Source organism: Pipra filicauda, unplaced genomic scaffold, assembly GCF_003945595.2.
Source record: "Pipra filicauda isolate LSUMZ 115617 unplaced genomic scaffold, ASM394559v2 scaffold128_size5466820_pilon, whole genome shotgun sequence".
Taxonomy (NCBI): domain Eukaryota; kingdom Metazoa; phylum Chordata; class Aves; order Passeriformes; family Pipridae; genus Pipra; species Pipra filicauda.
Window position 1 is genome coordinate 4,708,811 of NW_024103751.1, and position 288,358 is coordinate 4,997,168.

General features: G+C 36.8%; 3 protein-coding genes and 2 long non-coding RNA genes across 9 annotated transcripts; 2 read left to right on the top strand and 3 right to left on the bottom strand.

Moving 5' to 3' along the window:
- Positions 1-273: 273 nt before the first annotated feature.
- Positions 274-22,924, bottom strand: FHL5 (four and a half LIM domains 5). 2 transcript variants are annotated; one of them, XM_027724739.2, is made up of 6 exons: positions 22,140-22,924; positions 10,536-10,717; positions 8,140-8,314; positions 5,594-5,763; positions 3,338-3,524; positions 274-2,121 (listed from the first exon to the last, which is right to left on the bottom strand). In XM_027724739.2, the coding sequence occupies exons 2-6, from the start codon at positions 10,692-10,694 to the stop codon at positions 1,970-1,972; spliced, it is 843 nt and encodes a 280-aa protein (XP_027580540.2). In that variant the 5' UTR covers positions 10,695-10,717; positions 22,140-22,924; the 3' UTR covers positions 274-1,969. The 2 variants fall into 2 exon arrangements, with proteins under 2 accessions (XP_027580540.2, XP_027580541.2); XM_027724740.2 differs by lacking the exon at positions 22,140-22,924 and having other exon boundaries at positions 10,536-11,430.
- Positions 22,925-25,647: 2,723 nt separating this feature from the next.
- UFL1 (UFM1 specific ligase 1) lies at positions 25,648-48,238 on the bottom strand. The gene is made up of 19 exons (XM_027724738.2): positions 48,131-48,238; positions 47,256-47,401; positions 46,348-46,376; positions 45,489-45,586; positions 44,541-44,655; positions 43,398-43,528; positions 42,675-42,733; positions 39,214-39,360; positions 37,886-38,061; positions 36,982-37,161; positions 36,507-36,627; positions 34,191-34,313; positions 32,273-32,393; positions 31,207-31,370; positions 30,047-30,177; positions 29,825-29,905; positions 29,002-29,087; positions 28,387-28,567; positions 25,648-27,690 (listed from the first exon to the last, which is right to left on the bottom strand). The coding sequence occupies exons 1-19, from the start codon at positions 48,205-48,207 to the stop codon at positions 27,478-27,480; spliced, it is 2,379 nt and encodes a 792-aa protein (XP_027580539.1). The 5' UTR covers positions 48,208-48,238; the 3' UTR covers positions 25,648-27,477.
- A 43-nt stretch (positions 48,239-48,281) lies between these two features.
- LOC120325194 lies at positions 48,282-56,892 on the top strand. The gene is made up of 2 exons (XR_005567074.1): positions 48,282-48,514; positions 55,258-56,892. It is a non-coding gene; the product is annotated as an uncharacterized LOC120325194 (long non-coding RNA).
- Positions 56,893-62,908: 6,016 nt separating this feature from the next.
- Positions 62,909-71,062, top strand: LOC120325195. The gene is made up of 2 exons (XR_005567076.1): positions 62,909-63,139; positions 70,895-71,062. It is a non-coding gene; the product is annotated as an uncharacterized LOC120325195 (long non-coding RNA).
- A 49,715-nt stretch (positions 71,063-120,777) lies between these two features.
- Positions 120,778-225,753, bottom strand: FUT9 (fucosyltransferase 9). Of its 4 annotated transcripts, none has more exons than XM_027724747.2 (2): positions 225,559-225,753; positions 120,778-129,790 (listed from the first exon to the last, which is right to left on the bottom strand). In XM_027724747.2, the coding sequence occupies exon 2, from the start codon at positions 129,780-129,782 to the stop codon at positions 128,703-128,705; it is 1,080 nt and encodes a 359-aa protein (XP_027580548.1). In that variant the 5' UTR covers positions 129,783-129,790; positions 225,559-225,753; the 3' UTR covers positions 120,778-128,702. The 4 variants fall into 4 exon arrangements, with proteins under 4 accessions (XP_027580548.1, XP_027580546.1, XP_027580547.2 ...); XM_027724745.2 differs by lacking the exon at positions 225,559-225,753 and adding an exon at positions 224,736-224,866; XM_027724746.2 differs by lacking the exon at positions 225,559-225,753 and adding an exon at positions 153,908-153,928.
- Positions 225,754-288,358: the final 62,605 nt, after the last annotated feature.

Below are 288,358 nucleotides of genomic sequence, written 5' to 3' on the forward strand. Positions count from 1 at the left end.
TATATGTATATGTATATGTATATGTATATGTATATGTATATGTATATGTATATGTATATGTATATGTATATATCTGTCTATATACATAATGCAATAAAACATATTTCTATTTATGGGAGTCTAAGCCTTACCAAGAACTTGTATTAGCCATGTGAGATTAGTAAATAGAAAAGAAAGCAGCTGGGATAAAATGAAAAGGCATAAACTCATCAAAATCTAGAATGCAATAAAAACCATGGAAGAGGAAACTGAAAACCAAAAATGAACACCACGTAAAACAAAAGATAATATTTTATTGACTGGAAAACAGATTGCTATGTACTTGTTGGTCAGTCATTATTTGTACTGATCTTATGCCACTGCAGTTCAGCCTTGACTTAGCTATGCACACATATTCTTTTTTTTAAAGTATTTTTTTTCAGTCTCCTATCTAAAGTAATGGCTGTCTTCACTATGAATAAAGGTCACTCAAGTCAGCCAAAAAATTCTATGCACTTAAGGTCAGAATCTAAAGAAGAGTGACTTAAAGACATTCTAGATGAAGACTCAAACAGTGCTGAACAGTGCAGAACCTAGTATTCTTAACATCACTGCTCCATTCACAATGGCCCAGTACATGGACCAGGCCACTGTAACATACAGTATGGAAAAAGGAAGAAATATGTTTGTAACACAGCTCTAGATGACCTTTAATAACAGACAATTGAGTGCTGAAGCTTAGCAAGCAGATAGAACCTTCTCGAAGCCAGCTGCCTAGAAACCAGGACCTTGTACTGCAAGCAAGAACTGCCTAGCTTGCAATGACAACATTACTAATTCTTGACACACTATTGGCAACTACATGTGGCACATGGTAACATGAATTGAGTATTGGTTCTGGAGAGCTTATAGCCTGTTGTCCACAAGCAGGCATTTACAAGAAAAAAGATGGACTATGAATCAAAGACCTAGCAGAATTGAAATGGTAAGGCCATTAACAGGGCTTTGATTGCTGTCAAAGAAGCTTTGAAGAGACAAGGTTAAAGGGACAAATGTGAGTGTGCTCTTGTGTCAGCTAATTAAAATATACACTTTATGCATGTATTTGAAGGTCTAGTGAAGACAATGGAGAAAGAGTCCTAAGGTACATTAGGTATATTAGCTATATACCTTAGTCCTATATCCTAAGGTATATTAGAAAATGTACATTAGCACTATTCAATCTTGGGCAATCCTCACCTCTTTTTTTCAAAATATGAGTTTATTTATGTTCTAGAGCAACTATGTCTGAAAAATTAAGCACAGTTACCCAATTTTGGGAAAGGACCTGTGTTGTAGTGTTTTGAATGCCTGAAGACTATGTTTTTGAGGAGCAATCGCAATCCCAGTAAGAGGAGGAAGGTGACCTTTTTTCCCCTTTATCTAGCCCTGGAAGGAGCATCTCTGACTCAGTGGCCCTCTCTGTGGAAGCATCTCCTCCTCACAGTTTCTGCCTGCTTTGTCAGCATCTTTTTGGCCTAAAGTGTGGACGAATATAATATTTATGAGTTGTTCTCATCGATTTTATGATCCAATAGAAAAATGTATGTGCCTAGCTCTCCATGCCCAAGTCTGCATCCGTAAAACAATGTTAATGCCTCATCAATATTCATATACCATACAGACTTTTCACAATCCTCCTTGGTTTCATGGGAGATGAAAGGTAAATTTTTAAGCTTCTAACAGCAGAGTGCAGTGTGTTACAAGGAAAACATAATGTAGTTAGATTTAAAATATATGTGAATCTTTTCTGCATAATTTTCTTAACCAGTATGGGGCTGTTTAAATTTTTTTATAAGCAGTTATAGATATGATAGAATTAAACTGCTGAGGGAAAGTTACTTGAATGACTAAATAACTGTTACAACTTTTATGTGATTTTCTTACAGCAGAGTAATGAACTGTGTTGTTACAGAGTGAGAATAATGCAGCTGTACAGCTTTCCACAGAACTACGAAGCAGAGGCACATTCATGGCAAAGGATGTCATCCTGCCGAGTGAGGAATTCCCTGCTCACCAGTGAGACAGAGCATTTTGCACAGTTAAAGCATTCCCCGTGCCACTGACGCTCTTCAAATGAGATATATTTGGCACTTCCGAGAGCTGAAATAGATTATGAAAAAGATATGAATCCAGTATTTCTGAACGTGGTTCAGAAATGTAACAGATTGCTTTCTGATGTGTGATCAGGTTGTCATGCATACAGTGAACAAACAAATGAACAAAAATCCATAGTCTGAAATATTCTTTGTTGACTGAATTGAAAAAAACCCCATAACTTTAAAATTAAATACAGTGAGAAGTATTGTAAGTAAAACCACAAGTCACTCGCTTGCTTGCATATTCCATTATGAGCTCTGAACACAATGGTTTTATCAGAATGTTCGCTCAGATTTGCTGATCTTCCCAACAAATTCTCATGAAAATTATTTGCAATATGCTTATACATATAGTTTCTATACAACATTTAATGAAATTTATAATTTTCACCTAAGTTTCTTCAAGATGGAGTCTTTTGGAAATTACCAGATCACAGAATTCCTAACACAAGTATCTGAAATAAAATCTCGAGGTTTGTGGGGATTTGAATGTTTTTGATTTGTTAGTTGTTGTTGTTTTGTGTTTGTTTGGATTTTTTTTGTAAAATCATGCACATTTGATTGGGTAATCATCATTTTCTTTGTCCACTGACATATGCAGCATGCATCTGTTAAAATCAGGCAGTATTTTTTTCAACAGTTTAGTCCACACATAATAGAATTACAATGCAGAACACCAGCAAATGCTCTCAGAAAACTTCAGTTGTCATAGACTAGTGACATATATGTCTAATTATAAATCATCTAAGTACAAAAGGATGCATGTGATAGAGTTTTGTTGCATTTGGCAAGCTTTCTAATTTGACAGGTGTGCCTTACCAGCAGGCAATTAATCTGTGTTCAGCTTGATCACATTTGCATTTAAAAACAAAACTGAAGAAATTACAGACATGAGGGACTTGTGCGTACTGTCCTGGGAAGAGCAAAAAAAACCCTTTTCTTATATTTTTAAGGAGGAATTTTAGTGCAGAATCAAATCAAATGATGGAGGAACTCCTTTCGGCACATAAAACGACTCCTCGGCAGTTAGGGAACATGTGTAATCAGCATGTCCTAGCAAGATATATTACATGTAATATAGAGTGTGTCTCTCTAGTGGTGAACTCCTTCAGTCTTTCATTGTGATGAGACTATTTTTTAATGGTGTTTTCTAAAGTAAAGCTTTTGGAAGAGACTGATGATTCATCACTGTCTAGTCCCCTTTAAAAGATGAGACTCACCTGTAACAGGTTTCTTGCAAGCAGCACACTTCTTAGCATACAATTTGCTGAAACAGTCCACACAGTATGGGTACTCATCTTTGGAAATAAACCTTTGTCCATACAGCTGGGTTTTACACCCAGCACAAACAAAACATTCTTTATGCCAAGGCTGGTCATGGCAGGTCACGCCTCCAGAAGTTATTACCTAATGTATTGACAAAGAAGGACAGAGCAATGAAACAAAGGTGTGAATCAGGAAGGATTGTCCCATCCTTCATAAGTAATTACACTTGTTTTCTCTCTTCCCATATGCACAAGAGGTGAGACTGTGGTCACATCAACTGTTTTTCATCTGTATTTTCAATTTGACTAACTGCAGTTGAGCTCAATGAGCTAGTGGTTTGTTTTTCAATTTTCTATCACAATATAGCCTCCAAATTTGTAATAATCAGGTTGTCTTCTAATGAAATTTTTCTGTTTTATTGTAGACAAAGGTTTAAAATCAGGGATGCTCTCAGAAGAGAAATTCTCAGTGATGGTCAGTGGGTGAGAGAACTGATGCTGAGATAACGGTTAGTCTCCAATTGGAACTGGTATTTTGCTGTCTCACAATTGAAACAGTATTTTAAATAGGAAGAAAGACAGTAAAGAAGTCTAAGCAAAACAGAGATTTACACTGTTAGAAGAAGAAAAAATGGTGTTTAGCAGTGTCATCAACTTTCATTCCCAGCCACTCACTCACAGCTCTGCACTGGTTATTTCTGAAGAGGAAAATTTCCAGTTTTTTATGGCTCCCATATGTGTGGTAAAGAGCTGATTTCACAGAAGTTGTGAGAGACTGTACAGAAAAAATTCTATAAAGATGAGTTGTAAGGTAGTGTTTCTACTGTCAAATCACATGCATGACAGCGAATGAATAAATGAATGAATGAATGAATGAATGAATGAATGAATGAATACAGTTGGAACAGGAGGAGAAAAAGTTGGAGAAACTTAAGCAGAAATAGCGCTGGGGAATAGAGTTTCAGGGAAATAAAGAATAATACTGCATCGTGTCAAACAATAAAAAGACTTAAATAGTTCCTGATCCCTTTAACATTCCAGTTTTGGGCTATTCCAAAGTCACGTTTGCCTTTCCATTAAAATCTAAAAATCACTGGCACAAAATTCACGGTTTCAGTTTGGCAATTTAATCACTTTGGGCTCAATTCTCATTTATGGGAACTGATGCAAGTTTAAGAAGTACAATTGTTTCAGCTATTATACAGGGGGACACTTTGCATTCCTAGAATTTTTAAGAAGCAAATCTTGATTATTTCACATTGGTGCTGCTAACCTCAATGCCTCTAATAAACATCAAGCATAATTACTATAATTGCCATGTGATCATTTAATACAAATTAAAGGCTAGATGTAGAGACATGAAAATATATAAAAGTACTTTCAAAAGTTTAACTACTGAAGAAAAAAAAACAAGTTTACAGGTAAACATTAAATAACTGCATAAATTATAAGTTATTTGATGAAGTGAAAAAAAAAATTTGTTTTGCTTCCAGAGTGATAGAGGTACTAAAGAATGAGTTAAATTCTGCCATAAAAAACAGCTTAAAACAGTTCCCTAGAAAACAGTATCACATTAGAATAGTATGATGAATAGTATGATACTCTGAGTTTTTTTCATCAAGTAGAGACAATTTTAAAATGTGAGAAATCACATTGTACTTGGGGGAAAAAAGAAAAACTCATTTGAAATCAAGCTTTCTGGTACCCACAGGGAAAGTGTCATGTATTGAAGCAGTGGGACTCTTGACTAGCGTTATAACAATTGAATGTTACTTGAGCTGATAATTGCCTGATACATTTCAAGGAAAAAAAAGACAAGACTGTGGATGCCTTGCTCGGCTTAGGTGACTTGTACATGTGAATATATGCATAAAAATGATGGAAAGAGAGGCAAGTTTGCCAAGGCAAAATCAGACATTATCAGGAAAGAAGGCTTTTACATAACTTTCTGTTTAACCTTTGCTAAAAATCACAATCAGTAACAAAAGAAGCCCAAAGCATTTGTTTTGGTCAATAAGTGTATTTCAAAGATAATCAGTCGTAGATTAATATTAACCAGAGTGGACAGCTGACACTGCTGCAGTTGGCTTTCAGTGCCCAATGTCAAAAGCAAGACTCTGCTCTTATTCTTAGTTCACCAGATGTTTTATATGACCCAACCCTTTCCACCATGTCTCATTAGGACAGGTTTTACATTACATGTTCAATTACCTTTTTGCAAGAGTAACAATGGTGAGCAAATTGCTTCTCAAAGCAGGGCACGCAGTAATTCTCATTGTCTTTGGTGATTAATGGTTTTGTTCCCAACGGTTGCTGACAATACCGGCAAACAAAACAGGATTCATGCCAGGAGCTCCCCTTAAATTCCATTTTACGGGAACCTGAAAAAACCCAAAGTGAACAATCCCCCCCGATACAGCCTTGTAGTATAAGTTTTAAATGTTGAGAATACTCTTGTTTTCAACCTTCGATCTTAGTAGCAGGTCACCCAAGAAAGCACTTATCTTAAATTTAATAGAGCTTCTAAGAATGTACTTGAAATTTCAAGAACATATTCAGATCCATACAATCACCTGGCAAAAGATGTGCTACAATGCCTAAGCTGTGATTTCGAGTCTGTCCTTATATTAATCTTTTGAGGTTTTTTCTTTGTGATTATGCTTCAGTTACTCAGATTTTCTCTCAAGCCAGCCAACTCAGTGATAATGTTCAGATTCACAGCACTTTTATAAATTAGAAATTAATTTCTGGGATGCTTACTACATCTATTATTGTCTTGTCTTTTGTCTTCCTTAACTATGGCTCCTTCAATTATAAATGCATTATTTATCTTAATCAGCTTAAACTGGCCAGTTTTTAAAAGTAAATATTTTTTCTGTGATGCAGTGCATTACACTGCCTCTTCTTATAGCTCATATTTTCATCCTAGATCAACAGTTTTTTTATCATGTTTAACTAGATGCTTTTGATACAGCTCAAGGACAGAAAGTAGTTCAGTTAAATACCTGTCAGAGGAGTTTCAGAGATTTTATCTCTGTGTACAGGTGTCCTGTACACCTTGAGGTAGAAGCATAAGTCTAAGATACGCACAGACAACTGAGAACGAATTTTCCAGTGAATCTCCATCATACCTTCCCTGTAGGTAGCATTAGATTGCTAAGACAGGTGCAAGGTAATTTACCATCTTTTCCACATGAAGAAGAGAATTGCCAGTATAACAGATTAATCCCACATTACCTGTTTCCTGGACTGTGGGGCTAGTGGAGAAACTACTGGTTGTATTCAAACAGAAAAGGTTTGCAGCTTCATCCCAGTGATTCCAGTGATCAGAAGGCTAACTTTACTGTCTTTGCCTACTAGGTCTTTTCAACTCAGAGCTAGTGAGCTGATGAGAAGGAAGTTAATGACACAGAGACGGGCTGGTGTTCCCATGCCCCTTCAGTTCTCTGTTTGCACTGTTACCTTCAGGCGCTTGCTGCAAGGATTTGTACTCCTAGACTCTGGGGTAATACCTGAGACATGAATATACACCAGAAGACAATTACGCAAACCTGAGTAAATTCTGGTACTATTCTCATCACATCTAGTAAGGTGTGCCTATTTGACTACATTTTTGTAAACTATATACCATTTATACAGTATATAGTCTTTAAACTGAACACAACTATATTGCTACAACATTTATTTCCTCTAATACAGCTTTTACCTGTCATGAAGAGGAAATAAACTGTAAAATTACAAATCAGCGTTCAGGTTGAACATGACATCAATAACCTAGTATTTATACTAAGACAATAATTCTGCACAGCCTGGACCTTATTGTTTGGTATTAGATCTGCTGAAAGAGAAAATTCCTGTGTCACTGCCAAATTTACTGATATCCTTCACCAAAAATTCCCAAGCCAGTAGTCATGAGGCCATAGCAGATAATTTGCAGCTGGTATTTAGAGTTATATGCAGGATCTGTAAAATGTTTTAACCATTGAGGGTAGTTATCTGTTCTGAAAGTTGAGTACTTGCTTGCCTAAGCAAGCAGCTTCATTTTTCCACATTCAGTGCTATGGCTTCTCCTAGATGCCTCTGAAGAGGTGTCTTTTGGGCAATCTCTCTGCTGTATGAGCTTTACTGGTGTGGTAGCAATGAAAGGCCTAGAGGATGTCCTGAACAAACGTGATCACAAACTGAGAGGCAGTTTAGTGGAAAGTGTAGAATTTTCAAGTTTGCTGATGGCAGGAAGTAAACTTACTGTAAACACAAATGTATTCTTTTTAGCAAAAATGCTGATAATGATTTGAAGGCAGATTGTCATGTTTTGACAGTTTAAACAAAAATATTTCTGAATGAAAGGAATGGTATAAAGAACATAAGCTCAAGGTCTGGTTAATGTGATAGACAAACATGCAGATGTCCTGTCTCATCAGTCACTCCTGCTCACAATAGCTCAGTTTATCTACCTACTCTCACAGAGGGATATGCTTCCTAAGAACTACAACAGAATCAAGGACATAAGATGAACTCGTTTTACCCAGTCTTGAACTCTTGATTTTTTTTATAAGGATTCATAAGATCTGTCAGTGCTAGATCAGAGGTATCTGCCTGCCCTCTCCTCACTACCACGAGCGTACTACACAGAAAGGAGGAGTAGTCATCTCAAAGCTGTACTGAAAATCAAGGACATTGTAGCCTGCTTTTCCAAGAAAGCGCTCAAAATTAAAAATGCAGCTCTATTTTTCACAGAAGGGTCCCTGTTGTCTTACCAGGCATAATAGTCTTCTGGCAGTGGAAACACTTCGATGAATACTCATCAGAGTAGCATTCTGTACACAGCAAGACCTCGTCCTTGGCAGCAAACGGTTTCTCCACCAGTGAGCGACTGCACTTGGCACACTTGAAGCACCTCTCATGCCAGTGGCGGCCTTTGTAAGCCAGATCCTTGGAGAAAGTAAGTTCATGTTAATGAAAACATTTCTTCACAGTGTTTTTATCCTTCAGCTCCTCACAGAATTAAAATAAAAAACGGAGAGCACTGCAGTGGTGACTTGACAAGATGATAGGTGAATCCAGCCAGGGGTGTGCTCAGGAATGATGTAAGTACTCAATGTCACGCTGTTTTGTAGATCTCTTGCAGAGGCCATTAGGAGCTGCTCTAGCAGATACAATGGTCCTTCCTTCCTTATGTAACATCAGAGAGACATTTTTATGGGAAGAATCATTTTATATTTTACAGTTGGCCTTCAAGGGGAAACAAGTTATAAACATTTTTAATATGCACAGACCACCTGACAAGAAGTCCATTCTCTATAGAATTTGAAATGAACCTCATGTATTTTCAATGTTACTTCTTTTTTCTTCCAGCTGACACTGCATAACACTAAAAGAAAGATCACATTATTGCAGAAAACAAATAATTAAAATCTCATTGAGAACAAAGTGATTATTAGGAAGATTTAAAAAAATCACTGCTTTTGTTTACACCTGATATAAATCCTCCTGAAAACTGAGCAGAAAAATGTTTGTTTAAGGCTCAGCAGGCTTAGGAAATGAAAGAGCTAACAATGTATGTATGAGACCTTGACTAAGAATTCAAAAAAAGACCAAACAGCATATATAATTTTTCCAAGGTTAAAAAAACAAGGCAAAACCAAACCTCAGCCCTCCTCCCCCAAACATAAACCAGCCTCTTCCAGATCTCCTTTATAAGTAAGAAGCACAAAAGGGCACAAATCCAATGTCATTGTTATCCTTTGTCAAGTCCCCACCTTTTAAAGTGCTCAAAATGAAAGAAATACCATGCTTCATTTCAGGAGGTGCTGAGCACTTAACATTTTAATTTGTTTTAGTTAGCACTCTGAACCTTGCTGGAAGAAGGCTGTCAGCCTAGACCAGCCTGAGGCAAAGACTGAGTAGGAAGGAGGGGAAGAAAGCCAAGCTCTAACACCTTGGCAGAGGTGGGACATTAGCTGTAGATTTCTGGGGGCCATTTTTCTAGATTACTCTAACCTGTTGCACTCCTTTCTTGTCACCCCTGCTTTTTTCTCAGATTTTTTTCCTTCCACTCAGTCCAAATACACAACTTCTTGCGTATGATCTTTGATAATAGTAATCCTGTCATTAATATTCAATTTTAAAAGTGAAATTATTGAGTTGAAAGCGTATGTTTTCCAGGTGAACCTGACTGGTGCTACGTGTTCAGTTTTGCTGTTGCAAGAATGCTGATGAGAGTTTGAGGAGTGTCTTAATCCAAGCCAGCATTTTCCTTGCATGATTCCTGTACTCAGACAACGTGCTTTGAAGTGCTTTGGCTGGGGAAACCTTCCAAGAGACTTATTTTAGTAACTTTCACCGTTTATTTCAAAAGAATGGAGGCAAAGTGAGCATGGAGGGAAGGTGAACACTGCACACTGAAACTGGCAAGGCAAAGGCTTTTTGCTAGGTTTCATCTGAACTTAAAATTTAAAGTCAAGTGTATGTGCTTTAAATTGAAATATGGGGTACTGGAAACCCTGTCAAAGACCACAGAGGAATTTGTATTATTAATTAATATTGTAAGGAAAAGGAGAGTTGAAAGGAAAGCCAAGGTCAGAAACATTACCACTAACATGCCATCTGTGAGATGAGCAAAGTAAGCATGGAATTAAGCAAAAATTAAAAAATACTTCATTTCCAAAACCACATGGAATGATATGTAAATTATAAACATGTTGTCTTTTCAGTTTGGCACCTGCATGTCAAAATCTACAGTAAAAGTAATTTATTCAATATACAAAATATTTTTTCAATGGACATTTCTCAGAAATTCCAAAGTTTCATTCAACCTGATACACTGAATTACATCAGCACCGTATCATCTCTCCGGTACTGTGCAGCTTCTGCAGCCAGTGTGTGACTGGAGGTGAAGTCTAGTTGTGGTCCACACACACAGCCTTGCCGTATGCTTGAGATATATATATGGCAGATTTCCTAATCTTTGGTCCCAGAGCTTTCCTATTCTGGGAAAATAGCACTGCTCCTGTGTGTGGATGTACAGCTGCCGTGCTTAGGTCTCCTCAGCAACACAGGGATATGCAGAGTATTGGATATAGAATCTGCCATTAAAGGAATTGGATTTGTGCGTAATTTAACAAAGAAGAGGAATCAAAAGCTAGATGTTTACCTTGGAATTGCACTCAATAGGTTGCTTGCACTCTTCACAGGGGTTGGCATACAGGCTGTCATAACATGCAACACAATAAGCGTTTTCATCTCTCAATGCATATTTCCTTCCACGAAGAGACTGCAGGCAGTAATGACAGTCTGTGTGACTGCTGCTCATTCTGTTGGGGTTCTCCACGTGATCTGGAAAGATGGGCAAATCATGTAATTCAGTGGATGGCCATTTGCTTGGTCAAATAATAAGTAATGCTGCATTACCTGTGAAAGTTAGACAGGCATTTTTTGATCATTTGCAGTACCCTAGATTTCTTAATGCTGGGTCATTCTGTAATAAAATGGTAGCCTTTAACAATGTATTGTATTGTATTACCAACATGATGGGGAACAAGAGGACTGCTTCAGCTTATTCTAATCGTGCTAACACTATTTCAGGTCAGACACCTGTAAATGAAGCCAAGTTCACATTCTCTGTGTACAGCTACTGGTATTATGAGCATTATAAATTGGATTTTAAGACATGGTTTATCCAGAAATCAGATAATGGACATAGAAGCAATGATCCAAAAATGAAACCAACTGTGGAGTTATAAAAAGGCCAAAGAGAAGGGGCAAGAACTTTATGGTGTTTTCCTGACTTTCTCTTGATATTCCTGTCTTTTGTTCATTCCTTCTTTTTCAAAATATCCCCACATCTACCTAACTGAACAGAAGGAAGACGAGGGACTCCAGGATATATGACTGTCTTTTGCATTATCCCAACTGTGCTGTTAATATTTGGTGGCAATGTAAGGTCACACAAATACCCATGGACAGCAAAGAGTAAAATATAAAGAGAAATAAACTAAATCATAAGTCAAACAAAATCATAACTCAGAGAAAATTTCCCTTGTTGTTATTGGAAAAGATTGTTTTTTTCTTACATATTTCTTTATTGCTGGGTTCCATGTTGGCAGTACCAAAATAATGTGAGTTAGTTTATATTTCTGTGCCAAACAAGTGCAGGAAATACCACAAATCTATTGAGAGCCAGTTGTACAAATTTCCCATCCTTCAGTTTTTCAGGCTAAAGAGGCTTGGATAAGTATCCAAACCTCAGCTGCTTATAGATCTGCAATGCTGAATGTTTTAAGGATTGTGGAGATGAAGACTTATTTCAGTCTTCTTGTTGCTGATTGGATCATCAGCACTTTGCTAAAATTGGGTCTTGATTCCTGGAAATGAAGGAAGAAGAAACCAGAAAGTTCACAGTGAAGCAAACCCAAAAACATCTGCTGGACTCGTTGGATTGCACTCTTTGTTAAAATCACTGGATGTAGCTGGTTGCAGGCAGCACCAGCAGCCACAAATTTTAGAGGAGTTAAAAACAATTGGGGAAGATCTCCTGAAGTATTTACATATCAGTGACTTTGGGCAGATGAAATTTTTGCACTTTGAATAACAGTGCTAAATTGTTTATTTTAACCAGATGCAAAGCCTAAGAGTAAGGAAGAGAAGCATGTGGAGGACAAGATTTGAGGGAGTGCTTAGCTATGACAGAGCTTACCTCTAGTCCACTTAAGAGTTATGCCCTCCTACTTTTTACACACTCACTGCCTGGCTTATACCCACAGTTGAATTTTAAAAAGGCATTTTATGGGTTTCTGTTTCATAAGACCTAAATTGAAATGGTTGTTCAAACTGTGAGAAAAGAACAACTACTGCAGGTCTCCACCAGCACCAATGCATAAGGTCAGGCATTGACTGACCTATTCCGGGAGCTGTAGTGGTAAAATGGTGGAAAGGGGCAGGGAGGGAGGCTATTATACTTGTTTCAGACCAAAAGTAATGACTTGATTGTTTGGCATAAGCTATGGAAAACTTGTTGCTCCTGTAAATTGAAAATTTTTAACATTGAATTGATTTACTGTATTTCTTATTGCCCTTAATATTTTTGCCAACCAAGATAGGGTATAGTAAGGAAATAATCTGTAACTCAGATTAGTGGGAAACATGCTTGTTTAAAAATATTTCAGATGTGTTTTATGTGATATCCTTGGAATAATAGTATAATAGTGTTTGAATCTGGACTTCCATTTCCTGAAGATCAAATTTGAGTGTGAAACAAATGAACCCATTTATATGAGAAAATTACTTCCATTGGCTTGTACATTTACACAACATGACATATAAAAACCAGACAGAGCTCAGTGCATCTAGTGCACAATTACAGTCATCATCAAAATCAAGGTTAAGATTTTTTTTATATCAGGGAAGGAGTATAAATTGGTGTCTAAGGAGACAATCAAGGAATGTTTGGGGTTAACTGTGCTCCATATTCAAGGTCATATGACAAGCTTGAAACTAGGTTTCAGAGGAATTTTCATTCCTTTTTCTGTGGAAATTAGAGTTACCAACTGCCTCAGAGGATAACCCTGAGTACACCTTCCTGATCTCCTCCTGAATCAGTACTGCAGCTTCCTAACAGAGTTTCAAATCAGCCTAAAAGTTGCAAAAGCAAAATCCTAGCAGGGTGGAGATAAAGAATTTATGTCACTTATAGTGCCTTTTGTTGCACAAAGCTTACCGACAAATCACTTATCTGCAGAAACATCTCTGTTTTTTCATTCTAATGAATGTCAATCATGTTTTAAAGTTATCAAAGAGTCTGCATACAAAATAATTTTCTTTAAAAAGTGATTCTCTTGATTATTACTTTGCCCCCATCCCTCACTTCCACCCCACCCCCCTCCAGGAATTCAATCTGTTCCAGTAAGCCCAGGTTGTATGCACAAAAAAGACCCAGTACTGTAATACCTCAGGAACTTCTGAATTTGTAATATAATTACCCTCCTAAAACCCTATATGGATATGGGAGCAAGGTGCTATTACTTCTGTTATACAGATGACAGTGGTTGCTTGAGAATTTTAAAAAAGTACCCCCAAGACCAGAGGCAAAGCCTGAGGGTGTCCTTGGGTAAAATGTCCTCCAGTAAAATGTTTGAGTTGCCCAAGGCTTCGCTTCAGAAAAAGTCTTCAAAGTTTGATCATGATGATATAAGATCATGTTTGGGAATGAAGCAGTGATGGTATGAAAAAGAAGGAAGATTTTTGCATATCTTTTAGCAAAGGTCTAGATAGCCTTTGAGAAGTGCTTTTACCATTAGTTAATGCAATAAAAAAAGCGAATCTCATCTCTCCCAGCACCACTTAGCCTTGCTCCAATAAACAAGTAATGGTACGAGCACCACGTAGTTGAGTAGAATGTTTTTCTTGTGCTTTGATCCTAATCTCTAGAGAAATATGTTTACTTTAAGTTTGCTGGAAGCTAGACTCTGTGTTTTGAAGGTCAGTTAAGAAATCTCTGGAGATCTGATGCTATTCACTCTCATGGAATGAAATGCTGACTCCAGCATTCCAGCTGCTAACTCGTGTCCTAGGCACAAGGAAAGATTGCCGTGTCTTCATTCCTTGGGAAAAGATGATTTTGTTATTTAAATTGGAACAAAGCTAAATACTGTTGATTTTTATGTACCTAGTAGGCATGGATACATGATATCATTTGTAGTGTTAGAATATTCCAAGGAGGCGCAGAGGGATGTTGTCAAGGACATGAGGATATTGTAACTGGGGTCCCTGGGGTCAAATTCAGAGAATGCAGCAGTCTCATGGTACGAATGATAAAACAGATGAAAATAAAACAACAGAGCTGGCTAGTCAGCCTGCTGTTATAGCAGATTAATATAGACTTTAGCTACAACAAATAGAACAGGGGCTTTCTGTAGAGTCAAATTATTTCCGATAAAATGTAGAGCACTAGAAGACTTCCAGTGAAGAAAGCCATAAGAAAATGGCTGTGAAGTTGTGACTCCTGATAAATGTAGAGTCATCAAGAAAAGAATGCTTGTTTTATCACTGGAGCTAAAAAGCACAGCCACAATATTAATATATCTCAATAATTTATCTTCATGTTTTCTAGAAATACATGTTGATCCCCCTTATGTTATATAAGTATAAAAAGCCCAGAAACATTAATACTACTTAGATGGGACTTAATATATACATCTGCTTGCAGATATATACATACAGGTAAAATATTACATCTTTTACTTCATGACAATTCTAATGGATTATTTCCCAAACTAAATATACCTGTCATTGAACTTCACCATCTTTTTCTTTAAGAACATATAATAATTGGAATAAGGCTCCTTATTAGAGAGGCAGAAAGAAAGAAAAATGATGGCAACATAAATCCTTGGAACAAGACTGAAGGATATAAAAAACCCAATTTGATCTATTATGAGGAGGACACTCCTGTGAGCCACCCGAGGTACTTGCTCATTTTCAGGTAAGTACAGGTTTTTACCTTCTAACATGATTTTGATTATTTGCATGAACTTGCTAACTTCATTTTCACACCTTTTTTTTTTTTTTGTGAGAACTGCTGAACAATTTGTCACATACATTTGCAGACATTAAGGATACTATAATTTATATGTTTCTAAAATTGGCTAGAGAAGCAATAGGAACTAGGGGCATATATTACAAATCAAGACAATTATCTACAGGAAAGCAGAGACACAGATGCTAACTTTGAATAAGCTGTTTTATCTCTGTGGCACGGCATAGGTTCTGGAAGCTTCTGAGTGAGTGCAGAGCTCTCACTGATGACATTCTCCTTGAAGCAGCCAAGATGGATGCCAACCAGGATGCTGCTGTAACAATCTGACTATATTGCTTCAAGGTTCACAAGTGAGACCATTTTGGTTGGCTGTCTAGGGAAAGCAGGTAATTTAGAGGTTGATCTGGTAATTTGTACTGAATTGTACTCTGTTTACACACCCCATGACTACAAGCAAAAAGGACAAGAGTTGTGGCTTAGCTAGGGGATCGAGCATCTCAGGAATTCCATAATTTTCTCCTTAATTGGTATTGCCTTCTGCTTTGTTTACACCATGCAAACTCAAATGTTGGTGTAGTCATCTAAATAATTTCTTTTACTTTTTTCTGATATAATTCTTACCCACATTTTTTGCAGGTTTTCACATAGTGTGGTAAAGCCAGTTTTCTCCTGTGCTCATTATGGAACTCATTCCTTTCTGACTGCTGTCAGATTTATGGAATAAAATGAAGTGATGAAATACTTCAGCTGTGCATTGGTGTACCTTGTAATGTAAAATCCTGTCAGTATTCTCAGTCATACTTCCCATATTAAACCATAAAACAGGCTTAAGGATTGCATCTGGTGCAAAAGGGCCATGTGATAAAGTCTATCCAAACTAACTGATGAGTTAGATACTTAGAAGATATTTAGACAGCTTAACATTGATTAGCTTCAACTGCCTGAGTTCCAAAAGCAAAGCAACCATAAGCCCAAGATGTGGATGAGAGGTCATTAGTGAATCCCAGGTACAATATTATAAGAGACAATTTAAAATAATGTTGTCAGTGATGTACCCAGGGGCTGACACTGGGACCAATACTGTTCAACATCTTCCTTAATGACTTGGAGATGGGACAGAGTCATGCCACAGAGTCAGGCCACAGCAAATTGGCAGATGACACCAAACTGGGAGGAGTGGCTGATATACTATATGGCTATGCTGTCTTCCAGAGGGACCTTGCCAGGCCAGAGAAGTGGGGTGAGAGGAGTCTCACCTTGCAAGGGGAGACGCAAGATGATTCTGTAATGGACCACTGAGATGTGTATCACTGCTGAATGACAAAAGAGAGAGGATGAAAGAAACCCCTCAGTATTCCCTTATGGGTGTTTGAGCAGGAGTCAGGTCATTCCCAAAACAACAAAACAGATTTTGTGGATGCCTTATTGTGAGTCCCTATCAAAGCTAGATGTGCACATAGTCTAAACACATGAGAAATGCTATTGCTGTCAGCTGAAACAATTACATGCTTGAAGCTGAATGCATGCTGAATGCATATGCGCTGCCTATATCCTTGGAGAACAGCTTTTAAAAGGTATACTTAGAGATGAGTCCCCAAAAGCTGTGTCCTTTTAGATGGAAAGGAGTTACCAGCTTGTTTGTGGTATCTGGTTCACCACAGGAAAGATTTTATTATTTTTATTGTCGCAGGGTCATGCATGTCAAAACTCCTTTTCCTCACTAATCATTTTAAATTTTAAGCTGGTATTAATTGTTACAGACCAGTTTACAGAAGAGATGCAAAGGTCTGGATGCCTTCAGTAATCTTGGCTCTGTCAGAAAGAAATGTAGGCAGTACTCTGCTCTTCTGCCCTATACAGAGGAGTAAAAGAGAGCTTGGGATATGGACATCTACACTAAACATAGTCCTCACCAGGACTCAGCAGGGAAACTAGATCTAAAAATTATTTTGTGCTGACAAAAACTGTATGAAGGAAAATATCTATCACCATACATATATATATATATAAATATATATGTATAATTTTTTTTTCAGTTCAGCAGTCAAAGCCATCCTAAGGAAGATGCAAGAAACTCTACAAGAGATGGCTAGGCAACAACCTGCTCATGAGGAAAGTTTCCTAATCCCTTTTAGAGGATTAAATTCATGCTCTGAAACTTGAAACATTTGTAAGCTTACAAAACTAATATAAATAAAAAGTTATTGCACCTGGGTATTTTTGGAGAAAAACAGAGTTTTGCACTAAGCTTAATCTAAATACTCTATTATTCTTAAATTTTTGCTGAATTTAAATAGAATATATTTATGAAACAACCCCCCCCCACACACACACACTTCATGGAAAATGACAGTTTTTTTCAGAAATGTAGGACTCAGAAAAGTGAAACTTGATTTAACACTATTGATCTAAAATGGATTTTAAATTCTCAACAGAATAATTTCTAGTAAAATTTTAAATTTCATTTTTTATATAAATTTAAAAATTTTATTTGAAGAAGTAGTTTTGAAGCTAATTGTGTTTAATTCTAGGAACAGACATGTTGATTTCATTTTGAGAGAAGAAATTTGGTAACAAAAGGACATTTGTGCTGGGTTACTCTTTCTTAATTAAAATGGTGGGAATGTAGAGAATAACATATTGTACTTATGTGGAAATATTAATGCATTTCCCTTCTATCAATGTACAAGTACTACAAGAGAAAAAGAAACATTAAGTATTTGGAGATGAACTAGTTAAGATGTGACAATAATAAATACAACTGACTATGCAGTACAACTTTTTCTAGCTGGGTTATTTAAAACCCTGTGACCCAGTTAGAACTGCTTGAAGAAATAAAATGAGCAAAAAGAAAAAGATCATCATCAGCAGCAATGTTAGCAACAAGCTAAAATTGGAAAGAATTTTCATTACCCTATTTAAAAAAAAAATACCTGCTTCCTCCCAGCCCAAACATAAATCCCCCAAGTGATAATAAAGCATCTGCTGCAGTGGCACAGGCTTTTCCTTTTCTCTCACAACTGTGCTATACCAACCTGACCTGGATTTTTTGAGAAAAGAAATAAACCTAGCCACAGCATTCTTTTAATAAAAATATGACACCTTATCAAAATGAACCGAAGGTAGTTTTCTGATCTCAGTCCTGTTAAAAGATTGTGGTAAGTGAGGTGGTATTACAGCTTAGGAAATGCAAAGGCTACTATTAATAGTATTGGCATGTAAGATCCCTACTTCAATTATTGTTGTATTTTGATTTGTAGGCCAAATGAATGGCCAATTTTGCTGCTTACAGTGCTCCATCAGGCTTGGCTGCTACCTTCTTATCAAGCTTTGCACTGAAAACCGATGATATGGTTCTGCAGACAAGCCCTGGGCTGCTTACTACACCAACAGAAATCATAGTTTGTGAAGCCACTGTTGCACACGGTTTTGCTTTTGGCACTATGATTTTCAGAGTGGATTTATTTCTACGATTATAAATACACACAAACTAAAAGTTGGTTCCAATGTAGGATTGTCCTTTTCTGATTGAAGGAAAATTAAGACTAAAGTTTGTCTGAACACCTAAGACAGTCAACATTTGATTCAGACAAATAAAAATCATCACTAAAATCTTAGAATGCTGGAGGGAATTTGATAAGAATGAAGAAATTCCTTTCTAACACTTAGGAACATTTTAAGAACAAGTTATTTAACTCAAGGAACAACAAGACCATTGAAATCAGTAAAGTCTATTCAAGTGATGATGTGAAGAATGTAGCAACCACGTCAAATGGAATTGACTGGTTTCAGGACAGGATGATGCTCAGAGACCATAACTCTGACCTGCTGTGGGAAAAATGCTGGTCTGAGGAGGAGGAGAGTGGAATACAGCAGCAGAAATTGTATTAAGGAACAAATATAATCCAAGACCTTTTTGCTAATTTCTGTAAAAACTGGTAAATGTGTTCAGTAATAAGTCTAAGCAAGTGATTAAACAAATTAAGAATTCTGCTACTGTATTTTAAAAAATCCAACTAACCCAAACAGTTTTGAACTTTTAATTTGAAATGTTTCTCAGTGTTCCTCTGTTTTCAAGCACCAAACTAAACAAAGATTGACAATCAGAAGATCAGCATGAAACAGTTTTTTCTCTATACTTTTTTTTAATGCAAACCAGACCCACAGAATTATAGTTATGCCAAAATTTTGCATGTTTTAATACAAAAATGAATCATGATATGGCTGAATTTGAAACTTGAAGAGCTCACTTGAGAAAGACTGAGCTCCTGATAAGTACATTTACAGCCTAATACTGTTCTGGGCTTCTGATAAATAGAATTATAACCTAATCCTCTGAAGTATTTTACAGGCTTCCTTTCAAAGGTTTCAGAATGTTTTTCTACCAACAATAAAGCAATCTTAAAACACACTTGTCTACAGAAAAGGTTAATAAATTGACTTCCTCATGGTCAGAGAGCAAACCTGTAGAGTGGGAACAAAAGAAGCCAGTCAGTTCACCTCTGCCACCAGATGGGTCTGCTCATCAGGCTGTATCCATGGCATTGGCCCGGGGTGGTTAAAAGCACTGTACAAAGGTGGTCAACTTCTGGTGCCAGAGGTAGAAAGAACTTCAAAAATTAGCTGAGACAATAAAATGTTCCAGTTGTGAACTTTGCAAGTGTCCTTAATGACTCTGAGGTTGTGATTAATATTCTTACACAAAATGTTCTGTCAAGAACTACACTACGCTCTGGCACTTGCTCATTCTTGTTATCCATTCTGCTACCTATGTACAAAGACATTTTACAGGAAGATGAATATTTTTCTGAGCAATAAAGCCTCTAGGTGTGAGGCCAGCAAGTTAGGGTAGTGTGTTCAGATCCATTATCCACAGTATCTTGAGATGTGCAAGAACTTATCAGTCCTTATATATGGATTTAGAACAAATTCAAACTCAAAGGCAACCATGGCTGAGAAGAAAACTAACATACTAGTATGGATGAAGTAGAATCAAAGAAAACTCTTAGTCAAAGAAGGGGAAACAAGAAGGGACAACAGCTGATGTATGCTGCACAGCATCAGAGAATGCGGATATTCACAAAAACTAACCTAAACCTTCCTGAGGCTAATGAGCAAGGCATGTTTTGTACTTAAAGGATTTCTCTCCGGGGTGATTTCTAGCAGAAATTAAGTTTAGCCATCATTATGAAGGCAACTGATGCAACTTAGTTAGCCTTTGCAACAGTCTTGTCCTTCACTGTATCTCTGCTACAGAATTTTATGCCATGGGGTTTTATTAACGCGGGTTTTTTTGAGTAATGTTTACATATTTCCACAAAACTCTCCTTATTTCATCCCACTGAAATTTTACAGGAAAAAACAAGTATGAAAAAAAATGTTCTCATAAGAGCTGTGTGTGTGCCTTGTTCCCAGAAGAATGAACTCAGCTGCAGGAGCCCAAGTGGAGCATCAGCAGCATTTTGCCATACCAACTTTCAAAATTAGGGCTTTAGAAATTTTAATAGAACAGTTTAACTGGAAATAATTAATTTTATGAGTGCCTTAGAATTAGGCAATAAGATATCATTTTACCCTAAACTGGCAGGGAAGTGTGCAGTAAAACTCAGCTTGGTTTTCCTCCCCAGGTGATCTAAAAGCCTTTACAGTACCTAGATCTTGAGTTGACAGGAGGGTTGTTCGTTCAAACAGGTTCAGAATTTCACCTTCTTATTTTGGGCTTGACATTTGGAAGCATGTTGGTTAAGACTTTTACATTTCTTTCTATCTGTCCATGGTGAGGTAATACTAAAAGTTTTAAACTATTCTTTTGAGAAATAAAACTCAGGTATGGAAAATAAAGGAAGAAAGCTGGGATTGTTGGTATAGAGCCCACAGAACACATTTTAGCAAGTCAACAAAAAATACACGTTTTGTAAATTATGATTGCCTGTAAATAACCTCGATACACCATAGGTCTCAGCTGATCAGAAGCTTTTTCAAGCAGCTCTTGATTTCATTATCCTCTAATCCTACAAGCTGGTTAGTAAGTCTTCGAAAGTTTCTACCAATTAAACACCTTTGAATCAAAGTGACTTTCCTAATAGTGTAATGAAATTACATGGGAAGACCATCAGTAAACTGTTATAATGTTAATATATTAAATCCACTACAGTCTGTTCAGTTGCTCAAGAAATGCCAACTTGTTACATGAATAAGAAGAAAAATATGAACACAAATAAAACAAAGGCATCTGAAACTTGCTTTCTAAATGTAAGAGATTTTGTGCCCAGCTCCAATCATCCTGTTTTTGAAAACAAGGATGGTTAAAGAAATATATTTTTAAGTATTTTTATTACTGAAGTGAAAATTACATTTGATAGTTTTCTCCAAGTTTAATTTTAAATCTCGTTATCAAAAAGACTGCCATTATGTAGCAGTACAGTTAATATTCATAGACTGTAATTTAAGGACTATTGCCACTGTTACCCATAATTTTTTAATTCTCTAATAGAGACACATATTTCTAGCACCATTGCAGTAAACAGTGATATATCCTTTCAATATTACTCTTTCCCTTCAAATTCCAAACATAATTTTGATCATAAAAATATGATAGCTGAAAGCTAAAGTATCTTATGGGGGGAGGACTGGGAGATGATACTTCTTGTTTCCAGCAATATTTTGACTTGTAAAAAAATCAGTTTGGAAACTGGTTTTACTTCCAAAGAAAAAAACCACAAAAAACAAGAACAATCCACATTTGGTGTTAATATTAGTTACGCTAGAAAGAAGTGACTTAACTTGATAGATATTATCTAGAAATTTTTCTTGCAAAAGCAAATAGCTATGAAAGCTTGAAAGGAGATAAAAATGGGGTTTAAAATGTCACAGGAGACAGCATACGCATTTTTTGGTTGACTTGTTCTTCGGAGTAAACAAAATTCATCCTCATCCCATTACAAAGGAAACCTCAAATAATCTTTCTGTAAATTAGTGAGTGAGCCAATTAATACAACGTAAAGAATTGCATCCAAAGGAAAGGCATGGTATTTCTTTTGGTACACACACACAAAAATATATTGTTATATGTGTAGGATTCTACATCTAATTTAATTAGCAGTTTTGTGTGTGAGAAAAAAGTTCCTGCTTACTTGCTCAAAATATTAAATTAGGTACCTTGTATACTACCACGTTTAAAGATTATCAGATAAAGTAATAACAGAAAAGAGTCTCAATACTCACGTTTTGTTTTAAGCTGCTTCTCTTGGTAACTTGTGCAGCAAAATAAAGGAAGAAATAATTACACGCCTTCACAGAAACAAGCATTCATCAAGTCCAAAAGAAACAGAACACTTTGCCAGAGCTATTTGAGGGTCCCATCAGAATTTGGCTGGATGGGGGAAGGCTGAGGGTCAGTTTGTTTCCCTTAGACCTCATGACATGCAAATAGCTGGCTGCTTTGCCACTGAATCAAATCATTCTTTGACATACTGTGTTTACAAATTGCAAATACATATACCATGTAGGAGGTTCTTAAAGGAGCATATTTCTGAGAGTTGTCAAAAGGAAAAATGCATTTCTGTTAAAATACCTAAGGAATCAAAACCCCCAGCCCCCAAACTATTCAGTGAAAAGAAAAAAAGAAGGAACATTATTCATCCCCAAATACACTTTGCTTCATGCATAATGAATCCAAAAAGTCTCACGTGGGTTCGTAAATCAGAAAAGTCCCAATTACTAAAGTCTGACTGTTGTGTACAGGAAATGGGGGGCAAGTAGAAGCCTCCTTTAGTTTCAGAGAAGACATTCAGGGACACAGCAGAACTTCTCTGAGACTACTAAAGTAGTTTCTGGGCTGGATCAATTTGCTGAGGTGAGATACCACCAGAGTGGCAGCAATGGCCTCCTCTAGGCTCGCTCTCAGTTCTGGCCTTTGAATTGCAGTCACCTCCTTTACTTTGTGCTCGGACACAGCAGGGGCCAGCTAACTTTCACAGACCGGCTCCCACATGCACAGAGCACACAGAGGTCCTTACACTTGGCATAACACTCCATGCAGACCTTTAATCAAACACAGCCGAAAATAAGGATACATGTGCCCATTTAAAAATGCCAGCTGAAGTTAAGCAGAGCAAAAAAAGGATGGTTGCTTGTGGTATGAACCACGACTGACCTCCAGGCAGATTTTTCCACAACCAAGAGCCAATAGATCTGAATCACTTAGTCTATAACGTCAAGTGGGTGGGAGCTGCTTTATATCACAGATAGACAAAAGAAGGAAATGTTTAAATGTTGAAATATGTATTACGTTATCTGAGTACTTCAGTAAAATTGCCAAATCTGGACATGTTCTGGAGGTTATCTGTGTCTAGGTAGTGTCTTGCAGTTAAGACTGATCCTCTGAATATTTTTGCCAAGAATTGATGATCTCTGCTTGTGTATGACTGTCTTATTAAACCTCTGCAGACACTTATTTTATCATTACTTAAACTAGATTGAACTCTTTTCTCCTATTTTTATATGTGCTATAAGCTTTATTTATACCAAGCATCTTTTATTTCAAGCCTGTGATTTTTGCAGATTGATGACAGGACAAGTTAGGTGTGAATTTGAGTCCAGAATGAGAATCATGAATAGTTTTCTCTTGCCTTTGCTTCCAGAAAGAGAAAACTGAAAGTACAATTCTTAACCAAGTACCTTTTCTAGTTCATAAAGCAGATCAAGACAAAAGTATTATCCCAGACAGATCTCTTGAAAGAGCTAATGACACTTGTAACACAATATATTCTTTCCATAAAGGATGAGAACTTCAGACACCTCCTCCAGCACATCACTTTCCTCATGCTTCAAAGACTACCCTCAAATTTGGCTAACAGTAGACAGAGATAATAACTGCATTAATAGAAGACAGGCCCAGAGAATCATTTAAAACAGGATCAGAGTTTTTGCCAACGGTGCAAATTAAGCACGACTGAGGAAGCCAACAAAAGTCTGCTGTTTCTTCAGAGTATCAGTTAGATGTTTCCCGCAGCTCTCGCATCTCTTCCGGAACTTCCTGAAATAGAAAGCAGCTTATTTTGTCTGCTTCCTGACACGACCCATCTTGACCCTCTTCATGTTAAGGATTTGGGAAATTCACCAAACAAATGATGGTTCTCTTTAAACTACTGAAGTTACTCTTCCCAATTTAGAATATTAACTATTTAAAAAGAAAAATGCAAATAGATGGCATCCCTTAACAACTCCTAAAGAAAATAATAAAAAGGTAATGAACTTGTTTTCCTGAGAAAATATCTTTGGCATTTACCGAATATGTTCTGTTATTTGGGCTAGTAGAGAATGGACTCTGGTCTCAAAGTACCTATAAAGTACAATTGTTTTCCAAAAAGTTTGAGTGCTTTTTGAGCCACCAAATCCATGCTACACAAAGGAAAAATCATTACATGCCTCATTGTTATATTCCTCCCCAAGCGTCCACTTTGGGCCTCTGCTGGAGATACAATACTGGGTTACACTGACTTTCAATATGACCCCCTACAGTCACTCTAGTGTCATCTGCAGGAGTACTAGACTTCCTATTAAATGAGAAAACCCAAATCTACCCAGTTTTGTAGAAATTTCCATTTTCTTGGCCTACTGTTACTTAATAGAAAAAAAAAGTTCAAGGAGCAACCACTTCTTGAGTAGCCTTATGACCCTACACAGAGAACAGAACTACTGCAGTTTTATCTGAACAAGCTGCAAGATGGGTTCGTGCAGACAGCAAAACTCAGTGACATTATTTAGAAACTTGTGCCAAGTTTTTTTTAGGAAGCTGTGAAACAAGGGAGTTGGAGAGAAGGCTGAAAGTTCTAACAGAGCAACAATTTGCTTATTTCCAGCAGACCTGCAAGTAATCAACTATAAAAGCCCCATTTTGCCACTTAAAAAGAACGGAAGGCGAGCCTGTTGCTGAGAAAGGTGTTACTCTACCTATGGCTAATGCACCCATTCCAATCTGCTGAGAGTAGCAGCATACAAGGCTGTGAGATGAATGTTTGTAAGAAGTTGTGTATAAACACACACGTGCATCTTATGCACATTGGTTTATGAGTCTAAAAATATAATGGAGATGTTTAAATACCATAGGTGAAGGGCATGAGAGGCTGACACTAAATACTTGAAACCAAAGAAGTGTTAATTTGTATACTTTGTAGTGCCTTTCATTTCCCAGATATTCCAAAGGGCAGTTTTGTTTTGTGAATTGCACCTCTGATTAATATGACAATATTACTCTTCCTCCTGCATACATTTCTCCTACAGAGAAAAAAACCCCATGAATTAGCAAAATATTCAGGACTTTGTGAACATTCCTTTTCTTTCTCTTTCAAAATAGTTTTATATCATAAACTAAAGACTGAATTTCCAAATTTAAGAGACAACAAAAATACCTGTGAAAGTTTTCCAACCTATGTCTCCTTGAATTCTGTTAGCAGCCAGAAGAAATTCTCTAAATTTTAGTGCTTCCCTTGTATCTACTTCAAAGAATATATTTTTTTTTCTTAATTCTTATAACCTTGGCTACAATATAGCAAGTCAAACATGATAGAGTAAATTCTGTAGTAAGTTCATTATTATTCCACCATAAAAATATCAAACAAAAACAGAGGGACACTCAGAATGGGGTGTTAAATCAATTGGTGCATATTACCAATTGCTGTCTGAAAGCCGCAAGTTGCAAGATGATCAACCATTGCTGAAGTCAACAGAATGCTCTTTAAATACTTCATCATTTAATGTTATTAAAATAATTTCATATTTGGATACAGAATTTCATATGGCATATTATTTAAAAAATAGTTCAATGAAATATAAAATTGTTTACATTCATTATAGGAACTTAATAATTATTCTGGCTAAAGACCAAGAAGTCAAACCTATTCCCTGTATGCAAACTATTTCTTAAACAAAGTTAAACAACCTGAATATTTTTCATCTTATACTCCTCCTTGTCTTTTACTGCCAGCTAAGATAACCCCCAGCCAAAGAAAGAGGAAAAACTACCTTTACTTCTGCCTTACAACCTGTTTTGCCTTGCAGTTGGTTAAAGATCAACATTGACATGAACACTGTTAAACATTAACACCTTTTAAATATGTATAAAATTCTATTGTTTACCTTACCAAATAACCTTAACCTTGGTTACTCTGTTACTGAGCTTTCGCACTTGGCCTCTTCAATTGCCATTTGTTGCAATTTCAGGCTTGGGTACATTAATGATTAAGCTCACAGAACACATGAATTGTTGGAAAACAGAAATACTTGAACAGAGTAGGGCTTGCACAGAATTTGCTCTCAGCATCAACTTTGGCAAGAATGGGTGAATGACATTTTTAGTGAAAAGAACTCTTTCTTATTACTCAAGCTTGATTTTATGCAACTCCCTGTAATTACACACATGAAATCAACGGGCATTGCTGAAGTCATACAACTTAAGTATTTCCCATTTGAAAATTATCTTCTCTTACAAATAAGGTAGAAGTATATTTGCCATAGAAGAATTATGTCATTAATAGTGGCAGAACTCTATTTTACACATTTTTGCACTTCCTGAAGATATAAAGTACTGCTAATGTAAAATTAAGGCTGGTAAAAAACTTGAGGGAAACACTGTAGCCAATATTTCAGTCTGTGAAGTTTACGTAGAAAGATCATAAACTAAATTCTTTTCAAGAAATTTGGGATAAACAGAACAAGTTCTCTCAGGAGCTGGAAAATGCAAACAAATGCTTCTAACTGCTATGGGAACTGGATAAGCACTCAACAAGCCTTCCAAATGAACATCTAGCATGTACAGTATGGCAGGTGTAACAGTATTTATCTGCTCCCAAAATACCAATGCAAAATCACCTCCTCTGTCTGAATCACAAGTTTTAAATGAACATCTATTTTGGACATTAGTAGAATACATTAATAGCATAAGTGTGCTGATTTTCCTAAGTTTTCAGTACATTCAGAAACTCACATTAGTACTGGGTCACTTTCTTTTAAGTTTAGCAATAAACACTTGCACACAAGTGTTTTTACTGTTGCAGTCCAGTGAACAGAAGCCGAAAACACCCACTAATGTATGAGAGTAAAGGTGGCCTTCATTGGTATAGTATTAGGTATCAGTATATGTTTAAAAACTAGTGTTTGAAATTAAGATAGACAGGCCTTATCTCACTATAAATCCAAATCAGAGAAGTGAAACTATTAGCCTGTGTGTGTGTATGGAACAAAATACACTGTTATTTGAAGAATAAACATCTCTTGAGGCCTCATGTGAAGATACCAATTAGAACCCACTAATTTAATATCCAGTGTGTCCACAACTGTGCTCTGCCACATCTACATTCAATGTGTGTTAAATGTACACTGTAGTAGTGTATAATAAAACTGTTTGCCACCATCACCCAGCAACTGTGTTCCCTGGCTGTGATTTGCAATTGTTAGAAGCCAAATTTTAAAGTCTGTGAAGCATTTTTTGTTGTTCTTTTCTACAGAATAAAGAAAATAAAATCTGACTATATCATGGAAGTAGATGCACTGAATAATAATTTTATTCCTCTGTTACAGAAAATTTTCTAGGTCTCAGAACAACATCCTTGATAGAGGTAGTGATTTCCTGGAGCTCTTTTCGAATGGTATCTGCTCCTTCCTCCTCTTCCCTGTTATCTGTTGTGTCACTCTCTCCATGTTCAGTTTTCTTAGTCTGACTGATCAATTGTTTCACCACTAATCCCTGGTATTTGACTAACAGAGAATGTTGATCCTGAGGGCAAAAGAAGAGAACAAAACAAAAGGATGTCAATGTTACAGAGCAGGTAGACAGGCCTATAATTAAAGATTAAATTTTTAAAAAAGCATTTCCCCATTCTTGCCCAAAGAGGGTTAGTGATACATATTTTCATCAAGGTATTTGACAACCTAAATTCTGACAGATATTCAAAGAGGTAGAAAAATGAAAGTGCGTCCATGCTGCAAAAACAGGACATTTAACAACTGAAACAGGAAAGCAATGCAGTTAGTAAACATCACCAGTTTTGGCAGCACAAAATATAGAATTTCAGTATTTTTGCTTTGGAAGAAGTGTATCTTTCTTTAAAACTGAATTAGAAAATTTTAAAAAGGAACTATGCTATAGCTGAGAAAAAAGAAAGTGTAAAAATGTTCAGTTATAAGAACTGTAACTTCCCCCAATACAGAGCTGCCTCTGTGAGTAACAGCAAAGTACTAATAACAGATTCATTTTTAATTTTATTAAAAAAGTATTGATGATCCATGAAAGGAAAGGTTTGAAATACAGTACAGGTCAGAGGGATTGGACATTCTGTACATAAAGTAATGATCAGATATGAAATGCAATGGTGCCAGGTTTATGCAGCAGAAATAAATAGTGTCAGGCACAACTTTTATGTTCCGTCATAGATAAAGGGTAATTTCCCCTTAAAAAGCTAGAAAAGAATACCTCTGGGATCTTGCCACTTAGGAAATTAATGATCTGTGGTACTGATCTTCCTGGTGCATGAAGCATACAGTGAGTTGAAAACTGAAATAACAGTACTGATGTCAGGTGCAGAACAAGAGCTGGATCTTCTGTGACTTTCAGCTGTTCAATCAAAGCTTGCCTATGTTGAAACAGGACTTGCCTAAGGAACAAGAATGCATTAAACAAAAATATGATTCTATGATTCTATCATATAGTAGTTGATCATAGACTCTAAGCCATATCTAACATCAATTATTTTAATTTTCTCCTCTGACCGACCATTTATTTATGTGAAATTCCAGAATAATAATAATCAAAAAAAAGCTAGCACTGGTGTAGCTCAGATTTTTAAAGACCCCTAGAGAATTTATACACTACGTTGTAGCAAGCAGCAAGTCAAGAAAACTAGCTAAATGTGAATGCTCCCCTCCTCCGTTTTCCATGGATTTAGGACTGCTTGACTTCGTATTTTTCCATTAAACAGTTTGGAAAGAAGGACTGCCTCTTTTATACATTCTGTGTGGCTGCTACCAAACTATCTAGCATTTGTGTAGAATATAGCTACATTTCATAGAATAAATAAAAATAAGGTACCTTTCCTTCTTTTTGTCTCCTTTTTTCACCATAATACCACAAATATCCACTGCAGAATCAAGGTATGAAAGAAAATCTTCTACACTCTATTAAAAAAATGATATAAATATTTAATCTCTGCCAGTAGATTATAAAAAAGTTTAGGCACTGTTCAGAATTAATCACACGAAGAGATGACTGTGAATACACTTGAAATAAACTACAGAAAAAAAGAGAAAGTAACAAGTAGAAATTAACTTAATTTAGTAGAAATTAACTTTGTTCACTTTACAATAGTTCACACACTTAAATACTAACCCAAACTGTAATTCATTAGTCTTAAAAATGGATACATGTTCTAGAATTATTTACACATATATTTTTTCTTAAGAAACATACTGTCATCTGTATAAAAGAATTAATAAATAACTCTCCTTTGTACCTACACTGCCATAATCTGAATGTTCGTTTTCTTAAAAAATATCCATTATTTTACAAGTTTAAAAAAAACATGGGAGAACAATCAGGAACTTTGGGAACAAAATACAAGAAATATCAACCACTTAACACAGGAGATTCTCTCCCAGTTCTTACTTTTCTCAGCTGCTCATAAAAGATGGCACATATAGGATTCCATCTGGCAGCAAAGAGCAAGGTGACCATCAGTATTAAAACGTAAGATCACCTTTTCACTTCTGAAAATTCAACACACTCTCACCGCCTTACACAAATTCAAAAGATTATTTTGCCTTTATTCTTCACAGCAGCAGGGCTTGTGTACTACACTATGTATGTCAGCTATTTGTTAGAACTGTATCAGCATAACAGAAAATCTGAACTTTACCTTGCCATTCAGAGAAGTATGCAGTTTAGTTAAAGGACCCTTGGTGTCTTCTGGCAGTTTACCTAAAATCTTGGTCCTGCCCTGTATGGGACCAGAATGGAAATAATCTGTAATATTAACTATAATTTTAGGTGTAGGCATATCTAAACAGAAGCAATTAAATACCAAATGAACATCACTGATCTACTTGAGACTGTTAAAATGCAACTGTTTTCTGGGTACCTCACTTGTGATTGTAGAGTAGTTTTCTGTTGTCATCATTGAATCAGATGCTAAGAAGTTGAAAATAAGATTTGTAATGTCTGTACACACAGTCTTCAACAAGTGTTTGGCAAGGTTAGTCTGAGTCTCATCTGTTAAAAGAAATAAGTGATTAAATTCACTTAGTATAGTTATCTGATTCCTACCACATTATCACAGCACTTCCTAAAACATGGAATCAACCATGAGCAGTATAAGAAAGCTATCTGGATACATGAAGCTAACATCCCTCATTTGCTGGTTCTAAAGGAACAATCTTCAGTAAAAAACGTGAGCTTTCAGGTCTGTAAGAACATTGTAATGCATTGTTAGTATTTCAAAGGTGTATCTGTATAAGCAGTAAACTAGTCCTTCTATAATCCTCCTAAACCAGTAATGAACAACCACTGTTATCCATCAAGTAATAAGTATGTAAAGGAAAATTCTGCAGGATAAGCAGTCAACAAAAGAGCAGACTTTAAGACTGAAATAGTAGAATTTAAAAAAAAAAGGCTATAGAATACATGTCCAAGAACAAAGGTTCATGAGAAATAATTCCATGTATTCCAAAGCATAGGAATATCAGGGGTTTTTTGCTAGTGTTTCCTTTTCTTAGAAGTTTTCCACTAGGAAAATTCTAGAAGAAAGCTGAATACAGTAGAGAATCTTGGAAATGTCTACAATATTTTCCTAATGCTAACTTTTCTGTCATTTGAATCTACAACTTTTTGACAGACTATCTTCAAGGAGCAGCTACTTCCAGTATCAAACTAAGAGGTTTAAACAGCAGCTTTTCAGAATCAAGTAGTATTCAATTCTTTCAACAGTGGCACAGGTGACAGAATAAAGTGAGCTTACTAAATTTTTTTTTCCCTAGACAATAAAAACTTGGAAGGAATGCAAACACTTGGGAAGGAAGGACAAGAACACATAATTATCTTGACATAATATATAAAAGAATATGGATATGAAATAAAGAGAATGTATTACAATAAGTGTGCAAAGGGATGCACTTCAGCATAAGGGGAGTGTTTGGCAGAGTAAACACATCTCAAGTTCTTTCTTTTTAGATTTTCCTTTTTAAACTGTTGCTCCTCTTTGACCTTGAATGTAGATTCTGAAATAATTTTAACAATTTTTACCTGTGAAATGCTTTGTTCCTTTTTCAAATAACCGAATGTTGTTGTACAAGTTTGAGAATTCCTCCTGCAAGTCCTTCATAGTCTGTTTTCTGTTAGCTCCAGAGGAAGATGTTGAAGACGTAAAAACAGAACGCACAACTTCCTGATAAGTTTTTGTTAAAGGTCTTAGAACGGGAAAGAAAAAAACATTAAGCAAAAAGTAAAACTGTAGGTTTTCCCAAATATATCAGCAATAGAGAAAACTATTTCATTACATAGTAAAAAGGAATGAGATATGAATGTCACACATGAGATAAATAAAAAGCAAATAATAGAAATCAGGAAAAAACACCGGGAAATTAAAATGTACTTTTGCAATTGCAAATGTACTACTCTTACAGTATGCATGGTATGTAAATGCTTGCCATGGTTTTAACTTATAAAAACTCCTAAACAAAAACAAGGTGAAAGATAGAAGGATTTCCAGAAGCAACACTATTCACAAACTTTCAGGGGTCTGTGGACAGATTTCAGGTCCTTCTAAAGATGCAGTTACTATTACTATTGCACTCCAAGTTTATTCAAGCTTGGCTGTTACAGTCTTACTATGTGCCTTTTGCTCTAAACACGCATATTCACATCTCTTGTATGAAACATCTTTTAAAAAATGCATGGATTATCTTTGCATAGATCAGTTTGATGACGTAGGTACTACCCAGTTCACACGGGTAGCAGTGAAGTCACAGAAGGCAGGAAACATGGACATATACCAAAGGCTGTACAGAAGATGAGACTAGTGAAATCCCAACATGTGTAAGGGGGTGGAAACACACTCATGGAGCTGAAAATAAGCTTGCTGACAAAGCATACAGAACCATATACTGCTAAGCAGAAGCATTATTTCTCATTATTGTGTCAGCACAGCTTTCTAACACCTAAGGAGTACGTAATATGAAGCTGTATAGAAAAAGAATATTATGATTCACTTCTATCAACAAATCACTTTTTTCTAAGCAAGAAAACAGACTGAAGATTCATCTGAAGTGAATTAAGAATTTTGTAACTCCAGATGAATTACAGAAATTACCTTCTTAGATGTTCAGCAATTTCTGTAATAAGCTCTTCAGGGCAATCCTGCAGGCGGGTCTTTAAGACATCCTCAATTTCCTCTTGAGACATGAAAGGGAACTCTGGCTGCTTATTCCTACCTGTAGTTGCCATGAACAACATTCAATGAGAAAACATTCCATTTAGTATTGCTGCAACTACTCTGGCATGAGACATTGAAAATCCAAACATCCACAGAAGAAATGCATTATCAACAGTGGAAAAAAAGGGATGACTATACATGACAGTTATATTTTACACATCTGAAAAACTAACAAAATTTCTCTTTCCACTACTTAAAAGCTTCTGAAGTAGTGTACAAGGACAGGTATTTTTGACAAGACATTTCAGACTGCTCGGCCCACCTGTAAGTTTAGAAACCATAATCTCTCCAAGACCAGGCAGATTTTAAAGTGCCAAAACTGAATAGAGTGTTCCTATTTGAAGGATTTCACAAGCTTTTTGTTTTTTTTAAACTCCATTTAGTAAGGTACACAATCCTGTAACACAGTATCCTAAACTTGAGGTTACAGTATAAAATTTCAGATGTGACAAAACAATAATATTAAACCAGAAGAGATGGTCAAGTAATAAAATCCACTTACATGCTGCTTGTAAATGCATACAAATTAGTGCAGCTGTGTTTTGATTTTGCACAAAACATGAAGTTTGCCTGCATGCTGCAGAATTTAGTTTTTACATATAAGAATGAGATAAGGGTGATGACATAGAACCATAAAAGGACAGGCATTCCATGTTCAAGTTGTGGCTTAAAACAGGTTTATTCTGCACATTAAGTAACTGCATGTATGGAGATCAATGATGTTCCTAGTTGTGCCACAGTAGCAATAAGCATACAAAGTTATATAAACAAGTGAAAAAGGAGCTTAAGTCAGGTTTTTAAAGGGTCTTATTTACATTTGAATGGTTTCATCTGAGCTTATCTTGAGATTGTGATTTAATCTATATATTACTATACAATTACAAGAAGCAACAGTGGTAACACATGGAAGGCTACACCAAAAAAAAAGTGATTTAACATTGTTTTACTCAGTAATTGAGAAGTCCTGAAAAATAACTTCATTTATATATGAATTACAGCAATCAGTGAGAGCAATATCAAACAAAATTAATATGCTGTACTTCATAACTTCAAATATGTTTAAAAGTATTTTTCAGTCAGTATTGAAAGTCTAGGTACTATATATAAAATAGAAGCATACATTTCTAGTGCTCCATTGAATAAAAGAAAGAACACCACTGTTTCATTTGCAACCACCGTTTGCTCTAACAATGCTGGCTTTTACTTCTTAGGAAGCCATCCATGCTCCTTCTCCTAACTGAGAAGGCAGAGAAATGGGTGCCAATAGGGAGTGATTCAAATTCCTTTAAAAAGTCAGCAGTTATAAAGATAGCTAGCTCAGATGTAAAAGTCTCAGCTAAACAATATGAATATTTTTTAAAATATTAAAACTTAGTTTTGACTTTATATTTTATCCCTATGGAGGAAGACTGTTTGATTGCTATGATTTGTTAATTTAAGCCATTCATTTACCATACACAGCTGTTACAAAATCAAGTATAACTTTCAAGTATAATCTAAGGCATTTCCTACATTAAATAAATAAATAAATATAAAATGGTCTAATTTACTTTACTTAAATTTCTTTTTTAAAGACTAAGCTATACTTTTCAGTGAACATGGTATGCCCATTTCATTTAAATAGCAACATCATATATCCACTGATACAATTCTAACTAAATGGTATTCTCATCTTCTTTGACATTTTACCTGACCTTACCTACACAGTAGGAGAAGAACAGACACGAGGAAAAGCAAGTGATAAAAATGCGTTGAATAGACATGAATAGATAGTACCTAAAATAAAACTACAAACCTGTGACAGTCCCCTGTGACTCTTCATCGCTGTCAGCATCCTTTCTTCCTTTCTTCTTGGTTTTCTTAATCTTGATCTCTCTGGCATTGCCACCGCCTCCTGCTCTCACGCTTCCACTGCCCTCTGGTGGGGAATTACTTGCTTAGTACACAGAAAAGTGGTAGTGCTTAAAACTTTTACAATAGTATCATAACTATCTGTGTTATTTGTTAATGCTGAATAAAAAGTCACAACCTGATTCTCAACACAAACTAGAACACATATTCCAGAATATCAGGACCATTAGTTTCATCCTTAAGAAAACAAAGTAACTGAGTTGAAGTTTTGTTTAAGCCAATGTCATTAATAAACACAAATACTAATCATATCAAATGCACATATGATTAAAAAGAAAAAAAAGAGCAATATCTTTCCTCCAGCTGAAAACAGATGAAATACCAGTGTCCATAATACAATGGGAGATTTTCTGGTGGCTGAAAATAGCACCTTAGTAAGCCCTTAGTATCTTTATCCAGTGATGCTGAATAACTGAGCTTTTCAAAAATATTTCAGATAATGTAACTTTGTTAATTTTCAGAGGAAGAATGCTACATGAATAGCAGTTATCCAAAATATTCCTGGAAGCACACATTCAATTAACTAGAGCACTCAATCTTTTTTGACTTTTCCTAGATGACTATAAAGCAGTAGTGAGATGTTCCAGTTCTGCCACATGTAACGAATTACTTTGTTCGGAGGTCCTGTAATCAATGTATTCAACTGCAGACAGAATTTCAATTTGTTATACAGTCCCTCTCCACAAAGTAAGATGTTCTGCTATTTGTTCCCTTTTTCATAGCTTGTTATTTTTTCACTTGACAGAAATTTAAACTCCAGAATAACTGTTCTATACATGTCCTATGCCTTAAGAAAGTAGGTATTTTTTCCACTTAAATATATGGTCCAAGATTCCAAGTAACTGTATTATGTAACAGTACTATTATTTAAGAAAAGACAAGATGCTACTACTTATAAAGCTAACTGCATCTGTTACATGCTATACATGGATTTTTAAGCATCACTTTGCAGGAACAACAAAAAAAATAATTAGTGCTTTTCACAAGCTTATTTGAAACATAATTGCATTACAGTCATTAATTACATTAATTACATTAATTACATTACATAAACTGTTATGTTAGGTTTTTTTAGGTAATACACCTAACAGTCCATAAAAAAAAATTCAGGGTAGTGCTTGCTGATGGTGCAGCATATGTTACCTGTGGATATGAATTTATCTAGTCACCTAGTACAGGCTCAGTAGAGTCTCACTCCTCAGAGTGCTGAAAACTGAAGCCATTCTGTTATGACAGATAATTAAGTTTCAAGCTTCTCTGCCTAAGCTATGGCCCAGAAAAATCTATCGTTTGTTAAGATAGAATATACTGTTTTACTTTGCAGATGAGTATATTCAATTAAGTTAAATGCATCAGTGCTCTAATTCTCTTACTTGCAGCAGCACATAACACTCTGCATGTGAGTTCAATATAGATTGCTCAACTGTGTTGTAGCAACACAAGAGCCACATACAGTTTTTGGCACTGAAAGTACAGTCTCCAATCTGAATAACATTTCAAAAACCAGAAAGATTTCAATGGGTTAAACCCACACATTTTTTCTTCTTAGATTAAAATCCATCCAAACAGCCACCACACAAATGGAGTAAAGTTTGGGATTAATTTAATCCAGGATATACCTCAAAGTAAACTGCCTTAATCCCCAAGTAACTGTTACATGAGCAAAGAACAGAAAATTCTCTGGTATGGGTTTCTCAGAAAAGATGTCAAATATTCTCCAAAAAACCACCAAGAAACTTATTCTCAATTTATACAAAGCTATTTTAGAATTAATATCTCAAGACTGGTAAGAAATATTTTAATTTTCCTGGATTCCTGAAAAGTGGAGACTAAAAGTGTATCTGCACTGTGTAATAAAAAATGGTATAGGTCCCTGAACTAATACTGGTTTTGCTCAGATTTATGTGACCATACTGTATACAATGGATTCCTTGCTTTTAAAACCAGCTGTCTTGTGTTGGACTCACTCAAGAGACCTTTATGGTAGTTCCTCTGCACTTCTAAATCGGAAATTAGTTCTCATAGACATAGCTCAGATATATCTACATCCACAGTATAATGATAAGTGGTTGGGTTATTTCTCAAATATCTTCAGCAATGGACTGGAGAGTACAAAATGCACAAACTTTATATTTAAGTATTTCCAAGGAAAAACAAGCCTTTTTTTTTTTGGCTTTAGCTAATATTGATGGTTTTTTACCTGTTGCTTTCTTTCTTCTTTCATCCTTTTTGTCTTTTCTATTAGCATATGAATTCTCTAAACCGGAAGCCTGTTTTAAATCTTCTTCAGTGATTAAATTAACAGGGTTGTTTTTCATTTCCTAAAGTGAAGAACATGCATTTAATAGCAAAAAGATACACACAGGACCAAAAGATACATAAGGAAACATTTTCCTGTTTGACCATTTTCAAGTACACTAACCAAAGACCATGTCTTGCAACTGTAACACATGAAGAGATATTTATTCTCTTCAAAATTTGGCATCTGATCATACTGTGTGTGTTTCCTGAGTGCACCTGAATATACATTAAATTACACTGATTACATATACATACATTTTCTTCATTTATTTTCATAAGAGATGTAAAGAAATGATAACAGCAAATAGCAAGTTACATAAGTTATCCTCCAACATTAAACGTGCACTGTATCCTGACCACTAAAAAAACTGTACCTTTTCAGCTTTCTGTTGCATCATATCAGAAAAGAGGTCAGCACAGCTGCTTAGAAATTTCTCACTGACTGCAATGGTGTCACTGAAGACTAAACCTGAAGAGTTTTTGTTTAAAGATCTCATCACTTGCTGAAGCAAAATCCCAGCATCTTCTACTGACAATGAACTGGGCAGAAGAGTCTAGGGTAAAGAAAATCAAAATACAATAACCTCACATGTGGATAAACAGAATCCGGAGACGTGCCATTTGAAATCTGTTATCTATTTAGAAAACACTGCCCTTTTAAAATTAAACTAGTAATTTAAGAGTACACACTATTTGAAATCTTCTAACATCCTAAATAAGCATTGCCCTAAAAATATGTGTTACCTGTGCAAATGCATGGCAACTTCTTGAAAATAAAGCTCAACAGATACAGAGCAATGCCAAACACAAAACAACAGTGAGACTTAAAAATGACAGGGTAGTGCTGTAAGACCTAAAATTTGGGTTTAGTGAGGACAAAATGACTAAGATCCCTTTGCTTACTGAAAGTTTTGTAAGAGTTCAGCTTAGACTTTTTTAAAAAAAAAGTCCAACAGAAATATATTGCTCTCTAGCAGAATACTTTAGCACTAATTTTTAAATAAAGTTAGTCTTACATATTTACTAACTGAATATTAGTATGTCCTTGACGCCTTAAAATCTATATAATACAGGTTTTACGGCTACACCTTTCCCCGTTTTTTTCAGATCAAATCAAAGGCAAATAATGCCTTTTTACTTGTCATTTTAAACTGAATTTTCCTCTTTGACAACATGGAATTTCATTACACATATGTGCAGTTTCAATAAGATATCATTTGACACAAAAATAAAACAAAAGAAATAAATCCAACAACAGTAACTGAAAGGATTGCTTACTGCTATGTCTATCCAGTTTCCAGAGCTGATGGCTTCCTCTACAGAGGCTTCAACTTGATCCACAATTTCTTGACCAACACAAGCTGCTCTCAGAAATAAGAGCTGTGTTGACTTGTATCTTTTTTTAATGTAGCTTGCTGGGTCGGGGATACCAAGTCTGTACAATGCATCAAATTCTATAAAATAGTTAGATGTCTGTTACAATTAAGTTCCTTCATATACATACAAGATCTTAGGGGATGATTTTATTCTCAAAGCAAGAAATGAAGAATTACATATAGTTTTATACAAGTAAATGCAGCCTTAAACTAATGCTGACCTAAAACTTAGTTCAATACAAAATACACCTGAACACTGTTAATAGAAATATGAAGATTAAATCACGGACATGACTTCGGGCTGAGTTCAGGAACAAAATGTTTTTTTCCCAGATTCTTATTCGATTAAGTATATATCTTAATTATATTTTAATTATGTAATTAAATATTTCCGAAGTATTCTAATATCACATGAAAAATATTTACAATATATACAATGCCTAAGTGTTTTGTTTTCAAAAGTTACTCCAATATACTCACAGAATCATACAATGCTTCACAAGCAAAGCATTTCAACTATTTGGCAGTTTATACTTAAGATGTTCAGAAAACATTTAAAGACTTTGACAGATACTCTATCAGTCAAACAACATTACAGAAACACTTACTACTACCACTGTAAATTATGGCGAATCTTTTCAATCTGCAAGACTAACTGTTACTTAGGAACAGGCCCTTTGGGACATTCCTCTATTTATTCAGGTCCACATTTTCCCATACACATAGGTGTTTTAAAATATCATCATCCAGCATCACTCAGCTTTAAATTACACAGAATTGTCTGGATTTAAATCAGGACACTACTGCTACTCACTCCAGTTCCACAGATATTATTTTGGAAAAAAAAAAAATTCTTCCTGTGCACTGCAAATTCAGACTATTAACAGTCAAAGTTTGGTTGTAATCTGGACACCTGCCACGATCATCTGAAAAGTCTACAATGAGCAGTCTAAGAAATGTTTTTGAAGCAGTAGTAAAAGTAGCATTTGTAGCTCTGTCTGTGAGATACATATTGTTTAGCAATATGGTTCAATCTGCTGAAATAGTTGTCATAAAGTAACACACATCATTATAAACAAGATGGTCTTTTAACAAAGGAGTATCAACTACTGTACTGATTTTTATTTATTCTTGTGAGGCTTCACTCTAGGCACTAGCTATGTTAGGGTAAGATCAATTACCTAAACTAGTTTTAGAAAGATATTTTATATCTTTATATAGATTAATTACCTAAGTAACCATTCTGCTTGAAAAAAGAATCCACCCAGTTGCTCTGCGTTCTGGCATAGATATCTGGAACAAACACAGCCTTATCCTGTCTCCCACCAACCACGGTGCCTTTTAGACGACCAGTGTTAACAAGTTCTTCTAGTAAAGCTACAAGAAGAAAATAAATTAAGCGACAGTACCCATGTCAACATATCCATTAATCAAAAGATAGCAATTATTTTCCCTAGTTTGCTTTTTCTTTCTTCCCACCAATTAGTTGTTTGTGCTTGTTCTAGTGAAACGTTTCCAAGCTCTATAAATTATTTTTAACACTTATGAGAATGTCTTCTTAAGAGCTCTGGAAATCATACATTTCAAAACAGTGAGCCACAATGGCAGGATCAAAACATTTTTTATGTGTAGGCAGTTCAAGCTTTTAATTTAGAAAATGCAGATATAAGAGAATCTTTCTCTGGCCAGACAGTAAAATATATGAGCATTTTATTAAAAATGTTCTCTTTGAATTTATTGCTTGCATGTTAACCAAGATGGAAAAAAGGAGATCTAAACACACTAAAATGACATGAAAAGTCATGAAAAACTGCTACCTAAACTGTGTAACAGTTACCAATAATAACCTCTTGAGAATGAACAAATACTGCTGGACAAAAAGCATACTGGTAACTGGCAGTACCAAAGTACTAAGCATTTCTTGATGCTGAATAAGATTTTTTTCAATCCTTCAAAGGTGTATAGGAATATCTGATTTGCTTCCTATGTTCTGCTTTTGCCTTTTCGTAATACAATAGATACATTTAAAAAAATCAGTGACATCAACTGCTAAGCTCTGCTAATTTCCAGAGCTTTATTGGATGGGGTTTTTTTATCCTCACTTTGAGTTAATTTCTATTTCATTAACAGACAGGTTTTACTCTGGAACAAAACACTAAACAGTATCACATGGTATGGCTTCTTCCTCATTAAATACAAGCAGCAGTCAACATTACAACATGCTTACTACGGCATACAGAGGTTTAGCAGGAAAATTTACCGGAAAACATGGTTCCAGAAGAAATACTGCATATTAAATCATGATAATTTTGGTCAAATATGCCTATAGTGTAGATGAGCCTCTATAAGCTAGCAGCTATTGAACACAACTTCCACTAGCACAGCTGAACAGTACTTACACTGAAAAAATACAGAAGAAAGAGAAACCAATTTAAGCAAGATATAGTTTTATGTAATCTAAGACAAGAGCTAGAAATCATGTTCTGCCACGGTTCAGTTACACTGTATAAAATGGAGTTTATAAGACCAATTCTGGAAATAAAATTAGATTTTTATACTTCCTAATATTTTAGTTACACTTAGAAAATAGAGTCAATGTGCCTATTCCACTTAAGCGACTGTCAGACAACACAGTTCTGTCGTTCTCTTGGTCCTCTGTTTCCAATTCAACTTCTTCTTACTCGAAGTTTTTTAGGAAAAAAAATTAGACTTTAAGGGATTTTCAACCAATTTTGTGGAGCAGCAGTAATAAACTAGAGTCTTTAGAGAAAGAAGACATCAGAAGAAAAGAAGTCGTCAATTAATTTCTGTATTATATGAAGTGCCAGTTCTAAAACTCCAAGGCAGAGGAGGTGCTCTCAGAGTTTTCACAGACCCTGCTACAATTATGCCTGGACACTATTTTGTTTTAAACCAACAGGACCTCTGCAGAACTACCATAATTTCACACTTATTTTTAAGGGTGACCAAGTAGTTTGCTGTGTTCTATTAGGTCTCTGTCAAAGTCTGGTAAAGACAGTAAGTATCCCTACATGTCTGTCCCACATCAGTAACATAATATTCAGAAATTAAACACATCTGTGATTTCATTATGCTTTTTAACCTAAAGATTTTCTCATTTCTGGAACAATTTTCTATCATAACTTCATGCCAGCTTAAGATGAATAGCAGCACAGCTATGCCACAGAACCAAAGAATAATGTTTATCCTGTCTAAACCCAAGTGCTGATTAAATAATTAGCTCTTTGTAAGTTATACAAACATTACATTGAGCTTACATTTTTATTCTGGAAGAGACAGAAAACTGACAAAGACCACTTTAAAAGACATTGTAAATAGTGAGAAACATAAAAGGTGAAAAGTAACATTACAAGGTATTTTTCAGGTTTTCAGCATTCGTGAAATTGAAATGATATCTCAGCAAATGGACACAATAAACTCACATGTACTCTGGCACTGAGTAAAAAGATAAAAAGCTCTTTGAAACTTATGAAACTGCAGAAGTAATGAAAGACAGTAAGAAAAACTAAAGAAAAACAAACTCGATAAATAAAAACCCCAGGAAAATACTAGAAATACATACGGTGATGATTACTGGTGACAAGAAAACACTAGAGCTTCAATTCACATTAACACTGTCCACGAGCAAAGCACAATGACGTACTTGAAGGACTTGTTTGAAATAGACTGCAACAAAATACTGAAATTTGCTGGGTATCGAAATATTACTATACTGTAATTTAACAGATTTTCCTTTTGATCTATGAATACCTGGATGGTACATTAAAGAAGAAGTGGAAATTTTAAATTGATTATGTGAAAGTAGAGTGTTTATATGGTTTTATTTAAGTGCTAAGATTTTATTTTTTATTGAATAAGTTTGTTGCAAAGAACAAGAAGGTAAGCAGAGACATACCACACTGGAGCTAAAGTGAGCAATACCCTGAAGGCAAAAAGACCCAGTGAAACAAAAGAGAAGTATTAACTTTCCCGAAGAGACAGAAAACCATTAAAGGATTTTAAAGACCAGCAGCACCTGGTCAGCCAGTCATACAAGACTAACAAGGCTTGAAGGAGCATTTTGGAGAGACAGGAGTGGGTACACAGAGAAAAACTGCAACACCAGAAGTGACAAACAATTAAGTAGTGCCTAAAGATTTCAGCAGTTGGATAGAGAATCTTTATGCATTTCTATTTAGAAAAGGAACTGCAGAAAACAAAACCAAACAGTTTAAGGATATGCTTTATCTCTCAGCACATAAAGTCATTTAACTAAGAGTATAACAAAAGCACTGCCTCCGTTATCACAAAGAAAAGTTAGTAAATAAAATCCTGAGCAGTTAATGCTATTTGAGTGCATAAAATCTGTCCCCTTTAGTGTGCTTCACTGATAAAACTGCCAGTAGCTAAGGGCAAATAACGAAACAGATGACTAAATAAGTACTGTAATTCTTGCATCATTCTGCCCCCAGAGGCATTTCATCAACATATGCTTTCACTGCTTTAGACACAGAGAACATCCCTTCAGTTATGGATAGCACAAAAGGTTTAATACTTTCTACAGTCAAGAGAAACACATTGTTCTTTATCCAGAATTAAGGCTATATACTAAAATGTTTCTTTGAAAGCACACTTACAGTAATGAAGAATTAATTACCTAACACACACAAAATATTCTGAATGAAACTCACAGTAAAGTAAATGTTCTTGAAATCCATACCGAGTGATCAAGTTACTTACAGGTGTAGGCCTTGGAAAAAAAAAAAAAACAACAAAACAATATAAGTTAATGACGTGAAATTGATGTGGAGAATCCATAAGTAAGAAAGGTTACTCCAGATGGACAAAACTACATAGTGTCTTAGCCTCAGGGTGCTACACTGATGTTTGAAATAGTCTACAAGGTTTTAATTTTGAATTACTGTGAAGTTATATCTTACAAAGCTACTATAATTATTGTAAGGAAACTTTTGCTCTCCCAAGTTTTTCTCTTCCTACAAATTGCCACAGAAGCTTATTGCTTTAATAAGAAAAACTTATATATAATCACATGTAGTGATCACATCAATATGTAACTGACTAGGAAGTCATAATGATAATTAAGAGTGATAATGAGGACAGATATTCTACAAGCAAATAAAAGAACTATGGATTAACATTTTCTTCGGCCAAAAACCCAAAGTATGTTATATATTGTATATTGTTATACTTCCCTTGTTCTCATTTCAAAAGGAGGTCCCTGTTTCTAACAAGTGAGTCTAACGTAACTGAATATTTCACTCAGGAACTGAACTTAAGGGAATCTATACATAGGTCTTTATATTTTCTTTTCTTTTTCAATCACAACTGGATTTGGTCCATAAAGACCTATGGTAAAAATATTTTAACACGTGGTTGCAGGCATTGTAATTTACCGAGTAATCGCAGTGAAGAGACCACGGATGCGTGCTCGATGGCGGGACACAAAGGCTTCTGTAAAAATCACCCCACGGTTTTCCTGGTCTAGTTGCCCATGAATAATTCTGCCCAAACGCCTGGATAATGCCTGTAAATAGACGAATTTAGCTTCTCTTAGAATGTCCTCTTCTATCAGATATACTTGTATCTAATGACGACAGAAAACTCTGCAGAAGAAATAAGTGTGGTTTGGAGATGCACAATGAAAACTAAGATTTAATCCTTGTCTTAGTTTTGTACGAACCAGTGACTGATGAATTCACTGGCCACTTTTTCAAAAATTCAAGATAAAAATTAACAACAATAAACACGAAAAGGTGCAAACAGTTTATAAATGTGCATCCCTGCAAAGTGAACTAAAGCCAGGAGATACTACCCAAGAAACAAAGAGAAATCACGTAAAAATTTCTGTATGTTAGAAATCTTTTTGTAGAAACTGATCATGCGGCAAATATTAGAGGAAATCTGTTCACATATTGACAGTCAATATGGTTGGCTGTGGTACCTAATATGACTGCTCACTTGACACGTCACGGGATTATCCTTTGAATAAAGCATCTTCCAAATAAAATTCAACCTTGACTGAAAGTCAACAAAACAGAATTCTCCCTACCCTTTTAAACACTCTGCACTCACTAACTAAATGTAAATAGTACTTCGGGTTCTAGTTTGAATGCCTGGCTTCAGTTCCTAAAAATTAATATTTATTTTATCTTTTTTGAATAAACTGAAAGGACTCTACCATCGCATTTCTGCTTCCTGGGTAGCTAATTAGACTGGTGAAATTACCCCTACATCTTAAGTGTTTCCAAAAAATTTTCAGATCTTATGCTAATATAAGGTGTTCCTAACACTACTAATCCTAATCTGTTCCTAACAGTCACAAAGATTCAGAAGAAATTTTGCCAGTAGTGAAAAAGCAAACATCAACCCCAACCTGTGAACAGCTGTTAAACTGCAACCTTTACGTACCTGATACTTTTCTGCTTAAAATGACAAGCAGTTCATCACAATTAAAGCAAGCAATGGATAATGCAAAGATAACAAAAGAAGATGAACACAATCAATTCAGCATTTGCTAGGTTGGTGGCTTGCATCACCTGTATCAGGAAGTCTCCTGGAAGGTCGTATGCCTTACAAAGTTCTGATATTGTCACCTGGCCAGTTTCCTGAAGTTTATCATTTATTTCTTCCGCTAATTGGTCCAGGTAACTCCTTATTTAAAAACAAGAAAAAAAAACAAACACAACACATTAAGTGTGAAATTCAAGATCAGCCTCGAGGTGACATGCTGAATTAGTTATTGACCTCTTCTAATATACCTCTTTCTGCTGCACGTTTACAAAAATAAACTGAAAGATATTTGAAATCAATAATGGAGAACAATGTAAGTGAAAAGGTGTGGTTTCTTAAAAAGCCTGCTAACCAGGTATTAAGATGGGTCATTTATCTGCTTGTATGAAAATGTCAAAAAACAGAACGAGGAAAACATGTCAATGAAACTTAGAAAAAGGCTAGTGAGCAAGACAGGTCTTATTTCAAGAGAGCCAGGAACTTCATATTCTTGGATATGAATAGATCCTGCAGCTTGATAAATAATAAGAACCATCCATAAGAGTACTATTTCAGTGGTTGTTAGTGTGCTGAAAGCCATGCAATATTTAGCTCAAATATCTTAGGCTAAGAGGTGGGAAAAAATGAGAAGGTTTGTCAACAGCTGAGGTATTTAGCACAGCCATAGAGCAAATGAGGTGTGGCTGCTGTACACAGACATCACACTGGGTAAGAAATGAACTCTCCTAAGTGCAGGACACTGGACACAGACATTCCGTAAGGCCCTTGCTCCATGGATTCACTGGATGCTTTGCTGAGATAGGCCTCACTTGCTGTTTGGAAAAGTAGCATTGATCACCACCAAGCAGCCCCAGCACCAGCCAAGAAAAATTTATTTCACTTCAGAAGCAACAAAGGCTGGACGTTATTTTTAGTCTGTGTTTTAAAAAACAAAAAAGATGTGAATTAGACACACTGCTCCTGAAAGTACTCACTCATTTATAAGCTGTCCCAATACAAGCTGAATAGTTTTTTCAGATTTAACGATGTCATTAGCTCTGTTTTCAATGTGTAGAAGGTCCACATTTATTACCTAAAAAAAAACCCCAAACCAACAACAAAACCTCTTATCAGAACTTTAAATTGAAAATAATTCTCAAACATTGAGATATTACTTACACACTTCTATGTCTTGAGGAAAGGTGCTTTTATTTTTTTCTACTATTGCATACATACAGACTTAATCTGTGTTTTGAAATAAAGCAGCAGTGCTTTAGGGGAAAAAACCTCTCTTTTCAACTGTTTCTTTTAACCCTATAAGGTTAAAAGAAACCTATATAATAAACAAATACCAGAAAGCAAAGTCAGAAAATAGTAAATTGTCTTTCAGAGAGGTTTTCTGATTCCAAGTAATTTTGCTTAAACTAGAAGGGAAAATTAGTCACAGAGGAAGACTACTGAGGACACAAGAGGATTAATGAAGAGGGAAGATCCAAAGAGGCATGCAAAGTTAATTATGCATGCTCCTGCAGCTTTCAATTTAAATGGGAAACCTATTTCTTTTCTGTTTGCCCTCCACAGTTTACAAAGAAAAGAATTCATAAAGAAAATCTGTGTATTTCAGTGGTGATTTCAGAAGTCCTAGATTAGCATTAAGCAGAGAGGAGCTTTCAATAAAGCAATAAACGGATGGATTAAGTAATCTGCAGAACTCTGACATGAGCTACCAGTTCTTCATAAAGTTTGTTCTACTTTAAAAAAATAACTTAGCTGGAGTATAACTAATGAATGTCACATTTACAATATACATGGTGAAGAAAAGAAACAAGCACATAGTTTTATTAGTAGAGTTACCTGTTGTAAGTCGACAATGTTAACTCGACCTTTAAGAAAAGTACAAATACACTTTTAGTACATAAAATATATTTGAACAAAATTTAGAATACTGCATAGTCCACTGTGCACACAATATTTTACTTTTTTTTGTAGGTCAATGAAACTAGTCCATGAGTACCAAAACAGAGACTGTCGAAACTTTCTACCTTTGCATGATGCTGCTAACAAAAGACCAGCAATTTTGAATTCAATCCAAGCTATCACACTGATATAATACAAAATGGCATAACACAAACTGAGGCATTCCTGTGGTAATAGTAACAAAATGACTAATCTGTATAAACATAGTAAGAATTTAGTTTTCCAAAAACATGATGCATGAAATTCACCCTTAATTATAAGTTAAAGTACAATACACTGCCTATTCATTAAAACCACTGACGAAAAGCAGCCTGAAGAGTATTTGCTTTCTTATATATTTAAGTCAGATCTTACAAAGCAGATGGCTCTTCACACTGGTAAAATAAAAGATCTGTTAATGACAAGTTATAAATATCATGATTACTATGGCATGATGGAGAATGATTTTGAAATTCCAAATCAAGGCCAAACATCTGGGCCAGATACTTAAACCATATTAAAAATACCAAATTTCCTTCGAAAGGGTTCTTAGACAACGTTACCTCAGAAATTCTGCGTGGGTGAAACTAAACCAAGTAACATATCTTGATATGCTTACCTAGAAGCTTGACACAGATCTGAAGTGAAAATAAAGTAACAGTAGGTGAAATAATGCGTAGGTAAAGCAAATGGAAGCGAGCTGACTTTTCCTGAAAGATTAAGGCTACTGAAAACTTTCAAGCTCTTTCTGTAGTCTTCAAAATTAACTTCCAAATCCAAAGGAAGAAACCAAATGCCACACTTACCACCACAAACATGAAGCTCATCCCGGATCTCCTTACTAATCTGTGCTGGAGTGACATACTCCTTGCCATCAAGTGTGTGCACTACTTCCAACTGCTTCTCTGCAATCAGTTTAGTGACAATTTCTATACAGTTCCGTTCTGACAATCTATCAACAGCACAAAGAATAAGCAGTTATTCTAAGTAAGTACTTGCTAAAATTATCTTTAAATTGATGTTCCCAAAATACTAAGTACAGGAAGTACAATGAAGATTACTCGCTGTTCTGTGTGAATATACTTTTTCAGACAAAACCCCTACTGCCTGAATCCGTTTTATCACGCAGCAAATCATCCATATGGCTTCACTTACTCAGGTCATCTCTCCAGAACAACTTTTAGTCTCCTCCTGAACAGCTGTCAGCCCCGCCAGCTGACAGAATGCACCTGCTGGTGAATTTTGGAATGGTTGTGCTTAAACAATTCGTGTCTTTCATCCTTCTGTCCGTTTCTATTTTATCTTGCGCGTTCGGGATTTATTTTTCTTTCTCTTTAATAAGAACAAGTTCTGGGCAACAAGTCGACTGGTCAGCCAGACACAAAGAAGAAACAAAGCACTGGAGATGCGCTCATGTCGAGCAGCTTGAACATACCCAGTCGCTTTCCTGGGCCCGCACGTACCTTGTGGGGTCCCAGTTGCCCCTCGGGGCTCACAAGCACCAGCACAAGGGGAACTACGGAGGAGCCGTGCCCGGCTGAGTCCCCCAGGTGTGTCCGGGCCGGGGGCCGTGCGGGCGGCGCGGGAAAGGAGCGCGGCCGGCGCGGGGAGGGGGCGGCGGCAGACTGGCCGCAGCGACGGGCGGCGGGCTCGGCGGCGGTGCCGGCGCCGCCCTGCTCACCTGTGGGCCACCTCGGCGAACTGCGCCCGCTGGAAATCGGCCGCCAGCCGCCGGATCTCCTCCCAGGCGGCCGCCATCGCGCCGCGCCGGACACGTCAGCCCCGGCCGGGCGGGCGGCGGGCACCGGGCGGGCACTGACCTCCGCCCGCAGCGCCGCCTGGCGGGCCGGAGCCGCCCGCGCGCCTCCTCACGGCCGCCGTATCGAACACAAACAAATAAACAAACAGCAAAACACGGAAAAAGGGGGAAAAAAAGTGGTTTCTCCACGCGAGCCTAACTCCAGGAGCTGGAGCTTAGCGGAGGTGGCCACGGGAGCAGACATACGGTGTTGTCAGCAGCGCCGGCCTGAGAGCGGCCTGTCCGGCGGGGCGGGGAGTGCTTAAGGTGGGCCTGAGATGTGAGCCGGGCTTTCAGCGTGTTTGTGGAAATGCGAGCTGCCTTTGGAGCCGCCGTTGCGGGAAACCGAAATGAAATTTAAAGTGCAAGTGAGTTATGAGGTCACTAGTGTCTCCATTTAGCAACACCGCTGTTACACAGCGAGGAGCAAACCAAATCTCTATATACGTGAGACCAGAGCTGCACCGAGTTAAAGGCCTTTTCGGCTGTTCCATGAAGTTGGCTTGTCTGTGGCGATGACTGAGGGCACTGCTCAGGGAGTGCTCCCGCCCCAGGGCAAGGAGAGGCAGTCTCAGCCATCAGTGCACGGCACTGTCCCCGCGGGACAGCAGTAGGAGACTGCGAGCTGCCCAACACCGGGAAAGGCGTCCATGCTGCTCAGGCTATGCCATTGTTCTTCCATATTTCTTGCGTAACCACTATTTTCACTGACACCGAGCATCACGCTGTGACTCTGCCTGCCAAAAGTCACGGGAAAATCTTGCTGGCACAGTTGGTGTCATGCTGGGTGCAGTTTAAATAGTGCGAACAAATATTTTGCAAGGTACTGGCATAGTAAGTTGTAACAGCATGTTTATGGAGGGATAAGTCCGTGGCTTCAGTTTTACTGGTCATTTTCTCTGAAATGAGAAACTAGACGCAGGATTCATTTCGCTTAGACATCTGAGGTTCGCTGTTGAGGTCTGGCCTTGGAGCCTTCATAGGCAGCAAGACACGCTCCTCAAATTGTTGTGAAGCTCTTCCTAAAACATACATCTAAACCGAGTTCGCTCATTACTCACAGGAGGGAGGTGCCTGTCTTCCTCCACAGCCAAAGAAGACAGCGAGGAAAATTGCTTAGCCATATCCTCGATTTAGACATATTTCTGTGGAATGAATAGTGTATTGGAAGGATAGGGAAAAATGTGATAGCAATTGTGGGGGCTATTTTTATGAAAATTATATAGAAACAGGCTACCATAGGGACCATCAAGAAAAAGAACTGAGAACTTAAAACTGGATTCCTCCTACCTAGCCTTGAATGTATCTGAAGTGCTTTAATTATGCGTATAGTCCGCAGGCTACGGAGATTCCCTTTCAGCTAAAGTCTGAATCTGTCTTTGGACTGGCCAAATTGGGCATTGTAGTTAAGATCCAAAAGTGAAATATAATGGTGGACCTTCGCTTCTGTGTATGACTTGAGTTCAAGCCACAGTTGCCAGATATTCATATAAATACAGAAGAGTTGTAAGCATATAGATATTTCCAGATTGCGGGCTCTGTTTTGAGTCTTCAGTAAAAGAAATTTTATAAGGACCCTTTTCTTTGGAGATGTATGTACACATGCACAACATGTGCATTAATATTTTCTATACCTAATTGCTATTGAAGTAACAATTCAGATTTATTTTTTTTCTGCAGAAATCAATTTTCGTTAGACAGCTAATAGATTAAGTTAAATCTTCTTTTAAAAAGATAGTAGCTGATTCGTTTTACTAAACATGCACAAACCTCTTGCAGTTAACTGAGCACTAATGTTATTTGCATCTGTTTTATGCAATGGGGATGATGCTGAAAAATAAAGTTGATATCATTTAATTTACTGCAGTACTCCTGAGTTCACTGATTTCAGATCCACCACAGTAACAGAAATGCTTTTGTTTCATTGTTGCAGGTATATAAAAAAGGTGTGAAGCTTTTTGTAGCTTTAATGATAGTGAAAGTTTAAATAAACCTTTTCATAATTATTATAATATGGATTTATGGCTATATTTCATTGACACAAAGCAAAGCAAATAAGCCTTTCTTATGAAGGCCATGCACAGAATTGCATCGATTCGCTCTGGGAATATTAATTACCCTGTCTTTACTGGGGACAATAAAAGCAAATGATGAGGTTATTAATCCTGTCAAAATGAATCAATGCTGTCTGCATGACATAAAGTACATTATGAAATTTTGTATTCTAATATTAATGTAATAATATAATAGTTATAGTATGTGCATTTTTTTGACCACATCAAGTATTTTTAGCAGTTCATAGAAAATTCATAGAAAGAATGAGTAAGGCAAAATAGAGAACAAAGTTCCTAAGAGGTGTGGTTTATCAGAAAACTTTTCGTTTGGCATAAAAAGTGAATTAGAGGAATTCTGATATGCATAGTATATTTTCCATTCACTCAGAAAGAGCAGTGCCACACCTTTTTAATCTGTGAATTGAATCTAGCTGATATTTAGAGGGCAGTTGGACTGTGTGCAGACTATATGTTTTTGATATAGGGAATTTATTAACATAAAGGCAGGAAATAGTGGTGTAACCACTGTTATGATGAAAAAGTAGAAATGATGCAGGTGGAAATGAGTAAATAATTGTGTAATAGGATGTCTGAAAATAGTTTGTAAACTAAATGAAATGGCGTATAAATTACATTTTTTAAATGGTTCTTTCATTCCATATTTGTCATATTATCTTCATAACTTGCTGGTCACCTTTTCCTACCAAACACATGAGTTTGTGAATTTAAAAGGTTTAGCTGTCAGGTTTTGCTCATTAATGTGCTTACTTTGATTTTAGCAATCAAAAAGGTTCCCTCACATCTCATTTGCTTTTTATTGTGCTGATATTCAAAATTTAAGTAACAATTTTGATTTGGTGATTCAGAAGGATTACTCTGATGAAGGAACAGGTGTTTAATAACCCCTTCCTTTATCAGAGAAAACTGGCAGGATAAAGCCCAAGCTTTTTTTAAATGATAACTGATTATTGGACTTACATTGGAAGGATTTTCACCCTGGCTGTGTGTGCCATGGGCAGCTTTGGCTTTTTTTTCATTTTCACTGTCCCTTTTTAATGCACAGTTATAAATAACAGAATGGTTCGCTTTTCACTGTACTCTTTTCTTTGTTCCTGTCATGTTGCATGGTGGCTGTGCTAGTGGGAGGGTGCTTAGCTCAACCTTACACAGCCTTTTCTGCATAATTGGTTCAGTTAGGAAACAGCATACTTTCAATTAGTTAGTGTGATTACCTACCTAACTGTAGATAGGAGAGATTTAGTATTCATTTGGTTCTTTCTTGGCAGTGAATATTCATATCAATAATAAAGTCTTCTCTGAGCCAAATATTTATAGACACAGGGTATGAAACAACACGTGTATATGGAAGGTCTCACAAATGAGTACTAAATGCATCAGCAGCTGCCTTGTTTGTATGCTTTATGCATCTGGTTCAGACAGGTATTCATAAAATTATATTCAGTATCAGGTTTTTTACTGTTTTAAGTAACTCTTTTCTTTTTTGTTAATACATTTTTAGTGGTAATGAATTTTTCTAAGCTTTAAAGTATTAAGTTTAGTTTATATTCTTTCTTGGCAAAGATAGCTTAAAAGACTAAATGTAGTGAAATGTTTAAATGAGCGAATCCCTGCATTGTTTTTGAACCAAATCCCCTTTAATCTTTTCTGAGGTTAAATGTAGTATACAGAATTTAAAGTGACCATTTGTTTGACCTGATCTTAGAACATAATTCAGGGGAAGAGGCATGTATTCCTGCAGGTTTCAGTCATATGACCAGTGAAAAATCAGATGTTTGTATCTGTATTTGTAGAACAAATTGAAAAGAACAAAAGCCACTGTAAATACCCATATTTTGTCATTCCACTGAATATTTTGATTAATGCTAAATAAAAGACCAATTTGTCAGTAAGAGCATAGCATGTCATGCTGAGACACTGCAAGCATTAAGTATATCTTACTCTGATATACTGAGCTGTCATGGAACAGAGCATTGAAGTAGTATATAAAATTTTTATTTGTAGTGAGCCAGAAGTCCTTGTAAAATATTGCAAACAATATAAAATATATGCTGTTGCATAAATAAACAAGCATTTATGTGATCAAATGCAACAGAGAAACTTTTAAGGTCAAAATCCAATGCCAAGCAAAGACTTCAGTAGCAATTAAGATCAGAGGAAGAAAATAAAAGCCCATAAAGATAGAAAGGAAGTACAGATTTATTTTGAATATAATTTCAAAATGCAGTATTGACAAATATGCAAATAAAAAGAACACCAGATATTTTCATCCCCAGAAAACTTCACAGTAGTATATTTTCATAGTTTGATGTGATCTTTATTAGGCCTATGTTGTAGTTGAGCTGTCATTGATCCCATCCTGAAATAGGGAACTGAGATTCTGCATGTTCTTGACAGGCACTGAAACATCAGCAGAAGTGCCAGCTCAGGGCACAGTGTAAATTCAGGTACTAAAGGTGCTGAAAGTCTATTGCCATAAAATGGAAGAGTACTTCATATAAATACAGCATTCTGTATTTCACATAGGAGGGGGAATTTTAATGGAAATGAAGGAACCAGGTTTCAAGCCTGCCTGCCTGTCTCTCTGTCACCTCTTCACCCCTGAAATTGCCCCTTTGATCCCTGTGGTTTCCATCACTTTAAAGGGGAAGAGGCTTTTGGCTGTAGTTTCTCTCCCATCCTCCTTGGGCTGCTTTCAGCCCTGAATGAGAATAGAAACTTTGGATCACTGGTTTGCCTTCTCTCACATCGCTTCACAGGTGACCACATGTTCCTTATTTCAAAATACAAATAGTAATTGGGTTGTTCTCTCATCCATCTGCAAAGCTGTTTTGGAGTCAGTCTATCTAGATTATTTCATCTGATTTACAGACTGACTTAATTTATGAGCATTAGTGTTTGTGTCGCCGTAACACTTTAGTTGAATTAGTCTACTACAGAATCAGTGTGACCTAAAAATATGTAATATTTGTGAAAAGTGTTAGTATGACGCAAGGATGCTTCAGATAAGATATTTCTGGTAAAGATGGGAGTGTTGATGCTGCAGAAAATGGTTAATGAAAGACAATGGTTATCAGAATCATGCACAATTCTAACTGTCCAAGCTTAAAAAAAAAAAAAAAAAGGAAAAAAATCCTGTAAGACCTGTAGGTACATGTTATGAGGACAAGGGAATGGAGGGTCTGTTTTACAAAAAGGATCTGTCTTTGCTTTTAAAAGTCTGAAATATGATTGAGCCTTTAATCAGGAATTAAAAATATGACATATAAAAAAAAGCTATAATTAAGTTGGAGACAAATTTGGCAAAAAAAATCCCAGACAACCAGAATGGCGAGGTTCTGTAACTACCTCGAGATGTGAATGATGAGGCAAACAACTGAACTGGTTTTCAACTGGAATTTTCTAGGGGAAATGAGACTCAGTTGTCTAAACTATCCAGGGTCAGGATCACCACAGGAGATGTGTCCTGCGTGGTAACCTGCCAAGTCGCAGTAGCCCAAATGTTTCTGCTTGTGTTCTTGCATACTATTTGCTAATCCATTTCCTGACTGCTTTTACCAAAATCTGTTTACATGTGTAAGTTAAACAACCAATTGTACACTTTGGCTTTTCTTTTGTGAACTGAACAATAAAATTATTTGAAAAAGTGAATTTTAACATCTTTCTAGAAAACTAATTAAACAGACTCAAATAAAAGTATTTTCGGAGAAAGACTTCAAAGAGTGAATTTTGTATTATTTTTTTGTTTGTTTCAACTTAGAGCAGCATCAAGCCTCTGAAATTATAGGCATCCTCAAGCAGAACAACTGTTCTATTTTAGCTCAACATATTAACATATGAAACTTGCTTTCTAGGTGTCTCTGAACAGATATTCCCAATGAAAATGGCTATATAGATAACAGAGTTCAGAAAATAGATGTTTTATGCAACCTTCATCCTATCTGACTTAAAATCTGAGTAGTTGTCTAAGTTTAAACACTGAGTTTTATAGTCAGCGAAGTGACTCAAGTGTCAGCAGAGAGTGATTCATTTTGTCTAAAACACCAGGTTTAGGATGAGATGAATTATCTTCTGAAGGTGCTCATTTGTTCTCTTCATGCATATAGGGCTTAAGGACTACTCGTTTTGAAGTAGTCAACTAACTTCCAGCTCACTGGAGTTGGTGATATTAATCTTCCCTTTTGTAATTGGAATGTGGACTTCTGCAGATGTGCTAACAGGCTCTTGAGCTTTTCATCAAACCTGCAATGACACTGAACACTCAGATTTAGCTTACAGATGGTAGATGTTTCTGCTGGTCTTTTGGTATTCCCTCCAAAGCAGTATCACAGGAAATGGTTCAAGTTTGTCCATTACTCAGCCATGAGACTCCACAATAAAACTGCTTAGAACAGCTTAAATGCATTTTGGAGAAGGAAGATATGTATTGAGTTTGATTATTCAGCACTCATGGAGACTGTCACCCCAGGTGAAATTGGGAAGTGTCTATTTAATTTGTAACCAATATCTCCCTGTGATTTTACTTGAGTTTGCTGTGAGGTCAGCATGGGCAGAAGGAGCACGTGGCGGTAATGGTGTTAATGCGCTAAGTGAGCTGTGGCCATGAGGCCCTTGTGGTCGTGTTTCATTTTACAAGAACGAACCTGCTGGCGGAAGGTCTTGCACAAGAGTGGGAGATGATTGTGCCTGGCTCCTGTTTGCTTTTTAACTGGCATTTCAGGAGTGCAGTGACTGGAGTGCTGCAAACAAGAGCCACAAACAGAGGCTTGGCAGTTAACTTCCGTGGCAATCAAGTGAGCAATAGTTGTCCCTAATGTTCAGCAAAACCTGAGCTTAGCTCCAGAATTATGAGTTTTTGCTTTCTATCTATATTTTTTAATTTGTTTTTTTATTGAAGAAATATGTTTTGAGTTCTTTATTTGCCTTTTTGTTTTAAAGCCTTTTTGGTTCACTCCTTATGTTTACTCAGAAACCATGAAATTGGAGTTATGGAGGTTGATATTATTCCAAGAATAAAAAATGAAATGCATGGAATTAAGGTCTAAGTAATATGCCAGATTTCATGGAATTCATGGTTCTGGACTGTAAAAATAAAAACAGCAGAGGAACTCCAGACTGCTTTTTAAAGACTGCTTTTTGAAGACATTTTCCACCGTCTCAGTGGCAGCTGTTGTCACAGGATTGTTAAGATTGGAAGAAACCTCTTGAGGTCATCTGGTTTGGCCATTCTTAGAATAAAAAGATTTTTTTCTTCTCTTTGGATGGAATCCCTTGTATTACAGTTTATCCTAAGAGTGGGCACCACTGAGAACAGCCTGACTCCCTTTTCTTCATTCCCTCCCTTCAGATATTTATATACACTGATTAGATCCTCCTGAAGGAGGCTGTGACCCCATGGGAAGCCCAAGGTGGAGCAGGCTCCTGTCAGGACCTGTGGACCCATGAAAAGAAGAGCCCACGCTGGAGCAGGTTTGCTGGCAGGACTTGTGACCCCTTGGAGGACCCACACCGTAGCAGTCTGTTCCTGAAGGACTGCATCCCATGGGAAGGACCCACACTAGAGCAGTTTGTGAAGAACTGTAGCCTGTGGGAAGGACTTACATTGGAGAAGTTCACAGAGTTCATGTCTCTCATGGGAGGGGCCCTACACTGGAGCAGGGGAAGAGTGTGAAGAATCCTTCCTGGAGGAGGAAGGAGCAGCGGAGACAACATGTGATGAACCGACCACAGCCCCCATTTCCCCTGCCCCTGAGCCACTGACAGGGAGGAAGTAGAGAATTTGAGACTAAAGTTAAGTTCAGAAAGAAGGGACGGGGGGGGAAAGTGTTTTAAGATTTGTTTTTATTTCTCATTATCCTACTCTGATTTGATTGGTAATAAATGAAACTAATTGCCTCAAGTCACATCTGGTTTTCCCATGATGGTAACTGCTGAGTGATCTCTCCCTGTCCTTATCTTGACCCCTGAGCCTTTTGTTATATTTTCTCTCCCCTGTCCAGCTGCATAAGGGAGTGATAGAGTGGCTCAGTGGGCACCTGGTATCCAGCCAAGGTCAACCCACCATTATGTGGAGGTAAAAATCATGTTGTGGGAGAAGTCTTAGGGAATGGAGTTTTAAAAAATGGAGAAAAAAAATGAAGTGGAGTTCACAGAATCCTAATTGTATAGTCAAAATTTGATATTTCAATTCAAGTGCCATATAATAAACTCAGATCTGTTTGCTGCAGATTTCAAATCTCAGAAATCAGCTATGACTTCTTTAAACCTTTCTTCCTCTCCTTGCAACAAATTTTATTTAATGAAATCAGGAATCTAGACTTTTTAAAGCCAGGCATTCTAGTTCCATGTAGTAAAAAACCTTATGAAATGAAGTATGAAATACCTAATGAAGGAAAATATGTGTGCCAATGAATTAAATATGCTTGTATAAAACTCTGATTATTCTGCAATGGGCTATGAGGTGTGTATGTTACATGACAAGAATGCAGCTTTCAGGTTTCTGAGGCAATAATCTTTTAAAAGATTGGAAAGCAGAATGCACAGAAATAAAAGTCACGTTTTGTAACTATTGAACTGATAGCATCATGGATGGTTTATAAATAAGTTCCATTACTTTACTCCTGGATTTTGCACAGAAGAATGGTGTAAAATAAATGCCAATGAATTAGAGTAGCTGCAGCATGACACTGATAGTACAGCTTTTCATTCCAAGACATTTCAGAAACTCACAGATCTGTTTTATAGAAAATAAATTCACAATAGTGAAGACTGATTGAAAGTAGTGGAAAATGAACACCATTTTTAAATTTATAAGTTAATTCTTAAATCAAAGGAGTTATCCACTTAAACACATTTGCTTTGCTGCTTGAAGTAGCATCTGGAAATTGGAGCCAAAGCTTGGATTCTCCCATTCTGTAATCTAAATTGCATTGTTTATTTAAATAAAATAAAAGATCCCAGAGTGAACCTATTCCCTTTCAGGATTTTTTTTGCTGTTTTAATTTTTCTTGTGTTCTCCGTAGCTAATCAGCTGCCTGAGAAGAGTAACTTCAGAGGTGACTAGTATGACCACCAAATCAAATGGACTGACATTGTATAAGAGGAATAGAAAGGGAAATCTGAGACCACATGTGTTGGGCAAAATTTTGTATTACTATGATGGAAAGATTTACAACTCCAGAAAACAGATCATTTAAAATGCAAGATCTGTAACAGAAGTTCCTTTGGATCAAAAGTCAGAATTTGTAATTTCTGAAATGGTGTATTTTGTCCATGCTTCCCAGCGGGACTGAATTGTTATGGATCATGCAGCGTACAGTTACACAAGATGTACAAGAGATGCTCTGCATGCAAGTGCTGTTTGTTCCCTGTTTGTACTGCATTGTCAGCAGTAGTAAAGCTGTGAGTGTTGAAGAGGCACAGCTGGCCTAGAGCAGAAAGTTGGTCACTCTTTTTTATATATTTCAGTTCTTGACAGAGTGCTTCTTGGGAATATTACACTTATCATCTCAGTTTCCCTTATGGCAAGCCCAGAAGGCACTAACATTGTTCTCCTGTTCGTCAGTCCTCTGCTGAATAAAGAATCAAAGCAAGCATGAATATAAGAAAAGAATAACTGTGCTAAGATATTGTAATCTTTGCAAGTAGCTGGCATGTGAGGTAAAGAACAATTAAAATGCTTTAATAGGGACATGTTAAGAAAACAGTCCTTTATGTAGCTAGTTTAAATATGAACACGTGGGCCCACATTAAGCACAGTATTACAGGTGTAGACTTACTGAGAGGCTAATGGCTTTGTAAACCCAGACTAGGATTTGCCTCTGCCTTTCTAGCCACTTAGGCAGTTAAACCCTTTCCTTGGGGGTAGGGTGGAGGAGTGTAGGTCCGTGAAATGTCCTCACTACATAAGGTATTAATTGTCTCTCTGAAGAAAGCACAGCAATGTTTTCTTTTGTATGCCTATAATCCTGCTGAGATTGCCTTCCAATACCTTGAAAAATGCTCTCTGCCTCACTCTATTAACTGAAAGTCAGATGTCTTTCAGCTTCATTGAGTCAAGGGTAAGTTGCAAAGGCTAACTGCTGAAAAAACCCAGCTGTGCATCCAGGAAACACACCACAGTGGCTATTGGTTTAGTAGATTTCAACTGAAATATGAAAAATATGATAACATCAATAGCTTTTAACCACACATGGAATTAGAGATCAAAACTGTTACCTAGAGCAGCACTAAAAAATGATGTGCTGAAATAAATATGGGTCGTCTGAGTTTCTAAAGAACTGCCACATGGAATACAGTAGTACTGGCATTGCTCGGTGGAAGCAAATGAGTTTCTGAGAACACAGTCCTGATACTCCTTTCTCTGATCCTGTGAGATGTAGGGAAATGAATATTTCCTCCAGGATGCAGTCTTAGAAATACTTTCTGTTTTCTCAAAAAAACATTGTAAAAAACCAAACCCACAAAGACCTTCCAAACCCCTCACCTAACACTTGAATGTATTCCATTTTAAAGCATTAAAACTTGTCTGTGTTGTGAAAAGACTTTACCACTGCTCATGACTGCTGACATTTAATTCTCCCAGGCAGCTACCTTCTGGATTTTACATTTTAATCCTATCACTGTCTGAATCATATCAAACTTCTCTGTTTCTTAGTTTTAACTCTGGAGAAAAGGACTGAATATGGAGCATCTATTATAAACAGTATTGCAATTTAAATTAAAAACTTAATAAATACCCTCTGAAGGAAATATTTTCAGTGATATTGTCTGGTCTAATAATTTTATATTTAACTAAATCTTGTTTTGCTTATTACCTGTGACAATTGTGCCTAATGTACCTTTAACATCATGTGTTTTGTGATCCTGAAAAATGGCACAGAGGTGGGTGCTTTTCAGAAACATACCTATATCTTTAAAATTTATTTCCTGTACAAACTGATTTTCAGGATAAATTTACCTCAGGTCATTCCAACCCATCAGCTCTTTGTCCTCTCATTCTCTCATTTGCTGATGTAATCAGAGATGTCTCTGGGATATAGTCAGCTCCTTCCTGCTACAGTTAATGTCAGTTCCTCATGTGAGTCCGCTGTGAGGCTTTGGAATTGTTACCTGTGTTTCTCACTTTCTCTTGTCCTTTCCTCAGTCGGTTTTTCATTTCTCTATCTATACTGTAAACTCCAACTTTTTTTTTTTACTAATATTTTTCTGTACTTTTAAAAGAATTAAATGTGCACTCAGTCTAGGGCTCCATCAAATAAGGATTAGCAAGAGACCAGGTGATCAGTGCAGGATAAGAATCTCCGTATTTTTGTGCTGTTCTTGTAGAAAAGGGGTTTGATCTTAGCAGTCTACTCAATGACATGGGTTGGTAATAACTATTGGAAACACTGGTGCAAAGCGGCACCTAACTCTTACGCTAAAGGATAGAAATAAAATAGTGAGGAACTGTAACTAGTGAATAGAAATATGTGAATGGAATGAATGGGCAGAATTTGTGAGATTTCCTTTTGAATTCATCTGGTCTGGAAGACTGTTTGCTTTCCCTAGCAGAAGAGAAAGTTGACCTAAATATTATGGCAGATGCAACAAAATTTCCAATCCTTGCCCCGTTTGGCAAAATTTTAAGTAGTGCATTGCCTGTGAGTCATTTCCGTACTGTTTGGCCAGTGCATTGGTGATGTGTGCAGATGGAGTTTTCCAATACAGTGCAAACTTATGCAGAATGGCTTTGTAGATTGGAATAGAATCTGAGCATGTGCATTGACTGACCATAACATTAACAGGTCAGATGTCTATATAATAGTAGACATCACAAACCACCACAATGGTAGATGAGGAGAAAAGGTAACTCTACCCAGATATGTGCATCAATCATTGTCCACTCTAACTTCTTTTTATTCAGTTTGCCTCCTCTCCATTCTTAGGTGTACCTGTTATTTAGAATGAAGAGCCATGTCCTTTAAATTTCCTTGTGGGCATTTATACACTTTGTAAGGATGCACATTATACAGCTAGCTGATCACCAAGAGACAGTGAGGAGAAGAGTGCTTCAGGTAAGTGGCATAACCAAGCAGACATATCTGTTGTGCTTCAGGGTATATATAGCCCTCAAAGTGGGATGTGACTGTCTGAAATGGGAGTGGCAATATTGTTTTTGTCAGGAATATAAGTGTGTATATATATATACATTCTTATATAGCCCACATGATTTATTACATTTAGTACTCTTAAGGAGCTATTTTTCAAGAGATTAGGAGGAATTGAGAAAGATGAAAGGAAAGCTGCTCTCTCTGACATCCCATTTTCAGCCAGTTCTGGCAAGGAAGGAAAGTATGAGGTGATTTGTTGGCAGTTTATTAACATAAAGAGCTATCTTCCCTGTCCCATTCCTTGCAATCCCTGGGAGATATCGTATGGGACTGAATGGACTTTCTGAGAACATACCTGTAAAACGTGTTAGAACCTTACTCTCTTGAGTGTCACAAATGATTATTATTAATTTCAGTAATGGTTTTTTATAACACCCCTAGAAGGAAACAGGTAGAATAAGCTGATTTATCTTGTTCTCACCTTTGTGAGAACACCTCTTACCTTTGCTCTCACTTCTCATTCAGGATTCTTATTTTCTCACAAGAGGAATTAGGGCACTTAAAATAATATTTCTAACCAAAGAACCAGCATCCTGCTCAGAATCAGTTTCATACCTATTTCCATCACTGTTTGGAGTTCCTGCTCTCTGAGGACACAAAACTACTCAAGACCAGGGCACAGATCCAAGTAAGGTCCAGCACAATTAACACTCTTTCTAGCATGATTTTGGCCCATGTCAGGTGACAGCTTTTCAGACTTCCCGGACATAGTCTGGAGAGCAGTATAGCCAGGGAGCATTTCCATTTTGAAGGAGGTAATCCTGTTTGGTGGAAAGAAAATTTAGCAGCACGGCTTCAAGTTGCACTTTGGCACGTCTCTGTGACAGTAGTCTCTGCTGCAGGCAGCAGAGGTATGAGTCCATTCATTAGAAGGGAACAGATTGCAGCCTGTGCAGTAAATAATCCCTTTAGTTTTACACAAAGGGGCCAAATCAGTCTTTAGTGCTCAGAGAATCCTCCTGTGCATGGTTCTGCAATATGACTCTTTCAGATGCAGTTTGACAAAGTAGGTGCAAGTGAGGCTTATTAACCTATTGAGCAGGAGGTACTGGGAGTTGGCTTTTTCAGCTGCCACCATCTGTGAGGATGGTGGGGCTCACTGATCAGACACTGAGCAGACACTTGTCTTCTCAAGCCTGTTCTCCACCATGTAGCATAGACACAAAACAAGGTAAGGGAGTGGTGGTTAGTTCAGTCAAGCAGTACCCCAACCAACAACATGGAAATAATTGGCTTAACCCTTCTGGATCAATGAAATATAGTAAGGATCTGTTTGCTGTCATTCACTAGCAAGCAAAAGAGTTGCAGATCAGCCTGTTACTGGGACCACAACCATCTTTAGAGCTCAGTGGAACTAGAAACCATTGATTTGACAACAGGCCAACAAAGAGAAAGGAAAGGGCAATAAGATGAACTTGAAAGAAAACAGCACTTGAGTGTGAAGAAGCAGTAACTATGCAGTGGAGGGGAGAAAGAAGTGAGAGACTTTTCTATCATACTCTTATTTCTTGCCCCAATTCCGCTTGTTAAAGTATGTATGAAAAAGTATGATCTTCTAATGGTTGTTGCTTACTCCTAATTGAAATCTATAATCCCTTTACAAATGCATCTGGACACATTTAATCAAACCATATCTTGTTGAGTAAATTGAGACTTAGATTCATAGCTCATTTCTAAACAAATTACATGCAGTGTGAGAGTCCAGGCACCGAATTAGGCATCTTGTAGCAAATACTGCCAGGTCCTTCAGGTTAGCTGAGAAACTAGGTTGCTGCTGTTTGCAATTTCTAAAGCATAGCAGGATAGCTCATTTTCCAGGCTGCCTTGGATTTCCAGTTAGGCTGCCTCATGGGGATATTTTGTCTTCTGCAATATTCTACTGATGGAGAGAGAGAAGCTTAAATATGCTTCCTTTAAGACTTTATTTGAGAACTGGCAGTCTTTTTCAACAAAATTGAAGGCAAGGCTGCTCAACTAGAATATCTTTTATTCTGCTGATCATTGTTTTTCAGACATGGAAATTGAAATGGAAATAAATATATTTTTAAGTATTCTGATAAATGTACAGAATAGCAGCTCCAATTTGCTTTCTCATGCTAAGTTCCCCTGTTCTACCTTTCAGTATAAGATCTGATTTTGACCAGAACAGAAGGAAGACACTTACAAAATTCAAGTTTAAGATTGCCTTCTGCCTGCTTGTCTGCTCTTTCACTTCTTCATGTCACATACTCCCCTGAATACCAATACCTCCACCTCCAGACAAATACAATATTTTTGCTTGAAAGTTACTCTATTATTCTTGTGTTTACAATGTCATAATGTTAGACTCTAGGTGGCAGCATCTGGGAGTGAATATTAGATGTTTTACTGAGCTGCTGATTTCAAACATGTCTCACTCAGTAACCATTGTAGATTAGTCTTCCTTAAAGCATTTACTTTTTCTCTTCCTGATCTTTATTTTCATCCTATAAAACCTAGTAATATACTTAACATGCAAGTGCTGAAAGAATTCATATCAGCATGTTAACAGAGTCTTCATGATAGTTCCGTTCTTTGTTGTATCTTGAGGCACAGATGGAGAGCAGCACAGATTGCTGAGCCATTCCAGTCTGAAGGAGGATGGATAAAGCTTGGGTAGAAAATATGCAATTTTGCTGCTGTTATAAAAGGTAAGGTGCATCTCTATGCCTTGATTCTTCATCAGCTGCCTATGCTGTAGCAGTTGATGCCTTATCAGGGTTATAAAAGCCCAGGCTGGGGGCATATCTATTCAACTATTTTTCACAGCAAAAACTATTACTCAAGGGATTTCTGGATGTTTTAAGTGCCTGTTTAAGTGTACAGGAAGTGAAGGAGGGTTAGAGAATGTCCGTGGACTGTTTCTTGCACAATGTAAGTCACAGTCATATCCTGACATCAGATTGGGCAAATGACTATTGATCTCCTCTAAGAAAGAACCTTAGGGAATATGTAAAAGGTTAGGATTATTGGCTGCTCCACAGTAGAGAACAATATGGGAACAACAATGCACAGAGGGACAGAATTCATTCCAACAGAAACATAGACCTGAGAAAATTAGGGAGGATGATTATGATTGCAGTCTAGTGATGATTTGAGATACACAAAGCAACAAGCAAAACCAAGCTAGGTATAGAGCTGAGCACAAACACATCTACAGCATAATTCAGGCAAGGAGCTCAACTGCAGCTCCTGGACATGGGTGGAGGTCAAAGCAATTAAAACCTACTGATGCACTGAGGACCATGACATTTAATTGTCTAATTCAGGCTGTTATACCACTAAAACTTTAATTCAAATAAAAATACATTCTTAGCTTCATTTATATGTTATGTTCCCTTTTGCCCATAACAGGAGTTTGAGTGTAACAACGTCTCAATCCAGCTCTAAGTATAACCCTGTTGCCATAGGGCAAGTACATGGACAAGCCTGTGCCCTGATGTAGTATGAACATGACCACTCACTACCTGGGTAAATCTCTTTTGGGCTGTTTCCAGTGATATTTCTTTAGAGCATTTGTACAGATACTGCCTTAGGCCTGGACAATTAGATCCCGGACTGCAATGAACACAGTCCCAAAATAGTTTTCTTGTAATGATCTGGTGTTACAATGTTACACAGCACTACTGTCACTGAGGTGGAAAAAAGAAAAAGAGAAACAATTGAAAAGATAGGACATCAGTCCAAACCCATATCTGCACGTGTACATACGCACATAGAGCCACATAAATTAAAACAGAGGATGAAACTTACTTGCTACGTGTTCCAGAGAGAAGGGAGTGAGCTTAATATGTGAGCAAAATCAGTTAACCTTTGTTTACCCTCAGCTAAGACTCCTGCTCACCTGTCTCCACATCTATGTAAATAGAAAGTTTCTCTCTGTAACCTATAAAAGATGAAATATAGCAGCTGCTGCAATTAATATTTATCCTTAAAAGTGTCATTTGTCTCCGAAGATATCTACACTTCTCATTAATACCAACAGGTAAGGACTTGAAAATGGAGCAGATACTTTTTTCCAGCTGCTAACATGTGTTTAGACTTTCCATTGTGATACTCCTGCCTCTGTGATTAGCTCATGGCTGGGCAGGCATAGATTTACAGACTAGAATACTCAGAATTCCTGTGCAGGTAGAACAACAAAATATACCACATACCTGCTTTTGACTCAGTATTATGCTCTAAGTGACAAACAAACAACCTGAAGAACTTTTCAATATCATCTAGCTGAAAACTATCACATTTTCTTGTTCTTTAATATTTTCATTGTAATAATTAGTGATATGCCCAGTGATATTGTGCAGTTTTATAGGATTTATTTTTTACACAGAGCACAGTGCATATACATTATGCTGTCCTTTGAATAAAATCATTACTGAATATGAGATTTAAATAATAATAAAAATAGGTTAAATGGAAAAGTTAAAACCAGTCATTTAGTATACAAGATCTTATAATTTACTCAGAATATGGCTTTAAAAGTCTAAAGATGATAATGCAGAATGTGAAAGAGGATTTCAAAGTAATGTTTGATGCAGAATGCAAAACAGTGGTCTGAATTCTGACTTGATAAATGGATGCTATGCTCAGAAAAGCAGAAGCAACATAGGTATAAACTGGGTCAGCTTCATAGAAAGTAGTCCAAAGGAGCAAACTAAATATGAGCTGTCAGTGCAATACTATTAGTACTATTCCCATAACCATTGCTGCCATAACCATCCTTATTTATGTCAGAGCCTTTCAGAGAGGCTCCCTATTTTACTTATATTGGTTTGCTCATACCTAGACAAGAAAGTGAGGTAGGTTTTAATCAAGTCCCAGTATGAATGCACTACCCTGTTTGGTTATATTTAGAGTTGGATCTCTCTTGCTCTTAATGAGCTAAACTGAAAAACAGAATCTGAGCTCCCTCAAGTTATGAAAATTAGATTCTGTTTCTTACTGCAGAGAGCCTAAGGCATAAGCATCTCCCTGAGAAAAGAGGGGTTTATTACAAAACTCTCCTAAACAGGCATGTTCAGACTAGCGCTGTTCAGTCATCCACGTTTTGTTTATGGAAGATTGTCCAAACAGTCAGAAGCAACAAAAGAGTCATATTTATGTTCTCTCAAATATAATCCATGTCATGTGTCTATATTTACAGGTCTAAAACTGTTGTTTTGATGCTTTTGCTGCAGCACGCAGCAAACATAAACACAGATACTGTGGTGATGAGCATAAATGAAATTATACAATTAAATAATTATATAGAATAAATAATTATATAGAATTTATTTATTTCCTTGAAAGTCACTGTAAACACATTCTAACCACTACTGATGGTTCTAAGGCTTTTCAGTTGTTATAGAAAACACTGGAGCAGACTTGTGTGTAAGCATGCATATAATGCAACAGAGACTCCATAAAGTAATGTCACACAAAACAAGAACATGTAGGTTTTTCAATGTCAAAATAATGTTAACAAGATTATGGCATTTGCTGCTGTATAATGGGGAAAAAGAAGGCCATTCCTTTACAAGGCACCTTGTTATGGCTAGCGTAAGGACTCCTTACTAATGGTACCATGCAAAGCACATGAATCCACTATTACTCTGCCAGTTACTTAAGGCTAGTAAAAGTGGAAACATCTTACATGTTCAAACAAATTACTGTATTTCTTTCAACACAAACTCTAATGCAAGGTGACCCTCAGAAAAAAAGCTTGCCAGCCCAGTCATGACAAAAATTTCCTTGTAGGAGAATTTCAGCTTCTTTTGGCAGTCCATTACCAGCCCCCTGAAAGGCCAGTTCTGAAATTTCTTTCGTGCAGCTCTAGCCTTAGGCAACAACTGCAGTTTGACCAAGGACAGGGCTAGTACTCCAACCAAAAGGAATCAATATTCCTAAGAAACTAATTTTCACATAAGTCTTTACTAACTGTAAAAGATGTCTTCAAAGTATCATTTTATTATTTCTCTGTCTCACAACTGTAACAAAAGCCGTAACACCAAATCCTACACCTCAGTTAAGTGTCACAAAAGACCAGATAGACTTTGTCCATACTGAAAACTGTCCAAAAGAATATTTTTTTTGGAACTCACAGTTCCCTTTTGGCAGTCCCTTTCCAGACTTAGTCTTCCTGAAGTTCTGGACTAATTCTTTTCCTCAACAACCTAATATTTACTGAGTACCCTAAGACTAGCCTGGACCATAGGAGAGGAAACCCTCACCATTCAGACAAACGCTTAGACAAATATGATGCAATTCTCCAGTTGTAGCATCAGCTCTTACTTAACAGTAGAAGGTACATTGCGCTACGACTGCATCTCATACACGCACATGAGATGCACGTACATGCACACTACAACTACATCTCTGATTTCTCTTTGTCTCTAAACCTCCTCTGCCTCCTCTGACGCTAACCTAAATGCTTGGCTGATACATAAACCAAAAACAGTACTCCATGCAAAGATTCAGTGTTCTTCCAAGGAGAATATTAGAGTCTGCCCATGGGTTTCTTTGTCAGCAGCTGTCCAGATGGAATCAAACTCAGTTGTGGATTTTCAGTCAAAAATAACTTTAACCCAAAGCCTGAAATGAACCTTAGAAAAAAAATGCCAGTGAAGATGAAAAATTCCTAAGGAAACAATTATTTTTGCACCACTTACTTCCTTTTTCAACTCTAATGATTGAGAGAAAAAGCCTAGAGCTACAGCTTGAGTGGTGCAGAAGAAGGGCTGTCTTAAAAAAAAATCACCCCGTAGGCCTGATTTTCCCCTGAAGTAAATCCTTTTCTGGGTAAAATGAAGAAGGGAAGTCCCTAAACTTGTATTATGTTTGGGATTATACTTAGGAATAAAATTGCAGTTAGTAAAAAGAGAAACTGTAGGATAGCTGTGTTTAGGACACTGAAAAATCCTCTAAGAAAATGAACTTCTGATACTTGAATTTTCTTCTCAAGAATGTGGAGCCTCTGGTAGGAGCAGGAACCAGGGCGAGGGCAGTCTGCTTATCACTTGGTATTCCTAGGGATCATGAAAAAATAACCACAGAAATCCTGTTGAAGGGGAGCTTCAAAGGGACTGCCACAAGAAAGATATAGGCTGCAGACAGAATTGTCCCCTGGAAAACTTTTTCATCTGGGCTGTGACATTGGTTCTTGGGGTGCAGCTTAGCCAAGACAAAGTTGGTCAAGATCAAACGTTTGGAAAGGGAGAAAACCACAGAGTGCAGCTGTGCCCAAGGAAGGGGAAGGCTGTAAAAAGGATTGTCCTATGGGAATCTGTTCACCTGGACTCTGGCTCAATGGGTTGCAACAGAATCCAGGCAAGACCTAACCTTATGGTTGTGGTTACAAAAAAGAGAAAGCCTTGTGCTGTGGTTGGAGTGATGCAGCAGGGATGCCAAAGGGAGGTGTGGACCAGCAAAAATGTTGTTCCAGAGCATTCCAACATACGGGTTCCAACCATATGGGTTGTCTTTGAAAAAGCCTCAGCTGGTGCTAGGATTAGGGGTGGGGAGGAGACAAACCTTAAAAATAAACCATCCAAATGAAGATGAATCCTATGCCAAGACCGATGCCATGACCCAGGTGAACAAATTCTCTAAAGAGAATGTTTTGTGCAGCATACATCCCTCATTGGCAGTGTCTCTGTAGACCCACTGTAAGTGCAGCCGAAGGCTTGGTTTCTTTTCTGGCTTGAACCTTAACCCTACCTTAGGTTTTGGCACCACCTCCACATCGAGTTCTAAGGGGATAATTCCTTCTGAAACCTACACCTTTTCAGGAAGCCCCTTTGTAACCCCACCCCAGTTCCAGCTGTAGGTTTTCTCTCTTTCCTGACCCTAACCCTCTTCCTTGGCTGAGGCCTTCTCCTTTGCTGAATCTTAGCTCAATGCCCAATGCCACAGCAGGAATGAGCAAGCCTTGAGGGAACAATTCTTTTGACAGCCTCGTTTTGTCAGCCTCTTTGCAGCCTCTGTAGGCTTTGTCTCTTTCCCAGCCAATACTCTAACTCTTAATATGGTTCCTGGCCTTAGCTGAGCCTTTGTTCAAGACTCAGTGCCCTGGCCCAGAAGAAAAAGTTCTCAGGGGACAATTCTTTTTACAGCTTTGCCCTCACTTTTTCGGTCTGTTTGCACCCCCAGTCCAACAGGAGCTCTAGGTTTTCTCTTTCCCCTAACACTAAGGGAATTGTAATCCAAATCCTAACCTAGAAACATGTTGTGCTTTATATCCCTATTCCCAGACAAGACCAAGCTGACAAAATTTTCAGGGAATTTACTAATTCTTTTACCACCCACCCCTCCCCTCCACCCTCTTTGTTTTAGCTTTCCCTTTATAGCCCTGTTTCAGTTACCAGAGCTCTAGCTTTTCTCTTTTTCTTAGATCTAAACCCTAACCATTGACCCTGATGTGCTATCAGCCTTCTCACAAGTTAAAACCTTACCATGTTCTGACCTTTTTGCCACTGTTTCCACTCCCATTTGACTATTTCCATATGAGAATTGCTGCATCATCTAATCCTTCTTGGTTTGTTGGAACTCTTCCAGAGCCTTCAAGGCTGTATCTCTGGGGTTTCCCTTTTTCTCATTCCTTATTCTTATGGACAAAGACACTGTCACACTTCATGGGTGCTAATATTTGAGGACCATTCCATCCATCCAGTCTCAGCTCTTACTTTCAATTATAGGATCTTTTTCTTGACCAGGAAACTTTGAGTTTTGTTTTTGTCTCAACTCTGACCATAACTCAGAATAGAGGAAGTTTATAGGCAAGGAAATTCAGCCCTTGCCCAGATAGAATTTTCTCAGTACAGAGATCTTTCTGCAGATCACACTTTTCTTTGTCAGCCCCTTTCCGTCACCTTCCACCTAGAACTCTGTATTTTGTTTTTCTTTTTTTTTATGTGGACCAAGTTGTTAATCTACCCTACCAGCTAGCCACTGTGTGTGCTCTGTCCCAGTGTGCAGTGTCTTTAAGTGTGAATTTTACATGTGTTCATAATTTCTTTTTCCAGCTCTGTCGCAGACCATCCTACAGTATTATCTTTAGGTGTTTTTTCTTACTTTGAAGCTGTTACTTCCATTTTAAATGTTGCTTCTGTTATACTATGACAGCATTGTGTGTCATTAAAAAACTTGACTGATAAAGGAACATTTGAGGGAGAACAGTGGGTTTCTGCCTAGGTTTGGCATGTTTGCCCTTAAGGCAAAACTGCCTTTGAATTCCACAATGGGCTTCACCTTATAAAAAAGACAATCATACCTGTGTGAGTTTTGGGAATCCTCACCAACTCCAGCCAGGAGGTCCTTAAACCAGTCAGTTGTGAGGCCAACATGCTGCAGTACTCAGTTATAAGGACCATCTTTAAGTGATGCTGCTTTTTAAAGAATATTAACACTACTTGCTGCCTTTATATATGGATAGAGCAATGCACAAAATATTTTTCCTTACAATAAGGAAACAGTTCTTGCTAGTTTTGTTATCTGTTTATGAGTAGTTTTCTATTGCTAAATTATTGGTTAATACCACTTTTCATTTAACTCTCAGCAAGTTACATGCATATCCATAGAAAAGTCCAGACCTGTAGGGCTGTCACTACAGAATCAAATTAAGTATCCAGAATTTGAATCTATGATATTTTCAATTTGACTTAAGAGGATGAGTTTTCAATGGAGTAAATAAGCACTCAAATATTTTTTTCCCTTCTGAATTCCATAGAAATAATGACAAACAAATCAGTTTTCTCTGTTTAGGAACCTCGTTGATAGTGTTTGAATTTAATTTTTATTCTTTAGCTGCATAATGAACTAGACTATCGTATTTTATTTAAATGGCTTGACTATTTTCAAGCTTACGAGAGAGAATTATGGGTTGGGCTGTGGCTGTTGGCCGTGTTAGATGATATATTTGAAGAAACTTTCCTTTTAATCACTAGATACAGATGGTGGCAGGAATAAAATTCTGTTAAGAGTTTACTGAAGGAAGAGTCCTGTTTTATCTATGTTTACTTTTGCTCAAAATTCTTAAAAGAATATAGCTAATTAAAATAAAGAATTTTTCACCTTTCCCTGCCCCCTTCCCTGTCTCTTCCCTATCTCTTCAGGTTCCTTCAAAATACAATCTTCCTGACTGAAAGTGCCGTAGTTTGCTGCCACAGTCATAAGGAAGTCAGCATTTCAGCAACTGTGAGGTGACTTAGTAATTAGTTGTCATTTCACCCATGCCTAAGCTTGCATAACTTGTTCATATGCCTGCATATTTTCACACGTTATTCCTCCCAGGTGGTGTAAGCTTCCTGGCAGAGGTGATTGTTTTGAGCAAGCAGGTGTTTTTTTCTGAATTATGTAGGTCCTTGCAAGGGCTATACACTGTGCAGTTTCTCAACTATGATGAGGCAGAATTGATTTTTCCTTATTGACAGGTACAGGAAAATATGGAAAACTAGAAGAAAGTTAGCTCAAGGAATACAAGAGAAGCCTGGATTTTTGGCATTGGAAACTGGGAACGTTGTGTATCTTTCTGCTATATTACATCTTGAAACCTTCTTATCTAAGGATTCTCAAGTGAAAATAAAATATAACATAAAACACATACATCTATGTCCTTTATTGTCTCAAAGGTTATTTATAAGCTGAACTGAGCACTTGAGAAACAAGTAGGACAATCTGAAGCTTTCATCGAGAGAATATTTGCTGTGATACTTTTAATATTAGTTGTGATTTCATTGGAAAATAGATATAACTCAAAGAAAACTTGCTGTGTATTGAATCATTGCTCAGGGAAGCAAACTACAACTGTATGTTGTTTCCCGTTATAAAATGTTTCAAGATTTTAATGAAAGTTCCATATCATCATGGCACATTCATTCACTTGATATCAAAGATTTACACTATGAATTTTATGCAGTACCTGGAGATGAAAACTTAGGCTGTTTTTGATTAGCAGCTGTTTCACTCAGGAAAGCTTGATTCTTTATTTTAACTTATTAGAGAGTATTAGTGAAATGCTTTTTACACACATTACTATTGTAATTTTAAGTAAAGTGGCAAAAGTGGAATTAGCCTTCTCTATATTTGATTTTGATCCTCAACTTTTTGCAAAGATCAGTGCAACTTTATACATTTCAATTACTTATATTCTGTCACTTCTGGTAATGCAAAATTATTAGTTATCAAAATTGGTGTAAATTCTTAATTTCTATCAAAATATGGAGAATTGTCACTGCACTGTGTTCATATAGCAATATATACATGCTATTAATTTTTCATGACGTGAAATATTAATTAGATCATATTTGTAGAATTACAGTCCATATAAATGATGACTCCAATTCTTAAGTGATTTCAGATAATAGATTATTCAGAATATTCTGAGTTGGAAGGGAACCATTAGAATCATCAAAGTCTAATTCCTGTCCCTGCCACAGAATCATCCTCAGGCATCACACCATGAGCCTGAGAGTATCATCCAAATGCTTCTTGAACTCTATCAGGCTTGGTGTTGTGACCAATTCCCTGGGGAGCCTGTTCCAGTGCCCAATCACCTTCTGGGTGAAAAACCTTTTTCTAATATCCAGCCTAAACTCCCCTGACACAACTTCATGCCATTCCCTTGTGTCCTCTCACTGGTCACCACCAAGAAGAGATAAGTGCCTGTCCCTCCTTTTCCCCTCATGAGGAAGTTGTAACTGCAATGAGGTCTCCCCTCAGTCTCCTCTTCTCCAGGCTGAACAGACCAAGTGTTTCCTAATGGTGTTAAGTTCTGCACATAAGTCTCCTAGGTTGTTACCTCTCCTCAAATATGAAAGAATGGCCACTGCTGTCCTGTCAACCCCAACAATGGGTCTTTACAGTTTTCTGTTTCCGCAGGAACATACCTTATTAAATCTGTAATTTAATTTCAAATGCTCTTGCTTTTCTATGAACTCCTTCAAATTCATAGGGATCTCTTTTAGTGATCCTGGGAGATGAGCATGTGCTATCAAAATCCCATGCCTTCTTCTTCCATAATGTGCTGCATTTGTGAATACAAACCTGAATTTTACAAATCAGTTTTGCAGCCATATCACGTTGCCAGCCTCTGTCTCATTCACTTTTAGATTTCACCCTTGGGACTTCTCTATCATTAATCTTACCTAGACCTCTCCACCAGACTGAGTATTTCTGTATCTGTTTTTAATTGGATTCTCCCAGGTGTATTAGGATGATTTTCTTTTCTTTTTGGAAGAAGCAGCTCATTTTGCTGCTTTTGCACAGATTTCTAGTCTTTCCAGGTCTCTTTGTGTCATCTCATTTAACTCATTGCTTTTCACAGCTTCATTAAAGAGTGTTTTCAAATTACTGTTCTGTTCACTCTAGCTACCCAGTCATCCCCAGAGAGCTAACTGGAACCAGCACTAACTGATCTCCAAAGCCAGTCAGTAGGCTGTTACCTTTCACTCCTATTTGGGATTTGTTAACCACATGTAAATCACTTTTACTACCCCATTTGGATGATTCCTCAAAGCAATTTTTTCCCCATATTATTTCTCATTTCCAAGTATAAATGAAGTCATTCCATACCTGTCTGCTGAAATTAGCAGCATGCCTCTTAGTCCGTCTTCCAACATGGGCTGTGGGTGGTATAGAGCACATTTCAGTTCCATCACTGAGAATTTTACATGTGCCTTGGCCTCCGTTCCTTGTTTGCAACTAGGTATTGGAAAAACAGTAAGATGAATACAGTAATGGAAACCTAAAATGAAAGTTAGCAATCATAAATTTATTATCTTCATTATCATTCTATGACTGCAAGGGATGATGAAATTGCTGAATTTTGCAGTAGAAAAATGTCTTCTGTGTCCAAAATATCCATTATATATTTCTAGTTATTCCTGGATGATTAAACTACAAATGGGGAGGAAATAATCTGATTTGCATAATAATCTGAATGAGTGATTGTTTATTTTTGCATATCTGTGAATGGTAATATTTATTTATTTATTATTAAAAATAATTTTTTCCTGACATTTAAGTGAAACAAAGCTTAAATTCCAAGTGACTTTTGTGCTCTACTGCTGTAACACTTGCAATATAAAGAACTTATTAAAAGACAGAAAAATGTGGAAGATTTGTTTGATTGAATAATTCAAATCTTTTTTCTGATTAATATTAATTGCTCATGAAATTTTAAATGGCTACATAGAAAGGGGTGAATAAAATCAAGTGAGATTTGAACTAATAAAAGGCATCTGTCCTGTAAAGTAAAATTTTATTTAATCTGTTAGTGAACTAGCCTTTTAATGATTGTATTCTGCAGTTTTGGAGTTACTAATTTTGTCCAAAAGCCATATAGGCTGTTTTTCATCTGTAAGTGCTTCAAATTTGAAACACGTCACTTGGATCTAGCATTCTCTAGTTTAATTCCTGCACTGGAATGAAAAGCCACAAAATGTCTCATTTTGCTATATTATAATGTGAACATTATATCAGATGCTATAAACAATTATTTTTTTTTTTTGTTTCCTTATCATCTTCAAAGTCATGGTTTAGGTTCTGATCTGCTGCAAGGTTGTGTGATGCCTTGTTGTAAAGCAATAGTGATTATAGTGAAAATGGGTTGCAATTACATTGAACTAGACTGTCCATACTCATTTTTGGTTATTATCTGCATGTGGAGTGTTTTCATTATGTGCATGCTGGAAATACCCTGAATCGAATAAGCATCTTCTGCTGTTTAATTTGTGCCTATGTATGTGTATATTTATAGAATGGCAGAATAGCACGTGGTCAAACGTGAAATTCACCTCACAGAAACAATGTACTGTCAGAAACATCAGTTTCTACAAAACCTTTTAATTGCCAAGAAACCATCAAAACATTCATAGCAACCACTGTCAGGATGGCTGACCAAGTGAAAAAGTCTGCTATGAGCTCTGTTACTATGGATATATATAAAAGACATGCAGGAGTTCCTAGTTAAGCTTCATTTCTTATTAATTCCAGACCTTAGGTATGTTGCTTATAGCCAAACAGGTCTTTGATTGCTGCACCAGCCTCATTCAGCAGCTGCACAAAGCCAATAAAAGGACACTGAAAATGAGTAGCTGATAATTCCCAAGGAGAGAGGAATTCTCAATTAGGATGTGTTATGGAAATATGAAAGGGAATAGGAAGATAATCAAGGGTGTGTAATAGACAGAAGCAGAGTGAGACCTTGGATGAAGTAAAAGATGGGTAGCTATATGGTGTTGCTGTAGGATTGAGACGTGTCCCCCTTAAACACGGTACAAGTGTACTCTTCTCACCTGTATGGTACCATAGCTGAGAATACTCCTCCAGTTCATACCTTGTGTGAAGGAGCAAACTAGTCTGCTTTCGATGAGAGGTGGCTTATGAACGGTTAAGAATCTGTCTTTTGGGGACTGAATTTCCTAAAATTCCTCCTATAACCTGCTGCCTGCTGCAAATAACCTTACATAGGTCTCTCAACTCTGTAAGATATGGAGTGCCTCACAATTTTTACCAGGTATGTCAGGCTTTTCTTTTTTTTTATGAGGTTACTGGAAAATAGTGGATATATTAATGATTTATATTTTCTCATCTCTGAGTTGAATGTGTGAAATACTAATGCATTAGCTATACTTATGGATGCTATAAAGAAGATTAATTAACTTGTAATGACCACTGATGAGCTGTTTTTCCTTAATGCTTCATTTTTTATAAGAAGATTTAAGTACCTAGCACTTTTTATTCCATGGAGAAAACACAAGGACTTTACTCCCTTCTTCTGTTATTTAATATGGGCATGAAAGAAGGCTGATGGCATCTCGTGCTGCAATAGACTGAGTATTGCCAGCAGGTCAAGGGAGGTGATCCTTCTGCTCTGCTCAGCACTGGTGAGGCTACATCTGTAGTACTGTGTCCAGTTCTGGGCTTCCCCCACAAGAAAAGAGAAATGGGCATACTGGAGAGTCTCCTGATGGGCTACAAAGATGATTATGGGACTATATAGGACCTCTCCTATGAGGAAAGCCTGAGAGAGTGGGGACTGTTTAGTCTGGAGAAGGAATGCTCAAGGGGATCCTGTCAATGTACAGAACTATCTGATGGGAGGGTGCAAAGAGGATAGAGTCAGGCTGTTATCAGTCGTGCCCAGTGAAGGACCAAAAGCAATGGGCGCAATCTGAAACACAGGATGCTCCCTCTGAACATCAGCAAACACTTTTTGCCACTGTGAGGATGACCAAATGCTGGCAAAGGTTGCCCAGAAAGACTGTGGAGTTTCCATTATAGAGATGGATGCACAGAACCCATCTGAACATGATATTGGGCAACCAGCTTTAGGTGGCCCTACTTGAACAGGGGGTTTTGACAAGTTGACCTCTGGAGGTCCCTTCTAACCTCAGCTACTCTGTGATCTTGTGGTTAAGCTAGAGTGGTATTGGCGAGGATGGGATTTTGGGAGAGTTACAACAGACTTCTACCGAGAGATGATAAACAAATGCTGAAATTCCTCTAATGGGACATGGTATATGACTTTTGCACCTCTGAAAAAGAAATCCACAAATACTTCAAAAATGAAAAGTTTGGTGTGGCAAGAAATAAGGGATTTCCAGTATATGTAAAAAGTCTTACAGATCCTACTAATTTAATGACTATTATCACAAGTATTCATTTATCCTGTGTCTTCTCATTAATTTAAACTCTTCCGGTTACTTACTTCTGTTTCACCAACCAAGGAATGAAAAGTGAAAAATCCCAACAACAGGTTACTGGATTTATATAAAAATTAGAATTGATCAACCACTGTGTACAGCCGATAGAAGTGGCACTCTCCTATGAAGACTTGCCTCTTGATTCTCTTCCTTAGCAAATCCTGCCCAGAACATCATAGTCAGTAGCCAGACTAAACCAGTTCATATCAGAATAGCTTTATCATTGTTCGTGTGCTGAAAGCTTTAAGAAGCTAAAAGGATGCCCAAGTATAGAGGTAGCTCACAATAAGGAAGAACAGAATGGCCAAAACAAAGGACCTGCTGGCTGGAGTCCTGTTCCTGCTATCCAGTAGCATATGACACTACAGGAGAGACCCAACTCCTTGCTAATCTGCCCTGAGAAACTTGAAAAGGCATAGAATTTGATAAAGGTTACTAAGACACATAGAGCTGACTCAAACTGAAGGGTGCTACCTATTGTATTTAAGTACATAGATCTTTCAATTCAGACAGAAGAAAGATACTTCTGGAGACTTCAGGTTTTTAAGGGTAAAGATGCAGGTTCTGACAACCTGAATTCCATTTCAGGCTCATTTTGTGGCTTCCTATTAGCCACTCATCTCTGAGGACCTACCAGTGGGAAACAGAAAATGCTGTGCAGGAGAATTGTAGTGTAATGTACACCACCAGTATCTGTGCTCATGTAAAAGTCCTAATGCTTCAGAAGTCCTAAAAAGACATAAACCCCAAAGTCAAAAAAGGAGAAAATCAGTCATGGAAGAGGTACATGATAGCATCACATTAACTCAGAATAAATACATACCATACTTACTAGAGGATCATTTCTCTTGGAGAGAAAATGTCAGACAGAAAGTTTATTCTGCAGGGAGAAAAGGAAGATAGAAACATCTTTAGCAATCTGTGTTTGTGATTTGTGGTTTGATGGAGGTAAAACCCAATGTTTACAAGGAAAGACACATGATGTGACAATTCTATGATAAAAAAATGGACTAAAGAGAAACTGAACAAACAATACATTTTGATTTTTTTTAAAAACCTAAATCTCAGGCTCTATTTCTGTCATCAGGGCTAATAATTTTGCTGGTCCTTGCTGAACAAAGGATCATTGTTCACTTATGGAACAAAAAATATCATTGACCAAACCTAAAGAGAGCAGAGATAGAAAGGAGATTTTTTTGCCTTTGCCTCTGCACTCTCCATCTTCAAACAGGGAAGTGTGTATAGCTGGAAAAGAAGCCTAATATTTTTTAACTTCCCAACATGAAAGCGTTACAGGACTTCCAGGCACTAGTTTGGAAACAGGACCTCAGAGAAGGACCATCAGTGGCTTATCCCAACTGAGGAGCTGATGTGCTGCATTGCCGTTTTCAAAGTTTGGTGAACAACTTAGAGACATGTACTGCTGTCTCACAGCTGTACACCCAAATAGACAGCAGCAACTTGAGAAAGGGCACTGTTGTGATGAAACTGCAATTTGCACATGTGATTGCTTGTTGCATTCAATGAAACATCACTTGCCAGTTGGAGTTCCATGTTCCTCCTAACTGTGAGTAACATTTTATGACCTCAAATTAGATCCTAGCTTTGGAAAAAACAACACCATTCCTGGTCAATTCTTAGTATTTTACCTTCTTTCACTTCCCTGTGGTACTACTGTAGTTTTATACTACTAATCATTTGTGATTACTGTTTATTTTTTTCAGGTATCTGAAATACACTGATACACTGTTTTGTCAGCTTGAGATAAGAACTGGAGAAAGTATTAAAGAGGCTTTGCACTTATTTATAATGCCCTGCAGTACTTCTCAATTCTTAGTTAATACTTTAAGTAGTAATGGTTCGAAGTGTTCATAGTTTCAAAAAGTCATGTGAGTTTCAAACACTCATATAGTAGTTAATCACCTTACATATAACAACCTCACAAGTATATGGTGTAATCATAAATCATTATATTCTTATGTTTTCTGCTATTTTTGCTGTTTAGGGTTGTTTTCTGAATCAGTCTTTGTCCCAAGTACAGACATAGCAAGAGAAATTGTAGATCCACTAAATGATATTGAGAGACTGTTTTGTGGTAGACCTTTACACCATAAATTTTTTTTTTTTTTTTTTTTTTGAGATTGACACTTCCAAATGAGCTCGTGGCATTTCTAGAGAGGTTCCATGAATTTTTTTTCATATCAACTGCTATTCAGCTGGTACTAAAGAAAGCAAGTCATGTACTGATAATGTGAAGGGGATTACAAAATTATTGGTCCATAAGGAGAACCAAAGATACTGAAAATTGACAACACTACTGCTTGCTTGTTTACCCTCTAGTAAACTTTGCAATAATTACAAATTCTGGAAAAGTGTTAGAGAAAGAAACCGTCAGCTTGCAGAAGCAAGCTGTTGAAAGGGGGACTGAGAAGCCAACATGTGCTGGCTACAGTTGCAGAATATATCTAAGTCTTAATAAAGAGGCAATGGGCCATCAGAAAAAAAGATCTTCTTATGTATTACTTAACATGTCATGCAAGAATGTGGCAATATTCAGTTGTGTAATATTCATGCTTAGGAAGAGACTGTGATAAACAATTGAACATTACAGTCCTGAGGAAGAAAAAAATCATGCAGCTTCAGCTGAACCATAGATTTAAATATCTATGCATAAAAGCAATCGATGCAAGAGTTGTGTGTGTATACAGAGCTCCCTGTGATAAAGATTTTTAAAAATTGAGATAATACCTTTTATAGGTTTTGATGAGAGAAAAAAATAATATAAGTAAATGGAACATCATTTTTAGAAATGGTGCCTGAACACAGGAGAGAGCAATTTGATGAGTTCTGAGACAAAAACTGTGGATCAAAAAATGTTCAAAAAACATGCATGATTAAGAACTTTACTAGTCCTATATGATTTCAGAGAAATAAATCCCTAATCAAAGGCTGAATCTCTTGTGGAGCTTGTGAATCCAGCTTACTAGGGAGATTTATGAGAGGAGAACCTTTATCTCTGTAAAGATATCTCCAATTGAATGTCAATGTGAGCACTAAAGTAAAACAGCATCAGTTTGGAACAAGAGTATTAAGCTAAAGGAAGGCAAGAAATAAGACAAAGATAGAATAACAGAGAAAATAACCCTCATAGGCTAGCATGCTGGAAAGACCATCAAAAAATTCAGGAAGAAAAAGCACACAGAAGAGGGAGGGAAACAAATCCAAATAAAATCCCAAGTTTCAGGTAGCCTAAGGATAAGAAATTCTCTATGTATCCTAAATGAAAATATGGAGCTATATATTGCACAGAAGCACATGTCTAGCAAATCTATATGTTCTCAGAGCACAGACTTTGCTGCCAGCAATTCCACTGACAGTTTGCTGATCAGTTAGATTCTTGCTGGATAGTTCATAAAGCTCAGCAGAGGTGGTAATGTTAGCTTAGAAAAATGTGATGGAATGGTGTTGATACTTTTAAAGCATTGCTCTCTAGACAAATAGACATATTGATAAGAATCTCATATAATAATTTAAAAAAATTACTAAACTTTGGAAAACCTTCTTACACAATTTTCCTTACTACAGAAATTTTTTTCAAAAATTTGGTTGTCAACTACCTTAAGCTTTTATTTTAGACATAAAAATAAAACTAATTAACAATAAAATATTTTCTGTTCATTATGATTTCTATGGAAAAAGTACTTGAGATCCTACAACACGTGTTAATACAGCCTATGGAGTTCTGCTCTTCTGTGGTAATATTTTCTACAGTTGATGATGACTACTATTTAGAGTCAAGTCTCCTCAACTGAAGACTCATAATGTATTTATCTTTTCACTCCTAGCAAAGAAGTGCTCTTAAAGCGTCTGGTTAAATTCCCTGTATAGTTAAGGCAGTGGAGCAGATGGTCTATAGATCTCTCTGAAGAGAGATCTTCATGATCATAGCTTAGGCATGAAGGTAAGCTGGACAATAACTTCTGAAGGCCTTCAGAAACACCCACTCCTTTCCATTCAGTGATTATTATGCTCAAGCACTTAAACAGCATCACTAGGCACCTAAAACTGAGGTTCAAATGACAGGCTTGAATTTGCTTGACTAGACTGCAGGCTAGTTCTCTCATTTAATGAAAATAGATAGATAAATGTAGGAAAAGTAGTTTTCATGTGTAATACCTGAAGCAAAATCACCTCTGGAAGCTCATCCAGTGAAGCCACTGGACAATCCCTATGGAAAATAGATTGACTTTCCAGTTGGATCTATAATTTCTTTTTTCACACAAAAAGTCTATGATGTAGGTTAAAAGTTCATGGGAAGCCAGGCTTCCTCACTGCTGGAGCCTGTGAAAGTACAGGCTTGTTTGTCACAAGGTTGATCCATAGAGTAGTTGACACTAACAATTGAGTATGGCAGAATTACACATATCAGTAATGGGAAAGTGCCTATTCTGTGGAGCAGCTTGAGGTGCTACGTTTGTCACTAGAACTAACTGATGAAACACATTATACGCTTGAAATGTCTGATATAATTCAAAAAGCTAAAACTCTGTATTTTACAAACTAATACATTTAATTTTGCTGGAAATGTTGAAGGCTAATAACTTCTTCCAAGGCTACGGGATTGCAATCTGAGATCATGAACACAGAAGTAATGTTATCTAACTTTGAAAATTGTTGGACTGAAACATTATTTCTCTTGAAGGCATCAAATCTTCACTTAGAGACAGTGAAGGAAGACGAATTTACCTTTTCCCCCGTGTTTAGATTGTTACAAATGTAAGACTTTTTCCAGTTTGAATGCGACTTTTCTGTTAGATTTGAGACACCTTTAGTAATCATTGTTATTCAGTAACACACATACAGCCTGAACCAGTCATCCTCCGTCTGAACAGGGGCTGCATCCACCCTCTACTGCAGTAGTTGACTCAGACAGTGGGAATCCTAAGCCCTGTTCACGGCTTCTATGTCCACGAAACAGTCTCCTATATATATGGCGCTTCACACATATTTTAGTGCAATGTATCCTGCCTGAATGGAGTCAGTTTACTGAGCAATTTACCAAGTGTGATGGTGTTTCATCATCATTATTTAGCATTCCACTTATTTTTGTATCTATTGATATGATTTTATCAGCGGGAGTTTTATGTTATTTCCATACCACTGAAAAAGATACTGATTAGTGTCAGCTATATTGTCAGATTACACAGAATTTCCATAGAAAGTAGACATTGGCTGGTATATTTAAAGGTCTTTTGCACTGGATTATGTTGATATATTGGAATTAATAATCCTTCATAGATTGTGCTGGTTTTGATGAGAATTTTGCAGAGAGGTTTCTCAGATTCAGGAATGTGTAATGAAAACTAAAAATAACAGAATTCCTTTCCAGAATATTGAGAAACACACCTCTTAGGAATTTGGACAGTCTAAGTTCAGATTTCTCTCTCCTTTTTTTTAATTCATTTTATGAATTGGATTTCAACCCAAATTATCCATATCCCAAATGAAATCTCTTATCACACCGTAGTAATTCTTAAAAGGGTCTTGATACCTGCTTTTTATTTTATATATAGAGCTAAATAATCACTGAGTGAGAGGAACAATGTCCTCTCTGGTGCGAAGCTTTAATTTTGTAACAGTTTTTACCACAAAATGCTGATGCTTTTGCATTGCATTGCATATGTTAGAGATAGGAAAACCTTCTCTACTCTGTTTCTGAAGAAGCAATAGGCGATGATATCTACTGACTCTTGGAGGTTTATCAGTTGAATGATTAGTTAATTGCTCATACAGATGGCTAATTTTTAAATTGGAATGTTATATACCAATAGTTAATTATTAAATTATACTTCTGCAGTTATCTTTATCAATCCAACCTGTAATTTCAACCAAAAGGGAATCTTATTTGTTTGACAAGACCTATTTTCATTCTAGCCACACCAAGTGACATTAATTGTAGTCTTATAATTTAATTCTCTCTTATCTGCATCTTGTTCCAACCTTTTCAAAACAGCAAAGGCAAGGGGCGTGATTAAGAAATGATGAATTACTTTATTACATCAAATGGGAAACATGATGCAATAGAGGGTGAAATTGCTTATAAAAGAATGCAGTGTAATGAAAGAGACATGACTCATTCACGATCTCAACTACATTTTCAAACACAAACGAAAAAATAAAACCAAAAAACCCATCACAAGCAAGAAAAATATCCTGTTCATTTTTGGGAAAGAAATTTGGTGTTCAAAAAGCAACAGTACAGGACATGTAACAAAGAGCATAAAAAGACCTCTCATCTCCAGTTTTCATATTGAACTGATTAGAAGATTATCTTTCTTTGCCTTTTTTGTTAAGTGGAGATAAAGCATAAAGCAATACCTCAGTGACCCTTGGTTCTCAACATGCCCTCAATTTTATTATGCTGTGATATGTAATTATTTTTTGCTGATATATTTCTGTAGAGCTCACATAAATGGGTTGCTCAGATGAATTAGCTGCTTTAAATCAGTTAGTAATTTAGCCTGAAATAGATTGTTCCAGTTACAGAGTTATCAAACATCAGAATACTCCAGCCACGTTGCCTGACATCCTGCCATCTGACTTTTTTAAATAGTCCAGCTATTAATGCTCATCCTGCCTTTCTGAAGCAGTGCCTTGTGTAAAGTCTCTACACAATCAAAGAGAAAAAGTTTGTAGTTTTTTATAACTATCTCACATTTTCCTGCAATAGTCTAAAATCATCAACTTGCATCACACCAAGAGATGGACAGGAAAATTTTGTTTTGTTTCTTTTAGCTAAAGGAGACCAACTTCTACACAACATAAATTTTCTACAAAACCACAGGTTTATGTTGATGATTTTAAAAAAAGTCCATTAGGAATACTTAAACACTCCTTTTTGCCAAATTTGAAATACTAGCTTCAGTTCAGCATTAATCTAGATCTCCTCCTGTCAGTGAAATTTCGTAACATCTGTCCATTAGGTGCTTGGAGTCCTGCCTCCAGGCATTCTGGTAATCTATGCTCCCCAGATGGATCATAACTCCCATGATTCCATATAGTAGCCTTTTGACTGAATATGTGAAGTATGAGTGTCAGTACATTGTGAAAGATGAAGTCCTGACACTGAGCACTGCTTATGAAGTAGATTATGAGCTGCTGATGGTACAGCTCCTGTGAGACCATGTGGGATGACAGATAATCCAATTTAATGTCAAACTGAGTTATAACACAATATTTAGCTATTTTTGAATCAGAGTTTTTCTGAACTTTCTGATGAGAAAAAACCCTCAATATTTTGACATTCATTTGGAACAAGAAGTTGCTTTTCCAAAGGATTAGAAATTCAAACTTTTGCTTATATTATTTTTGCAGTATAATGTGATACTGCAAAGGCTACAGAACCCTACTGAAAAGGCAATCTGACTCACAGACTACCTTAGATCATCTTATTCCTTTCTTCTCTATCATCCCACGGAATGTTTTTTTAATATTGTCTTCCTCCTACTACTTAAGGGATGAATTTTGCAATCTTTATAAAAACATCTTTGGTCAGTGATAGTAACACAACCACATTTGAAACACTGTAAGGGAAACTATCGTAGGTGGAGAATATAAATTTTTTATATTTCAGTTTTTTTCCTCTAAAGATAAGATGGTCTGAACTTAATTCAAAACTACTACATCCCTTTTGCTTCCTAACTAGTAACTCTTAGTGGGAAATTGGGCTTCTGTGGTCATTCCTAATTTAAATGATAAATGAGCTACTATTCACAGAAAAAAATTAGTACAACTTGATCACAGAGAAAGGGTCCAAAGAAGTCTAAAGAGCCTTGCTGCAGGATAATGACTGTCAAATAGAGATAACTCTGGGTGTCAACAAATAACATTAACAATTCCTATTTAATGAATAGTAACTTGAACTACAGTGTGACACTGCAGGGATTAAAAAGCTCAACACTTGCACAATCTACAGCTCTTGTTTTTGGAGTTTGACTGCAATTTGCAGTTTTGACTGCTGGATCAGTTCATAAGTTAAAGGGACAAAGTTTTCTGACAACAGTAGCTTTATATGTTTTGATATAAGAAAGGAAAAAACATTCCTTTAAAATGAACCTGCCATTGTGGCTTCACTCAAAAATTTCAGGCTTTAAGTAAAAGAAATTGTATTTTCATATGGAAATTGGAGCATTTAGTTTTTTTCTAATGTTACTTTTTTAAAAAAAGGAATTAATTAATTCCATCATCTAGCATATGTAAAGCTTTATAGTTCCCAAGAGTATTATATATTTTTAGATATTTCTATACAGATTCTACACAGAAAATGCTTGGTTGTCAGCTGCTCTTGGCTTCCCCCACAAAAAAGAAAATATAACCTGTGGCCAATTTTAGCTACATTTGACAGACAGATAAAGATATGAAAGGTATATGTTGTAGTTGTCATGAAATAGAAAGATAAAAAGAAAGTGAACCAGAGTAGTTCTTCAGTAAAGGAAAGGGCAAAGCCACAGATGAAATTTATTAAAGGCACCAAAAGATCTACATGGAAGAAGTAGGTAGGAATGGACTGCAGGAAAAGCTTTTCTCAAAATTCATGTTTTCAGTACACATTGGCTCAGCCAAGGGCAGGCCATAGACCCACGGGAAACCCATTACAGCTTCAGGTTTGTCCTGACATCAGAAGACATGGAAAAATTTTATTCAGGCTTCTGGGACAACACTTAGAAATTTTCTGTATAAAGTCGTCCCAGTTAGTTTCACAATTCTCCAAGGCCAAGAAGTGTAGTGTGTCCTGCTCAGTGTCTGGGTATTATGGGGGGCAGAAAGAAGGGAAGGAGCAAGGGGTCTGCATGGCAAAAGCACCACTCTGCAAGAGGGCCCCATGGTTACTAGCAACTTTCTCATGCCTATCACTTTAAAGGGCTGATTAAATCTGAGACATTTCACACCAGCTACCCGAGAGGATGACAGTTGCTCAGCAGCTTCTGTCTCAGGCACCAAGAGTTGAGTTTCCAATGATGCTCACTGTAAAAGCATCAACATAAAAGTGAAAAGCTTTCAAAGTGTTTTATCCCATCTATATTATCTATTATCTTCGCACACTACACATCTCTATGGCTGTGGATATAAATCAAACACCGCAGATGAAAATAGAGTTGAAATGAAAAAACAAACCCAAAAAACACCAACACCAACAAGCAAAAGCAAACTCCACCAAAAAAAAAAAAAAAAAAAATAAAGCTCTGCTGCCTGCAGATATCCTTGGGCAGTGGGAGCCCATATCCTCATTTTGAAAAAAAGAAACCAACACATGAATTCCCGCGTATTGCATTTTTCCACCAGTCTTGGGTCTGTGTCTTCCCACATAGAAAGCAAGTTGGGTTAGGCTTCCCTTGCTGGTATTTTATGTAAAGCATTTGGGACTCCATCTAGTAAGAAGCTCATTTTAGTGTGGGTTGAGAACATTCATGATCTCAGTGAATCAGGTCTTCGGTTCTTATTCTACCTTTTAGTCTGGGAAAGTGCAAGAGGAAAATTGTTTAATAATCTGTTCTTCTAGGTCTGTTAAAATGGGAGTCTTGAAAGTTGAAGTTATCAAGAAATAGAATCTGAATTTTTATTAAATTTGCACTTATCCTCACATTTTTCACCTGTGTAACTAAACTGGGATTTTGTCACACAGTACCACTTTTTTTTTTTTTCCTTTTTGTTCTATTCCCATTTCAGGTTTACATTAAGGAGTCAATAGAGCTCAGACTGGACAGGCCATATTTTGCTTTTCTTCTGATTTCTGAGTTTTCTATAAGAGGTGAGAAATTCTGACACATGAAGAGACTTTATACTTGCTTAACAGTATAAAAATTACTGGCACATAGTCAGACATTATCTGCCCTCTCAAGTACATAATACTCTGAGATATATAATGCAGCCTTATGAATGATTTCTGTGTCTAATACTCTGTTACATGCCAATACTTTGACGAGATATGCCAAGTCCTGCACCTGAGGAGGAATAACCCCATGCTCCAGTATACTTTGGAGGCAAATCAGCTGGAAATCAGGTCTGCAGGGAAGGGATGGGGATCCTGGTGCACAACAGTTTGAACATGAGACAGCAATGTGCCCTTGTAGCAAGGAAGACCAACAGCCCCTGCACTGCCAGCAGGATGAGGGAGGCAAGTCTTCCCATCTGCTTAGCACCAGTGAAACACATCTGGAAAGCTGTGTCCAGGTGTGCCTCCCCAGTAAAAGGGACAGACGGGAGAGAGTGCAGCAAAAGGCAGCAAAGAAGATTAAGAGACTGAAGCACCTTTCCAATGGAAGGAGGCTGAGGGTTGGGGTTGTTCAGCCTGAGGAAGGGAAGGCTCAGGGTCAGTGTTTGTAAATACCTGATGGGACAGTGTAAGAAGGCAAAGGCAGACTCTTCTCAGTGGTGCTCAGTGACAGAAGCAGAGGTGATGGGCACAAACTGAAGCACAGGAAGTTCTATTTAAATGTAGGAAAAATCTTTTTTACTGGACCTATGAGTGTGACTGGCAATCAAAGCATACCAGTCTTTTATCCAGACCTTGTGACTATGCAGATAGAGCATAAAGGAGCTATTAGTTATTACAAGGGTTTCTTAGAGAAAGATCTCAGTTGTACAACCAGGAGTACTGCTATGGCAGGAAAGGAGTAAGACGTTCTTGAAAAAAAATCTGTGATGGAAAGCAATTATTTCTCCAAACATAATCAGTGGACATGAACACTACTCAGCATAATTGCTTGTGTACCTAATAGTGCTCTTGCATGTTGTATATTCTTAGTATCTCTGTCATTTAGCTGTGTTGGAACATGCTCTCAGGAAGTGTTTTCACCAGAATTTAAACTGCCCATAGTAGGGGTGTCAAGGTCCCATCTTCTGCCTCCAGTCATGTAGTTCCCACATTCGCCTCTGGTGCCACTGCTGCTTGGGAAGCTGTAAGAGTTGGGGAGATAACAGGTTGGGGAATAAGGAGTGCTGCAACTCCTTGGTTTAAACCAACCGCAACTGCGCTTGGATATGATGCCCTAACCCTTTAAAGTCATGTTCAGTTGTATGTCAGTCTGAACAATAAAATTTGACACCAATAAAGACTGAGCAGGCAGGAAAGTTGACATGTGATGTGAAGCCAGTCACATTCCTTCTTATAACCTGTCATTGCATGCTGGTATGAGGAATGAACCAAATCTTGGTTTCCTTCAGCTGCCTCTGTCAAGGCTTTTTCAGTCCACAGTACTCTCACAGCACTTGTATTCTTCATAGCTAAGCCAAGCTTGCTTATATATAAAAATGAACTGTAGTGCAATACAATATACAATTTTATTACTATTTTCTAAAATAAATTACTCACAAATATGGAGGGTTTTTTGCACTGTTTGATTAGTACGAATCAGGAAATGTTAACTCTCAAAGAAGTAAGAGGTGAGCAACATTTTTGTTTTGTATCTTCTGTATCTTCATAAAACGAAATCCCACTTTCTCTAAAGCAGACTGAACTTGAATTTTACTGAAGGGTTCTTGTTTTTTGTAGAATTTATGCTCTGAGATTCCTGTTGCAGAAGCAGTCCAATATAAACAAAGGTTTTATTACCGTGAAGAGAAAGGCTATAATCTCTCATGTCTCTTGTTATCTACTCAGTTAAATTGTTACAGTCCCTGCTCCACAGTGAGGAAAATTAGTTACCTCTTGCTGGTGACAGTTTTCCTCATAAGAACAGATTCAAGATTTTCTATGGATTTGTTTCTTTGTTTTGACATCTAATAAGGGGTGAATTTCATTGCAGTGGAAACACAAATGGGAGATGTCTCCTCTACTTGGCTTGTTCTCATCCTGATCTCCGAGCATGTCAGAAGTGAGCATCTTTGAACTTTTGCCTTTTGTTAAGTTTGGTAGAAATTGGTCTCTGTGTTCAAATACTTTCAAGGATAGATACATAGATGAACACAAAGAAACAAGATCACATAAGCCTCTTCCTCTGAAAATGAAGCTGAGAAATGGATGAATCTTGATGCAAAGGAAAAGCCCACTCTTAGATACTGATCCTTAAGACTGGAATAATTCTAATGGTAATGTGGTGATTATTATGAAAGCACTGAGAGGAAGGAACTGACTATCTAAAGAGGAGAAATCTGAGGATGGGCTAGTCCATGGTGCAAAGCATGCTGTGAGAGAAAGGCAAATGATAAGTGGATGATAGTATAACTTCCTTCATTCTTTGGTAGACTTTCACAAAAAGACTAAACATAGTGAGAGAGATTCTTCTGAGACTGGATCTCTCCCACTCTTTCTTTCTTATGAAGAAAGTGAAAATGACACTTTCTCTATTTAGTCTTCTCAAATCACTTCAGATTACCTATATATCTGTGTGTGTGTGGCTTTTGGGGTAAGTGATACCTGCCCACACACACTGATATATGCATATGCACAGTCAGACTTACATGCAGGCGTGAGGTATGTTTTTCTATGCCAAATATTGTCAGTGACAGATTGCCATTAAAGACTGACAAAGCAAAATAATGATGAACAGCAACAAGGAATATGTTGGCTCATTCTCTTTTAAGCTAAAGTGTTTGATGTTTTGCAGATTTTCAGTTTGTATTTTTATTGATTTTTTCATTACTAATAACGCTGAATCTAACACAGTTTTCAGGTATATATTTAATAAGATATCCTTGTGATATTCTCACTATAGTGTCAGGCATAATATGGAACTAAAGAACCTTATTTTTTAAAACATGTCCAATCATGTGAAATTAGCACCTAAGAACCAAATTTGATTTGTTGTTCATGATCGGAGGAAGCTGAAGGGTGAGATGAACTCTTATCCCTAATAAATTCATCTCAAATTGCCTTCATCTGGATTCTGTTTAAGTTTTCTTAAAAAAAGGTCTCCAGATGAATATCTGTAAGTCCTGGGAGAGAAAAGTCAAATTTTAAATCTTCATAATGTAATAGTTTAATATAAACTAGAAAGATACACTTAACTTTTTCCATACAAGGTTACCAGACATTGTTCTTCATATAGAATCAACGGTACTACTGGGAGACTGCTTTCTGTTTTCTTTTGTTCTTTTTTCCTCAGACAACAAGGTCATTACTCCCTGGCATCTAATTCAGTCTCTCTTATTTCCAAATCTGACCCAGAAACTGCATTTTATTGCCAGATTATTAGTATGATTTTGGTCTCTTTTAATTGCTGTAAACTTTGCAAAAAGAACCAATTCAAGAAAAGGAGCAGATGGAATTTTTTTGACATTCCATGCTGCTTTGGTGATACCTGGATGTTTCTAAAAATTAATTATTTTTATTGAAGTTGTAATGAAATTGTAGGATAGACCTAATGAGCCATTCTTGACAGATAGCCATCTACTGGAAATTTGCCAGAGCTTTTACCAGTTTATTTATCTGATGGACTCCAGCTTTGCCTTCACTTTGGAGCACAAAAACAGTAGTAGTAAAAAAGTAGTCCAAAACAATGGACTACTGGAAGCTGAGGATCTATTCCCGCTTCCAGAAAATTGTGAACTTTCTTTTTTATGAGGGAAAAAAGGAATAATTCAAAATACATCTAAATCCCTTTTTTTTTTTTTTTTTGGTTATGCTCTGTTAAGTGTATTTAGTCCTTCTTAGACTGACATTAGCTTGTGCCTTTAAACTCAGTAGTTCCTCTGTCTGACATACAGTAAATAAATACAAAGTAAATATTTATATAGAAAGAACGGATTGCATACATAAACTTCTGTTTTGTCTTGTCAAAGTCAGAGTGTAATGAGGGACAGCTGCTCCCTAAAGAACAGGGAGTTGAGGGGCACACCAGCCCAGGCAATGTCTTCACTCATGGATCTATCTCACAGGGTCTGAGAATGGTGGGACAGGGCTGGGTGCTGGTTACAAGGTCCATCCAGACGTGGCAAGTAGTGGGCCAGGTCCAGGATCTAGAAAGGAAGTCAGATTAGGAACAGAAGGAGACAGGGCCAGAATCAGGACAGCTGACACAGCTACTACACACAGATGAGGGTCTAACTCAGAAAGAAGTTACCTACATCATGGGAGCTGGGCTCATCCAGCATGCTGGGACAGACACAGGATACTTGTATTCCTGCCATATTGCTGGGTCAGGTGCTGATGACTTCAAGCTGAGCAGAAATAGAACTCCTGGACCTGTGGGCAGACAATAAACCTGCCCTTGATCTATGTTAGGAGACTGTAAAGCCTATTGGGATCAGATCTGTAGAGCTGGTGCCCAGAACCTGATATCCAAACTGTTGATGTATGAGGGGATTTCACATCAGACAAGGTGTAGTTTCTATGTGTGAAGTGCTCATGCTTTAGTAGCTAGAGCACAGGTTCTGCACTTGTGGAGCTCATCTCCCATTTTAATATCACTTGAAAGATGTCCTGTTCCTGTGTTTTGAGTCTGCTTTGCTTTGTGAACTGAAGTATGGTAAGTGGGTACAATCTGGAGATTTGCTTAAAAAATACACTCTTGATTTAAACTAAAATGCTAAAGTAGACCACTCAAATCCTTCTTCAGCTTTATCCTACAGAGTTTTATCTCTGCCAATTTCCTCACGAAGGAGAACCGATAAGGTTTGAGCATTTTCTCCAGCTTCTCTTATCTCCACATTACCTCTCTTATTCAACCTTCAGAAATACCATAGAAAAGCACCCAGAAAACACTAATGCAATCTCTGAGACCTCTGGTGCTGCTCAGACAATGTTAGGCTGAAAAGTAATTCCCTTTGGTATAAATATGTCCAACAGACAAACCAATTTAGAAACAGAGGGAAGCGGAAGTGCTGAATAATGATGAAATCAGGCAAAGTCAGGAGAGACACAAATGATGTCTATTCTTTGCTAAAGGTCAGAAAGGCTGCCACCTTTGAACCTTTTAGCTCAGACTTCAAGCTTAAAAAGCAAAGAGTCATGCACAATGGGCCTCTGAGTGTTTTAAATTCTGTGTGTCGCCTGAAGTTTATGTTGAACTTCAAAGGCTGAGGTAAGGCATTATCCTGTTTACTTGGCATGTCTCTGCCAGACCTGCAAGCTGACAGTGATCCATCTGGGTGGGTTGTTTTGCAGGCAGACTAACTAACTTATCTTTTCAATCTCTCTGTAATTTATCTGAGTCAGAATGAACTTCATGAGTTTGGCCCAGAAACAAGGCAAAGATTTGGGCCAGCTTCTTCTACTGCAGGCAGTGGCTCACCTTTCCTTATTTGCAACCTATGAATTTATTAATTATCCAAATATAAGCAGTGACCTTCTGTGACAGATGGTGAATCATGTCTTACTTCCAGTGCATAAATTAACATTTTAAAAGGCTTTTTAAAACGCTGTTGACTTTAGCAAATGAAACATAATAACAAGGATTTGCTGAAGTCTGATGCTGTAAGTTTGGATACATTGAAAATTCATTATCTGAGGAAAAATCTAGTATTATAGTGCCAGTAACAAGGACATTGCAAGCTGTCATTTGTTTTAGAATGATGTACAGTTTATGATGTTGAAACTGCCATCGCAGAGAAGTTACAATGATTTGCCTTAAAGATTATTTATGAATCCTGACTCTAGAGGAAATAATTTCTCTCACACAGCTTGTTGGAAGTCAGTTCTCTTTGCATTTGTTTTCATCAGGAAGGGTATCTTCTACCCTCAAAATTTTGATCTAGAACCTCCTAAATCCCACATCTTTGATTTAATAAAAAAATAAATTTTCCCATTAATTTGGACATAAAGGGGTTACTTACACTATCTTTCAGCCTATTTTTTTTCATGTCATGTTTAAGCAATATTACCAAAATATGGTAACACTCAATGCCCTAGAAAAAATGTAGATAATTAGGGGGAGCTTAAGTTACATATCTAAGCATGACTGTGAAGTAGAGGATCCAGTAAACAAATGTAAATATAAATGTAAATGTAAATGCCCTGCAGCATTTTCTCTCCCTCTGAAAGAAAGTTGCCTTTGCACAGTAAGAGCAATACACACAGACTGAACCCTAAGCAGCTATTCAAACCATAGGGCACAAGTGTTATATATAGCTACTATAGTTTTTTTGTGTCTCTTCTCCATTTATATCATATATGGGATAATGCTCATCATTGTCATCTCTCACACTGAAACAGTAGCCTGCTAAATTTGAACATCAGTGAGAACAGAGAACAACTAAATGCACATTCTTGCCCTTCCTTCACTTCTTTTCCAGCTGCAGGTGGGAGGATCTTTCCCTTGGATACGGAGAAGTTGCTTGATGAGATTTGGATTCTTTTTCTTCAACTGAAACTACTTCTTTGTATGAGACACTGAGATACTTTCGTGAAATGGTGATATGTGAAGACTGGAAGAAGCACAGAGGATGTTAACTATTGTTATATTTAAATAAAGCAACTCAGAAAAAAAAAATGTATTTGCATGAATGTAAAACTATTCAGCCTCTCTCTTCATCCCACATCCAAAGTAAGAAAATTCAAATTCTAACAAAGAGCTAAGAGATCTCATTAAATTGCAGAGCAAGAAATCCCAGTAGAATTGGAGTACATTGTACATTGTGTATAAGATGTGGAGAACTCAAGAAATCCTCATAAATTCTTGCATTCCTTTTCCTCTGTAGAAGTGCACCCTTGCCAAGGTGTCAGCATGCTGAAGAGGAAAGGACAAGATCTAACCTAAGGCAAATCTGTACTGTCATTAGTAAACATGAAGTAATGACAGAATATGTACAGACTTTTGTGGATTACAGTGTAATTACACTAAGCAGATCTAAAAGTAATTAATTGGTAACTGCAGTGCTGTTTAGAAGACAAAAAAGCCATATATTCATCTCATAATCACACAGATACCACATGAAAATTAATTACCACATAATTATATGATCAGTATTTACCATGTTCAAACAGTATTTGTGCCCCTTTAATTTGAAGTGCCACTTTATTTTAAAATATTAAATTACTAAACCTCCTGTGACTGTGATTTAAATCTAGAGTAGTAATCTCTGTGTGTGGTAAAGCATGTAAGAAAAAAAGTCACTGAATGCTGAATGACCCAGTTCACTTTTTACATGCACTAGGAAAAGAATTAATTCTGGCTGATGGAATTTCACAGTGTCCCTCTTTTGGATTATTTTTTCATGTGCTCTTTATAAAATTTCTGTTTTGACAGAGCTATTTAAAATATTTCTGTTTTAACAGACCTAGAAGTTTAATCTAGCCTAGTTCAAGACAGCATTTTAGCACATTCTCAAACCCAGCTAATCTGGTTGAAGACAGCAGTTTTAGATCATACTTTAAGGTTAGGGCAGGATTCAGTGCTGTGTTGCACAGAAGTAAGTCATGGCTCTGAGCTTATGTTCTCTCAGAGGTAGGGCAGTGATTTTCAGCAGTGTTGGCAAAATTTAATATGCTGCTCTAAAAAGGCAGTTCAGGTTTTGACCAACCCTGGGTTACTCCTGCCAGAGGAACAAGAGAAACAGAAGAAAGGAGACAGAGATGGATAAGGAGCCAAGGGAGGAATCCTGAGGAAACCAGCTTGCTATTTCAGTTGTGACAAGAGGAATGGCAATGGCAGAGCACAAGGTTCAAAGCTTTTATGGGGATTGGAGTACCAAGCAGTGGCCTTCACCTTTCAGCCTGTCCTGGGTGGCAGCAGCAAAGAAAGTTGATTTTCTCAGGGGTCTGAAATAGTTATCATGGACAGTGAGCCATATCCAGCTCATTCTCCTCAGCAGTGTGCTGCCTGGGGCATCTGCTTGCTTTGGGTAGTGAGTGTGCTCTGTTTGCTTGAAATGAGGGGTATTTTTGCCTCACATTGGAACAGTACAGTTGCTTTGTACATGAGATCCTGGGTGGTGGCCTGTTACCCTGTCTCAGCATTGGAAAGCAGAGATTGCTTTTGGGGTTGAGAGTTAAAACTAGGCTCTGTTATTTTCAGTTGTCATTGAAATCTAATTGCTGTGGGAATTTGTTTATGATAACAATATCTGGCCTATACTAATTTATCTGATACCATCAGCTATCACTGATATTTGCAGGTTGATAATATCCAATCTTTCATCGACACTTTGGGTCACAGGACAGAAAGACTTTGCCTGCCCCTTAGAAAACCTTGAAAGTTAATACAATAGCAGCACAGAGCAAATCATTGACTTGGATCAAATAAAAGCTAATGAACTTAAGTGGAAAAGCCTGTAACATATTATCTCTGAAACTTTATATGGCTACCTCCTGATCACTGACTGTTTTCATACCTAGTTACAAGCGGCATATTCCATCAGCGCTTGGCATTTATGAACACTTGCATAACGCTCCACACAGATGAAATTTTGATGACTGCACACAATGCAAGGCAGCAGAGAATGAGGAGGGTGCTTTTCCAGAATCCTGAAGCACAAATGCAAATGTTCATCACTGATTATTCCTTTAAGGTAACGTATCTTTGCTGACCTCTGTTCGAAATCTACATCATCCAGAGATCCTGGAGGGCAAGTGTAAGATGTACAGAAAATACAAACCAAGATCTGTGTGATATGGCTGGCTATTCCTAAACCCTCTTGATATTTGGGAGCTGAAATTCCAGGTCTTGATCTGAAATCTTCTACTTTCAATAACTGCAAAATCAAAGGCTAGGAGACTGCCATTTTCCAGAGCCAGCTAGAAGTAGCATAATCCCTGAAGCTCCACCTTAACATAGGTCACTGAATATTTTGCTGTTTTTAACTTGTGCTTTTCTTTATTGTCTCTTTTTCTTGGACACGTTTTTTGAGCATTTTTTACAGTTTGATTGTAGATTATAGAAGTAGCTATGTGAATGGTATTACTCATCATCCTTTGATTAGTTTATGAAGACATCTATGCAAGTACATGGGAAGGTCCATCATTTTTGTGCTGACAGTATGAAAGGAGGTACAGTGCTGGGCAAGAAAGCTAAACTTTGTATGGATATTCAAGGTTTCATATTTTTTTAGAAAAGAAAGAATGAAAGACATCCCCCCCCAAGCAATTTTGAATGTATAAATACAGAATGTATTTTACCCTTTACTTTTTCAACTCAGTCTTGAAATCTCCACATTCAATGTTCTCCTGCCAAATGAGATTAATTTTTCATGCTTATAACTAACAAGTATGGTGGATCAAATCCTGATATAAAATCAATAATTTTGCTCAAGTTAGACCAAAATTAATTGATTTTGCTTACTGCTTGTGGTCACAAACTCTCCTAGCTCTGAGTGGGGGATTTGTTTCAATAAGGCTTGTTGTGTGTCCTCTCCTTTGCCTTTCACCATTTTAATAATTCTCTGCTCTGAAATTCTAAGTTACCAAGCCACTAATTTCTTCTGCCTTTCTACATTGACCAAAAGAATGTTATGTTTAAAAAAACAAAATGCCAATCATTAATCATCAACAGAATGAGAAAATGGCTTCAATTAGCTCTAACCATGAGCAGTGAGTGGGATAGAATGAGCTATTTAAAATTACATTGTGGCTTTTAAATATAAACACTTGTTTACTCAAAAAATACTTTTGGATTTATCAGAATGACAGTTTCTTTAAAAGTTCTTACACTTGGGAAATTATTTGTTTGCTTTGTTCTATTTATCACAAGCTGATCAAGGGTTAGAAGCTGTCCACAGTTTTGTTTTCTGAGTGAAGTTTTAGAAGACCATATAAAATATTCAGTTAGGGTAGTCATACTTGTCCTCTAGTGGTACTGATAGAAATCCAGAGAGATTGTTTATTGAGAAGTTACTGTAGAATTACAGCAGTACAAAGAGCAGAACTGAAAGTAAGATGGTGCTTCTGTATTAGTATGTCTAGGGGAAGGCATTTATCAAATGGCGTACAGTATGAACCAGAATATTCACATACTGATAATGAGCTAAAAGATGCAGAACTCTTGCTACTTTTAAGTATTTTGCTGTTTATCAGAGCTCAACTCGGTTACTTATCTTTAATATTAGAATAATATTGAATAATTTTGAAGCATATATCCCATTTTCAAATTATCAGTTCAAATGTGTTGGGGTTTAACTGCAGCCAGCAACCAAGTCCCACACAGCTGCTTACCCACTCACTCATAGTGGGATGGAGGAAAAAATCAGAAGAGTAAAAGCAAGAGAACTTGTGGGATGAGGTAAAACCTGTTTGACAAGTAAAGCAAAAGCTGCACATTCAAACAAATCAAAATGGGGAATTCATTCATCACTTTCCACGGGCAGGTAGCTGTTCAGACATTCCCAGGAAAGCAGGGCTCCATCATTTGTAACAGCTGCTTGGGAAGAAAAACTCCATCATTCTGGAGGTCTCCTACTGCTTCCTCCTTCCCCCAATTTTATATGCTGAGCATGACTCCTTATGGTACCCTATGCTAGCTGCTACGAAAAAAGTTGACCTCATTCCAGCCAAAACAAGCAAAAAATGAAATTTGATTAAGCATATAGGTAGGGACAAGTTAAAAATGAAGACAGGTATATATTTTGGTATTCTTGATTGATTAAATCCATACTTGTGAAAGTGAAACAATCTGATATAATCTATTATTCATGCATTAAAATGACCATACTATACGGAATTGATATGGGATGCTTGATGAAACCCTTATAAAAAGTGAACAACAGGAAGTGGTGTGCTTTTTCAAGATCTTATACAGGCTTTTGTTTTGCAGTAACACACAACATTTTTCCATTGAATTTTTTTTGCCTGTGTTCTCTAATACTTGCTAAGGCACCTACACAAACTGACAGGCTTTCCAGACAGAGCTAGACTTTAAGGGCAATTACTGTTGCTGAGTATCTGAAACCAGGACACTTAGATAGTCCCATAATTCTTAATGTTAAGGCTAATATTAGGATTGAAAAACTTTGGTTACTGTCTTTTGGAATGAAAATCAAGGATTATGTTCCCAGTTTTACTTGGTTTCTATATTTTCTCATCTAGACTTTCTGAGCATAGGAACTGCAGGTCATAAAAATACTGTCTGCAGAGACAAAGTCTACATAATTTGCGAGAAGGTGGCACAGCTACTGCCAGTACTGATGCTTCTTAAAACTTTAAACAAAAGCACAGCAACAGAATTAAATCAGACGTGAAGGTAATATTAATACTAGGGAAAACTGTATATGCAGTGACACTCAGGATGACAGTGTCACCAAAGATTGTGCTCTCATCTGTAATAGAAGCTTCCCACAGTTATTAACCTAATAATCATATTAAGGGCTGTATCTGCAGAGCACTTTGATACTCAAAGCTTTGTCCTTATGAGACATCCTGCTCCACAGAAAGGAAATGTAAAACACTTTTATGGTGCAGCATAAGGAGTCAGCATGAAACTGCACCTTTCATCTCCAAAACACTTAATAAACAAAGGCAGACACTGTAAATATCACTACCTCTATTTCTATAGATGAGGAGAATATAATTTAGTTTCACACTGTCATGAATCATTCTGAGCAATTTCAGGACAGCTCACTTTCAATTTCTTTGCTCTTGACAAAAATAAGATAGTGATGTACAGACTACTATTGCAGCCTCTCAAACATAATTATTTCAAGCTACAGATTATTTCAAGATACAGTGTGTTTACATCAGATAATTCATGTGTATACAAAAAACCTGTGAAGGTAGGACAGCACATGTATTATGTGGTATTCATGCATATGTAAAACTGAGGGAGAATGAATTAGAGATGTAAATTATTTGTCCTTTATTGGAAGCTTAAAATCCCACACTCACAATGTTAATTATTTAATCTAGATGTTTAGTGTTATGGTTGTACAAACTGGTAATTTTAACTTCATATATATTTATTTGATTAAAAAGAATTAAAGATATGAGACATACAGGATTTAAAATCTAGTGCCAATAACATGATAACTGCCCTAATAAAAATGTACAGATGACATCACAGAAAAACTGACTCCTATAAAAGAGTTTAATAGTTTGCTTTATTATTTACTGACACATATATGCAGGTTCTTTGACATCATTGTCTTTCCAGAACACAGTCAATGTGTCCTTCACTTCAATACAGTTCTTATGTTTTGGGGTTTTTTTCCAGATCAGTGGAAATTACAGTAACACAAAATTCCTCTTGAAAACTTTGTTGACTTTACTTGCTTTATTCCAGGCCACTTCTATGGCATTATTTATTGACCTAAGGCTGGGTTGAAAGTGGGGATATTCCACTTTATCCGGACTTAATAAGATGAAACTCCTTTTATATTTTTTAAAGAATTTTGGCTCATTTGAAAAGAATATTTACTGCAATAACATGATGACTTGTGTGTTTTGAATGGAAAGACAAATAGATAAAAAAGCCTGTCACACATGTTGAGCAAAGTTAAGTATTTTTCTAGGTAAGTGGAGTGCCTCATAAGCAAGAGAGGCTGAGGGTGATTTCATTCAGCACAGTTAGAAATCATGACAGGTTCACTTTAAAACACCAGATCTCCATTGGCAGTTCTGCTTTATTCCGAGTCGCCAGCCCCTTTTTACAAAGGCACAATTCCTGTCATGACTTGATGAGGAAAGAAAAAGTTTTAACAACATGACTGCTTGTCATGGCTACAAACAATGGCATTTTTATTCTTTGAAAGGATTTTTCTTACATCTAGATCAAAACAAAGTGTATAAGGAGATGACAATGTAGCATGATGAGGCCTTAAAGTTTTAGCAACATTAATGTTTGAATCCCACATGAGCAATCAGACTAAAATCAATTACTCAGATCACAGTGAGTTAAAATACACCAGACAGAAAAAGAAAAGAAAAAAAAAAAAAGAAAACTTTAAAGATTTTAGGAGTTCTAAGAAGGCTCATGGGTAACACCTGTACATCTATCTTCACATTCAAGCCATCCAGACTAATAATTCAAAAAGAAACTGCAAAAAGACAAAAAGAGGAAAATCACCTAAAAGCCATACTTTTAGATATATAATAACCTTGCATATTTCATCAATGAAGTTTTAGCCAAAGTAGTCTTGTGCATGTATATTAGAGAGCAAGAGTAAGCAAAAGAGCTAGGAAATGTGATTTACTATAACCAATGAAGAATTCTTGAATATTTAGATCTAAAGATTAGAGTAAGTTTGTTTTTCCCTGACAGTCTAATATAGTTGCTCTCATTTGAGCAGAAAGCTTTAAAGGTAAACATATATGATAAAATTCCAATAATTTTTTGAACAATATTGCAAATATATGCTATATATATATATACTGAATATAAAATATTCCATTAATACCGCAGCAGATGGTATAGCAAGTATAACAAGAAAGTCTGCAGTAGCCCTTCAGTCTAGATATATCATAGTACAATACCTGGTAAGAATATAGGATTTACATATTAGCCTATGGTAGAACATAGAAGCTGACATGGCTGACCAGATCAGTAATCTCTCCACGGGACCCATTGGCCTAAGTCAGTGGGGTCTAGAGCTGCAAGGTCCATGCAGACACTAAATAAATCTGTGCCATGTTTTGATAATTATCCTGCTTCCTGAGATACCTCCTGCAGAACCACTGCAAGAATGCTCCTGAGTGTAAGAAATATGGATGAATTCAGAAGTGGACATAAGTCTGGTGTTGTAGAGTACTCTGAATACACACAAAGTAGACAGTGATTTTTATTTTGTTTTTGTGGTGGAACTTGTCTGTAGTACAAGTTCTGCATTTACATGTGTAAGGCTCCATATGACAGTTACAGCCCCAAGCTTGAGTTCCAAGTAGAATTTTAAAATACCAGTAAAAGGCTGCAGCCTGACATCCTGGCTTACAGTGTTAGACTATAAATATTTATACATACACTTTTGCAGATATATTTTCATACTTTTACAGACAGTTGTTCCACCTGTACTTTAAGCCAACAATGTACAAGCCTGAAAGCTTAAGTTAAACAGAAAGCACCGTGCTTGGAGCAATACAGTAAGCCTTGCACAGAGCAATGTGAGGCCTAACGAAGATATTTGAATTCTGGATCACACCTTGCTTGCATTCAGCCAGCTCTGAGTACAAGCAGAACAAGGTCAGGGCTGTCTGCAAATGAAATGATCCTGAAATGAAGTAAATTACAAGCTCCCCACTGAGAGCTTAAATAATGGCTAACTCCTCAATTCTGAGAGCAAGGGTAAGGCCAAGCTGCATTTGAGCAACAGTAGCCTTAAGCTAATATTTTCACTTAATTGTGGAATGCTCTTATGTAGGCCTAATACTGCCTCCTATGGTGTGAATACAGCATAGATATATTTGAGGGTGATTGTCATGGTTTAATCCCAGCTGCCAACTCAGCCCCACACAGCCACTCACTCACTTCCCCCTGGATGGGATGAAGGAGAGAATTGGAAGGGTAAAAGTGAGAATACTCACGAGTTGAGATAAAGACAGTTTAAGCAAAAGCTGTGTGCAAAAGCAAAGCAAAACAAGGAATTAATTCACCACTTCCCATTGACAGGCAGGTGTTCAGCCATCCCCAGGGAAGCAGGGCTCCATCACGCATATCAGTGTCTTGGAAAGACAAAGGCCATCACTTAGAACGTCCTCCACCCTTCCTTCTTCCCTCGGATTTATGATACTGGATATTCCTGTGGTCAGTTAGGGTCACCTGTCCTGGCTGTGTCCCTTCCCAGCTTCTTGTGCAGTCACAGCCTCCTTGCTGCTGGGGTGGGGCGAAACATCTTAACTCTGTGCAAACACTGCTCTGCAATAACAAAAACATCCCTGTGTTATCAACACTGTTTCCAACCCAAATCCAAAATATAGACCCATACTAGCTGCTATGAGGAAAATTAACTCCATTCCAGCCAAAGCCAGCACGGTGGTGAACACCCTATGGTTCAACAAGTATATTTTTTAGTTATTTTTCAGTTTTTTAGACATCTCTATTTTTTTTTAGGTGTGGAAAGTCTTTTGGGGCAGAAATATGGTATCAGTATATATCTGTCTTTGTGCGCATGTGAAATGCATCTGTGTATTTCTACTTCTCAGTGCATATATTTGTTCTTTTTCTTAGATGCTCCAGGAGAAAAATAGTGAATGCATTAGAATAACAGAGGGGAAGTTAAACACAGACACTGGAGGCAGAAGGCAGAATGTTTTTAAGAGTATCAGGTGAAGGTAAAGGTAACTTGCTGATCTAAATTCCAATAGTCCGTTGTTTGTTTTTCAGTGTTTGTCCTTGCATCATTCATCAAATATTCTCTTTTACAGCAGGCAGAAATCATGTGGGAAGAAATCCTGAAATCCTTATGGTTTAGCTAAAAAAACTGTGAGAGAAATCAATTATTCCTGAGTGGATTCAGACCAGCAAATCTTGTTTGTTATCTGTTGTTTTCCATGAATTCCATAGGATATCAGAATGCTACATGCAGATTTCAGGTATAATTAGGTCCTGCTGTGCAGAGAAGTGCAGCAGAGGGGGTTAGACTCTTTGATGCCGAAGGCCTCATCTCTTCACACCTCCCTCCTCTCCACACTGCATTAGTGTAAGGCAGTTGATGGAAGGGGAAGGGAGAGTCTCTGTGACTAACCTGCTGATTTGATTGTTTTCTCCCAAAGCAAGTCAGATACCAAGGATTGTGTTCTCATTCCCTAAGTCTGAAGATTCAGACTGCTGTGCTACCAGGGCAGTACAACTACATACTGCTAGTTATTCAGGGCTCATAATAAATTTACAGTCTTGCCCTTAAAAAATACTGGATTTTCTTTAGGTGAGAAAAATATTCTTGGAGAGAAGAGGGACACGTTTCAAAGTCTTGTAAATAGCTTAGCTCTGATAAACTTGGTGGAATTTGACTGCTCACATCAGTTCAGGATTTTGATAATGTTTTGGCAGAAATGAGCCTTGAGGTTCAACCACAGTGAGTTCATTGTTACTGTTATTTTCTCTCCAGGTTTCACAAAAGGGAAAAATGAAATGACTGTGGAATCTCGTTAGCTATCTGAAGATCATCTGTATTTTCTTAATGAATGCTGCACTCCTCTTGGAACCATGAAATATGCAAAACTGTATGCTGACTCTAAAACAAATTGTGTGGAATTTAAACTTTGCAAATACACTGAACCTTCCTTTATTTAACAGATTTTCCTGTGAAATCTACCAACGTGATATTAATCATTTAGAACTGCTACAAGAAAGAGCTCTTAGAAGGTTTGACTTAATGTCTTGCATTGTAGTAATTACTTAGTGGCTACAGGCACTTGATTTTATGTAGTAAGGAATTCTGAATTTCAGCTCATTACTTTTTATGATGACTGTGTCCTTTAGTGTAAACCTTTCATTGCTTGTAAGCAGCCTATCTATACTACAGCTATGAAACACAAGGATGGGGGAGGAAGAATTATATGTGCAGCATACCAGAAATCCTTTGAAATCCTTTGAGGAAATTGTCAAATAGTACCAAATGTTCATACAGAATAGCGGTAAAATATTCAGCTGAGTTTCAGAAATGAAGATGGGTATTTCATAAGTGTCCCAGAAGACCCATGGAATGTCAAAGCTTGTAAGTCATTAAGTATTAGGCTGCTTTGATTCTGAATTTGGAATTGATGTGGTTTAATTTTTGCATTATCATTAACACAATTATGCAATACACTGAGGTTTCACAGAACCTTTTAAAAACCAAGATGGCATGAAATGTGGTTTGGGGAGAAGAGAGAGTCTGTGCCAGAGAATCTTCACTGCTCTCATCAAAATAATTCACACTTTATTATATGAATATTGTGGGATCTGGGACAGGTTCACAGCTTCTCAGAGCAGAGGCATATCCAAACCACAACCTCACTCCCCGTTGACAGAGACAGACATGAACTACTCTCATACATCTGCTTGACCTTGGTTTCTATTAAAAGAAAGTTTGTACCACTGAGTGGAAAACCCATGATATACTTTCTTACATTTTCCAGTTTGTACTTGAGGGATCAGGGCTGAGAAAGGGGCCACAAAACATATCTAGACTGTGAGCTAAGCGGTCAGGGAGACAAAGAACTTGATAACTCCAATTGAATTCTTTGTTGTAGGTACCTAACACTTGCTTGACCTGGTCTACTCATTAATTGAAGAAGTAGGATAGAACAATTTGACTTTGTAATCTATAAATTGCTGGTTTTATGAGAAACCACCAGCTACAAATCATGTATGAGAAAGAAAAACTTATGTAAAATAAGAATTCAAACATGAACTGTCAGGGACCATTAACTTTAGGCATTGTTACTGCTCTGTGAACATTGCAGTTAGACATCTGTTTGCCTTTGAAACATTAAATAGTCCCAAATTAAATGAATTAACTGCTTGCATATTCAGCAGTGAGCTTAAAACCTTTACAAAACCACCACCACAGTGGTGAATATAGACAGCTACTTTTGACTATAACTTTTGCTTATATGATTAAGTGAAACTTCTCCTATTCATTTGTATTCCTTCACATGGGACCATATCTTGGAGAAAATGCCACATCTGCATCTACATAACTGGAAGATAAGGAGATTAGGGCATCCTATAATACCTCTGTGTAACAGGGCATTTAATTCTTGAAGAGACCTTACCATTGGACTTGATGATCCTCATATGGGTCCCTTCCAGCTCGGTATATTCTGTGATTCTGTGATTTGAGCCTGGAAAAGCAGAAGTCCGGGTGCAGAAGCTCCACAATAATGTTCCTATATTAAAGTATCACAGAGAATGAAAAAAGAAAGGAGCCAGGGGTTCCTTGCTTAACAATTTGACACTGACAATCAACAACGCAGTAAGTAAAACTGTGGCTTGAAATAAGTAGAGTGTGCTTACCCTTATTGGCCTCTTGCTTTCACAGTCCCTTGACTTTGTGGAACCATGGAATGTTTCCTAGTCATTGTGTTAGAAGTTTATTGTAATGATAAATAGCAATTAGATGTATATAAGGATTTTTGGACTGAGATGGGTTTGGGTGACTCTCAAATTTTGTACTTTTCAAGAGACACCTGTATATATGCTTGCATAGTATAGAATCTGATAAATATTGATTTGCATGATACACACATTCCACAAAGAAAGATCAGGCATTTTGGAAATGTGGGTGAAGAATTTGGATATGTTCAAATGAACTGTAACTTCTATTAATTACAACTACTGAACTGTCTGTTTGGGCTGTGTGAACAACTGATATTTTGGTTTAGCAGCCAAACTGAAAAATTCAAAGTTAGGAGGTGCATGTGAATATAACTGAAATAAGCTTATTTTTATGTTCTCACTAAAAAAAAAAAAGCCAATACAAAGTTTGCATTTGATGCCAAATGAGAGACTTATTTTTCTGCTTGGGTCATATTTAACAAAACCAGATCAGTGGAAATGTCTGGTAAGAATTAGGTACCAGGTACAAGCTCTGCTCTGTGTGGATGTATTCTTTTTACTGAATAGAGTCATCTTCTGTTGTTTATGTTTTCATGCTTGATCTCTTCACTGTGATGAACTGGGGTGGGAGTGTATATGTGAGGAAGAAACTCATATTTGAGTGGTGAACTCTTTTGCTGCCTAGCAGTTCCTCCTCCTTTTCCTTCTCCTTCCTGATGTTGGGTCTTGATATTCTCTTTCCCAGAAGTATCTTACAGAACAAAAGAGTGTATGAAAATCAGATAGAAACCCCTCCCACACAGATCAAAACACACGTCATTTCAGAAAAGAACAAAATGGAGTTACTGAGGACAAAGAGACGTGCTATTGTCAGGGAATGGAGACATTAATTGATGGAATGGGATGAGTGGGCAACAGGAGTCTGTGCATGACTTGTTTTTTAGTTAGCAGAAAGGTTATGTAAGAATATGAACTTTAGGGGTAGGATTCTGCCTCACCTCTGTGCCCATCATTTCCAGGCACAATATGTAACAGCGCGCCTGGATCTCAAACCTGGAAGCTTGGAGGTGAAATCTCACCCTGGCTCTAATTCAGAGCAGAGCCTGTCCAGTGCCCCTCCTGCTGCTGATTGTACTATCCACTGTGGCTGCTGCAGAGGAGGTGGCTTAGCACAGCTTTGGTAGGTGTGTATGCCTCTTTGGTGACTTCACCTGAAGAGAAAACTGCTGCATTAGACAGAAATTAATTTCACTGTTGGTCAACCTCTGGATTGTTCCAATACACAACTTTCCAATTAGCTGTGCTGGTGTTTTCAGAACTGGGAGCTACTTCACTCTTTGTCTCCCTGGAATTTCATGCCAGTTCTTAAAAGGAACACTTGCAAAGAAAAACTGAATATTTTTTGTGACTTGACTCTCAGCACAGACTCCAATGTGCAGGAATTAATCTCTGTTGAGATCTGTTTAGAATTATCCACCATGTTTATAACACTGTAATATATGTAAGCTGAGGAACTGTGTCATGGGTTGTTATTTAGATCATATGTTCACTTGTGATATATGCATTGTTAATACAACATTATCAGGTGCTTGAATGTGGATAGGATTAGTTACAGACTCCGTTTTTGCAAGCAGGAAGCAACTACTTAGTTTGCATATGTGTGACCAGAAAATAATATCAAATAAGACCAAATAAGTTTGCTGTTTGAATTAGCCTCTCCTTTTCACTGTTTGGACCTTGCCATGGGTTTTCACACTGTTGGTGCAGACCTGATGGTCTCTGCACGACCATACAAGGGACCCCTGTGAAGTGGAATTTTGTATCTAATAATAATTCCATATTTTTTTCTGCAGAGTTCAGAAATCCTGAGCCTTCAGTAAAGCTGATTCCAACATGCACCTTTTACCGAACCCACAGGCACACATGTAGCACAGTGAGGGAGAGATTAATTCCATATGCTAGCAAGGAGTTCATCTTGTGATATGTTGGATGTCTATATCTCATCTCAAAGTCAATCAAAGCTGAAGGCACTCAAGCTTCTCCAAGATCAAATAAAGAGAAATCATGATGTCTTACAGGAAGGGAAAAGAAAATACTCCATATTAACCCTAATCCTGCTTGTTTCTAGAGTTAGTTATTCTTTCAAAAGAACCTTGGTGCTGTGTTTTGTAATATCTAATTTACGGTAACTTAAATATCTCTTGCCCTGCCAACAATCCATTTGTAAGTACTCTTACTAACAGTATAGAATTTTGAATGAAGTGGGACCATGAAAAATCTCTCTACTTTAAACTGAAATCTAGGAATTAAATCAGGCCAATTCAAAATTACTGATGGAATTCTCAAGTCTACCCTTACAGTTAAGATGATTTGGGTATTAAATTAGCTGTAATGCCTCTGCCCATAAAATATCAGGTGAAGTTCTACACATACCAATTAATTGTTATTTTTTTCTCAATTCATGATGCTGCAAAGCCAGGCTATTTTTAGAACTCCAATGTTTTATTCATAAATGCACCTTTAAAATAACAATAAATTTTGAATGCTGATAAAGCAAAAATCATTCAAGTTAGAAGCAGCTATAATTGCTTCCCTTCAACCAAAAGAATTAAATAGAGATTATAGTATTATTTATTTTAATTTAGTCAGAATTATCCTTCCCACATACAGGCTTTCCACATTACCTTTATTTTAAGTTACAAAGAAAACAAGAAGAAAAAATAAAAGTCAAGTGTCCAGCAGACAGCTTAGCTTTACACACACTTTAGAGCACAGAGAATGAAATAGAAACCATCTTTGCAGGAAGAGGGCTTTATAATTTAAAAGTGAAGTACACAAAAATCAATTGCTATTGCCTCATGTGTTTATTGCCTCATATGCCATACAAAGGATGGTGCCACTCAAACTTTTTAAATAGCTCTTCAAAATGGCCTTCTTCTGTATGGCTTGCAGCTGTTTGCAGTTTTATAAGTCTGGAGGAAATGCACAAATTAGGGATAGATTTGCTCTCATTCATCTTTGTATCTCAAAGATATTAAAAAAAATTGGCAAGGAAGAACAAACTTGGATAGACTTGACTTTGCCTCACAGAAATGGTACAGCAAGACAGCTAGGTTTCCTTTTCATCACTGTTAATTTATCTGAATGTCAGTTCTGAAAACTTAGTGGTTATTGGCAAGAATTTAAACACAGAAACTGGATAATAACATTAGGTGATCTTTATCACTGATGATAGAGGAAAGACAGAAGTCAGTTCTCTAAAACTCAGTGCAGGTCCTGGAAGTGCTACTTAACTGGTTTCAGCCACCAGAAGGAATGTATTTTAGTGAGCACACTGCCTTCCTGCAGCTATTTTCCTGCAGCTATTTTCCTATATCCAGTAATAGTAATCCTTGACTTTCAAATCCCATGCTGCATTTGTCTGTCTGAGACACAAAGGGAAACCCAAACCCCATTTTCTTTAGAATATGTGATACAGTGTCAAGGTGAAACACACCTAAATGCTTAATTTTGTAATATCTTCTCAGATTTCAGCCTTGTATTAAACTTTATAACCACAATTGTGGATTCTTCTAGTTTCCAAATAGCCCTCAGGTATAACTAGCCATTTCATGTCTACCTTTCAAAACTAACAAGCAGAAAGATGTTTGCATCTTGATTCTACCCCTTGCTCCAGAAAATTAACATTCCCACAGAAAATCCTCCTCTCCAATATACTCTGTTTTACTCACATCATAATGCCTTCCCTTCCCCTTACACTCATTAGTCCTCTCTGCACACTACAACACTTCTTTGATCATTCAAGACTGAAAAGTCTGTGCAAATCAAAATGAGGTTATTTCATGCTGGACTTTCTAAGGTAGGATATGCTTCATCTAATTTAACTTCCCAGGTTTTATATATTTAGACTTTCAGCCATTCACCTAAACTTCATTTACATTTAGTGGAGAGAGACAGGCATCTTCAAGTATATACTGGTCCTATATATCTAAAACACTTATCAGTCATTCCATGGAGATATTTGAAAGGAGAAAGCTTAGGTGACAAGACTTAGATGTTAAATTATATGCCCAGCCTTAAGACAACTAAAGTTAGGTGATACAAAGCAATTTTACTAAAAATCTAGTTGGTTCCTAATTGCTGATTCCAGCTGGGAGGCCACTGTTCCTGTACTTTTCCAAATTATTTCCTACTTTTTATTTTTTCTTTTCTTCCAAGACAAATCAGTTTGTGTAAGCATATTTTCAGCCAATCTTTTGCTGGCTGTTGAGATGAGAGGCAGTCAAATTCACATCAGTTAATATAATTGAGGACGTGTTAGAATAGTTAGGTTTTTACTGTGGAATAACATAAGAAAGTAGTAACAATTTCAGAGAAAGTAATCTCTTCAGGGTTGCTTAGCTCTACCCAGATGTTTTACATTGCTTATGATTTAGATTTTTTTTTTTAAGATCTTTGATTTCAGTAACAGTTAATGTTTAAATATCCCTAGAAATCTTGTTTGCAGAACAAATGCATGGAATATCATAACAGGCACTGGCCCTCTATTATTTATTCCTTGAAAATATATGGAAATAGATTAATAAAAATGCAAGAGTCCTATTTGGACAGCACAATACAAAACAGGAAAAGTATTCTTTTTGGTCTTTTTTATCTCTTGAAGTATTCCTTTCTTTAACTTATTTTCTTTTTTTTTCCTAGATGAACTGAGAAGTTGAATATAGTAAATTTTGTGGATTTTGAATTGTAATTTCTAGGAAAGGTCTTAGTTGCTTTGCAATTCCCTGGAAGATGCTCCTCTGAACCTCTCTGGCTTCTATACCTTTCAATCATTTTCACTCTCATCTTTTACCCAATAAAACCCAATTTCCCAGTGTTGCTTCCTTCTGCTTATAGTTCTTCCAGAAGAGCAATGAAATTCTGCTCCATTTCCTGCTTGGCTGCTATGACACTGAGATTTCTTTTTTTCCAGTCTGAACTGGTACTTTTTTCTGTGCAATTAGCAGGGGTTGGTGATGAACTGTGGTGCTGCAGGAAGAGGTGTCTACTCTCTAGCTACAGCGTGCATCATAACCTCACATATTTGAGGAGGGATGTGGTAAGTAGGAGTGTTCCCTTGCCACATGCTGGGATGTTAGTAGACAGAATTCTATGTATGTTGCAGCCATTCAACCTTATTCCCACTTCTGCTACCTGAACACTTTTGAAAACTACCTAGGCTTTGAGTTTAGACTCATGAGCTTCCTCATCTTCATTTCCTGTTGCAAACTGACAACTGATGGGTGACAATTCTGTTTCACTCCTCCCAACACACAGAGTTACTAAATTCATGTCCTCATCTTCTGGGTTGAATCAAGGCCAGAATATTGATCACCTCATAGGACAGATCCCTTGATGAATGTATATGATGCAAAGCAGCCCAGTCCAGCCCACCATATTATCAGCCAAATAACTTTAAAGAAAAATCATGATGTAGTTTTTCAGTTTTAACTGGTTTTGATTTTTGTCAGTGAAAATCTGCTGAATTTAATAACATAAAAATAAATAATAATGCAATCAACTAAGGTGGCCAGATTACATTAATTTCTGTCTGTGCTAGCTGTTAAGTTTTCTGGAGCAGTCCATTGATTTCACACTGTGAAGCAATGCATATTTAACTGTCAAGTCCTCACCACATCAAGTGATACAGAAACAACACAGGGAATGGGATTTTTAGGCTGGAAGGACAGTTCAGGTTGTGTTCCTCAGCATTTTTTTGATGCTGATAATTTTCAAACCAAGATATCCTCAATAATGTTTTAGATAACAGAATAAAGAATAAATTTACTGAAATTTTAGATAATGCCAAGCTGGATGATTTGAAAGCACTTTGGAAGAATCAGAAAGATCAGAACACAAAGGTTCTTTATAAACTGAAAAAATAATTTAAAATCAAGAAGACAAAATTCATTAAACATAAGTGTATAATTCAACATTCAGGAAGGCAAAATCAAAGGTGTAGGTACAAAATGAGTAATAACTGAGTTGTCAGAATACTGCAGTGAAGGCTGTGAGAGTCATAGCAGATCACAAATGAAACATGAATCCCTGCTGAGATGTTATAATGAAAAAAGGTATCTCTCATTCTATGATATATTAGCAAGAATAGTGTATAAAGCAACAAATTACTTCCTCTGTTAGGGGCTGGTGAGAAACTGGAACTTGGGCAACACATTTAAAGAAGAATCTATTAAAAATGGAGAAAGATCACTTAAATGAAAGAAAAAGCCTTTGGGAAACAGTTATGTTTATTTAATCTAGAAAACAGAACGGATGGGAAAATGACAGCAGGCTGTGGCTACTAAGATGTTAGTATAAGGATATTCTCCACAGTTATCAGAGGTAAGAGAAAAGTTACCTAGGAGCAAGGAAGATTCAAGGAAAATTCTCAGAGGAAAAACAGTTTTATTCCTCCTTTGGATTATGGGAAGGTCCTTCCTGGTAGTTTCTGGCACTCCATTGGCCAGAGATATTTTAGTTAGAATCAGTTTGCCTCCAGATACCACATTCAGTTCTTAAGTTCTCTCCCTGACAAAAATACTTTTGATTCTATAACATAATCTCTGAAAACAGTCAGTTTTTAAGAACAAAGTGTGTTTTATTTGTTTACTGTGGAAGTGTTTAATTGTTTTAAAAGAGATGAATATAAATTGTCCTAACTTGAGAGACAATGCAAGTACAAACAGAAATACATGGAAGCTTATTTATTCCATTCATAATTTACTGTGGAATCTTGCCAAGGTGAATTACTTCCTTTCAAAATATTTAGTTAAAGGATGAAACAGATGGGGAGGGATTTTTTTTCTTGCTATGTGTCTATTAAATTATAATTTATGCCCACCAAACTCATGTGCTTTGTCCAACAGGGAACTCATACAAGTGCAGATGCAGTTCTACTAATAGATTATATGCTTAATGAATAAGCAGGTGAGCATGAATTGAAAATCAACACAAAATAACTTAGAAAACAAAGACTAAAGCCAAAGAATATGCTGACATAATTTTAGAAAAAAATTCACTGAAATTAGCTTTATATCATTTTGGAAGCAAAACAGATTTTTCTCCAGCAGGCTCTTTTTTGAATCTCATGGATCGTGTGCTGTTGCTGAATAATCTAGTGTGTGATAACTGTACACAGTCCTAGCAGCTACTAGTTCCTCAGTAAATAAACCGGGCATTCACCTGAAGAGGCTGCTTGGCCACAATATCTTGATAAAGAATTCTGTTTGTAGATATTACCAGTGGGTTCAGAAGCAAACTGCTCCTGGAAACTGAACTTGGCAAAATACAAGAGAGGGACCAAGTAGAGTATTTTCCTTGATGAATTCAATAGAAATTAAAAAGTAAGTAGGATGAATTATGATAATCAACCTTGCTTGCAGTTGCATGAGGGTTTAATGCTGTCTGGAGGTATGATCATGTTGCAGTGAATAAGGTCCATTCAGGAAAAAAGGTAAGTGAACATATCCCTACAGTCAGCATCACCTCAAGTTTTATGAGTAGTGTGGGAGTTGAGTGTTGCCATCCCAAGAATGAAATAGAAGGGCCTTATCAGCACACTGAGGTTTCTGCCAGAAACAGGAAGAAAGATGGCATCTGAGGCAAAGACAAAAAGTACATTAGATTTCAAAACATATGCCTTTCATTCTCACTAAGCAAGATATCAGATGGTATCACCTTGCTGCTGTGAGGTTGATTCAGAAAAACTTGGGATACTGGACATAAATTCAGCTCATCATAACCTGATTTTTTTATAAGAGCTGGTGTTCATCTAGCTAGCTCTAATCAAATCTCATATTTATATGGAGCCTGTGTTATTATGAAAATTTCTTTTACTGAGTTTTGACAATGCTTAACCCATTACAACTTTAGAGAAGAATGTTGTGCCAGTCAAGAGTTTTGGGTGGAAAATCTTATTTTTTTGTACTGTAGTGAAAATTAGAACATGAGGAAATAGTAGTGGGGTCATAAATACACTAGCATTGCATTTTCTTGTCTGGTGACTTTTAGATCTACTACGTTTCACATTCCTCACTCAAAACCTCAAAAAAACAAAACCAAAACAATGTATGGCAAATTATTATAATTCTATTTTTTGATTTTTTATCTCAAAGGTATGACATTTTTGAAACATGTTTACTTAACTAATGAATAAATTTCCTAGCTTCCTTTAAAAAAGTGAAATGCAATATGTGTAAAATAGGTGAATTTGAAAGGACTCTGAACTTCTGTTCAGTTAGGTTTGCATGCAAGCATTCATTTGACTCATTAATATCCTTTCATGCATGGCCTCTGACCTGTCATGGTGTCTTTCTCACAGAATCACAGAACATGCTGAGCTGGAAGGGACCCACAAGGATCATTGAGTCCAACTCTTAGCCCTGCACAGGACCATCCCCAAGAGTCACACCATTTATCCGAGAGTACATCCAAAAGCTTCTTGAGCTCTGTCAGGCTTGGTGCTGTGACCACTGGCTTGGTGCTGTGACCACTTCCCTGGGAAGCCCATTCCAGTAAGAACCTTTTTCTAATATCTAACCTAGAACTTCTCCTATGTTTCTATAAAAATATTCAGTCCTCATTAAATTATTCATTAAAAAATGTGTCCCCAGATTCAACGAATATCAGCAGATGCTTGTCAGAAGAGCACAATTTCTTCTGCTTCCTTTGTCATTTCTCTTGACTACCAGTTCTTGTTCTACACGGCTTGCATTTTGAAATATGAACAGAATCTTGCCTTCTATTTCAATTATATGGAAGCTATTCTTTTTGCCTGAATAGATATAATGACTGAACTGTTTAATCAAGAGCTATCAATTCTACAAATAACTGAAAAAGATTGAGTTCACTCTTACACAGTTGAACTCTGCAGGAGGACTTTCATAATAATCAATAGAAGGAAGGTCATCAAATAGCAGAAAATTTAGACATAAATTAGGTCCACATTTTATGTAATAGCAGCTGTAAAATTTTGTTTTCATTAAGGAGAAATTACCACCAAAAAAGAGGTAAATTCACATTAAATACACGAGGGTGAATTGTCAGAACACTACCAAATTGATCATGTATTGAACTGTAACAGAAAAAGACTTTTCCTAAATGAGTTTATGGGTCTCTCAGCATAACATGATTACTATCCAGAGAGAATATGACAATGCCTTTTGCAGGTTATGATGGGATGGGATACTGTTTTAGTTCATGAGAAAGACCTGGTTCAAGAATTTAAATAAGTACACAGTATCAAATGCTTAAATCTGTACTTACCTTTAAATGCATTTTACTGGCGAAATATGTCCATGACCATTCTCTGGGACTAGCCAGTGTTCACACTAGTCAAATCTATCCTGCAGAACAGAATAGTCACATATTAAGTGCCTCTCAGCATGAGACGAGTCCTGAAATGGGTTAGGGAGGTACTGGGGCTGCAGCAGCTGGTCTGAAGCATAAGTGGAAGCAGCGTTCACTCTAATAATATAGTTACCTTGATCACTCTAACAATATAATAGAGTACATCAGATTAGAAAGCCTGGGACATAATAGAAAAAGTGACTTTGTATATCCGAGTCTTACTGCCTGAATCCACCTTTGAAGATTTGACCCATGGTTTCAGCAAAGGTGTATTTAAGAGAGATTTGAGCATTCCTCAGTCACTTTAGGGGCAGGCGAGGAAAGAATGGCTGTGAGGGCAAAGCTGTGGGACTCCACAGACCCAAGCAAGGACGAGTCTTCTGACACTTATGAGAAGACTAAGGGGTCTGTATCTTTCACTCATCTGTGGCTCCAAGAGGCTAATGCTAGCTTTGGAATTAGTTGACAGAAACATATCTATATTTTACAGAGAAATATGGTACCAAAAATGTACTAGTGATTCCACTCACAATGTCATGATGCTGACAGTAGTAGTGAGGTAGCTCTCTCCACACACTGCTGCTTCTAAGGTGGGCAGTTGGCTTGCATGTCCCTACAGTGTGTTGTTTAGCACTTCTGTGAGTCAGTGCAGGTATGATCAGGTAGGATTTCAATTAACTCACTCAAGAGACTTTGCCATAAACAATGCCTTTAGACAGTCTGCCACCTGCTGCTATATCTGAGGCTGACTGAAAGAGATGTCACTGGGATTGCCTGAAGAGTGCACAAAGACTGTTGTGCACTGTCTAAGAAAGGGATTTTAGAAGTTGCCTGGTGAATGTGGTCCTGCCATTGGTCTTCAGGAATGAAAATCTCTGGCGCCTGTGGGTCAGTTTTGAGATGGTGTTATGGAAAGCTCAACATGGCACTTTTGTCTGAGGACATAAAAAAGATGAAACTGGGTTAAACTAGGAGTCTATTTAGCGTGGTGGTCTGTCTACAAGAACTGAGACAAGTAGATGCCTAAACATGCAGTATCGTAGGCTGCTGAAGAATTTTTTTTAATGGCTGTTTGGCTGAATGCTTATTTGTGAGCAGCTTCTGTTTGAGTGAACAGTTGGGGAATGGTTGTTCTTTAGCAAAAACTCTTAGCCATTATTCTCGTGTTTAAAACATTTTATCTGGACATTTGTGGAATACAGGTTTGTAGGTGAGACAAGAAGAGAAATATTGTGTGAGAAGAGTTTCATGCAATTCTTATAAAATCTAGACAATCTGAGGAAGGAGGAAGAGGTTTGAAATTGGGTTAAAAGTGAAGCAGCAGTTGTTTCAGCACAGAGCCTGGCTTTGTCTTTCATATTTCTCCTTGGAAGTTGAAAAGTTGAATTTGTGTTTCTCTAAGTGTGTGCAAGTGGCACATACTGCTGTATGCTGTAAGGAGATATGAATCAGAATTAGATATTTTAGATATTTCCTAAGGATATGAGGCTTAAGTGATTATTTCCTCTCCTTCTCTACTTCTCTCTTCTCTACTTGTCTCTACCTGTGTTTCCCTTTTTGTACTCTCTTTCTCGCTTCCTATCTTATCATCATATGAGCCGATTTCACAGTGTTAGTAGCTGCAAAGATAATATGTTCTTATTATGTTCGTGAAAATGAGGAACTAGATAGTTCAAGCAGACCCCTGAAGTCCACCTTGTGAAAGAAAACCTGGTTTATGAATACAATCCCCTAGAGACATGAGGGAAGCCACAGCAGACAACTATTATGAATGTCCTAATTGTGAGAAAAGCTTTAATTAGACATCATGCCTAATTACATGCTAGAGAATCCAACTACAAGACCTGAATTCATAAACTAGGCTTCATTGCTTCCTTTGCTAGAAGGTCTTAAAAGAAATATATGCTTGTTAAGATCATGGGGCAGTTGATAAATTTTGTTGAAAGACCACTGTGGAGAGGCATTGTTACGTTTGGCAAAAAGAGTGAGAAAGAGCAACATGTTGGTGAGGTTCAAAAAGTGATGGTGGAGCAGGATGTTTTGAGAAACTTTTTAAAACCAGAATGTCTTGTGAATCAAAACCCACAGAAGTAATTAGCTTCAAAGTAGATAACAAAGCTTATTAAGCATGTGTTCTTCTGTCCAGGGGGTATATTATCATAAAATCGAGATATTACTGCTAGTATTAGAACAATGTAATCAACAATGCCTTGAAATTAATGTTTCTGGACTTCACAAACAGTTTCAATTATATTATGCTAATATGTTAAATTGGGAAAACAAAAACTATGTAAGGCTTTTAGATAACATTAGGGTGTTGAGCTGGTAAATGAATGAAGGAAATTCTACTTTAGTGGGAATAGGTGACTGAGAAACTGCTAAAGGAGGGTAATGGGAGAATGCCTTCAAACTAAGCAATCAGCTCTTGGGAGAACAATAAGAAGCCGCTATAAGACCAGAGACGTCACCAATAAATGTCTCTTTGGAGTGGAAGACAGAAAAGGTATCAATAATTTTTGAGATTTTGAAACTGATATTACCAAGCTTCTCGAGTACTGTGTAGGTGTCTAGTCACTCAGATTCGGGAAGGACACAATCCTCTTGACAGATAAGAATACCAGGACATGGCAAATCCATGATGTGAAAAGCAAATGAAATAACAAACGAAAAATGGAGACGAGATGTAACACTGTGCAAGCACATCATGAGTATAAACTTCAGGGAGAGAGACAAGACTATTTTCCCTCTTAAGATGAAGACCTCTCACAAGATAAAATGAACTTTTATGAGAAGGATTGCTTTAACTTAAGAAACACTGAGTCCAGAGCAGAAAAACAGCTTCATAAGTAATTTTAAGCTTGAGTAGAACACTCAGATTTGCTGATAATTGGTAGTTCTGGATGTCTTGGCCTACAACATGTCCTTTCCAGTCTAGTCTTAAATCTTCTATATGATGTTGGCAGCAACCGTAGAAAAAAGACACAAGACCACTAGAAAAATAATTGGTGGGTAGAAGACAGCTATCTCTTCAGCAGGGGTTTTCCAAAACCTCTAAATGTTTCACTCAAGACAAGTTATAGTTGTCTTAAAATGATTGTGCTGAGAGTTTAGGAGAAGAATCTCTGAAACATCTTTATTAATGTTGTGGTTAACTGTAGAAGTATACATTAATATCCACCACAGGGAGCTGCTCCCAGGTAATTTAGTCACACCTTTCATTACAGATTAAGAAATTTAGAAAATGGCCTAAGGCCTGTTTTCTGACTAACTTTCGTGGAGTATTCTAGAGATTTCCTGAGTGGAAAGGTTTAGCAGATCCCTTGCAGAGCTGCAATGGCTCAAAGTGAGCTTACTCAGCTGCTGGACCAGTGCAGACAGAGGGTTGTATTGTTACAGATCTACTCTGTACAGCAGCTGAGCCAGTTCATTCTGCTCATGACTGTACCGAGCTGGGCAGCCAACCAGCTAGCTAAAGTGTAGTATGTCATTCATCAACTCTGCAAAGATGAAAACATGACACTTGTATTTAGACAATACATTTAATGGAAAAATAAAATATATTTTTTAAATAAAATATTTATGCAAGGCACCAGTTTGTTTGGAAAATAAAGGCTGTAATTCTGTAAACACTTGTGCAGATGCTTTATATAAGTGTGGAAGGAGTCTCAAAACAATTTGAACCTACAAATTGCAATATCAAGGAAAAACATTTTTATAGATGCTGAAGGGCCAGATCTATTTCACTGACTCTTTGATCTTCTTGCTTGAATGGGACTTGGGGCACTGAGAATTATTATCATTATGGGGCACATTCCTGCATATTTTTGCTTATGAAATAGAGCTCATAAACTACATTTTCATTTACAAATGCATATTTGATCTTTACAAAAAAAGGTAAACGAGCTCTACCTTGCTATACAAGATGTTTATCTGTAAAATGAATTCATCTTGAACACAAACTAAAATTTAATGCATCAGACATGTAAAATCATTACAAAGACTAAAGTTTTGGTTTTGTAATATTTTAAGAGGTTTTGAGTGATCATATTAAGTGCCATTGCTTACAGAGCTTTTTAATATCAAACAAATAGAAAATAAAAGAATTTTTCAGACATTCAACATGAAAGACTGAAAAATGATGAAAACAAAGAAAGCTGCACTTTTGAACACACTCTGTTGTTGACCTGGCTCTCATATGGCTACTGGGTGGCCTGCAGGCTTAATCCAGCTCACCGGGCAGTGTTATCCCCCTCTTGGGAACGCTTGGAGGTGTGTCTGCACTTAAGTATTTCTGGGAAGCTTGTCCAGGGTGTTGGAGAGTTCAGTGGATCCAAACTGTTCCTGGCACTTCAGAAGCCTTAAGTGCCAGAAGGCGGCCAGATGTGGGCTCAAAGTCTGTGCTGAGACTGAGTTGATAAACCCTGCTGAACACAAACTGAGCCTATGCAGGCAGATATCACTGCAGTAAATTATATTACATGTCTAGCTGTACCTGGTTTGGGCTTTTTTCCTACTAATCAGAGAATATTGAATAACTGCCTAAATGGTTATCCTGTGCTGTTGGTCTGTCCCCTCAGTATTGCTTGCTGTCCCAAGACTGGGACTAGTGTGATATAACCAAATGACAGCTTGGAGCTACATTTGAATAAGAGGTTTCAAGGGTAAAACCACTGCTCTGGATGTAATTGGCATATCCGGTTGCTTGCAGTACAATATATTTATTCGAAAAGTAGAACTAATTAAAAAATACCTGATTGTTCATGTAAGTTGTTACATTTCATTTCAGTGCATTAAATTTAATGTGAATTAAATCTAATTTAGTGACAATGAAGGGGTAGTGGCATGAAGGTATAGGGCTCATTAATTCAAGGTTGCAAAGGCTTGATTCATTCTAGCCAGAAATAGATTTTTTTTAATGTCAAAATGCTGACAAAGAATGTAAACATACAGACACTGTAGAAGGACAGGACATGACATGGCTGAGGAAACCAATAGACATAAGGTGGACACAACGTCAACAAATGCCCAAACCTGTAGTAACAGGACTGAGCAGCTTAAAAAGCTCATAACTTGAGGTTGTGTGTCAGAAAGATGGCAATCAGCCATTAAATGATTGCTCCTATTGCAGGAATAACAAGATTGTGGTATGGCAACAAGTCTGTAACTATATGGAAATTATTTTGAAACCTTTTGCAACTCTTCCATTTTGATTAACTATATCCCACTGAGTATGTGTTCTTCACACATGAGAGAATTCAGATGACAGAAACCAAGGGAAGAATGGAGTTGATGACATTTTCCTCCTTCAGGAATCCTGTCATAGAAAAATAGACTCCTTTAGAAAAAAGAAACATTTCAGAAAAAAATGTTAAAATTAGTATGGAATTTATCAAATTAATATTATATAGCGATTACTAAAATCTTAAGTTTTTAAGGCAAAAATTTTGAGTGATTTTGATCTTTCATAAAGAATCAATTAGAACATCACAAACAACTAATTTTGACTGAAAAAATGAAACGATATTTTTTCACATTTCAATACAAGCTATTTTTTTTCTTTCATTTTTCTGATTCATTGGACATCAAAATCAACTGTAATAACAATTGTCATTGAACTGCCGATTAAGTTATTTTTTAATGTGATCTAAGATGGGATTAAAGATGAAGACACCCTGAGCATGTGAGCTGAGTTACTTTCAGATTCCATTTACTTTTTAAACTTGTGACTACTTACATCTACTGGATACGGGAATTCAGTGCACCTCTAATACAACCACATGTAGAAACTTGTTCTGAGATATCTAAGGCTACCGCTAGGTCTTTCACCCGAACTCTTGTTATCTTATCCGAAGACTTTATTAGAATTAAAATATATGTTGAGATGACGTATTTTTTGAGAGCAGGCTTCTGTTTTAATCAGTGTGAGAATTGCCATGGAGTATTTTGTTTTTTGAGAGGTGCTAACCTACTCTCAGACTCACACTGGCAGCACATTTGGTTCACTGAAGTGTTTTATGCTGAAGGATCAGCCTGTGTAAAGCTTATTTCTTTAAGGGCTTATTGCTTGTTTCACGACATGAGGAAGTTGTGCCAACAGCAGCCTTATCACCCACAGATGTAGTTTCAGCAACTGTAATAGCACCCTATTGCTGTCAGTGTTAGAAACCTGCACACCTTCTATGCCTGACCCTTTTTTTCTCCAGGTTTCACTTCAGTTCTTGCTCTCAGAAACATATCACTAAGCTGCCTGCTTCTGACATTCAAGGGCAGAGACCTGGCTTTCCAAACACACAAGGCTTTGCGTCCAGTAGGTTGGCATATCCAGGGGAAGTTTGTGAAGAAGAAGAAATGGTTAATTTAAGAAAAAAAGTTCTGTTTGAAAGACAGAAAATTGTATGTTCTGTCCTAGATTGAATTTTTTATGTGGAATTCGAATGTAAGAATGAGAAAAGGAGGGGGGGAGTGTGTGTCAACAAAATGTGGAAGGGACTTCAGCAGCACGTACTATGGAAAAATTGGTCTGTCTCTGTAGTTGTTGAAGATGAGTTCAAGGTGATAAGTTTGCTTTGAGTAAATGGCAAAAATTAAATAATGTTTTAAAGAATGTATCCAAATTAGCAGAGGTTTATTAGATCAGGAGGAATGTAAATTTGCCTGCCTGATAGAAAAACTTTTTTTAAGACCCATAGCGTATTTTTCAAGCTGCACAGTAGCCAGACATAATTATCTGTCTTGGATAAACTGCAATTGTTGGGACCAAATGATCTTTTCTACTTGGAATACTGAATTATTTATTACAGTTGTTTCCATTGCAGCTGGAAATTTCAATTTTTTGCATATGTATTTAAAATAAGACTGACACCACTGTGTTAATCATTTGCTATTTTAGATACAGTTAATCTCTGCAAATGTAGATTATTTGTACAGTATATAAAGCAGTGACATGATCATATAAATGATCATGTTCAGAAAACTTTTAAAGATAATTTCTTTTTGGTAAAATTACATAAACGTAATACGCCCCCCTTTCCAGGAAAAAATATCTTATTAATTCAGAAAATCAAATGATTGCTCAAGGAGTGCTACATAATTACGTTGCTAAAACCAAGACAAAGTAACATCAATTGTAGGACCATGCTGCTTCAGATGTGCTACCCCCTGTACATAGCAAATTCATACGACAGTCCATATGAATTCTGTCTGACCCTGAACACTTACAGAAATTTCATGTGTAACAGCTTAAAAAGAATAAAAATTCTGTTCATGAGATCTCTGCCAGAAGTCATGGTTATGACTAGCAACAATCTTCAGACGAGACTCTTGATGAGACCTACTGCAAGAATAAAAAGGATGACATCAGACCGATAAAATAATGATCAAAGGCTATAGTACACTTGGAATGTTCTCTTTTTATTTTAAATATACTTATTACAGTAATTTGTTAGGCTTATATAGAGCACTATTATTTACATGATTCAGTGTTTATCCTTTGGGGAGAATTCCAGTGCTCAATAAGTAAGAGTCAATGAGCTGCTTGTTAACCATCTTGGAATCAGTGTTCTGAAATATTAATTTCACATAAATGGTGAAAGTTCTTGAAATAGTTACAGTTACCTGAAGTTCCATTCAGTAGGTATCTTCGAAGTGAGTTAAATTATGTTGAAAACTCTGAATATAGCTATAGATAATCAGAAGACAGTTCGACAACAACATCAAATTAAAAAAATACCAAAAAACATCAGTGGCTGACATCTACGTTTTTCAGATGCATCTCAGGGTGATGGTAGTGTTCAAAGGGAACAAATAACCATTTTTTGGTAGACTGCCTGTTATAAAATGTCTAGATCATGGGCAAAATATACAGTCACTAATAAATAAAAAATACATTTTTTTTCAAGATCTCCTTCTAACATGGCATCTTAAAATGTGCCTACAGTTAAGAATGGTTTTCATTATTTTTATTAAAATTAAATTTTCCATGGTTGCTATTTCTTGCACATGAATTTATGCATTATAAGTACTACATAAAACATATAAAAGATGAAGTTGTCAGTATACGGAATATCATTAGCTGAGAACATGAAGAAAAGGTTCATATCAGATCCCACTGAATGTTATGTAAGTTCAAACGTACAAGAAAGGGACTTTGGTCCTGATCTTGCACTAAGAGAATAATTGAAGTCCCCATGTTTCTATGTACAAAACTTACTATCTCTACTGAGATCATACGAGTCTCACGTTGACAACCATCCCATTTTCATGTGATTCACCACAGAAAGGGAGTTTCAATCAGGACAAGCAGCTTGGTTATTTCTCTTAATTCTCATCAATGTGTTTCAGAAGTCAAATCCATGGCACACTATGTGAGTGGCTGAATATCTGTGATGTTCAGCTATGGCACACAGTTTTGTTTTCCCAACATACACAAAGACAGCAGGGAAATGCAGCTCATAACTACCAGGAATTTATCCTAAGAAATGTAACATTTTCATCATTATCATGGGGTAGAAACTATCGTTATTGACAGTGTGCCTGTTTTTCAACAAAACATCATTGATTTTAGTAGCACTACAGTTTGGCAAAGAATAGTTTCTGAATTATCTGTTACAGTTTTGAATATCTGGCACATTTAAGACACCCACCCACCTATTCAAATAATATATTAAAGCAAAATCAATGTTTGATATAAAATAACAGTTGTGTTGCAAATGTGGAAAAATAGTCTACAAAAAATAAGTATAAAAGTGATCTCAGATTTATGAATATGCTTCATATAAACAAGTTCAGGTGACTAATCTGTGTTAGAAATGGCCCTTGGTAGGCTGTGTCACAACGGAACATCAAATTTTTCACAGTTTACAATAACACAGTGAGATTCACAATGTGATGACACCTTATATCAGAAAAATAGTATTTTACAAACTATCCATTTGGCATCTATTTTTAGACTTTTTTTCTGTTTCTTTTTCAGTTTCTTTTTTCTTTTTCCTTTTTTTTTCCTTTTCTTACAAAATAGTGCAAAATTACAGTGCGTTAATAGAGATTTTGCAAATCCTAATACAAAGTCAGTATATTTAACTGTTTTTTTCATTCACTGGAAAGAGTTTGGCACATTAGGATTTTGTATAGATTGAAAAGCTTCTTACTTGCTTCTCTTCAGTATATCCACTGAATCTTTAAAACATTAAATTGCACCAAGGGAGTTAACTTTCCAAACTTTTTAATCTCAGCTCTTATAATATGTGCATTACAAAGTGTCAAAGAAAATGTAGATTTTGCAGTTAATTTATTTGTGAAACCACATATATCAGACTGGCTTTTCTTATCGTATTATAAAGAGAAGGATTGATGGGAACATTTTTCACCTTGTGACTGCTAAAATGTTTATTTACAGTTTCAAGGTTCTAAAGGAAATTTATCCCAAATTTATATATATATATATAAATATATATATATAAGAGTTGGTTTACCATATACCTTTCAAATTTTGCTATCAAGTATGTCTCTGTATCTGGATCCAAACAGACTAAATGATAATAATAAAGAATAATAATAAAGAATAATAATAATAATAAAGAATAAAAAACAATTGCTTTTGCTGCCAATTTGCAAGGATTAAATTATTTTCCTACTAATAATTTGCTTAGGATTGTTAATGAAGAGTTCCCTCATGTATCAATACTTCATTTGTACAGACTGGTACACAGAAGTTGTCAGGTGAGTCCCAGGTCAGTTCTTTGCCTCCTTGGCTGAAAGCAGGAATGAAAAACCTGAGACCACTGAATTATCTACTAGAGGTTGCCAAAGAGTGGTTTGTACCATAATTCGGGCTGTTAACCTGAAGGTGAAAGGCTCACGACTGGATGTCTAAACCCCCACATGAGTGAATCTCTGAACTATTCACTGCACAAAGACCATTGGTTTTGGTTAATTGTGTAGAGACTGTGGTGACATAGAAGATTACCAATTCATTAGGTTTGCAATAGAGTAATTAACTGACTTATTCCAGTATGAAAACTGCAGGGTGATGTCTGTAGGCCTAGTTATTTCTCATAACTCTATGGTTTTATCATCTGTATAATTCTGTGGCCATTGTACCATGAATTAAAATTAATAATGCATGGTTTGTTTAATCAATTTATTGGAATTTCTGTTCCTTTTATGAACATATCTAAGCAGTCTGCATTTTACACCAGTTGTCTGAAGGTAGAATTGGCTAGTTATTCAAATATTAGAAGGGAAATATCCATGAATAAGATGGGTTTTTTTACCCAAGCCCTTCCACCCTTGGCGCAGTCCTTTGTTACTAGCACAGGAATCTCCCAAATCATCTGCTAACTCTGGTGGAAGATTTGTCCAAGCAAGGAGTAAAAGATAAAGCTGAAATAGCTATAAATCATATTGTATAAATCATATTGATTGATTTCTAACATTTAAAAATCACTTCCGTTAAAAACAAACAAAAAGCAAAAACAGAACTGTCAGCAAAATTAATGAAAAAGTCCACCAGCTGGCAGACATACAACTTCCCCTAGACTCTCTTCTCAACAAAGTACTAATTTTGACCAAGGAATTGGTCAAAATCTGATTAACTTTCAGTTTTCATTAGTTTTAAATAGGTCAAAGGCACCCCTTTTTCCCCCTTTGCACACACAATGATTATTCAGTCTCACCTAGACTGAACCAAATACTTTCCTCCAAAAGGAAAATCAGATATCGTTATGATTGACACAATCCAGGTTAAAAGGGTCCACACATGACCAGGTTTTATGCTTTCTTCCTGGGACAGTCCTCAAAATACTATCTCAGCAAGCCTCAGCTACTCTCACCTTATGTCCCATGGAAGTTCAGTCACCTTGCATAGCACGGGCAGGCTGTAGGGCCGGAGTGCTGTGCTGAGGGGGTGGCATGAGGCGGTGGTGGCACATATAGTATTGCTGAAGCAGAAGAGTAGGGCCAAGGTTTATTGTATAGACACTAAGCCAGAATCAAACCAAACAGTATTCAGTGTGGAATAGTCAGTCTACTCACTGGATGGATGCACATGATGCAGAAGAAGTCACACAAATTGCTCTCTGTTGACTATAGATTGCACTCTTTTGAACAATTCCTAAAGGCAATAAAAGCCTCAATGCATTAAAGCATTTAAGATGTTCTTAAAATTTTTAAGTCTCATGGTCATCTGCATGTGCTTAAGGTCTTTCTTGATTAAAGTCCAGACAGTATTGCTGCATGAGGACTTCAAAATCAAAAAAGGAAAGAAGAATAGAGACTCCTGAATCTAGATAAGAAGTATGATTAATTTACTGACAGACTTCACTCTGCACCCGAAAGTTATTTTCTGTCTAATGAAAAAGATAATACAAGGGCAACAGGAGTCCCATTCTCCAATAATCAGGAAGAGTCATTGGTTGTTTAACTGGATCTTCCTTGATTAGAGATGGGAGAAAATTAGTGTTTTTTAAAGCCTATTTTGTGAAAAAAATATGGGCAGCTAGACAGAGTAAATAGTTGTTTACTATGCTCAGTAGTGTCAATTTCCCACGTCTTGCTCAGCCTGTATGAACTCTACATTCCTACTTTCTCAGTCCAACTTTTACTTCATCTGTTCCTTAAAAGACAAATATATTGCTGGATGTCTCACACATTCCGTGAGCCTCGGTCATTGCGAGGAAAGCCATCTCATATAGAAAGAGGCATTCAAAGGAATTGTCAACAGGATTCACTAAGAAATGGGGACCTCATACTGAGCAAGAGTTGCTTTGGTCACTGAGTGTCTGAAATGACATGAAAAGTCTGCTTTAAAAGGATCTGCTGCCAGTTTTGTCTGATATCTATTCACATTTAGTGGGGTAGCAATGCATCTGCAGTTAGTATTTAAGTCTTATTTTTCACACTGAGAAAGGCAGTAGCAGTGATAACTCAGTGCACAACAGAGACCCTAAAACCATCCAAAATAAGCCATTGCAAAAGAAAATTAGTGATTACTTTCTGTCTTCAGTGGCTGCCTAGTTAACTTGAGACAAGTGCATATGCAAGATTATTGTGGGCTGGCAAGTAAAATAAACTGAATGACTGAAACAAAATTGTTGAGAAAATAGTACTGGTGTGATTTCTTATCTTCTAGTTCTCTTTTCTGGTACAAGTATCTTCTTTTGCCAATAGTATCAAAGCATAATGTCTTGTTCTCTACTATGTGTCTAATTCCATATAATTTAGCCTGCCATAATTAGTTGATTTTGCTCATTCTCCTTCACAGGGATTTGCTATTTGAGTCTATTTATGCTAGCTGTTCCTGTAGAGTAGCTCACTGCAGAAGAACAGACCTCACAATGCTGAATGTCATATACGGACTGGAAACAATCTTGAGTGAATTAAGCATGTAGGTCTAGGTAGACAGCCTTTATGCATGCATGCATGGAGTACAGATGTTTTACATCCATTGCTTCACATCATTTACCACATGGGCTGGACATGCCTGATAATGTTTTGTCTTCTGTCAGCAAAGTTCTTTATATCCAGAACTGATTAAGGCTTGATACCTGCAGATCACCTTAAAATCTTCATAAAACAGCTGTCTCACTTATGTTTTAGCCCACACTCTTCAAGATGTCAGTGAGGCATTAGGATCATTTATATTTTTTAGAATTTGGTCATGATTCTTCTCCATAATTCTGGATTAGATGTCTCTCCTGTCTCATTAATCCTTGAAACAATTTTAGCAGTGTGTCCTGAATGCAATGTATACAAGCTTTGTGTGGTGTTTCTGTGAAGAGAACAACTCTCTTTCCAGTTCCATCAAAAGACTTTCACACTTCTTGAAATTCAGCCGAAGATTAACCATACTGACTGGATCCTGTGCTTAGAGAGGTAAAGACATTACTTACAGTGTTAAAACTCAGTGTATATTTCAAAACTTTCCTGTGTATACACTAATCCATATTTGTAGCAACGAGTCATGTATCTTATTTTACTTGCTTGTTATTATTATAAGAACTTATCAGCTGAACTTGCTGCCAAGAAACCAATCTGATTTGACCTAAGGACTTACACAGCATAACTCCCATGATCTGAAATGAAAAATGAAATTAAGGATTGTGCACATTCACCTTCCAGTGAGATCAGTGCAAAGAACTTCCAAATCCCAGCACTGAGGGAATCAGGTTATTGAGCCAAACCAGTGGTATGTTCAGTGACAGAATTTTTCAGTCCTCCCCAAAACAAAACGCTATGATTTTGTCTAGGATAGACTGTGAGCTATAGCCACTTGCCTTTGAAATGATAAAATATTACTCACATTACATCCATGTCAACACTTCATTTTTAGAAGATTCAGTTTCGTTGTATTGCATTAATTTTCAGTGTAAGCTCATCTTTTTTCATTCTGGAATACTGGTGATTGACATCCTACTGAAAACTAGCTTTTAAAGAAAGCAATAAATAGTGTAAGTAAATATCTGGATTAGAATACAGCTTTTGAAGCCATAGGGAGAGAAGTGATTCTATCATTTTTCCATGGGGTTTTGAGTTTTAGAAATTTAATTACATTACTCTTACAGCCTTCTGTGTTTTTATTCCAACCTGGAGTGAAAAAATAAATCTGACAAGTCACCTTACCTTTTGCCAAATATTTATAATTTTGTATCCCTTATTTTCTTACTTCAGCAATGTTGCTGTCTGCAAGTTTAATCTTAGGTATTTGATTAACTACTGTGCTTGATCAGGTTCTTATACATCTCATAAGCTGAAGCTTTTCCAGTTGAACTTTTTTCTTTTTTTCTAGTAGAAGGTGTGATCTGTAGCACTTTGACCTGAAAATCCAAGCTAACTGGCTTTCATTTGATACCAAAACATATCCATACATTTATGTCATTAAACCAACCTTGTACGTATAAATATATATGGCAATCATATATTCATGTCTTAGCTGAAATAAAGAAGGATTAAAATCAAGTGACACATTAAAAGCAGACATTTTAAACAATCAGGACAATAATCACAATTTCGTATTTGCTATTAGAGCAAATTTAGTACTTAAGAACCTACTCATATTATCAAATATTGATAGCAAACTGCTGCTCTGAATAGTGCATTTTTTCATATAAAATATTCTCAGACCCCAAAATTCATTAACCTAGTAAGTTGAAAGGTTGAATATGTCAACCTGATAGCTTATTTACTGAATTTGAACATATTTCTTTCAGAAAATTAACTGTTTAGTCATTTTATCCCCCTTTCATGAGTCATAACATCACATTTTCCGCTACAATTAAAGTTCAACATGTCTTTACAGAATTGGGGAAAAATTCACTATTATTCAAGAAACTATATGAGAGAAATTCCTAAAATTTCTCAGCAAGCTATTTCAAAAATCCATTATTACCAGCTGAATTCAGTTCATGAGGCTGATGTAATCAAATACCTTTATTAAAATCCATTTATCTCTGTATTGGTGTAACACCACTTAGAGCCCTGGTTCATATTAATAATACTTGAGACACAATGGGGCTTAAGGGCATGCTGCATTTGAAAACAAAAATTGGATGAATCTGGGCTTTGGTCTCTAAGATTGGTCATTTTCTCTGTGTCTGACTTATTGTTTCTTCGGGGGTAAGAACAGATATATTCTTCAAGCAACTTAATGGGACTATTTGTTAGGAAACATCTTATTTTTAGAAACCAAAACTGTCTACTATTCTAATACCTTTAAAAAACTATAGTTCATTACTCTTAAAAAGGGGGGCAATTAATGACACTTCAGTAATGCTAGGTATTGTACTTTACTGTGCTCTTAAAATGTAAAATGAACATATGAAACTTTACTGTCTTTTGATATATTACACACATTTTAGACTGGAACAGCAAATTATGTTCCTAAAGTTTTCTCCGGTATTTAAAAATTGTTTCCTCATTTTCCAAATAGTTAAACAGCAAATGTAATGTTAAAAATAAAAAACAATTGTTAAAAATTACTACTTGGGGTGTAAGACTGGGACATATTTCACAGAAAATGTGGGAAATTTTGTTTTAAATTCACAATAAACAATCAAATATTCTTCAGTGCACATAATTAGTATGTCTATTATGATTTGAAACTAAGTATTGATGACTACTGTTGCTGATCTTTTAAAATCTCTTACAAAATATAAATAGGATAGCCAAGAGGGAACAGCTGATAAACCATGACAAAATATTCTCTTTTCCTTCCTTTTTTTTCTCTTTTCCTTTCCTCTCCACTTGGACTGAAGTTCCTTCTGGCTTCTTCAAAAAAGTGCACACACACACACACACACACACACACACACACACACAAATTAATTCCAAAACCATTTTTCTAAATTTCCAATGGACTTGTACTCCTGGTGTCTTTTCACATGATCACAAGCAAGACATGCATGTGATTCCCAGAACCTAGGAAGATGCACCGAAAAATCCTTCTTCCAGTTGAAATAACTAAGGTACATCTTGTTATTTTTGTCGAGCATCAAAAGATATTCTGCCAGCTCTCTGGGGGAGAGAAAATCTTCCACGTGTATGAAAGAGTCTGCTGGAATGTAATTCTCATAATTTTCTCTGGAAGGGCCCAGTACAACTGGTACTGATCCAGCCAGAAGAGCATTGTAAAGTTTCTCAGTAATGTAATCTTTGTGGATTGAATTTTCAAAGGAAAGGTAGAATTTGCAAGTGGAGATAGTTGGAATCAAGTTTTTGTCATTGACGTAGTCTCCAAAGGCTTGTCCGTAGGTATGGATTTCAATGTATTTGCTAAGCTCATTATAATACTTGACTCGAGCGTGCTCGGGGTTCCAGTTACTTACAACCCAACAGACCAAGTTTTCCTTACTTGGTACTTCAAATGTGAAGGAACTTGTACCAACCATCATGAAGCCATAAGGCACCTGAATATCTGAATCACGCCGATAAGTCAGGGTCAGGTTAAATAGGTGTTCAATGCCACTCTTCTGTGGAGTATGAGTTGGAGACTCCAAGTTCATCCAAATCCACTTCTGGAATGGTGGCCTGGCTTGCTGAGGTAAATTAGTCAGATCCCAGCTAATGTCCCTGTGATGAATGAGAACAGCATGGGATCTGTTATATAGCGAGCGGTCAATAGTCAGATGGCACCCAGGGATATTGAACATTGTTTGGCAGGATGTTAAATCGAATGTCTGGCCAAATGGCCAAACCCAGATCAAAACAGTAGTTTCATTAAGATTATCAGTTTTGGAAGAAAAGAAGTTCTTCATTTTCAAAACTGAACTGGCTGATTCTATAGGACCAGAAATCCAGCTATTTGTTGGTTTGATATAAATTAATATAAATGCCATGAAACAACCAAGGACAATGAAGATAATAAAAAATGGCCGGAAAATTCCTTTAGATGTCGATGTCATAATTTGTTCTGAGAAAAAAGAGAGGAAGAGAAAGAGATAAAATAACATCAGGTATTAAATTACATATATATATGTCCTGTTAAAGCAATCAGATATCAAAATGAATAGAACTTCTATAGCAATGATCTGTAACCTCAGAAATTTCCTTTGAATGGAGAGGGCATGAGTTCTTTCTTGCCATTCATGACAAAGTGATAATATTTCTCCTCTTCACATTAAAAGTTCATTGACATTAATTGAAACCAGGATTTTAATACATCTCATACTTGATGTGAATTAGTATATATATTGAGAAGTTTTTTTTGCTTGGAACCTAGGCCAAGCATTTGAGACACACAATACAGACACAATTACCCTTTGATTCTACCTTTGTCTCCATGTAAGGAATAACATGCTGCACATCGGCATTCCATTCATATTTTTGTGTATATGGAGGATATAGGATTAGAGGATTGAAAACGAAAGGAACTAGAACTTTAATTCTGTAATCAGTAAGCCTGTTATTAGAAAACTAGTTCATGCCTTATGGCTACATAGGGATGAACATTGATGCCTTCTCCAAAGGACTCCTAAAATAACTAGAGAAGGAAAGCAGCAATAGAGGCTTCCCCTGTGCAGCCTCACATAGTTCCCACATAGAGAAAAATAAAGAAAAAAGAATAAGAAGATGTCCTTAAATATTAAAGTTTTTATGCCACAGTCCTGTGTTAAAAATTAGGAAATGTAGAGATAGCTGCATCTTTGTGAGGTATTGATTTTTTCCACAGGGAAAAAGAGATGAGGACTTTATTATATAGCCTCCTTTGTCCTCTCTCTGGTTGTCTCTTCCTGAGAGAAGTGCTCAATCTCTTTTCAGAACTTCTCTTCCATATATTTTTTGTGAAACCTAACAAAGTCAGGGGTTGTTTATTGCTAACCTTTGCTCCTGAATGTAGTCACAGAAAGCAGAAAGTGAATGTCAGGCCTTTTAAACCAGTTTCATTACTCATGTCCTCCTACCTGTGAAATAAGTAGTTAAATTCAGAATGAAGGCATAGTAGAATGTGATTCAGAGATCCATTAATACCACATAACTTTTCTGCTTTTGTGAGTGTAAAAATTAATATGTGAGTGCAGCACTACAATTACAAAGGAAATGTTTTCACATTCATTGTTGAGGAAAATGAAAGAGGAGGGAATGTCTTCTTAGCTTTACTCTAACACTGTATCTTGAGGAAAAGGGAATTTTCCACGATATCTCCCTTTGTTTTGGGAAGGTAGATGGTTTTAATCCTGGTTTTAGTTACTGTGGTGGGTCAACCTTTTCTGGCTGTCAGACACCCATCCAACCATTCTCTCACTCCCTCTCCTCAACAAAATAGGTGGAGAAAATAAGATGAAATTCTTATGGGTTGAAGTAAGAATGGGGAGATCACTTACCACTTACCGTGATAGGCTAAACAGAATCATCTTGGGGCAAAATAATGTAATTTATTGCCATTTAAAATAGATCAAAGACAAAAATTAAAATAATATCTGCCCCTCAACTTCACAGGCTCAAATTCCTCCTTCGTTCCCATCTCCTCCACTTCCTCCCTGCCCCTGAGCAGTGCACAGGAATGGGGAATGGGAGTTTGTGATCAGTCTGCAATGATTCCTCTCAGCTGCTTCTTCCTCCTCACACATTTCCTCTGTTCCAAAATGTGTCCTTCTTATGGGATACAGTTCCTTCAGGAAAAAAACCTGGACTCCCTATGGGATGCTGTTCCTTCACTATACATCCTCCTGCTCTAGCATGGGGTCCTCCCCAGGCCACCATGGGCTCTAGGGGAATCTCTGCTCTAGTGACTGGAGCACCTCCTCCTATCCCTCTTCTCTGACCTTGGTGCTCACAAGGTTGTTTCTCACATTTTTTCCCCTCATTCCCCGCTGGCTGTCCCTTTCTTAAATACACTTTCCCAGAGGTGCAACCACCTTGGCTGCAGGGCATAGCCGTGCCCTGCAGTGGGTGTGCTGGAATTGGCCATGTATGGCACAGGGGCAGCCCTGGCTGCTCTCCACAGAGGTCATCTGGCAGTCCCCACTGTCAGCACCTGGGCACAAACACCTAATACAGGTATATAAAATGTAAGTGGTATGTTGAGTCTCGTGCTTTTGTCTAGGCCCTTTTTCTTAGGACATAGTTTAGCTGGTCCTCTCTACATTTGGCAAAATGATCCTGAGGAGAGTAAAGAAGAGGAACTTTTGTGTCCGTGGCTTTTCCACTTATCATCATCAGTTTAAATCCCTCTGAATGAAATATGTGGCTTTACAGCAAGATCACATTGGCTTTTTTTGGCCTATGTTGATTGTTGCTGGCAAATATGTCTAGAAGGGAGGTTATAACCTATGAGACCCAAAGAGTGCTTCCTTGCTTCCTTGTCTTACTACAGCGAAAACAAGAGGAAGAATGGATTTAGGTTGAACAACTCTAGGAGATAAAACTCAAAGAAAATATGTGAGGCTGAGCTGATATTCATGTAATGCTGTTCTTTGTTTCTGTGTTATTGAAAACAACACACTGAATAGGTGCAGCTTTTCACTAAACAGATAGCATGAGCTGAGTTTTGACAATAGATTGGGAGAGGTGTCTATTCACAGGGACTGATCATTTTCTAGGAATTGAAAAGTGTGATGAAAAATCAGAAAAGGACTTTAACATTGTGCCTTGTAACATAGTCGCCCTCCAGTAAAAAGCCTTTTGACTCAAGTCCCTCTGATAGGGATTATTTTACACTAAGCTCTTCTTCTAACCAATAAACCCCCCTGCATCATCACATGGCAATTCTTGCTACATAGAAAATGACCAGACATTGTGTATACTTTTCTCTACTCGAAATTCTAGTGTGTCCAGAGTGTTGCATTCATGTAGGAAGCTTTTGAACTGTAGTGCCAATGTGAAGGTAAACGCTTTTTGTCTCTGCTACCCCGAGTACCAGTATTAACATCTCACAATGTTAAACAGGTGGGTTTACCTATTTTCGTCCCTTATGGATTGATTTCCTCTCATAGCTTTGCTGTTCTTTGAACTCATGCGCCTGTGTTTCTTCACAGGGTAGACTAATGAACTTGTGGAATAGAACAGCAAACTCTGCTTTCATGGCTTTTGGGACTGAGTCCTGTACACAGACAGGAAGCAATTAAGTACAGTGAAGGTATGTGGTAAACATTTATTAAGAAACACTATTTTCACAGCATAATAAAATGGTTTGGGTTAGAAGGGATTTTCTTGAGAAGTAGCTTGTCTGTACTGCTAGGACATATAGGTTATGGTCCACTAAAATCTGTAGAATATTTTTTCATAATATTCTCCAAAATCTGAAGACTTTTCCATATTTCTTTATTTCCTTCTTCTCTTTTTTTGCCCAAGATAATGATCAATCTCCCACTGTAATTCTCACTATAAAGGTGACACTGAGGAGACATTTGTTACAAGACATCCAGCCAAGTAACCTTAGCTCACCCTTCCTCTTTCATGACTTTCCTTCTACCACAGAATCACAAATTTCCTTTTTGCAGATCCCCTCCCCCATGCATGCCAGACTCTGAAAAGAAAACCTTGTCAAAGAGATGTGTTTACCGAGACTTTTGCCAGCTGGAAGAATTCTGTGCTTTTGATAGTTTTGTTATAAAGTATGTTTCAGAGTGTTATGGCATAGCAAGTATTTTCTAGGTGCTTTTTCCCAAGTTAAAAGTATAGTATTTCATCAGTACAAGAGTGTTTTTCTCCATACAAAACTTAGCAAGGCTCCTTTTAACTGCAAAACTTGGCATTCCATCAGCAAGCAACTCCATTTAGCAGCAACAAAAAATGGGAGATAGTTATGGGGTACCAGCAATGTTAACACCAAGTATACCAGACAAGTCTTGCAAAAATATGTCTATTTTGTGAATGCACTGTGTTCATTAAGAAACAGAATTTTATGGAAAGTGTTTTATCATGTCTTCATTGCAACTGAGACTTCTCAGTCATTCCAGATATGGTTTTTTTTCTGGTTATGTAACACTGCAGGCAGGAGAAAATGCAACATTGCTAGTCAATAATATCAACGCCCCTGGTATATTTTTACAGCAAATTTCCCTGGTTTCTCACGGTTTTGTCAGTAGCCCAAAATACATCACTACTTGCAGATATATAACATTCATTACTAGTCTAATACTGAGATTTTCCAAAGGAAAAGGACAGTATTTTAAAAGAAAGCTGAAGCCAAGATTCTTGAAAGCATGGACACTGAATAATGAATAAAAAAATCACTACTTTACTCATCTTAGAATTCTTAAGCATTCAGGGCTAACTTTTGTCTTGATCATCACTTGGTCTCAGGATCACTCAAGTAGAAATACTTAACAACCTCACGATAGTGTCTGAGGATCACTCCCGAGATCAGAGTGGATGTTTCTGTTACGGTGGACTTGACTGAAGAGCAGAAGGACACTGAGGCTTACAGAGGTGTCAGAGGCCCATTTAGAAGCAGACAGCTAGCTAGGTAGATACTCCAGGAGTATAAAAGGGCAGTTGAATGCAGAGGGAACTGATAGGAATGACAGGCAAACAATTGTTACTGTTAGAAGAAGGCTCATTTGAAACTGTTCTCCCTGTCCTCTGGCATGTTTTACCAGCCTTGGACATAGCATATCTGCATTTATGTGAAGAGCTGTATTTTCTTCGACCACGCTCCCAATTAGCTGGAGCTTTTTCACCTGCATTTTAAAAGGAAATTTGATTATCTCAGGATAGCCATCCTGTGACTTCTTATCTCCAAGTCACTGCTGTATGGACATGCTCCAAACTGCTTTTGCTTTAGGTCTCCAAGACTGAAGATTGCTTCTCTTTATTGGAATTAACTCTCACTACTCTCAGTTAAGCCTCCTCTGTCACAACCAGAATGGTGGATTTTTTCCTCCCCACTATCCAGACACAGGCTTGCTTCCACACATTTCCATGCCTGTCCACAGATTTCTGAAAACAGCCCAGTATGAAAAGGCTAAACAGAGTTGCATACAGTTAAAAGGCTAAAAGCTGAATGAGCTGCTGATCTCAGACTGCATATTTTTATTCTATTGGTTACAACATTCTTTTTCTTCCCCTTTCCACCTCCTTTGTTTTTGGGTTATTCGTTCAATTCCTCAGATTCCAGTTTTGCACTTTGAGAACAGTTTAGAAGCTTTTTATTCAGCGGTGGTAATTTTTACTTTGAACAGTTTTAGAAAAATAATCTAAGAGCACTCTGAGGACAGGTAGCCATTAAGATAGATTCCTTAGGGGTGGTGCCAAAGCTATCACTGGAGACTGGTAAGAATAGGTTAGACAAGCACCACTAAGCAATGAGAGATCAGATTGTGCCTCCAGGTTCTAGGGCTGGACTAGATGACCTCACTTGATTTCTTCCAGCCTTGTGTTCAGTGACAGTATTAATAAAATAAATAGTTTTATAAATAATAATGCAATAACAATATTATTATGAATAAATAATTTATAAATAATAATTATTTAATAAATAATATTAATAAAATCACAGATTTTTATAACATGCACCTAATAAGAATACAACTGGCAGTCTAACACTGCAAAGAATCGCTGAATAAATGAGTAAAAATGTCCCCTATCTTGAAAGTTGTCTTGCAAATTACAAAATAGCCACACTGTACACAGTGAAAATGTGAAGGAAAGTGAAAAATTGTGTGGACAACAGCAACGACAAAGTCCCTATTTTCAAAGGCTAAGCCTAAAGCTTCCTATCAATTGCTAGGTGGGGTACTGCTGCTTTTTTGTGACTATCTGAGTCTTGACCCCTCAGGCCTTGCTGAAGAAAACCCTATTCTCAGCTTCCTTCTCCAAATTGCTGTGCAACACACCATTCTGCAATGGCTCAGCAGCCCCCAGCCTTCCCCCGTGGCTGTCATCTATCTTCTCCTTCTCCCCATGGCAGTCACACACTGTCACTCTCTAGCTGCTTATGCAACAGCCCAGTAGATTCTTTCTGTGACATTAGCCAGAGACTAATGTCTCAGACTGAGTCTCTCAGAATAGCAGACAGAAATGGCTACAGAACTGTGGTACATACTGGAGTGACCCAATATCCACCCCCACTGCCACATATGGAAAAAAAAAATAAAGTCTTATCAGCAAGAAACTTTTCCAGACAACCTGGTGCTAGTGTCAGGATACTCCATGTGGCAGCTGTGTTGCTTTCTAATTATGAGCTTTTAAGTTTGTCTCAGAGAGTACATAAGCATTCTTCATTCCTTCCCTGGCACAACTGGAAAATAAATGCACGCAAAGCCATCAGAACCTCAGCAGCATTGCCAGCCTTGGTAACATAGAGAGACAGAACCTTTTTTACCTTAACTTCCACGTTTGCTTGTCCACATCACAGCTAGTTTATGATCGATGGCAATCTGTGAAAGGGGTGGTGGCCTTCAGTTCTGTGCTAGCTATGAAAATAGAGTTCTTCACCACTGTAGCTTAGTAGCAAACTTTATCTGCCTTGCCAGGAAAGTGCTTTTCATCTTCTTGAATATAAAGCTCATCCTAGTTATGCAGCACAAGCCAGTCCATGCTTTTTTCAAAGCTCTGAAACGGCTCTGCACAAAATCAAGCTGATTGAAGAAAAGCTGCTCCAAAAGCAAGTGGTCTCTTCCTCCCTTCTTTCCATGTGGTTTAGGAACAGCAAACTGCTGTTCTCTCTATTTCTGCCAGAATTGCAGAAAGAGCTCTTCATTAGCTTTGTGACTGGCTTGCAAAACTGCAGCTAGCCAGCTAAATATGGATAGCATACCTGCACGCAAGCTATGTATTTGCGATGGCCACCAGACCATCAGAAAGTCCTAATCAACTCACAGTAGCTGTGAAAATAGTGAGAACTAAGCCAAACAAGATGGAGCATGAAGCTGCAGAAGAACCATAGGCATTCCTGTGCACATAAGCTAAACTCCCCATCTAAGAATCACAGTTGCTTCTGACTGATTTCCTAATACATAGTTCCCTAGTACAATGGAAAAACACCTTCTCATGCGAAGCAGACAAATCAGAATCAGGAAAGAGTAGAGGATACCTGCTTATAATATTGAACACTTACTGGAGAGTATATTAGTTCTGTGGTAAAGCAAGTCTTTTGGAGTTCTAAGCAACAGCTGTTTGTGTAGATATGATTAGAGGCTATGTGCAGTTACATTGCTGTATCTTGCTGCATAAGCAAGCCCAAAATTTTGATTGGGATTTAATGCTGCCTTTTTTTTTTTTTTTTTTTTTTTTTTTTTTTTTTTTTTTTTTTTTTTTTTTTTTTTTTTTCAGATGCAACTGCATAGATCTGGAGGATTTTGCCAGTGGCAATATAACTCCTGAGATGGCTCTGTAGGTCAGAAAGAAAGCCTGAGAGGCTTCTGTGAAATACCATAAAATCCCCATAATCTGATCTCTATTTAACATTTCACTTCTCTGCCTGCCTAGTATCTTTTCCTTAAGAAACTCATTATACCTCTGGGTTTGGGATCTGTACTGATGTAACTGTTTTTTTAGGATGCTGGTCAATGTTCTTGCTTTAATTTGCAAAGTCTTACGTGCCATGGATACTAGATGCTAGAGGGAGAACTACCCTAGAGAGAAAAGAAAGCAACTGAAGTGCTCAAATTAGTTTCCATTTGCCCTGTGGCTGAAAGTGAGAATGCCGTTTACTAATATAGTCAAAGTGGAGAAGAGAGGTGATGATTTACAGGCCACTTTTTAAAATTATATCCATATTTGCAAATAAGATTTTTTCTTTTTTTTTTTTTTTTTTTTTTTTTTTTTATTTTTAAATTTCCTCACAGGGTGGAAGGATGGGCATTTGCTTTACAAATATAACAAACAGAACTGTGTTTCTTGACTATTCTGAACAAAGAGGTAACTAAGCGTTGATCAACAGGACTCAGGATGGCCAAGAGTCCTTATCCAGGTTCTGCTCACTGTTGTCTAAATGCCTTGAGCAGAGCTCCTCACTTCTAGCTTTCTTGAAAGCCCATCAGTGACTCAAGACTTCAGGTTAAAGTCTGTGTATAGAGAATACAAATCCATATAACAAGGTACTGGGTGCCTAAACCAATGGCTGCTTATTTTCCATCTGGGAAAAGTGCAATCTAAGTCAGTGATGCATTGTAAAGCACTTGTGAGTGTAAGGACACCAACACTAAATTAAAACAATGGAAAAACAGCACCAATAATTTTCCCATTGTGTATCAATAGTTAAGTTTTCAAGCTGACTTGTGTTGGTAGCGCTAAACATTTCAAAGAAATAAGCTGTAGGTGTAAAATAGAAGGTGATTATAAACAAAGACTCTTAAATGAAATGCTGTGTCTTGCTGAAGTAAACAAATTAGTAACTCACCATAAAGATTAGTCAAGTTTGGACACTGAAAACAAGAACTGAAGAGTTTTAAGAATCTGATCTAAGTGCCCACAAAGTAAATTCAGAAACATTCCTAATAAGAATTTTAAAGGTATGCATGCACACAAACAGAAGCAAAAATATTATCTTCCCAAACCTAAAACTTGACATAACAAGAATGAAAGCATATTTAAAAATAATACATATTTTAGATAGTATATATTATAAAACCAACAAAAATAATCCCTAAGCCTCTCAAATTGCACACTCTTCTGAGAAAAAAAAAATTGCAGTTGAGAGAAACCAGTTGTTAATTTCTTGGAGTGTCTCTTTGTGTGCATAACAAAAGGAAGGTCAGAGAGCTGGAACTACTAGTATAACAAGCTAAGAAATGTAAAGCTTAACAAAAGTCACTGAAAAGACTTTTTCCATAGAAAAGAAAGAAAAAAAAGAAATCCCTCAGTTGAGAAAGAGGAATGGGTTGAAGGAACAAATATCTGAAAAAATCCTCCAGTAGTTACAACCATGTTCTACATGTTCTAAGGCGATGTTTTCTTTTTACTACTTCCTATCTGGGTTAACATATACACCGATGTCTCTGAGAGCAACTCTCAAGGTTAAAATATGAGAGTGAAGAATATTCTGCACAGGCTATTGACAATACATTGTACAAAGCAGAACAGCAGTTAGTGCAGAGATTATACTTCATTTGAAAAGACTCAAGCTATTTGCTATTTCTTAGTTTGATGTCTTCCTTTTATGCTTGTTATAAAGTGGAGTTAAATATTTGCAGTGTTAGGTTAAAGCAGTTGACTCTAATGTTCAATTACGAGGTTTTAGTGTCATATATTATTCTACTCTGAAAAGAGAAAAAAATCAGTAATGAATTAGCAAAATTTTTGCCACTACAGTAACAGTTCAATGTAAATTTTTTTACTATATCTTTTGCCAAGTAGTCTTTTTTCCATCTTATGGTTTGCAGCCCATGGTCTTTCTCTGGTACAACTTTACTGTACATATTAAAACTAGGTATTTAAAAACTGGAAAGAAAGTTTTCCTTTTTTCTTAATATATAAGGAAGAATTTATATAGCAATCTTACCCAGAATGTAACTTTCTAAAGAAAGTCTACAGAGATAGCTAAGAGGAAATAGAAGGAAAAAGCAGGGGAGTAAAGGAAATAAATTGAAGAAGTGTAAGAAAACCAGGTCAGCATTACTTAATTCTGTATTCCTTTAAGGACACCGGTGTAAAGAAAGTTGATGGCAGACCTTTTCAAATAGCCTGTGAATCCATGCAGTTAACACAGTTTAGCAAATGTGGGTAGGACTAATTTGACTAAAAGAATATGAAGGACCTAAACTCCTGGTTGATTAGGCTATCCTTACTTCTAAGAAGCCCCAGATCAGAAACAGGCACTACTAGCAGAGATCAAGGGAAATTCTGGTATCTGGTTCTGAAAATCCAACCCTGAAAACTTCTCTTCTTAGGGCTGGTAATGCTTAAACTCTCTCTGGCCCTCTGCCTTACAGACTCCTGTGCTCTTAGCTGCCTGGTGCCAGCAGATCCCCAGAAGGGGCTCATTCTTCACAGGGAAGGGCCATTCAAAATTGATAAACTAGCTATTACCCCAGCTCTCAGGCCTAAGGATATAGATGTGCCTGCAAGAGCAGACTCCATCCTAAATGCAGTGGTAGCAGTTCCTTTTTGTTTGTCTGAATTTAAAAGAAACAGGCATAGGATGAAGTCCTTTTTGCAGCAATTGAAGCTATTACCTATTAGATATGAATCTTTCTTCAGTATGAGTAATTCAGGCTTGATATTTCAATTTCCTTAAGGATTTTCTAGCTCCTAGACAGCAAGGGATGTTGATTTTACAATGTGTAATGAGCTTTAGGGTTAGAGGTGAGGAATCCTTTCCTCCTCATTGGTGGCCTAGTTGCTAATCAAGGCACTACAATTTTCCCTAGACCTCTTTCTGCCTCCTACCTATTGACTCCCTAATGATTTATGCCCAGGGTACATCTGCAACAGTAGAGCGTAGACTCAGCTTTCTTCCCTATGCCGTTTATAATCCTGTAAAGAGATGGTGGAAGAGGCAGCTTAAATCTCCTTTGTTGGAAAGATCACAAAAAACAGTCTGTATTTTGTGAGTGCTTTCCTGATTGTGTTTCAAAAGCTGTTATTCCCCAATTTCTTCATAAAAGGAAGGGGCTAGCTCTCTGCTCTAAAGTGAGGATTCCCAGCTATGAATTCCAAGGAGGATTCACTCCTTCAGAGCACTGCATGTGTCTCGCTGAAGGATGGAAGAATACACATCCCAGTCCTGTTCTGGACAGCCTCCCACTGCTTTGTGGTGTGTGCCTCCATTCTTAGGTGCCTATCTGATTTCCTACATTAGATAGGTGGTCTAGTCACCCTAATGAAGCTTTTGGGCTAAGGACTAGACCTGCTAAGTGATGCCTTAAGCCCCTAATGGTTTTTATTTTTCTAATACTTGTAAGTTTTATAAGTAGTGGAAGTAGACTCTAAAAGCAGCAACCCCCCCTCCCTTGTCCCTTTCCCTCTAGCACCCTTGTTTACACATTCCTTAACCCTCTTACCCCATTCTATGCTCCCTATATCACTCCTACCCCTGAATACAGCAGAAATGTTTAGTCTTTTGTCAAGGCAAGGCCTAGATTGTTGGCAGAACAGCATATCAGGGCCTAAACCACAGAATATGGTCAAGAATTGGGTAACTATGTACCCTTTGTGCTCTGATGAAGATGAAGATGGGATGAACAGAGGGTCCCGAAAGCCCCCAGACCCATTTCTCAGGGGGTGGACCCGGGGTGGTCCAGAGTAAAGGCCACAGGGTGGACACATCTGGGATTGGATGGATGGTATTATAAAATGTAACATCTCAGGCATGGCCTGCGCGCGTCTTGTAATATCTTTGCCTTGGCATAATAAACCTTTCTTATCTCATCCCTAATTAACTGCTCCGGGAGATTTTTTCAGCACCTAACTCCCACGGCAACATAAAGCTGAGCATAAAAAACTAGTTTTTGAGTGCAGCCTTTGGTCTTTGTGGTCAGTTGAGGCCAAATGTCACACAAAACAAATGTTAAAGTACCACAAAGACTTATTCTCAGCCAAGGTAAGTAGAATTCCTGCTAGAATATATATTTATCATAAGTTCTCATAAAGGGAGTTTAATTGAAAACAATAATAACAATGTTAGGCATTCTTTATCTCACTGACAAGCACATTGGTCTGCTGAAGGACAGAAGAGTTTTACCAGGGCAATTAGAGCCTTCTGGTACCCTGATGTCCTCATATATAGGACAAACAACAAAGTGGTAGGAGGACTTCCCGGCTCTTCTATCACTTTAACCTGAGTTTAGTTGAGTGGAATTTAATTTGAGTTAGGCATTAATCACTTTATATCTCATAGATACCTATGGCATGAGAGTAATGAAGTTTCCCATTCTTTAATAAAATACTTTAAAATCTATACCAATTGAAAGAACCATACAAGCAAAATAAAATGCTGCTCTAGTGATAACAATACGTTGACTTTTGAAATGCCTTTTCCTAAAGAATCTTTTGGAGTTTTACAAGCAAAATTATTAGTGAAACTGCCTTATGTGGAGTAAAAAAGGGGTGGAAATCAAGTCCTAGAAAGATAAAGTAATTTTTGCAGTATCATGAAAATTTGAACAGGTATTTGACAACTACGACTTAAATTTGCATCAAAACAGTTGAGTTTGTGGGACATAATATTTTCCTTCAAACAAACTTCACTAGAAAATAGTCATATTACATTTATTTATATCAGATATCTTTGTTATGTATCTTTGTTTCATCATCATCATGGCTAGGCTTCATGAACGAAGATTTGGGAAGGGCTCTACCCACGTTTGTTGCAAGCGCTTTGGTGGCTAAAAAGACCAATACGAGATAGACATGTCCGGTTGCAAAAGGCACAGTTTCAAATCTCTGAAAACACATCCTAACTTTCTTGATGAGGTAAATTAGTATAGGGAAATGGGAGATTTAATCAGATTAAAGTTAATGACCTCTTGATCTTTAAAATAAGAAAAACCACATCTGTTTTGCAGAACTACAAATTGAAATTCTAGCAACAAAGCTAGATTTGCTGAAAGATAAGGAGTATTAGAGATGAAATCTTGCTCACAGAAACACTGGAAAAAGTTCTACTAATTTCAGTATGGTTAAGGTTTTGTTCTTTCAGTTGATTGCAGCAACATGGAAGAAGAGAAAAAAAAGGGCTCAAAAGCTATTCCTTTGTGATTAAAGGTAACTTAGAAGTAAAAAACCTAAGGCCACCCAGGAGACAACAAAAGAGATGTAAGTCAGAGCTCAGGGAATCTAAATGCTGGAACAAGGTACAAATAACAAACACTCCCCCTATACAGATAAATACACTGGCACACACAGTCTGTAACTTCAGGAAAGATTTAATCACCTGTTAGAAGTGATTCTCAGTTTTCACACCTGCAACATTTTATAAATATTAATACATACTTATATATATACGTATATACATATACACACACATACACTATTTATGTGGCATTTGTAGCACATAGGTTCCCTGAAATGTGTTTATCAATTATGCTTTATATTTCTTTGTGGGGGCCCCCGGTGGTCTAGCGGTCAGGATGCGGCGCTCTCACCACCGTGGCCTGGGTTTGATTCCCGGTCAGGGAACCCCTCCGGGCAGATGGTGCTCATCAGCCCTGTAAGGCCATCCATCTAAGAGAAGGTCACTCTAAACAAACCTACGTCCTGAGGAGCTCGCTGCCACCGTCCGAGCTTCGCTCGGCCCCAGCAGTTGAACCTCAGGATTAAAGGGTGGGCTCAGTTCAGCGCACACTGTGTCTCACCTAAAAAATCCACTGCGCAGGCTCGAAGGGTAATGACCTTTCCCAAATCTTCGTTCGTGAAGACTGGCCATACTTATACATACTTATATTTCTTTGTGTCCACACCCTTAAATACACCTGTGCGTATGTGGTATATACACAGGCACACATACCCTTATGAATGTACCGGGCACCACTGCCCAAGCTGCTGGCTGTGGAGAGAGGCAGTGGTCCTAATGAGATGTGTTCCTGTTGTGTTGCCCTGATGAGATGTGCCACAATGTGACAGCAGCAATATAGTGACTGCTCTGCAATGTGCAGGGGGCAATGGAGTGACTATTACTGCCATCCTGGCAACTAGAATAGAGGAAAACAGAGCACTGAATTCACTAAGGCACTGAGCAGAGGAGGAGTGGATGGGAAAAGGAGGTAGAAAGTGGAGACAGGGATTATTATATTAGAAATACGATCTTTTTCTTTCTTATATATCTTGACTCTTTTATCAGAGAGGGTGAGAAAGAAGGCATTGCTCTCAAATAGTTCTTTTAGCAAGAAGCACAGTAGCAAGCCGAACCTGCAATTCTGAAGATTGCATCTCATGAGATGCATGAGACCTCTGTATAAATAACTGGAGATGGGAAATCTGCCTTTAGACTTTCAGAAAAACTCTAGCAGGGAAAAGAAGGCAGTCACTCAGACTAGAATGCTGACGAAATAGGTCATGGGGGAATGGGGTGGATTTACTCCCCATTAAGCAAACAAGCATGTTTATTGACGTAACTTATATGAATAGAAAGTTTTGAAGATATAGGATTATAAAATTCCATTTTAGTTTTCATTCATATTCCATCCCTTTTTGCATTTTCAGCAACAGCAATTATCATCAGCTTCTTTTTTATTACCAGTCAGTTTCTTTCAAGTTTTCTTCGCTTTTAGGTTTTGAGTCATGAAGAAGTCAGATATAATTGTTTTCAACCAACTATTTCTAGTAGATTAATTTTAGCAGCCAATAAAAAGGTCTAAGATTTATGAGTGTGTTAAAAAAAATTCTAAGGACATGCTAGAATAAAGTCTTTCAAAGATTTTTTTCTACATATTTTCTGATTATTTTCTGAGTTATTCAGGTTCCTATGTCATGCCTGACACCTTAGCATCTGGTTTTGTTATTTATTGTTCTGAAATTATGCTTGGCAATGCCAAAAGGGAAGATTAAAGTGTAAGTAGAATATGTGGGAATTTATTCTACTGAAATGATTCTGTACTCATAGAGGCAGTTGTTTTGCTCTGTTCTGCATGTGAGAGTGAGGCAAGGACCTGAACACATCCAATTTGCTTCCTTAGCAGCGCTGAGACTGGATGCCTGGCTGAAAAATGTATCTGCAGCAGAACACAGCTTCTGTGTAGGATCACTCTCTTACTAACCAGATCATGTTGCAGGACCTTCAGCAATAGAGGTGTTTTTTTTTCCAGAGATATATTCATCCTGCAGACTGATTTACCACTAGAGAAAGTTTGGCCAAGACAGAACAACAAAGGCATTGTACCAATATATATGAAGGTGGAAGGAGATTTTGTAACTTGATTTGGTGTTCATTTTGGTTTAATCAGCAGATGGCAGCTAACATGTGCTTACATAATAGATATATACACCACGAGTAATATACATATTAACAGAATGTATTTTGTTTCCTTTAAACATGTAGCACAAAAAAATTCCTTATTTCAAACTGTTAGAAGCAAGAAATATTAATTAGAAACTTGAGATTGAAAACCTAGATGTCATTTCTACCTTATGTCAATCTGTTTGAGCATGTATTTGAAGTGAATTCAGGACTTTATTTCTTGCATGGTGAAGAAATGGCAAACACCCTGAAGATGCAGTTGCTGGTGGCAGCTTGTAGTGAAGAAGAAAACATATATATAGCATGTTATAAAATGGATGGCCTTTTATGAAGTATGAGAACCTTTTCAGGCTGCTGTAGGAGCCCTGGCTGTTTTAGAAGTTCTGTGGTTGAATGCATGCAGGGTTCATGCTACAGGACTCCAGAGTGGCCCAGCCCTCTTCTTGGTTTGGAGCTGAATATCCTCATGAACTTTTGCAGAAGTTTTGAAACCATGCCTCTCACTACTTCTTCTTGGAAAGGAAAATAGTTTTTGCACACCTAAATTATGTAAAGAACTGAACCACCAGACCGACAAGGGAAGTAGCCAGGGAGTCTATTTCAGAGTTGCAATATGATTCCAAAGCAGATCACTAATGCAGACAACAACCATAGCAACAAAGTCACAAGAATAACTAAACATGCCAAGACCTGGTATTTTTGCAAAAGAAACAGAAATTACCTGACAAGACATATTAGCTGTAAGCCTAATTAGCATAGTCAGTGTGTCTGCAGATTATTTCTGTGCTTGTTTGTAGTTCCTAGCGAGCTCTCAATGACACCTGTTATTAGTACTTGTTACAACAGAGGAGGAGAAAGACTATGTTTGACTATCAGAGGGGTATTCTTAAATATTGAGTTACTTTGGATGTGTAGAGGTGTAGCTACATGTGCAGAAGATTTATAGATTCCAAATAATTTAATAATAACTGGAAAATATAGTTTTCAGTTAATCATTAAAGAGTTAGAAAATTCCTTACATTTTAAAAGCAGTCTTTCTGCTTTAAGCTGTTTGTTCGCATGCCAAGGAAGCATTTATTCAATGTTCATGGTATAAGCAGTTAAATAGAAAGTAAAAGATTATTTAACAGAACTTGCATGAGATTGACAGATATTGGAATTTGACTGCACTCTGTGTTACTTAAAATGATAACAAATGAAATGTGTGCATCCAGAAAAGCTGGTTTTGGATGGATGACCTTTACTTGCTGATGAAAGTAAAATGAAATAAATTACATTTCAGCTTCTCTGAAACTGGCATATAATGCTGAACTGAACTGTCAGTATTTCACTAGGAGACTTCTAATAAGTTCTCTAAGATTTTTTTTTCCTAAGTAGAGAATAAAATACGATAATCTCCCAGGAGACTTCTGGAAAGATACTTTAAATTGTCATTTTGTGCAAGGAAGCAAGACAGAGTTTTGCAGAGCTGATGTGTTGATAATATGATTACTCTAGCTAGATCTATTTTTCCATTGGGATTTTACATCACTGTTTTATTTAGCTGCTATATCTAAGTGAAATTACATGAAAGGGATAGTGTGTAGGCAAATATGGCACAGAATTTAGCTTTGGAATAGCTTGATTTAAAAAATTTAAGAAAAATAAAAACCTTCCCACAGCTATAATTGTTGGAAATGCAGAGCAATTTTTTAAAATTTCTTTTACAAAATCCTGCAGGGTATAACCTGTTTTTCTCTGCTAGCTGAGAACAAACTCAGAAGAAACTGGACAGTAGCTATAAACTTTGGTGGAAATTACTTTCTTGTTTCCATTGGACAAGATGAATTAAGTGTCCTTCATTTCCTATTCTCTCTTCATAAACTGGTTCTCAAACGATTTTGCATTCTGATGCGTTGTGCATAAAACTATATTTTGATCTATGAAAGTTCAAAGAGACTTATTCACAAAATGTTTAACTTTTTTTGTCCATTATCAGTTTGTCAAACCAAAAATCTACCCCAAGAAATTTGGGTTTGTTAACATTTTCTCAGGGATGTATTTTTGTCAGATTTTAAACAAATTTTCAGGAAAACCCATATCTGCTTTAATGTCAGAGGACCTCATTAGGGAGTGATTGGTTTGAAAGACTTCAATTTTGCCCTGAACAGAAAGAGAACATTTGCAGCATTAAAAATTTTGCAGAGGACAAGAAGTCATTCCAGCTATCAATTTTTGGTTCCCTAAATGGCTGGAAGATTTCAGACTTGGAGGAGAGGTATACATGCCACAAGCTGTCAGGACAGCGGCATCACAACTTTCTCATAAGCTGTACAACTGAACTACCTACTAAAGGAGAGCAAGGGTGGGAGAAATGCATCTCACCTTGATACAGACATAGCCTGAGTAATTAGTAGTTCTATCAGGAGACGATCCAGCAACTGTTACTCTAGCAGCAAGCACCCAGAGGAGTACCATGCTTCCCAGGTAAGGGTACCTCTAAGGACCTGCCTAATGTGCATGCACATGTACAATGCTTCCGAGTCTCCTCATGGTCACAGCCTCAGGCATCACGGTTCCTACCAACAGCCTTGACCCCCTCTCTTGATTGCCCCTCTCTTCCTTTTTTCCCTTCTACTTCTACTGTTCCTTTTTCTTCATTCTTCTGACCCTGTTTTCATCTTTACTTCTTTTTGGGACAATGTTACTCCCTTTCCATTTCTCAGAATTAGCAACAACTAGGGAAATCTGTCAGCTCCAGCAACATTCCAACAACTTACTGAACTATCCAAATAATGCTACTGATGTCACTTTTCCTATCCTTTGTCATCATTTAGAGTTTGCTATTTTCTGTGCATTTACCTATTTTAAGGCATATCAACAGAATTTCAGTGTTCTTGATAGGGCAAAGCGTGTTAATCCAGCAACAATTATTACATACATGGAAATTGATGGATTAAGGACCGGGGAGAAGACAGGGAGAAAAGGACTTTGAAGCAGTGCATCTTTTTTCTCCTAGTACTGTTCCTCTGAGAGAGGGAAAACATTATCAGCAGTCAGATAAGTAATGTTAAATAACTGGAAGCCTTAAGACTTCAAGAGTGTGCAGGAGAGACAGGATCTCCAGACTTGCCCAGAATAAACGTGTCAGAATAGAGGCAGTTTCTTGATAGTTACTTTTCTGTTAAAGACATACTATATAGATGTCCTACTGTGCTATTTATTCTGTATTATCAAATCAGAACTGGAGAAGTCATGGCTTTACTATATTCTTTACTATGCAGAATTAATTTCCATGCCTACGAGTGTATTCACTAACGGTGCAAGTTACTTTCATGTAGACATGGTGCAGCATGCATTACATCCCTGCCATTTCCTGTAGACTTCTTCCTTAATCTTACATGCATTTCATACCAGCCTCGCTCTGCTCATTATTCATGATTAGAGTTAGTCCTCGTTCCTTCAGCAGCAAACACTCCAAATTAAAAATGACTGCAGGATCTAGATCACTGACACTTTCAGGTGTAATTGTTATCCAGTTAATAAGAATGAACTAAACTCCCATGAATGTGCTTATAACACTGGTATTTTGCATACACTGTCTGGACCTATGATTGTAGGCTTTGTGTAGAGTACTATGCAAATACCTACTTCGAAATAAAAGGTATTATATTCTTCTGACTGTGTTCAGCTCTGTCTGCTCCCAACCCCAGTTCCCTCTCTGTCCTGCTTCTTACATCATCTGGAAGACACTGGCAGGTGACAGCAGTGTCACCAAACAATGCTGTTCTGAACCACCAAGATGCTTTTTTCCATGTTCCTCAGTATGCCTGATCCAGAGCCCTGCTCTGGCCTGACATCTATCTGGTTCAGGTCCTGTTCTTACATTTAGTGGGGCTCCACACTGGAGCCCAATTTCAATATGTTCATAGTATATATATATTTAAAATATATATATATGTTTGTAAACTTTCAATAGGTTTATATAATTGGGAAACACTGTTCTCAAACTTTCCCTAATGGTTGGCCACAGTGTAAATATGACCACTAAGCTATCAAGATATCTATACTCCAAACTGGTCAAGCTATGATGCCATAAAAAGCAGTATAATAAACAAAACCACAGAATAATATAAAGAATAACTATTATCAAAATGAGTGAAACACATTAAAGTAATTCCTTCTGTCACTGCCAAGGAGAAAAATCACTTAGATAAATCAAAGCAAGAGAAGGTTAATAAATAAATGATACCGTGAAGGCAATTCTTAGCTCTCTCTCTCTCAACTTTTCCATCAAAATCTCCTAAGCAGAATAATTCCAAAGAGAGGCTTGGGAAAGGGTAACAGAAGGACTTTTTTCTAAGGGCAAAAAGACATGGGTAGATGTCCACAAATGTGGGCTTTCCTGGTCCCCAGTCATCAGAACTTTGCCTTTTGCTTGGCAGCTTTGAAAGTTGTTGTTACTGCCTGAATAATAAGCCCCGCTTTCTCTATTATAACGGTGGCAGATGTTTGCTATCACAAAACATGTCTGAAGGTGTACTGCCATTGTAAATACAGAGTATGAAAACCAGTATTTGAGTGCCATTCCCACAGCTCAACCAACATTCTGCCACTGTCATTTTAGCATCCTAATTACACCAACATTGTCCTTTGTGACTCTCACTGTAGATTTCCAATCAAAATGTCTTTGATGAGGGAAGTAGCATTATTGCAATCAAGAAGCAGAACAACATTTCTAAATAATCCTAGCTTGTTCAACTTCCCAAGCACACTAGAACATAGATCTGAATAGCTAAACGTGGCAGGAGAGTACACGTAGGCTGTGAACTGCTCTGGCTCAGATAGCTAGTGAGTTAAACAGGGATGAGAATTGCCAGACTTTGGTGCACCTCATCCCTAAAGACCCATAGCATTGAAGGATGGTAAAGAAACAGCAAAACAATATCATTTATGTCCGTTAGTATCTTCTCTGTATGCTTGCATAGATGCATTTGAATTCAACAAAAAAAGAAAAAGAAATTCCTCATCATAAATGTATTAGAAATGTTTTCACCATTGTTTTTAATTAAATTTCATGGTAAGCCTAAATCCAGGAAGCCTGAGGTTCCTGGGTTCTGCAGCTCTGTGAATGCACAAAGCTTCCATTTTACCATTTTACATTTCTAGGAATCACAACTGCAGTGCAAAGCTTGAAAAACTAATGTGTTGTACCCCAAAAATTAAGATGAAAAATAGAGATTACAAGAAATCCTATTATGAGACTGTAGGAAAACAGCTCCCAAGTTTCAATACTTCAGGATACTTCCAATACCATATAAATAACTCAAGGCTTGTTCTCTCAAAGCAGAGGACTTTTAAAGTGGAAGGTCTAAAGCAGTGTCAAACAAATGCCTTTTTAAAATTTGTTTTTTCCTTTTTATTTTTTTTATGACACATGGATCTGAACCATGACTGCAGACTGGAGTGTCTGGAGGAAAATCGTGTTGGATACACTAGGCTGCAACCCTTCATCAGGAACTGGTTTAGCGATTGAGTAGGCCAAGAGGAGGAAAATGTTTGGGTGATATTCTCTCTGTTTTGGAACTCATCACGTATGTGAAATAGATATGGTCTGAGCAGCTCTAGCTCTATTTACTGTCACAGAATAACTGTCACAGAATAATTTAGAGAAATTTGCCATTGATTGAAGGTTCGTGTCCTGTTTTGCTGTGTGTTAGGGCTAAGTTAGCATATGTGGTGAAGTATCTTCTGCACAGTTTTTGGATTTTTTTTCACCTGAAATGATACGTGAACTTTAGTAGTGGAGAGTTCCATCTCCTGATTTCTCTAGCAGTGAGAACACTGGTAAAAAAAACCCTCCTGCTTAGGCTTGTTTCTTCCTGGGAATGGTGTACACATTGTTGTCTTCACATTTGATAAAACCAATGACTAGTGCTTGCTAGCAACTCTAAAACCACTGCCCTCACTCCTAAAATGTTAGAAATACAAATGGGTTTATTTTGTGAAACTGCAAAAATACATGGAATACTTCTATTCTGCTGGGGAAAGATATACTGAAACATAAAAAAAATATAAATTTAAAGTGTCTCTTTTTCTATTCTATTAAAAAAAAATTGGCATGCTTACAGAGTTCTCAGATCTAGGATCTGGTTTTGGGCAAAAACCTCATCCTCAGCCATCAGAACTGTCTATGCTGAATAGGACATTGATCTGCAGCAAGTCATCCCAAATGCACATGTACTCTACATTCACGTTCTAGTCACTTCCACAGATTTTTCCTCGGACTGCCAATCTTACTACTTAATCAATATATCAGTTTTTAACATTGCTCCCAAGGGATTGTTGACTGTTACACCATGGGTTTGGGAATGCTGGAATAATCAGACAGAGCTGCTGCCTATAAACAAGCCTTTTTTTTTTTTTTTTTTCTTTTCAAAAACTATGGAAACCATAATGACTGAACTGGTGTTAAATTTTACCATGAAGGAAAGATTTATTTGTATAAATAAAAAATCCCTCTATACCAAAAGGGAGAAGTTTATTTCACTGTAAACTCATTTACACTTTCAAAATATAATTTAATTTCTTTACATATGCAACATACTTTAGACCACCATAAAAGAGAAGCTATGATGACACTTTGACAGAGATTAGAAATGGGCAACCTATTAGCAGTTGGAGAGCTGATGACATTGTATATGGTTTGTTTGAATCATGGGACAGGTGATGGGGACATTGGCAAGCCAGATTTATGCCTGATTTATTTTCCTCAAACATAAAATGAAGCTAAAGAGATTTGCCTTCTTTGTAAAGCCTTCTGAAGGTACATACAGAAATTATCATATAACTGAGGCTGTTTCTCTTGTACTGACTGAATCCTCTGTTAAGTGAGTAATTGGGATCTGTGACAGCTTTGGGCTTGCAAGACAGTGCAGATGAAATTCAGTAGACTGGAAAACTAAAAATCAAAAAGCTATCTATCAAATTTCTTCCTAATCTCAGCGTCATGTCAAGTGTATAAAGTAGGTTGTACTGATCGCAGAAGAAACTCTAATTTGCATCTCTGGTGGGTCCATATTGCTGGATTATAACCCGAACATGTTTGCCTTCCAAATAAGACCAAAGTACACCAGTTTAGTTCAGTTCTCATGTGAGCACAATCTGTAATCTACCTGAGGTAATGCACCCAACCTTTCAGCATGGGAGCGCTGACTGCACTGATGCAGAGCAGAGCCGGCTCACTTCTTGAGCATGGCCAGAGCCATTATACAGCATAGATTTTATACAGCATAGACATTATGACAGTCCTTATGAATCACAGTTCCTTAGCCCTTCTATCACCTCACACAAAATGGCAATGAGGCCATCACTTTGCTCACAGAAGGCACATGCAGGTGCATATACACCGCATAGCACTTGCGCGCAAAGACTTTGCTCACTTTCTTTTATTGACATCAAGTTTTCTAGATTGGCAAAACACAGTTTCTATTCTAGTATGACTTCAATGCCTGGAAAAAGCAGTTCTTAGTCTCAAGATGATATGAAGATATCATATAATAGATATGATAAATGGAACTGATCGGTACAGAGGAAAATGCACCCTTGGTTGATATGCAGTACAGGTACTACTTTTACATTTTCTCTCCCTTTGTATATTGTATGTTTAGACACTTGGTGAAAAATCAATCAATATGCTATAAAACAGCAAATGTTAAGCAGAGATATATTCTTCAAAGGAAAATGATCCAATCTTTCATTTCATTATCTGAAATACAGGAGTAGAAAGTATTAGCGGTCTCTGTTCATCTATTCATTACTTTCAGAGATGTTTCAAATGTTTTTTTAGCTGGCACGGATCTAAATCCAAAGAAACCAATAAGACAGCAGCAGCTAATCATAAGAAAAAAAAAAGTGTTTATGGAGATCTGTCCCATGTTAATTTCTTAGTGCATGTTATTGGTGTATTTATGCCATTGTGGCACATTGCTATTAACATACATTAACAAAGAAATATTTTGAAAAGTTTTATAAAGTTTTTGGTTGTGATGGACTTCACTGTCTCTAAGACAAAAATTACCCCAACTTCCTTCTTTAGTTTTCTTCTCTCAGTTACTTCAAATCATGTCCCCAAAACACGATTTCCAATTCAGAGCTATCTTTTTAATGACATATGAATTACAGTAATGATCACAGGTAATTCTTTCTTCTGTATCTTAACTTTGAAGTTGTCCACTGAAAATATGTAAGAATATGCTCTTAGTAAAGTCACAATATTGTTTTATAAATTTAGGAATAATGATAATAAGGATAAATGAAGACCCTTATTTCTATTTCCTTTTAGAATTCTTTCTCTGTGGGAGCTAAAAAATAAGAGCTAAGAAAAAAAGAAGTTGTGACAATGAGAAGATTAAATATTAAGGGTCAGCAAGGGTTTCCATTTCTCTCTGCAAAGAATTATACATAAAAGTATGTTTTGAAAGCTTCTTACATAGTATTTTATAACTGTTTTACATGAAGTATAAACAAATCACTTAATTTTAGACTAAAAATTAAACAAATATAATGAATCTTAATGAAACTCCTTTATACAGAAAAAAACTATTAACTCTTACAAATTGAGTCTCATAGTGATGGTCACATTAATTTAATACATTCTAATGGTTTTGAAAACAGGTATAGTTTAGGCTATTGCTATATGTTGCAGAATTCTGCAAGTTAAAACAGTAAGATCAGTGAAATTCATTAGTGTACTACTTGTGGAAGAACTAAAGCACTTTGTAAAAGCACCTGCCATTTGTATGCATTGGAAATCCATCACTATTTTCAAAACTAACCTAGGCATTTTAATTGGGACTTCAATATTCTAAAAGTTAGGTGTCTTTTCTAAGCTGGTTGTATAATCTACATTCACATTAAAGGAGTGAGACACCTCTCAGTAAGTAATTCATAAAATAACTATTTGGGAGGGAGAGTAGATGCTTATTTCTTATTTTTGGGGGGATGTAGAGTTATTAATTCAGAGTCAAGTGGATGAAGCAAGGTCAATCCTTTTTGGTTTGGCAGGGATGTAAGAAGCAGTTGTCTATAATGCTGTTCTGAAGAATAGGATAATCAAATCCAAATAATATCTGTGTTTGATTTGGTTTCCTATCTTCTAGGAAAGAAACCTAACAACTAGGCTGTAAGGAGGAATGCAGAAATTTAGGTCTTTGTGCATCACAGGTGAGACTTGAATACTTAACTACTGTGGCAGAAAGTGAACCTCACCCGAACACTGTGGTTGTGGAAAGTCTTCCATCAGTGGTGCATCCTAGAATACAGCAGCTTCATGTGACAGACTGCAGAAGGGTTAAATATATGTTTTAAAACTTGAAACAAAACACATTTTAACCACATCTTGTGACATCATATGTTAACATTTTCAGTTACATGTCAAACAGATATCTTTCCTCTCTCTCCATGCTGAGTTTAGTGAAGCTCAGGCCCATTCCAGAAATGGTGAAGGGGTGTGAGGTAGTACAGGGAGAATACATTTTGATTTGAGAATCCTAGCAGGGTGATAGGATGTCCCTGGGCTTTTGAAAGCTCAGTCACAGTACAAAGGTGTGTGGTTTCATCAGATCTCAGGAGCCAATATGTAGACTTTTATGCTGAAGACTTTGCTAACAGCTTGGGTGCAGGGGTCTCCAGAGATGGGAATGCTGCATAGCAGCTGAGAGGGTGTAATGACCCACAGGTTTGAACTTAAGAACATGAAGTAGTTGGCTAAGTCATCCCCAATGAGACTTTGACTCTTTAGGCTCTATATGAAATATTTCCAGAAGTGTCCATAGGTCAAATATTTTCCTTTTATGCCAGAACCTAAAAATTCAAAAATTATGCCAGGGGTAATTTTCTAAAGTTTCTGGGTATTATATTAAGCGATTGCATTCCTACATTCAAACTCTGTCCTCTCCATCCCTTCTACATGCAAATTCTGTCCTCTCCATGCCTTCTACATGCTTCATATCACATTTGAAAGTGAGATTTTAGAAATTGTTGTATATCATGCTATTAAAAACTACCCTCTCATTTCACTAGAAAAATGTAGAGGTTTTGTTGGTTCAAACAGTGTCTTCATTTTCATCACAAAAGGTTTTTTTAAAATGTCTTGGAAAGAAAAGTAAAAAAGGAGAATGTAAATGCTAGTCTTTTAGGGCTTTGATATGTTTGAAAACAGAATACAATTTAGCCCTTGTATTTGCTAATCTTTGTCTTAATAAGATTGCTGTGGGTGTTATTGTCTGTTTATAGCATGAAAACATGGAGAAACAGCGTGATTATTTTCAGCGTGTTTAGATTTTTTGCCATTATAATCGTATGAGAAAACTGCTCAGATCTATTCAATATAAAATAGTAAATAGTTTTAAAAAGGAAGGAAGGTGATTATCTTGACTTCTTAATGATGCTCCTAATTTAGACTATGCAAGAGATGTATAATGAGTGAGAGAGGTGTTGCCGAAAAAATCTGTTCTTCAGCTAAAGAGCCAAACTGGGAATCAGCTGTTTGATTATATTTGCACATCTTCAGCAGACCTACTCTGTGACATTAACCAAAGTATTTAATTATTCTGCTCTGCAGTTTTTCTATAAAATGGAAATAATGACAGTCATCTTGCTGAGACATTGTGGGCATTAATTGTTTAATATTTATATCTTCTGAAAGAATACAGATAGAATTGCAGAGAGGACCAATTAATATTCTTTTGCTATTAGCAAGCTTTGATATTTGACCCTGGGTATTTTACTGTACAAAAATCTTTACTTTTTATAGTCCTGCATCCAAGAACTACCTTGCCTGAAATGTATCGAGCAACAAATGTAAAGTCGTTCTCTTGTCTCTTAAATCTAATTCATTCCCAAATTACTCCCAGAAGCAGTGGAGAACAATATTGTTCAAGTCTACCTTCATTGCTTGTACTTGCCAGTTCCACAGAAGAATGAGTAAAGAGTGTCTTCCAGATATTTACCACAATCTTACAGTATAAAACCCCCCCAAAACAGCACAGAGCATATTGTCTGCAGGCTTAGCATGCAGGTCTTGGAGACTGAAAAAAACCCTACAGTTTTCTGCTTCTGGTCGAGCTGGTGAATATACTCATGGGCAACAGACAAGATTTGTTTTGAAGGTGATGAGGTCCTGAAGCACAAGTCTGGCCCACACAGCTGCTGAATCTGGCTGCCTCAGATAGCGCATTAAGCAAACCTTGCAAGCAGTAGTTAGAAGAAAAAGTCTACATATGTGCTCCAAAGGTGTGCCAAATGCACTATAATTGATGCTGATTAATTGTTCAGAGAAATTACAGAATAATATTCGTGATGAACTAGTACTGCCATTTTGAATCAAGAAGTAATTGACAACAAATATCTTTAAAAATTTCCTATGTAGTTCAGTATACAGGGGTGAATGGTGTTTTTAATTCTAATTTCCTTACATCATTGGCTATACTTCATGAATTATTACTTTGAATTTAGGTGTGGTGAAAAAGGTCTTCAACTTTAAATATCTAATGCAGCTGAGCAAGCGGAACTTCCCACCTGATTTACTTGTCAACACAGCCTAGAAGAAGGTGCATATATCCTTTCTGGTTATAAAAGGCATGAGGCATTGAGTAGATGATTGCTATCCCTGTGACCATGTCTTATCGGATGAATCCTTTCTACCAACATCTGCTTCTGATCACGGGCAGGGCACACAGCAAAGCCTGGGTTAGCTCACAGCTCAGCTGTGGTCTCTCCCTACATATATGCAAGGAAAAGTGATTTTAGCTGTAGACCTGAGGTAAAATTTGGAAAACAATGAGCTCATGGAACTACTTTGGAGGAAAAAAAAGAGAAAGCAAGATTCCATTATATCCTAGCAAGGCACCCAGCAGATTTAGAACAGAAGAGTGAGAAATACAATGATTTTAGTTATGCTACTCCAGTGTCTGAGGATGATGCTACTAAAAGGGGAGTATATCAACCTCAAAGCTTAATAGCAAATTTTCACAAATGCATTTGATTCATGTCTTCATGAACAAAGATGTCCCCTGTAAAAGGAAGATTAATTGGATGAGCCTTGGGACACATCCACTATGGTGTTTAACACAGGGGTAACAAACAGGAATTAGCCTATGGTTTTGCAATGACACTACAAGCAGATTATGCTATGTGCAAGAAGCTGTCTGGGTTCTTGAAGCTTGAATAAACTGTCTAAATGACCTCTCTTATTTCCTCAGTTTCCCTGTGAACTCTGAGTGTGGTAGTGTAAAAATAGATAGTTTTAAATACCCTAACCTATATAAATGCCATATAGGAAAGATCTTCCACTGGTGGCTTGAATCTCTCGTATTTGTATCACCTCTGGAGTTGGAAACTTCGTTTCTGAGTAACCCTAGATCCTGCCCAGTAGTAAGCAAGCATCATCACGCCTGGCTGCCTGGGGAAGCTTGTATTTATTTGCCTTGATGAGCAAATAAAGTCCTGCTAATTCTATAACATGAAAAAGAGTCAAACAGGGAATAGTTCTGAAGCTACTCCAGTCTTGTGCCTTTCATGTGCCCTTGCAGCCCAGAAAGCCAACTGCATCCTGGGCTGCATCAAAAGGAGCACAGCCAGCAGGTTGAGAGAGGAAGTTCTGTCCCTGTACTCTGCTCTTGTGAGACCCCACCTGGAGTACTGTGTCCAGGTCTGGGGTCCTCAGAACAGGAAGGACATAGCTGGAGTGAGTCCAGAGCAGGACCACGAAGACGATTAGAAGGACAGACCACCTCTCCTACAAGGAAAGGCTGAGAGCATTTGGATTATTCAACCTGGAGAAGAGCAGACTTCCAGTGCCTAGGGAGTAGGGGCCTAAAAGAAAGTTGGAGAGACTTTCTACAAGCACATGTAGTGATAGGACAAAGAGTAATGGCTTTAAACTGAGAGTAGGTTTAGACTGGATGTTGGGCAGATATTCTTCGCTATCACAGTGGCAAGACTCTGGAACAAGTTGTCCAGAGAAGCTGTGGACGCCCCATCCCTTCAAGTGTTCAAGGCCAGATTGGATGGGACTTTGAGCAAAACTACGAATAAGTTTTACTGTGACAAACAGTCTTTTCAGGAAAGAATCATAATCTGTCTGGCTCAAAAAGAATAAAATAATTATCAGTGTGACCAGTCTTAAATTCACAGAAAATAATACAAGGAGGAAAAAAGTACAATTTCATATTACTGAATGACAGGTATGGGCATCACAGCCACTGGCCATGACAAGTGAAAATGACAGATCTGAACCATAATAATGTTGAATAACGTGTTGAGCAAAGTAAGAATGCAAAGTAAAAACCCCCCGCTATTTATGACTTACAGCTTAAAAAATTTGGAATGCCCTTATGAGGGCAGGATGCAGAAACTTCAGACTAATATGATTATATTTTTAACATATCAATTACATTTACAGCCCTGGATACATATTTGCAATCTATCATATTAATATAACTAAGTAAGTGTCAGATGTGATTTGAAGCAACAGAAGGAAGAAATGCAAATAGAGTACCAAAAAGGCACAACATGTTTAGCGCTTTTTTGCATTCCTTTCTGTCTAACTTTCCCCTGTGTTTTTCACACCTCTCCAGACTGACCTCCAGGAAAAATAACCAAACATGCAAAACTTGAGGTCTCATGTTTTGTTAACTCATAGCCTTTTTGCCCTTTCCTAGTCATTTTGAACCCATTAAATATTTCAGTTGTAGTTTAGGTATTTTCAGACTTAAATATAAGGGTTTCTTGTGTTTTAAGGATAACAAATGTGCAAAAAATTGATTTTTATCTGGTTCATGCACACTAAAAGATTTTCTCTTAGTTCACTATCATTGACTATCTCAGTAAAATGCCTCTTGATTAGCCTCTGATTTTGTCTGGAGTATGCCAGTATGCTTCAAAACTGAGGTCAAAGCCTTTTGAATATTCCCAGCTTGCCAGTGTGTAGGCCAAGGATTTCAACTAAGTATTGTAGCTTGCATGAAAACTGTCTGGTCTGCTAAGGATATAGCCAGGCCTGTGCCAAATACACAGCAGGCTTTTGAGTGCAGCTCCAGAGGATAACAACCGTGCTGCACACCTTTACCTTCAAGCAGCTGAAGAACACTTGGCTTAGAGCATTCATTAGATATGTGCTTATAAGGCCAAAACTGTACTGCAGGAATACATACTAACTTAAAATGGAATTAGCAGCTACTTGCTGCAATGAGAGACTCTTCTGGATACTCTGAGCAGTTTCTTAGAGAAAATATTGAAAATGCATAGCAGCACAATACTCACCAACAACTTTTTTTTCCACTCCCTCTCTTCCAAGAGACTTTTCTCTCAGTGTTTACCCCCTCAGGGACATCAAAAGTGAGCGTGTGTCTTTGTTTTTTTTTGCTCCATCTGATATCCCATTAGCTCTGAGTCACCTGCATTCTCCTGAGCTCTGTCTGATCTTGTCTAGGAATTGTACTCATTAGCCCAGCTGAAACAACAGTTTACAAAGACATCACTAGCATAATGTATGGAGTACAGAGTCAAGGTCAGGTTGCTTAACATATGCTTTTTTTCAGGTGTTTTTGAATTTCCTCCTGCAAACGTGAGCTTGGGGACTAATTAGCAAGCTCAATTCTCTTATAGATCATAAATGGAATAATTAAAGGTAAGGTTCTTGTATCTGCAAAACTGGGATTTCAGATTGGGCTCTTAAGATGCTTCTCTGCTGTTGTTTTAAAGACTTTTTTAAAATGTTAGCTAATACATATAGAAAGGCAATGTTAGAGTGCATTACATTATATGACAAATACTTAAATACATGTGAATGGTGGCTGTACTATAGAATGCACGTGAAAAATAGTAGGGTTAAGACTGCAAATGGAAATTGTTATTTCCTGATGGCTCTAATCTAGGCTATATATCACCAGTAAAATTGTCACGTCTGCTCAGACTGGAAATCGGAAACACTTTTTTTTTCATACAATATATTTTACTATGATTTATATTTATTTATTATTCAGTGGAAGTTACCCTGCACTTTTGTGTTAGGAGTGATGTCTTGCTTATGTAATAGATGATGGACAGAACCCGCTACATAACTGAGTTGATTTGGGTCATCAGGTAGCTCAAACTTCTTTAATATAATTCAAAACTATCTCTCCACAGAACCCACTCCATTATAAAGATATACTTTAGCTGGATCATGTACCATTTAGTTATAGTTTCTAAAATATCATAGTAATAACATATCTTTTCTCAAGTTCCTGGAGTACTCCATCAGAACAAAAATTAAATTGTATTTGCATTATGAACATTCCCTCGCAGGGGGAAAATTTGCCACAAGAAGTATTTTTCCTGAGCCAAAATACAATAAATGATGGCAGACAAAATAAGAATGATAACACAAAAATAACAGAAGTAAGATCATGCATTTAAGTACGCATGTCTCAATTCCTTTAGAAAGCTTAAAATAGATCTGTACCAGCCATCCTATTTGCTGGTGAATTCATATCAGAGTACTCTCTTTTGGTAACTTTCCCTTTTTGGTATTTTTTTAGTTTTCTTTCCTTAGCTGTTATTGGGAAGATTAATTTGAGGAACCTATTGTAGCACAAAGGGTTTACCCAGAGGGAACCTGAAAGGTGTTTGCGACCACAGCAGCTAAGTGAATAAAAACGGACATGTTCCAAGGTGAATGCAATGGTAAAAAGGCTGGCTCTGATGTACTAGGAAACAGGACAAGAAAATAGAGCAGAGCAAAGGCAAGCCTGTCATAGCAACTGACATGGCTATTTTGGCAGCTATATTTTATATGAGCAGAGGAGTGCAGTGAGAAGCCTGGTTAAAAAGCCAAGACGGCAGATGAGGGCTTTAGCAGCAATAGCAAGAAAACACAATTTAAACTGCTTTGGAGGAACAACATGGTCTAACATGGCAACAAGGGCAATGGAAAGGGAGGAACTTAAAATTTTCCCTTGCATAGCTAAGGGGTCACTGGTTTTCATACTATTTGGATTGCCTGAACAATCTGCAAGTACTGCCTCATGGCAATCCAGTCTGATGGTGAAAAGATGGATCATCTCAGTAAGAAAAACATGGAGTATTCCTGTGTTCACACACTAGGTCAATGTTCTTACCGCTGCTCCGCAATTTATTCCCTTTCTTTCCAGTGTACTTTATGATTTTTCTATAGAGCAAATATTTCTCAGCACGGTGTTCAGTCTCCAGACTGATTTCTATTTTCCCTGTGCTTAACGAACACCCTGAACAATCTGAAGTCTTTAAATAAATTGCATTATTTATTATCTTCCTGAGTAGAAAACTAACTTTGCACATAACCTCTGAGGTGTTAGAACTTGAGCGGATACTGTCTGGGCTGCCATGGAGGCCAGCATCGTCTTCTCTTTCCCCGTTTGTAGTGTGGCCACCACAATGAAGCTGCTGTCTCCTTGACCCTTTTAATGAAGAGACCTTTTCTACAGGATATATACCCTTAAAGCACAGATGAGGAGGGAGCTTTATAAAATGCATTTATACTCTACAAGTAGAAGCCAACAGGCGCATATAGCCAATTATAGGTTGCTGCTTCTATGAATTATGTCTCAATAATTGCATTGCTCCTGAGTTAAATAATTTCCTTACAGATTTTCCCATCATTTTTCTCCATCAAATCACAAATATATTATCTAAATGCAAAATAACCCTAACGTCACCCTAGCATACTATAACTCTTACCTAAACTAAAAGTTTCCATCCCAGATTACATTTCACAAATCAGCTTTCCATCCTACTCACTTCACTTTTAACATTAATCTCCAAGGTGAAATCATCTTAAACACTTTCTGAAATAAATGCTGCATAGGAGTTAAGAGTAATTTCTTCTACTCTGAAGTCATATACATCTTCCATGCATTTTTGCAGGCAGCGGAGTGACTGGTTTTTTTCTGGCTTTTCTCTTTCTGTAGGAGGTCAATTATAATCCAACTCTAGTGGCAATTTTTGTACTTATTTTTTTTTCTAATGAAAGGAAACTGGAGAATGACAGAATACAGTGCTCAGTGTCACTTGTCTTAAGAACTAGAAAAGGGTTCAGGCAACTACAGTTTAATGCTGCAATGCCTAAAACTCACAGACTTAGAGCCAAGTGTAATGTTTGCAGCGAGGAACGCACCGTGCTGCTGCGAAGTGGAGCACCTGGGGTGGGGTTTGCAATATAAAGTCAGGTGTCCCTGTTTCCTTGAATGAATGGGACATCTAGATATGCACAAGAGGGATTTGCATCTGTCAGCAGGTGAAACACTTTCATGCTTAAACTAGTCCAGAGGAGGGTGAATCTACAACTCCATTTCTCTTATGATTAGGCATCTTCAGGTGGTAGGTAGTCATGTCTCTGAAACTAGAATAAAGGCCCTGAAGCCCAACTCCTGAACTTGGCTACCAAATAAGGTGTTAACTGACATTTTCTTCCTATAATGCAAAGGCTTCAAGACTGTAGAGTACAGCACTCACTTAGAGTTGTTAAGGTTGGAAAAGACCTTTAAGATCATCACGTTCAAGTAGGAGCAAGTAGTCTCAGAGAAGAGCGACCAAGCCAACAAGCAGTAACTCATTGTGGTAAGACATTGATGAGATAACTTCTATTTTTTCCCCTGTTGCAACTTGTCACGCAAAAGTATGAAAGACATGGAGGCAGTTTGAAAACAAAGCCCGAAAGGCTCATGTCCTGCATATCTTGGGAGCACAGAGCTTTGTTTTTACAACATTCACCTAAGAAAGAGTGTTCTAGAGGTCTCCAGCCAATATGCTCAATTGTAGGTACTCAGTAAATATATTGTTTGACCTGGAGATAATTGAAAAGAAGTAAATTCTCCCTGTGTTGAGGAGGCATAAAGCCAGAGTAGTTATGTTGCCCTAAAACACTCATCTTCAAAGCAGAAGCAGCCACCTGGGAAGCTTGGATTCTACCTTGAACTTAGACTCAGAAATTATTATATTTTCTATTTGAACCTTCTGAATGTTCGCACTGAAACTAAGCAGAACTACTCATGACCTTAACACTGAGAACAGACAGAGTATTTGGATGGCCATGGACACAAAGTACCACATATGATGCTCAGTAACAGAACTGGGATTTTCAATAGCACTTATCTGGGTTAGTATAGACTTTTCTCCCTTACTTGCTAACTCAAGTATACAACTAGCATGGCAACTTTGGCTCCAAATGACAAGGCCCCTAGCTGCTTCTGATCTGCTGGGAGAGCCCTCTTTTCTTCAGGAAAGAACTCTGCAAGTCTTGTAAGCCTTTTTAAACTTTCTCCAGTTTCATCCAAGAAAGCCAGTTTGTTATTGACCTTGACACTATGTAAATCCTCTTGATGGGAATCAGGCTGCGTGATACTCTCTAGAATGGGACTAGTCTCTTGAGACGTGAAAGCCCTCCTACATTAAAGTGCTGGTTGTAATAATTTCTTTCATGGTTCATATATGCACAAAAATACCAATAAGCACCTCTGTATATTCCAGTAAGCATCTAAATATAATTGAAATACAGATTAAAATTTACTTGTGCTCTATTAAAAAAGGTATAATATACTACATAATTGTCTTTATTAAGAACTAGAATGTTTCACAACTATGTACCATTTTATCTTCTTTTGCTGACTATAATTTCAGCTCATATAAAAAGTTAAATAATTTAAAAAATTATCAAAGTGAATCTCTAGTCCTTTTATAAAACATATCTGCTGCTTCAACCTCATGTAGTTTCTCTTCCTGCATTGTTAAACTGATTGACAGTCAATCCACTTTGCCCACTGAAAGAGCTGAGAAAGCCATTTCCACCACGTGTTCTTCTCTGTTACTTTTAAAAGATCAGATAATTTCTTTTATCTTTCTAGATGAAATGGCATTCCCCATATCTATTTTTTTTTTTGCAGTTGTTATCCATGGGTAATCTTAACTTGACTTTGTATTTTTGTCAGTTTTCTGCCTCTTTTCCATTGTCCCAATTTATTCTGATCACAGTGGTGTTGGTTTTTTTTTTCCTAGAAGTGGTCTTTTTGCTATTTCTCTTAACTGATAATATAATTTTTCTTATGCTCTTTCATATGCTTTTATCTAACTAGTTATGATATAAATCTATTCAGCTCACAAAAAAGGCAGTTTATCTATACTTTCTTAAACTACTTAAAGACACAAAATAGATTTTAATATTATTTGCAATATAAGCCAGACATTTGGTATAATTTAATAACTAGAATCACTCTGTGTTTCTCCACAAGTCAAAATACTGTAAAGATGTTAGTATTCCTTATAGTACTAACTTTCTAAAGAAACTATAACAATCATTTACATGAATCCATGTTGGTAATTCTACCAACTGTTACTCACGTGCAAAGATTAAGCACATGAAAAAACATTTCACAGGAGTAATTATAAGTCAATAATCATCTTTGTGTAGTTATTTAGAGAATATTGTTCTGAAACAATTTGGATTCAAGTGCCCCATTTTTGGTTTGCAAAAGGCAAAACCCAGACACATGCACATCATTTTTCACACCTACATATGAGTACTAAAATTTTTAGTGCGTCAATCTAAAACAAAAAAAGTGAACATCAGCTTAGATAGCTGTAATGTAAGACAAGATCATAGTAGCTTGGCTCTATAATATATTAAAAAAATGTGATTTTCTTCTGGAAGTTCTGTTTGATTGAAAAGTTAATGATCAATTCCCAAATCGAGACTTATAAGAATTTTGTCCCCAGCATATATGTCTGTATCCTGTGTCCTTTGAAGACATTGTAGCTACATGTAGGTAAATATGATAGATAACAGAACAGGCTTAATAAAAATCAACAACAAATTTGTTTGGATAAGGATTGCATGATCAGGTTATTTACTAGCAGGATGGCAACTATCCAAGGCTACAGGAGCTCAGAGGGAAAGAATACTCTACACAAACAGTGAAGACAGGCTGAGATTTATGGAAAATATTATTTTAGAATTTGAGAACTGTTGTCTCGGGAATATATAGCAACTTTATATTTCTGCTATATTTCTACAGTGCTACACAGTACAAGCCTGACCTGTGTTGGCCCCAGAATTTTCATCGGTATGTATTAGGGCAAACTATATTCCTCACAGCTATTCCCTGCTCACTCTTTCCAGTTATTATTCCTTAAAACTGACACACATGAGTTGGTAGTATTAGAACTAGCACAAGATAAGTGACTTTTTGCTGCATTTCCCTCTCATCCACCTAAGAAGATTAAGTGATATAGCATAGATTTTATATGCAGAAGACTTCTCTTCTAGAGAATTATAAAATGCTTGAATCCAAGTATGGACTCTGTTCTTCATCATAGCACATAACTGTTTATCTTCATTCCAGGTATGTTTATCTATAGCTGTTTATCTATAGTTTATCTGTATCTTCTGTACGCAGGTTAAAGAAGTGACTTCCTTCAATTTCCAAGTTAGTCTACAGTAGATCAGTATTTGAACCTTGTAGTTTAAAGACAGAGAAATAGTAACTTTGAAGGGATGGTTATATGTTGTTACTCAGCTATGCTAGTTTTTGCAAGAAGAAAGACTGTTTGGTGCAATTGTCTGCACTCTGAAGTAAAGAATATCTATCTCTTAAAAATATCTATGGAATGTAGATCCTAGGAATTACATAATCTTCCATTTCTTTTTCAGTTCCGCCATTGGATCTACGCCACCTTGAGGGAACTGAGACCTTTTCTGACAAGGAACTCTTGCTTAATTTTCATCACTTACCCCAGCAGCTTGATGGATATTAACTCAATATTAGTTCATCAGCAGTGAACAGAATGAATAGGATGGGATATTTTGACTGCTACTATTCTGAGATTACATTTGAGCCTGCAATTGTCTTATTAAAATGAGTTAGGAAAATAAAGGCAGGCAGGCAATTGCACATATAAACCCAAGTTACAGGGTCATAAAAAGATGACATATTTACCATAATTTTAATACAGTGTGAAACAAGCAGAAGGTATTGGTCTCAGTGAACAAAGCTTCATTCTTCTCTTAGCATCTGGACCTGTGGATTTCTAAAGCAACAATGCCATAATGAAGACAAAGGTGCCTGCCATCTGTTCTGTTTTATGAAGATTATTTGTTGCCCTTTTGATTTTGGAAAGTTTCCAGCAAATGTTCCAGCAAATTTGAGCATAGAAATAATCAGGTATGAGGCATATGACCATTATTGTGTCTGATGTGCTATAAAACATGGAGCAACGAGGAAACACAAAGAAGAAGATAAAAATAGAGCACCAACATAAAGAAAAAAAGGTTAATAGATAAAAAAGATATTTGTTTTTTTCTTTTTTTCCCCCGAAAATTAATAATTCTATGCATAGAAAATGCAAAATTAAGCCTGTGAATTCAAACGCTTAAAAGCTAGTAAATATGCAGTTGATGAACTCCTCATAAACTGCACAGAGGTCTCTGGTGACTTTGTGAAAAACTGTCCTGCCTGAGAGGACCTTAGATGACTGACTGTGAGTTGTGGAGCTTGCGACAAAGATGAAAAGATACTGAAGACATGAGTAAAATGGATGGCTGCAAATGGCTCTAAAAAAGGAATATAAGGATGACTCTTTAGACTAGGAAGAAATTATTGTAAAATCCTTAAGTTTGAAAGAATTGACAACAGGTTAACACATAACATTTCTATCTCATTTCGTGAGTCACTGCATAAAAGTTAGTTTTACTGTGTTAACCTGAGTGCCTGAGGTTGTCTAGTCCTCACTAGCCCTCACTAGCTAATGGGATACACTTACTGTCATCTGTTCAAAGATGCAGTAGGAACAATTTCAGACTTTCCAATACAGTGTCTTCTAGAAATAAATAAAAAAGTGAACCGGTACAAGAAGAATTTTTCATTTGGGCTTTTTTTTTTTTTTCAGTTTGATTTCATCAAAAAGTTAATTTGAAATCTATGAAACAAGCATAAAAAATATGGAAAACCAAAAAAAGTTTCAAGTTTCTCTTTCAGTTTATTTGTGTTTTGTGAGCTGGCAATAGATGCTTGGCTAGGGCCTCTAGAATCTAGTACAGAGTTATTGCAATGTCCAGGTTAGAATGATCATACAAAATCAACACTGCTATCTCAGTTCTCTATCAGAATAACTTTGCTTAGTCTTGCAATGTTCTCCTCAATTGCTATTAATACGTGTTACCAGCCAAAAAACAAATAAAGTGTTTATTTTGAAAAGAAAAGAACAAGGCTGTGGTTCATGCTGAAGAGCATACAAGCTCCCAGAATCTTCAGGGTTACCAGAGAACTAAGGAAATATGCTCCAGTTCAAGATTTCTTCAGGTGGTGGGTTTTTTGTTTGTTTGTTTGGGGTTTTTTTGTTTGTTTGTTTTCTCTGTTTTTTTTGTTAAAGCCTCTTTTCATATTAAGATATTAATAAATAAATAAAATAACATGGGCTGTTTTTGTAGATGCATCATCAGAAAGAAAAAAGAGACAATGCACTTCTGAGGGGAGGACACAGTCCTGAACAGGAAGGCTTCAAAAGATATGGAGGAAAAGAGAGCGAGAACATCAAATGGAAGCAAAGTGATAGAGTCCTGGAGGCACTGGTTTATGAGAAAGATCAAAAAGGCAACCCAAATCTATTGCTAATCAGTGACTGAGGATGAAACGCAGCAACAGATGTTGGCATGCTTTATAGTCATGCAGGTTCAAAGGTAGCTCCGTAAAATCATTCCAAGATGATCTGGTAGAAGAGCTCAGTAGGCTGACTAACATTAGAAAAAACATGGGAGAAAAATGTAGTGATTGGATACAGGTGACAGAGAGACCACAATTAGATTTTTAATTTCAAATTCAGTAGCATATTAATGTTAAACTGAAGGTGGGAAAAAAACTTGGTGCTGACTGCTATAGTGACTGTCCTCAGCCTACATCCCTTGCCTCTTTTCCCATGATCATCTCTATCATGCTGGGCAAGGAAAACGTAATGATCATCTATACCTAAGGTGTTAAGTAGTTTGTGAAGTAGCAAATATAAAAATTTTTAAGTCAGTCTAAATTCTGTGTGTGGAAAAAATTGAACCTTGCTCAGTCTTAGTAGTGTCTGGCTCATCTGCCATTGTATGAGGACAGATGAATGACCTCTCCCTCTAGTGACCACAGACATACTGCCATCCACTTGGAAGAAACCTTTGTGTTGACCTAAAATGAAATAATGAAGAATTTTTCTGGTAGGTGAATTGATGGAAAGGTCTTAATATCAGCCTCTGAAAGGACACTCCTGAGTTTATCATATGAGTGGAAGAATGTGATGGGCATATCTAGAGGGGAAGAGATCCAGGAGGGAGATGTTTACTTTTTTCTCTCTTTGATGAGAAGAAAATACCTATATACTCTAGTGAGGAAAAAAAGCACAGCATGTATATGAATGGACCTGTCTACCAAAGATAATCTTAGCTCCAGGATTTCTGGCACTGAAAAACTAATGAGTGGGATTTAGCATATCAGGAAAGAGAGAAAAAAGTATTATCTGAAGACTCAAACAAACTCGATGCTGCTTTTAACAAAGGTGGTTTAGATCATTTGTTCTTCTGGAGCCACCCTACTCAGAAGCAAAACTAACCCCAAAGTTGCACTAAATCAGCAGTGAAGGTCATATGAGGGCACCAAAAATGACCATTTCAATAAAAGTTGATGAGTTGATGTTAGTGTGGACTAAGAATGGCCTAGCCTTCATGAGCTCTTAGGTTCTCACTGTTAGGTTGACTTGTAAATGGCCATCTTTCACAGACTTCTGTTGTTAGATGACAAAGATGTTTCTTGGTGATGGGTGATTTTGGTAAGAAGTTTTTCTGCTTTGGGCATCAAGTAAGTAAGTAAGGGCTAATGGCCAGGGGTATGATTCAGAGGCACTTAAACAGCCTGGAGGAATGGGCCAGCAGGAAGGTTTTGAAATTCAACAACTAATGTCAAGTCCTGCAGCTGGGAAGAAGACCCCTTGTAATGATGTAGACTGGAGACTGTCTGGTTGGGGAACAGGTCTGCTGAGAAGTAACTGAAGACCTCGGCAGACAGCAAGCTGAAAGTGAACCATCAGTGTGTCCTGGCAGGAAAGGCTAGCAGCATCTGGGGCTGCACGGGAGAACCAGCAGATAAAGGGAAATTATTATCCCCCACTATTCAGCACTCGGATGACACCTAGATCCTGTGGCTAGGTTTTGGGTTCCCGAGTACAAGACTGAAAATCTGGAGTCAATTCTGTGAAGGACCCCCAAGATGCTCTGGGGGCTTGCCCCGTGAGGAGAAGCTAAAGTGACTGGTGCTTTTGAGTCTGGAGGAGAGGTGGCTTTGGGGGCACTTATCGGCTCCTCAGTCCTGCAATGTGGTCACTGAGAAAACTAAGCCACAATCCTCTCTAGTGGTACATGGGGAGAGAACAAGACATGATGGGCGTGAACTTGAGAAAACTGAGAAAATTTTTCATCCTGAAGACAGCCAAACAGTGGCTGCCCAGAGATGTTGTGCAGCCTCTGTCCTTGCAGGTTTTCCAGACTCAGCTGGATGCAACCCTGAGCACTTGGCCTGACCTCATATTTGAGGCTGTTTTGAGCAGGACATTGGACTAGAAATGTTGTAAGGTCCATTCCTACCAGAATCACTTTAGTATTCTTACTCAATGACATTGCCAGTTCAGTTGGGTCATCTTGCATGGTCTAGGTGATTGGAATCTACTGAAGGATTCAAATGAGACTGCTACATTGACCTGAAATCAGAGAGGACTGTACAATTTTACTATAGCACTAGGTTTAATACTGAAATCTATTGAAATGCATCACAAACTTCTCAAAGAGCTTCCACTGGACTTCAGTACCAACTTAGCAAAAAAAACCCAAGAAAGACTAAACCAGTTTCTCCTCACAGTTACAGTGGTGACTTGAGGGACTTAAGTTCTTGCTTTTCCACACTTTTTAATATGCAAAGATGAGTACATTCACTGATATCCCCTAACAGTAACAAATAAAATATAATGATTCAGTGTGCAACCACAGGAGAATGAGCTGCACATGGAATTGATATTGCTCTCTTCTAGTCTACGTGTATAATTTATAAAATCTCTAAAAAAACCCAAACAAAAAGTCTTAGCAGAAAGGGGGGAAAAAACCCAACAACCTGCAAAAACTTTTTAATGGACTGTACCCCAGAACAAGATTCATCCCATGAATTCAACTTCTTATTTAATCAAGGAATACAGAACTCTTGATGTGCTACCACAGTATTTAAAAAAGCAAGTTAAGAATGCTCAAGTGACAGATAATACAGCAGCACTTTCCTCAAGTTTCATTTTGAATCCAATTTATTTAATTCAAAAAGCATAGCAATACAGCAAGCAAGGTAGTCTTTTCCAGTTTAAGTAAAGGTGTGAAGGGAAAGAAACTACATACTACAGAAACTATGAAAGTTAACTCTTTTTTTACTTGATTTGCCATTCAGCAATTTTGTACTGTAATTACCTTTGTCAAGGTTACCAATTTTATACCTAGCAAACAAAAGTTGCTGTAATTTTTTCCTGGTTATCCCCTCTGCTGCCAAGTCAGTATATTTGAAATAAAAGGCACTTATGGTACACCTGGAAAATCTAGTTTTAAAATCTGTACACACTATCTATATTGACATACATTATTATTATTATAACAAAGGATATAGAGTATGGCCAGTCTTCACGAACGAAGATTTGGGAAAGGTCTTTACCCTTCAAGCCTGCGCAATGGATTTTTTAGGTGAGACACAGTGTGTGCTGAACTGAGCCCACCCTTTAATCCTAAGGTTCATCTGCCGGGGCTGAGCAAGCTTGGACAGTGGCAGCGAGGTCCTCAGGACGTAGGTTTGTTTAGAATGACCTTCTCTTAGATGGATGGCCTTACAGGGCTGATGAGCTCCATCTGCCCAGGGGAGTTTCCCTGACTGGGAATTGAACCCGGGCCGCAGCGGTGAGAGTGCTGCATCCTAACCACTACACCACCCCACCTTTGTTGGGTCCCCCCCAACAAAGGATATATAACTTTTATGAACTGCATTAACTTGGAGTGGACCCATATTTTCATTTATTTTTGTTGCACTAAGTCAAGAGTCTCCACACTAATAATGTCTTATTTTGTCTAGTCACTTTCCTTTGACCTTCAGAATGCTTTCTTTATTATGTTTGCTGTTTCTTTTCTTCTTTCTACCTTCTGGGAGTTCTCCAGGTTATCTCTATTTGAACGGCACATTTCTTCTCCACTTATTCTCTAACTCTCTCCTTCCTTCCCCTTCCTTGTTACAGATTCTCTCCCTTTTATTCCAATCCACAACTCGATATTTGTTGCTTTTAGAAGTGAATGTCACAGAATCTGTAATATCTCATGAGAGAGAATAGCATGGAGCAGCAGAAGCATGCATCCTATTGAAAGAGGAATGGAAAAAATTCAATATGGGAGGGTTGCAGTCCTCACTGTCCCTTAGGTATCAGGAGTCTAAGACCAATAGATGGAAGAGCTGTGTGATGAAACATCAGCAGAGAGCAGTTGTGATGGCCTTGTTCAAGACAAATAATAGGAAGATCATCATCATCATCATCATGGCTAGGCTTCGCAAACGAAGATTTGGGAAGGCTCTATCCACATTTGTTACAAGCACGCTGGTGACCTATGAGGCCAATACGAGATAGACATATCCGATTGCAAAAGGCACAGCAGAAAGACTCCTTAGGTGGTGTATTCAGCAGGATATGATTCTTTCTGCGTTGTCTTTTCTCCTCGAGAGTGATCCTACGTGCGTTCTCAAAGGAAACGGTAATGTCATATATAACAAAAAAGTTACATATATATATATACTTTTTATATGCACTATCATTGCTGTTATATTTAGTTTCTTTTTTTCTGCTTTCAAAACTAGAAAATCTCTATTATTCCTCTCTGTTTATTTTGATATGAGAATTGATCTCTTTTTAAACACTCTGTCTCAGTTATCAACTGCATACTTTCCCACCAGGCTGCATAATTAAGAAACTATTGTGACTGTCCTAGAATAATGAGTAATGTGCAAATTAAATTGGCTGTGGAAAATGTTAAAAATTTCTAATTATGGAATGCATCCCCTTGGAATATGAAAATATTAAAGTAAATAGTTCAGAGCACTGCTTAACTTTCATTCTAAGAACAAGACTGTAATTCTTTGCAAGTTACACACAAAAACCAGATATCAAGCTATTACAGCTATGTTCAGAAGCAATACTAGAACCATGCTTCTGGAATTATATTCCAATACAAGTGTATATAGCTTTTATCAGAAGAGTTTTTTATATATCTACATATATCGATCTATATATATATATATATATATATATACACACACACATATAATATTATTACAGAAGGAGAGTAATCTCTACTGTAAAATGACAAAAGATATCACTTTTCTGAAACTAGAATTAATTTTGTATCACATTAAAGATGGTGACATATATTTTATTTTAAAGTTGTGTAGTTTCCAAATTATATACCTTGGGATTTTTAAAATAAATATCCATGAAACAGTTAAGGATAATGTGAATAAATGTCACAAGTAATGAGAATATATTGACTGCAAAATATAAAAATTTACTAAAATTTATTCAGGATAGGAAGAAGTGACTTTTTTTCCCAGGGAGTGAAAACAAAAAGATACTTTTTGTGAGAACTTGAAGTACTTACATGTTAAACATAAAGTATTGCAGAAATTCTATATTCCTTCTGATGAAAATATTGAAATAAGTCAAGTTAAAGGAACATAGATTGTATTGGTCTGGTAGTTTTAAAAATAGTGACCTGCTGTGATTTTAAAACATGAAGTCTCTTCTTCCAAGTCTGATATTAAGGTAAAAAGATTTGATTCCTCGCTTTTGCCAGTTTAACAGAATATGTGGTCATACTGTACTGCCATGGGTATAACACAAACCTCTATGTCTGATGAGTTATATTAGCTAGACTTCCCAGAAGAATTTGGGACCACGCCTCAACAAAAATAGAATGAAGTGGCAAGCACATACCTGAAAGAAAAAAATACTGCCCAATACAGGTACACTGTTTAGGCCACATCATACTGAAATTTCACAACAGGAATTTGGATTTAAAAAAGAACTAAATGAGTGAATGCGGGATAGTATACCATGAACAGAACGCTTTTTAAACATAAAATGTTCAATATAATGAGAAAGTTACAGCTCAGAAGGGAGAAACACACTGTAACTCCACAGAGACAATTGTTTGCAAACAACTGTCCTGCACAGAAGACCTTCATCATATATGCTATTCAGCTCTTGTTTTTAAGATCTCTAACAGCCACTTTTTTCTTTTTTTCATTCATTAATATTCTACGAACATCTTTCTGTAAGAGGAAATAAGGTATCAATGTGCACTGTCACACATAAATTATCCCAGACTCTCAACGGCTTCCTCACTTTCACTTGTTTGTGCATGGGGTTTTGATATTCTAACAAGGGCTACTGCCTGTATGATGGCCCAAAATATCTCAGTTTCCCTCTGTTTCCATATGTTTCTTCCCTCAGAGTCACTAGAGATAACACAGACTTTTGAGAATGCGGAGGAGGAAGGGGCAGGTCCTGACAGTCTGGATAAGAGATTCTGGTAGAGCCATCCCAGTGATAGTCCCTGCTACCAAAAAGCAGCCAAAAAGTAAGAGCAGATGTATTTGCTGTGTGACTCAAAACACACTTTACTTAAACAAAATTATCCCTTAAACTTATATTCCTGTCACATTTTGGAGAGTGTGTAGGCACAGACATTTTAATTACGGTTTTGTGATTCCACAAGGGAAAAATCTTCATGAGATGAAGCAGTGCTTCAAAAGAGTTTTTACATCTTGAATCATTTTTTTTGGAGTTAGATGCTAATGTTCTCACAGTGTTCTCAGAAGTGCCATGATAGGTGTCTTCACTTGTAGGATCACATGCCATTTCCCAGATAAAATACTACTGTATCTCCAGCCCTGCTAGATGATGTTGTAATTATGTCATTTGTTTCTCTTAGTTCCTTTTATTCCTGTTTTTAGGCTGGTGTTATCTTTCATTATTCTAAATACATTTTATATTGAGCCACAATTTTTTTGTGATTTATATTTATCATGCTTTTATGCTCTTATGCATGTCTTTCAGTGATTGTCACTGTGCACATTTATTACACCATTAGCAGAATATATTTATCTCTAGCAGATAAGTCCCTATCTTATTTGTAATCTATTAATATACTGTTTGATAACTCTTTTTTGTATAGTTCAAAGCCTGAATATAATTGGTATTTGCTACTTTGCTGCCTATTCTGTAGACTGAAAATAGCAGACACTATCTCCAAGTACTGAATACATCTTCAAGGTATTATTAAGGTATTTAATGAATGGAAAGTATTTTAAAATATATTCTTAGTATATTTATAATTAGAGGAATACGAATATAGGGAAAGTGTATTTTTGTCTTTGCAGGTTAGCATACGTTTGTGTTCCCAGTTGCAAAACCTCAATTAATATTGTAATTCGATTCTCAGTAATGATCAAATATTTGTGCTGAACCACAAGGAACCTTACCCAAAGAAAATATGCCAAATTATTCTGCATGTAATTTAATGAATATGTGAATAAGGAATGAAGGCAGAAGGACAGAACAGTAAAAGTAAAGGATTTTCTCAAAACTTTGCTAATGTTTTAAAATATAGATCCAAGTCAGGATTATTTCTTACACTATCTAGATAAATAGACACAACATATCTAAGCAGATATATGACTGATGAGATTCTTGCAGATTTCACAGAAGAACAGGTTGATTTGAAGGGATTTAAAGGAAGGGTAGGAGACCTGTAGCTGTTTTTAGAATGACGTATAAGCAGATCATAGAGGAAATAAGGGTCATGGGAGAAATGAGAATAAGAACTTGAGGTTGAAGTACCCACCTTGAACCAGTTGAGGTACCTGCAGAGCATGTTAGCAGAATTACCACTACATTCTGCAACTGAAGGATTGGCAAGTAAAATGGACAGAATGTACTCATGTGCATAATCCTAATGGCAGTGAAAAAGAGCACAAACCTTGGGAATGGCAAAGAGGAATTAGTAGTGAAGGAGTAACAATAAATACAGTGACAAACCCTTGTCGATTTTTAATCTGTATGACAAAAACAGAAACAGAAATAAATAGTGCAAAGACACAATATGATTTAATTTTCATGTTTTAAGAAGAAAGTTGTGTCAAGGAAAAGAGCTCCTGGAGAAAATACAGTTTATTTCTAAACATATTGCTCATTGTAGTTAAAATGTGCTGTCATACAGACATTATGTTGCAGATCCATGTAGTGACTTGGAGCTGTGCTTTACTTTCAGACTGATTATTGAAGTTTTCCACAGAAATAGTTTACTGGGAATGAAATAAAATGCAGTCCTCCAAGAACATGCACAAGTAACTGCTTATAGGATAAAGAGGAAATAGTGCCTGAAATAATGTTTGATTTGAGCAATCTTATTCAAAAGCAAAGCATTACAAGAATACACATATCTTGTAATGCAGTAATTCTGGCATGTATGAGTAGTTGCACCCTATGGAATCTTTACAGATGCAATATTTAATTTCAAATACTTTAGTTTAATTTTCTGTGTTAATTTACAATACAATATCAACCTAAAAAGTAACTTAGAAGAGACTTTCTCTAGGGCTGTGTTATTTCCAAAAAAAAAAAAAAAGGCTCACAGTCCTGTAATCTTTCAAGTCAAAAGCCTGAACTTGTGAACACAAACAAGCATTTTCATACCCATCTGGCCTCTACAATCGCCTTTGCTTTACTGCTAATGAGGATAAAGTTCTTCACCCGTTCAGTGAATCCCAGGTGTGTAGTGAATGCCTGGTTTCTGTCCCAGGCCTTCTGTGCACCTGCCCTGAAACTTTGGTTCCAGCAAGTAAGTTCTATTAATTGAAATAACATCGTTAAAGAATTGTATTTGCTCCAAAGCTCCAAAATTCTATTTCTTCTTTAACTCCGGTTCTGGACCATAGCATGTCACAGGGACTGAGCAATTTACTGAGCACTTAATTATTGAGCGCAAATTTTCTCAAGTGTCTAGCTAATGAGTTTAGCAAAAACAAGCAAAGCAATAACCAGAAGGAGGTTCAATATAGACTGAGTTTTATGAATTTAATATCAGTGTCTCAGCCAATTTGCATATGGGTAATTCCTGTCTACATTGCTTTTGTAATTCATCTGGAAAAGATACTTTTCCTTTTTTCACCTTTGAACTTTTCTATTTTGTTGCTCCGTGTCATTGACCTGTTGCTGCAATTTGACTCCAGATTTTTTTTTAATTTTATTTTTTGTGGCTTCAATTAAATCAGTGTTCATTAAATAAGGGGTCAATCCTTCAGCTTCAATTAACATCTATAGTTTTTATTTGATTCACATTCTTTACTTATTTGGGATATCTAGTCATAAGAGTAAATTTGCAAAAATTATCTTTACAACTCTTTCAGAAGCACTTTCAGATGAAGCAGAAATTAATGTTCTATAGGAGATTCCTAGGCACTCTACTGCAATCTCTTGCCTCTTTTTAACCAGTGCTATAGTGCTTAGAAAAAGATTTCTAGAAACACCCATAGTTGAGGTTTTTTTCTATATATATGTGTTTTCCTAAGTTAGATCTTTTCTCCAAATCTCACAGAGACTTGTTTGAGCTTCAAAACATGAAGCCTCAAGACTTTTCATAATGTTTCTAAATAGTAATGGTAATAATTATGGTAGGTCTTATTTTTTATTGCCTTTTTATTGAATGACACAAGATATAATGCAACCTGGTAATCTTAGGATTGTTCTCACTGTATTACATCTAATGAACCACTCACAAGTCTGCTAAGATGGTGTAAAAACATCAGAACCGTGCTGAAATTACTTTGCACTGGTAAACACATGTGCTAACAAAGTTGATGGGACAGGGTGTGTGTGTGTGAGAGAGAGAGAGAGGGAGAAGACAGAGAATTAGACCTCCCTTTCAGATAGAGTTTAATTTTGGATGATAATCAAATTTCTTTAATTTAAGTGCCTAACATCGACAAAGCTAAATGCCTACTAAATTCTGTTTCTTAGATAAAATTTCAGAAACTAATTCCATTTTGCTTAGAATACAAAATATTTGGTTTTAACTTGATAGAAATAAGACTCCTGTATAATGTGGATTATTGGGAATTATTTTAGACTTGTTGTCAAATAGGCTCACTTAACTATTCAAAAAGCCTTACAGTTTTCATTCTGCATCAGGAGAAAAAGCTTGAACAGCGAAAGGGGCAGGCAAAGGGGGAAGTGCATTAGTTGAACATGCCGAAGGGTAACCAACAGAGAGAGAAACCACTCATCCTTTAAAATTAAATCTCACTCTGTGTGTGTTGTGTATTCTATATCCAGTGCTGTTCTTTTTACTGTTCTTAATGTTCTCTTCCAGTTCAGAGCCAACAGCTACTAGTGTAACAGATCTGGATTAATTTACACCGTATTTCATAACATTTATTTTGACAAATAAGGTTTTTATTCAAATAATTCATACCAACATGTAATTATCAATGACAACTTTCTCCTGCAATATTACCATTAAATTTCAAATAAACCAACTGCCTGAGAAATACACAAAATTTAAGCTATAACTAAGTTTAACATAAGCTCTATTCTGTAAAACTTTGAGATCAATACTTCTGAGGCTGCTGTAGTTGTATGAATATGATGTGAATGAAGTTACTGCCTTAACTGATGTGCTAAAATGCATTATTTATTATTTCATCTCAGTCTCATTGAAATCTTTGACTTGTTCTGATGTGTAACTTGAATTCTCATTTTCTCTCAATTAGTAACTGAAACAGTCTACAGAATTGCTCTCAGGAGCAATTCTGTAAGTAAGGGAAAACGTCATCTGTCTCAGTAGTGCACAAATATTAAATTAGCTTAAGAACTGATCTCCTTTATGCTTGTGATATACCCTCTGCAAATGTGTGTACTGTAAAAGACATGAATATGAAAACAAAGTATGTGTACTGGTAAGTACCATTTGAATATAAAGATGGGATTGGAATTTAAATATGAGATACTAGGATGTGTCCATAGTTCTCTATTTCTGGGTATTTTCTAAAGCCTTGAGCCCTTTATGAATATAAATTCCATGATATTTTTACTGGGAAGTATCAGAGCTCATGAGAATATAAAAGTTCATAAGGTTCTGTTATAGCTATGCTATGCTATATGCTACTTGTGTCAAACTGCATCTATTTACCAAGACTTCTAAAGACACTACTTTTATCTGTAAAGACACTTCAAAGGGACAAGATTTCAGTTTGAACAGAAGGAGGCAGACACCAGAGGCTGAAGGAAAAATTACTCCAAACTGGTAGTAGCATTTACTTGATGATGATCCATTGAGAAAAAAAATTTGCAAGTCGAACAAACCACAAGTTTTTCTTTTAAGTTTCATGGAAATTTTGGGAAGGAATGAATATAATCTCCTGAAGTGGAGGAGGAAAGGTGTTCCTTAAGAATCAGCATTATGATCAGTGTTGACTGGCAACCCAGGAATTCTGAGGCATCTTGACTGGAACTAGATCTAGATTGGAGATCTTGTAGATCCACTGCAGATCTGTTCTAGATTTAGATCTAAATTGTAAAGTGACTTTATTATGAAGGGTAAAACTTGATTTAGAAACAACCTAGTGAATTTTTTGTGATGTCCAAACTATTTTTAACAAGATTTGCCATGAGTACAGTCTAGTAAGCCTAGTAAAGCAAGAGGAAAGAAGTAGTAGAAAAAAAGGAAGGAAATGTAGGAATGAGAACTGCTGGAGGAGAAATGAAATACTGGGTCACGTGAACAAAAGAGACATCAGAGAGACTGAATATATTACTCTGTTTTAGATGCTGTCCATTGCTAATACTGAGAGATAAATATGTTGTCCTTAGACACTAACTCAGCACTAGGGATGTGTAGAGGAATGAGCCCTAACTTTAGTATAGGAGACTAATGAAAGCAGTTGATGGATTGGACTAGTATTTCTTACATTAGAATAATATTTGGCAGTGCACAGGTAAGCATACATCTATGGCTTCACCAAACCTGGCCTTAAATTAAGATGTAATAGCATTCCAACAATTTTGAAAGCCAGCTTCTGACTGTTGGATATGTATGAATGTTAAATCATAAAATAATATTAGGGGTTTTTTTATACATTTTGTCTCGTTTTTCAAAATTATGAGCTGTTACTGATCAATAACAGTTAAAAATAATTTTGTAATGCATGAGTCAAAAATAGAAATGGTGTAAAATAAATTTTTACTTCCTTTTCACAATAAAACTGGAGTAAATACTTACACAGAGAAGAAAAAAACTATAAGTCGAATATAAATAATATTTTGCTCTTGAAACAAAACAGGTAGCTCTTTGGAGCATATTTTTATTCAATATTTTTCTATAAGAAAATAATGAGTTCTCAGAAGCAAAACTGGTGAAACGACAAATTCAATAAGTTGTTTTTTCCAGAAGTGCTCTGAAATTTTTAATGAAATGTCTGGTCAAACCCATGAGTATGATGAGATTCCTCCTCTATAAATGATCTTTAGCCAAGCACAGCAGAGTTAAGGTCAGATATCGAAGATCTAGTTCAAGTATTTGATTCAAGAAAGATGGCTGATGGCAATGAATTTAAGGTCACTCATATAAACCAAAACCCAAGCCAGAGCCTGAGGATAGCTTACGCCCACATGGCTATGCACAAACCTATTTCTCCTGAAGTGGGACAGATTTATCAATACAGCCAGATGAATTAACTCTGTTTTGCGAGACTGCAAACCATGTTTCAGCATTTCTTAGCACCAGAGAAAAACAAGCCAGGGAACACGCTAAAAACTAACCCATGTAAGGTGATGATTATAACTTGCTTTTTTTACTGGCGCTGATGTAGCTTTAATGTCCTGCATTACAGTCTTCCCTTCATTTTTATGGTTATTATTTTCAGAATTTCAGCAGAATGTAAATATTTCCCCTCAATAGAAAAGGACATTAGAAGATCAGCATAGCACTTCCGTACCATCACTCTGAATCCCTGAGTAAAAAGGCACTGGCACCGAAGCATATGAAGCAGGAGAGAAGAATGGTGATGTTCATTTTGACCAAAGTAAGGTCAGTACTGAGAAAGGCCTTAGCTTAGTCTTCAATAGTTGCTATAGAGATATCTATGGCAAGTCATCAAACACCCATGTGACTCACCTCTCTCCTTTATTTAGTGATCTTACTATGATGCTTTAAATAGCAGAGAATACCCCAAGGTGTTTTCACTTCTCTGATTTGCAATGATAGTTACTCAGACACTTGGCTAAAATCAATTCTGCCTCTCTTATGTTTCCCATTCTGGAGCTTGTTTTTGGAGCAGGGAGCCTCTACATGACGCATCAGTGAGCTGCAGACATACTCTTCCTGGTGTTGGTTGAAATAACATTGCAACACAGATGGTTACCCTACAGCACTAGGGTGCATATGCTGTTTTCTTCTTTGAGTACCAGTGTCTTTGTAACCAAACACTCAGGACTGAAAGTAGTATGAAGCTCATAAGGTTTTCAAGGTTTAAGCTGATTTTTAAATTATAAGGTTAACTTGATGCTTAAATTATTTAAGCTTTTATATGTAGTTATAAAAATTATATAATAATTACTATATTATATTAATCATACACATAAAATAAACTTTTTGGATATAATAAGTTTAAACTGATGCTACTGCTGATGCTACTGCTTGTGCTTATAGTGAGACAATGTTTTCTAATTAGTCCTTTAGGGGTATATCCACACGTGAAGCTACTTTTTAAAAATGTGTATTTTGGTTGCACAGCTTCCACACGTGAAGCTACTTTTTAAAAATGTGTATTTTGGTTGCACAGCTTTTTAAATATTTCCTTACTACTAAGTATTCTTATCTGTGGTGATGTTTTCTTAGGTATTTTTCAGCAAGTTGCATGAGGTTTAGGTTTTAAATTTCTCTTGGTACCCTTGATAGCAAGAGCTCTGAAGATACCTTTTGGATTCTATTTTCCTTCCCAAATCATTATTACAGATGCTAAGTAACACTATAATTCCCAACAAAACTTAAAGGAAATATGGCATGATTCATCAGATAATGCACTCAAGCTTATTATTTTAATTTAGTCCTTCAGAATTTGAAGTATACGGGTTTATAATCTACCAGAACAAAGACAACATTTTATGTAGCTTTTTCATGCCCCTTTCCCCCGCCCCCCCAATTCATATTGTGGAAAACTTTAAGGTTAAATGAAGGTAAAATGATTCTGATGAAATTTTCATGGAGTTTTATGAATTCTTTTGGTGTAAAATCAGGCAGATAAGCTACATCTTACTTTGGCAGTTTAAAGGCATATCATGGAGTCATACAATTCTTCATAATTCTTATAAGAAGACCTGTCACCTTGTACTATAGCAAAGCATATTATTAAGTATCATTTAATCTACACATCACTGATGTGTAAGATTGTAGCATTTTACGCACACTTCTATAAATCGTGGCTGAATTGTCAGTTCTTTTAAGATGGATAGGATTTTGGTGGGATTGTTATAACTGTTCATCATAATAAGAATTTAATCCTTATAATGCAGTTCCCATGTATGTACAAGATCCTTTTATACAGCTGCTTGTGAATTTTTTTTATGAAGTACAAACCATGAAAAGGCATCAAGTCAGAGAGGTAGCCCATGCACTCAATTTTTGAAATAGAATTTTTGAATGAGATTGGGACAGGAAGAGTATTCCCCACCCAGCAATATGTCACAGACTGCTATGAAATATTCCTTCTGTCTCACTGTCCTCTTTTCCCACAGGTCCTGGAACTATTTATATATCCATATCTATATATCTATATCTATCTAAAAATAATCCATCTTCCACTAGCATCTTGTGACAGTACCCTGCCCTCAATAGGAGAAATTGATTTTCATTATGAAAACAAAATAGGGGTTCCTTATAAGTAGCATGCAAAATTTATTCATATTTCTAAAATATGCACTTTCCTTAAATTCCATGTCCTACATAGTTATGACAAAAAAAATAGTTTTGTAGTAAATGCCTCAATGGAAGTTCAGTCACTTCTCACCACACAGCCTCTTGTACACAGAACATCTAAAGAAGACAAGAGAATTCATTAGTATTCTAGTGACCTTTTAGAAAGACTGCACAGGATTTCTGAAGGCTAATTTACAGCTAAATTAATTAAGATAGCACATTATTAATAGCACAAAAGAATTAAGACAGCACATTTTCAGTGCTGCCCAGTGGTAGGATAAGGGAAAATGGGCATGAATTGAAATAGAGGAAGTTCCATCTGAATATGATAAAAAACTTCTTTACCTTGAGGCTCACAGAGCACTGGAACAGGCTGCCCAAAGAAATTGTAGAGTCTCCTTCTCTGGAGATATTCAAAACCTGTCTGGACACGATCCTATATAACCTATTTTAGCAGGGGGTTTGGACTAGATGATCTCCAGAAGTCTGTTCCAGCCCTAATCACTCTGCAATTCTGTGACTCTGTGATAATATACAAGGTCAGATTGTGGTCTTTCCAGAGTTTTTCTGTCTGAACAAGATACTAAGTCTTAATTTTGTTCTTTTTTTAAAAAAGTACTTCTCTGTGTAAAAGATGTGCAAAAGAAAGCAACGAATAATGAATTTCAAACGTACTTTTACTGCTGCTGAGTTATGTCATTGAATCATCAATTTTTTTTTCTATTTTTTCAGCCACCTTTTTCTTAAATCCTAAATAAATACAAAGGTGTCAATTATGTGTTAGTCCAAGGTTGGGGCAGGGGGAGCAGGGAGGAAAAATAAGAAATGGTATTTAGATGGAAACAGGCAGGTCAGAAAACTGTTAAAATAGAGCAGTGATCACAAATTACAGGAAGGAAGGGGATCCATTGTTTATATATATTAGAATGCCAGTCTCATTTGAACACTTGTGTCTTTCTATGAAATGAAATGACATCTTACCTGAACGTATTACATTCTATGCAGGAGAGTGAAAATGATAAAATATTGAATTTTAATCTAAAAGCAAAAAGTACAGGGTGGATAGATATAGTCACATTTTGCCTTATGAGCATTGGGAGTCTCCATAGGCTGGTATTGACTGACTAGGCCTATTTGGTCACATGGTGTCTTCTTTTCCTTTTGACCATGAGTAATAATTGCTTTTTTTCCATGGCTGTGGTCCTGTGACAGCCATTGATCACTTCATACATTTTAAGACCAGAAGAGAACACCACATTCATTTAGTCTGACCTGTGATGTGACATAGGCGGAAAGACCTCACCCATTAACATCTACATGAAGACCAATAATTTATGGTTTAATACAGTACATGTTTAGAAAGAAACGCATATTGATTTTAAAATGTTGTATGATGGACAGAAAATCTACTACTTTCCTTCATAAAGTGACCCAGTGGTTAGTTTCTCTAACTGAGAGAGACGTGTCTCTTGCTTCCGCTTTGAATGTGCCTATCTGTAAATTGTCATTTGTAGCTATAAATAACATGGCACCCATTAGCCCTCTCCTATTGCGTACTCCTAACTTGTTATTATGTTATAGGTCAGTCCCTTTACCTTCTCTCTGATGAACAGATTGCTTCCTCTAATATTTCTTTCTGAGGGAGGCTTTGAGACCCATGATTCATTCTGCAAACCTTATGTTTTTAATGTATACAGACATTAAAAGTTTTTGAGTCTTATTTACTACTTAGATGCATATGTACAAATGATGTAAACCAATAACTGTTCTTACAATCTTATGAAGATGATTGTGGATCTTGCAAATATATATCTTAATAGGGAAACGGCACCTGCAGACTGACCAATGGGATAGCACTTACAGATGGCTAAGTATGAAGAATTTAAGCTATATTCAAGTCATATAGTCTGAAGGGGTTTCCTTACCAGTCTGAACTATCCAACAGACTGTGGAAACAGAGACTTCCAAAACAAAAGAGGTAAGTGAGTGTCAAAATATGTAATTTTTTCTTCACCGTAATTGTTTGGTTTTTTGGGGGTTGTTTGTTCGGGTTTATTGTACTATTAAGTGCTATGAATTAAGTGTAAGTTTGAAAAGTTCTTAAGAACTCCTCAAATCAATGCACTGGCTAATTTTCTGTCCTTATATGATCCTCAAATGTATTGTAGAGGTCCTATGTCACAAGGACCAATGAATTATTCTAATTTTGAAACTAGTTTCTAGATGTTGAACATTCTTTTTCTAAGCAAAGTTTTCTCTCTCCTTTCAGAACTACCCAATTTCCAGTATAAGACTCCAACGTCCAGCATCTCAAAACCAAATGAGACATACTGAATTTTGTTCTCATAGCATAACCTAGTTTCCACAAAAGGCAATGGGAGATTTATCAATTATTCTAATGGAAGATAAAATGGCAAACTTGAAAAAAAATCTAACTATCATTAATCAACTTTTGTGTCTATGCTAGCTCTGCCAAATTGAATTGTATTGGGGAGACAACCTAAAATGACAGGATACCTGATACTGCAACTACCATCCAGTTTATCAGAAGCTCTTCTTTTTTTACAGCAATGCTACGCTTTTATCACTTGAAATTTTTCTTTAATTTCCTGTGAGAGATGATAGGCAGTGTTTGAACACTTGGTGAAGAAAACAGTTCTCTGTTTACAAAGGACAGTGTGAATAAAAATTCATAGAACTATAAAAGACCAGTCTGAGGAATTGTTTAATCTTATTTTAGCAGTATAAAAGCATCTAATCTGGGCAGCAATGCATGTAAACTTGTAGTCCCTGGAGGCAGGTGGTAAATCACGCGTGACTGACCTTATTGCCTTCTGTAGTAACGTAAATGGATCTGTGGACAATGACAGAGCAGTGGACGTCATTAGCATGACTTTTAGCAAGGCTTTTGAATGCCTCTAACAGTGTTATTGCATGTAAGTAAGGACATTATGACTGTTTGAGTTGAAAATTGTAAGGACAGACAGATGGCTGGAGTGTTAGAGGCTGGCATTAAACAGGTCATAGTCTATATGAAGGCTAGTAACAAGTGATCATCACAGAGGCCTAAATGGGGACCTCTCCTCCTTAACATCTTTATCTGCAACCCAGAGGAGGCAATGGGGTGCACTCTCACTGAGTTTGCGGATGGCACCAAACTCAGTTCCCTTGAAAGCAGGGCTTCCATTGAGAGGGAGGGAGGAACGGAGGGTGTAGGAGCAGGCCAGCAGCAACCTTTGAAATTTAATGAAAATGTTAAGTTATGTACCTGGAAAGGTAGAATCCCTTATGATGATGATATAGGCTGGAGATTGACTGGAAAAAGACCTGAAAAAAGACCTGGTGCTCTGGGAAGATAGCAAGCTGATCATGAGACAGCAGCGTGTCCTGCCAGCCAAGGCCAACAGCATTGGAGGCTACAATAACAGGAGCTCATACAGAAGATCAAGGGAAGCAATTACCCTCCTTTACTCAATATTTAATAGACAGATCTAGATACAGTGTCCATTTCTGAGGCTCTTATTTTTCCTCCTCATCCCTCAACTCCCCTATTCCAGGAAAGGCACCAATAACCTGGACAGAGCCCAGCAGAGGCCACCAAGATGCTTAGTGAGCTGAAGCACTTGTCCTCTGAGGAAAGGTTGAGAGAGATAGCTGGAGAAGAGGCAGCTTTGGGAAATTTGAACAGCAGCCCACTAGAAGCTACAGGAGGTCATTGAGAAGGTGGGGCTGGTCTTCACACTGGTGAACAGTGGAAGGACAAGAGACAATGGACATATATTGAAACAAGAGAGACTCAGACTAGATATACGGAGAGATTTTTTGCTGTGCACAGCGAAAAGGTGTAATAGGTTGTGTGGAGAGGTTGTGCCGCCTTCTTCCTTGGAGGTTTTCAAGGCCCAGCTGGGTAAAGCCCTGGGAAACAGTAAGTTGGACTGGAAATGTTCTGAAGAGTCCTTAATCCTGAATTATCCTACAGAAGAAATAATCAAAGACCATGGTGCTCCTGGTCACGCTTTATTCAAACAGTGCCTATTTCTCCCATATCTGCAATGCTCACTTCCAAAGCAGTACTTGGCTTCAGGTCCAACACTCTAAAAGATACCTCTGACTAGCATTTGGCTTTTAGCCCCTTATGACTATGAGCTATTAATTAATTAATAGAAGAGTAGTTAAATTACAAATGCAATGTCCTTTGGTGTCACGAAAGACAAGTGCCTTAAGCGACAGCAAAGTCAAGAATAGTTTTAAGGAATATAAAGTTATAGTCTGGAGTACAGATGTAAGATGATGAGATGAACACAACAACGGGAACTGATAGTCTGACAGGGAAACTTGGTAGACAAGGATAAATTAGGCATGCTTAATTTTTACATGACTATTTTCCCATCTCATTAAAATGTAAGCTAAAGGGACACAAAATGGAAACAGCCTTGAAGAGGCTAGAAGGAGCTTGCAGCAGCAGACATGCAGCCTGACTGATCTTTACACTCTGAAATGAATAGGGAGAGCCTGGAGAGCTGGAGATGTCTATGACCAGTATAAAAAACTTTAAAGAAATGATATGGACCTCTTAATCATAGGAATATTAAAAAAAATTATGTGCGTCTTAAGCCTCTTATCTCCATTCAATTTTTCCACAATTATAAAATTAATAAATTTAATTCATAAATAATAAGTGAATCTTTCATTTACAGGATTCTAGTATGCATACATTTAAAAAGTTACACAGCTTAGAAGAACTCTGTCTTTTCTTGTTTTTTACCTCCTAGTCATGCCATCTGGTTCTGTGCAATAGCTGTTTAAAATGTTCATTTCCTTTTTAAGGTGACCTTGGGTTGATTTCACCATTCACATAACTGATTAAATTTAGTGGCAATTATTTTCAGATATTCTAACATACTCTCAATCCTTTCTCATGTACTTGCCAGAAATCTGATTTTAAAATAAATTCGCGCATGTAACATTTTTGCTATTTGCTTTAAGAGTACAGTTATACTGATATCACTGTGAAGACACATTCAGTATGTCCAAAATGGGTGTAAAGACCTGTCAGTAAATGTATTCAGGATGGCAATTTGGGCATCATCTTTCACATATACAGGTAATGATAAAACAAGTGCAAATGCACATTCTTTAAAATTAGGCCTGTAGTAATACATATGTTCCAAAAGACTATTGTCTCAAGTACTGTAATGTGTAAAATGCCATCTCAGTCATTTATTCTATGTTGGAAATTTCTTGAATCTTTGCCATGTGGTGAAGCAATCCCAATTCAATAGGCTTGTTGAATTACAGAATAAAATTCTAATGTCATGTGGGCATTTTGTCTCAATAATTTGGTTTTATATTGTCATTTATACTCAGAAGTTATTATAAATTAATTAAAAGACCATCTGAAACCCCTCAGGTAATTTTCAAACACAATGAGAACCTCCCTTGTACTGATGCTGCTGTCCCTGTCAGTCTGTGCAGATATTTTAATCAGATGCATTAATTTTACTCCACTAAAATAAAAGGGGAAAATATATGATTATGGACTTTACCTACTGTCAGTAATGCATAAATCTACTGGCATGAGTAGGATGCATAGGGTACAAGTCAATGGCACAGACCCAGTATATTATTTCACTTGAAGTATAGCAGGCTATAACAAAGCAAAAACACATTCTGTGTAGGCTGTCATGTGTAAGACAGCCAAGATGCAGAATGATTTATATAACACCTTTGGCAATTAATACATATATGTGTTATGATAGTTCATGGAACAGTCCCCTCTAAAATAACAGTTCAGCTGAGATATTCAAGGATTTCAGGAAGCCCACCGCTGACAAAAAATATCTGTCTGAAAGCTCCTTCTTTCTCCACATCTCTCTATCAGTCTTACTACTTGAGGTTCTCCACATGTAACACAGTTCATGAGCTGTCGTACTGCTGGATGGACTGGAAGATAATTCTTCTCCCTCTCAAGTTCTCTCTTTTTTTGGTTTCATGCAAGTGAGACACACACCACTTCTTCTCCCAGTAATTTTGGTCCTAGATGCCCAATATCTTTGGCTTAATGAAAACATCATTCATGGGTAGAGTCTTTTACTGCTTTGCTGCTCATGCTGACTTCTTTGTATTAATAATTAACAATTGCAACAGATACTTGAGCCTTATTTTCATTTCATTTCATCATTATATCAGTCTGGAGTCAAGGCTCTAACTGGTCAACAGTGGCTCTTTAAGATGTTACTGTCTTCCTATAAGTATTGGCCTACTGGTAGCTGTTTCTGATAACAAAAGTGAAAGTGCATTGTCCTCTGAGTTGCCACAGTTCATAATCTATGACACTAACACAAAAGCCACTCAGTTTAGAATGATTTGCTGAGCCACAGGGTGTCACAACCAAGAAGATAATATAATTTCTCTTCTGCTACTAAGGCAGAAGAATTCTGGAGCAGGTAAAAAAAGGATGGACATTTCTTAAAATATGTCGCCAGGAACCAGGAGACCTCATTAATCACAGACAGCTGAATTTTTCCTTCTGAAACTAATCAATTGTCCATAAGGTTGGCCAGAAGAACTTTTTTTTTAGGAGGGGTTGTTCCAGAATGGAGAATGACAAGGAATCTCCAGTAGATTGCAAACTAATCTGGAAGGAAGTAAGATATATTTTCATTAGAGTTGGTCTGTAGTTTGGTGGAAGCTCTTCATATCTTTGCAGGAAGTCACATTTCTTTAGATATTCCCAATAAATTACAATTCTTATTGTTGAATCCTGAATTCCTGCCATGGGTGTTGGAATCTATAATCTTAGTAAGTTAGATAAAAGTAAAGGAAAAAATGACAAAAAATCTCAGTTTGCTTATATTTGCAGTTTTGTATCCTTATCGTCAAAATACTTTTTTTTTTTTTTAGGGCAACAATCCCAATGTTTTCTGTTACGGACATTAAAATAAAAATGGCAGTAAATATTAGTGGACTGCTCTATAGAAAAGTCAGTAATATGTGGGCTTTTTTTACCATTTATTTCCCCCCCCATTACTTTACTGTGCAGAAGCAGAGAATAGAGGAGAGCAAAAGGGAAGTGGACTCACCTTTTGAAAGGTGATCAAACCAAATAACTAAAACAGTTTAGTGCTTGAAAGAAGAATGTCTTTCAGGCATGGATGCAATGATTGCAATTCTGATATCATCTCTAAGATAGGCTTAGATATTTTAAGGTCAAAGTGTGGCATATAGCAAGATACTTTAGAGCTGTTCCTGAGGCTGAATTCCATGCTCATTCAAAATTGAAAATACTATATTGTATACTGAACACGCAAAGTCACAACATTTTTGCTGTAATTATCCTTTAACCACTGGCTTTTAAAATTAAGAATGTCATTATCCAACACTGATCTTGTAATCAAGATTGTGCTTAAAATTCATCTTGAGAGGAGTGTTTTAAAGAGTCACAAATAAAGCAAAATAAAGAAATATCCCATATCTAGATATGTACAAATTAAAGCATCAACTAATATATTGTTTTGAATTTTTTCTGATTTAATTTTAAAAAACACGCTTCTTAAAATTCTGCATAATATATCTTGGTTTAGTGCCCGTCTCAACATTCACTAGAAATCTTCTCAGATGAGTCCTATAGCCAGTGTTTTTTGACCAGTCAAACCAAGTTCTAACCTGTGGAATATACAAGTTTTTTATCCTTTACTAAAGATAAGGGAAGGCCCTGCAACTTGACAGCAATCCACCACAAATGGGAGACCATCTGGAAATAAATATCTGTTAACTACATCACACACAAGTGTCCTTTAAATTTGGGTCTGGACTGTAAGAATCCCAAGTTTCTATTTAATTCTCATTTTTTTTTCCTCAAATAAACGGGACATTAATACTTTAAAAACAAGAGCTAGAACTACCAGAACAAAGTATGACCACTTCTGTGATCATGCACAAGAACATTTTACATATCTCTGCCAAGCTGACAGCAAAAGTAGCTGAGTAAGTCTGAATTATACTGCTAATAAATTTTCCCACTAGATACCTTGGAGAGAGACATAAAAAGTAACAAAGGAAAGAGAAAACAACATATGGAGAGAAAGGCAAAAAAGAGGACACATAAGAGCACAAAGCAAGGTGTAGATTTAAAGAGGGAAAGAGAAAGGAGGGAGATGAAGGGATAATGAATACATGGGTGACATGGAAACTCTATGTAATACTGCTTTAGATGCATTCTAGTTGCTTTGGACGCTGTATCAAAGTAAGCGTCATTGTAGGGCTCACAAGCAATTTAGAGGGATACCAAACCATAAACAGTGAAAGTGAAGAAAGGAAAGTGATCAGACTAGGAATTCAGATAATTATATCTTGAAGAAGTCAAACAGACGAGGACACTTTTATTTTTAAAAACTCAAATAGTTTTTTCACTGTTTACTCACAAAACATAGCACTGAAAAAAAGGCAATACTTCCACGCTTAGTCAATTCGAGTTTATTCTTTCGGAGACCAGTAATGCTCCCATTATAAGCAAGAAAAAAATAATTTTAAGAGGTAGCTTAACAATCTCAATTACTCAGGGGAACTGATAGTATAATAAGATGCTGGTAGAACATAATTCTTGGAAAGGAAAAGTTACTTTTAAAGGTTAATGACATATAATTTACAATAAATTTCTTTTCTTGACTGTAGCTGAAACTCAAAATGTGCTGAACTCTCCCAATGCTCAGACTAAAAAACATAGTGACTGACATTTTTTTCCTAGGTCTTGAAATTTCTTCATAACTTTACTCTCCCGGAACTTATGGTCTAATGTGACATGCTGGGAAAGCTACACCAGTGAATCATAATAGCTATAGCAGTACTTAAAATACAGTCTCAGATTGTAATCTTAAATAGGCAAGTACTGGGTCATTTTAAAAATACATTCTGTTGCTCTGCTACTTTTAGAATGAGATATTAAAAAAAATCTCAACAAAGTATTTTCATTCTTAAAATGTACTTTCTGGTAGGGAAAGAAAAAGACTTTATTTTAATCTTTGGACCAGTTTAAGTGTCTGCACTTCAATCGCTCCAATTGGATCTCAATTACATACACTTCAGTTCTTGCATTTAGATCATTGTTCTCCTTAACAAATCAATAAATAATTTAGCTCCCGAGGGAATACACTATTAAAGCAAAATCCAGTGGACTTAAAGAGATAGACGTTTGAATTTCCTAAATAATATTAGAAGTCTTTAAGAAGTTATTATGCAAAGCTTTACAATATCATGCTGCTAATGAGATCACTTTGCAGTTACATGGACATCACCTATTTTGCCAGTACAAGACATTCTCTTATAATTCACGTTTTCTCAGCTGCTTATTTTCATTAACAAAAATGAAACGGTATTGCTCAATTTTCCTCAGCTTGAGTGAATGTTCTTTTACTTTGCAGAAGCCAATTATAATTTTTTATTCATAACACATCCTAAAGTGGTGTGGGTGCCAAAGAGAGACCTTCTCAGGACTGTGAGAGCATTGTGGACCTGACTATCCCCTCCTTGCCATCCCCAGCCTACCCACAACCCAGCATCCAGCTTTAGCACCCTCCAGAGATGCTGTGGGGTCTTCAGCCCTGTTCCCAAGCAATTATTTGGATATCCTGTCTTGTCCTTGACCTTCTATTGTTACCCAGTTTTTGGCTGGTGTTCATCGATCTGTCATCAGGACCTGCTGCCATCACTGCTTGTCTTAACTGCCTTGGGTGCTGTGGGGCAGGACCCATTAGTGTGGGCACTGACTCCCTGTAGGATGGCTGCCCTTGACCCCCAACACCTTGGCTCTGAGGATACTGCACTACACCCTGCCCTTCTTGAGCCCTGAGCTGGGCACCAAGAAGACTGGAGGTTCCACAGCCCCTGCTGTCCCCCAGATTTCAGCTCTGCACTCAAAGCTTCCCTTGACGCACACACCCTTACCCTGACTAAGTAAGGGTACAAGAGTTTTTCTGTCAGATATGGTTAATATTCCCTGCCTTTACCCAGGGGACAACAAATATCAGCCTGCTGCAGCAGCATTTCCTTCTGGCTCTCAGGAAAGCCCCTAAATTGGATCACCCCCTATGTGGAGCCAATGGCTGTCTGTGATCAAGTCACAAACCTTTACAATGGAAGAAGGCTCAGAAGTGATGGTTATGGAGGATGTACTTGCTATGCTCAGAGTGTAGAAAGTGACCACAGCTATGGTAAAGGAAATTGAAGTTGAGCAGGGGAATTGGACTAGGTGTTCTCAAGAGGTCCCTTCCCATCTGCTTGCTGATCTACTCTTTTTTTTTCCATAGCCTCAGGAAGTTCTGGCCTAGTCTGTACAAACTCCTGTGTCACCACTATAGCACCATTAGCACCACAATACTGAGTAATATACTGAATGCACAGCCTATAGAAATCAGAACTGATATGAAGCTCTACCGTTGCATGATATATCCAGATTGTTCCTTATCAATGGTATCTCTGCCAAGCCTCCTCAGCCACTCAATAAAGTCAAATGAGCAGAATCTAAATGGACACTGGAGATCCCACATAAAATTCCGCAATTCTGATCTATGAAACACAGGTGGGCCCCTAAACTATGCAGTCAGAAGACTAGGTCTCTGTCCTGAGCATGCTGCAGACTGTGCAGAAACGCTCGGAGAATTGTGATGGGCTGCATGCTTCAGACCTGTCCGCACAAAACTGCTGTCCAGTTCTGGCCACAGCTCATGATCTCAGTCTTCCCTATACATCGTGATAAGATACTAAACAACTTCCAGTGACTGTAGTGGAACCCACATCAGAAGTTAAATTTTATTCAAGATGACGACATATGAGCAAGTGTCAGGAAAAGCAGAAAAGTGTGACAGATTGATTCACTCTTGGCAAGATGTGATATGCTTCACCTTTCACCACTGACTGGTCTAAAGAAGGAATTTTGGCAGAGCTGACTGCCACCTAATGCAGTTTGAAAATCCCATGCCAGGGGGTAAGACATGATGAGAAATAGAGAAATATTCCATATAAGCAAAATAAAAAAGCAAACAAACTAAGACCCCCCCCCAAATAAAAACATTTAGAAAAACTGTCTCTATTTATAACCCAGTTACTGCAAACCTGCTGTTTTGAGCACAAACCAGCTTTACCATCAAGTCAGAATATTGAATTCTAACAGCACAGTTGTAGACCACAGTGTGTATCTGTAACTGCTGAAGAATTTTCAATATGCTCATCTTGACCATACCTGAGACCATCAATTTGCCTTGGTGTGACAAAGGGACTTGGGATAGTGTGGGGTTTTTTTTACTATTTCCAGTTCATATGTCTGAAGAACTAATCTGTGTTTCCAAGTGAAATATCTATTCTATTCTAAAAAAGCAGTGCTTAGAAACTACAGACTGCAAGTGACTCACTGTATATATGAACTTTCAACCATGGAAGCTTCACCTGTGTATAGAGTCATAGAATCATAGAATATCCAAAGTTGGAAGGGACCCCCAGGTATTTCCAAGAACTTTCTGCTGAGCAGGGAGGTAATTTCTGATTTCCTTCTGTTCAGCTTCCACTGGTTGCTGTCAGTTCCTAGATAGATTGTATCTCTGTGCTGTAGTTGTTAACTCCTCCTGCCTCAATCCCTATGGAAATGGAAATGTAACTGAAATGATTCTGAAAGGCTGCTAGGAAATAGCCACACGATGATGATGAAGAGGACAGTATCCTGGCTTCTCTCATTCAGAATATTTCTCCACAGTTTGTCAACCAAGATTGTCTTTGACAATTTACCAATTACAGGTGCTGCTAAAAAATTACATTTTTAAAAGATGAGAAATGCTTTTCATATCTGCATGTAGTAAGACAAATGCAAAATTACCTTTTTAACAAGATTTTGCTGCTTTTCTCAACTGTATATGAAACCACTAAAAACGTATTCTCACTTGGGCTGATTCTGAGTGCAGTAGATTATCTGACAAGTTATATAGCACACTTATAGTACACTTCATACATGTCTTTATAGCATACTCACAACGAATATTTGAGTGTCTTTCAGTAGTGCATTAAGCAATGTGACTAATGCTTGTTACATGTTTATTCTTTCGTTTCTCTCCCCAGGGGAAGATGTGTCTACTGTGCAGTGTTTTGTTTTACAACATATATTGCTTGTCTGACTTTGTCTAAATGTTTATGTTGCAGAAGGAAAGGTTAAGAAAATCCAATTTGCACTTGGAAAGGAAGGTCGCACTCAAACTTGTGCCAGTCCTTGCCTCCTGGAGGAGTCGATTTCTCAGTTTTAGACTGGCCCCAGCAAAAGCAGTGTTTTCTATTTAATAAGATTTACTATCCTTGGAAAGGTTTCCCTTTGCCAGTAGAACAAAATCGTCAATCACTGTTTTCATTCTGGGTCTTCAGTTTAGATACCCTGGGTCCTGGCCACTGAAAACCCAGCGCAACTTTGAATCCAATTCAGTAGCTGGTGAGCCTGGAAATAACACTCTATAAACTACAGTAGTTGCTTGTCAGCTGGAAGAGTTTGAAATTCCCCTCAGTTCACCTGTCTACTATCACAAAGACTGCTTCTCTTGCAACACAGTGTTGCTGTGACCTGCAAAGGCAACCAGGATTGACTTTTATCGAAAGTGTGTTTCTGATGGCATTGGTTTGAGAGTAATGCTTATTTGTGCAGGAAGCTTTTGAATATGAAAAATACAAGAATTGGAAGCATCTAGACCCCAACAGAAAAATCCAATTGCTGGAGAAAATAACAGTTGGGAAGGAAAAGAAAGGATTTGTTGTCTCGTTTGTTTTGATACATTGCAGAGAACTATTGAAAGACATACCTTTCCTAAATTTTCAATGTAATGGAGAATTTCAATATAATGGAGATTTTTTTAATAGTTAACTAATGCCATGAATCACGAGTCAATACATTCTGATTTTAAACCTTTGCTCTGCTAACTCTGTAGTGAGATGCAAGCAATTTTGTAAAAGGAAAGTATAAAAGATATATTGATTTCAGTTTTATCTTTATCTTACATGTATCCTATAAATAGTAGAATTTCATCATAAAATTCTTACTTCATGCTTTATGGTATTTTTATACTTTATTTGTATTACTGTCATTACTGCATATTTTATATTTCAGAGAATATAACATTTCTCAGAGCAATAACAAGTTCTTTCCTGGTAACAGGCAGTATCATAAAGACTCCTGAAGGTGTGACATAACTTCTGGAGATGAGCTTTACAGAAATCAGGACCATGTGCCCAGCCTAGAACATCTGGAATGGCCATGAAGCTCAAGATTTGGATATTAGTGGAACTGAAAACAAAGAGTTTCAGCAGATGTTAGAAATTTCAGCAAAAAACTACCTACATGCTGCAATGATTGGATCAGTGTTTGTTAATACATATCAGTCTTATTTGCCTTCATTTTCAGATGGTAAACAGATTCTTATATTTTATTTTTTTTTCTTTACAACTAGCTTTATTATCTTTAAAACACAAAAGAGAGTAATGGATCAATTAGATTTTTACAGGTATTTTCCAGGAAAAATTTATATCTCTTCTAAGAGATTAATATTTTTTTCTTCTCTGTTCTCCTTTTATATTTTAATAGATATTAATTATAGCTTCTCAGAACTGTATCTGAAATATCTGCTCTTATGAAAGAATATAAAAATAAACCTTTGTCTGTTACACTATAATACAGAAAAAAAATATGTTCTCTTTGTGTCCTGTGTTTAAAAAAATAGCATCAATGAGATACATGAAGGCAAATCAAGACTCCTTTGCACATCTTCTTATACTGTGAAATATAATTTTATGTAGAAAAATGTTTTTCTCTAAAACCATCTCACCAGCTAGTTACAAGTAAATCAAATGGTGACAGTGAATAACCTATCATTCACCACAGTATAGCAGATGGGTCCCATGGTTTAATTAAATAATGTTGCTGTGGGCCATAGGATTGAACAGAGGTGTTGTAAAGAGTTTATTGCAACTTCAGTGCTATAGAATTTGCTGCCAAAAAGCAAATGGCAAAAATGGCTACTTGGGAAAAAATGTAAGAGGAAAAGTGAAAATTACTTTGCACTCCACCTTAAAAAAAAAAGTCTACAGGAAATCTGGAAATCCACTGCTGTTCTTGTCCTTACTTGACTATCCTCTTCTCTGGTATTCCTTTATACTTAACTGCATTCTCAGTTGAATGAATGTAAATAAGTTTTTTTCAATTTTCTCCTATTTCTTATCTGATTTTTACCAGTTGTAGCAACATGAGTCTCAGAGGACTAATCCCAGAAAAATCTATCTGTACTGGGGTATATTTTATAATGTGCACCTTCAAAATCGTTTTGTAATAGCATCTATTGTAATGTCTGCATAACATCTGACACCATCTAGACCTCACATGTTTATTTGTTCATCATCTTCAGGTTTGATTCTTTCATCAGAAAATTTGCCATCATATTTGTCCCAGTTTGAAAAACAATTAATGATTTTTTTTTTTCCTTATTTATATCATGAACTGTTTCTGTCTCAGGAAATAAAACTCTCCCCGGTAAAATTTCATACACACATTTTGAAATCTGGTAGAAAGTTTCATTCCTCCCATTTAGGTAAAATTTATTCGGTCTGAAAAAGCATGTGAAAAACCCCACTATGATGATCTGAAGCAAGTTGTTTGTTCTTTAGGAAAAGTTAAGTGGCTTAATAAAGATGAGAGTGAGAGGGCTTGTAGTGACATTTGATTAAATATATAATAGTAAAAATGGGAGATAAATAAATACTTAAACTGAAGGATGATAGACACATTGATAATTTAGTAAATGAACTCCTCTAGGAACCTATCATATCCTTAATTGAGGTAGAAAAACCTTTCTGTTGATTGAGGTTCCAGGTTTCTTCTCTGTGCAGCTAAGAACTGGGCTGTAACTTCGGACCTGACTCATGACCTCTTGCTATAAAATAAGCCCCTGCATGAGCTCAGTCAAATATTCTTAATGATAACATATTTTGTGTTTCGTTATTAAGTTTATGAATAAAGAGTTCTACTACCAGTCCTGTATAAGTGTCTTGCTCCTTTCTCCCACACACTTCTCAACATCTTTCTGAAAGATGTTACAGATACATACATTATTCATTCAGAAAATTCAAATGTATGCTACAATCAAGTACTATGGAGATATTTTTTAAATCAAGTGGTAAAGCCACACTATGCTATAAACAATAAACTCCTGTGAATCCTTGCAGAGTCCAAACTCCTAGAATGACAACAGCTGTGAAGAGTAGTAAAACAAAACAACAGGCATTCTGCTATTTTTCTAGGATATCCAGTTTTCACACAAATTAATTGCAATGCAACTATTTGTGCACACGATTATATTCATGATTGCATGGGGAGACAATTCATTTAGTTGAGATATTAGTGGGACATTTATTCATCAACCGATAATGTCTCAATTTAAGACTGCACACAAACTAAATGAGACAATTACAGTCAAAAGTTATAAATATGGGGACTAAATATGTAACTACTTCTACCTGTAAAAAAAATAGTAATAAAAGTGGTCATTAGCACTGTTACCTTACGTGTTGACTGCATCCTAATTTAGTAATGGTTCTGCAAATCTCCTACAGTATATCTGGTCTTCAGTTTCAATAAGAAAAGGTGTGAACGCAATTTTAGATTGCTGGCTAACAGCGAGCTATCTCTTTTTTGGGTTCAGCTTCAACAAAACATTGCTTTTCCTTGCATGTGCTTCAAAATGTTACAGAAAGTGCTTTAACTGTGCAGCCCAGAAATGGAGCCAGACCTGCAGTCACTGCCTCAGAAATCATGTTACCATTGCGAGGGTGTTACTAGTCATTAGCAGACTAGGATTCACTATAATTTCTGGTTTGAGACTTAACAGAATTCAATGACCTGGATAAAGTGGAAATAGTACTGAGAGATGTAGGCAGTCATTATGATGACAATCTGAGGAATTAGAAGAAATACAAAAGAGCATGGAAGCAGAAGAATTAACAGATAAGAAGGACAGAGAATAATTAATTAATTATTTAAATGGAAGGATAGAATGGAAGGACATAGGATTCCAGAAAGTTTGAACTAAATAAAGTTACCATTAGAATATAAATGAGCTATTGTTGGAAAAAGTTGATGAGTTCAGTGGACTAATGAAGCATATTGAACTGATGAAAACAGAGTCCTGAAAAAACTTGAGATCTGAGTATACAAATCACTTAAGCTTGCTTTATGTTAAGGGTGAAGGAAAATTATGGGAATAAGTAACCTTGAACTTGAATTTTGAAGAAGAAGAAGGATTTGTTCCATACAAGTGGTCAAGTCAATCCTCAAAACCATTTCATGCAGAAGAAGGCTCAGAAAAATTTGATCTGTGGAGCTCGTGTCTAAATTTGAAACAACACAAGAGAAAACAGTGTGAATTATCTGCAAAGTGTTGTTCCATACATACATATTGTTCCTACTTTTTAATTATTATTATTTGTGGGAAAATGTAGATGGATAAAATAATTCTTAGCATTTATAAGAATACATTTTGGGTGTAGGGTCTTGTAAAAGCTATGTGAAGTCAAATGCATTGAACAATCACTGCTTAGGGCCTGGAAAGTTGGGAAGCAGAACAAGTATCAAGCTTCTAAATATTACGATTAAGCAGGAAATACATATGCAACTAGATAATCTAAATTTATGAACCAATTACAAGCAGCGTTTGCATGTTTAGCTGGCTTTCCTCAAAGGCTTACCCACCTCTTTTTATGCTTCCAATTACACAGAAAATTGCTATTATTAGGCAAGCAGTGCAGATGTATCTGTCAGAAAATTTATCTTGCAAAAGGAAGGAGAAAAAAATTGTTGGGAAGTGTTAGATTTTTTCATGCTATCTCAGACAGTAGGCTCTGCAGGTTTTGAAGAGTACACATCCTCTCCTATATTACATATCTGAAATGGAATTCAGGTACTGCTAAAACTGAAATCTTACTCCATTGAAATCCATGGGAGGTACACCACTTGCTCCCTGTCCTTCCAGTATCAAAACAGATCCTTTGGCAACATTCTGCTGGAGAAGACGCTGAAAACTGAGTAATAAAGATGCCATATTTTTGTGTTAACTTTTGTTGATCTTAAGGCTATAAGAAAACAGGACTATACTTTATAAGCCTAAAAAAATGTGCTAATCACCAAAAGTTTGGCAATGTAGTACAGAGATATTTATGAATGGGAATATATCTTATAACATTCTGTCTAAGATATGATTGCTTCTTTTTCCAGTGACTTGGGGATGACTTCTATGAAGTATGGAAAAGGAAAATTTCAGGGCATTTTGAAGAGGATAGTTGCTTGTTAAACAGTTTTTCTGGTCTTTTAAAATTTTTTAGATTAACTATGCAAAGTTGTTGGTTCATTTGAAGAGCTTCTCTTCACAAAAAGATAATCTTCTGTGCCATCATGGGGCATGTGGAGGACAACCAGAGGATCAGGTCCAACCAGCACGCGTTTATGAAAGGTAGGTCCTGCTTGACCAACCTGATCCACTTAGTGGATGAGAGAAAGTCCCATGATCTGAGATGATCTGGATGTGGTTTATCTAGACTTTAGTAAAAACTTTAGTACACTTTTCCACAGCATTCTCCGGGAGAAACTGGCTCTCATGGCTAGGACACATGCTTTTTTCGCTGGGTAAAAAACTGTCTGGATGGTCGGGCCCAGAGAGTGGTGGCGAATGGAGTTAAATCCAGCTGGTGGCCAGTCCAGGACTTAGTGTCGAGTCAGTATTTTTCATATCTTTATTGACGATCCGGATGAGGTGATGGAATGTACTCTAAGCAAGTCTGTTGATCACACCAAGTTGGGTGGAAGTGTTGATTGATGGAGGATAGGAACACTCTGCAGGGGGATCTGGACAGGCTGGATTGATAAGCAAAGGCCATTGGTATGGCGTTCAACAAGACAAAGTGCCAGGTCCTGCACCTGGGTCACAACAATCCCATGTAATACTACAGGCTGGGGTAAGAGTGGTTGGAAAGCTGCCTGGCTGAAAAGGACCTGTGGGTGTTGGTTTACAGTTGGCTGAACATGAGTTAGCCATGTGCCCAGGTGACCAAGAAGGCCAATGGCATCGTGGCCCGCATCAGAAATAGTGTCACCAGCAGGATGAAGGCAGTGATTGTCCCCTGTACTCGGCCCTGATGAGGTCTCCTTTCCCAAGTGATAACAAATAGGAGAAGAGGAAATGGTCTCAAGTTGTGCCAGAAGTTTAGATTTGGTATCATGAAAAATTTGTCCGTGGAAAGGGTTGTTAAGCATTGGAACAGGCTTCCCAGGGAAGTGGTGGAATCAATCCTGGGATGTATTTAAAAGACGAGTATATGTGGCACTTAGGGACATGGTTTAGTGGTGGACTTGGCAGGGCTAGATTAATGGTTGGCCTTAATGATCTTGGAGGTTCTTTCCAACCTAAATGATTCTACAACATCCAGTAGTGTTTCGATTTGCTCAGAGAATCAGTGGAATTGTAATTTGGGTCAAAGATGATGTATTCATCTCATATAGTACTTGGTAACAAAAGGAGTGTGCTGCCATACTACTACAACAGACTAAAGCAAAAAGTCACTATGTGCTAACTTGAAAACAAATATAACATATTACAAGCACCTGCAAAGCAATAATAAAAGTTACAAAGTGGAAATCATTTGCAGTATTTTCATACTTTATTCTTTAGAAAAGAGCAACCAAATCCTTCTCTGAGGGATTGTGTTGGTTTCTTGGCCATTTCCAATCAAAACAAGATATTTATTCAGTAGCAGTAGATAAGACAGATATCAGCTGTTTGGATAGTTTTCCCTGCTTATTCTCTTCCCTGTGCTAGTTTGACTTGTTCCCTTCTTCATTGCCAACAGCTCTTCAATAATTTTTCATGTCATATATCCTTCTGTGTTTTGTATTGTGAAGTTTGCAGTGAAAATACATTATAATACAAGAGAAGGAGAAAGCAGTCAAAGGAAGTAGCCAAGGCAATAACACAAAAAATTAAGATAAAGCCAGCTGGTTTTGTTTGACTTCTTCATGTAGAAAGTCATGGAGGAAGAAGTGAAAAGGCTTAATTGGGAACAATGAGTTTGGCATTGTTGGTATATGTGCCTTTCTATTACATCTCAAATCCTTCCCTTATCATTCCTTGTTAAGTACCTCTTCAATACCCCAGTCTTATTCTTGCTGTAAAAAGCCCTAATAACCAGCAGAGATATCTCTGCCTCCCTGTTGATATAGACCCAAATTCCCATTTTGGTGCTGGTCACCCTTTGAAATGTGTTTTGATGTTGTCGCTCTCAAGTCTGGGCATCACACAGGCTTTCAATATTTGGGAACACACAGCTATGCCAGGCCTGCTTATGAAAAATGTCTTAGAACAAGATAAATATTGCCAGTTACTTGATAGTTACTTCTACCTATTGTCACTACAAACCCCAGTTCCCAGGAGACATGCCTTACATTGATCATCCTACGTTATGCAGCCATCGGATATAAAGATTATGAAAGTTGTGCCCTTTGCAAGGTTGTTATTGACAAGTTTCACTATGCCTCCATGATGAACAGCTCTTACTTTTTTTTGCCTCCCACAAATGGTTTTAGGCATACAAAACAATAGTTAGCTTTTGAGGTATGTCATACATTCAGTTATGATCCTCTGTTAATTAGACACCATTAGAGTTTAGTATTTATCAGAATGCCCCTTTTTATTGGGTTTGAATACGCTTCAGCATGCTTTACGCAGCAATTACTGGTGTTCTCTTCAAAGCATCTATAATTCAATTTTTTTCCTTTCTGTGCTTACATAAAGTACGATAAGCATCTTCTTTAGGTAAAATGTGTAAAATGTATCAATAGCTGGGATATAAAAAAAAGGAAATGTTCCTGTAGAGCAACGAGTTTGGATTATTCCTGGTTTTCTTCCACATTTCTCCATCTATTTTCAGCTCTTTTCTCATAGGCACATGGGATTTTTCACTGTAATAGCTGCTTCCCTATCCTCAAAGGAAATAAAACTGATAACAGACTTTTCTATTAAGCAAGCACTGAAGTCAGCATGCTGACAAGAAGTTAATTTTTTTAAAGTTTTCTCATTTATTTTTTCTAATGCTACTTTGCTGAAGATAATTGGCCTTGTGTGTGTGATTGTAGTTCTAAACTCAGATGGCAATTTTGTTGTCATTCGTTTTCCCAGTTTAAAATATTTGTAAATTCATCCATTAATACTTCAAACATTATCTATTTTTCACATCATTATTATACATATAGTTTTTATTCATTTAAAAAGGTTATGCTATGTTACTTCTTCAAAGTAATGCCAAATCACTCAACTATGTCCTTAAATGTATTTTTTTCTCATTTTGGAAGAAAGCCAGTTTCCCACCCTTTGCTCTCTCCCTCACTGTCCCTGTCCTCTGATTTCAATGGTCATGAAAAGAGATTTTCTTTCATGACTGCTTCAACATTGAGTGCTCCTCTCTTGCTAAAAAAGTCAAGCATTTCCTACTAAAACTTAAACTGACATATTTATTATACTGCTGATTCTGCTGAGTGAGAAGACCTCAGACAAAGGGTACTTGTATAAGGGAACTATTCACAGGAGGCACTTTGTTTCTTAGGAATAGGAGATACTTTACCTAGTGACAACTAAGGGCAGCAAAACAGAATAAAACTGAATGCAGTAATAGCACCTCAGATTTCCCAAGCTGAAAGTGTTTAGGATCAGTTACAGGCTCCAGCACTGACCCTTTAAAGGTAGGAGATAATGAAGCTGAATATCGATCTGTAAAAAAGACAGGTCCAGATAGATGATGTGATATTTCCTCTTAGTTTTAATGTTATAATAATTTTTTTAAAAGTACGGAAAAAGAAAGACTGAAAATGTCATAACTGCAGAAGAGACATTAAACAGATGGTTCCCTCCTAGTAAAAACATCAGCAAGACTCAAATGAGGATGAAAAAATGTATGTGTCTTTGCTAATAATTCAAGACATAGAAATTACTATTGTTCCTAATTTGGTATCCAAATACAGCCTCCACCTTGAGCTAATTTGGCTCCTCATTTAGGATTAAAAAGAAACAATTCTCCACCTGTAATATTTGGCTTTAAATAGAACTAGTGGAACTTATTTTTATTTTTCATTAATTTTGGACAGCTTTAGTCATATAAAGTTAAATGCTGTTGCAAGGAGTTCAAGGATAAAATCTCACAGGGTCAAACATGATCCCTTATTTGAAGATTTTTCTCTCGTTCTGCCTTCTTCAGCCACTCTGGCATTGTTCTTGTGCTTATGACCAAGACACAAGAATTACAACTCTCAGTATACCTGCTGCCTGACAATGATGATCCCTTAACCAAAGCATAAACAGATTTCAACAGATTCCATAGATTCTCTAGAGAAAAGACAGTCTTATTTAACTTTATGTGAGTGATTTAAGTTCCACTCAATGTTAATATCATCAAAATGATAGAAACAAAACCCATTGTTTTTATGTGATATGATACTTTAGCAGCACTTTGGCATAGAATCTGAAAATTTGGTTAATTCCCTTAATCAAGTGATATCTTTGACTACTTTCAGAAGTTTACTAAAATAATTTTGGATTTAATATGTATGATTTCTTTAAATATATTTGAATATACAAGATTTATTAGCTTGTCTAGAACAAAGAAATATGTTGAGTCCTGTGATGGGATTTCTGAATTTGGAAGGTCTTTTTCATTCCATAACTGGATTCCATACACTGCAGGTCCTCACAGAAGTTCAGCGCGGAATTTTTAGCTCATCAAACTCTGTGCGTGCCTACAGAACAGCCTTCATTTTAAGCTGGCATTAGTCCATATCTACAGACATGAAAGATGGATATCTAACTGGAAATTATATGTAGTCCTGTCCCTTGAGAGTGCCCACTTTCATGTTTTCTTAAAGAAGAACAACCTACTTTTAGCATAAAACAGATTTAACTTTTCCCCTTGAAAAAAAGGAACACATATAAAGCAAGGTAGCTAGCATCCAGCTATTCTTTAATATTTGAAATGTGTCATCTTATGCATATCTTAGGGGAAAAAATGCAGGTTATGATCCCATTCTCAGAAGTGGGAAGGACAAGTGGAAAGTAAATTTCCTCCATAGAAGGAGGCAGCCAGGGTGAATCTTCCATAAATGACATTTATATGGACATGACCACTTTTGCTGCCAGTCACACTGGTTTTCTTTTTTTTCTTTTTTTCCAAAGTCCAGATCAGTCTTTTCAAGTACGCAGTATGTGACTATGCTCAGAAGGAGATTTTGGATGAAATTTGGGGGAAATTTGCACTTGTATAATTAAGAAATCAGGCTGCATAAGCCAGATATTTTACACCTATCTCTTTGTAAATCATTAGTTCCTTAGAATTTACATTAAAATACTGAATTTTTATAGATCTGCTTTCCTTTCTTGCTAATTTTAAAGGTAATTTCTCTTTCTCTAACTGGAAACACATTGATAAATTATTTTTGTAATTCAGTCATTGAGTTTTCAACAATTTATCTGCAAGGACTGTTGCAGTCTTCAATATTTCTTTCCTAAGTATAAAACTGTTTTGTTTAAGTTTTTCTATCTTTAATTGTTTTCCTTAATACCCTTCTCCAAATGAACATTTTTGCTTTGTTACATACTACCATTATTTTCAGTCGATAGAAAAACCTTTTAGACCCTACATCTTAGCAAAACATGGAAAGATCATTAAGTTACTCGCTCTGAATTATAGGTTCACTCTACTTTCTTTCTGATAAAAATCTTTAATCATAAAGAGACAAATCTTCTTGGACATAAAGCTATCAGTTATTAACCAAGTTTCTCTTAATTTTCTTAAAAAGCAGACAAACCAACCCAAACCTGCATAAGGCTGAGTTCACAGGGAAATGTTCCCTTCTTGGGGAAATGGCAGTGCAGGCATGTTCATAATCCTTTAACTACGGTAAAATTTTAGGAGTCCAGGTTAAACTACAGATATCTGAGGTCACATCATAAACTTGTCTTTATTCATTATAAGTTCTATTCCTTGGAAAAAAAGCCCAGGCTAACACATACCCACTCCCCCTAGTCTCTCAGGGACAGATAAAGAGTAAGAAAACTTCCATTTTTTAAACACCAAAACTCCATCTATTTTTTTTCTGTAAGTGAGTTTAAATGTCTTGGAAAACAGCCTGTGTCAACAGCAGAATAAGCTTTCTCCATTCAAAAGGAACTCATTAAGAAACTGGGGTTTTATCTCTTTTTTTTTTCTTTTTTTAATGATGCTATTTGTATAAATAATCAACTTCTAAAGTTAGAGTCAAAAAATGGACTCTTAATCATTAGTGCAATAATTTCACCCAGAAAACAGATGCCTCACATTTACTATCACAGCAAGAGCTTTTTATACTACCTCCAAAAATATATGCTGAACTGAGTTTAATTACTTTCTTAAATAAATAAAAATGACTGTTGTTGTAAAGACATAGTAAGAATCAAAAGCAGAATAAATATGAAGTGTTGATTAAAAAAATAGATTATGCTGACCATACCCAAGCAATTTATTAAAATTAGCATTAGAGACCTAATGATATGCAGTTACATATTTTTTAAAATAAATATATGTATAATCAGCGTAATCAGTTTTCATTTACCATCACTATGAAACTATATGAAAAAAGTCCACTTTTTAAATCCAATTTATGCATCTGGACACGGTCATAAAAATAATCTTCATTTACAAGGACTGAAATTTATTCCTTTTACCAAGAATTAGCTAGTTCTAGAGAATGGACAGATAACTATATTATGGTTGTAATACACAGAAATCAAATTACATTGAATGCAACAGTTAAGTCTCTTTAAACATCTTTTTAAAAAATTATGACAAATGCCAAATGTGTAATATTTTGGGGATGGGGTTTCTTTTGTTTTGGGGAAAAAATACATTTCCTTAATTAGAAAGTAGTTTAGAAAACAATTTTATTCAGCAGATGTGAACAGTATATGATCAGGATTTCTTGGAGGGTGGGTGTTGCAGGAGCCTTTTCACTCCATTTCGAAACAGGTGTATATACTAGGGTTTGTTCTGTAGTTCCTGTGAAGAAGATCTGTTATTCCAGATCTTCCAAGACTATTTTGGGAGCCTGCCATGATATTAGTAAAGGATTCTGAGGTTAAGACTTTTTACTTTATCTGTGTGGTAAGTTCCCCATGACAGTTCCGCAGCTGATGTGTGTCTGCAGAGAAGCCTGGAGGGTACCTGGGGAGCTGTGCTGGCTGCTGTTGGCTGCTCTGACCCAGCATTACCAGTTTCATGGCAGCAGGGAGTAGCAAATCCTCAGATCACCATGGATTGTTTCTTTCTCTGGATGCTCCAACACATCTGGGATGCTCTGACCTTCCACAAGGCAACTGGATCATACAGAGCAGTGGGAATGATGCTGTGAGGGTGTTTCTAGAGGCCTGGTACTCATTCTAGGTGTTTGTGAGGCTCCCTGAATGGAAGAATACTAAACTGAAATAACAGGAAAAGTACAAAGCAAAATACATTTCCTTCAATACTATTTGCCAATGTCCAGAGCAAAATTATGTTAACTGCAGACCACAGCTAGCAATCAAGAAGATAAAGCCTTCCAAAATATGTATCCAAACCAAACATTGTCTCAGTTACTCTGAAGTCTGGCCTCCTGTATTACTCTTCTGAATCTCATCCAGTGGCAAAAGAACTGGCTCTTAAGGGTGGTAACTCAATGCTCAAAATTCTTCAAGGACTTAGTCTTGTACCAGAAGTAAAAGGTTGAAATTTTTCTAAACCCCTATATTTATCTGCATAGTGATCCTGAGTCTTGTAAAGGATATACCGTTGGGTTGCAAAGTAGTTAGATATCACTTTAAATGAATTGAGGGTTTCCATTTTCAAAATCCATTTGTCAAAAGGAAAAAAGAGTCTGTGAACTAGACCATATTTTAATGAGACTGCAACAAAAAACCCCAAACAAAAATCAAAAACAGTAGGATCTAAAATTCAATAATCTTAATCAAATACATCAAACCAAAAGTTTTCCTAAAAATACAGTATTTCATATGGCCGTGAATACCATGGTCTAGAATATAGTATGGGAATAAAATTCAAAATGAAAATTATTATTACTTCTGGGTATTATCAGGAAAAATATGAAAATGCATTAAGTTCTAAAAATATTAAATAGATAATATATTTAATCTATTACAACACAGTGTGGATAATACCGGAAGAAAATCCAATTCTTATGGAGTTACCAGTTCCTAAAACTAGTAAAAATACATAAAGCTAAAACTCAGATAAAATCCTTTATGATTAATGATAAAAGAAATTACTTAGTAAACATGAAGTGTAAGTGATAGAACTATTACTACGTTTTGCTTTTGGAAAACTCAAACAAGAACCTCTTCAGATACAGAAGATATTAAACAATAAGATATTAAATCTGTCCATATGGAGGGCTCAGAATAAATGTTGGCAGTACACAACCAAGGACCTGAGTATTTTCCAAGGGAAAGTGATAGTCAGAGGAATAAATGGCATGTGGTTATGAGCAGACCTTTAGCTCTTTTTAATGCTGATTTAGCTCTCAAAACTGCAGTAAAAAAAGTGTACACCCCTAGTATTCTGCCCCTTCCCCCATTTTTTTATGCTTTAGCACCCAATGATTCAGACACCTTTCTCCCATTATTTTCTTGAGTTATAATTTAAAGCTGCATTCACTCATGCTTACCAAAACTTTCAGCAACTTCTGTTAGAGAAGAATATAAAACACAGATGAAAATGCTTGACCATCTTGGAACATACAGTAGAATAAAGTATGATGAATGAAGCAGTAACATACAAAGAGTAAGACCTAATGAGCAAGTAAAATATGCAGAAAATCAAAGGCCTAGTGTAGAGCATTATGTTTATCAGAAAAAGCAGCTGTTCTGGGAAAGCTGCAGCTCATGGATGGCATCAATCATAATGAGTCAGCATCACCAATTCCCCACACCCTATTCCATAACAGAAAAACACGCAGCCTAACCAAACATTCGAGCATTCAATTATGAAGCAAGACGGACAGTCAAGGGAACTACTACTTTGTGAAAGATTATAATTATCAGACATTTCCATGGTGATTACTCACTCTGATTTACAGTCCTAATGGTAAGTGGGCACACTGATGTCAGTAGTACTGCCTGCCTAAGTATATGATCATCAAAGTAGGGGAGGTAAGTTGGGACTAAGATTCACCAAGGTTAAGATAGTTCAAACTATACATCAAAAAGATAATTTTTTAATTGTTCCCCCATGAAAACTATTCTATGTAGAAGCGGAGTGGTTTTATTCCTACGGGTCTTGTTTTTTTTTATCACAAGAAGTAAAATTTCTATAAGCCAAAAATTTGTCTTTATTTTTGCACCACTTCATAGTTCTCAAAAGAGGTGAGAAAAAAATTTACCTTAAGATTTGTCAAATTATAAAAAGAGTATGTGTAAAGTAGAAAAGTCTCGTCTCATTTTTGAAGCACAGTTTTATCCAACTTCAGTGGATTCAATCAAACTCATTGCCACTCTCTGGGCTCCATCTGAACTGTCACAATGGTACAGGTTTTTTTGTAGAACTGACAAAAGAGCTCAAAAATCATAAGTCAAACCTATGAGACTATGAGGTGTGCTCAAAAATTATGTGATTCAAAAAGAAGGACATGTGAATGTTTGTAAAATACACCTTACTTTTTTGTTTTGGGTTGATTTCTTTGTTTTGTTTTCCTATGGGATGCATTTTGAAGATATCATCCACACTCATGATACCTAGAAAACAAGGATTTGTAATCACATCATTCTTCATCTTCCTCTGGTTACAGATATGATTAACTTGATTACCTTGTAGCTATCCTCATTGTCCCATCAGCTGAAAGTTATAATTTCTGTGATCCAGAAGTTCAATTGCTCACATTAATATATGCTCATATAACTTGCTCATGATTTGTTTCAGGCTAAAACGTCTAGTCTAATCTAAATACTTTAAATAGTATCTGAGAAGGGAATAATATGCTTAGAAGCTGGAAAGGACTTTGCATAAAAAGTGTGCTGTTACTGTGTATATTTCTAGCTTTCTCTCTTTTTTTTTTTTTCTGTCTAATGGCATTTGAGATTTTCATGCAATGCTTTTATTTTCTAAGTTGGACCATTAAGAGAAAAAATATCATAGCACATAACACAAAATAAGATTAGGTATCACCAGCCTTTTTTGTGCCCATAAATGGTAGGGAAACTAAGCAGTGAATTTGTAAGAGTAAAGCAAATGTAAGGATACTGGTGCTATAAAACCAGTTTTAGTTCCCTTATTTTGTGTGCCTTGTTACTTTTAACTCAAAAGTCCAGTAAGATACCAGTATATATGTGAAAGAATTGAAGTCAACTTTCTGCTCCAAGAAGACAGAGCTGGATCTCAAACCTGCTGTCTCCATGCTTTTCTCCTGGAGAAAAGGCAACTTAGTGAAGTATAAAAAGTTCAAATGCTCATGCTGTCCTGACAGTTCTCAGGAAAGGGCACTAACAATTCCCTCTCAGCAGATCAGCTCCCAACTCATCTCTGCTGAGAATGACAGTCATAAAATTAGTTGAGTCCTACATTTATTGGTTTAGGATTTTCTTACGGTCATTTCTCAACCTTGAAGTACTTTTAGGTGAAACAACATAGAGTAATACTGGTGAAAAAGAGTAATAAAACAAAATGGAAAGCAGTTTCCATCCCTATGTAAAGACATTTTTCTCGGCAAACGCAAATTTGAATTTAGCCAGTCAAAATACTTTTCCTTACAAAATCCTACGTAGCACTAATATTACAGGGTCTAACTTAAATGACATCTATTAGGCTGGCAAAATGATAATAACCATACAGAAAGTCAGACTTGCTTTTCAGGCTCTCAAAAAAGATTGCAGTTTTATCCTCCATATCTTGCAGTTCTAAAAGAAGTATTGATATGTCATTAACAGCTTCAGAAAATTTTATTTGGAATAATGCTGTAAGCATTTATTGCAAAATTTAGATTATGTATCCTTTTGTTTTAGGAGTAATTAATGACATACATTTCTCTATTAGCATTCAGCTTGCATTCATTCAGAAAAATTAATGAAAGGACTTTTCTGTAATTAAATTAAGTTGCATTACTCCTCCAGAACTGAGCATCATGATATTCTCACTCTTTTTCCTGCTTAACATATTCCTTAATATAGGTGTGCATATATAGAAATTGGAGAGCAGTGGAACGATTGCATTGCTTCTCAAGGGAGCGTATACTCTGTAACAGCAAATAGCTTGTATGAGATGTCTCTAAGCTTGCTGAACGTTTGTGATGGTCTGTTCAAAACCAAATAGGAAACTGAAAGAATGTGGTAATCTGGAAGAAACCTGCTAAATATATAGACGTTTCTACTAGTCTCTTTGCTATAAACAATAAATTTATGTATTCTGTCAAAGAATTAAGCTGGTTTCAGCAGTGTTTCTTAACTCAGTGTGCAGTGCTGCATGAAAACAGCTGTGCTGCTCCACAATGGCTTCTGTGCTGCCAGCTCAGATATCCTGTACCATACTCCTCCATTTTCCCAAATGCAGGGGTAGCACAGCTTGCTCATCTGGCTTCTTTCCTGATGTCTACGCATAACCCAAGTCAACCACAAATGATGACACTGGAAAATTGAAACTCTTATAGAAATATCATTTATAGTATTAAATAATGCCATCAGATTTTAAAGTATGAATGCCTAGTTCAACTTGAATAAATCATATTTTTAAGGACTTCAGCAAATCAGTTTTAGTGCTGCAGAAACCTATATAAAATAAAACGTTAAAACTAGATTAGATTAAATTGATCTATTGTGTTTGTACACAGCTGTTTTCAAGGACACAGGAGTCATGAAGACTTAAAAACCTTAAATAGGAAGAGCAACAAAGGACTGGTAAAGTAAAGATCTTTTTGAGTAAACAGTCTGTCAAAAATGAGTATCTATGGGAAGTGATATTTACTTTTGTCTGAAGTCTGATTCCCTGAATTAAAACATTTTTCTACTCCTTTGGATATTAAGTGATGAAGCAATGTTGGAAAGCTATATTATCACTCATTGTACTATACCTCTTACATGAAAGGAGAGAGCTTTAGCTCCACAAAATGGATACTAAGCACTAGCTTTAAAATGTTACATTTACCGAATGTTTCCATTATTAGTATGTTTCTGTATTTCTGAAGGTTCCTAAGTGTTGCTTTTCAATGCCCTAAAATGGAGTACAAAGTCTATCAAGGGATTTAGTTGCCACTTTGGACAATACTGAGTCAAGCAAATCAGACACCACTAACACTTTCCAGCCTTCACACAAATGCAGCACAGTATGTCGAAGCTCATGGTGCTCATTCACCAGGTCCCTCAAGCCCTGATGACCCTGCCAATGTTTTTGGACCCTGAACTTGCTTGCAAGAGGCAGCAGTCTCACCCCAATATGTTTTCTGAGAACATGCTTGGCAGAGCAGATGTCACATGCATGGGGCAAAATATATAAAAAGGCAGGAAGCAAGACTTTCTGAAACCACAGAAAATTAAATTCTCTCTTGGGAAACAGACAACCACACTTCATCTGATCTATAGAGAGTATTAGACTTAAGACTATCTGCCTCCCAGGAGGCTCCCATTAACCAGAAAGTCTTTGTTATTTGACAAGACAACTTTTTAATTTTCCCCTCTTGGAACTGTTCAGTTTGCTTTTAAATATTTATTCAGCCAAATAGCAAGCTATTGACTCCATAGACCAATGCTAGTCTGCTTTTCTGTGAAGAAAGGGGGTCAGATTTAAGTTCCTGCTCCATTAGCTATTTAATCAATTATCCAAATTGGCAAGGTTTCAAGAGAAGAAAGTCACTAATTTCATCCCAAAATAACCATTCAGTCAGTAGTTAGGGCACATTTCTGACTTGAAAGTTCCTGCGAGTGAAATTTTTTATCAGTTCAGGTGTGTGGACATGTTTTTAAAAGGTCATCCACCTCAATGGTAAGTGCTCTAATTACGGGATATTTGGGCATCAATTAGAAGCATGTTCTAACAATTTTGCAGAAAAGGTAGATTTAGCTCTTATATTTATTTTCAGGGGAGAGTGAAGACCTCCCCAGTGCCAAAAGCAAAAAACTTTGTGGGTTGTACATGTATTACTGTCCCACCATATTTCCTAGAAGCTATCCTTCCTTCTCCTTGGTTTCTCTGGTTACCCCTCTTACCCATCTATCTCCTACGCTTTGCACAGGAAGCCTAACTCAGGGTAGAGACAGTCTTTATAAACAAAGTACCTGTCAGTTAGACATTACAATGTTTGATGGTTGCATCCAAAAAGACATTTGGGTGCTAAAAGTCAGAGCTATTCATTACATCACTTTTGGTGTCTTGTCTCCATGTTAGATGAAGCATCCATATTTAAGGGTTTATGAGCTGGAAGGATGTTCCCCAGGAAGTTAAGTGGTACAGACTTGGTAGTGGGAAACCCAGAGAACTATGCAATGTCATGACACTGAAAAGGCAGTTTGATAGAGAGGGAAATATTAATCACAGAATCTGTTTTAAATTTTACTTGGACAGAAGTTAAACACCATGTGTAATATTAGAAGGATGTGCATCTATCTGTTCAGGCTTCAGATTCTGTTAGCAAAAGCCTTGGCCATATTGATCACCATAACTGGTCTACTCTGGCCTCAAATCGGGAGGCCTGGAGACACACCATCTATAACGCAGCTGTCTCCTTTGAGAACACATGCAGGATCACCCTCGAGGAAAAAAGGCAACGCAGAAAGAACCGTGTATTGCAGAATACACCATCTAAGGAGTCTTTCTGCTGTGCCTTTTGCAATCGGATATGTCTGTCACGTATTGGCCTCATAAGCCATCAGCGTGCCTGTAGCAAATGTGGATAGAGCCTTCCCAGATCTTCGTTCGCGAAGCCTAGCCATGAGACTTTTATTTTTAGAAACTGGAGGGAAAACAAAAAGAAATGGAATAAAGCTTTCTTTTAAAATGAAAAGATAAGAGATATGCTGATGCTCTCCTAAAAACACTGTAATTAGATTTGCTACCTGAAGTGTAGGCAGTCGGGGTTCAATTCTGCTGATTCCCTGCTCTAGCTACGGCACTGCAATCTACTACTCCCAGAAACTGTTCTGAGATGAAACACTGGCCACACCTGTAGGAACCATGTCACTATTTGCCTGCACAGAGGTGGTGAATGACGCTTTAGCCTAGTACCTGACACAGCTGCTCAAGGAATGGGTACCTGATTGCAGTTCTTAGTCCATGAGCCAGAACAGTGAAACATTTACACAGTCCTTGAACTTGTTCAGTCTTCAGAAGGCAAGGTTCTTCTGGGGACATAGGCAAATAAAAATTTGAAGACTAAAAACTGGAATGTGAAATTTCAGGGCAAGGTGGTGAAATTTGTTGTTGAGGACCTAGGAGACTGCCATTTGACTGGGAGAATTAGTGTGGGTTTGCAGTGAATCCCAACTACCGTACATTGGTATGTACAACTACCATATAAAGCAGCCTTGGTGTGCATGGATTAGATTTCTATCGAAGTAAAGTAAATCGGAAGCTCTACTTACAGTCTGTACCAAATGTACTATAACCTGCAGTGGAGACAAAAGTATTGGCCCTTCGAATAGCCTCAAACTCCATTCAGGGTAATAACATTTGGTCTGAGACAACAAACTGGATCTATAATGTGGTAAAACATATTGATCACACACTTAAATATAAGGACCTCCGCACCAGATGCTTTGATCTACTGCTCTGCTCCTATTGTGCTGAATTGGTTGCTAATACAGACAAGAACATCCAAGTCATATTTCTGCTGCCTAAAACCCTTAACAGAGCTATAAGTCTCTGTGTGGATTTTGCCCTCATTCGCCACAGATAATTGTTAGTGAAAACTTCGAATTTCCACTTTTTTTTTTCCCCATGGGCAAATAAAATAACATTTCAATAATTAAGAAATGATAACTGGGGAAATGATACAAAGGACAAGATAGAAATTCAGAACTGAAATAAAACAAATACAAGGAATAAAATGCAGGAAGAAAGTTTCACAAGAATTAAGGAAAGATCATTAATGACTAAGAGGGAACAAACTAGAAAGGAAAACAGGTGGCAATGGAGCGGGAGGAAAATACTATTTTGAAGCAATACTTGTAGAAAGCTTTAAAAAATATACATACCAGTATATAGTATAGCTGCTATCTAGACTGATCGGTGACTATCTTCTCAAGTCTATACCAGGCTTTTCTCATTGCTGCTGAAATAGTCAGTGATTGTCACATATTACCTTCTCTTCATGGCATCAAAATTGTTGCCCATATTTCAGGGAAAATATGTGCTAAACCAGTTTTGTACTATATGAGGAAGCATGGCTGGGGACCGGGAACATACTGCATTGGCTTCCATTTGTAGCTGTGCATTTCTGACCTTCAGGGAGGGATAATTCTGGAGTAATTTTTTCCTACTTACTGAAAACTATAGATTATCCATAATCATTGGACAGCATTAAGCACTTACAAAAATGGGGCACAAACATCAAAATTATTTATTCTATAACAACTGAGTTAAAGAAACAAATATCTCCATAATAATGTGAGAAAAATAATTAAAAATTAGGCCAATCCAACAAAGTTTAAGAAAAAAGATCAATTCATAAGTCCACCACAGGAAATTGCTCTACTGAGGGAAAAAAACCCGACAGCTGAGTTTCAGGGTGGAGGATTTGAACCATGTAGGATGCCTGAGGAGCTCAGCTGCTATGGTGGACTGGGTGGACCCGAAGTACATATGTGTATGTACGTATATATATGCATATTACTATATAAGTATATATATATATATATACACATATGCACTAAAAGTATTATATGGTTAAGACACAGAGTTTCTGATTAGCAGATTAGACTGTTGCCTTCATATACCTTAATGCAGAAAGCTGCAGGTTTTCCCAGTAACATGGGGAATATCAAATACTTCTTGTAAATCTAGATCTGTGTGAAAATTTTTTTCAGGGGAGAGAGAAAGAGAAGTTGATATTTTTACACCAAAACAACTTTTGGGATTGGTCAAATTTAAAGAAAAATTGTTTTGGAAAAGGTATATTTTTCAAATTTCTACTCTGAAATAACTTTCCACTGCGGCGTCTTTTTCATCATAAAACATAACAAATTTTATCAGTCTTTTATATTTATCTACAACCCGATTGACTGAAAGCAGAATCACTGACTTAAAAAACCCCCACCTCTTAATCTGTAGAAACATTCAATTGATGTTTTTGTTCTTTAGAAAACCGGTGAAACTGCAAAATTTCCATAAACAAAACCATATTTTCATATTGCTGAGTGCTTCATTGATAACTATGCAACAGACATTTTACTGAATGGAGTTGATTCTTTCATACTGTAGTTTACACGTACACACACATAGCAGTGATCTTCCTATTTATTCCACTGATTTCATGAAATTAAATTATTCTCAAGCTCATGCTGAATACTATGAACTGTATCAAAATTCTCAGCCTTGAGTTTCATAGCAGTGCTGCTGTATTTCACTCCAGTGTGCAAGCAATTTGGAATTCCTTCCCATCGAATATTGGTACCACTTGCAATGCAAGTCTTAAACTTCTGTGGTCTGGAAAGATCTAAAACACAGATGTAATTATTGCTGTTAATACTTCTTTTTTTATGATTGCTTAAAAAATACAGATGCTGTCACCCGCTTGCACTTGCTTTCCCTAGGATGCCCGTGGAAAGAAGACTTTTCATCTCAATGGGGCCTTAAGGAAGCACACTTCATCTGGCTATGTGGATTTTAACTGTCAAAATATTTTAAATATTATTTGGAAATCTTCTCATTACTTTCTTCTTAAATGTTCTTTAGTTTGAATTTCAAATACTGTCAGCTTGCTGCAGGTGGGCATGTGGGCCAGTGCTAGAGGCCCAGCAGGTCAGGAGGCTATGTCCAGGGCACTGAGGCTCAGCAAGGTCAAACAATTGGGAATTTTGGCTGTGTCCTCCAGGAAGCTCTGCTGGGAAGGCAGATGGTCATTCCTTTGCTCCTCAGGCATGCTGCTGTGCAGAAAGGTTGGCTGATAAGGATCTGTAGGGGAGGCACAGAGACCATCCAAGAAGGGAAGTTCAATCCCTTCCCTGAGCTCCTTTCTTGCAACAATAATATTAGTCCTAATACTTACTGTAAGACATCAGCTGTCTCTTAATGTAGCTGTTTGAGGTGAATGCTGTTTGCGGCAGACATTTGCACTTGAAACTCTCCTAATTACTGCAAGTTCTAGACTTAGCAAACTTTTTATGCTCCCAAATGGCATTTGCTGGATACTATTGCATTTTCTTTCTCCATTCATCTAAACGAGGTTGCTTAAAAATTATTTTTGTCTGGTAGTTACAAGAAACTAATTAGCGTTTGTGTCAGAGCAATCTTACTTCATTATTCTTAAACACTGGCCTTTAATCTATGGGTATTTAGAACTGCTGAATAACAGTCTTAAGCAGCGAGTTTGTGCAAATCTTCTATTGTCAGCTTAAATAAAATAAAATAAAACTGGTATAGCCTAGGTGGATAGCCTGGGGTGATAAATTTTATTCCAAACATAACATACAGCCAATAACTTGATTGCTTTCTAATGTAGTTGAATGTCCTCTCATTCCATTTAAATACAATACTCAGCAGTAGTAACTGTAAAATATTTTCCATTTCAAATTCTTAATTTTGAAATTTTAAGTTTTTTCTGTTTTTCAAATTAAATTAGGGATTTTCTATTATTGACCAATACTAATGTCAATTCTAATTTCAAAGTGATAATTATATCTATTGAAAAATAACCTTGGTGGAGAATTCCAAACCAGTTTCTACCATCAGTTCTACCTGCTCCCTCTAAGCCAAGACTTTCACTGCTTTGCCAAAGAATAGCAAGGACTTAATTCTGATAAAGTCACAGTACTTGTCACATGAGTAAGCTGATGTACACAATCAGCAAATATATTGGAATACACACACTCCTCAAGCTCAGCATCTACACAAACAATTTTAAGAAATGTGTTTTTTCTGTAGGTAAAGCCACTGAAGAAACTTTGCTGAAATCCCATTCAGTCAGAATGTGTAGTTCCTCTAAAATCACTATGCTTCTCAAAATTGAAATAATTTTGCTGAATTTTAGTTTGAAAGAAAAACCTCAAAAAAAGAGATACTTAAGTTGTTTCTGATATGTTGTTATGTGTATTAAAGTGTTTTACATTTCGGTCTATGTCAGAGACTGAAATGGTTGATGATTTATGCATTCTAGGAGACTTTTGCAGGCTTTTGACTTGCATGATACCTCTGATGAGCAGTCGAGCCCCTCCCTCCCTCCAGTGCTGAAGGTGTGAAGTCCTGAAAAAGCAAGAGCTGACCTTGCAGGCCTTTGACTATTGATACATCTGATGGGCAATCAGGACCCTCCCTCCCTCCAGTGCTGGAGGTGTGAAGTCCTGAAAAGACAAGAACTGACCTTGCAGGCCTTTGACTATTGATACATCTGATGGGCAATCAGGACCCTCCCTCCCTCTGCTAAACTTGAAAGGCGGGAACCAGGCGAAACACAAAAGACACAGCACAAGGCCTGGAAGATGCCTCAGGTGGACTAAGCCCAAAAAAGGAAAACAACCCCTCATGCCAGGGAGGTGCCAGAGCATGCTGAGGGTATATAAACTGACTGGTGACTTTGAGAATTTGGGAGTTCTCCTTCTCCCCCACCGCCTGCAAATCAAGACCATCGCTCTCAAGCATCGCTGGATCCAGTGGGCGGTGACTATGTCCATTTCTTTTATACTCTCAGCTTCTCTTTTCCCTTACTCTCATCCTGGTTTTCCTCTCCCCTAAACAGTTTCTCCCCCCCCCAAAAGGGGTTCTTCTCTTTTCTCTTACTCTCCCTGGCTCTTATCCTGCCTTTCTCTCCCCTATGCATTTTTCTCCTCCCCAGAAAGGTTATGACAGCACCCAAAAGTGTTAGCTTACCTATTGATTATGACAGCACCCAAAAATGTTAACTTACCTGTTGATTCAAAATTGTTAAAATAAACCTTGCCAGTATATGTTTTATGACACCGGTTATTTAGTGTCGTTTCACTTTAATCCACCCCAAGGGAATTATTGATAAAAACCTGAGTTACCCCCCTCTCCCCTTTTCCTGGGGCGGGTCGTAACAGTCTATCCAAAACAATTTGTGGAAGAAACGTTTTTTTTGAGGACTTCTAAATTTATGTCTTTCATTTCGAAAGGAGATATTTGAAATTTCAAAAACCTTTGAAATGTCACCCTCATAAACAGAGAAGACTGTTTTTGTTGCTTTATGAGCCTGCTTCACCCCATGGTGTCTGGCATGGTCTGCTTGCCACCTGCATCCATCTGTCCTTGGTTAGTAATCTGCTCTGGGTACTGCTGTTTGTACCTGACTTCATAAGATGTGGTGACTCATTTGAAGAAAGTCTTCGAATGTATCTAGGCAGTTAATGCAGCTTAGTTATTTAAGATACTTTAAAATATTTTGAACTCCTACCTTGCATTTTCATCTGGGGTGAAAAAGTGGGTAAAGAAAAGCTGCATGAGGAACTGCGGGCAAATGCAAAAGAAAAAAAGGTAAACAAGATCCTCAGTCATTATCACAACTATGGGCAGATTTCATTCTAAGTAGCTCAGATCTTCAACTTGAATCACAGTTCAAATCCGTAAGAATGACATCAAGTATTAAATGATTCTATTTAATCTTGGACTAGATTTATGCTTTTTAGTTATTTCCTTAAAGAATATTAAAACATCACTCACTCTAGAGCATTAAAGCAAACTAATCAACAGCCAAATATGTTATGCAAAAGTGAACAGCATTTTTTGCTAATCACAAAGAAGTCTACGTCCATCTTTGTTCAGATTTTTAATTTGCACATTTTAATAGGACAAATTATGATTAATCTTGTAATGTTAGCTAATGTTGTGATGGAAGGTGATATAGAAAGTGCAGAAAATATTTTCTAGGATTGTTATATTAGTTAAACAAAACAAAAATAAAGGCTCTATACAAATTAAAACTCCCTAACATTCCATATTTAAAAAAGTCCGCAGTCATTGCCTCAATGAGTGAAATAATTTTGAAGGAAGCATATGTTTTATGTCATAATGACCTTCAAAGTTTAGACCTTATAGAGCTCTACTTCTCGCCTCCTCTCACCTAACACTGGGATGGGAAAACAAGCTTTCCTGTGGTTTCAGCTCTAACACACTTTCTCAGTCTGAAATTGCTGTAGTTGCTGTCCTGGACAAACAAAAAGGAAGAAAACATCTGGATTATCAATTAAGTATTCATTTTCAGTGTTGGTGGCTTTTCTTAGTTCAACAGAATTACTCACATAGGAGATTTAGACTGCAGTATAAAACAACTACAGTAGTTATAAGTTGATTTGTTTTTCCAAAAGAGTAGTAGGCTTAAATTAGACAAAATAAGCCATTTTACATAAAAATAAATCATAAATAACAGCAGTTTATTTCATTTATATTTATTTTTACATTTATGTTTTTATTTCATCTGTTAGTGGCAGATATCGGCAGGGAGGGAAACAACACTGCAAACATTAGTATTAGACTTTCAGTTCAGCCAGGTATGGGAGTGCATGGTTAAATCGTTGTGTACTGTTGGATCAAAAATTCAGTATTGTATGTTAAAGAAATACCAACAATCTATGAGGCTGTTTGCTCATCGATCAGATATGTATACCAGAACCAAATATCTGGCAACGTGAAATTAACAGTATATCTACAAAATAAAAAAAGAAAAGTGTAAAAACATTTTTTAGGAAAGAATAATATTGGTGTGTGTTATTAATTAATTAATCTCTGCTCCAGTTTCTGAAATACAAATAAGTGTTTCCAGTAAGATATCCTTGAAGAACTAAATGTCTCAGGGGACTGGTAATCACGTTTTTGGAGCTTTTCACCTCTAGTTCAATGATTCAAATACAGCCAACATGCAGTAGTGATGGAAAATCATTGAGATTTGAAAGGTGGTTTGTGGCCTGTGTGTAATGAACTGGTATTTCACTCCATTTCTTAGAAGGTCTTGAAAAGGCACTTGGCACTTCTGAAAGCACTGATGCTGAGCTCCTCATAGGAACCAGTCAGGTCCCCATAGAGTCACAACCAGGGCTGGTTTCCCTGAGGATGACAGAGGCTGAGGCTATCAACTAAAATCCCATTCCAGAAAAATTTCCTCAGTTCGTTGACCACTTGGAGCAAATTGGTCCTTAGCCACCTGGAAGATCTCAGTGGGCAAATATTTTCTCCATGTCAAGTACCCAGCCAAGCTGGGCTGAAATGGCAGCTCATTCTGGAATCACCATACTGCACTATTGCTTCTTGTGCTCCACAAAGGATGGGTGAAAACAGTTTTATTTTTCATTTCTGCCAATCTGGTACTTTTCATTAGCATTAAATATACTTAATTTAGGAGGAAGAACAGCAGAAAGATGTCACAGAAATTACTATATATTTTGAGGGTAAGAGTGGCTTAGTCTCTTTCTTTAGACAGAGGTACAAACTAGTTAGGAACAGTTAATAAAATGTCCTTTGTCAAGATCTTACTTGAACTTACTAGAACTTACCATGTTTTAGAAAATCTGTCTGACAATAATTTTTCTTATCAGCTACAAATTATCTCAGTTCTATGTTTCCCAGTGAAGGCTTTAAATTATCTCCTTAATGATCTCACCTCTTTTACATTAGGGACTTATTTTCACAAAACTCATATATTTTCAGGAAAATATACTTTTTTTTTTTCTGAACATTTAATGTGTTGTGTTAGGAGTTTCCTCAGAGTAAAGAAAGAAGTCTATCTTCATTAACCACTAAATATAACGTGCAGAAATTAAAACATTCATATGTCATGTCAGCTATATAGATTGTCTTCTATGATGTCACATTTGATTTTCTATTTTTATGACTTTGACAGGATCATATTAAAAAGTTGATTGCACAATGACAGTTCAGGCTTTGAATTATTCAGCTTTTGAGTGTACTCTTGCAGAAAGACTGTTTTGTATTTCTTGCCACTTCTGAAAAACTGACATTTAAAAAAATGTAAAAAGAAAGGGAAAATGCTTACTAATAACTAATTAATAACTCAAGTTTGGCAAAGGTAACCTCTTTTAATAGAATATCAGACAAATTAAAACCAGATTAAATATAACGCAGCGTATTTCAAAAGTCACTTGAAACATTATTCTCAGGATGACATTTTAGCCTCAGAGAAATAGATTCCAATTCATTTTCAGTGAAGCCAGGACTTCCTTCTAACTGAAGAAAACCCATACATTTCTAATCTGGTTTTAGTAACTATCACTGTAAATTCTTGTGGTACTTAGTTGAATTACTCATCCCTTCTCTTAGAATATGCTCAAGCTATTAATGCTTACTGAAGCCAATGGAGCTTTTTCCATTTGCCCCCTCAGAGGGAGTCTAACCCTTAAAGCTGGAGTCTCTTGGGTAATTTTTGCAACAGTCTTTCAGGCTTTATACTGTATTTTTTCCTATGATGACAGGTTTCTGCCAGCTTTCTTTTTTGTTCCATTTTACCTCGGTCTAGTGTTAAATAAGTGCAATCTGTTGGTTCATTTGTACCAAATAACTCCAGTTGTAACCCTCTTCAGTGTCCAAATTTGTCTTTTCTTCATTACAACTTAAGGTTATTTTTAAATCACTAAAGATGGAAACATCTACTTTCCCACTTGATTTAATTTATCTAGTCCTTTCATATCAGAACTTTAAAACAAATAATGTCATTTTAAGGAACGTGCTGTTCCCAACCCCTAATATGAAATATTAATGATATCAGATATTAAAATATCATTCAAAGTCAAAACTTTTTTCCAGTAAATTATGACTGCTATTTGGTCACAATAAAACTGTCCCTAGCAATATATATATTATTCTTTCTCAAAAGAATCATCTCAGCTGAGCTGTCTGGGCAGGTAAGAACCACAGGCCTGAGTACTGCTTGGAAGGGTAAGGTGTGGAATGTTCCATACGAGACACAAAATAAATCCTTCCAGCTGTGGCAATGGGGAAAAATACAAATGATCTTTTCATGTCCTGGTTCCTCAAAAATGGTTAGTAGAGACATCTTTGATTCTGCTCACAGAAGTGCCTTGGGAGAATCTCATACTGCTTTTGCTGAGATCAGAATCATGACCCCAGTTATACTAAGAAATGTGCTTGCATTTCCTCGAAATTATCTGATGTTTATTCAAGACTTTAGTGCATCATTAAGTATATACATTTTGCTGGTCCTCACCTCTCTTCCAGCATCTCTACATTCCAACTCGAAGATAATAAGAGTGACCGTTTTCATTATAAGCAATGAAAATTAGTTACAGATCACTTACACCACATTATTTTAGTTCACCTATTTAACCTGAACCTATCTTGTTTCAATACATGATTCACCCTGGGACAGCAATTTTTCATTCTTAAATGAACAGTTACACATTCATGTTGCTTTCCTAATGATAAACCAAACTTATTTCAAATGTACGAGGGAAAACAAGATACCTCAATTCAATAACGTTTCATTCTGCAATATCAATATCAGTCTGCACATATTCTGATAGAAATAAAAATGCAGGAACTACCAGGACAGGATCTTGTGTCCTTATCATTTACTCAATCTCTACACAAGCAAACTCTGTCGAAGACAGCAAATGGTACCTATACAAGCGCAGAGCAAAAACTGCAAAGTAATATAGCCCTCTACCAATTTCATGTGTTTTTAACATCCATCCTCCTCAAAGGTTTCAGGGTTTAAACTTTTCAAAAAACTGACTAAACTGAAATCAAAATCAGTGTGTTTCCCTTACAACTATAGGTGTTTTGACTGAGAACAGGCTGACCATTAAAGGTGACAGAGAAACTTACTTCCTCAATAACCTTTAAATCTTATTGTTTCAGACTGCCACCAGCTGTGGCAGGTAAGATATGCTGAAACCATTCTGATGAGTCTCATACAGATTCCTCTCTGTATCACAGGAAGGAAACTCATCATCCTGTGCAGAAAATTAGATCTACAGAATTACTAGGTTTCCCTTTTTGCAAATGATGTGTATTCCTTGTATGTGACATACCTTGAATCCCTTTACCCGGTGTAGTGCAGGATTAAGGAATTCTCTGTAAGTCAGAAAAAAATACTATGAAAAGGTAGAGATGAAACACATGAACAAACACGAGGTAAAACTGAGGAAAAATTCCAACAAAATCTACCAACAAGCAGGAATTGTGGGGGAAAAAAAGACATTTTCCAGTCATAAGTGTTATCACAGCACCAGCTTCTGGAGAAGAGAGTGAAGATTTAGTGTGAATCTTATGATCATACTTGTTGGTTATTTGCCTTTTTTTTTTTTTAATTAAGACAGTTTCCAGGTCTTTAACATTACTGTGTGCTAGAGATATAGAATAAAAGAAGCGGGGAGCGCTGCTGCCATAACAACGCTTCGACAGGGAACTATTGGGATACAGATAGTTACTATACTAGCTACCATCAGCAGTCTGTATCATGACACATAAAAACCAGAAAACCCTTTTCAGCCACAGCATCCTGTCATTTGCACTCTGGGCAGCGAAAGCAGAACAAGCACAGACTTCTAGTCCCCTACCGCCACTTTACTTATTTAATTATTTACTGGGGGGAGCGTTACAAAAGTCCATTTGAGAGCTGAGTCTTGCCCGAAGCCGCCCCCGTTTCCCTCGGGAAGGGCCGCGCTCCACCGCACCCGGCAGCCCCGGGAGGGAGACCGGGACTATCCGCCACCTCCCTCCGGGGCGACTCAGGGGAAGCCGCCAGTTCTCCTGAGCTGGGTCCTCCCTCCCCACCTTCCAATAGTCCCTTGCACAAGTTAAGGTGCTGCCCCCGCCCCGAGCCGCCCCTGGCGCCGGGGGGTATGGGCGATGCGGTTCAGGGGTCTCCTGGCTCCGAATGGGGAGCGCGGCTGTCGGAGTGTCTATGTTATGCTTCTATGCGTGTCCGAGATCCCTGTGGGAATGGGCAGCAGCTCCCAGGAGGGGCGGCAGCGCGGGAGCTCCTTTCCCCGCATCCCGGCGGATCCGCCAGAACACCCCAGCCACCCCCCACCCGCGGAGAGGGCGCAATCGCGGGTCGGGACCCTCTGTTCCCGGGGGAAGGGGGGGGGGGCGGGCGCGGTGCCTCCCTCCGCGACCCCCCCGCGACTCCTCCGCTCCCCCAGCGCTCATCCCCGAGGCCGCTCCGGGACGGGGGGCGCGGAGGCAGGAAGCGGGGGGATGCACGGCAGGTGCTTTTCGGGGTGGGGGTGCAGGGCCCGGTGACTCACCCGTCCGAGGCGGGGGCTGCGGGCGGCGCGGCGGCAGCGCTGCCCCTGGAGTGCGGGGGGCGGCGGGGCAGGAGCAGCAGCGGGCGCGGGAGCAGGGGGGAGCGGCGGGGCCCGGGCTGCTCCTGGGCGCGCTCTCGCTGCCCATCCCCGGCGCTGCCGCCGTCGCCGCCGCCGGAGGAGGATGCGAGGGAGAGTCAGCCCCGGGCGCGGGCACGCGCAGCGGCGGAGCGGGGAGGGGGGGACCAGGAGCGGCGCGGGGGCGCGCGGCAGAGGGGGAGAGCTGGGAAGCGCGTCTCTGGCTTCTGCAGCCCTCTGTCCTTCGGCTCTTCCATCCTTTCGTCCCTCAGCTCTCATTTTCTCATTCTTCTACCCCTTCTCTCTCCATCCCTCGTCCCTGCATCCCACATCCTCCCATCCGTCCCTCCTTCAACCTCCATCTTTCCATCCGTCCATCCCTCACCCCTCCATTCCTCTATCCGTTCTCCTTCATCCCTCATCCATCCGTCCCGCCATTCCTCAGCTCCTCTGCTCCCCCGGCCACGGAGCCACCGTCCCTCCGCGGTACCCTCCCCGCGCCTTCCGCTGCAGGGTGTCCCTGGAGCGCCCGGGGGCCGCGGCAGGCGTGATGCTGCCCCCACGGCGAGTCAACACGACCCCCCTCCCCCCGGGAAGGGCGACTTGCTCCTTTGAAGGGCAGAAGGTCCCCAGCCCCGCTTCCTACTCCCTCCCCCAATCTCTAAAGAAAAAGCGCTGCTAGAGCTTTCCTATCCTGCTCTTCATTTTCTTTTTTTCTTCCTTTTTCTTCTTTTTTTCTTTCTTTTTTTTTTTTTTTTTTTCCCACGCGGCAGAAGGAAACAAAACGGTGCTGTGGTAGGGAAAAAAAAGGCGGTAAACAAGAGGAAAGCGTATAGAGTACAATAATCATTGTCTATATGAAAAACAAACCATACACTGGATTAGTTCTTAAAAGCAATCTCTCAAACCTGCTCCTGAAACCTAAAGGACTTCTTGGATGTTTATTTATGATCAAGACTAAGTATCTGAACATTAAAAATAAAAGAAAAAAAAAGCTTAGAGTGAGTGCATTGTGTAAAGAGTAGACCTGTAAATCAAGTGAGTCAAATAAACAAGAGCACCAAAAGCTGGCTATCAACTCCTTATCCTTCCTCTGAACTCTCCCTGCATTATATAATTTTGATAAACTGCTGCAAGTACATTTGGGGAAAAGATATAGAAATGACGAGAATGTAGCGCTTTTTATTAGAGCACATTAGTAGCCTTACCTTACAAGTAGTTGCTTCCGAGGTTCATCTGTGCATTTCTTACCAGCCCTCCAAGTAAACAAATTACTAAATGTTCAATGCAGACATATGATTCCCTGGTGTCAATGTCTCTGTCCTAGACGTTTCTGAATGGCTTGCGTTTTAACTTACTATGCTCTTCTGCTCTGCCTTGTACCAAGAGCCGTGCAGGTATCAACAGCTCCCACTTGTGAAGACAGGGAAGAGAGAGATTGGGTAGATTTCTACACAGCTCCACATTTCAAACTGCTGATTTGCTGTAAGTGCCGTAGTCGCTGTAGGTCTGGTCTTCTAACAGGTTTACTCAGTAGGAGAGGCCTGACCCAAAGTTCACTGAAGACAATATGAATATTTCTGTAACCATGATGGGAATTGGTTCAAAACAGTGTTCACTCGCTGTTGGCATGAAGGTATTTCTGAGTGCCACTATTTTAGTAAAAGCTAGTAGGAGCTAGTAAGAGCTCCCCGGAAACAAGAACAAGAAAAATTACTAAAATGTGCATCTTTTTCATAAAATTATTGAGAGAAGGTCAGGGACCTGTCTCCATTTCCCTGCAACTATTGGCAAAAATATGTACCACAAGGCAGGTTACAGCCCCTGGCTAGAGAATGTCCTGTGGTCTCTGTAGCCACAACCAAGCTATCAAATACAGTAGGAAAGGGAAGGGATATTACAGGATATTACTGTAAAGCCAGTAGGAGAACTCAGTGTTTCATTTTGAGCCATTACTGCTTGCAAGGAAACTCAACAAATTAATTTTTCAGTGTTTTTCTCTTCTCTGATCACAGTCCTTGAATTAGATCTGAGCACCCATTTAAGATGGAAGTAGTCAGGGAAGGGAAGGAAAACTGGGCAGTGGGAAAGGTTTGGGCTCTGTATAGGTAATGACATCAACCTGTCTAGTGTGAGTGGCAAAGAAATCGGCTTCTATTTTTTTTAACATAGTTAATACAGGGATTTAGTATATTTAATGTAATTTTTAACATAGTTAATTTTTTTTGTTGTTCCTCTCTTGCACTGTAGTTGGTAGTACCTGGCTTCATCAAGGGCAACTGAGCTCAATCTAATAGTAGCCTGGTAGTTAAAATGAGAGAGACTGAGTGTAAACACTTTTTCTCTGAGATTCAGAATAGGAAATGAACCATTGAGGTCCTGTCTTTTCTCAGATGAATGACTTTAGCTTTCCTAGTTTTGACTACAAATTTAGTCTGCATCAAAGCAAGCTCATATATGCCCACAGAACCAGTTTTTTACCAAAATTATTTTGTTGGAAATTGGTCAGTTCTTCAGAAAATTTCAGGGCTTGCTTCAGATTTTTGCATGCTCTTTATATATATATGTACAAGTATTTATGTTTATGTACAAGGATTTATCTGCTTCTAAATTATAGCAGCATTTTCCTTACAAAGAATACGAATATTAACCCTTAAATTTTGAAGTCATCGTTCTGAACTGGTTTATTCTTAGATATGAGGTTTCATCTCATCTATAAAACCTTTGTAATTTCAGTAAACATTTTTTTTCTCGTTGAAGAGAAAATGTAAGCCTTTTGTGATTATACCATTCCTATATAAACTGCCTTTGCAAAAGTTGTTTGCTGAGCTTGCCACCTTAGACTGGAAATATGCTTATGTTTTCTGAAGGTTCCAAAATATTTTCTGAGAGCACAGTAATAGGTTTTATTCACATAATGGAAAACATGTGGCTATTAGTAGATATTTTAAAAGTAAAAAGCATGATACTATAAAGATAAAAAGAAACAGAGCAAAATTACAAAAAATGAACCAAAAGAAACAATCTTCTGCCCAAACAGTTCCCCACCTCCAAAAGTAGATATTTATCAAAATCATGTAAAAAAAGACAAATATTTTTTACCTAACATGATCTGAATATTTATGTGAGACTTTTTAAAAGTAACATTTAAGCACTTACTAAAAACTTACATGCAGTACTGAAATGCATGCCCTTCCACTGATGTTGTTTCCATAAACTTAGTCCCACCAGTGTTTGCAGGGGCAGGACTTCTCTTTTCATCTGCATTCATTTTGGAGGACTCAGAATCTGTGCATTTCACTATTTGTAATTGATTGTTGGCTTGGGGGTTAAGTGCATCATTTAAAAATCTATCATCCTTTGACTTACTGTTCTTGACATTCATTAGTTATGGCTTGCCTTAAACTTGGCACTATTTCTGAAGCTGGATTGCCTAATGCCAGTACCTGGAGCTGTGCATTCAGCCTTAATGACCTTGATGAGAGCAGTGGCTTGATTAAGTTTGCAAAGTTCTGGGACAAGGAGTGGTTGATGGGAACTGTGTTGTAAAATGAGAACTGAACCCTGGCTAAGGCCTTTGGTATGATTAAGTTTAAAAAATAACATAAAATGTTAATAGTATTTGAATTCAAGATAGAACTCTATGCTTTCAGTTTTTACTTTGCAACAGACTGAACACGTTTGATTTAATACCTGAGTGATTTAAGTCTCTATTCTAAGGCACATTTATACTATCTGCTAATGTGTTTATTTTAGACCAAATAAAATAAAGAGCTTAATAAAATATTTTCTATAGAAGATTTTGCTTGGTCTATATGTTTTATCAAGGATATATAAAGATTAAGTGAGAATAAGTAATATACGGTGAACTAGGGTGGTTTGGGGCTTGGTTTTGTTTTTTGTTTGGTGTTTTTTGTGTGTATGTGTACAGTAGCATTTTTATTGAGTAAGACTTTTTGCTAAACAGCAAAACAGGATAATCAGATTTAAAATTTTGAATTAAATGCCTTTTCACTATGACTCATAGGACTGTTCCTGAAAACGTGTTTTGCTCCAGCAAGTCAAAATAAAGTAAGGACTTCATTCTTGAATCCAGACTCATCTGGGGTACCACTATCTTTAAAGGGACATGGTTTGCTGCATCCAAGCCTCAAGTCCCACTGAGCCCAAAGGATGACTGTGAAAAGTACAACTTGTCTTGTTAAGATTTTCTGTCATGAATTTCTTAACAAATTTGATCATCTTCTCTTACCAAATGCAAGGAACTTTGCAGGCAAGCTTATATCAGCAGGTGAAAAAGGAAAGTGTGAGAGAAGAAATGAAATACAGTTTTCCATTACAGGAACAACTCATGAGAGGGAAGATATCATCAGAAACCAAACATATAGAGACTGGTATAACTTTCTTCCCATTTTAATCAAATGTAAAAGGGACAAATAATTGAACAAGGGAACTTCAATATACTTACAGATTCTCATAATATGCAGTAAATCTTTACAGTTCTGCTCTCCAAGGAGATTCTTGAGTAAATAATAATGACTTTGTCCTCTTGGATAAATGAAGATGGATGTACTGAGGAAAATCTAATTATAGATTTCTCCTGCCTTTTTCCTGCCTTGACTCTTATTTTGTGCACCAGTACTATATTGTTGATACTTCATATATATATATTCATATATGTATGTATATATATGTTTCGGTTAATGCAGGGAAAAAAAGAGAACAAAACCATCAAGAGATTTGTTTCTTTATTAATTCAGTATTAAATCTGGTGGTTTTGGAACAAAGAATCTACCAATTTCTTCAAACATTACCTACCAAGTCAATACAGCTACACTGCAAACTAACTCTAGTCTGTTCTGTGTGTCATCAACAGAATTCTTCACTAAGGGCCATGTCTTCACTAGGTATGATCTAAAATTATTCCTACAGTAGGGTACCATAGCAGTAACCCTTTCCAAATAAGGATGCAGCTTATCTTGTGAAAGCTATATATTGCATATTTATTTGACTACCTCTGAATTAAACAAGCTGAACAAATTTAACAGATAAAAGCTCTGGGTTGTTGTTGTGGGTGGTTTTGTATAGCTTTTCTTTTTTAAATGTTATTCAGTGCATTACTGGAAGAAATTATCCCAGCTCCCAGCCATTCTGGCCATTTTTACTGCTAATATCGAGGGGAATATAAATACACCTTTTTCATGTTAGAGCCCAGTCTGGTAGAGTCTGTAGGCTCTGCAGAGCCTACAGTTAGAAAAATGAACATGTTTTCTATTTGAAACATAGCGTCAATTATGGAATGGTTTGGGTTGGAAGGGACTTTAAAGATCATCTAATCGCAGCCCTCCCTGTCCTGGGCAGGGACATTTTCCACTAGACCAGGCTGATCTGTATATGTGTGATCAAACTAATGGAGAGAAGTAAAAGCACTAAACTCCTCAGTGACTCATTTTACCTTGTCCTTGCAGGGACGTATTAAGCTTTAAAAGTCTTTTCATCCATGTGAATGTTAATCCTCTGTTCTCTCAAAGTGTTTTTCTTCAGTATTTGTTACAACTGTTAATGATTAATTATAGATCTAACCTTTCTTTTACATTCTTCTCCAAGATTCCTGGCTTCAGTCATTTGTCTGAAAGGACCATAACATGTTTGAAGTCACAAACCATCTTTTTGTTCTCACACTTTGGAGTATACAGGACAACAGAGTCATGGTCCACCAGTATGGTTCCAAATAGTAGCCAGTAATAATGGTAATGCATCAGCTCTAAATCCTGTAATCACATAGGCTAGACAGCTGGGAGATGTGGAAAGCCTCAAATTCATTTGATGTTAGGAAAATATGCAATGGAGTGGGAAGCAGCCGTGAAAAGTTTGTGTATGCAGACGAGTCAGAGTTAGTAGCCCACAGAGGGATTTGAGAAGCTGTCTGTGTTGACTGCAGGAGATGTGGTGAAAAAGAACGCTAGTGCTTTGGAAACTTCCACTTCAAGTATGCATACTGTCAAAGGTTTTCATGACAGTTAATGGTAGCTTAATGTTTAAATATTGTTTTCAAGTTTGCAGAGCAAGTAGGAGAGTATTTTGAATTGTTTATGCTGGTTGAAGTTAAATACATAAAATCACTCACATACTTTGTGAATCATTAGAGAAACAGTAGTGACAAAATCCACTTGCCTATAACAAATTGAAACTTCTAAGAAAATATATTGGGAAAAGTTTCAACTTTTCTTGAGTGCATATGATTGAAGAACAAGTTAGATGGTGATTAAAATTTTTGCCACAAAGACCCATTCCAGTAAAATCCATATAATAATTAATATATTTTGAATACTGACAAACTCCATTGGTGCATTACATGATCAGTCACACTGGATGTCAATATTCCAGTTTAATTCACTCTTTAGAGAAAACACTTTCCAAAAACCTAGGAGTTATTGCTAAACCCCAAACCGGAAGACGAACCAGAATATTAAAATAAAGAGGTACTAATTTACATAATTACTGTTCTGGCTGTGATAATCTAGGGACATAAGAGAGGCAAGGTCTGTGGAGAGAGAAAATCTCTCTTGCAAAACTAACTGATGGATTTGGAAAAGAAGCAGTACTCCCCTGCCACCTCCAATTTATTTCCTCCCCTTTATTTGAATAATATCGAGAATATAAATATTGAGTCTGATAAATCTGAGTCCTGTGAATGCAACAGGACTATTTGCAGCACAAATAACAAGTAGTAAGATTAGGTCCTGTCATGTTCTCTCTAAACACCTAACTGAATAATGTGTTACCAATCAGAGTCTAGATGCCACTGACTGAATTTATATGAACTCTAAATTCCCCTCTGGAATTTTATTCAGGGGAAAACCAATGGATATGTGAATTTTTGAAACACCAGATATTCAAAGTGGTTTGCACAAGAAATTTCTCTTCCCCTTTTTTCAGTTGCTACCATTTCAATTATGACCACTCTTAATTGACTAGAATGTCTCAGAGGGAATGTCCAATATAAAGTGGTTTGTTTTCTGTCAGGGTTTCTGAACCATCTTTTAAGCTGCATTGAATTGTAGAAATATACAAATTCATATGTAAAGTTACGGTTGCTACAAAAGGATTCAATCCCTTCAAAATTAATGACACACAATTATTCGTTTATATATATGTGTATATATTTATGTTTAATTATGGGAAAAAAAGTCTGTTACAAAATCTACTCTTATTATCTATATTACCCTTGATGAGGAATATAGTCTCTGGAACATCGAAAACCTTCATACATCTTGAAATAATGACATTGAAAGTAAATGCATGCAAAAGACAACGGAAGCAAAAAACAGAAAAACTTGAATGTAAACAATTTTCACACTATAATGTAGTTTTCCTTCTTCTTTGATCTGTTTATTATTTATTTTATGATAGAACAGAAGTTTAGGGCAATGTTTTAATTTATACTTATTAAGGAGCAGTGCAGATATATGATGTAAAAAAAAAAGATACATAGTAATTACCTGTAATTAATTGTCCTGAAAAAAAGCCCAACACACTACATGGCACAAAGATAGGTGCTGCATGTTAAGTTCAGTGACTGCATGCTGTACATCTTGTGATATGTGCCCATCTCTGGTTCATCATGAAAGACAGCTGAGTATAGGTACATTCATTTTAAGCCCCGGGATGACAAGGACTTAGTCTGGATGCCTGTGTATCACAGAACAATGTTCCTTGGCAGGTAGGAATTTTATTTTCTTTTTGCTATCTGGCACTAAGATTTATTGTTTGCATCCCATCCTTTGAAAAGTCATTAGATCTTGAATTAAAGAATTAGTTATGAGAAATTCAGCACTTACCTTGGTAGGCTGCAACAATGATTATTTACCGTCCTTCCTAAAATCTGTTTTTTTCCTAAGTTTTACTTTTCTGCTTCCAACTTATCCAGAAACTGAATCTTTTTATGCTGTTGTCTCTCCAATTAAAGTGTTCCAAATATCCAAAGTCTTTTCCTCTGGGTTTTTATGAATTGTGATCAAGTTGCCTTTTAAACTTCAGTTTGATACACCTAAGTAGGTTGTGAATCAGGATAGCAAACCTGACAATTAGTGTCTCAAGGTGCTGAGGCCACCCTGGCTCAGATAATCATGTGACATTTGGAAGAATTTCTTAAGGGTATCAGTACTTTTTTCTTCCATAATTTGTTTTAATTGTACTCAGACATTCTTAAAAAAATAAAAGAAAAATAAAATCACAGATCTCATTCCTCAAAATCCTCTTCACAAGCTTGATTTTCCTGACTACCTATAGCTTGAGCTATGTTTTGTCTGTATTATGCAAACACTGTACTGTGGGATAAACCTGCCCATGGCCAGATGCTAAGATGTTTCGATAGTTTTCTCACTATTGTTTCTGAATGCTTCAAAGCCTTTAGTTCAATTTTTCTTCCTGAAAACCCTGTGACACAAGATAGTATTATTATCCTTTTTAAAGAGAGACGCAGATTGATTGACTTAGGCAAACCCTGTCAAATATATAAATACTTTTAAGTTACCAACTTTCACATACTTGGAGACAGATTTTTTAGAAATCTTAAAGTTGCAAGTAGGCAGTTTAGTTGGAGGAGATCATTAGCTTAAGGAGATGCTTACTCCTCTTCATGGGTGTTAAGCATCCAACTTCTCAGGTCCACTTGAAGGTTCCCAAATATACTTTAAAAGATGGCCCTTGGCAGGCTTATTTTCAGAATACTTAGTGCTATAACACTTTGTATAGCCAGAACATAGCTCAAGTACAGTTTACTTAAAAATGTGAGCACTCAGTACTTTTATAAATCAGTCCCCATTTATCTTGGGTTGAATATTTACAAAAATTCCTTCTTCTAACTTATCTGTACTCATTAATTTTTTTCCCAGTCACTGTATACCATTGCTTTTTTCTTTTATTTCAGTTACATGGTTATATGAGTACTCAGCAGCTCAAGTCCTTTGCCAGGAGGAGAATGATGTTGATGGTTTCTTCCTCCTCAATCAAGTATAAATTTGGGACTATTTTGGCTTTCTAACTAATCCTATACCTAGCTCTTTCTTTGTCAGCTTGCAATTTTAGAGTACTTCTGAATTTATTCTATACAATGCATAGCATATATTTCATATACTCGTTTTATTGGCTGCTCCTAAAATCAGTTTCATTGAGGTCCAGGAGCGTCATTCCTTTAGTGCTCAGAAATTGATAACAGACAAGTTGTGTAGAGCCCTGAAGCCTCTGTGCTTGGGCCCATGCTCCCATGCCTCCTCCTGCATTACACCACATTGTTATTCTGAAGTCAAAGATATTTCATTCTACACAGACTAACCACTAGAATAGCTACCTGTGACCAATACATATTATTTATAGAAATATACCAACACTACAGCAGCAGTAGGTGCTGCAGCACAAAATTATACGAAGCTAAGAAAGGCTAAAATAAATTAGGCAATGTCCACCTGGTCATTAGGCAATTGCAAGTTCAACTAAGCAAACTGAAACAAACCTTACAACTGGCAAAGGCCAAAGCAGACAAGGAGAGTCTGAAAAGCCTCATCCTGTGTCCATGCAGTTATTAACTGGCCTGTAACCTGTTACTAGCCATGGTGATACTGCAATTACTTGACTACAGGGACACACCAGTTGACAATTTAGAATTAGATTAGGTGAATCTAGTCTTTGGAGACCAGGCTACAACCAGACTGTGATTAATCTGCTACCAATGGTGAGAAGCAAAATGTGTGTTCCTGAGCCCGTCATACTAATCATGGTAAAGATATGGCTTTAGAGCTCTTTGGGTTGTACCAATCATAAAATCCAATGAAATCCTAAAAGTATAATGAGCTCTCCAACATTTTAATTTCTAATGTTGAATAATTTCCTATGAATTTCCATGAGTGAAATTCCTACTGTAGAAGTTGCAAGATGGAATTTATATCTCACAAACTAGACTGGCTTTTTTGTTTTTTTTTTTTAAGTTTTAGTCTAAATTCATGACTCAAAGGAAGGATTCAGTAGATTGGCTAATGTTGGCCCAAGATTTGCTATAAATGAATAGAAAAATGCAGCTTGGGCCATAAGACTGAGAGAAAGAAGATCTTTGCTAGGCAACTTGCTGGGGGAAGTGTAAGCTATGCTGGTACATCTGTGTGGTTCCCTGTTTGGTATGGTGTGGGCAGACTTTGGCTCCACATATGCATAATGACCATAGTGTATAATAGTATATAGTGACCTCTGCCAGCACTGCAAAATTTTAAAAGAGGAAAACCAAGCAACATGTGCAGTGCTCTAGCGTGTTACCTCTGTCTTGCAGACTGTGATTTGGTGGATCTGCCATATGAATCTTCCCAGGTGTAGTCTTGTCCAGGCTGCATGTGGAATGGAGTAGTTTTCTTTTTTGATGTTGACCTCCAGTACGCTGAGGGTATTCCAGTATGTGAAAACATCTGCATTTGGGAGATAAGGCCATGAGGATGCTGATAGAGCATTTTGATAAAACAGTTTTACTGGAGCCAAAGACAGACACCCAATCTAGGTTCTTGGACTTCCAGCCAAACTGTTAAGGAATAGAGTAAAACCAAGCTACACAGAATTAGATCCTAGATTCAAGCTCAGACTAGTACCCCTTTCTAAAGTCACTGGCAGTTGTCTATCTGTATCCAGAAGAAGAAAATGGTCTTTAATAGTAATTAAATGACTCTTGTTTACTGCCATAAGTTAATTAGTGTGGTGAATTGATGCAACATGCAGGAAAAGTACTCAGCAGGCACGACAATGCACTCTGTAAAACATCTATGTATTTCAAATATTGCAAGCCTATAAAATCCCTGAAGATCACACAATCCCTAGCAAACCACTGAGCTGGGATCAAACACTTTCCAGCTGATGGCATTGACTGTATACCATCTTGAGCTGTAACAGTATACAAGGCATGTAATATTTGTTGCTCTCGAGTAATGAACAGATATTGCAGGAGGTACACAGGAACATTAAAAAGTATGTTTTTACACATTCCACCTGAATAAGAGAAGGTTATCTTTAAAGACGTGAAACTGTAAAGTACTCTTTTGGTATACATGGTAGTAATAAAACATGATTTAAAGTAGGCACTGATTACTGAGAAATTAATGGATTGTAAGTCCTTATGAAGAGGTTGCAAGTCTGAGTAGAGATTTGGAAGTTTGAGACAACTATTCAGCAGGCATCTCTTAAATCTCTTCATGAGAGAGGCTGGAGGCACAGCTTTGAAATTTCTTGGCATTTTTCGAGGATTGAAAATAACACTTTCTCCTCCTCATTTGACATATTTTAACAAAAAATATTCATATCATAAATTAAGCCTCAATGAAAATAGCTTAGGTTCCTGGCTGCTGACAGTGAAAGAATGCTTTCCGACGCATTTCAGAAAGGCAAACTGGTGTTTTTGTCAAAGAAAGAAGGCTGTTATCCACATTCATTGAACATTATCTGTTCTTTGTGAACTTTTTTCTGGATCTTCTGCTCATTGTACTGTTTTCTGTTACCAGTCAAATGTACTCAACAGAAGTTCATCATTTTACCACATAATAATGATGCACTAAATGAACATACTTTACTCAAAATTACACTACTCCACAGCGAAACAATCTAGCTTTGCTTTAATCTGCTTTACTCAGCCAAACCATGAGACATTTTTAATACAAAATATCATTAGACTTAATTTTTTTCAAGCTTGTCTAAAGTTTGGTGCCCTCTCCTTTTCATTTCTTACTGCCTGATTGGATGTCTCAACGCAGGGTACATCCATACAAATGACTTTTTGCTTGATTTGAAATTTTCATAAATGTACTCCATGACAGCTTTTGAGCTCCATTGGTAATTATGACATATCAGAAACCAAGGATGGGGATGGGGGAGGGTGGCAGTTTCACTGATCAGTGAGACCAGAGATTATTTTGAGAGTAACGTTTGTAATTTAAGCCCCAAACCACTCCATGCATAAGGTAATCAAAGATAGAAGGTCCTGTGCTTAGTATTAATTATTTTTCTTCCTAAATCAAGAGTAACAAAAGAGTTACTTAGAAGTTTTCTTCTATCCTATCACAGACTACTGATGAGGGATGTTTCACAGGAGTACAATATGGTAGTTGAGAATTGAGCCTTAAGCTTTGGTAAGAAAGGGTCAACAGTTTCTTGAATGTAATTGGATTTTCTTATGTTATCTCCAAGTTTTTGATACTCCATTCATTCTCAGATTATTGGAAAAAATTCCAGGAGGGAGTCAGGTGACCTCGGCATTTTTCTCTGACAATTAATTTTGATCCTTTCGTCATGTAACCTCTCATCAAATCAGTTTGATAGACCAAATTCTCATCTGAAACAGTCTCCTGACTATCTCTTTGTGACACAGACCTATGCACTGGATCCTCTGAGAGACATTGAAGTGATAATATAAAATTTGCTCCATTATTATTTCATATTCAGCTACTGTATGTATAGTTGCAATATGATTTTGATCCATTTTATGATCACTCTTTGATTATCCTAACATTTTCCTTTCTTTACTTTTTTCTTTCAGTGTAAGTGTCAGCAGAATAAAGCTTATTTTTATAAAGCTAGGTACCAGGTATTAAGGTTAAGATTTTCTCCTTTATTTTTTGTAGGATATAAATTGAGTTTCAAGATATCTCTTACCTTTAATACTTAGTTATTCGTAAGTGTAATATTAGTCATAAAAGGTTCACCTTATAGTCCATTGTGTGGGTCAGTATTTTAGAGTGTGTTTTAGACATTGAGTTGGCTCCAAAGCACGACTAAGTGAGTGAAAGATATGTATTAGTTGCCATGGTTTTGGAATATGTCCAAAGTTATATTGTTGTAAATCACCAGGAAAACCCTTTCAACCTCCAGAATTAACCTACTTTAAAATCTCAGTGATGTACAGAAATACATCTTTGGCTGACACTAGACTCACAGCCTCTCGTGCAACTCAATTTCTTATTTCAAAAAACTACTGTCCTTCCGGATTCCTTATAGAGAATATTTTTACTATACCTTCTAAATAGTAGCAGTGTGAAAACTTTTTTTTTAAATTTGAAAAAGACTTATTCTTGCTCATCTAAAAGTAACACTAACTTTTGCTGTAGCGAAGAATATTTTGTCCATTGCAGGAACTATTAGATGAAATTGTTTGGCCTACACTTGGCATCAGGTCAGACTAGATGAGCTTAATGGTCCCTAGTGGCCCTAAAATATGAGTGTGTAGCTTCCTTCTAATTGCCATTTAAGTCCTTGTCACCATCACTTGAAGAAATTTATAATTCTCAGAAATAGTTCCATCAGTCTGAAATTACTGCATGAATTTTAAAGAGGATTTTTTTCCCTGCTTAATGATAATCTCTTAGGCCTGGATTCACACTGGGAATTTTGGTTCCCAGTGAGCCAAACTACGTCTGCAGTTCTACTTATCATCATCCCCAGCCACAGGTTAGGTAAGTACAATTTCCACACAACGATTAGAGAAATACTTTAATGACTGGGAAGGTATGTCAGAACAGGATTCGCAAAACTCAGTGTACAGAACTTCTAAGGTAATTAGGAAGAGATGTTGAAGTGAAGAACTTGGCTTCAAGCCCCCTTTGTGATACAAGATGTCTAAATCCGATCTGGGTAGACACACCTTTGTGCACTGATTAACTTTTTCCCAGGTTTAGGTAATGAAGGCAGTGACTTTTTGTAAAGGGCTAAGCCACTCATAGAGTAGGTGGAAGTTTCAGACACTCATTTGCCATCTCATATTTGCTATCAAGCTATAGGATATGATGTGACATACTAATATTAGTATCTGGTGATTATGTAATTCTTATTTTTATAAATACTTTAAATATTTACTTGAAGCCAATGCTCAGATTTATGGTCTATTAGTTCATATGTACTTTTCCTGGCTCAAAGCCAGCGCAAGTAAATATGTTTACTTTTGAGTGGTCAGGGGTGTCTTCTCCTGTGGGTTAGACTGTATGCTTTAGATCAGAATGCCACAGCTAAGGAAGAGTAATGATACTTTTGTGTCCCACTGTATTCTAGGCACAAAACAGACACAGAACTATTCACTGTGGCCAAGAATCAAGTAATTAAGAGCTATAGAGGTTTTGCTGACAAAAAGGAGGGTCTTTAAGTGATTACTAAAAGGTAATTTCAAAATTAGGTGCCTGAAGAGGCTGTTTGACCAAACCCCCTTTTCTTGAATTTATTTTTTCCCCGGAAAATCTATTTTAAGATCAGCATTTAAAATGTGAGATAAACACTGTGCCTGTACTAGGTCTGTTCTGATGAGAGGCCAGAGTGCTGCAGCTACAAAGAGGAAATAATTGTGCTAGAAACAATTCTCAGACACATCCTCCCAGATGACAGAAGTTAGAGAAAAACCTCTGGAGTTGCATGCAGAGAAATTATTCATGGGTTTCATTATGCTCTCTCCCTCTCCACTGACCAGTTCAAGACATTGGCTGGCAGAAAAAAAGACATTCTGCTCTCGATGTAACAAGACCAAATGCCTTTGGGCAATATTTAGTCCTGCTAGTAGTGGACCACCTCACTTGCAAACAAATACAATTCTGACTGCTTATGGGGGTCAACCTCTTCTCCCAGGCAGCTAGTGATAGGACAAGAGGTCAGAGCCTCAAGCTGCACCAGGGGAGGTTCAGGTTGGACATTAGGAAGAATTTTTTCCCTGAAAGATTGATAAAGCACTGGAATGGGCTGCCCAGGGAGGTAATGGAGTTACTATCCATGGAAGTGTTAAGGAAATGACTGGATGTGGTACTTAGTGCTATGGTTTAGTTGACATGGTGGTTTTTGGTCAAAGGTTGGATTTGATGGAGGTGTTTTCCAATCTTAATGATTTCTATGATTCTGTGAAAGAAATGGAATTCTATGATTCGAAACAGGATAGTGCATCTGTGACCTTTCATTCTTTAAGAAGACTCATGGGAAACTAGCTTCTACCCCATCAAGTATAATTTGTTGGTTTTATTTCCCTGCAGAAAATGGAAAAAAATTACAAAACCAATGAAACAAAACACACATACACATTAAAAAAAAAAAAAAAAAGTAAAAAAAAAAGTAGTAATTTAAAGTTAAGAACTTACTCTTTTTTTTTTTTAATGGAATTGTGAGAAACACTAGCCATATACACTCAATCAGCCCATACTGGCCCTAGTCTGTAGCTATGACTGGCAGATGTGAAAATAGTCTGACTTTTAGCAATGAAGACTCTGAGCTTGTCATGCTTCCTTTTAATCAGAATTCTGACTGTGGCAAATAATCAGAATTCTTGACTGTAGAAAGTACAAATGACACTTTTACTATAAAATGAGGGTATGCATAAACATATGTGTGTGTATCTGATGAATAGAAAACTGAAAATCTTTAAGAACCAATTATTTCTAAACTAAATAGAATATGCTTCTAGCTCTTTTTCTGCCACAAACATCCATCTAACAATAACAGGGCATCTGTTGAATAGACATGCACATGCAGTGCAAGCAGGCTTAATTTTTATTTGTTTCTCATAAAAGATGTCACCACAGTTTTATATATTCAATTTTGTATAAATATTTAAGTGAATAAATGAATAAAGTACAGTTACAATGAATAAATACCAATAAAGATTGTGATTAAATACAAAGCAACACAGCAGGAATTTCAATAGGTTGAAACTGTAGTCACATCTACTCAAGAGGGTGTTAACAGTATGCTTCAGACTCCCTGTTGTCATTTTGAAGCAACAAGAATGCCTGCTGCCCAAATGCTTCCCAAATCAAGTAACTTTATAGACTGAATTTCTTCCCAAGTGAAAATCAGGTATTGATGACTATCATTAACACAGAGCTCTGCTGCAAGGCTTACTTGAATGATTTGTTCATTGCTGGTCTTCTAACAGTTTGTAGGGGAAACTGTTTAATGCATTAATAAAGAGCTAACACATGTAGAAGGGATAGAACTATGGATTTACTAATATGTTGGGCATTGCACTGGTTTTCATTACAGGCTTATTGAGCTCAAGACTGGAGACTGGTTGTAATCCTAAACTTATGGGAGAAATATCCACCTAGATTAATGTTGTAACATCGTGTTCTTTAGAAAAATATAATATGTCTTTTAGATACAAAATATGCAACGGTCTAAATGTTTTTGTTATAATTTTATTCAATTCTTCCAAGAATTATTCTATTAATATTACTTATCAGTTGATTTGAGTGTTTAATAAAACAAAAAACAACTGATTTGTAGGATTCGCAACTGAATCCTACCTGGTTGCTATCCCTATCAAGCACACACCTCCCCCAATGCAGGGGAAAAATCAGGCTGGACCATACTAGAACAGTATATAGGCCTTCTGAGCTCATATAGAAAACAGTACATTGTGTCTCTTTGTTGTGTTAATATACTCCTAAATCTGATATCCTATTTGACAATTACATGCTACTTTGACTTTAAGATGCCGGTCTTCAGTCATTTTAATCAGCTGCTGCCAGATGCTCAAAGAGAAAAGTCTGATAAATGTTGGCCAATACTTACTAAGATGCTTACATACTAATAAGTGTAGCACAGCCAGCCAGTCTACAAGCCTATGCAGAATAAACTGGTGAGTGGTACCAACATGATTTAGTTTACTATAGGTTTAAGTATTTCCTCAAGAAATTTTTTCCACGTTTTCATTGATTTTGCTTACATACCTTGATGGTCAAGTCTACTGGTTTTTGTCTAAAATGTCCTATGAATCTTTTCCCATCAATTGGGTCAATTACAGGACAACTTATTGGTTCTTTGGAAGAATTATGGGATGCTTCTGAAGAAGTAATGACAGCTGATTGATTTTCTTCATGTCCTCCATTCATGGTAAATGTGCTTCTGTCGGGGCATAACTCAGGGGCTTTCCCATCACAACCCTTCTAGGTAGTCAGCGTTTCAGTTACTGCAGGTTTGCATCACTTCTAAAAGCAAAATAAAGGTTATTATTTGTTGATAGTAGTAGTACTGACTGGCAAAAGCCCCAGTTAACTCTTTAGTGGAGGAGTCACTAAGTGTGGGCAAAACCATCAGGGTACATTTGCTAAATGTCACATTTATCTCACCTGAAAAGCACAGCAGAGGGATAAAAAAGGTAGTTGCGGAAGTAGTTTTACCTCCTAACTGTGATCTTAAAAGGAACTTCCAGTAAGTTCATGACTTTACTGTGCAAAGTGCAAAAGATTGTGGTCCTTCTCAAAAAAAACCTCAAACCCCAAAAACCTAAACAAAATATTTTGAAGAACTATTCCTGCTGTCAGGGAAGTCACAACATTGCATGTTTTTTTAACCATCAAAGCCTAGGAACCTTTGCAAACACAAATACAATTTATTTCTTTAATACATGCATCTCTATTAACTGAAGTCTTAATGATATTATACTTGAAAGTTTGCACAATTAGCAGCAGTAGAACACACATTTCTTTTCATTAGAACAGTGTAAAAAGTTTAGCATTGCTGCATAATTATTAAAATTAACATATTTCAAAGCCTTAGCTGAGCATAGGGACAAAACTTCTTGCTGTTAATAGAGTACTTCCTAAACTTTAGTTTCGTCTTGTTGTTATTTTGATTACTTAAGCAGGATCTGCCCATAGCTCTTTGTTGTGGTACTACACAAAATTCTTTGGAATGAAAATCTCTCTGTGTACATCTGATGCAAAACAGCAGAAGGCTCTCCAGACAAGAAAAGAATTAATGGGGACCAGAGGAAAGGGAAATACACACCCAGATCCTGACCCTTGTGCCTAACATGGTTCTCAAAGGAGCTCCTGAGTAGTATGCACGGGACTGCATATCTCAAGAGAAACTTACTCTGTATGGTTATAAGTGGTAATGTGAGAAAAACCTGTATGTGGGATGAAAAAAGACCTAGACAGATGCTGAACCAGCTGAAGGTACAACATTGTATATATGAATTCCTTCCTTGATATATGCATTTAAAGGTGTTGTATTTACTTTTAATGTTACTGGAACTTAACAATTTGTGCATGCCTGCTGGAGTTTGTTTTAAAGTAAGGGTCTGGAGACACTAAGTCAACAGTGAAGCTGAAAGGAAAGGTCCTAGTAGTCTTGGAGCAGAGTCTCCCGTAAAATCTTCTAAATGCAGTTCAGAGACCTCAATGCAACAGAAAGTCATCAGGAAAAAAAAAAAAATCATGTGCATGATTCTCTCCCCTGGACCTTTTAATCAAAATTCAAAGATTATTGATCACTATATTTGGATTTCACATGCATAGTATAGCAACAATAACATACAGTGAAAACAACAGAGGACTGAGGTTTTGCAAGGCCTCATAAATGAAAGTGAAAAATGTGGCACTGCTTCAGGAAGGCAATGAAGGATTCATATCAGAAAAGTAGGTGACAGACACTAGTAGAGCAGGAGAGCATGTATAAAACTGTAGCAGGGCTAAAAAGAGAGTTTCACTCAATCATGTAAAAATGTAAGCAACATCAGGGTAGTGGAAGCTGTGGAAAGAAATTGTGTTTATCCTTCCAGAATGAACTATGAAGAGAAATGAGAGAGAAGCTCTGTGGTACATCTAGGCTGTTCACAGAGGAGACATCACTGTGCCTGTTTCCTCTATGTGTTCATTCCAAATTTGAGTATGAATTGCTTCTAATAGGAGTAAAAGCCCAGAAGACCAATTTGACAACACTCAATTAGTTTATTGATCAAAGCTATGAAACCACAGCCAATCAAACCCATAACAAACCAACCTGCTGGTTCCAGCAGTTTGGGTAAAGCAAAGCTTCTTTTTCTTGTGTTGAGTAGCATTAATATCTTTTTGGCTATGAAGAAAATAATCAGAAAAAGAAATAATCCTTTTGGCACTTATCAAAGAATGAGAGTGTTGTTGGCAAACATTGTACTCAATGTAAAGATATATTGATATTTTATCATTTGCAAGTTTTTTGTAATTTGGACCATACAAAGCCCTTCTACGACATTTTTTTTCCTAGAGTTTGAGAATCATCAGAATAATCAACAATTTACCATCAACAACAGAAAGGTCTTTATCGGTCAATATTAAAAGACAGATGCTTAGCTAAAAAAAGTGATACTTGCTACTTTTACAAGTGAAGGTTAGGTATTGTCCTGCAAGATAGGCAGATACTACAGATAGAGGTGTTGTTATTTTTGCATCTTTTAGTAATGAATCCTTTCCCTCTACAGCATTATTGACAAGGTTATACACCTGATAATGGCAAAAGTTTCCAAATAATTTCTGGCCTATGACTCATTCTAGCTGCAGAAAATATCAACAAACTTTAAACATTTGTGTTCATATTACAAAGGGGCTGGTTTGTGTGTTTCTTTATTTGGGAGAGTTTTAGCTTAAATAATTCAGTAATTTTCAGAGGACAAGACTAATATTATTTTGGACATTTTGAAAGTCAATTTAAAGGTATCTCGTTAGGTCTCTGTGCTATGGAGCAAGAACTTGACGTTTGTCAGGGTGATTTCTGAGGTAAAAGGAATGTGATTTTTTTTTTTTGCTGATTTTATGAAAACTTCTCCAAATTTGAATACACTATAAAGCTTTTGAAACTTGATAGAACTCATCGTTTCTGTCCTCTGCTGTTCTTTCAGTCTGCTTCTTAGTTGCCTCCTGGCTATAGGCCTGTCTCTGTCCCAGCCTCCTCAAATATCCAGGCATAGATATATTCCCCCTTTCCTGGGGACTCAGATGTTTAGGAGGATATTCCTCTTTGTAAGAATATTCCAGTGTCTGTTGTTGTTCCTTTCTTTTCAGTGGTGGTATGGCTCCAGAATCTGCAACTGAGTTCCCATGTTTACAATCAGCTCTGAGTAATGAGGAAAAACTGTAGAAAAGAGGTTTAACTGACTGGACATGGGGAAGGTGTGAATTAAAAAATAATTTAAAATTAATTAAAAATTAAATTAATTAAAAATTGAAAGGAGGAGATCAGACAAGGAGGAGGAAAGGAAGAGACAGGAAACAGGAATAGGGAATAAAGATACACTATACAGAAGATGAGTTGAGAATAGCTCAAAACCACTCTCCTTCAGAAGCTGAACAATTCTTTGATCACCCAGCTACACATTCCTTTGCCATGCAACAAATTGCTGCCAAGCTACCAACTGCATGTTTCTGTCCCTCTCTGCATGGTGACCCATACAGAAGAGAACAACCTTCTGCAGTGATGGCCTAATCTTTCCTTTTAAGCCTTATAGTTAGCACTCTGCTGCATATCTGAATCCCTTCTTGATCCTGTGAAAAGAGGAGACTCATAAGGCAGGTTTCTTCAGGAAAACCCTTTGAATAATATATACACAGGCTTCCACCAGAAACCTTATTTATATGACTTCCTAGCTTTTGAGAAAATCTGATTTGCAATTTTAATATTTTTAGCAGAGAATTTTGGTCAGAATATATGTATATCTGTGCAATTTTCTGTATTTTCTTTGAAGTTAGCCTTAGCTAACTTTTACCAACAGCTAAATTTTAGACTCCCCTGTTAATAAAACTCTGCCTGCTTTCACAATTTTTGTTTCTCTCTCAAAGTACCTTGGAAAAATATTTTTCACTGATCTCTTTTGTGATTAAAGTATTAGTTTTTGATAGTATGCCTGGCTACTTTACAGTATTCACCTCTAATAAACATAGCCTTCCAAATTCATAATATCTCTGCTGGACTGCTTTCAGCTTCTTACGTGAATGCACAAGCAGCAGTCCTTCCGTACTAGTTGGATACACATTTTCAGGGGATCTGGCACTGAAGAGAGCTAACTGTGTTTAATTTCAGCTTAGGAAAGTCTATTGTAAAAACTGGAACATAATCAAGTCACAATTAGAAAAGCAACTGGCTAAATTTCTTCCATTAACAAAGTAATAGGGAAGTATCACATGGAAATCCATTATTAATGAGCTAGTGCATAGAGTACAGAAGAGTAATTTGTAAATTGCTTTTAAAATTTAAACAATTCCATTTATGTGACAACCATACGGATCACTTTTTAAAGCAAATACTTTAAAATTTAACCAAACACAAAGGAAAAACAAGATTTCTTTACAACAGGTCATGTCAGTTAACAGGATTTTTCAGTATCTAGTAGAATTTCAAGGATGCAGTAAACATATGTTGAAGGTAGAGTGATTTAGAGAACATTAGAATAGTCAGATACACATTTCTTCTGTATTATTAAGGACAGGGTTATTATTTGCAGTGACATAGACAAGAAAGAAAGAATGGTAAATTACCAGAAATGCTAGGGACAGAGGATGTCATTCAATTATCCCTCTGAGGCCTATGGGATTGTCTTTTGCCTGTTTTGTTGTTGATGTCAGGTCCCTCCAGCTGTTCCTTTATAACTTTGCCTCACTGTAGCACTTTTAGATATTTTTCTGCATGCCTCTCCTAGGGATCGTGAGTCTCAGAACAATCATAATCCTTGGCATAATGTGGGAGTCTGAGAATGAGGACAGAATCACTGCATACAAATCAGGATTGCTGGTAAGCCTGTACAGTATCCATCTATCACACTGTGCTTTCACAGGAGTGCACCATGTATCTCACACTAACAACATTAAAGGGGCTTTGTCAGCTGTCATGTTAATATTTTTCCTATAAATTTGAAAATATAAAGGGTGAATTTATTAAGAATTGCAAAGCTTTTCAAGAAAAGCAGATTGAATGGGCTAACTAGAGAAAACCCCCTCAAGTTCTCAGCAGATTTGTAGGCAGTAAAACATGAGCTATGACTTCTGAAGCAAAGAAGATACAGCCAAGTTTCTGTAGTGTTGCACAATTTCCTTCCCTGGTATTTATGAAAGAAAAGGCTCTTTTTAGCCAGACAGTGTCGAGTGGCAACATTTTGTAACGCTTGAAATTTTTCTGTTGGTCCCTATTTTGTTTTATCTTGAAATTTTTCTGTCAGCCCCTACTTTTTTCTATCATTCCTTGAGGTTTTCAATAGAGACCTTCTACAAAGAGAAGGAGGAAGCCTTCCAGTAAGAAAATCCACCAATCTTTATGAAGACTACAAAAGGATGCTGAGGTGAATTAGAGGACACTAACTTCAATGCCACCTGCTGGGAAGCAGTAATTTTTATTGCTCTGGTTTTGTTGACTGCTAATATTAAATAGTTATAAGGATTTCATACAGTTCTGCCCGGTCATGCTCAGACAATTTTTCCTGGTTGGACAGAAATCTTACTAGTCTCCATCTCTTTAAGATGTATTCTTTATGCTTGATAAAATACCCTATATCATCTTTAGGCTCAAGTGCAATGTTTACCCATTATTTTGAATTTTTCTTCCAAACTGATTCAGTCAGTCTAGCAGTTTTATTTTTTAGTTATGTTTGCATGCACTTTTCCTGCTTTGTTTGATACATGACATTCCTATAAGAAGCTTGCGATGAAGAAAATAATCCATTATGTATATTTTCCCTGCTTACACTGTGTGGAAAACCTAATGTAAAATTTTCTTTTCATGTTTCACTTGTTTTCTGTTTTCCCCTAAATTTCCTAGTTTCTTTTATCTATTTTTTTTTTTTCCTTGCATAGGCATAGTACTTATAATTTCCCTATGTGAAGCAGGATTTTGGCACCTTTTGGAAATCAAAGCATTGAATTAGACATGAGAAGGATATACATCTTTCCTAATGGTCCCTGAATGCTACAATATAATTGACTACTATAATATACCCCACCACAAGGAGAAATAATTTTTGGTGTTGATGGCATTGTATGGAAGTGCTACCTTACATTACAGTGAAAAAATACAGAGTTTATTGCCAAAGGACAAAGGGAAACTTGATGAATGGCACTGGGATACACCAGGAACATGGAAAAAACTGCAACAGTTCCTCATACTGTTCAAAATGTCTGAAGTTATATCTGACTTCGGCATAGAAGGAATTTCCAAAACTACTGTACCATATCTCCAGTTCTAGTCATTACATCTCATCTGTAGATGGACAATCTACCAGTCTGGCACAGTGGAGCACGGTGCATTGGGCAATTATCACAAAACAAGCTGCCTCAGAGTCTGGACTCGCCTAACCGTGTTAGCAATACTAAAGACACAGGTCTGTTGAGCCCAGGCAGAGCACAGTCTAGCTGTATTGCTTTTAAGACCTGCTTTACACCAAAGCATGTTTTAAGGGAAAGCCTAATCAGAAACAGTGAAAGAAAACAACAAATGGAAGATTTTCCAACTGAATATATTCCTCAATGAGTGCTGCAGCACTATGATAGCAAACATCTGATGAGGATCTGCTGTCAGCTAGTGATTACTATGTTTTTCATCCTTAGTGACAGTGAGATACCTCATATCTTTAAACTGAAGCAATTAAATCTCAGATGTGATTGGTACAAACATCTTACAAGCATGCCATCATCATAGCACCCTGCTGTTCTCTTGATTATTTTCACACATCATTCTTCCTAAGGGAAGACCACTCATTTTACTGTTGATCACATCTGAACTCAGATATTCAAGGGGGAGTGGCTATGTTCATTGAGGTTATTAGTTTTTTTCTGATTAATAAGCTTCTGTACCATAGTAAGATTTATGATATGCCTGAAAACAAGAAGGGAGTATTCCTGTGGTATAGTTACTGTATTTATTCCTATTATTCAGGGAAATCTGCATATAACCACATGCTATTTTTCAAGTAAATCCTTTGACACTTTGTCCATCAACCCCCGACCCTCAGACTTGCAAATAAACGTCACTTAACCAGAGGAAATCATGGGTGTTTTTTAACTTTTGGAATCTAGTTGAAATATTTAAAGTGCTTATGGATTCATACATGAGAATATTTTAAAGTTATATAAGGCAATTCAGAATCTGAAGAACACTTTGTATCATGCCATTAAAAACAGAGGTCTAATCTTTTCTGCTTGCTCACAGCTTTTGGGACGGCAGGCAAAATCTCTCCCATATCCTCTAGGTGACTAGCGTATGAACTGGATGAATTTTGTGACACAGCAATTTATGCTGGTAGACTGTCCAAAAGAAAAGAAGGCTGAAAATAGATACCTCTCTCCAAACATTTTCAATCTGAAATACACTCTTTTCCAACGCCACTATAACAGTTCCTGAATCTCTATAAGTTTCTAAGATTTAGCATTCTCTTCTTCCTGTTGTACATAGAATCGAGCTGCTACAGAATTACACAGCTTTCTAGCATTGCACTAGTGCTAACAAAATGGAAGTACTTCATACTAAAGGGCAATCTTGTGCCTCAGACACCTGGGGCCAATTACACTGAACAATCACAGCTTACTGTGATTTAAAACAGGAATCAATGTCACTGAACATTTTATGGGATAACGGTCTATGCTGATAATTCATTCAGTCTACAAGTGTTGTTTGGTATTTTCTCCTCCACCAGATCTTCTGAGTCTGAATTCAGGAGACCTGAGTTGGCTCTAAATTGAATTAGAATGATCTCAGAAAATGCAAAGAGGATCATTTACCCTGGCTGTTCAGAAAGAGAAAGCACTAAAGGTTTCACTCGAATGCCTTTGATATTGGCTTCTACCAGGATTTCGTCTGTGTCAAGAAACCTAACTTTTAGTGACTCAGATAGGAACAACCTGAAATTCTCTTTGAATGCAAAAGAAATCAGCTAACTATCTTTCATCTGTCATCTTCTAACAAGATTTGGATAAGATGATATATTTTCTGCTATTCGAAATTATTCTCGTCTTATAAGACGTAATACAATTTGCGAAAAGCTACAACCACAGGTTACAACACCATCATCATAATTTTCTTACTGTTTTCCAGTCAGCTTGTTGTGTGTATTTTCTCTATACATCAGAGAATATCCTTTGATTATAGATTATACAGCTCCTTGTACATAGGTACCCTAAATGCCCGACTGACAGCTCTAGACCTATCACAGCATACTTAAGAATAGATAGTTTTAAATACAGTCATTGTATGGTGATTTTTTCACCATCTGTTTGCTATTTGCTATCAAAACAAGTCTAATTTAGCAGTACAAACCTCAGTGGGATACCAAAGATCAGGTTCAGATGTGAATAGTGACACATGGCAGGTTTTGCATTAATCCCTTGGACATGCTAGGGATTCATCACAGGCTAGTCTCCATACTTTTAATATGTGGTTGAAAACATTAGTTAGGATTGTGATACAGTGGGTTGCTGCAGCTTCAGGCTGGTTTCTTTTTCTAAGTATATTTGTTAAGAGACTTGGGCTTAGACATACTGACTCCATCTTTTTGTTTGCTCCTAATATCTTCATGTTTGCTAACCCAGTGAATCGAAAGCAAAAGAAAAAAAAATAGAAATTTACAGAAAGCCATGAAATTTGCTCTTTTCCACTTGACCACTAGAGGAAAAACCCTGAAATCTTCCCAAGTCAGATGAAGCACTTGTCATCACCACAAGAAAAGGGGGTATACATAATACATGTTGTCTAATGGTGGACGCCGGTCTTGGATCTGGAGTGCACAGTCTGAAGCCATTTGAGCAGCTTCTTTTGGTAGCTTTCTACTTGCTACCCTGTCATCTAAGCAATTACACTGTCCTGTGTAGCATCACATCTCTAGCCCTGCCACACATGCCCAGAGGAATTTGGTTGGGATAGATGACAGGATAACTGCTCCCCACTCCAGCTCTCCTTAAAGCTCCCCACCCTTTCGGCAGCGTAACTAAGTAGCTCTTGCAATTTGCAACCTATGAATAGTTATTGTCAGGAGTATGGAATAAGGAGGCAGCCTGCACACTTCAGCAGCAGAAGCACACCCAACGCAGCTATGCCTGCTTCTTTCCAGGAGAGTGGCTACACAGAGCCCTGATATGACTCAGAGCCTAATTTAAATTACTGCTACCAGCAGCAGTTTGAAATATAGTTGCTGTGACTTAATAATACTTACTGTTGAAAGACTTTGATTACAGTTTTACTAACGAGAGAGAGTGAGGCCAGATAATTTTCTGACCATTCTTTAAAGCAAGTGTGGGAGAGACTCAGTGCTGCATTGAGCTGAACAAGTGATGGGGCGAAAAGCATCCTCTTTGGGTTGGCATTTTATGAAAAGATGAAGATACGAGCTGGAGCACCTTTTCTATGAAGACAGACTGATAGAGTTGAAGCTGTTCAGCTTGGAGCCTACAAGGAAGAGGTCAAGGGAGGTGATTATCCTGCTCTACTCTGCACAAGTGAGGCCTCACCTTTAATATTGTGTGCAGCTTTACTTGCCACAATATAAGAAAGATATTAAGCTTTTAGAGAGCGTACAAAGGAGGGCAACAAAGATGGTGAGAGGAAGCTGTATGAGGAGCGGTTGAGGTCCCCTGGTCTGTTCAGCCTGGAGAAGAGGAGACTGAGGGGACACCTCATTGCAGTCTACGAATTCCTTGTGTGGGGAAGAGGAGGGGCAGGCACTGCTCTCCTCTCTGTGGTGACCAGTGACAGAACCCAAAGGAATGGCCTGAAGCTGTATTAGGAAGGGTTTAGACTGGATATTAGAAAAGGTTTCTTCACCCAGAGGGTGGTTGGGCACTGTAACAGCCTCCCCAGGGAAATGGTCACAGCACCAAGCCTGGCAGAATTCAAGAATCATTTGGGCAATACTGTCGGGCACGTGCTGTGACTCTTGGGAATGGTCCTGTGCAGGGCTAAGGATTGGACTTGATGATCCATGTGGGTCCCTTCCAACTCAGAATATTCTGTGATTCTGTGAAGATGAAGAGGGACTTTTTACAAGGACAAGCAGTGTTAGGACGAGGTGTAATGGCATCAAACAGAAAGAGGGTAGGTTTAGATTAGATATTAAGAATTTCTTTACTGTGGGAGTGGTGAGGCACTGGAACAGGTTGCCCAGGGAAGCTGTGGATGCCCCATCCCTGGAAATGTTCAAGGCCAGGCTGGATGGGGCTCTGAGCAACTTGTTCTAGTGGAAGGCTCCCTGCCCAGAGTTGGAACTAGATGATCTTTAAGGTCCCTTCCAACCCAAGCCATTCTATGGTCATAATTCTAAGAAAAGGAAGAGCTCCCAGATGATGAAGTAGGCTGATTTTTTTTTTCTTTTTGTCTTGCAAAATTGCTTCCATTTTACAGTGTTTTACAGTTAGTCTAGTTCTATTTGTGACTGGTCTTTTATAAATAAATTGGTGTTTAACCGAGCTGAAAAATGTTTCCAAACTCACTGAGCGCACTAAAGGTCCCATTTTGGGTGGCAGTTGCAAAACAAGAAACTGTGTTTTATAATAATAATAATAATAAGTCCAATTTGGTTCTATCAGCCTATCAGCCTACATGGGGAACCTTTGAACACCTCCATTTGCTACTTGGTCAAGACATTATTTGACTGAGGTCATGAACTCTTTCATCCATAGTAGCTGTTCTTCTGCGTTGCCAGACCAAAAAAACAAAAACCACTAGAAATCCTTCCTCGAGGCAGAGAGAGCAGCTGATCAGCTCGTGTGTTTGACTTCTTGGGAGATTCAAGGTATTTTTAAGTGTTCTGGTTGGTAAGTTTTCAGGAAAGTTCACCCTGACAAACCTCAATGCAAATATTTAGCAATTCATTGCATATTCATGAAACACTAAATATATTTTAGGTCCTCATGCTTCATTAACAAAACAAGAAAACAGGCTGCATAATTCACCCACTATTTAAAACAAACCCATCAAGGCATTTTAAAGAGTTTTTTTTTCCCCTCGTTCATTATTTTTAAAATAATCTCATTTTAGGTTTGCATATCATTGTATTTTTTTTACTATTTTGCATATTTTAACTTGTTTTGAGTTTCCGAGTGAACCTCCTCTTTCTAGCCAGAAACAACTTAAAATTTTTCAATTAAAAATATATTAAGAACTCTATGCATAGATACCCTCATTATCAATATCAAAGTTCATGTTTTTTCCAGAATTGATGATCATCTGAAAATTTGATTCCCTTTTATGTTCCTAGAAAACAGAGGTTTATATTAAAAAAAAAAAAGGTGAAACTAATAATTTTTCATTCTCAGTTAAATTTCCAGGAGCTCAGAGCATTTGGCTCTTCTATCTATGGCACAGGAAGTGCCATTTTTCTCTGTGGATAAGAGGGTCCTCTTTCTGAAACCCCCACTCATGTCAAAATCAGTGATCTACCTCTTTAATCATGACCAACCATATCAGTTCTCACCGAAGAGACTGAAAAATGTCTCAGAATGTTTCAGAATTATTTAACTGTAGTTATTTATGCATTCCTCTCCTCTAGACTGTATCAAGGCAATATGGTTGTATTGGAGTATAAGGTATGAAGTCTTCACAGGTGGTATGAAATACTGCACATTATTTTCTGCATTAATAAAGCTTCTGTGAGCAGCTCATAGCTGTCGTGTGGGCTGTAACAGTATTTATTTCATGTTAGATCTCTGTCTATATCTTCAAGAATTTGGTGACACGTTGTTGCCAAAGTACCTAAATGGCCATCCCAGGATATCAGGTTAAGACCATGGTCAACAAGTGCTTCTTCAACACTTTGCACTGGGGACAAAATTTTTCTGTGAAAGAGAAATCTCTCTGTGGTTGGTCTGAGACATTGGATTTAACTGCTCGGGAACCCTCAGCAATTACTGATGTCCTCACCTTTTCATTCAAATGGAAAAATTAAGACATCAATTATAAAAACTTGCAGTGACACATACCACAGAACAAAGGGTAAAACATAAAAAGTAAAATGCCACTAAAGCCTGACACATCTCTGGACATGCTTCTCCTCCTGGGAAAAGACTCAGAGCATGAACAAACAACACATGACAAATGTATAATATATTGAGTGTATTAGTAATCACAAGATGACTATGAATCATTGATGTGATGTGATCATGCAAAAAAAGACGATTGAAGTTGTAAGATGCAGCAAGTCAGGACAGATAGGTAAGAGGTCAATAGAGACAGCAGTAGCATACCCAGTTCTGGTGCCCATGTTTAATAAAGATTTTGTTAAAGTACAGCAGACATAGCAACAGGCTGTGAGACAGTCAGGAAAATTAATGTATTTCTTGCAAGAAGATAAAGATAAAAATTTGGATTATTTAGGTGAGCAAAATGCTGCCAGATATGATTGCTCTCTACAAGTACAGAAGAAAGTCAACCACCAACCTGGGGAAGGCAAAAGCATTTTCAGCTATGTTACCACAAGATAAATGTGTCAAAAATGGCCTATCATTCAATTTGAGGTAGAATTTAGAAGCAAGTTTCTAAGCTTTGTGGTAGCAGGTTTCTGAAACACTCTTTTGTGATTGGAAAAGGGGAAGAAAGGAGGATAATCAGTTTTAGGCAAGATACATTTAAGAAAGGGTTTAAATGACAAAATGATGACTGGACCTGGTAACATGGATTGATCTAGTTCCATGCCTCTATTTTGTAGTCTTATTTCTTGACAAACTAAACAAAGGTTCCAATATATCACGAAAATGAGTACAGTATAAGGGAGCAGAATAGACAAGGATAGATGAACCATGTTAGTTTTCCTTTTTTTTTTTAACATATTTCTTCTTAAGAATTGTTATTTTTTCTATTTTTTCTATTTTTCTTCTTTTCTTTACTGGTGATTCAAAGATATTTATTTTAAGGCATTCTGAGCCCCCAATGTATCACTTTTTTTCACCATTACATGAATTATTCTGATAGAAAATACTGCTTCTCCTTATAAACCTTGTCTCTCTCGTGCCCTTAGACTACTATAAAAGCACTACTACTCAATAACTTAAGAACATAATTCAATTTTCAGGAGACCCATCTGCTTAGGCTATGTCCATGAAGCTTGCTGGGTAGCTAAGAGGCTATCTGTGACCACAGAAAAAATTAAATTTCTTTTGTTACAAAAAAAATTAAAACGGTCTAACAAGGATAAATTTGGTGTCAGCAAAAAGATACAGCATATTGTCCTCTAACAAAAGAAGTCACGAAGTTCTAGGAAGTCAGTGACTACTATTACAGAAAAGAGGATGTTGAAATGCAAATTATAATACAAATACCAAATATGAAACGTTTTACAAGAGACTTATCTGTAAAACAGGAATTCTTACATTCATTGACAGGATAACAATTTGATGAGGGTGTTTCAAATGAATGGGACCCAACAATTCCAAACTCCAAATTCGCCTTGGATTTTAATGAAATAAGCTAAGTTTTTCACTGGGTTCATCTGGGAGAAACTCCTATTCCTTGAGCAAAGCACGAGGGCATCCCTGTTAGTCCTTTCTCTTCACACTTGCTCCTTTTGCAGGTCCCGTGGAAGATGGTATTTTCTGAATAGATATTTAAATAATTCTTTTGAGTCAGGATGAAAACCTTTATTTCACATCGCCCATTGCTGGATTTTAGCATCAATGTCACTGGTTTTTGTGTGAGACTTAAACTTGACATATAGACAGCTTGTACAATAGTCAGTGACCCAACAACTGCATGTTTAAGACTAGCCCATCAACATCTTCTGCAATGGATTAAACACAACAACTAGCTCTTCCACAACTCAGCAACGAGCTAAATATCCTTCCTCTAAAACTGAACCTATGCTCTCATTTTGCGTTTTTCATGTGAGGTAACCTCAACCATTTTTACAAAGTCAAACTTTGCATCAAAGCCTTCCATTTATCACCTACTACTTCTCCAAATGTGCAAATCCATCCATAGATTTGTTACAAAGTTTAACATTATTCACTTGTCCAGCAGCAACTATGGCATAACTGTTAAACACGATAATAATATGATATGAGATTTCACAATATTATATCTTCATTAGAATTTCCTCAGATTGATGAATTTAATTATCACCTTTACAGTAAATATTAATTTTAGGTCCTGATTTTTAGATATCTTAGACAAGGAATTGTATGTAAATCATGCAAGTGTAGTCATGTCTAATTTGCATGTGAAATGACCACTGTGGCTTGTGAAACCTTCACCTGCAGATGGTATATGCAGAATGGATAATTGCACATGCAAATCAATGATGATAATTTTCATATTCAGAAATGACACATACACATCAGTAATTATAACTGCATGCTTAGTTTGTTTAAAATCAGGTGTGTGGTATTTCATATAGTCCTGAACTTATTGCACAGAAATGATAAGCAACAGATGAATGCAGACAAAAATAGAATTTTAAAAATTAATTGGACTCCTGAGCAGCAAATGAGGTGTGATGTAGGTAAATTTCAGAGAAGAAAATAAAAGGTAAATGTATTAGGAAAGTTATTACAGCATAGTAATTACAAATGAAGCAAAAAATGGCAAGTCCTTTTTCCAGCAGGCCACTGCAGTGAGCAATGGTAGAATGCTCAGGTCAATAGAAAACAATAAATAATAAAAAAGGGAGTTAAATAATAAAAAAGAGAGTTTTGTATAAAACACCCCACAACTTCAGGATATTAAATTTCTCTTGAACTTACAAGCTAGTACCCAACTACTGGATCAAACATGTATTGAACATGTTCTGAATACAGCGGGAGGCTCTACATTTTTTGCAATCAGTTAGTTGCCTGGGAAGGGTTTAGTTCTGTTGTCTGCTGGTAGAGATACCACTGTAATAATTTATGCCAATTTTGTTTTTCATTAATAATTAAAAAAAAAATTAGTTTGGGATTTATTATTATTATTTTAAGAAAATTTCAATTTATCTGTAATATGATCAGAGTTGTTTTTCTTTTTTTGCTGTACATCTTTAAGACTATGGGGAAAACATAAAAATGAAAGACAAAACAAAACAAACAAAAAAAACAACTTCAAAAGCAAAGTCCCGTTTGCTGCAGAAGAGGTAAAATCTTTATTGACAACCAAGATAATGATATTAAACCTATAAAGGTAACCATATTGTAAAACTGTGAAATGTTGAAGAAGCAAGAAGAAATACCTATGGCTTTCTATAAAAGCAGCAATTTAGATTGGGAAACATATAACTGTGTATGAAATAAAGTTACAGTCTATCAATGCCACCCAAGGAGAAGATGTGTGAAAGCTTTAGTTTTTAAAAATGAATGCTATGTCAAAAAGTAAGAGATTGATAAAGTTCTCAGTGAGAGGATAAAAAAGGAAGAAAATTTTTGGGCACACGTTGTGAAGCTCTTTTTTTTACTCCTCAAACAGGAGGTAATCAATGCTTACCTTATGGCAATATTTGTTATATTTTTTTTCTTCTGTTCTGAATCTGTATAGACAGAAGTATTAGCTGCTGGGGCCCGTTTGGCCAGTGAAGTCTGGGCTTCTCAAGGAGTGGGTTTTCAGAATTTATACCTTTGCCAGCTCCCTCTGGTGTTAGGAATGTAGTTTGGTGAGGCACAGTACTACAACTCCGCAAACCGCTTTCTAACTCGACAATCTGCTTCCTTTTTCATTTTAACTGATGGTGGTTTGTGGTGTAACCTCCTACTCTCAGAGAAATAAAGATGATTTTTTCGTATCAAATTCATATTTCAGACCTCAAATCTTTACAGACAGTTAATAGAATCATGAAGAAGTGGGAAAGGATGTTGGCAACATCAACACATTGAGGAGGCTGGAACTGTAAAGCACTGACAGCTTGGCTGAGATGAAATAGAAACACAGAAGTATTAGATGTTCAAACCCAAGAAAATTATGATTCAAAATACCAGACTTGAAGATTGTAATCCTCAAATGTCCCACACAAACTGCTGCCTATAGAGAATGGACATAAAATATGCCCAGATATTTTATGTATGGTTCTCTGATGCCTGAGTTGGGCTTCTGGCAATGCTCAAAGGATTTAGTTTTGACAGGACCTGGACTTAGCTGTCTCCCATTGACCAGAACCACATTACCTGCAGAAGTGCTCTCCCTCCACATTTGCCAGGTGAGGAACCTGATTTGGCAGCATTTTTACAGCATGATTATCCAATTTAAGCAGCATGACAAACATGAGCAGCAGAGGGTATAGATGTGCCAGCTCACTTTTGTTCAATAGGTCAACTACTTGAGCCTGTGCCATGCATGGATTTTGTCTTCTTACAATGTTCTCGAAAGAAAACTCTAATATACAGTAATATGTCTGGAGTTGATGGTGGTAGTCAGCATGCTCATGAACCCTATTGTTGAATCTACTCCGGATTTAATACCATATTATGATGAGATGATCCTCTCCCACTGGATATTTATATGTAAAAACTGAAGTGTTCAAGAAATTCAGCCTGAAACATTTCTGTTACCTCAGCAGGTGCCTAAATCTTTCAGGTGATTATTAAAGACAACATTGCAACTTCTCCAAAGACACTGAAGTCACATTTCACATCCCAAAAGTGTTCCTGTGGCTAGACGAACTTGTCTGGAGGAAAGGTGAGAAGATGGCTAAGCCCAGTTGTAGTATCATCCAGAGGGGTCCCTGAACATTGCCCCAACAGACAGGGGGGACTGGCAATGGCCAGCATCTTCCCTGTATTACACCAGCCAGGTATACCTACAAGTGAGTCACACCTGTAGCTACTCCCACATCCTGCACCTGGAGCTTAGGAGCCCATCAAAGGTGCCAGGAGTCACCCTTGGGCTGGGAGAATCCAATCACAGCTCCTATGGGTCTGGTCTGAGATAGGATTTAATACTACATAGAGATCTGTTTAAGGATTTCAATCATATGCTCTCCTGTATTTTGAAAGCAATTTCATGAAGGGAGTACTGTTTCATATTTTTAAATGTTAAATTGATGGGCTTGTAAAATATCTTGCTTTTGATGTATAATAGACTCTTAAGTCCATTCTGCCTTTCACTCCTTTTGTTGTGCCTATGAGTCTATAACCTATACCTCTTAAGCTGTTTTTGAAGTGGAAAAAAGACCTGTCCTCAAAGGTGAAAGGTTAATGAAAAATATATCATGGTAGTAAAATATCATTACAATTGTACTTGCCCATGCTCCCAGGAAAATGCAGAGGTATATTTTAAAATATTGAGTAGGAGGAAGACATTATTTTAAGGATGTGGAGAGAAATAGGGCTGTAAAGAGAAGGGTCTTTTGTTCTAATTCTCTCTCTCTCTCTAAGTCAGGAGAGATTCAGATTTTTAGCAGGATGAATGTTATCTCTGATGGGATAAACATGAAGGGTTTTTTTTCCATTCTGAAAAAGGAGTGTTAGCATGGTAAGATTTCTAATAGGTAAGGCAGATTAAAACGTGAGACAAAAGGGTGAAAAGCAAGGTTGAAGTGCTGGAGTGGTGGAGTCAGACAGTGAATGAGGTGTCTGGATGAATTGCTGGGTCTGGTTGTGGACTTGTAAAAAGAAGGATGTTGCAGACAGATGGAAAAATGAAAGAACGCATAAGGAGAAACTATTCTTTCCTTTCATTATGCTCTTTTAAGTTCATTATTTCAGTTTTCAATTCCAAGGTGGAAAGTGGGCTATTTGTTCCCTTAATTTCTCCAAAAACTTCTTTCAAATCACTTTCAGTAGTGAAACCTCAAGTTTCTACCTTTCAATTTCAAAATGATGCTATTAACCAGTAGGTGACTTGTGGATCTTCGGGGAAGAATTAAAAGACACTTGTCATTGTCTCTGTTCTCCCATATAACTTCTCCGTCAGACACCCTAGGGTAGCAGTTAATGAGGGAGATGCATGACACTAGTCATTAATGGTATTAGTAGTGAGGTACATGAGTGACATATAAGTATGGTTATATTTTACAGTTCCTAAATTATATTGAAAATATAGTGCTTATAATGAAAAAGGGTGTGAGGACATGTACTTTAAGAAAGGATGGCAGGAGTCACAGAACAATTCATTACGAATAACTCATGCTAGACCCAGATTTTAATTCCTTAAAATAGTGACTCTCAGAGAAATCACTTTGAATACATTTCTACTGCTGCAAATTTTCCTTTGGTATACAATTGTAAGTAATGTTTTTAAAAGACTCTGAGTGCTATGAAATTTTCAAGTATAAATAACCCTACCCAGTCAAAACCAATTACTTCAGAGAAGAAAGGTAGACTTTTATTCACTGAGGATATTTGCAGTGAATAATTGGAATTTTAACATACTCATTTTTGTCTCCAAAAGTAGTGTTATTCTGTTGGGGTTTTTTTTGGTTTGTATTTTTTTTCAAAATGGCAAAAATAATGATAAGGGAAGAGGCAATTCTTTTCTCGTTTAAATATTAATACTCTATTTCTGCTCAGAATTACCTAGTGAAAACACCTTGGGAGAAAAAAAAACAACAACAAAAGCACTAAACCTCAAGTAAAAATTTTATATGTTTGAAAGATACAAGTTTTAAAGACTTCTGAATGAGTTACAATAAATAAAGACGTATAAAAATTTAGCAGTAGCAGATTACAACAAAACTATGATGATGATTTAGTGTTTTTATCTCCAGTCAGAAAGAAAACAAATAGAGAAAAACTTGCCAAGAGTAATAATTTCAAAGGTAGCTGCAAGCATCAATTCACTTTCTAATTTGAGATAAAGAAGTCATATTTTACTTTCTGCACTTTTAAGATTTTCTTCTTAAAAGATTTGATTTTTTAGGTTAAAGATGTTTTATCTATGACAAAGTAGAAATCAATAAATATGTTAAAACATAAATATCTAATAGAAGTTTGGTTAAAATTTGCAGAACCTTTCTTTTCTAACTTTTGCAGAAGCCTAGTGTTCACTTCTCTTTTGTTATCTTGTGCTGTTACATTCATCATATTGATCATGACAATGGAAAATGTCTGCATTGCTTAAGCTGCATTTACCATTACTGATTCCTCAGTAAAGAATACTTACATATTTGCAGGAATTATTTACTCATGTTCTGTAGCAGAGGTATGGTCAGGTAAAGAATTAAAAAAAGAAAAGCTAGATATATATTGGTATATATATGTATATAGAGAGTTACTTCAGTTGCATTACATCACAGCCCTGAAGATAGCCATGGCAGTGTCCTTGAGCAAGACCGAGCACATAGAAGCAGGACTTGCACACAACCTGCTTACACTAAACACTCCCCATCATTTCTTTTCTGGATTTATGAGGGCCTGGGAACACTGGCAGTGAAGCAGAGGGGAGTTTTCTACAGTTCTGCAAAACTGAGGTGAATCACTTTCTGCTCTCCTGGAGCTAGTGGGTGAGCATGGTTACATGAATGCTGCTCAGAGGAGTGGGAACGATGGTGCTCAGAGTGGCAACTTCTCCCAGAGCTGTTTGTTACCAGGAGATTTGGGGGAAGATACTGCTGATGGATGCAGGGATGATCTTACTTACTCTCAACTGTGCCAAAAGCAACAATCTGGTCCTATAGCAACTGCTGTGGATGCATGGAGGGAGTTCTTTAGCATTTCAGTTGTGTCTGCTGCTGTGTGAACTTACATGGAGGTAAGGTACTATACGACAAGTAGTAGGATGGGCCACAGGCTCAAACTTTTGTGGGAGACTCCACAACCTGTCTGGGAAATCTGTTCCAGTACTCAGTCTCCTGCACAGTAAAGAAGTTCTTCCTCATATTCAGGTGGAAATTCCTGTACATCAGTTTCTGCCTGTTGCTTCTTGTCCTATAGTTTGGCACCACTGAGAAGAGCCTGGATCCATCCTCTTGACATACATTGATGAGGTCTCCTCTCAGCCATCTATTCTCAAGGCTGAACAGGCCCAGCTCCCTCAACCTCAGAAGAGAATTGCTCCAGTCCCTTAATCATCTCTGTAGCCCTCCACTGTACCCACTCCAGGAGCTCTATGTTTCTCTTGTACTGGGGAACCCAGAACTAGACATAGTATTCCAGATATGGCCTCACTAGGGTTGAGTAGAGGAGCAGGATCACTTCTCTCAACCTGCTGGCAATGCTCTTCTTAATGCATCCCAGGATACCATTGGCCTTCTTGGACACAAGGGCGCACTGCTGGCTCATGGACAGCTTGTTGTCCACCAGGACTCCCAGGTCCTTCACTGAGCTGCTTTCCAGCAGGTCAGATATGGTATGGTCACAGTGAGAATATATTTTGAGTTGTAGTTGAAGAATTCCACTCTTATTTTTATTAAAATGTACATCATAAATGAAGAATATCAGCTTTGAAATTTTAAGATTACAGTTGGTACTGTTACCTTACCCATGTATGTCAGGGTTACGTTGACCTCCACTACTGGGCTAGGTTCCCATGAGCAAAAACACAGACCTATGGCTGTTATTTCATGTATAGTCTCCTTAGTCAGTTGAAGGGAACCCTGTGATATTTTTTTTTGTTCAACTGTGCCCTGCCACATCTGTTCCAGGGTGACTTGAAAAATAAACACTGTTCCCTATTATAAATCAAATACATTGGACTGTAATTCAGAGCTGGAGAGAAAGGTGTAGCGTGCTTGAGCAACAGCAAAAATAAAATCGCCTTTCCTGATGTATAAGACAAGCAGTGCAACAACAGGCCACTATTCTGCCTTTTCCCCATCTCCACTCCCACCATCAAGCCCTGTGACCTTGGCATATTGGTATAAGGAACAAAATTTGTACTTATGTAAAATGGCTGCAGATCGGGCTGACAACCAGCTTACAGTGTAAAAAATATCCAGTTTCATGGGTGGTTCACAGCGAGTATTCAGCGAACAGGAGACAAAAAGACTACAAACAGTTTAGACTACTTTACAATCTTTAAGTAATGAGGTTTTAAAGCTCTGTTTGAAGAAACTTCTCTGTCTTGCCTCAGGGCCTTTGACAAACAGAACCAATAGAGAATTTTAAAATGGATCGTACTTTATAAAGGAAGAGAGTATGAAGAAAACGACTACAGAAATGAAGATGAATTGTTAATAAATAAATAAATAGATAATAAAGTTTTAAAATTGCAAATTACTGTTTTAATTCTGTAGTAAGTTCTATGCTGGCAGATTTTTCTCTTCCTACAGAGTCCATGCTTATTGAGTAATGAGCCAGAGGAATCAAAGTCTTCAAGTCAGTTGCAAAGTCAGGATTTAAGTCTAATTTTTCTCAATGAATATATGCTTGATCCTGTTTGTGTGAATGTATGTGTGATTATTTTAGGTGAAGTAAAAAACAATAACATTGTGAATGTCAATTTCAGATTATACAGGTTTTATTTTTCAGCATAATTGAAAGTTTTTGACCATATTTTGACTTTTTAATTTTTGTTTTTTAATTCATATATAAATATAATTTTTGGAAGGCTAAATTGAAACTTTTCGTTGCAAATATTAAGATTTAAAAGTAAAAATTATTTTAAGTGTTGTACTAGTATATGGTCTGATATTTTAAATAAAATTTAATGTTTTACAAACTGTTGACATTTAATTAAGTACTACCCACAGTTAATGCAGACATAGACCAGAGATTTATGGTTATTTTAGTGAGAAAAACCAACTTCTATCTCAGTCAATATGATATTTCCTGTTGAGTTTTAGATTACACTATACTAAACAGGAAGCCTAGTTTTACTGTCTTTTAAAGCTGTATTTAAAAAAAAATAGATTTGTTCAGTTCAAACCATAGATTACAAAGAAAACTATGAGATACAGAGGCGTAATGGGAGAAGCTAAAGAAGAAAAGGGACTAAGAAAACTCAGTAAAACAAGAAAAATATTTTGATATAGATTATGATGAGATTTCTGGCCTAGTACTGGTCTAAAGGAAGATGAAAATAGTAACATTTCTATAATAACATAACAGAGGGAGAGTATTTATTAAATAAAATACTACAGTTGCTGTTTTAGGAAAAAGGCAGATGATATGGCATATCAGAACACACAGATGGCTGTGAGAAGGGGTATTTGCCCTTCAGGACCACATCTGAGGCATATCCTCTGTCTTGTCATAAGGAGGAGGTTGCATTACCATACAGGCCTATATCAGTACTGCAGTTGTTTGTAGCCTTGAATCTAGTTTGGTAGAAGGTTAAAAACATTTCAGTTCAAAAAATGAAGGTATATGTTAAATGAAGACTAATAAAAGCAAACATCTTAAATAAGCAAGTCCGGGCAATCTGTTAAAAAAACTTTTAACAGAGCTGGCTGATGATATCCTTGAAGCGTTAGGTTTGATTTTTGACATGAAGTTTCAACACTAGAAGATCCGACTCTGTCCCAATACAAGCAACAAAAAAATACAGTTATAGATTTTTCAGCCTGATAACGATCTTGGTCAGAATAATTAAACAGATGATGCAGCAATCCTCTTTTGTTTATAAAGGTAATAAAATTGATGGAATACACTTAGTCTTCTATAAGACATTTCATTTGGTATCAAATGATGTGTTGATTAAGAAGTAAAATCAACATAGCACATGCTGAACTGATTAAAACCTGGGCTACTGAAAGGTGTTAAAATATTACTGTAAATGAAGAATTGTCATTCTTCAGGTGTTTGTATACAAGTTCCATGGGGATCAGTATTTGACTCTATTATATTTAATATTCGTTATTATATTTAATATTCGTTTTCAACACCTGGAAGAAAATACACAATGATACCAATAAAGTTGCAGATGAAAAATGTTGTGAGTGTAGCCAATAATAAAAAGGGAAGTCTTTGATGCAAGGTGATCAAGACCATCTGGCAAGCTAGGTGCAAACAAACATCTGAACTTACATATAGCCAAGCATAAAGTCATAGGTCTAGCATGAAAGAATGTTATTACCAATAAAGGAAGAAAACTTTTTAATTCCAAGAAGTCTTGACTGTAAAGGTCAAATGAGCATGAACTATGATGTTATTGGTAGGAGCATTTGCAGAGAAATAAGGAAGTTATGTCACCTTTGAATATTACTGCTTTAGAGTACTATATTCAGGTCTGCTGCTATGGACACAGAATAGTTTGAAGAGGTTACGTGATAATCCTTGGGATTACCCTATTGGGAAATAAACTCTACAGTGCATAACTGTAACAGCTTAATCTCTTTTAATCTAGTTAAATTTTCCAAATAACTAATTATCAAGATTCAAAGATTCGGAGGTTCTCAAGCTAAAGGCGCTTACATGGAAAGCAGAAGTTTGAAACCAAACCAAAATTACTAATATGGTCTGAATGCAAGATGTTAAAATGAGAAAAAAATCAGATCAAAAGAAAACTGTGGATGTTTTTCAAACAGGAAAAGGTTGAAAAGGTTAATACTGGGTTGTCTATAGCTGGCATTGTTGAACAGGTCAGACTGTATCCTGGGCATCCTCCCTCCAATAGGAAGTCAGACTTTGTGTTTGCAGAGGCTTTTCCTGACTTTGGAATGGATGAATTTATGGTGGATTTTGACCAATGCCATGATTTGGGGATAAGCCACTGCTATGGTGATACACTGCTGTGAAATATGGTATAAGTGCTATAATAGATCTCCTCTTTCCTCTGACACCTGTCCTTTTTTGGTTAAAAAAATTTTAAGTGTTTATCAATTTTGCAGTGTATCTGGGAAACCATCCAAAATTTTATAATAATTGCTTTTCTTCCACATGGTGGTCTTCTAAGGGGAAGAGAGCTTCCTAATACTTTTTGCCATGTCCAGCTGTTAACTCTAAGATTCATAATTGCATTTGATCTTATATGCTGCCTATAGTGTGATAGTAAATAGGAAAGATAATGAAGATAAAATCTGTCATATTCTTTTGCCATAAAACTGCATTGCAGTATGGAATGCCTGTTAGTTCTACCATTGTGCTGACTAATTGAAGTAGCCCAGTATAAATTAATTTTGTTCCAATCTCACAGTATTACTGTTATGTGTTCCTAACAGAATTATTGGTCACAAGGGTATTGGGCCACAAACTAACAATGAAAATGTGACTTTAATAAGGTTTTAGAGGAATTTAATTACTCCTTCTGTTATACATCATTGACAGCCGGGATTCAAGACGTCACAATGTAAGTGTTAGTGTGTGTGTGCCGAGAGCAGAGAGAATGCTCAGGAAATGGGGAGCACACCAGCCCTCTATGTTTCAGTAATCAGCAGGTTTCAGAATGGTACATTCAGCATGAAACCAATTAGTTTTAAAGAGGAAATCCTGAGGTTTATGTTAGATATTTGTTGACCATCATACCTCTCCACTGTGACTTTCATACAATGCCTCATTAACTCTATTTATGAGGCTTTTTATAACTGGGAGTAGTCCATGAAAAGTACTCAGGATTATATGAAGCTTTCCATCTTATCTCAAAATAGTTAATTTATTTTAGCCCCATTATGATGGCATTATGATTTTGTGATTCTCTGTAATAACTACTCAATATCTAACATGAATTTCATTTGGGTTTGGTTTGGAAAAGTTTCATAAGATGTATATGAGAGACATTGTAGTATGTTCTTTTGTTTCTGAAAAGGCCATCTGTAATTGCAGTCTTACAGAAGCTTGGGGCTGAATTCTGTCCTAAATTATCTCCTTTGAATTAATTTCATGCAACGTAAGTCAAACAGATTTTGACCTTTATTCAGTTCTGAAAAGGTATTATGGAAAAGTGCACCTTCCTATTCAGCATATCTGCTCTATATTCAGTCACATTTGAATTCAGTGACAAAAAATAAATGTGTTCTACATCCTGATAATGGAAGTAAGGAGCTGATGCAGTTGTGGGAGTGTGGTATGGGTTCCCTTCTGACTCACTGTCATTAACAGAGCTCCAGTGTAAGGGCTTAATTTGCCAAAGCCTCCAAAATCCTACACCCTCAATTGACTTTATCTGGAGTAAAATGGATGGATATCTTTGAAACATAACCTTCCCTATTTGTATTATGCAAAATGCCTCTGGGACTCCAGATGTAAACGTAGAAAAATTTTCTCTAAAATAGAGTCCTATCAGTAGTGGTCCAGTTGAAATAAATATTTGAATGTCATTTTCAATGGCAAAGATGAAAAATCATCAGCCACATGGAGAAAGACATGTTTAGTTGTAAGCAGAGCCAGTTTTGTCCAAAGATATTGAGCAAATAAAAGCTGCTTCTGCTGTAAAGAAAGAGCATTGCAGAAATTATATTTCTACTGTCTCTGCTAAGACTTTTGTCTTCATCATGCAGGACTAAGACTTTCTTGAAATTCAGTGACCATACTATATTGCTATGTAGACATTGAAGCCTCTGAGATTTTATTTTTTTTTTGATAACGTGAGGCAACCTTATCCAAAATACTTAATGGCTAAGAATTTAAGAGAATTGATTTAGGTTGTATGTCTTGGAGAAATTCATTATTCATACACTGTTGATGCCAAAGGGCTACTTACTCTGGAGAAGATGCCCTTTACTCCGATTGCACAGTGCATTTATGCTAGAAGAATAAAGCAGATCATTGCAAATTTAACCCTAATGTTTAAGATTGTAGTTTAGATATTGTACAAACATAGTGGGGTAAAAAAGCATTGAGTTATTGAGTCCAATCTCTTGGTACGACAAGCAGTCAAAAGCGGTAATGTTCTCTATAAATTTAAGAAGTGATTAGGTTTCTGTTTCCACTACTTTATGAAAACTGTTTAAAAACCATCTTTTTTAAGGCACATTCTTCTGATTTCCAGCCTACATTTGTGCATAGTCTATCTATCTATCTATCTGTCATCTATCTATCTATCTATCTATCTATCTATCTATCTATCTATCTATCTATCTATCTGTCTGTCTGTCTGTCTGTCTGTCTATCCATATATTTCTGTGACAACATTATCTTTAAAAGAACTTCTTTACCACTGCATTATTTAATATTATGATTTACTTGCAGATATAAGTCTTTGCAGATATTCCCTTGCAGCCTTTGTTTTGCTACACTAAAAAAACGTAACCTCTTTTCTACTCTTGAATGATAGTTTTTAATATAGACTCCTTGGACTTGTTTCAATTTGAATCCATCTGTTTGAAATATGGAAGACCAGAGTAAAGTGGTGGGAGGGAGGGGGAGGAGGAAGGGTCAATCATTTACTTCATATCTGCTGGAAAGACCTTCCTGATGCATGCAAAGATCACATTTGAATATTTTAGTGTTATACTATATTAATACTTCAACAGTCATGACTTTTCAGTCATTTCCAATTTTTAACAAATAGAAGAAGTGCTTATTATCAGTTTTCACATTTATCCCCTTTCCTATTTCTCCATTCTGCAAGATCACTCAGTACTTTCTGCATGGTGTCCTGAAAATTTCTTTTATTAGTGAGCGCCCCAAGTCTTATATCATCAGCAAACTTCACAGCCTGCTCCTACTTACCACCATTAAAACCTAATTGCATCATTAATACATATTTAAACAAGATCAACTTCAAGGAGAAGTTATACTAAGACTCAGGCTAGCATAGCTTCTTTTGACACTACCAATGCCACGACTACTTTACCTCACTTCTTAGACCTTTAAGAATGTCTTTACTTTCCCAGACAGTGGAACAGCTCTTTCAGGACATGAAATGCCTCAAAAATTAGGAGTTAACTCATACATTTCTGTTGTAATTCGCTAGAAATCAAATATAGTGAATAGTTTGTATCCTGTGCTTTCTATTCCTGGTGACATTACTACTGATGAGGTATACTATAGTACGCAGTGATACTTCAGAGTTTTTAAGTGCTTCAGTCATTGCACACAGGTGTTTGCATTGGCATAGCCTGAGATTTTCCAGCTTGAATATGTGACACCAAACCGTTCAGACCACTTGAGGTCAGGATGTATCAGGATGTCCTGCTTAAGTACGGATGAAAGAAAGCAATTTGGGGGGATTGTTTTTACCTGTTAAATTCTCAAATACCCGTAACCTATGCGCCAGATCACCAAGGGGGAGTAACCTTAGTGAGGAACTCTTCAGAAGGGTTCCCTTGCCCTCATTGTGTGGTCATGATTCTGAGCTGGGTGTCATTTGTCAGTGGGTCAATCATGGACCAGACAGTGGTTCAGAGGCAAAAAAAGGCTAGAGCTAGGCTTTATCAGTACTGTTGATGATAGTTCAGTCTATGTTGTCTGACCAGTTCACTTACCAGTTCCACATAGCACCAAGAAAAATACTGTCTTCATACTATCTGTATTTATATAACTCTATATTATCTATATCTATCTTTGTTGTTATAATCTTTTTACTATTATTAATTTGTTAATTCTAGTCTTCATTACAATATATTACTGTATAATTATTAACTATTAATTATCTTAATATAAATTATATACAATAACAGATGTATATGTTCTATATATAATATATAGACAGAAGAAAATAAAAATGGTCTAAAACTCTCTATATATCTGCTATCTTACCACTTATTGTTTATCTACTAGAATGAGGAGATCAATGTATTCCTTATAAAAACTACCCAGAGTTAACCACTTCAGCAGTGGCCCACACATCAATAGCATTTTAAATTAATACAGTAAAAGACAGAAACAGACTGAGGTACTTTGTACATGTGGTCAAATCAGTTACCTTCCATATCCATCCCAGCGAGATGTACTCATATGTAAAAACACATTCTATCAATAAGAATAAATAATTAGATACTGACTTTTTTAAAATATTTTTGTTTATTTTTCCACACTCTGATATTGAATATTTATAGAAGGCAGAGCTTCTATCACTAAACATCCTGTAAGACATGCATAGATTTGTGTCCACAAAAAACAAAATTTTAGGTTTATTTCCTGATATTTTAAATATTAGTTTATCTTATTTAACTTAAGAAAGTGTGATAGTTTCTCCTTAGATATAATGCATCAAAAGAGAATGAAAAGTATTCAGAAGATTAACTCTTTTAAATGAAGCTGAAAGCTTCAGTAGATTTTAATTAGAAATGCATGGTAAGTTTTACATAAAAAGCATGTCCATTCATATTTGGCTTTTGACCACTTCTGCAAAACCATAATAACATTAGGAACTATCTTTTGATCACATTTTTTTTTTCCTGAGACAAAAACAGTTAGTAAGAAGTTTGTAAAGGCAAGTCATATAATTAACTCTGCATTTAGGCTGCTGTATTTTTTTAATTAGACTGAAATTATACCGAAGGTTGAATATGTTCATTAAAAGAGTCTATGATTTTTGTTTGGAAATTTGCTTCCTGCTGCTGTCCCAGTCTAAAAATTGGGTTTGATTTTAAAGAAAGCCCCTAGGCATTTTTTTTTTTGATGACAACTAACACCCCATCATAAGGTATTCAAAACCACTGCCAACACAGAAGACTAATGTATCTCAGTTTATTTTTAGATGCATTTCTAAGCATTTTTGCAGATGAAATATATTGTGCTTTCCATAATGACAGGAATTACAAAAAATGCCAGCTTTCACTCACAATTGAAAATGGAGATACGGAAAGGCAGGTTTCAGATATCATTGCTTGGGTTACAGAACAATGTGACCAGCAATTAATATATTGCTGTGCTTCAGATGTCTCAGAAATGATGATTTTTAACAACCCAATATGAAACCAACCCAATATGCCCATACCTCAGGGCATGAGTTGGAAACTCGGTAGTCTTGGGATAGATTCTGTCTCATCTCCTTTTCTCCCCAGGATGACTAGTGCCAAACACTAGTTATTCCACCAAAATGTTTTCATCTCACAAGAGGTTTCATCCACAAATGCTAATCAGATCTTGTCTGTTCCATCAAGAAAAACTGCTGGCATTAAGTGCACAGTATACTTGGTTCACATCTGTCCACCTTTAGCTTCCTGTTTTAAATGAGTTTTTGAAAGTTGGTTTTAACATGTGGTTTTGAGAATGGGTTTTGACACAAGTCCAGGAAGACCTTGCTTACCATTTTGCATTTGGTCCTCTGTACAGGGTAAATTGCATTACAGAATGAAGCAAATTATCATCTGTCTCTGAAGTGTAAATCCAAAGCCCCCCAAAAATTTGGAGGTTGTAATCTCTACCGCTTTTACTAGAAACTCATCTTTTCATGTTTGCCAGCTACATATATTTTACCTTTATATTGTAAGACATTAGCTAATGATTCTGTTCATATTGGTGTCTTACAGTCCTATCAATTGCTTTTCTTGTAGAGTTCAGTAAAGCTGCTTGTGGTCAATAAAATCTTAACTAGCAAGTATATTAAATAGTGTATAAACACTTGTTCTGGGAAATGCAGATATCTGTAATATCCCTTACATTATCAAATTATTGACTGATAAAACCTTCTGTTTGTAGGCTAATTGTAGCTCTGCAGTGCTTGGCATTAAGATTTGCAATAGACTTTAGAGACATCATTCTATTTACCACAAAGGTGCTTCCAAAGATTGATCTGATAGACCACTGCAGATTCATATAAAAAGTTTATTTTAAACTTAATTGCCATAAATACCTACTTTACATATTCCACTTGCCCTGAGGTAGCCTAAGCTTTAATATAAGGGCATTCCTTTCATCTCTATTCTAATTCTTAAAGCTTTTCATCCATAAAGACACTTATCATTGCATACTGCAGATGTGATTTCTTTGCTTCCTAATTAAGTAGATTGATGGATGTAAAGTCTTGGCCTGATTTAGGAATCTGCAGAAAATGTGAAAGCAGTGCAGATGGACACTCTACTGGAATTGTTCAAGCATTTTACATTAAAATAATACAATAAAATAAGTCTAGAGTTATAAAGGCTCATAGACACTGATGCAATTCGATGCAACATAAAGACATTAGGTATTGCTGGATGTCATTCTTACCTTTACAAACAACCACCCTGCCAATTATGAGTAGCACCATTCAAATCAATGGTACATTTTGACACAATCTTAGAGAGTCCAGAATTGATTAATTATGGTTATGTGGTTGCTACAAAATTATTCTATCCCTACAAAATTTGTCTTCTGTGTTTTAATACAGAACAGTACATACAAACACATTTTCCCTCATATTACAACATAGCATTTAAAATACATGTTCATTTTAGGCATATTAAAAGTAGCCTTTATATCCTCCCTTGGGAACCAACTTTTGTTTTGTACCTCCTTCCCGAAAATTTTAGCCAGCATTGGTACCATTCTCCTTTACTACATATTATCTATGCAAATTACCTGTTGAGATAAAGGATGGAGGATGGAAAAGAGGATAGAAATTACAGAAAAGTAGCAGCAGACTGACCACGGTATCTTTGCATTTCTGTCAGTGTGTTTCACAGCAAAATTTCATTATGCTTTACACATACTTTGCCTGTGGCTTTAGTGATTATAAAAGTGCTACAATGTAATTTACAGCCTTCATAAAGCACATAGCAGTTGTTGGAATTGTTTTAAAGCAATAAAAGGTAAAATTTAAATTAGTTTTATTTTCTTTTACTGAATTTTTCCTTTTCTCCATTAGTATAACAAACATCTGGAAGAAATTAGAGCTGGCTTCCAGGGGAAAAAAGCCAACAAAAACAACAACAAAAAAGCCCGCTTCTTTGAACATAATGTAGATAATTCTGTTGTGAGAAACATACCTTGAGTGTACATTCTGTTTTCACAAATCAAGGAAAAAATATACATGCTGGAGAGGAAAATGTTCGTGATTTTAGTTATGAATGAGCCAAGAAACAGATGTCACAAATTTTGAAAAAAAAAGCAAAATGAAGATGATTTGGAAATATAATATCCACCTCGACCCTACCCGCTACTACAAATAGTAATATTGAAAGAGAAAGTGGGCAGGGTGATGGTAATTCGTTAAAATACATTCTTTCTCCCAAGCCGGAGATGTCTGCCATATAACTGTAATTTTTAGGAATGTATTGCTTGTTTCATCTGTTCAATTAATTTATGATTCATGAAAGCATTTAATTGGAAAGACCTCACATGCTGGAATTACAAGATTGTTCTATATGTAAGATATTATTTTATCTTGTATTTTATAAGCAACACCTTTACAAATAGCATCTGGAGGAAGTAATTGTCTTTCCAATTCTTCAAAAGTACAGAAATTTCCCTATATTCGCCTTTCCCTTTCCTTCCTTTCTCTTCCTCTCTCTTGTAGTCTGCCTACTCTCAATACAGCAAACAACTGAAATCACAGAAATGAAACTTCTAAATATTTTTAATGCTGTCCTCTCCATCCTCATTGTGGAGTGAAGAATTTATGATTAGCATTGTCAATAGCTCCAGTTCTATCAAAAGAAAGAAGAAATAATAGACTGGAAAGGAAGTCCTCATTTCTTTAACAGTGATGGCAAGACATAAGTGCTATATTGCAAACAAACCTTAACCTTAACCCTATGTTTCTACATTGCTATAATGGCCCAGAATTTTTCCCAGTCAACTTTGGTAAGCCAATCAGAAGCCCATCCTACACCTTCAGTGCATTATGGTCTTCCTACAGGTTCTCCTCTTCCAGTATGAAATGAACACGCCTTTAAGATATACATTTAGCTGTAAATAAAATAAAGATAAGCATCACTATGAAAATAGAGAAAATTGTGGGCATGTAGGGAAAAGTTTCCTTACTTAAAGTGTGCTTTATGAGCACTGGAATGGTAGCTACATACAACTTGCAGATGATAACTTCATAGCACAGTATCAGGTATTTTTTATGTGTGAAGATCTGGCTCAAACTTTTGGTGTTAAAAAGTGTATGCTCAGGATTATTTTCAGATTGGGTAACAGAAAGCTTTTGTGACTTGAAAAGGACTGCAGTGGATAGCTATTTAAGTGACACACTTCCTTATTGTTGGGATATCCAAATAACATAGGCAAACAGGCTGTTGTTGTCCAGTGGTTTGTGATTGCTAGTCTGCAGTTGTATTCAGTAGAGCCCATGGTGGTAATTGTTACTTGGTTCTTCTCCTTTAATCTACTAACCTAATAATTTTATTCTAGCAATCCATTATTTCCTAAAATTTTAGGAATTAGTAATTTAAGAGATTAAGTGAATTTACACTAAAGATTTAATCACAGAAGGGTCTTGGGTTAAAGGTCTTATTTAAAACCCACAGAATGAAAGTGAATATTCAATGAGTTACTGAAGCTTAAATCTATGCTGTTATATCTGTTATTCAGTACAACACTGCAGCTTTCATTTTTTCTGTTTTCCACATAAGTCTTTGAAGGATACCCTCTGCTACCCTCTATTCAATGCAGTATTTGGACATACTGGGGAGATTTTGAGTAAGAATGTCAAAGGATTTCTTTTTAAGCTTTGAGATTTCTTCCCCCTGTCAGTGTGAAGACAGACCTTTAGTTTCTCTTTGTGCCTTAATTTATGTACAATGTAGAGCAACACAAAATGGAGGACTATGAAGAAATGTAATGCTATTTTTAGATAAGACAGTTATTCTATGCAAGAGGCTTTACACCCTCAAACATCTTCAGATCAGATGAAACCTTTAACATGTTAAACCTCAAAATGAGAGACATCTTTGCAAGTACTGCACTGCAGTCAAAAGCAGATAAGCAACTAAATATAACAGCTCTCCTGATATCTAGTGAATCCTCAGAAAACTGATAGGCAAAGTTTTTCCAGGATACTAGTTCCAAGAACTCTAATGCACTGAAATAATGCTGTTGTTGGTCTGGAGGAATGCTCCTCTTTGTGTATATTTTCCTACCTGCAAAGAGCAAATGATTAAAGATCCCATTTTTTATAGCAAACAACTCAATATGCAAATAGCTTGAATATGTGAAAATAATGTGACCATATGGACAAGTAATGCAGATAGCTGAAGTGTTGATAGGTTTTGTGTAGAAAGACCCTTCATTTAAAAATATAAAAAGCCTTAATGCTCTCTACAGATATTGCTATAAATGATGAACAGGAAAAACGGCAAAAGCTTTGTTCGGGTCAATAAGACTGTATTTTATCAAACTTCATTATGAATGCAGACCCATCCATTTCAGAGCTGATAATAAAGCTGTTTTATGGAAAAAGAAGCAGTTTAAATGTGGTGTTTCCCATATCTTTTTTTTTTTGGCTGAGTAAATCAGAATCACTAGCAGAATACCTGCTAGTGATTTCTTTCTAGTAAGGGTTGCTTGTAATAATGGGAAACAAATCTGCCTTTCTGTCATCAGACAACTCTAAAGCTGGATTTTCATCTAACATAAGACTAAAAGCAGTTACATGGGTCATCAATGAAAGCTGGTATGAAAATCCTACTCAGCCTCCTAAAAAAGGCTACATGGGAAGTGTAACAGATAATGGAGAAAGACTGTGAATTACTTTGTTCAAGCTAGACCATCACTCTTAGAGTCTGTATTTTCTGATTTAAAATATGAAACTCTGTCATAAGTTTTTAAGAGATTTGAAGCTTCCTAGAAAGTTAATCAGAATCTTTTGTTAACAGAAGATACAGCAATATGTAGTGGGTTTTTACTACCCATAATCTGCCAAAATACCCAGCAATCAACTATAGAGGGCTCCTGAGCTTCCACAGGCATTCCAGCCTTTCTAACTACCAGCTTGACAGATAGATGTGCCCAGTTTGCTATTCTTTTTCTCCATATAGAATTTCTGCTAGGCAGAATACAAAAAGTATTGTGATGCATTTTTCACTCTTTTTCAATTGTTATTGTTTGTGGGTTCCTGCCAGGCTGTTTTGGAAGTAGTTTTTCAGGGTTCCTCAGCAAAAGAAGTAGCTGCAGTCCTCGCACCAGTCACGTCATCTCGCATGCATTACAGTTATCACCAGAGTGTGTAGGGGGAGGTTGTGCCCTGTGCAACTATGTGAGTGGCTGGAAGAGTCAACATCTCATTTTCATGTAAAAAAGCCTGTATCTTTAATACATGCTAATGGTTCCTTCTCTTTCCTATGTGGCTTTCTATCTTCTTTTTCAATTTTTTTTTTCTCTTCTCATTTTCTTTTCGTTTCTCCTTAAGTTTAGTGGATTTAGTTCAAAAGAGGGAGAAGTCTGGGATTTTGTCTGACCAAAATGCAGAATAAAGTTTTGTCATAATAAATAAATTTAAATTAATATAGGCAAGATAATAAATTTCATTATTCGGATATATAATAAAGCCATAAGATGCTCTTTTTCTGTTTGTTTTTTAAACAATATATTTTTCAGATATAGCCTTGATTCTATATATTCCTCTCCCAGATTCTCCGGTTATGTAACCAGGGTTTATGTCAGCTGGCAAAGTATAGCCACTGAGAATGATCCTATTAACCTTGTTTTGGACCATTGCTTTTGATTACATTGTATTGAGATGAAGTGTTCACTGCGAATTTGACTGTATGTTCCACAACACAGACACCTTCTCCACTGATTGGAGATTTGTCCTAGAACTTCTCTGTCTTTCCAAACCTTTCCTGCACTATCTTCTATCTTAAATTCTCCCTGTATACTTTGAGCTTTTTTCTTGAATCACCTATACTACCTCACATTTTACTCTTCCTCTTTCTCTCTTTCCTTACTCTGAAGTATTGTTCTCATTCCTATTATAACATATTGTTTATATTTACATCACTACTATTTAACTTCCCTTATCTATTGGTTCTCATTCTCTTGGGCACCAATAGACACAAAAGAATACACTATTGTAGTTAATTAGGCTGCACCCACTAAATTTAAGGGAAATGGTAAGTATTTCAAAGACTTCAGAATAGTGCTACGGAAGACTATGAAAATATTTTAAAGCACATGTCAGCAAGATTTGTGATGCTATTAATTGAGCTGAAAGCACTACTTGCTGTCTTCTAAGACGAAACAAATATGACAAAAATTCCATAGTTGGAAATATAAGTATTTCAGCTTCAGAATAGTGCTACGGAAGACTATGAAAATATTTTAAAGCACATGTCAGCAAGATTTGTGATGCTATTAATTGAGCTGAAAGCACTACTTGCTGTCTTCTAAGACGAAACAAATATGACAAAAATTCCATAGTTGCTTGTATGCAGCAAAAGACACAATAAAAATCCTGTAGGATGTAATGTTCCTGTTCACAGATGATTGCACAACCTATTCACAAACTAAAAACCTCACCTGAGAACTAGCAGGATTTAAAATATGATCATACTCTCGTATAAGTGCACACCACACTTTTTGGACTTCCCCCTTTCTAAAATACAGCATACATTTTGTAACATTTTTTCTGGAGAAAAGATGGTCAGGCTGAACAACTAATTCTGCTCCAGACTTCTGACTAAAGAGCGAGTGGCACATATGTAGTCTCCAGGCTTAACATATACCAGAATAACATGGTGATCAATACAGGACAAGAACACCTGAAAAAAAAAAAGTAAGACAATTAAAAATTAAGGAGGACTTGAAATAAAGCAAGACAAATGGACACAATAATGTAGTCAGTTTTTCTTTTCAAACACATGCTTTTCATTCCTACCACCAACTATCAAAAATCAATATGAAACATAGGGAAGTAGTGCTCAATTAAGAACCCATAAATCATTGACTCCTCCTTATTTTTATCTGTTACACTGAAGTAAAAAACCCCTGAACACAAGGTATACTGTCCTTATTCTATTTTCTGTCTCTCTACAGTTTGGTAGGATTGCCCCAGAGATGCTGTATATTTTTAAATGAGAAAATAAATGCTGCATGTGCTTTTCAAAATTCCCATACAGAGAGAAATCAGATAAACTCTGGTGTGGAATTTCTGGCAAATACATAGGCATGGAAAGCTCAGGTAACATCAACATCTTTGACTCTTTTGCTTGTAAAGGAGTTACCATAGATTGAGAAAGCTTCAAGTAAAAAAACAAGAAGTGTAGCACATGCATTGAATTTACAAAGAAAAATCTGTTCAAATGTCACGTGAATTGAACTGAAATAGAAATGAAAAGTAGAAATGCAAAAGAATAGAAAATTAGTATGATGCACAGAAACTGTCACTTTTGGGCTAATTGAAAGACTAATAGCTTCGATGAAAAGAAAAGACAGTGAGAAGTTTGTGCATTTCACAAAAAGCATCCTTTCTGCCTCTCTTCTGTAATCCCTATTTGCATCTGAAAAATATATTGGCACGAAAAAAGGCTATTGTGTAACTGGCACTGTGTAATGGAGAAATGACAGACAATGTGAAATAGGGCAAAACAATTTTCCTAATTGAAATGAATAAAAAAAATCAGAATTAGAGGGGGCATCAAGAGGAAATCGCTGTGGTGACAGAGTAGCAAAAAAACATTTCAAAGAAGAGTACCATTTAGCTAAAAAAAAAAAAGTAGATGCGTATATGTTACTAACCATTGTGATTCAGAAATGCCTAAGTATCAAAATAGAAAAACACAACTTAACATTGTTTACTGAGAACACAATTGGTCAGAGCAATTAAGTCCTACCAGTCCTCTTGGATCCTTGATATCAGCTTTTTTCTTCTTTTACTTCATTTTTCTTTTTTCAACACTTTATTTCCTTAAAACATTCTAGAAACAAACAAATCACTTAATGTCACTTCGTCATACATTCAATTACATCTGTTGTAACAATGTTAAGACATTATGAAAGGGGGGAAGACAGACTATTCAGTGATATGGAAATGTAATAAAGAAGGGAATCATTGTATGAACACTTCTTATGAAAGAGTCTGACAGGCTCTGGAAAAGAGAGGGAGTTTGTTCTGGACTATTTTCAGAGGAGAAGAGTAATTTCCATACTATATCATGTTTGTTATAGCTTTGTCAGAGACATCATACTTGAAATTTAATTTGTTTCCCTAATTAGAATATGACACCATGATATCAGACACATAAAAATGTTCTTGAAAGGCGTTTCCTTGGCCAAGGTTAATATTGTAAATGCTAACAGAGAGGTGATTATATTGCAGTATAGTACTTCTCCATTAGGAAATATGAAGCTGAATATACTTCTTCACTAGGAAGCACAGAGGATCTGAAGAAAACCCTTAAGATTTTTAAAGCCACACTGATTGTCTGAGTATCTAAAGAAATGTAATAGATGCTCAATTGAATTTAGCAGCTCAATAGTAAAAATACTATTATAGATAATTATGCAAACTTTAAGAGACGAACATGTAGGAATTATTGTGTTTCTATTTACCTTTTAGGTACATTTAGTATGCTCATAATATATTAATTGTGCAACTGCTAGCTAACAGCTATCTCATAGTTCTTTTTCCCTGACATTTAGTCTTTCTCCAAAATATGTCCTTTCTGAGTTGTCCCCTGCAAACAGCTCAGAAAGGATGAAGATCAGCAGACTGACTACTAAAAATTTCCTGCTTAAAAACCAAGACACATAAAGTGGCTGGCCACTGTGCTGGTCTCAGGGTATGACAGCAGGGAAAGGTAACCTGCATGGGTAGTTCAAGGCAAATAAAGAAGTATCGTAATTATCAGTGTGATCAATTCATGGGATCAGAGCTATCTCAAGGTGAATAAGTTACGGTACCATTGTTCCTCCATCTGGTTTCTTAATTTGTCCAGGTCATAGTGCAAGTGGGAACTGTACTATTAAAGTGAGCCAGAGTCCTAGAGAGGCCTTGGCTGCATTCTCGAGTTAGGGGGAATCAAGTTCTGAACTGAATATACATATTACTAATATTGCAATCTAAAATCAAGCTCAATACATAATTTCTGCTAGACATTTAGTGAATTATCCCCAGTGAGAATTTGTACTTTATTATTGATACAGACCCTTAATGAGTGCATGTCAGCACTGATTCAATATAAATTGTAATTTTTCTCTGACTAAAAAGTGTGATGAATAAAACAAAGTAAAGGAAGTGAATGTGTACAATGAATCTAATGCCTACATCTCTTAGAGGAGTCATAATGCAGTTCTGCTGTGCGATTCATTATTTTTGGTTCTTCCAATATGAAATATTGATTTCATATTGTGCTTTTCTCAAAGGAATGTCTCCATTGGTCTTATATCTATTATGTATTCATGAATTGACATTAACAAGAAGTAGTATAAAATAAACTGCTCTTAATTCTCTTTGCATTAAAATAAAGCTTTATAAATATAAAATCTGGTGGACATATTTCTATGACTTTATAATTTGTTTTTTAATCACAGTGAAGATGCTTAAATGTTTGGAGCCTAAGGGAAAACCTAAATAACTGTCAAGGTCCCTCATATGATTAGAGGAGGAAGATCTGTCTGAGCAAACTGAAGCACAAACATTAAACTGAATAAAACATGATTATTATTTCAATTCATAGAGTAAACAAATGCAGTTCTCTAAATATGGGCACCTCGTGCCATTTCAAGCACCCTATAGTACCTGAGCCTTCTTCATGGGATGAACAAAGACCTGTGTCCTTCGGTGGGCTAAGCAGAAACCAGGGGAATGTTGTAATGCATCCAAAACAGTATGAAATAATTTAGTTTAGACAATGAAATTTAGTTCTTTGTCAGATACAGCTGAGGCAACAATTCAGCTGATCAAATGCTAGTGTCTATTGAAGCATTAGTTGAATCACTCTGATTCCTTTGACTAGACCTCTGATAGCAGAGGGGGCTTGAATATTTACCTTATATGCAGATACCCACACCAAGATACCTTGATGACAGTGTCTGTATCTGAAGCTGAATCCCCTCCTGGCACTCAGGTTCAAGTCAGTGAGAAAGAGAACCACATTCTTGGCTCTTTATACTGTGTTTTTCAGTGCTGTTATATGCTGATAGACATTTAGATGATTTTTGTTGTTGTTGTTGTTATTGAATAATACCATACCTATAAGATAGCTATTTTACAATGCAGAAAGAATCACGCCTTGCAGAATATATCTACTAAGGAGTCTTTCTGCTATGCTTTTTGCAACTGGATGTGTCTATCTTGTATTGGCCTTTTTAGCCACCAATGTGCTTGTAACAAATGTGGGTAGAGCCCTTCCCAAATCTTCGTTTGCAAAGCCTAGCCATGATATGATATGCTACTATAGTTATGGTTGTGAAAGAGCATTTTTCCCTGTTACATGTCATTACCTTCTTATGTGCATAATTTTGTGTTACTTTCATCATTTTAACTGTAAGTTTTCATATTTGAAGCATTGATGAGACAATAATTTTGGGGCAGTTACCTGATCTTTCTTTTTATGTCCTTGGTTCTTATACAATGAGGAACTACAGTGAGAGTTCCCTATTACTTTCTCCATATCTTTCTTGAGTTTGAAGAGACATAATTACAAACACTTTGAAGTGAAAGAATGGGCATAAATGTACAAAATGCTGTTCAGCTGTTGGCTATTCATTCTTTACAGTTTATATTCTTTAGTTCGTACAAAATCAAGACTAAATTGTGCAGGTGTTTTCCTGAAAGAATTAATATCTCTGCAGACTGGGCAAGGATACTGTGTAATAGTAACAAGATTATAAATTTTGAAGCGTTTAGTTCAACAACATTAGTGCTAAACAATAGGAAATGATAGCAAGGACTCTGTCTGAACTCTTAATAGTAGCTTATCACCTTGCCCTAGAAATAAGACATCTGAGATTCAGATAAAAGCATAGATTTTGCTCCACATGGGATGTTCATACCACAAGGTTATTGACCCAGACTGCAAAGAAAATGGAATGTGAGATGCTGAGTTTTCTGTCATCCTTTAATGCTGTATAGAGAGGGCAATTTCTGTCATCCTTTAATGCTGTATAGAGAGGGCAATTTTGCTTCTCTGGGTGCTGGCTTAATTGTAGAGAGTATTTTCTATATTCAGGTTTTAAAGGGGTAAAAGAAGTAGCTCTACAACAGAGTTTGCTACACAAAAACAAGGCAGTGATTGTGTGCCTAAATGTAAAATGCAGGAAATTTAAACCTTAATACAACAGTGCATTATCCAGAAGATGTTAAACTTTTAATCTAGAAATTTCCTGTTTATTTGCAATTTTGCTTTTTTTAGTGTTTGTTTAGGCATACCCAATATTAACAGTGCAGAAGAACTTGATACTGGTGCTATCCCCTTATGTAAATCGCAGCAAGATTTACAAACCAGCCATGTTTGCCTTGATGCTTACTCACTGGGATGAGCATTTGGTGCACCTGGGCTCTGGTAGTAGTTGGATCTGCTGTGTAAGTGTGCACATATATGCAAAAGGCAGGTCTGGCATGCGTATGATGTGTGAGTAGGTGTTGCCATAGGTCATTTGCCTGGAAAATTGCATGAGAATATGCTGGGCAGCAGAAACATAATGCAAAGCTCCATAACCTCACTTGTTTAACAGATATATCTGACAGAGAAAAAACAACGTTCTGCATTGCAAAACCATCAGATGCAGACATTTTACCTGGAAATTTGAGATCCCAGAAAGTTTGACATTTACCTTGTGACTGCTATCTTTCTTGAGGGATTCAAGGTAATAGCCATTCCCAAAGAATGCATATGAGGACAAAACCACAAAGCTTGTTAGATCTGCTCTGTTTTGGCCTCTAGCAATGGCTGAGTTGTTCAAGCTAAGGTGGAGTAAACCTGTGCAAAGTCATATCAGTGATGCTTGGGACACATAAAAGTGAAAGAGCGGGGCAACATAAAGGATATAGACACATTCAAGGAAAGGCGACATATGAATAAACATGCTTCTATGTGTTTGACTTTTCTATTCGTGGACTTTATTTGAGGGTTTACATTGGATTTGGTAACTCCACCCATACATTGTAGTAGTGCATCACAAGTGGCACTGGCTTAGCAGGCTCTGCAGAAAGACTGAGCCCTCTGACAGAGAAACAGATTTATTGACTATCACACTCTCTAGGATGAGGTCAGAAGAAAATTAGAAGCACTATGGGAGAGATGCCACACACCCCTTCCTAGGGGAATAAACCTAAGTACCGCCATGATAAATCTTGCACTTTGCATTTTAGCAAGTTTTCAAACTGTACATGTTTGGTAGATTGAGCTGTCCTCCCTTTCTTAAAATCTTGTAATGTTTCTGAGCACTCTGATGATGCATGGTCTGGAGAGCACCAGTGATATTTAGACACCAAAAATCCTCACTGTTAGGTATTCTGGTAACATTGACTGAAGTGAAGAAAACAAATATGTTACTTTCAGAATATATTTGTTACTGTCAGTAATTTTAGTTACCAGCACTGTCCTTAGGCTTTTGAAGTCTATATAAAGAAGAATGACTTTCTGCAATCCTTTGACTTACAAACTACTCCATAATGTTGTCCATAATGTTGTCATGCTGACCTAGTTTCATTTGGTGCCCACTTGTTGTTCACTGCTCTGAGCAGTACCTGTCCTGTCACAAGGCAGAGGAGATTCAGGCTTAGAGTTCTTGCCTTAACACACTGATTCCAAGCAGTGTGCAAATATGGCCGTATAATGCTTGGAAAAACAATACTAGAAAAATCTAGCCTTGAACTTACCACCTTGAAACAACTTCTATCAATGAAAACAGGATGGTTCCATCCCTTTTTCCATTTGATCTATGTCCCACTCAACATTACAATAATTGTTTAAAAAAACCCCACTTATTTCACAATGTATTTATACTAAATACCACTTTGTGTCTATATAATAAAAATAAAAATTATAGTAGATAGTGTTTAACATTTCTACTGTGAATGTTCTCAAAGCTGATCACTAATGGGATAATATTTTGCATTGTTATGGTTGCCAATAATGTAACAAGAGGAGAAGTCACTGCTGACATTTTATTGCTATGTAGTCTTACTCAGAAACTTTTTTGTCATCTGTTATGATTTAAGCCCACCTGGAAATTAAGAACCATGCAACCACTTGCTCAACCCTCCTCTCTCCCCTCCGCCCTGTTAGAACGGGGAGAAAATCAAAGCAAAACTTATAGGTTGAGAAAAGAACAGTTTAATAAATGAAAACAAAGTAAAATACAGTAATAATGGAAAATGAAAATAATAATAATGATAATAAAAAGGGAAAGAAAACAATTACCAAACAAGTGATGCACAATATAATTCCTCACCACCCACTGACTGATGCCAGATCCCCTCTTCCCCAGTCCAGATCGGCCCCCCTTCAGGGTAATTCCCCTCAGTTTATGTACTGGGCATGATGTTCTGTGGTGTGGAATATCCCTTTGGCCAGTTCAGGTCAACTGTCCTGGCTGTGCTCCCTCCCAGTCTCTTTTGCATACCTCCTCACTGGCAGAGCATGAGATAAAAATCCTCGACTTCCAAAAACATGACTTAAAGGAAAACAAAACATCAATGTGTTATGAACACCATTCTCATTCTGAATCCAAATCACTGCACTGTAACAGCTACTGAGAAGAAATTAACTCTATCCCAACTGAAACCATTCGAATGACTGATGTAAGATTGATAGTTGTACCAACTACAAGAAATAAATCATCTAGTAAACCCAAAATACAGAAATACCCCAAAGAGAAGCTGAGTAACCAAAATTGGAGCTCATAAATTGGAGCTCATATTTATCAAGATATGACAAAGCCTATGACAAAACCCAATGAATATGAGGATTTTTGGCTGGGAAAGAAAGTAAAAAAAACCCTCACATTCAGGTCTCAATCTGCAATTTAGAACACAAAAATGCAATTTGTCCTGCTTATTTGAACGTACTCTACAGATTAAACCAAAAATAAGTAGAACATGGATATTTTGGTTATGAAAATTTCCAGTATGGGATGATTTTTGTGCATGATAAATAATTAATATGAAACAGAGACAAGACATTTGTGACTATTTGATGGGCTGGACATCTGCAAGAGGTCTAAAATGTCAAATTCTCAAAGTAGAATGTGGTGAAAGAGGAGATTTCAGCATATGATCAGGAAAAGAACAACAGCAGCAATGAATAAGAAAGTGCTAATAGGCATCAGTGAAGAGAAGTTCAGCACTGGTGAAAGTACCTCTAAATTACTTTCGTCAAACTTCAGGAATATTTTTGTTTATTTGTTACAGTCTTGTCCTTTCTTCACCAAATGTATTTCCCTAATACAAATATTGTCACCAGGCCTCTATCTGTGAATAAATTTTTCAAATATTTTATTCACATCTAATATCTGAAATTGGTCAGGAGTCCCTAGGGCTTCTTGACCCAGCAGCTTGCAGGACCTGCTAAGATAGGTAGAAGGCTGTAGGAACGTCACAGCCTCAACTGTTCTCATTGCAGTGAAGGTCTACCTCTCATCATTTTTGTAACTGACAAAGATCAGTCACTGACAGCTGTCTAATATGACTTCTGTTTTCTTTCCCCAGCAAGACTAGCAACACATTAAGACTCCTTTGATTGCAGTAAACTATTGCTGTTCCCTAAGATACCTCTCAGCAGTGCGATCACGTACTCCTGCACTGTCCTGCAAGGTTTTCTAGTACCATTTTTATTCTCTGTTCTCTCTTGGAGCCGAGTAACATTTTATCTTCACTGAAGTTACAGACAGAAAAGAAAAAGAGTTATGCATCAGGAGACAGTTGTTTTCTTAATCCTGTGAAACCTTTAGCTACACATTTCACCCTCTACTGTGTGGAGGGAGCTAGGCCACGTGTAGGCTCTGATTTAGCAAAACAACTAAGAGGCATATTTTCAAAGACATAAGTGGCTGTTAAGCAGTGACTTGCAACTGAGGATGAAAGTAGTAAGTATCCAGCTGTCATTTGTGACCTTTAGATCCAGGCCTACAACCTGTACAGCTGCAAGTAACTTGTTCAGGGCATAACACTTAAGTAAAATGTAGAAGTGCATGACGGGTGTTTTAGAATGAATTACCACCAAATCTTGTATTCACCACCACCTGCATGCAGGAAAATGAAAAAACACGTCCATTGCAGGACCTAAGAGACAAAAGTGTTTCAATAGTTGCATTCTGCACACAAGAGCTCCCTTGGGAATAGCATACTTATCCTTTGGTAAGATAAGCTCTTAAAAGAATAGTAGCTGTAAAAAAAAGGAATTAATATTTAATATGTAGCAAGTTGGATACAATTTTATCATTGTCTTCCCACTTACTCTGTGACAGAACAGCTGGAGGTCTAATAAACAATTTGTAACTGTGCTGAAATACTGTCAGTCAGCACAGTTGTAAAAGTGTCTGGAAGTGCAGTAAAGTCTGGAGTGATGGCATGAAATGATCATACTGACATTGTATAGTTTTTGATGTTTATTGTTTTCTTCTCTGCCTCAGACTTGTCTGGAAGCATTTGCTGTCTCCAAACAGGTTTCTATACTTCTGTAGACAAGAAGAAAGAAAAAATATAGACTGTATGAAGCAGGAAGAGTAAAAGCCAATAACATTGATTGCATTTTTTTTTGCCTCTTAAGTCACAAAAACAGAAACCAGGAACAAACTTTCTAAAATCAGTATCGCAAACTTGGCTTTGGAATGAAATGAAGAGTAATTTTGTTATTGATAACTTAGTGAGAATAAGCCTAAAATCTCAAGTTGCCATTTGAAAAGCTTCTGAATGTAAAGATTCCCCTTTCGTTTCCTTACCAGCAGAAACTAGCAGCAGAAACAACAGAAATTTCACAGGAAATGTTGCGCTCTCACAGATTGCATTTTCCGTAACAAAGCAACTTGGAAAGCAATAGGAATATTTTTTTACAGTCAAACGTTATAGATTGCCAAACACTCTGTAGTGTTCTCTGGTCTGTTCCTTAGGGTTGGGCTAGGGGTTGTTTTAGTTTATGGGCAAATATTACATGATGAAGTCATAAAAAATATATGTCCATTAATCTTTATGACTGAAAGCTCTAATTACTTGCTTGATCCAAAAGATCTTGCATCACATTGTCTCTGAAGAAACAAAAAATTTCAAGACTGATTCAGGGTCTTTGGAAATCATGTTAAATCTTTCCAGGAATGTCAGAAAAAGTCCATAATAAGATTAATTATATAAAAAAAGTAAGGAAGATTTAGCCATATTGGTTTTCATTAATGAAGACTGATGTTCTCTGGAAACTGTGTAAATAAAAACTTAATTTTGTGACTGGCGTGCTTATTCCATTTTGAGAATTTGATTTTTTGCAGTGAGAAGACATAATGTGTATTTGAAAGTGGATGGTATTTTTCATGCTTGTGATTAATAAATGAGCATTTTAAAGCTGATCAAGGAAACTCCTGAGTATCTCTGTGAGGCACGGATTTTTCTGATAAAGTCTAGCTACTTATATAAAAATTGCAATGAAAGTTATTTTACAGACATCATATATAAGACATAAATAGATGCCTTGGTTTCAAATAAAACCAGAGCATTGTAAACCAGCTTAATGGAATAGTAATGAAATAGTTTAATCAAATAGCAGATCTGTTGCAAAATACCTGTTTATACATTCTTTATATATACCATCAGTTTCTGGGTGGGAGCTAATTGCCAAGAATTAGGACAGGCAGACCTGTCTGCACACATAACAGCAGCTCTCAGTTAGATGAACTCCATTGTGTCTTTACTAAGTGTCCTTGGACTCCTGAGGTTCTACTCAATAAAACGCTATGTCATATAACAAGACAACAAAACCTGATGTAAAGGAATTTGTTTTTCTGGAGTCAAGGGGAAAAAGAGAGTTTGGGTCAACCCATGAGTTAAAGATCATGGCATAATTTAGAAAGACGGTAAACTTAATAAAAATCGAGAAATCTTTGGTCTGGTAGGGAAGCTAGCGGGGAAATGAAATACTAGGGTGAGAGGGAGTTCAGAGAAATACCAGAAAGGGGAATGTGTACAGGCTGGGCCAGCTTTGCAGGTATTGATAATACTTTATACTGTCAGTATGTGAGTGAAAACAGAATTGGACGCCCATCTGTAGGTCAGGGAGACTTTGTGCTATTGCTAATAACTTCACAAATCCTTGTCAGCTGTCTAGCTATATGTCCTTTCTATGGGAAAGGGAAATAATCTTTGAATAATAGGCAACACTACCTTCATTCAATAAGGCAGAAATGTCCTCACACTTTTTTGAGAAGCAAATACTCCAGGGACTTGATTCTTCAAAGGCAGGTGAATAAACTATTTGTAATTGGCATGACCGTAGTATCATTCTCAGCGAACAGAGGACAAAGAGTTTCTTTGAAGTCCTCCAAGGCAATAACTTTATGTCTAATCTTATTCTGCTAGGCACAAAACCATTGGTAATTCTGCCATGAATGGTCACTGAAAAAGGCTAATCAATTCAGTCAAACTTCACTATCGACTATTATAATTCCTAAAACCATGATGGTCATTTTCTGAATCATGAGCTTTCATTTCTTTTGCTTTGATATAAAAAGTCTCATAAAAATGCTATCTATAGGTATTTTGCATTGAAGCAAAGTTTTGTAACAGTTGAAAGCATTGTTGAAGAGAGGCTGAAGAGATTTAATCTACTTACATATCCTAATATGGAGTATCTGTCTGTAAAAGAAGGAAGTTTTTTGATCTGTAAGGATTTTTCAAACTTAGGCTCAATAGGATCTTCCATTTGGGTCTCTGGATAAAGTCAGAAACAACATTATAATCGGTTAGAATAGAGCAGCAGCTAGATGCAGAAAGCCCTGAGACAAGCAGTCGTAGCTTTCCAGACATTAAAATCCTTGTGGATGAAAGGCAAGGAAAAAGTTTGCTGATAATAAGAATTGGTAGTGATTGGAAACAACCACTGTTAAACTTTACATTTCTGCCCCTCAGAAAGCTGATGCGTGTGCCCAGATTGGCCATAAGATCTGCACAATGAGTCAGCACTGCTCTCACAGACAGGTTTTTTGTAGACACACACTATGAATTAAAATAGGTTCTTTTGAACCCTGAACGCAAAAAAATAAGCTGACATTTCCACTGTAGGAGCTATGTTTTACATCTTTTTGTGTTAGCTAAGCTACCTCTTCCTTTCTGTAATCTGAGTGAGAGAAAAGTGTTTCTAAAGATCATTTCCTTAACACAAGTTAGTGCTACTGTTTCTGCAGGGAAGCTTTTCTTTTTAATCAAGTCACTCGTGGCAAAGAAAAAAGCATGTACAATTATCTTGATGCAAAAATAGATAATGACTGAAAAACTGTTCCATTTTCCAAGGATTGACTAGATTAAGCTATAATATGGACTCAAGTTTTATTCACCCATCTAAAGCTAACAAATGTTCAAACTAACATTACAAGCTGAAAACTCCTTTTTCTCAAGTCTCTCTGTTTTCCTGGTCTCTTTCACTTTCTTGCTTTACAAGTGTACAACAGTGAAGTATACAACAGCAAAGAAAGAAGTATCCTTGCCATGTTTCTAGCTGACACGAGGGTATTAAGTACTATATGAACCAGCCAAGGAATCAAAGTGATCTAGGATATTGAC

Bases quoted from the DNA above. Each gene is read 5' to 3' on its own strand.
- UFL1 (XM_027724738.2), bottom strand. From the start codon at position 48,207: ATGGCGGCCGCCTGGGAGGAGATCCGGCGGCTGGCGGCCGATTTCCAG. The intron at 42,734-43,397 runs GTAAATTACAAT...TTTTTTTCCAAG, and splicing joins CTCTTCACTGCGATTACTCG to GCCTACACCTGTAAGTAACT. The intron at 29,088-29,824 runs GTAAAGTTCAGA...TTTTTTTAATAG, and splicing joins ATACTTCTCTGAATGGCAAG to AGTGTAGAAGATTTTCTTTC.
- FUT9 (XM_027724745.2), bottom strand. From the start codon at position 224,772: ATGAGGGATGAAGGAGAACGGATAGAGGAATGGAGGG. The intron at 129,791-224,735 runs GTGAGGGATGGA...CTTTTTTCTCAG, and splicing joins ACGGATAGAGGAATGGAGGG to AACAAATTATGACATCGACA.
- FHL5 (XM_027724739.2), bottom strand. From the start codon at position 10,694: ATGAGCAGCAGTCACACAGACTGTCATTACTGCCTGCAGTCTCTTCGT. The intron at 8,315-10,535 runs GTAAACATCTAG...ACTTTCTCCAAG, and splicing joins CTATTGAGTGCAATTCCAAG to GATCTGGCTTACAAAGGCCG. The intron at 2,122-3,337 runs GTGAGTCTCATC...AATCTATTTCAG, and splicing joins TTGCAAGAAACCTGTTACAG to CTCTCGGAAGTGCCAAATAT.